The sequence below is a fragment of the Cibotium barometz genome, chromosome 28 (assembly GCF_041138505.1).
Source record: "Cibotium barometz isolate CiBa-2024 chromosome 28, ASM4113850v1, whole genome shotgun sequence".
Classification (NCBI taxonomy): domain Eukaryota; kingdom Viridiplantae; phylum Streptophyta; class Polypodiopsida; order Cyatheales; family Cibotiaceae; genus Cibotium; species Cibotium barometz.
In genome coordinates, this window is record NC_141073.1 from 54,375,124 (window position 1) to 54,663,481 (window position 288,358).

The 288,358-nt window shown below is 43.2% G+C and overlaps 2 protein-coding genes across 3 annotated transcripts; one reads left to right on the plus strand and one right to left on the minus strand.

Moving 5' to 3' along the window:
• Positions 1-24,893: 24,893 nt before the first annotated feature.
• On the minus strand, positions 24,894-160,518 carry LOC147622956 (DUF21 domain-containing protein At4g14240-like). 2 transcript variants are annotated; one of them, XM_086822567.1, is made up of 12 exons: positions 160,370-160,518; positions 160,109-160,275; positions 158,770-158,846; positions 158,600-158,683; positions 158,338-158,451; positions 89,451-89,537; positions 40,890-40,961; positions 40,707-40,774; positions 26,161-26,248; positions 26,000-26,073; positions 25,440-25,872; positions 24,894-25,073 (listed from the first exon to the last, which is right to left on the minus strand). In XM_086822567.1, exons 1-12 carry the CDS (start codon positions 160,399-160,401, stop codon positions 25,017-25,019), a joined length of 1,353 nt encoding a protein of 450 aa, XP_086678693.1. In that variant the 5' UTR covers positions 160,402-160,518; the 3' UTR covers positions 24,894-25,016. The 2 variants fall into 2 exon arrangements, with proteins under 2 accessions (XP_086678693.1, XP_086678692.1); XM_086822566.1 differs by having other exon boundaries at positions 25,976-26,073.
• A 107,732-nt stretch (positions 160,519-268,250) lies between these two features.
• On the plus strand, positions 268,251-272,565 carry LOC147622957 (elongation factor 2-like). Its single transcript, XM_086822568.1, has 4 exons — positions 268,251-268,525; positions 269,581-269,634; positions 269,740-269,827; positions 269,935-272,565. The coding sequence occupies exons 2-4, from the start codon at positions 269,632-269,634 to the stop codon at positions 272,373-272,375; spliced, it is 2,532 nt and encodes an 843-aa protein (XP_086678694.1). The 5' UTR covers positions 268,251-268,525; positions 269,581-269,631; the 3' UTR covers positions 272,376-272,565.
• Positions 272,566-288,358: the final 15,793 nt, after the last annotated feature.

A 288,358-nucleotide genomic window follows, 5' to 3' on the forward strand; every position in this document is an offset into this window, starting at 1 on the left:
CTTGGTCGTTTATGGGTGAGACGGAGAGCAGATTTTTCTTTATCTCTGGAACATACAATACATTTTTCATACATATATTGGCACCATTGGCTACAATAAGTATGACATTGCCAATTCCCTTTACTGGATATGTGGTATGATCTGCACATGATACAGTGCGGCCATTTGAAGCATAAACCAAGTGCTGAAATACATCTTTGCATGAAGTGATGTGGCTCGAAGCACCACTATCAAAATACCATGATACATCCTGTCTGTCTCGTCAGATGCAATGCAAGACATATCATTCTCTGAAGCACTTGTCACTAGTGCATGTGACCAAAAAAGTGTACTCTTCCTGAATTACATTAGCTGATTGCTGTGCTTTGTCATCAGAAGAGTCCGCTACTGCATTGCCTGCTTCTTTCCTTTTCTCTTTTGCAATCCGCTTTCTACATTCATTGATGTAGTATCCAGGCTTATGGCAGTAGTGACATTTGCCCTTCTTTTTGGGCTTGTTTGCATCCCCTTTGTCAGACTTTTCACCACCAGAAGAGGGCTGTCCATGACCAGCCTTGCTAGACTGTTGTCCCCCATGCCTAAAGCTCTTTGCTTTACCCTTATCATAGTCACAAGGGACGGGGGACGGTGACGGGGGATGGGGACGGGGACGGGACGGGGGACGGCCATAAGTAGGGAACGGGGACGGGGGAGGGAACGGCACTCAAAAAATATTTTTTTAAAAAATTTTTTCTACTCTGCACTTATTCTACTTTGGAAGTACATCAAAATGAGCACAAATTTACACTAAAATGGTAAGATTTTGAGTCATATTAATAATTAAGTAGATACAAAATGAGTCATGACTCAAGAGTCAGGACTAAGCCTTAAGGAGGCAAAATACAAGGACGGACTCAAATGAGTCAATGACAAAAAAGTGCTGAAGACTAGAGGCTAGAGGCTAGAGCTAAGTAGTAAGGCCCATGAATCATGATCCATGAATGATCATCCACGTGAAGTGCTCGCCTCATGGTCATGGGTAGCTTGTGCGGCTGCCAAAGAAGCATCAAGCTCATCCTTAGTCTCATCCTCACTGGCATGCTGCTCCTGCACCTCATCCTCCCGTTGCTCTTCTTGTTGACTCATCTCCGAGTCGGTTCCTCTTCCTAGAGGCAATGTGGCTGTAGGTACTCCAAAGTTGATCCAAGCAAGAGGGGCTGACGGCCTGGCTAAGTATGCGGATGGCAAGCTGCTGCAGCTCCGGTTCATCTGAACCAAAGTCCTCCCACCATAGAGCAGCACCAACTTTGGAGTGGTCAACCTGTGCATCATGACAGCCATAGGAGCCATGAAATGACCTGTACATCGAAAGCTGGTCCCTGATCTTGCGCCTAACCGATGCATCAGGCACAAGACGATCCAAGATGATCCTCCATCCAGCGCTCACCTCCCGGTCGCTCTCCTGCTTGTTGCCTTGGAATTTTGGGTCCACCACATAAGCTGCTGCATGCAATGGAGAGTAGTCGGAATTCCACCTTCCTAGACACAAGGCATGGATCTCCTCGTATCTGTCTTCGTCAGGCACGAAGTCTTTCAACTTCTCTATCATGCGATCCATGGCCTCGTAGACCTTGCCTATGCATGGCTGCATAGCGTCTACAATCCTCAACAGGTGGACTATGGGCCTCACCATAGCATCTGTGGTCTTCACACGCTCCCACCAAGAGGCGTCATCCGCCCATAGCCTACACTCTTGGCCAGTGTTTGTATGGGACTCTTGCATGGCGACAAACTCATCGCAAAGGAAAAGCCCCCTCAAAGCACCACTACAATCCTTCAACTGGCCCAACATGAGAAAGTTGTAGGCAAACCGGGTGTCGGAATATTTGAGGAGAGAGAGACAGGACCTCTTGTTGAACTCATGCCGAAGTCTTTGGTGGTTGAGGACAAAGGAGACCATGGTGTTGGCCTCCTCAATGAGCGGGCTGATCCATGGTAATGCCCCGATGTCCTTGAGGAGGTTGTTTAGTCAATGAGCCATACAAAAGGACACCGTGACATGTCCATACATACTTTGGAGAATAGCTCCCGCCGCCCTATTGGAAGGCTCCCCATCTGCAACAAAGCCCACTACATGCTCGGGGCCAACGATCTCCATGGTGGTATCCCACTCCGCCGCAAGCACATCCGCGCTCTTCCCAGTGCCGGATGCATCATGAGATGAGATGAAGTACATCTCTCCACGGGAATATGCAACCATGCCGTGAATACTCCTCTTGCGGGTGTCACTCCATCCATCCACAATGAGGGAGACTCCGTTCCTCTCCCATTGCCGCTTTGTGTTGTCGGCCGCTTGCTCTACAATGCGCTTCTCCTTGTCGAGCAATGTAGTGCGCAATCTCTCGGATAAGGGGGGCGTATAGGTTGAGCCATACTCCCCAATCTTCTTAACCATTACCTTGAAGTATTCCGACCTATTCAAGAAAGTAATTTACTAATGAGAAGGGGACTAGGATGATGAAAACATGAATGATGAATTGGCAATGATCGATTGCACTTACCTAGCCGCTTGAAAGGCAATGTGGTCGTGGAAGAAGAAGCGGGCCACCGCCATATCCACCTCCTCCTTCAACTTGGGGTTCCAATTCTCCCCAAGTGTAGATTGTCGCCGTGGGCCACGTAATGATTGAGAGGCCGTGGAGATGGAGGGTGCCGGTGTCGTGGATGGAGTAACATTCCGACTTGATGGTGAAGGTGATGGTGTGCATGATCCCGATCCACCACATGACTCCATGGTAGAGGCTTGAGTTCCTCTCCCCATCGTCGCGGGATCCACGGCCACTCGTGGTGTCCTTCTTGTCGCTTCGACCGCTTCGTAGACGCTAAGCTTGTCAAGAAGTTCCCATCTCTTCTCGGGCGTGACATTCGTGCAAAATCTCACCTCATGCCCACTCTCATGCAAGAGGTGGGCTCGCACTTTGTCGGTGCCACCCGTTCGCCGGTACGGGCAAAATATACCCATGGCCGAGAACCGTCTCCATGAACGGATGTGGTGTAGTTTACCTCCTCCCACCATGTCCATCCCGTTGTCCTTCTACGAGAAGCCCCGGCACGTGAGGAGGATGCCATGGTTGAAGATGGCTTGACTCTTGAGCCTTGAGGAATGAGAGAGAGAGAGAGAGAGAGAGAGAGAGAGCCTTGAGGAATGAGAGAGAGAGAGAGAGAGAGTCTTGAGGAATGAGAGAGAGAGAGAGAAAGAAAGAAAGATTTTATTAACGTCTTCCAAAAGACCGAACTCGGCCTATGAGACAAATCGGAGTACCTGTATGGGGTATCCTCTGTCATCCCAACAAAATGAAAAAGTACTGAATAAAAAAGCTGAATCTGGGTGTGCAGGGGATGGAGCTCTACTACTAGGAGAATGCAAAGCTATATGCATGGAGTATACAATCATGATATGCAACCTAGCTAGCTCCATCCTGTACCATACTGGGGGTATAAAATGGTATACATCAGTGAAGGGGGTGTCCATAGCTCCCTGAAGAACATGCCTGGGTGTGCTCTGAAGCGAGCCAGTCGCTCCGCACCCTCGCTGCTCTAATCTCTGTCATCTCTCTTTGGTATAGGCGTGGTGTCCGAAAGCCAGGTGTCCTCTGTCTCCTGCGGGCTCTAAGTGTCTCTACTCTTTGGAGAGTAATTCCCTGCCGTGTAGGGGCTGGGAGGGGGATGGATCTCTGAAAAAATGTAGTAATCTGTGTCTGTCGCCCCCCCTCTAGAGCTGTCTGAGCCTGTAATAATGTCTCTCTGTGGCGCTGTATGTCTAGAATGTATCTCCCCAGTATGCGCTGGTCTGCTGCCTCAAAGATCTGGCGTAGGGAATGTGGCTCTCTGAATAAAATGGGATATCTCTCTCTGATGGCTGTATATGCTCTGCATCTGCATACATAATGCTCCTCACTCTCCACCTCCTCTCTGCACAATCTGCATACCCTCTCCTCTCGGGGGATCCGTGCTGCTCTGCCAGTCTCAATCTCCAATCGGTGTGATGAAACTCTGAGCTGACCAATAGCCACTCGGGAGCCGTGTGGTAAAAAGCCCTCCATGTATCTAGGCCTCTCTATAAATCCATCATCAGTGATACTCATGAAGTGATCTCTGCAGTATAGCATCTTCGGTGGAAGAGGCTGTGTAGGCGATATCCATGTCTCTCGTGTATAGAGCTGCCATAGATCCTGTCTCAATACTCTGTTCCTCTCACTATGAGAGAGACGGATATGTGGTGCATCCCTGTCATACTGGAATGGTGGTAGATGATCCATGTCTAGGCCATGCTGTGAGAACCAATGTGTGACCTGTGCATACCATGATCCTCTGTCTCCTGCCTCAGCCAACTGTCTAGATGCCTCAAAAGCTTTGTATGATAATCTGTCCTGTGGCATCTCTCTGAATCTGTCTAGCAGGCATATAGTCTGAAATATGGCCTCTACCATCATAGGAGGCGCAGCAAACTCTGCTCGGATAATGTCATGAGGTACTGACGGTTTGCTGCGTATCATGCATGCCATCATGAGGGCCTGTGGTCTCTCTATCTGTGTCCACCAATGGGTAGCAAGGCCTGGCGCCCATACTGCTGCTCCATACATCAATGCCGGTGTGACTAATGTGTCAAATAGCCACCCCTTTGTCCGGGGCTCCTGAAAATGCGCCTGGTGGCACTGTCTCTCTAGCATAGCCCCAATGCTGCATATCCCCGTGTCAATCTAGCTCTGGCTGCTGAACCCATGGTGAAGCGTGTGGCTGCTGCAGAGAAGGTAACCCCTAGGTACACGTATGATGTCACCACCTCCACCTGGCATCCTGCGAGAGTGAATGTCAGCTGACTCCTGCCCTGTCTCGATGTATGAAAGAGAGAGCCTAGAGGCTTGGAAGTTGGAAGACTCAAGAGGCTCGAGGGAGAGGTGAGAGCCTAGGCCCTAGAGCTTGGAACTTGGAAGTTGGAAGAGAGAAGATTCAAGAAGCTTGAGCCTTGAAAGCTTGAGCAATGAGCCTTGAGAGTTATGAACTTGTGTGTGCTTGTAGCCTTGTAGAGGTGGGCTCTTATATAGATAGGCAAGAGAGAGAGAGGAAAGCCTCAAGGGCAAGAGAGAGAGAGAGGGCCAAGGCCCAACAGCCATAAACGGCTACGAAGGGGCAGGCAGGCCAGACACATATACAATATCATCAGCATAAAGCATAATATGTACTGAGGTACCTGCTAGATCAACTCCATCTCCGCCTCCTTGTGTAATGAAGTCAGCCACCTCATCAATGTATAACCCAAATAGCGTGGGGGAAAGTGGGCATCCTTGCTTCACACCAATGGTGCTAGCAATAGTCTCGGACATACCTCCTGGGCATCTGACTCGCCCAAAAACCTGCTCATATAATGCATAGATGTCCCATGTCATATCTGCTGGTATGCCAAGAGACTGTAGGCGTTGAAAGAGCCTCTCTCGTGGTACTGTGTCAAATGCCTTGCGGAAGTCCACAAAGCAGTAGTAGAGCTTTCTCTTCCTCACTCTGGCCTGATCAATCATACATCTCAAAGTGAATACATGGTCAGTGGTAGAGAAAGCTCTCCTGAAGCCCGCCTACCCTGATGAGCGTAAACCTGTTCACTCAGCATATAAGCTAAGCTCTTGCTCCAACACTGCACCATAGAGTTTGGCCAACACGTGGCCAACCATAACCGTCCTGTAGTTGCTCGGATCGAGCATATCCCCTGTTTTGTGGATCGGCACAATGGTGTGCATCGTCCACTCCACAGGCAAACCCTCTGCTAGTGCCCTGTTAAACAGGTGTGCAAGAAAAGGAGCCAAAGAATCTATTGCATATATGAGATGCTCACTCTGTAGGCCCATATGGTCGGCGGCCCATCCATGCTGTAGGCGGCGGATAGCTTCCTTTACCATCGAGTGGGTAAAGAAGCTAGCTGTGGTAGGTCGAGGCTCCTGTGGCTGAGGTATAGGTCGCTGTTGTGGGTTCAGTTGATTGCCATAAGGCTCGCTTGGTCGCCAAAGGGTATGCCCAACGTGAGGGCATTGACTATGAGGAGACCTTTGCTCCCACTTCATGTATGACTACCATACATACTGTTATTGCATTGGCTGCCCACAAGCAGTGGCATGTACATCAGTTGGATGTTAAAACTGCTTTTTTGAATGGCGATTTGCAGGAGGAAGTTTATGTGTCTCAGCCTCCTGATATTTCAGCCTTTAAAGCTGATTTGCAGCATGCATTTGATGTCACAAACATGGGGCATTTACATTACTATTTGGGCATACAGTTTATACCCTTTGAGGGGGGTATCATGTTATCTCAGTGCAGATATTTTGGGCAGCTCCTTGAGCGTTTTCACATGACAGATTGTAAACCTGTTTCTACTCCTATGGTACCAGGTCTAAAACTGTCACTTGAGCATGCTGGTGAGCCTTTTGATGTTGCCACCTATCAGCAAGCTGTTGTTAGCACATTCATCCCCAGTTTCTGCCCATTTCTGGTGTCCTTTTGGTCCCATTTGTATGGCCCTTGATTGTGGGCTGGCCACCCCTTTTTTTTTCCATATTTTTCTGGGATTTTTCCCAGCCCTTTTGGTATTTTACCAGTCGGCCAGCTCCTCTGCTCATGTCGGCCTGCTTATTGAGCTCCGGTCGGCCAGCCCTCCTCTACTATAAATAGTGGGTGCTGGCCTCTCATTGTTCATTCAGTCTTGTACATATTTTGCTCCCTCACTTATGAGGCTTGTAGTGTCTCTTGCTTGGGACTGTTTTGCTTCCGTATATTCAGCATAGTTTTCTCCATATCTCTCTCTCTCTCTTGCACTCTCTGTTCAGCACATTCTAGTGCCACTCTACTTCCGCTCTGTGCACTCTTTCATGGTATCATCGCTCCCGGTTTAGCAACCTCTTTGCTGCCCCAGATTCAGCACTGTTTTCAGCACCTCCTCTGCGTTTTCTGGACTGAACCTGGTCACTTTGCCTCTGCGTTTTTCTCTCAGATCTGCAGCTTCCTTTGCTGCATTTTCTGGACTGAACCTGCTGGTTGCTGCGCCCTTCAGTTTGGCTTCATCAACACAGCCTTTTGGTACTGTTTGACCAGTTTTTTTTTTTTTTTCCGAGAAAAGATCCTTTCATTAGTTATATAAAAACGCCCGTAGGGCTACAAAAGATCTCTCCTGCTCATAAGAGAAACAGAGCAGAGAATACAGCAAGGCAATCCGGGAGACTCTCCCTAGGAGCTGCAAAATACAAGCATCAGTACTAAGGACTGAGGGGCTAAATCATACAATAGGGGGGGGGGGGGGGAATAGCCAAACAGGTGGCTTGTAGTGCCAACGGGGGGATCCCGTGTGTAAGGTGTAGAAAGGGCCGCTGCGCCAGGTGGTGTGAAAGGCCTGGCGCCGCAAGATCGCCTCGTCCGAGTCGCGATGCGGTCATACTGTCCTCGCAGGGTGTGGATCAACTCCTGCCAGATCCCCCGACGAACAGTCTCTGCTGGTGGCTCCAGTCTCCCCTCAAAGGCCGTGAAACACCGGGCCCTCCAGGTGAACCAGATGGTCAGGCTGCTGAGGAGCTCCCATCGTAAATCCCTCTCCTGTGTCCAGCTGGCGGACGAGAAATCCGGTGCCGGAACCAGGAGAGGCTGGCCCCTAATGAATCTGATGGCCTGACTGTCCTGCTCCATCTCATAGCCCATAGCAGGCCCTGTCGAAGTCGACCAAGCAGCGGCACCCCACGTAAACATTCCCTCTGGAGAGGGGGGGGCCAGAATACGCAGCATCCGCAGCCAAATCTGCTGCGCCTGAGGGCAATCCCAAAGGCAGTGTCTCTGTGTCTCCATAGGGTGGCTGCATCGGACGCAGGCCGCCGGAAGACCGCTGTAAACAAGCCAGGTGCCAACTGCTGAGCCCCTGTGGGCGACCAGCCACTGGAAAGTCGAGATCCTGCGGGCCTGTCGACTAGCCCAGAGCCGAGCCCAGAAATCCTCCAGGAACTCTTGTGAGAGTCCCTGTAGCCGCCAATGCCCCGCTGCAGCTGGAGAGACCATCCTCCTCGCCGTCAAAATATGCCTCCCCAGCCGAACAGTATATTGGAAAAAGGTGATCTCTGTGGCCTCAAGGGATGCATAAGGATCATGCCACTCGTACTCCCCTGGGTCCCACTGTAACCGGGCCAAGGGGCGCGCTGCATATGCCCATATATGCCAATCCGGGAGCACATCAGCAGGGTTGGGGTCAATATGCCACTTCCGAGAAGCGGCGGCCACTACCCGTATCCTCTGAAAGGTGCACTCTGCAACCAAAGGCGACTCCACCTCCTCTCTGAAGTCTGCCCTCATCCTGTATCTCATAGTAGAGGCATCTGCCATCCTCAGTGCAAGCTCTGACAGCAATCAGGATCTCCAACTGAGTAAAGGCTCCCATCCACCGTGGGGCCACTGGCTCGAAAGGCGTGAACCACTCCTCTGTGAGTGCCTCCTGAATATCATCCCTCATAATCATCCCCCCTCTGAAGTGACTCAGCCTCTCCACCTGGATCTCCTCTGGGAGACTGCAGAAGGTCTGCCAGTCTCCAAAACTGCGTGCTGGGCCTGCCGCTAAAGGTCCCCAGGCTAGACGAGGCCGAGAACCCAGCATATGACCCTGCTCTGTGCGAACCGCTGGGCTCCAGATGAGCGGCTGTCTGGCCCGCTCCTCAACACAAGGAGGAGGTCGCTGAGAGAGCCCCGGTCTCAGCAGCTCCCAAGCTCTCAGGATACTCAAAGCAAATCTGTCCTCCCATCCTCTACTGAGGCCTGTCCTCCTCATCTCTATGAAGATCCAGCGAATCTCTGGTGCCCAAGTGCCCCCTGCTGGGGGAGCCCGAGCCTGCAGCCGCTGCAAGAGAAGCTCTTTCCAAGGCTCAGCGCCTGGAAGCAGCCCCGGAACAACAAGCTTCCCCAATAAGGCTCTACTCTGATCGCCTGGATCTATAATGCCCAAGCCTCCCTGAGCCATCGGAAGTGTAATAACTGCCCATGCAACCTTTGCCCGGGCTGGCTGACCGTCCCGCCCAGACCACAGAAAGTTCCTGGTCAGCCTCTGTACTTGGCTGATGCAAGAGCTCGAGAAGATCCAGCAAGACGTAATGTACCACATGGTCGCTAGCAGCACCTGATTTGCCACCACCACCCTCCCAGCCAAGGATAGTCGAGCTGTACTCCAATACAAAAGCTTCTTCCAAATGCTCAGAAGAAGCGGGGCAATCTGCTGCTCAGGTGACAAATCCAGCCCAATCTGGCATCCCAAATACCGCACTGCTGTGCCAGGAGGAATCCATCTAAAACCGGGGTCCGGGCTCCATGCCGGAGTGGGAGCACTGCTGATCCAAAAGGCCACTGTCTTGCGCCAATTGATCAATGCTCCCGAAGCTGCACTAAAAACCTGGAGCGACTGCTCTGCCCGAAGAAGATTGGCCTCTTGGCCATGCAAAAATAAGCCCGTGTCGTCTGCAAACTCAGCATCAAGCAGGTCCTCCCCCCGGACTGGGAGCTAGAGTCCTCTCAAACCAACCTCCTCTGCCGTCAAATACATGCTCATAGCCTCCGCAAAGAAGAGAAAAAGAAAAGGGGCGAGGGGACACCCCTGTCGGACTGATCTGGTCAGCTCAAAACTCGGCCCCCGTCCTCCTGCAATCAACACCTGGCTACGAGCTGTGGAGTACAGAGCCGCCACCCCTCTGATCCATCCTGGCTCAAAGCCTAGGCGAAGCATAGTGCCCTCTAAGAAACCCCAATCAACTCTATCGTATGCCTTCTCAAAATCGAGAAGCATCATGACCAAGTCCTCGCCAAGAAATCTAGCTCGGGCCGTCGCCTCCCAGAAAGTAAAGATGTTGTCAAGGATACTGCGCTCCTTGACGAATCCTGTTTGGGTAGCATGAATCAACTCCCCCAAAAAGGGCTGGATCCTCAAACTCAAGGCCTTTGCCAAGACCTTGTAGACAGTGTTGAGAATCGTAATAGGCCTCCAATGCCGAATATCATCTGATACTCCCTCCCCCTTGGGGATAAGAAAGATCAAGCCCTCTGAAAAGCTCTGTGGCATCACCCCAGTGTCCAAAACATACTGAAAGCCCCTGCGGAGGCCTGGCCCCAAAAGGTCCCAATAGCGCATAAAAAAGGCCGGCGTCAGTCCGTCCTCCCCTGGGCAACTATGTCGCGGCAGGACCCTCAAGGCCTCGGCAAGCTCAATCTTTGAAAGAGGCGTACCAAGAACTGTACGCATACGATCTGTGACCCTCCTCTGCACATGGGCCCACACAGTCTGTCTGCAAGCATCTCTGTCCTCAGTGGCTGGCTCCGCTGAAAGCAGGTCTCTATAAAATGCAGTGGCAATGGCTCTGATCTCCCCGGGCTCAGTAGCTACCGAACCATCTGGTCTACCAAGCTGACGGACTCCTGCCCGAGCATGGCGGGGTCCAGTGATCTCAAAAAACTCCCCAGTCACTCTATCACCAAGCTGCGTCCACTGAGAGGCCTGACGACGATAGTAAAACTCATGTCTCTCCTCCTCTGCCTCTCTAACCTCCTGGCGTGCCTGGCTCAGCTGTGACGCCAACCACTCACATGCAGGGTGCTGCTCCTAGAGGCGCTGTAGCGAGGCAAGGCTGCGTCTCAGCCGATGCTCCCACTCGCGAATCTCTCCCAGCCGTGTCAAATCTGCAGCGATCCTGGTCAGAGCACTGACTATCATGCCAGATCCTCTCAATGTCCTCAGCGAGACTGGGATTTGTAAGTACCCTCTCTGGGATCCTCAACTGCAAGCTGGGCTCCCGTGTCCTCTCCTCCAATGTCAGGATAACTGGCGCATGATCTGAAAATGAGGTGCCAGCGAGAATGCCGACGGAGCCCCCTCGCTCCCCTAACCAGTCGCCCACATAAAAGCGATCAATCCGTGATAGATTAGTCCCTCCCTATCGGCGATCCGACCGAAAGAAACTAAGACTGTCCTGAGAGCAGGAGAAGGCCCCATGCTGCCATGCATCAGTGATCCTCAGTGACATGCAAAACCGGTCCCAAGCTGCAAGCTCCGTGCCGTGCACTGTAACATGACTGCCTCCCACCCTATCGGCCGGGTCCTCAAGCATGTTGAAGTCTCCCCCGACACACCAATGTGTGGCCTCTGGCAATGCATCCGTAACCTGGGTCCAGAACTCTGCTCTGGCACTAGCATGATTAGGCGCATAGACGTTGAGCACGCCCAATAGCTCATCATGCATCCTCCCACCCTATCGGCCGGGTCCTCAAGCATGTTGAAGTCTCCCCCGACACACCAATGTGTGGCCTCTGGCAATGCATCCGTAACCTGGGTCCAGAACTCTGCTCTGGCACTAGCATGATTAGGCGCATAGACGTTGAGCACGCCCAATAGCTCATCATGCATCCTCAGAATGACATACTGTGCTCTACTAGGCACAATGATCCCTTGATCCACAATGGCCTGCCGCCCTACATCTGCAATGACCATGCATACTCCTCCCTGTCCACCCAAAGGACCAAACCCTGCAGACCAAAAGGTATCCCATCTACCAGGCATCATCGAACCATATCTCCGGATCCTGCTCTCACCCAAGTGGTGCTCTTGCATCATCAAAATATCAATGCTGCCACCAACCAGGCATCTCTGAAGCTCCTGCCTCAAGCAACCTCGATAGCGTATAAAATGTGCTCCGCCCAGGCCCTGTACATTCCATGAGATGATCCTCATGGATGACCTGCTGAGGTGGATGCTGTCTCAGCCGTGCGGCGGGCCTTCGCAAGCGGCTTGGATGGAGAGTAGTCCCCATTCGAGCGGCTGCGAATCTGCCCACCCGGTGTACTGCAAGAATCACGGATCAGGCGCCAGTGGCTGTGGCCCATGGCGACTGCCTCCCGCTCTGACAGAGCAACCTCGTCTATACATACATATCCAGGGTCGCGTGCTAAGTCTGCCACTATACGCACGACCAAATGACGAATCCCTGAGGCATCCACACTCTCGGGATCCAAGAAAAAATGAGCCAACTCCCAGAGCCGGCCTATCACATCTGTCACCTCCAGATCGCTCACATGATGAGAAAACTCAACTGCCTGAGTCTTCAAAGTGCTAAGAGTGAGCTCTAGAGTCCACTCCCGGTCGCAAGGGCCACATAGAGGGAACGAGAAGGCCACCGTTGAATCAAGTGCCTCCTCCCCGCGGGCCGGAGGTATCACTACATGAACTCGGATGGGTGCTGGCTCATGGGGGCCCTCTGCTCCAAAAAGCCGAGTGAAGGCGTAATCGAAAGCCTCCGATCGCTGTCTAACACCGAGGCGACTCAGCCGACTGCGGATAGATGATATCCGTGAAGCCCGAATCGGCATGGTAGGTCTCCTCTGTGGTGCTCGAGCGAGGTCGGTGCTCAGCGCCCTCCGGACTGCGGGCGAGCGCCAGGGGACAGCCAGGGTCTCCTGGGAAGGCGAGGCGGGTGGGGGGGGGAGGAGGGGGGGGCGAGGGGGGTGGAGAGGGAGCCGCTGCCGAAACCGGAGCGGGGACGGGAGGAGGCGAAGGTGGAAGCGAGGCGGTGGGAGGGGATGGGGGTGGGGGGGGGTGAAGGAGGGGGTGCTGGCATCTCCTGGTCCTCAGTCGTCGCTGCAGGCGTCTCCTCCTGGAGGGGAGCAAAGCTGTTCCTCATGGGAACCCAGTGAGGCTGAGACTGTGGCTGCTGCTGCAGCGGTCTCTGTGCGTGCTGCTGTAGCTGTCTCCCTCGGCGGCGCCCCTGTCCAGGCTGCCACTCCGACGTCTCTGTGGCTTGAGCATGTGTCCCGGAGGCAGCCTGCCGTGCCGCATCTGTGGGCGGGCCATCAGGGGCCTGCTGCTGTGGTGAGGGTCGAGGTCTCTTGCGAGGGCAGGCCTTGGCCAGATGACCGACCTGCCTGCATATGAAGCACTGGTTCGGGAGCCCCGAGAACTCCACTCTCTGATCAATCCATCCCCCCCCTATCCTAGGTAGCTGAATGACCTTAGGAAGGGAGGAGATGTCAGACACCAACACTCTGACGGAGGGTAGCCCAACTGCTCTGGCCACTGAAGCTGCTGTGGGGCCAGTCTCGAGTACCGAGCCCACCAATGCTCCTAGCCGAGAGAGGAGCGGAAGATACTTCCGACGGAGTCCAGGGAAGCAAACTGTAACATGAAAAAGGCGCTCTCCCTGCTCAGCCACCCGCTGCTGGGTCAAAGCCATGCTGCCAAGGTCTGAAGAAAGCCCGAGCACCCCTGATGTCAAGGGGACTCATGGCAAGGACCTTCGCCACACTCTGGGCGGTCTCGAACTCGATCTGATAATGTCCACGGCCCAGTAGTTGTACGTCCAGGATCTTGCCCACATCTGCAAGAAGGCGGGCCTGGAGAAGATCCCGGATCTCCCCTCTGCTGGGGCGAGTGCCGACTATACGGCAGATGGTGGAATGAGCCTGAAGGCGTTCCACCTCTGCGGTGAGGCTCGCTTCCTCTTCCGGCGAAAGAGAAAGCCTGATGGGGGTGTCTCCAAGGGCGGGCGAGGGGGCTGCGGATGAGTCCCTCTGAGGCGAGGCGGGAGGAGTCTCCATCAGAGTTTGAAGCTCACGCGTAGGCGAGGCGAAAGCGGAAATCCTGCAAGAAACGGGCTGCACACAGAGAGGCGGAAGACCGGAGAAAAAGGAAAAACAAAATCCCCTGGGGGCGGAAGTCAGCACGAAAGGGGAGGGGGGGGTGAAAAGCGAAGGAGAAGCCCTAGGGGGAGGGAGCGGCAGCTACGCGAAAGAGGGGCGGGGAGGAGAAATGAGATTGTGCGTTTTTTCTTGAGGAGAGCCCAAGCTACTGTCCTTGTTGTTGCCTTTCCCTCTTGCACCCTCTTACAACATATTCTCGGGTGCTGTCCAGCCTCTTAGGGCTGCGTTTTGGTGGGAGGAAAGATCCTATATCAGCGTTTTCTGATTTGGACAGTTTTATGTTATGAGGGTCGGCCCTATTGATTGGATCAATGATGACAACTTCAGATTTGGCTCCTGTACCACTCTCTTGTTATTTCCTTGATGAGGCAGACAAGTTGGATGGTGGTAACTTTCAGTCATGGAAGTTGCAGGTTACTTCTATTCTTAGGGAGTATGGTTTGATGGAGTTTCTCGCAGATGCTTTCTGCTTCTAGGTGCTATGCAGCCAGTGATCTTATGGATACTTCTTTTGGTGATGTTCCTGCAGCGAAGGATAGTGGGCCAGATTTGCTCACTGCATCTGAGGAGTTTGTTTCTCCTGTTGCCCTGCCTTCAGTTTCTGTGCATACTTCTCCTTGCCAAGATGATATATCTGGTAATGTTTTTGAGGAAGATAGTGGGCTGTCTTTGCTCACAGCTTCTGAGGGGGGTTTCTATGGAGGAGCTTGCTTCTACGCTGTGTGATGCTATTGAGGAGGCTACTACTACTTCAGTTACCACTACTATGAATGTTCCTACTTCCCTTACTTTGTGTGAGAATTTTGGATTGTGGTCAGGTGTGTCCGTAACCGTGCCTGGGTCACAGTGGTACTTCCAGGGATTGAAGGATTGGGATTTGGATTTGGTTGGGGCTTTGGAGTCCCGACATCAGTTTTCAAAAGGGGCAGTTGAGTTCTTACATCTGGTGATGCCAACCTTTGAGGAGGGTGCTATTATACAACATTTGGCTACTCTTGGTACAGAGTTGGAGCAGATGGATTCTTGTGACACTGTGTTTACATTTGGGTTTTGCACCGATATTTGGAGCAGCACGACGCAACCTTCATGGTTGTTTTCTTCTAGAAGAGCAGTGTACCTTGCAGCTTGTTGTGTTGCTATTGTAGCTGAGTTGCTGTGGAGATTGCTTGTGGAGCTTTCCTGGTACCTGTTGTTGTTGCTTTCTTTTGTCTTTGACAGAGGACGACTTCTTCCGCTTCTCGGAGTATGTTTAGCATCTGGTGTTGAGAGGGGGTGTTAGCACATTCATCCCCAGTTTCTGCCCATTTCTGGTGTCCTTTTGGTCCCATTTGTATGGCCCTTGATTGTGGACTGGCCACCCCTTTTTTTTCCATATTTTCCTGGGATTTTTCCCAGCCCTTTTGGTATTTTACCAATCGGCCAGCTTCTCTGCTCCAGTTGGCCAGCTTATTGAGCTCCAGTCGGCCAGCCCTCTACTATAAATAGTGGGTGTTGGCCTCTCATTGTTCATTCAGTCTTGTACATATTTTGCTCCCTCACTTATGAGTGGGATAAGGCTAGAAAGCCTATATCATTGTATGGTTCATTTGTGATATGCAATAGAGCTATTGTTGACTTGTAGTGTCTCTTGCTTGGGACTGTTTTGCTTTAGTATATTCAGCATAGTTTTCTCCATCTCTCTCTCTCTATAGAGGAACAGGACCATACTAGCACGGCATGGGAGACGTCCAGTCAGAGTACTGACCATGGAGGACATTGAGGATATTCGCCATCGACCGATGAGAGACATCTTTGGATAGTGATGTATATGATGCTTACCTTTGTTGCTGGAGTTTTCCTTCCCAGATGCTATCCATTAGGAGCTCCTAGTACCTTACTTTTCCTCATAGTTGTTGTTTCAGTTTCAGTAAGTAGTTTAGTTGTTTTAGCTTTTCTTACACAGACATTGTATCAGATCCACCAATTGTTGTAACCTTTTTGGTCTCATAGGTCATTTTGGCCTTTTGAGGACGTTAATATGTCATTTCATTTCATTTTCTCTCTTGCACTCTCTGTTCAGCACATTCTAGTGCCACTCTGCTTCCGCTTTGTGCACTCTTTCAGCTGTGGGATGCCTTATCTAGTGAAGTTGTGGAATGTGTTTGGCTACGACGCCTTCTAGCCGATCTTGGTGTTGGACAGCAGTTCCCTACCACCATTTACATTGATAGTCAGAGTGCTTTGGCAGTTGCACGAAACCCAGTATTTCATGCCCGCACAAAGCATATTGAGGTTCACTATCATTATGTTAGGGAAAGGCTCCATGCAGGAGAGATTGACTTGGCTTATGTGACTACACATGCCAATATAGCAGATGGGTTTACAAAGCCTCTCTTTCGAGGGAAAAGTTTGAAGCTTTCCACAAAGCTTTGAGCTTACAGCCTCTTCCAGGGTAGTCTGCTACACCCTATCCCCGTTCACACCATTCACTTGAGGGGGGTTTGTTGGTCATTTGGTCATGACCACTCCCGGCTAGTTCAGGTGTGAACACAGCTTACTCACGAGCACTTTTTCCCTGTGACTGGACACAGGTTTTTTCCCCGTGTGAACACACTTATGTGTGTTGGGCACCTTGCCCTAGACTACTTTATGTACTCACATTGTACTTTCATATTATTATTGAGTATATCTTTTCCAGCACTCTTGAGCTTCATAGATTCTGCTCTCTTGCATTTGGTGTGTGTGTGTGTGTGTGTGTGTGTGTGTGTGTGGAATATTGGAAGATTTCTACTTGGCCTCTTCATGTCAGGCTCAGAATAGTACAATCCATTGTGATGTCTTATGTCCAGTTCTATTTGCCCTTGCTGCATTGGTCCTCCAGGGATATTTCAGCTTTTATGTCTCAAGCTATGGAGATATTATGGAAGACAAAAACTGCTGTGAAAGCATTGACACTGATGAAGATGGAAATGGTGTGCTCCCCAAGGATGCACGGTGGACTTAATGTCCTCAATATAAAATATCATGTACTTGCAAGGAAGGCTACAATGTTGCATACTTTTTTCCGTCAACAGCAGCCATGGACTTGTATGTTGGCATCCATGTGTGTCAACATGAGGACTTCTGCTTATGGTCATTGGATTACGGATCATTGGGAGGTTGTGATTGGGAGATTTGTAGGGAGGATACCTGGTTGTCCTTTCTCTACTGCCCTCATACTTGACTGGAAACAAGTTCTCTCTAAGGTCAAATGGGCTCCTGATAATTGCTTGGAGACAAACTCGATGAGGAAAGAAAGTATTCATTGGAGTGCCATCTTTGACACTCCACTGGCTTTACAGGAACCTGTTCTGGCATACAATCTTATGAAATTGGGAATTAGGTACGTACATGATGTGGTAGATGATCGGGGATATGTCTTATCCTTTCCCTGGGCCACTGCTTCCTATGCATTGAGAATGCATCATAGGTTGATATGGAAGAAAATTGCTGATTTATTGGATCCCTTTTTACCTATTCCACCCGTGGCTGACACAGACAGGCTTCTGGATTGGCAATTGCAACCATCTGCTACATGCATTCATCCTGTTCCCCTTCCTGCCTTAACCTCCATCAAAGCCTACAGGCTTCTTCAGCCTGCCCCATGGATTCATCAACATGCTAATTCTCTGTGGCATATAAGGAAGCCCCTCTCATGGTGGAGAAAGAATCTCCGGATGTTGTGGAAGTGTAAAATGCCATTGAAACAAAGACTTTTTCTTTGGAGATGTTTGACAGGTACATTGTCAGTGGGGGTCATACTTGCTAAACGTCACATTGCACCTTCCACATGTCTAAGATGTCAGGCTCCCTCAGAGACTCATCTGCTCTGGCACTGCCCTTGTTCCAGGATCCTCCTCAGGAGAATTTCAGATTTTCTTCGGCTCCGTTTCCCTAGTCACAATTTTGGGAAACATTTCTGGCTTTTTGGCAGATATATGCGGTCCTTGTCCCAATACTCACTATTTCTCTCTTGGGTGAGATATTGGGCTCTTTGGACAATCTGGAGTGAGCATAATTTGGCATACTTGGGTCGGCAGAATCACCAGTCATATGAATCCTTCAGAGCCTCATTGCGGCAATCCTTATATGATGCCTGCCATGAGGGTATGGATGCTTCTTGTTTAGAGCTTTTCTCTTAATGTTTCTGACATTTGGGATACTCTCCGCTTCGGAGACTTCCCATCTTGTAAATTTATGAGCATATAAATATACTGCACTGGATATTACAAAAAAAAAAGTGTGTGTGTGTGTGTGTGTGTGTGCAAGCTTCTTCCCTCATACCCAACAGGGGCCTATGAGACCATAGATGCATTGAGGATGGGAGTATGGAATTGCAATGGAACTCTATGGTCAGATACATGAGGCTTCACAGAGACATACACAGATAGGGATATTATCTTCTACATAGAAACGCATCAAAGCCCTAAGAGAGGGCTACCCAAAGTGGAGGGTTACACATGGGAGTCAGCTTTCAGAGGACAAACACACACCATTGGGGGGTGTGTGGGTCGGGAGGAGTGGCATGCTTGTTTCGCCCTCATTTGAGAGGCATGCTCACAATGGTTAGACACGATGAGGAGGCTCGCTTTATAAGGATGCGATTAGCCAGGACGGGCTTGAGAGTGATGCATATTGCAATATGCTACTTCCCACCAGAGAAATCAGAACATGCATGCAGGTTGACAGAGAAAGGAGAGACTCCATATGTGCCATTATTTGCAGACATTGCAGAGTTCTCCCAGCAAGGAGAGGTCCTCCTATTAGGAGACTTTAATGCACAGAAAAAAGGGAACAAGTGTAGACATATGACTTCCAAGGAGATGACATTATGTTGTCAGAAATTGACTTGGCTGAGATGGGCCTCCAGAGGGCCAACCAGGATATGGGGAATGCAACCCGCAGTACAGCCTTACATCTTTTCCGCATGGGGGAGGCACTAGTACAGTGGATTACCTCATGGGATCTCCCGCTCTTATACCACATCCCAGATTTCACCATCCCTCCTCTCCCCATACTAGCTGACCACGCATTACTTTCTTTCACGATCTCATGCCCCATCTTACCGCCCACACCCACACCCCCTATCACCACCTTCACCCGGATTCATTCCATCATGATCTTGACCACATCTATGAGGACCACCTCTCCCGCCACATTTCATTTCTCGACTTATCCCTCCCTATCTCCACCATCACATCCCAACTTTCCTCCATAATCCATGACTCCGCCCAAGCCAGCTTCCCCTACACCACATGCTCCACAGCAAGCTTGCCAGTGGGATCCCAACCCCAGAATGGATGGTATGATGAAGAGTGCAAAACCACCAGGCTTTGCCTCTTACGCGAGAGGGAACATGGGTGATTTCAGCACATAAGATGCAATGCATCTTCCATACATTCACTCGCCAAAAGAAATGGGCATTTCTCGCCAGACAAGAACAAGAGTTATACCAGCTCTTTTTGAGCGAGGACAACTCAGACGCTTGGTGCATTCTCGAAGGAAAAAGAGCACCTACACCTATCACAGATCCTTGCCTTTGGGAAGCCTATGCACGACAGCTGTGTGATGTGCCAAACCAGCCTATACCACAAATGTCACACATCCCTAGGCCTACATCATCTTATCTCTTTGATTCTCCCAATGTCACTACGGCTCTTAAAAAGCTGCATAATGGGAGAGCAAAAGATCATGAGGATCTACGTGCGGAACATTTTGCCCACGGGCACCATGTATTGGCTCCCATTCTTGCCAGTCTTTTTAACAAAGCACTCTGTGAAGGCTTCCCACTCTCCTGGACTAACAACACCATTGTCCCCATCCACAAAGGAGGAGACCCTACGGACCCAGGTAACTACGGGACTATCATGATTGGTCACACAATGGCCAAAATCTATGGGGCAGTACTAGAGGACACGATGAGCTCTATGGTGTTGGACTTACACACTCACACACACAGAAACCTACACATTAGGGTTAGGTGCAGGAAGAAGAAGCTCACATAGAAATTAGAGAGACAGAGAGAGAGCCAAAAGTGTGGTAGCCACAAAATGCAAGTCAATCCTTGCATGTGTGTCACATCCATATAATATAGGAGTACAAAATATTATATGTAGAGTGTCCTTTCACACTTAATATCCAAGGGGAAAAACCACATGAGAAAAAATGCCCTTGGTTAAGCCCTGTTCACACATAGCACTACCAAAAGTGAGCATATGCCTACAAATCCCCCCTGTAGTGAAAGTGTGAACCTGTACAAGGTAGCAGATCACTCTCTGTATGAGAGTAAGCCCAAAGCTTTGCGGAAAGCTTCAAACTTTTCTCGAGGTAAAGCCTTTGTGAATAGATATGCAACATTATCCTGTGTAGGGCAGTAAGATAACACACATTATAGCTTCCATCCAAAAATTGTGAGGCAAATTTTGTGCTTTCACCATGCATCTTGCAATCTCCATGAGAGATCTATTTTTCCTCTCAGCTACACCATTCTGTTGCTGCGGTGTATGAGGCACAATACATTGGTGTTTGATGCCCTTTTGAAGCATATAATCCTTGAATGCATTTGACATGTATTCTCCACCTCTATCTGAGCGGAGTGTTTGGACTTTACATCCACACATATTTTCAGCCATTGCCACAAAGTGTCGAAAGCATGTAAACACCTTTGCTTTCGCTTTCAAAGGGTAAACCCAAACAAACTGGGAGTAGTCTCATCAATGAATGTGACGAAGTAAAGATGCCCCCCTATGGATGGTGTCCGCATTGGACCACATACATCACTATGTATGAGCTGTAATTTACTTTCAGCTCTAACAGCTCCATCTTTGGGGAATGGTTTTCGTTGCATCTTTCCCAAAATACACCCCTCACATACATGTCTTGTTGGAGACTCAAGAGGCGGCATATTATCAACCATATGATGCTTTTGCAAAAGCATCAAACTCCGAAAATTTACATGCCCAAAACGAGCATGCCATAGCTCTACATCATGCATAGCAGGAGTGTGGGCAGCCACTGTATTTGCATCATAAGTACACTTGTCATAGCTCTCCAGCTTATACAAGCCTTTGTATCGTGTTCCAAAAGTGACTATTTCATAACCCTTTGATGGGTCTTTTACCAAACACTTTCCATCTTCAAATTCCACCTTTAAACCTTGGTCGTTTATGGCTAAGACGGAGAGCAGATTTTTCTTCATCCCTAGAACATACAATACATTTTCCATACATATATTGGCACCATTGTCTGCAATAAGTATGACATTGCCAATTCCCTTTACTGGATATGTGGTATGATCTGCACATGATACAGTGCGGCCATTTGAAGCATAAACCAAGTGCTGAAATACATCTTTGCATGAAGTGATGTGGCTCGAAGCACCACTATCAAAATACCATGATACATCCTGTCTGTCAAATGCAATGCAAGATATATCATTGTCTGAAGCACTTGGTGTGTCACTAGTGCATGTGACCAAAAAAGTGTACTCTTCCTGAATTACATTAGCGGATTGCTGTGCTTTGTCGTCAGAAGAGTCTGCTACTGCATTGCCTGCTTCTTTCTTTTTCTCTTTTGTAATCCGCTTTCTACATTCACTGATGTGTCCAGGCTTATGGCAATAGTGACATTTGCCCTTCTTTTGGGCTTGTTTGCATCCCCTTTGTCAGACTTTTCACCACCAGAAGAGGGCTGTCCATGACCAGCCTTGCTAGACTGTTGTCCCCCATGCCTAAAGCTCTTTGCTTTACCCTTATCCTTGGCTGTAAATGTCTTGTCTCCACCACGGTTGCTTGATAAGTTTGCTCTTGTTTGCTCTTTTTGCAAGAGTAAACCCACCAGCTCTTCAAAAGTGACGGGATCACCACCTCCTCTCATAGAGAGGTTGAGAGAGGTGTGAAAGCCCAAGTAGGAAGGTGGTAAAGAATGAAGAGTGTTGGTGACCAGTTGTCTGTCTCGGATAACCTCATCAATGTTGAGCAATTGTTCCTGCAAATCTTTCGCTTTGGTGAGATGATCTGCCATGGAGTGAGCCTCATCCATAGAAAGAAGATCCAATTGCTTCTTCAAGTATGCAACTCTTGCCTCCTTATGTACATTGCTTCCAATGTGTCCCATGCAAGCTTCAATGTCTTGCAAGAACGAATGTGCGGAATAATAGTCCTTTTCACTGAAAGAGCTATCAATGACATGGCCTGTGCATCCCTAGAGTCCCATCTCTTCTGCTCTTGTGTGGAAGCAGGTTCTACCTTAGGAGCTCTTTGAGCACCTCCCCTTTGAGGTGTGGCTGGCTGTATGGTAAGTGGGCGTGTGTCATCACCACACACAATGCCCCAAAGCCCTTTGGCTACATTGACATAAGCGAATCACAAAGCTGCTCGTCAACTTTAAGCGCTTGCACACTATTGACAAAAGGCATTACACACAAAAAATACAAGGGTGTAATAATAAACGCCTTTCAACAACCCTCAGCCAAACTAAGGTGAGGCTCTAATCACCGCCAATCACAGAAATAAATAAATAAACATTTAAATCTCTGATAACTGCCAAGGCCACATTATGCCCAATCTTCCCTCCAGCTAAAGCATAAAACATAATATTTTTGTTGAAAGTACAACCATAACTCTCACATATAACTCAAACATAGGAATAAGAGAGCATTTCTTTCAAATATCAGTCGAGCACTTGGTATCGTTTAACACACAAACACAGGAATAAGAGAGCATTTCTTTCAAACACAAACATAGGACTAAGAGAGCATTTCTTTCAAATATTAGTCGAGCACTTGGTATCATTTAAGCTCTGTTACCAAATGAAACATACGAACATAGGAATAAGAGAGCATTTGGTATCAGTCGAGCTCTGATACCAAATGTGTTGAAATATGCAAGTGAATGGGTGTGTGCAGGAACAAGCCCTTAGCTAGAGACTGTAAAAGGGAGTTTGTAATTGAGTGGGTAGCAGTGAAAAGGTGAGAAGAATCTACTGAATGAGAGAATCAAGGGTAGTATGAGTGAATATAGAGGTGTGGAAAGATTCTAGGAAAAGGTGCCCCCACATGTAGGGGAGGTGGCACAAATCAAGGAGAAATCAGTGGGATTACATACTTGGCATCTTGTGGATGTAAAATCTATAAATTGAGACATTGGCCTAATGACAAATTGCTGGTTTTTGAGTATCCATGCTTACATTAAGCTATTAGATTAATTGTGCACTAATCTCACCTTAATCACCTTCTAATTACTTGCTAATCATGTTAATCCTTGCATTTGATCCACCGTAGTTCATCACATTGATGCAAATTTAACTTGGTATCAAAGCCAAGCTTAGGATTCATCTAATTTTTAAGCCTAATCACCTTGGTAATCATGATTAGAAACTAATCCCTTTTTTAGCCTCTTTTTAACTAAACTTCTGCACCCCTAGCTGGTGGAGGGGCTTGATCTCCCTCAACATTAGCGAAAAACTCTTAGCCACACATAGCTATTTTCCCTATCCATGAGCCCATCAAGTCAACACGTCAAACCACCGCCAGATGCTGCAGAAATTCGCAATTTCGTTGGCATCTTCTTTTTTGAGTAAAAGTGTAAATTTGCCATTAAGCCTTGAAATTGGGAGCAATGGAACTAGCCCAAGGGATTTTTGGGTGCTCTGAACATGCTGGTGGCCTTAGAATCCTGAAATTCATCAAGGAGAAGCTACATCAAGCCCTGCATCAAATCTGCAAAGTGACGTTGGTAAAACAGAGATTAGACATTCAATGTTTGGTCAAATCTTTTGTTTTTGGGCTTGATCCTCTACTAGACAACCCAATGTAACCTGCCCTAATAGAGTAAAACCACCTCTGAGCCACCGATAATGTAGGCCATGTGGTAGATGTATGTGTGAGCACTTTAGTTAAGGTCATAGGTACTTGTAGTAGCCTTAGACACATAGAGAAAGGGTATCAAAGACTATGAGTTAGGGACTTAAGACACTGGTCGTGCTAGAATTATTCACTTGAGGGGAGGTGTTGAAATATGCAAGTGAATGGGTTTGTGTGGGAACAAGCCCTTAGCCAGAGATTGTAAAAGGAAGTCTGTAATTGAGTGGGTAGCAGTGAAAAGGTGAGAAGAATCTACTGAATGAGAGAATCAAGGGTAGCATGAGTGAATATAGAGGTGTGGAAAGATTCTAGGAAAAGGTGCCCCCAGATGTAAGAGAGGTGGCACAAATCAAGAGAAATTAGTGGGATTAGATACTTGGCATCTTGTGGATGTAAAATCTATAAATTGAGGCATTGGCCTAATGAAAAATTGCTGGTTTTTTAGTATCCATGCCTACACTAAGCTATTAGATTAATTGTGCACTAATCTCGTCTTAATCACCTTCTAATTACTTGCTAATCATATCGATCCTTGCATTTGATCCACCATAGTTGGTCACATTGATGTAAATTTAACTAAATGAAACACACTAACATAAGGTTTCCACTTACTTGTGTGCTGTTGCTTTGTGATCTTATGATGATATGCAGCAACCCTGAGTAATGGATGAGCTTCTGGGATAGTAAAGAGTGAGATTTGGTCTTGGGTGATGGTTGTATTGATGGGCTTCACTCCCAAGTCAGACATTTTTGAATGAGCGAGTTATTGAGGTACGTGGTGCCTTTTGAGGAACCAAGGGGGTGGAGGGTTTGACCCACCCTTGGCACAGTAGGGAAGAGATGGCTATGCAAACATGACTCCTTTCTCATACGTCTATGGTTGATCATCACTATCCTTGTAGTGGGTTAGTGGGTGCACCGTTGGATGTACACATGGGAGTATCATTTCTGTACTTGTTGCATTCGCTGGGACGGTAAATTCTTATAACAAGGGGAAACTGTAGATGGATGTCAGCAGTTTCTGTCAGACTTGTTGATTGTTCAAAATGAATGAAGCTCAGGATTGGTCAGGGCTTGATCATTTGTGGCTCTGTGCATTGCGAGAGTCCAAGCTTCTTGCCAGTTTTTTTTATGGCCATGAAGAGGGCAACCAAGGAGATTAGTTTGAATAAACCTTGGTCAGGGTTTGATGGTTTTCTTGGACACAATTGCACACTGAATGGTTACAATTCTTCACATCAGCTAGCACCTCAAGGTTTCTTGGGCAGAGAAAAATCACCACCTCAAGGACTCATTTGGAATTTCCAACAAAGGTCGTCTTTTCAAGGTTCTTACATGAAACTTCCCCTTAAGAACATCAACTGTTGAATACTCAACACGATTTGAATTTTGCAATGAGAACATGGTTGACTCAGACATACCTCTTATGCACATTAACATATTCATCAGTCTCATCAACAATCTCCTCCTGCATGAACACCATAACACCCATACATGGACAGAAATGATAAGGTCAAAACATAAAGGATATTAGTGGTGTGCCTACATTTCAATTTAGACATATTTCTAAACACTATCGTCAGGTCACCCAACTATGACCGTGAAACCTACTGATATGTCTGTTCAATCAGAATTTGCAGGTTCAGAAAGTGACGTCAGGCTCCCCAGAACTCGTGTCAAAGGTGAAAGGCATTCCTTTTGCTTAGGAAAAAGGCTCCAAACTCTGATGGGCACCTTTTACCTGGTAAATAGAACTCCCGACATCCTTTCCCCTATTCTTGACAATGCTAAGGTATACTGGGTTCCAGAGTTAACAGATCATATGGAAGCTTACTTGAATCAGCTCCTCAAAAACATCTTCAAGCGTAATGATTCCAATGATTTCCCCCTCTTCTGAAGCATCTAAGCAGCTTTTCATAATCGTATGCTTTCTTCCTTCGCTGCCCATATCTTTTTTGTCCAGGTTACAAGACCTTTGAGAACCTCCACCATTGATATTGACTTTCCACTCACAACAACTCATGCCAGTGCCTGCTTCTGTAGCTGTTCTTGCATCTGCAGCATCTGACTTGGGATTTCCAGACAGTGCTGGAATGCTATCACCATCATCTGGTTTTGAAAAGTCACCAGAAGCTGCGTCGTTATTATGATTGCCTGCTGTCAGATCACACTTCAGACCTGCATTTATTCTCACTACAGCCGCCATATGGCTGTGGCCTTTCTGAAACTCATTGAGCATGTCATACAAAGGTGTATCTGCAGGCACACTGAGATTTCCAAAGAAACAAATGTTAACATCAAAGCAACAAGTTGTGAAGCATGGGGAAAATAACAGTTAACAACTATCAAATGTGGGGTGTTTTGTTTCACTTTGATGGCAGGATTGGACACCACCGTGGTAGCTTGCGGATGCAAAGAGCATTGACAGGAGTCTCATCTTCCGCACGTACAGTTATGAGACTTTTGACCTGGCAGCAGACAGCATGTGAAACTAAATGATTGAGAACTTATTTGTAAGGAATATTATTTCAATAAAAACACTTTTCAGAATATACCAGCAGAAGTCCAATTAATTTTTTCTGATCTCCAGAGTACACGGGAACCCGACTGTGTCCAGTGGCCAATATCCTTCCTAATGCTTCCCTGCAGTTAAAGTTTTTCTTCCAAGTAAGAAAAGAAGATAACCTCTACCAGACTTCTGACTCTAGTGACATCAAAAATCTCCACATACAGAGCATGCCCTGTTATAACTCCTTTTCTTCCAGAATTGACTCATTTCAGTTTAATTACATCAAAGAACAATATGTAGACTTCCAGGCTCCTCCCCGAGTAACCTCAACAGCCCTTGATATGGAACTACTTTTTCCGCCCACCAAGCGGACACCAGCCTAAGGCCCCAGACTCACATTCCATGGGGCCAGATATGCATGGTTCCCACCCAATCCTTTGGTGGTTGGTCCTCCTTCAGACAGCTTCCTCTCTGAGTACAGTCCGAGGGTGCCTCAGGGCTCTGGGGAGGACGGAAGCTTATCCTCTGGTCTCTTGCTTTTGAGGTAGGCAGGCATTTATGACCGCCTCCAGTGTATGGGCCCCCCTTCAGAGCAGGATTGCGAAGCTGTGGGTCCGGATCTTTGGCTTCCACCACCACAGGTAGCACATCGACCCATCTCTAGACAAAGTTGCAGGTGACCCCCTTGGCGCCTGTGGCTCTGGGAAAACCGGTTCTGGAGGGACCCCACTCTTGTAACCGAGCACCCAGGCTTTCCTTTCTTTGAGTACTCTGCCATGCTGGGTAGGTGGCTAGGATCGAGGACGCCCCAGCCACAGCACAGCATTGGAGCTTTCATGGCATTCCACCCCGCTTCCTCTCAGACTTCTGGAAGTGGTGGTGGGACAGTTTTTGACCTAGAAAGGTCATTCTCTTCCTCTAGCAGCTTGCTCACTGGGGCATGGCAGTCAAAACTTGACTTGCAATAGGCAAACAACTGGCCTTTTGCTCCCAGTGTGGTTTTTGCCAAGAGTTTTGGAGTCACTGCCTCTGGGACTGTCCAAAGGTGCAGTGAGTTTGGTGGTGGATCCCAAGTCTCTTTACGGTGGCTGCAGGGATTGCCCAAACAATTATTTAGGGAGCCATCGCATGGGCCACAGAGGCAGGCCCAGCTCTCCTCTACGAGGAGGATGGAGATGGCATTGCTCTGCAGCTTTCACATTTCAGGATCAATGTCACAGCATGTGTTGCATGCGGAAGCCTTCCTGCACTTGATCCAGCCCTAAGCCTACTGATTATGAACATTGATGATGCAATGCAATGAATAGATAAGAGAGAAGAGAGAGAGGTGAGCCGTGTATTCAGTATACTACTATGATACAAAAAGATGTATATGGTTGTACAACTTCCATGGCCTTTGGCCTCCGAAAAGGAATACCTAAGACCTCTGTGGAGTGACTATGACCTGTCCCATGATTGGGGATCAGATCACTCATGATTGAACTATTGCTTGCTATTTATAGGCTCTTAGGAACATCCCTGCAGCCACCTGACTGCTGTCCGGGCCACCTGAGAACAAGCACAAAAATCATATTATATCATTTAAATGCTGCTGACTTTGTCTGTTTGGTGCTTATGACCTGGCCGACTGGCCGACTAGTGGGCTGCATTGGGGACTCCTCCTTTACTTGCCATAACCTAGATCTAACCTAGATTTTCTGCCTAATCAGGGATTAACTACTAGGAGACTAACTATATCCTTGTGTGTGCACATGACAGCATGTGGCCCAGGTGTCCCCATAGAAACTGTACATCCTTAGTAACCAGAGGTGGGAGATCATCAACAGCATCGCGACCTGGCACATTTGGTGTGCGTGCTGCAGCAAGGCCATAGAGGGTACCTTAACCCCAGCAGTAAAGTCTTTTTTTTTTGGGGAAAAAGATCCTTCTATTAGTTAATGAAAAAACAGCCACAAAGGGCTAGATACAACCACAAAGGACTAAAAACAAACTCGCCTCTTTTAAGGGCGAAAATCAAATGATCAAAAGGGGAAGAGACACTTCTCCTCCGGCTGGCTGCTCTGTGAGGAAACGGCTATCTCATACAAGGAGAGGGGGAAGGAAGGGGGGGGGGTGGGGGAACACCACACAGGTGGTTTGTAATGCCAAGTGGGATCACCACCTCTATATGTGAGAAATGGCCCAGGACCCCAAAGCCTCAAGAAAGCCTCCCGCCGCTTCTGCATGTGGTCAAAACCTCCCTATAACTTCCTCCACTGACCGCGGAGGGTGTGAATGATATCGAGCCATATGCTCCTAAGGGACTCAACTGGCGGAGTGTGGGTACCCTCGATGGCCTCATTGCATCTAGCACGCCAAATGTGCCAGGTTGCTATGCTACTGCAAATCTTCCATCTCTGGCATGAGCCTGGCCGCCAGTCGCTTGTAGGTGGGGCTGTGACTAGTACTGCTACAATACAATGGTGAGCGACCTGAAGGGCTAGCCCTCCTCCAGCCTCTATGGCCCAAGCAACAGTGCCCCATGTAATGATCCAGGTCGATACCCTGTCCATAGTGAAGATGCGGAGAATCCGCTGCCAAATCTGCTGAGCCTTCGGGCAATCCCAAAGGCAATGTGTCTGAGACTCCTGAGGGTGGCTGTAACGCTGGCAAGTTGCTGGCCGACCTCCAACTGCTAGCCAAGTCCCGACCGCCAAACTTCTATGTGCCATCAACCAAAGAAAGAAGGTTATCTTTCTAGGCCAAAAGCTGTCCCAAAACCTCTTCCAGAAATCTAAAAGGAAGCGCTGTGATAGGCCCTATGACTTGGCAATGTGCTGTGCTGTCGGTGTGCCATCTATCTCTGGCATCTGGATCCTATGGCCTAGCTGCGCTGTATATGCAAAGAAGGGGGCATCCAGAGTCTCCTCCCGATCCGCGGAATCATGCCAAGTCCACTCTCCCGGTCCCCACTGTGGGCGCATGAGAGGTTGGCACTCCCATATCCATAGCCGCCAGAAACGATCTATGTGCCACTCCTGTGCCCAAAAACCAATCACCCTCACCCTCTGCAAGGTGTAGCCACTGAAATCCTCTAAGGGAAGCTCAAATCTCTCTAGTCTGCCATGGGGTGCAATAGAAAAAGTGAGTAGACCATTGCCCTCGTTTGCTCCGTGGACCGCCATGAGAATTGGTAAACATGCCTAGCCACACTTGGGGGGGAGGGGGGGGGGGTGGTCGAGTCTGGGATAGGAGTCAGACACTCCTGAGGGATAGGCGAGTCACTATCGACGCTGAGCCTATCTCTACCCCGGATCCCTATCAAGCCTCCCTCTTGTTGCACCTTTGGGGGTAACTGCCTGTGTGCGATCCAATCTCCAAGAGACCTGGCTGGTCCCATGCTCAAGGCGCCCCAAGATACGGTTGGGCCCCCAACATGTGGCCACTAAGTAAACGGACCAAGGGTTCTAGACCAAAGGCTGCCGGAGTCGCTCCTCTAAGGCAATTGGAGCTATCTATCTAAGGGCCGGCCTGAGATGATCCCAAGCTCGAAGTAAACTGGCTGCAAATCTGTCCTCAAAAGCTGGACTAAAATCGTGGGCTCCCATCTCTATTGCTTTGCAGCCAAGGGCCCCCAAAACTCAAAGAGCGGGCTGAAATCCAGGCCAATAGGAAATCCTTCCAGGGCTCACCACCAGGAAGGAGTCTTCAAACAATCAGCTTTCCCAGTAGGGCGCGGCTCTAAATAGCAGGGTCAATGAGGCCTAGCCCCCCTCTGCGATGTGGCTGAATGATCACTCTCCATGCCACCTTGGCCCTGGCTAGCCTCCCATCATTGCCGGCCCATAAGAAGTTCCAGATCAATCGCTATACCTGGCCAATACATGCCCGAGAAAAGGCCCAACACGAAGTGATGTACCACATGGTGGCTAGAAGTACTTAGTTCGCCATCACTACTCTGCCTGCTAGGGAGAGCCTGACCAAACTCCAATATAAAAGCTTCTTCCGAATACTCAAAAGAAGCGGGGCGAGCTGGTGCTCGGGAGAGAGATCAATGTCAACCTGGCAACCAAGATTACGAATTGGAGTGCCCTAGGGGATCCACTGGAAAGCCTCAATTGGCCGCCAAGTCGGGGCAGGTGCTGAGCCTACCCAAAAACCACACGACTTGAGCCAGTTGATTTGCACTCCTGATGCGCGGCAAAAAATTTTGATCGCCTCCGCGAATCTCTAGAGATTCCCCACATCTCGTGCAAGGAAAGGTACTGTGTCATCTGCAAACTTTGAGTCAAGCAGCTCCTCCTGCATGTGGAGGGGAAGACACAATCCCTAAAGCCCGGTCTCTTGAGCAGAGAGAAAACTACTCATGGCCTTGGCGACGAATAGGAAGAGGTAAGGTGCTAGAGGACAGCCCTGCCGAACCGAGCGGGAAAGGGGAAATTTGTTGCCACGGGCTCCCTAAATGAGAACCTGACTGTGTGAGGCTAAGTAAAGACCTGAGACTCCACGAATCCACTCCATGGGGAATCCCATCCAGCTCATTGTGCCCTCCAAAAAGCTCCAATCTACCCTATCATAAGCTTTCTCAGAGTCTATGAGTAGCACAATGAGGTCCTGTTGCCGCATCCTGGCCGAAGCCGTCACCTCCCAGAAGGTAAAGAAGTTGTTCAGAATGCTCCGATCCTGAACAAAGCCAGTCTGAGTGTCATGCATCAAGTCTGGGAGAAAAGGCTAAAGTCTCCTGCTGATGGCCTTGGCCAAGATCTTATAGGCTGTCCCTAGAAAAGTGATGGGTCTCCACTGCCGGATCTCCAATCTGTCCCACCCTCCTTGGGAATCAAGTGAATCAAGCCCTCTGAAAGCCTCTCTCTGGCATGACACCTGTGATCATAATCTCATTGAAGGCAGCTTGAAAGCTGCCTTCCATGAGGTCCCAATGATGAAGAAAGAGAGACTGGAAGCCCATCCTCCCCTAGGCATTTTCCCTTGGGAAGTGCCGTCAATGTCTCCGCCAACTCCTCAGCAGCAGTGAATGGTGTCAATAAGGACCGAAGAGAAGGGGAACCACCTCCCTCCTGTGTCGCCAGAACCTCACGCACGTCCACCACCTGTGGAGATAATGGGGCACCTATGAGAAGAGATCGAAAAAAGTCCATGGCGATGGCTCACACATGGGGGAGATCTGAAACAATAGCTCCATCCTGGCCACGCAACTTGCGAATGCTGTCTCTCCTCCTGTGGGGGCCGGCTATCTCAAAGAAATCCCTGTGACTCTGTCACAGGCTTGCGTCCAGAATGAAGCCCTGGCATGATACCTGTACTCCACCCTCCTCTCCTCGGTGGATCTAATCTCCGTGCGAGCGGCAGCAAGCTGACTCTCGATCCACTGGCTATCGGGGGGATCTCTCTTGAAGCTTCTGTAAAGAGGCTAGACTCCTCCTCAGACTCCTCTCCTCCTCCCAGAATCCCTCCAATCGGCTCTGGGCTGCCTCTTGCAAGAGACTGCTGATCTCCCCTAGGCTGACATCCAATGTGCACGCAACAAAGCCTCAGATAAAGTCCAATCCCGCCCAAATCCGCTCTATCTTGTTGCATATCTTGGGGTCCTGAATGAGGCTGTCTGGAATCCTCGAGCTTGCATGCCTGTCATGCCTCTAGGGGTCCTCTAAGGACAGAATAACCGGGGAGTGATTAAGAAAAGAAGTGCCTGCTAGGATACTAATCATGTCCCCACGGCTGTAGGCCCGCTCATCAACATAAAGCCCGTCTAGTCTAGAGAGGTTGGGGCCGGTGCTCCTCCTATCTGATCTCGAGAAGCTAAGGCTCGAAGGGGTACACCCAAACTCTGGAAGATGCCAAGGGTCCTATCCCTTGAGTACTAGAATCATCTCCTCCCACGCCGAATACTCTGCTCCTCACACGATGGCCGTGCCACCTCCAAGTTTGTCCTCTGCCGCCTCTATCATGTTGAACTCACTGCCCAAGCACCAAAAGTCAGCCCGGGGGAGGGTTTGCTGGACTGTGCTCCAAAAAAAGGCTCTACCTACAGCGGCGTTCGGAGCATAAACATTGAGGAAGCCAACAGTATCCTCTCCGGTCAATACGGTAATCCACTTTGCATGCCCCGAGACTATGACTCCTAAACCTGTCACTGTCAGCAAAAGCTTCTCTCACTGACAGAAACACACAGACCTCCTTGCGTCCCAGAGGGGCCGAAGGATGGGGACCAGAAAGTGACACTCCTAGAATAACCGGGGTGTGATTAAGAAAAGAAGTGCCTGCTAGGATACTAATCATGTCCCCACGGCTGTAGGCCCGCTCATCAACATAAAGCCCGTCTAGTCTAGAGAGGTTGGGGCCGGTGCTCCTCCTATCTGATCTCGAGAAGCTAAGGCTCGAAGGGGTACACCCAAACTCTGGAAGATGCCAAGGGTCCTATCCCTTGAGTACTAGAATCATCTCCTCCCAGGCCGAATACTCTGCTCCTCACACGATGGCCGTGCCACCTCCAAGTTTGTCCTCTGCCGCCTCTATCATGTTGAACTCACTGCCCAAGCACCAAAAGTCAGCCTGGGCGAGGGTTTGCTGGACTGTGCTCCAAAAAAAGGCTCTACCTACAGCGGCGTTCGGAGCATAAACATTGAGGAAGCCAACAGTATCCTCTCCGGTCAATACGGTAATCCACTTTGCATGCCCCGAGACTATGACTCCTAAACCTGTCACTGTCAGCAAAAGCTTCTCTCACTGACAGAAACACACAGACCTCCTTGCGTCCCAGAGGGGCCGAAGGATGGGGACCAGAAAGTGACACTCCTGCCAGGGAGAATATTCCCACATCGGCGGGTGCGCCCCTCTGAAAGGTGATGCTCATGAAATAATAGAATGTCGATGGGTCCCCCAACTACTTCTCTCTAAAGCTCACCTCTGAGAACGCCTCATCTCTGCAAGCACTGAGGCCCCCCTAAACCCTATATAATCCATGAGACAGTCCACATGTCAATCTCTGTGTGATGCGCTGCTAGTGGAACTGCCCTCCACTTGAAGAGTCTTGGGCGAGGGTTTAGACGGGTAACAGTCACAATCCCTTTGGGGATGAGGGCGCACCAGGTGGGCACTGATCCTGTCCTCCATGTTTCCCACTCTGTTCGAGCGCGAGCATATACATACTCCGGACTCCATCGATCACAATGGAGGTATCTATAAGAAGGGGGAAGAGGTACTGTGGCGGTAGACGTATGCAAGAATACAAAAAGCAACACCTCCAGGCTGGAGGCGACCATCTCCCCATCCTGGTCTCAGTGGGCTGATCCTCCAAGCTCCATCCTGGCCAAAGGCCAAAAATGAGTGAGAAAGAAAGAAAGAAAGAAAGATTTTATTAACGTCTTCCAAAAGACCGAACTCGGCCTATGAGACAAATCACTGTACCTGTGTGGGGTATGCTCTGTCATCCCACCAAATGAAAAAGTACTGAACTAAAAAAGCTGAATCTGGGTGTGCAATAAGTACAGTGAGTGGGGGAGGTGATGGAGCTCTACTACTAGGAGAATGCAAAGCTATATGCATGGAGTAGCTAGCTCCATCCTGTACCATACTGGGGGTATAGAATGGTATACATCAATGAAGGGGGTGTCCACAGCTCCCTGAAGAACATGCCTGGGTCTGCTCTGAAGCGAGCCAGTCGCTCCGCACCCTCTCTGTGAACTGCCATCTCTCTCTGGTATAGGCGTGGTGTCCGAAAGCCAAGTGTCCTCTGTCTCCTGTGGGCTCTTAAGTGTCTCTGCTCTCTGGAGAGTAATTCCCTGCTGTGTAGGGACTAGGAGTGGGGTGGAAATGTAGTAACCTGTGTCTGTCGTCCCCCCTCTGGAGCTGTCTGAGCCTGTAATGATGTCTCTCTGTGACGCTGTATGTCTAGAATGAATCTCCCCAGTATGCGCTGGTCTGCTGCCTCAAAGATCTGGCGTAGGGAATGTGGCTCTCTGAATAAAATGGGATCTCTCTCTCTGATGGCTGTATATGCTCTGCATCTGCATACATAATGCTCCTCAATCTCCACCTCCTCCTCTGCACACTCTGCATACCCTCTCCTCTCGGGGGATCCGTGCTGCTCTGCTAGTCTCGATCTCCAATCGATGTGATGAGACTCTAAGCTGACCAATAGCTACTCACTAGCCGTGTGGTAGAAAGCCCTCCATGTATCTAGGCCTCTCTATAAATCCATCATCAGTGATACTCATGAAGTGATCTCTCTAGTATAGCATCTTCGGTGGAAGAGGCTGTGTAGGCGATATCCATGTCTCTCGTGTATAGAGCTGCCATAGGTCCTGTCTCAATACTCTGTTCCTCTCACTATGAGAGAGGCGGATATGTGGTGCATCCCTGTCATACTGGAATGGTGGTAGATAATCTATGTCTAGGCCATGCTGTGAGAACCAATGTGTGACCTGTGCATACCATGATCCTCTGTCTCCTGCCTCAACCAGCTGCCTAGATGCCTCAAAAGCTCTGTATGACAATCTGTCCTGTGGCATCTCTCTGAATCTGTCTAGCAGGCATATAGTCAGGAATATGGCCTCTACCATCATAGGAGGTGCAACAAACTCTGCTCGGATAATGTCATGAGGTACTGACGGTTTGCTGCGTATCATGCGTGCCATCATGAGGGCCTGTGGTCTCTCTATCTGTGTCCACCAATAGGTAGCAAGTCCTGGCGCCCATACCGCTGCTCCATACATCAGTGCCGGTGTGACTAATGTGTCAAATAGCCACCCCTTCGTCCGGGGCTCCTGAAAATGCGCCTGGTGGCACTGTCTCTCTACCATAGCCAATGCTGCATATCCCCGTGTCAATCTGGCTCTGGTTGCTGAACCCATGGTGAAGCGCGTGGCTGCTGCAGAGAAGGTAGCCCCTAGGTACACGTATGATGTCACCACCTCCACTTGGCGTCATGCGAGAGTGAATGTCAGCTGACTCCTGCCCTGTCTCGATGTATCAAAGACCATAACCTTGGTTTTCCGAAGGTTCACAGTAAGACCCCTTTGTGTGCAGAAATCATCGAGTGCATGTAGATGCTGTTGTAGACCTCCTGGAGACTCAGACACTAATACAATATCATCAGCATAAAGCATAATATGTACTGAGGTACCTGCTAGATCAACTAAGTCTCTGCCTCCCCGTGTAATGAAGTCAGCCACCTCATCAATGTTATAAAAATGGGGGAGAGACAAAGATAAAACTGAAACTAAAATGAGAGTAAGACTAGAAGGAAACACAAAGCATAGACATACCTTGAGATGAGTGTAGACAAGACACAAGATTGATTGATTATTGATGTGACACCTACAATTTATAGGTGAGAAGTACAAGATTGAGTAGACTCACTTATGGGATAAATGTAGAGGTACCACATGGCACTAGACTCAAGACACAAAGACTCAACTGAAACTAGACTAGAGAAATAGTATGACAAATAGAAGATAAATGGGGACATAGACAAAATGCCAAAGACATGTGGGTAACTAATCCACAAAAGATAGGCATATAGACTGATAGACAGAGTGTCAGAGACATATGACTGTAAGATCACACAAGATAGACACATAGACAGAGAGACTGACTGATTGTAGATAGACAGAGAGATGGACCTTGATAGATAATCCCCCCTCAAGGGCAATCCTCCTGCTAGAGTGGGTAATGCAGGGGTGCCTCTTGGATAGGGACAAAGATAAGTCCATGTAGACAAATAGACATGACATTACCCCCATGATCTACATCATTGGTGATCAATGGTGGTAGATAGCATGAAAGCATAGACAAATATGAGAGAGATGGGAAGGTCTTACCATATTTGGCAGTGTCTAATCCCGTACATGAGAGACAGATAGATGAAGGGAAGGTCTTACCACTTGCTGAAATGCAAGGGCAGTGTCTAATCCCGTACAAGATAGAGAAGTAAATGAAATTCAGAACTGAGATTGTTGATTTTTCAAGAAATAGAGAGTAGACTGAAAATAGAAAACAACATACACTTGATTTCTGCTTTAAATTTGCTGCTGCAGGTCTGGCTGGTCCAATGGACAGCTAACCCACATGTGAAGATGAAGAGGAAATGGGAAATAACAAAGGGGGAAATGCCTTTTGCACAGATGTTGCAAATCAGGTCCAAAATCAGCATTGGAGTTTACCTTCACAAAAGGAGGTGTCGAGCTGATGTCGAGAAGACCAGAGATCCAAAAATGACGAGTTGTTGCATGAGTTGAATGTCCAGGAGGTCCACGACTTGAGAAGACATGTTGATGAAGAAGAGAGTGCGGGGGTAGCTGCTGCATGTGCAGTACTAGAGGACAGGCCGGTAAGTTCAAGTAGAGAGGCGGCAGCACCATGATGAACCCCCGCAGCAGCAAGAAGGAGAAGACGGGCAATTGTTGGTGCAGATCTGGAGTTGCAAGCTGGAGCAGAATCAACAGGCCGAGCAGAGACAAACGGGGCAGGTTGGTATGGCGGGCAGAAAAAAACGCAGCTATGGCAGCAGACTGTGGATAGGCTGAGGGGAGAAGCGGCCAGATCCAGCAGAAAATGGTGGGGCAGATGCAGGAGAAGATGGCGCTGCTGACTGATATGACGGGCTGCAGAAATAAAATGCTGGCACGCTGCTTGAGAGCTACGCAGAAGGGCTGCTCTGATACCATGTTATAAAAATGGGGGAGAGACAAAGATAAAACTGAAACTAAAATGAGAGCAAGACTAGAAGGAAACACAAAGCATAGACATACCTTGAGATGAGTGTAGACAAGACACAAGATTGATTGATTATTGATGTGACACCTACAATTTATAGGTGAGAAGTACAAGATTGAGAGTACTCACTTATGGGATAAATGTAGAGGTACCACATGGCACTAGACTCAAGACACAAAGACTCAACTGAAACTAGACTAGAGAAATAGTACACCTAGTGTGCACTTATTTCCAACAATCAATGTATAACCCAAATAGCGTGGGGGAAAGTGGGCATCCTTGCTTCACACCAATGGTGCTAGCAATAGTCTCGGACATACCTCCTGGGCATCTGACTCGCCCAAAAACCTGCTCATACCCGCGTGTAAGATTTGTGGCATGCAAGCTCTCCTATGCTCTAGCTGCATCCTCGTGAGATCATCCAAGAAAATAGGAGCTCCCTCTAAGCCTCGTAGTATGACCCTCTTCCTCATGAAGGTGACCCTCTCCGTCTCTCCTGCAAACTGTAGGATGAGGGCTCGCTTGCGTGTTGAGTCTTTCCCGGCTCTCCATGCTTTGGTGAAGGGGAGAGGGTCCTCTTCCCTGTAGCCTAGCTTCATGCATAGAAGCTGTCCATCTTTCTCGGGAGTGGAGTTGGGTGTCTCGGCTATACCTGTGACTCGAATGTTGAGGCGGCGGGCATGCATCATCTTCTCCTCCTCAATGGTGGTGTGAATGATTTGATGTTCTTCCCTTTGAGTCTCCTCCCTCACTTCTTTGCGGATGTTCTTCTTCACCACCTCAACCCATCCTGACTGCTTGGCTTCGAGTTTTCCCTCCACGTCCTTTGTGATCTCCTTGGAGATCTCTTCTTTGATGGCCGTGAGAGTGTTCTCATTGATCTCCCCTTCTTCCTTCTCGGTGTTCTTGACGGCTACCAGTTCCACTTTCAATGCACTCACCTCCTCCTTGAGTGCTGTGTTCTCTTATTCAAGGCCCGTGACCCGTGCTTCGAGGGCCATGATGTGCCAGTGTAGTTTGTTCTCCACCTCATCGAGGTTGGAATCGGATGTCTTCTTATTCTCCTTGATTAGTGCCTTCATTGCCGTCTCGAGGGCCTTGAGTTTCTCTTGGAGACTCGGGGCCATTCCTCGAGATTGAGGAGAGAGAGAAAGTTATGTTGCTGCCTTGGGGGCCTGAGCAAGGGTGGGTGTGGGGAAAGGGGGCACAGACCCTAGCGGATAGGGAGGTGGGCCAGCATATTGCCAGCAGTACTGGCCGCCAGTGGTGGCGAACAGAGAGGGCGGCTATGCACAGAGGCGCGAAGTGAAGCAAGCGACGAAAGGCGGCGGTGAGCAGGGGCGGCCCAGGGAGAAGGCGGCGGCGACAGTAGCAAACAGAGGAGAGGGTGGCGAACAGAGAGCAGCGGGCGGCGAACAGAGGAGAGAGAGAGAGGGAGGGAGGGAGGGAGCGGCGAACAGAGGAGAAGGCGGCGGCGACAGTAGCGAATAGAGGAGAGGGCAGCGACAGTAGCGAAGAGAGAGAAAGAAAGAAAGAAAGAAAGAAAGCAAGAAAGAAAGAAAGAATGTTGGTGATGCGAAGATCGTGGAGATGGTGGGAAAGCTCAACTGCCCGTCCCTGGATGGCGGGTGCCACCAACTCTGAGTCCCACTCCATCCTTGGGGCTGCACTCAATGGGAAAGAGAAGATCATCGCGCCATCATCTGGCGGAGAGGGTATGGAGTGGTGAAAAACCACACATACCCGAATGGGGGCTACTGTCTCCTCAAACATATCAGTCCCTTCCGCTGGCAAACATCGGAAGAAACTATAATCCACCGGCTGCCGCCCCACCTGGGGACTTTGGCCCTCACTGGGGAGGCGGCAATGGTCATCTCAACCGGCTCATAAAAACAGTGAATCAGTCGACGGACGGAACTCGCCGACTACCTGCTCTCCGAGTCGGGAGTTGCTGGAGCTGCTGGGGGGCGACCGGAGTGCTCTGGAGAGGGGGGGGGGGGGGGGGGGGAGGACAACGTGGCAGAGTGAACTGCTGTGGGTAGAGTCAGTGTGTCGAGGACGGAGGAGGGGGGGGGGGTGGGGGGGTAGGGCAGAGACGCAGAGACGCTAGAGAGGGGTGCTACTGTGAGACATCCATTGGAGAGGTAGGCTGCTTGGAGGGGCCCGCTGGGGGCTCAGAGAGGTTAGCCGGCCTCACAAGGCAGTGAGGGCCGGGGGTGATCTCGACGAGGGATCGGCTGCCAAACCGGTGGGGCCGGAGGGACCCGCTCTTTGACTGGAGGGGACGTGTCACCAATGGGAAGGTGCTGAAAACGGTTCTCTAACAGAACCGAATCCTCCTGAGCTCTTCTAGCCTAGCGTGCATGACAGCGATGCTCGGCTCTGGTGGTCGGTTGTGGCGGCCCGAGCACAACTGTCCACCACTCGCCGACAGCGGGTTGTTTGAAGTCGGGGCCTGATGCTCCGCTGCTTGAGAACCTGCCTTTGTCTGCCCCCTAGTGAGGATCTCACCGAGGAACGGGCAGAGGAACCACCGGAGGCGATCTCCTGGACTGCTGCCAAGGGCAAGCACTGGCTAAATGACCCATCTGCCTGCAAATGAAGCATTGACCTGGAAGGCCTGAATACTCCACGCGCTGCTGGATGGGGTCGCCCCAGAGGCTAGGAATATATATACAATGTGGCACAGAATCCAGCGAGACAACACAAATAATGAGGCAACAGTCGTGGCGAGAATCTGAAGATCCGCTTCGGAAAAAGCAATGCAAGCAATGGCGGCCTTGGTCAGAGATGTCGGAGCGGCTGCCATGGAGTCCTAAGGGTGAAGACCAGAATAGGCCGAAACTCGCCGAAAAGAGAAAAACCCCGACGAAACTGAGAGCTCAGTCGTGCAAGAGGAGGCGGTAGACGCGGAGGGGAAAGGGAGGTGGGCAGGGGAGGGGGCTGAAAACTGACAAGAGGCGGGGGGGGGGGGGGGGGGGGGGGGGGGGCATTGAGACAGGAGGCAGAGCAGGCGGTAGACGCGAAGGGGAAAGGTAGGCAGGCAGGGCAGGGAAAAAGGGGGCGGCGCGGAAAAAAAGGAAAAAGGTGGTTTTGGGGGGGGGGGGGGGGGGGGCGGTGAGGGGCTGAATCACATGAAGGGAGGGGGGGGGCGCAGGTGAACAGCAGTGGGGGGGTGGGTGGGGGTGGGGGGAACTCGGTCTTTGATCATGAATTCACTGCCCACCAGTAAAGTCTTATCAACTGCACCAGGACAAACATTATCCGCACACTACGGAGTCAGTGGGAGCAATTAGCGGGAGACTCAGATCGCATGCAGCAACGTTGCTGCATGGCCTTCCTGCAGACTTGGAGTATTGGCCCCTTCCTCACCAAGAGGGATGGTGACATCACTTGGCATTACAGGACCCCAATGTAACTTTCCCCCCTCCTCCCCACGATGTAGTGTCCCTCCGAGAGCAGCCATCCAGGGAGGGAGCCACCCCCTTTTCCTTTTCGCTGAGCACATTTCCTCTACAGACGGTTGCACCTCTTCAGTGGAGGATTGTAGTCCCCTGTGGGTGGACGTTTTATTGGCTAACTAATATAAGGATGTGTTCTTTTGGGGGGTGGGGAGGTGGGGGCAGGGAAACAATATGTACACTCTCTCCATTGGAAATAAAACACCACTTGTATCCTTTTGAGAGTGTTCATACCTTTAAAAATAATATGGAGAGTGACGTGCATATGCACAGCCATAAAAAATCATTAGTTCATCATATGGAGCTGAAATGAGCAGCAATCCTTGTCCACAAACAGCCGTACGAGACTTGTTTCATAAACCCAAAGATCTTAGAGAGAGAGAGAGAGAGAGAGAGAGAGAGAGAGAGAGAGAGAGACCAATCCAATTTAGAATCAACATCTACCGAGAAGATCGATTCTATAGGTGTCATTGCCTCTGCTACTGTCTGTACAACCACAAAATATATTCAGCTCTTTCATCAAGTGAGCATAAGAAACCATAGCATCACCAGGTGAAGAAGAAAGCCACGATCAGAGAGACTGCCAAGAATTTTTCCAAACCTTTAGGGTTAGGTCAAGAGCACCAGTGATAATAGTGGTTTCATTGTGAGAAAGCTCACCTCCTTTCCCTTCCTATCTTCAAAATGCCAACAATAATTTTTGAGATATACTTCAAGCAAATCAAGCCCAACAATAATTTTTGAGATATATTTCAATCAAATCAAGCCCAACAAGCAAATATCAACAGACGTACTCTCTCTCCCATTGTCTAGTGTATTATGTGATGCCAGGGAGATTTCACTGCCCGTTCTGGCGCACGGGTTTGCACCACTAGCACATGTGATGCAATATGAGGACCAAATGTGTCTTGGGATGTACTTGATAGAGCTCAGACGACATAGGGATAGAGTATTGAGAGGATATGATGAGAGACAAGGCCAGCCCATACAAGACGTTCCCAGAGATCCATCACTGAGTTCTTCATGGCACGAGCATCCACATCAGCCACCCACGCCAAAACCGCCACAAAGACATCAGCTCATACCAACCGCACTGGGGCCGTATTTGCGTTGAGAGGAGTCCCAAGCGGGCAACCCTACTCCATGCTACGAGCCAAGCGGTCCCGACCCAAAGCACCAAGGACAAATCCATGAAAATCTCCTACGACAAGGCATGCCCTCACCATAGCCACATCCGCCATCAGGAGGCTTTCATGGCAGGGACCCGAGCACCTTGGGACCAAGATGCAACTCTAGAGAGGTGTTTTCCTATGGCTCACAACTGATGGCTTCATTCAAAAGCCTGGGTACCTATTCAAACATATGTCACATGCCATGAGGACAACTATTGGGCAGATCCGGGTCTCTTCAAACAAGCTTAGAGTGGAGACGGGGAGAGCTGAGGGTATTGATAGTGTGGACTGCATATGCACACTTCTTTCCCTAGAGGTGTGGAGATTGAGGAGCATTATGTTTGCAGATGCCTGGTGTATTATGAGATACGTGGGAGATTCCATTGTCCATTCAGAAAGGGATTTGGGCCATTATCCAGAGTCACTGACTATCCAGATCAGCGTTGTCTTGGGCTCTACCTTCTGCAGTTGCGTAGACACAAGGACCAACTACTTGGATCATGTTGACAGTGTCTGGGCACAAATACCTCGCAGCATTGGATTATGAGCTTTCCCACATCCAAGAAGCCTCTCGCCGCTACCCGAGAGACCAAATGTCACCATTTGGTCCCTTCTCCAGCTTTGATGAGTGTTTTGGGGCAAGCCCACACACACAACAAAACGAAGGTGAGAACGGGGATTTTCCACGGAAGAAAGCTGAAGCATATTGGCAAGGATTGGCTTGAAAGATGGCCACATAGCATAAAAAATCATGGGATTTTCATCATTTAAGTTCTCATATGGATGTCACCATTTGGTCACTTCACCAACTTTGATTAGTGTTTTCTAGCAAGCCCAAACACAAAACAGAACCAAGGTGAGAACGGGGATTTTCTATAGAAGGAAGCTGAAGCATTCACTAGCAAGGATTGGTCTGAAAGATGGCCACACAACATGAGCATCATGGGATTTTCATCATTTAAGTGACTCATATGGTTTATAAGTCATTGTATTCACACATCATTAAAACCTAGCCGGACATATTAGTTGTACCCTTGGATAGGAGATGGTGCATAGCTACAACTTGGGGAGCAAGCTGGGGAAAAGCAATAAGTGGGTTAATCTTGGCAGCCAAGGCCACTTTTGGCAAAAAGGAGAAAAGCACATCTAAAAAGGGAGCTGCTTGACTCTATTAAAAAGCAGGCAAGAGACTATTTTGAACACACATGCTGTTAACCACTCCAGTTAACATTACCTTTTACGTGGCTACACTCTTTGTAATCTATCTTTTGTAACCACACAATGCGCTTATTGTATATGAGACGTGGCTACACTCTTTGTAATCTATCTTTTGTAACCACACAATGCGCTTATTGTATATGAGACATGGGATGACCAAGCTTACGGCTTGTGTAATGCCGGTCATGAGGAATAGTTGTACATAGAACTAGAGAAACTAGGAAGACTAGTTTTGGACCCCCAATTGTAAATGGGCGACCAACCATTGTAATTATGAGCTCTTGTATATAAACCATTGTATGGAATATGAAAAGGAACACTCCCATTTGTCTCATTTGAGCTTGCCACTTCTCTCTCTCTCTCTCTCTCACATTTGAGCTTGTCGATGCATGTTAGCTTGTGTTCTTGTTTGCTTGCATGTTTGATTGTCGGTGTATGTATTAGGGATGGTAATGTTCTCCTTTATCTTCTTCTCTACTCTCTCTTTGCTATCTACTACAAGTCCCTTTTGCATGCTAGTTGCATGAGGTGAAGGCTGAGCTCTCCATAGCTCCCTTCCTTCTTGCTCTCTCTACCTAGCCATTGGATCTCTTCTTGCGTGACACAAGAAGAGGTGGAGTGAGCCCCTAGCAGCTTCACACCGACGAGTTAACCCTCTTAGGGTTGGCCAAGTACAACTCTCTGGACTCGACTCTTGCATGTATCTCTCTTCTCTTCTTTTCCTTTCTTATGTGCAAGGTAGCATGTTTTTCTTAACATCTTTGGCGTTGTTTCCGGGGAATGCATTTGGCTTTAGGGTCCTTCACTCTATTCATTTGCTAGTGTCTTTGATTAGCCCGGTTGGAGTGCAAATCCACCGGTTGGTTGTTTGAGTTTGTGTTTGTTTTGTTGTTGATGGTGATCACCCGGAGCATTGGAGGTTAATCGAGCATTGAAGCGTTCAAGTCTTCATCGAGCGCAGGAGGAGCAAGTAGGTGCTCTCACATTGTCCTTAACATTCATGCAAAACTTTGATTTTCTGTTCTTTTTTCTTTAAGTTTGCATCTTAGTTTAATCAACAAATTAATCTCAAATTGTTAGTTTTAATCATGCATTGTAGACACCAATAGATAGCTAGAGACTAGCTCTAGCTCTCTATTGAAACAAACACATAAAAAAACAGTAGGAAAACACCTGAATCAACAAGAGATTGAGAAAAAAACCAGGCGAAATTGCATTCTGCTAGCTGTTTCTAAGAAGTGAACGTCCGTTCACTTTACAGGCCACGCCCGTTCAATCTTTGCCACGTCTATTCCTTTCCGCATTTAAATGGAAATATTTGCATTAAAATTGAATATTAAGTGTATTTAACTGCATTCAATCAGGTGGGTGTGACTGAACTATCAGACCTGCAGCCTTTAATTCCCAGACAAATCTTAAAAATTCCTAAATCTGATAGTGCCACAGCCGTTCCGAACGTGCCACGCCCGTTCCCTTCTCATTGAGAAGTGTACGCCTGTTCCAGAGTTCAATTGCAAGTGCCACGGCCGTTCCGAAAGTGCCATGGCCGTGCCGCAAAGGGTCACTCTTGCCATGCACATATAGAGACCGGCCCAAGGCCCATTCCACCATCCAATCTTAAGAGAATGGTCCTAGGAAACACAAGAATGGCTCTAGGAAACACAAGAATGGCTCTAGGAAACAAAGCAGAACCTAGCTACCACACACAATAGAATCTAGCTTAGCCCTAGGGCCAAGCTACCATAAACAAGTCTACATCATCCTTGACGGTAGCTTGGCCCTATCTACTAGCAGAGATGGTGCTGCTTTGTTGATGGTAGCTTGGCCGTAGGTCCAATCTACTAGCAAAGAGTATGCAGATTTGTTCATGGTAGCTTGGCCCTAAGTCCAATCTACCAGCAAAGAGTACGTGGATTTTTTCATGGTAGCTTAGCTCTAGGTATCTCGGCCATACAGCCAAACTAGATTCTCTTGTAGTTGTCACTCTAGCCAAGGGATGTTTCATGGGTGAATTAGAATGAGATGTGACCGTAGGCATGTGGCTCAAACGAATTTCTGCATCAATCATAGGTGCCATAGTTGGCATGATGCTTGCCACTGGATGAGGGAGTGTACTAGTATTTCTTGGACAGGGACAGCTCTAGGATCTAAGAAGGTAAATCTCATACTAGTCTGCCCTTGAGTCCTTGCAGCAGCATGGCCTTGTGGGTTAGAAGATGTGGTTTGGTTCCCATGGTATAGCCGAGTGATACTACAAAAGTAGGATCCGCTGGGCTCACATGAGGTGTTACCATTTCGCTCATAGTGGGCATTCTTGCTTTGGATGTCCCAACTTGCGCCATGGGTCTTTGGATCCTTTTATGTTCTGCACAGCAGTTCCACATTTCCATGCACCTATGATCGGGTAGATTGGTGCGAAATAACCCTCTTTTCGACGAAGTAAACTCTCCTGAAGCTCCCTCGCTTATAAGATTGGACCCATCGGTCAATACCGCGTGGAGTCAAACGGTGCTTGTCTTTGACAGTACCAGTAAAAGCAAAGACCACCCCAACACAAGACGAGGAGCTCCTAATCGCGAGACAGGAGAGCCTGAACTTCAGTGCATGGACAGACCATCTTTCCAAGAGCAAGCTCCTACCTCTCCCACACATTCGCAGAGAAGCCTTGCTTCAAGGCTCTGCAATTTTATCCTAGGAAACACACAGTGGGAAGAACCCCAACACAGGGTGAGAGGTATGGACCAACCACAAGAAAGCAAGCCCACTCTGTCTCTCTAGATCCTCGAGCAGAAGTAGGACAAAGTGAAAGCCAACAAACCCAGACTGAACGACCAGTTTGGAGAGTTGTGCTTGTCTCAAGTGTGGCTAATTCTTATAGGGCTCAACGTCCGGTACAAAACCAAGGGCAAGGTACATCATCCCAAGGACCAGAAACGCCTCAGCAAAGGGAAAGGGTCTACCGAGGCCCTTTGCATCAACCTGGTCCACCTGTATATCAGTAGTACCCACCACCAGGAGTTTACCCTGGATACCACATGGGACCACAAAGGGTACATGCTAACCCACCTATCAAACAAGAACCTCCAATGGTAAATTATTCTCCTAGCCTCGCTCCTCCACCAACCCTTCCTCAAATTACTCCGCTCCAGCCATGGCAGGACTAACACCATAAATGTTGAGATTAGCCATGGAAATAGGGAGGGGGGTGGCTGCAAGCATCACGCCCCCAACACTAGTACAACCTGCACCTGCACCAAGATTAGAACGGAATCAACCCGCTAACATCTCGAAGCTTATCACGAAATTTGATGGGACTGGAGATCTGATCCCACATTTGGAGATGTTTAATCAAATTTGCAAAGCCTTTGGCCATGTAGAAGATCAAGTCAATGTGAGTGCCTGCGGCCTCACCCTTGATGGCAAAGCAGGCCAATGGTTTAGGTCCTTGAAAGCTAAGGACAAGGCCACCTTTGAAGCCTTTAAAGAGGCCTTCAAGGTAGGATATTCTCGCCACCAAGGAACCAGATGGAGCCCAGTGGAGCAGCTGCATAATGTCAGATAGAAGGAAGGAGAAACCATCAGAGAGTACATCAATAGAGTCAGATATCTCCACTCACGCTGCAGTGCCAGAGACAAGTTCTCTGATGAAAGATTAATAGGGAGATTGATAACGTGCCCTTACACAACTCATTGTATGCCTTGGGCCATACCTCCTTTGAGCAATACGGTAGGAGTGCTATGGATTTTGAGGACAGCTTCGAGGAAACACGTTCCCGAGAACTTCATGAGGGCACATCAGAAGCTCCCTTCAAAACTACCATCACAAAACTTGATGGAAAAAGCATGTCCACGTCACGACAACATGTAGAGCAATTGACCACTGCATTAATGCCAAGGTCGGGAATGAGGAGGTCAACCTCATCTCTATCCAAAGAGGGAGCTTGTATGGTGCCCGGTTTGTCGAGCTAACCATACCGGCACGGAGTGTCCGCATCTAAGACCCCGTCCTAGCCTCTACTGTACATATTGTGTAAGATGGGGCAATCATGAAGTCTCCAACTGCTATCATCAGAAAGCTGCTCTAGCTCGAGCTCTACCTTAGGCCTTGCCAGTCAACCCCAAGCAACCACTGGCTTTGCCAGCACCAACGCTCCATAACGCACCTCAACTAGGCCAAGAAGTGGCCCAAAGAGAAATCCTCAGGATGCCCGAAATGCCCTTACTACCCCCGGTTCTTCCACCACAACCCCCACTGCCAAGTTGCCACCAATTCGTTAGCTAACTCTGACTAAAATCTTAGAAGATGGAAACGAGAGAAAAATTCCGGAAGTTCCCACTTATGAAGCCCTAGAGCCGACAAGCCCACCCTCTAAAATCTTGAGTCACTATGTTATGGAGGGAGACCAAATGTACTTGGTGTACTTAGCAACCCCCATGCCATGGGCCAGAGACATTAATCGGATGGTTGAATGACCACCCATACAGTGCTATGATTGCGCGGGACCTCACCGAGTGGCCGAGTGTCCCAATAGAAAAGGGATGGCAAGTACCTCTACAGATGCTCCCACCCTGACTCCCATGTGTGTTGGGTGTGGTATTGATCACATGTATAAGGATTGTCCGCTAAGACCTGAAATTACAGGAAGGGCTCACGAAGAAAATCCGAGCACCAACCTTAACTTGTTAAGTGTTAGACAATTTCATCAGAGCAGTCCCACTTAACGCTATAACTAGACTGCAGACAAGGCAGAGAGCCACAGCTCACGTCGTAGTGGAGGCATCAACCTCACAAGACCAGGGCCAAGCTAGTGCCCTTGAACAAGCACGAGCGACTAGACGCTCAAGAAAGAAAGCCACAAAGATTGGCAAGGGTGAGAGCCGGCCGGGTGGTTATCAAAAGTGGTTCAGAAGATGGCATGACGACTCATGCGTCAATTTCTTCATCCGAGGAAAAAGACTTGCTACGCTCTGCTGCCCAAGCCAAAGAATCTATCGACATGCACCAACTACCGAAAAAGCTCACTGAATATCGTAACCCTATAGAGAAAAAAGAGAGACTCTTGGCAGCCCAAGAGGTGGTCAGGGAATGCCAAGCGCAAATGGAAGATGAGCCTCCTACAGCCTATCTTGAACCATGCCCATCAATCTCAAATCTGAGACCTGTGGAAGAAGCTCAAGTATATCCTAGGGAGCTCCCAGACCATTCACCCCCACAAAGGCTAGCGGGAGCTGCAACAGCCACCCCCCCCCAGCAGGGGCCGAATATCTTAGAAACCTGGGGGATGACCGTCTCGGGAGAATGAGCACTGCAATTCATGTTCCCATCCCTTACACTCAAAAGAGCTTAAGACTAAGCCAAACCAACCTTCCTCGCGGGACATCCTCAGCTCCTAGAGACATTGTAGGTCTCTCCTCCTTCCTCTCTTCTCAGATCCAAATCCCTATCAGCACCTTGCTCCAAAGTAGCCCAAGTTTAATGAATGATCTGAAACATTGGATGGAAGGACGCCTCAGGGCAGGCATGCATGAAACTATGGAGCCTGACAACTCTAACGAATCCAAGGAAGAAGAATTTCTTATATCCCATAAGGTAACTGGCACTCCTCTGGTTCGAGTGAATAAGCTTGGACAATACTTCGAAGGAGACGAACTCAATGCCAGAAGAATAGGTTGTAGCAGATGCACATTATGAGGATGTAACGGAGCTAGAAGAGATGCCAAGTAAAGAGGAACAAGATGCCCGATTGGCAGGGGCAGTGAATGTGCTCATGCAGCTCATGCAAAGTGAGAAGTTTGCTGAATTTATGAGGGCCCCTTCTGAGCCTAAGAAGAAGAAGAAAAAGGTGCGCTCGCAAAACCCACCTCAAGTCAATAGTGGTGCTATCCCACAGGATCCTGCTTATGGACAATTTTCCAACATGCAGAACACTTATGGTGCTAACCCATAGAATTCTTTTTTCGGGCAGCCACCTATTCTGCAACAGCCTTTGCATCCAGGCTATTTTGGCGGAGGTTCCGTGTTCCAATCTCTAACTGGGGGTTATCCTGAAGGAGGCATGGGAATGCAAGGGAATTTTGGTGCTAGTTTTCAGCCTTTGCATCCAGGCTATTTTGGCGGAGGTTCCGTGTTCCAATCTCTAACTGGGGGTTATCCTGAAGGAGGCATGGGAATGCAAGGGAATTCTGGTGCTAGTTTTCAGCCTGGAATGCATGCAGCCCGGAATGCAAGGAAATATGTATCGAGGCATGCAGCCGAGGATGCATAGTGGCATGTTTGGAAACATGGGAGGGTCAGCAGGATTGCATGGTATGCAGGGTGTCGGAAATGGCAATGTTGACCCTAGTATGGGTATGAATGCAGGGGGTAGCAACCTTGTAAAGCCACTTCCTTACGATAATCTAACGCCTTTGGGTAAGGAGAAGGATTATAAGAAAGGGGGAGCTGTAGTGAAATTTGACACATTCAGTGGGGCAAAAGGCTGGCTCAAGGCTCTTACCTTTTTACAACAGTTTGATGTTGCTTTTTCTGGTGGCAATTACACTGAGTCCTCGAAAGTGAGAAAAGCTACGACTTTTCTCAAGGGCAATGCATTGCAGTAGTGGTCCACTCTTCTCTTGCACGGCATAGCACCATCTACTTGGGTATATTTTAAGCAGATGTTCTCTTTTGTGTGGCTCACATATACATTTGAGGTGGATGTAATGATAGCATGGCATAAGTTGGATGCATCGAAGTGTGAGAATCTGGAGGATTATAACAAGAAGTTTTGGGAAGGTTTACTCCCAGTTACTTCTTACCGTGCAGTGCCACTGTTTGAGCAGGTTGAGAAGTATTGTTGTGGATTGCCCAAGGAAGTGCATGACTATTGGATTTAGACCCGAGTAACAAATATGTCGCAGATGATAGAGAATGCCATGGCAACAAATGTGTTACTCACTGGGGTTTCAACAGGATTTAAGGGCAGTAAAAGCACTGGCAAGAAAACTGAGAAGTCACGGCATGCACCTCGGGATGCAACAATGCTTGTAGAGAAGTGGCGTAAAATGTTACCAATGCCTAAGAGAACTCCCGAGGAGAAGTAAGCTTTATTGGATGCCAAGAAATGCTTTTTCTGTACCGAAGAGAGACATATGTCTTTCAATTGTCCTAAGCATAAGTCTAGGCTGGTGGGCCATGTCAGACGCACACAGGCTAAAGTTCCTCTCTCTTCTGGCTCGTAGGCTGTTTGAGAGTTCTACTGTTGGTCCCTTTTGAGAGGAGGGCACAAACAAGAGCAATTCTAGTATGTTTTTGGTAGGGTTCGTGGGCTATTTTATGGCAACGTGCATGGGCCAATTGGCTGCGTTTTCAGGGCCTCGTGGATGTACCTCCTTGGCAGATTAGAGGTGAAGAACAGTGTGGTGTTTTGAGCACAGGGTTGTGTGAAGCCTCTATGCCGAGAGGACTAGAGGACTGGCAGTTTGGACATGCATATGTATAAGCCATGTTTGGCCATGTTGTACACCATTGAACTCTTCCTTGAATGTGAATAAAGAAATACCGAAAGGGACGCCAAGCTTTGGGGCCAATAGGTATCGTGGTTTTTGTGTAGGAGCACTCTAGCTCCCTTTTATCTTTTTACTTTGCTGATTTATAGCTGTCTTTGGGCAACTGTTAGTCTACCGCACTTTGGTTTCTACTAAAGGCATCCTCACTGTGTGAACCCAAGATTGGGCACCCCAAGATCAGGCATCCCAAAGTCGGCATCCTCACTGTGTGAACCCAAGATCGGGCACCCCAAGATCAGGCATCCCAAAGTTCATGAACCTCAAGGGCGCCCACAAGGCCAACCACCGGCCACACAAAGTGGGAATCGCCGGCCACCCCCAAGTTTGGCTACTCGTCGGCGCCTCACACTTTGTGTAGCCCCCCTCGCTGCTCGTGCTGCGCACTGGTGATCTCTCTCTCTTCGCGCCCCCCTCGCCCTTGCTAGGCTGGGCCTGTTCGTACACACCCACCCGCGCTGTGCGCTGGTAGTCTCTCTCTCTCTTCGCGTACCCCTCCGCGTTGCTGTGCTGCGCGCATTCGCGCCCGTGCGGCTGCGCTGTTGTGCTGCACGTGTTTGCGCCCGCGCTCCTGTGCGCACCGCCCCCCTTGAGTACACTGTGTGGTATATTGTGCGTCCGCCCTTGCTCAGGCCCCCAAGGCAGCAACTAGGGGGAAATAGTCACAACGAACCTACAGGAGCTGGAGGCATACATCAAGACAGTGGAGGACAACACCAAGAAGTTACTGGGCGAACAAAAGAAGGTGCTGGACAGGGTTCTGATCCAACATGAAAAACAGTTGGAGGGCCTCCGCAAGGAGATACAAGGAAAGAACAACAAGATTGAAGAACTGGCAGCCCAGGTGAACCACCAGGAAGAGGTGATTCAGATGTTGAAAGACACCCAGCTGCAACAAACAGGAATGCTAGAGGCTGCCCCAATGATAGGGGAACTCCGGGCAGAAATGGAAGCCCTAAAGGCTACGGTCAAGGACCATACACTAGAGGAAGGGGAACTGAATATTCACGAGGGTTTAAGGACTGACTTGGAGCAGTTGAAAGCTACGGGAAGAACAGCAGACCACTAAGAAAGATTGGGTGGAGGTGGTGAAGAAGCACAAACCCCCACAGACCATCATACATGAGATTCTCGAGGAGGAGAACGCAAGGCCCTCCATGTGCAAGTACGGGGGCTACAGGCGGGGGCTTCCCCCAAGGAGGATGCCATGACGCTTTGCCAGATGCTAGGAGTGGACGGGATAGCCCCCCCCTTTGCAGATACATGGGCAGGCAAGGATATGACACAAGAGCGGCCCCTCATCATTGGATTCCCTGATGCCACCAGCAGACAGGCCTTCTTAGACATGTGGGCTGCCCTAAGGGCACACAGGTCTACATGGGAGATGATCTCACTCTAGCACAGGTGGCACACCAGCCTGAGGCGATAGTGACTGTTCATGAGGCCTGCAGAGCAAGCAAGTGGGCTATCTACAGCGATGGTCGAGTCATTATCACTGAGCGCCGTCCCAAATAGGGACGCGGAGTCTATGAGACCAAACACCTGAGGTTGGCAGTATGGAACTGCAATGGCATGCTGTGGTCGAATCCAGGAGGCTTGAGCAAGATTCTCACAGGCAGGTGTAACTTGGTTGAACACAATGCTAATCAATACACTTAAATACACTAAGATTAAATGGACACTTGCTCAAATACAAGAAGTAAATTGCTGAATTGACAAGACACACACAATGAGCCGGAACGGCCGACCCCTCCCTCAAATAAAGTATATTGATCTTGGGAGAATCAAGTACATAGTGTCATGGGCATTTCTCACCAGATTTCCATACCAATGCATATGAATACAGTATTGCAAACAAGTGGTTGTCGATGTAGACTTGCAACCCACACTACCCTCTCAAGTGCCCATGTTCCCTACCATCTGCTCTCTATTGTTCCACCAACACATGGTAACAACAATCTCCAAGAGAGCCCGTAGAACAAGAGAACACTACACAGGGTATGTGATCTTGTAATCCGGTTCCTCTCTCCTGCTACTTGCTCCCATATTTAAGCATAAAAGCTTACTAATAGCAAGTAGAGTCGATGACAACGGAAGTCTTCGCGATGGAAGTCCTTGGAGTGTTGAGATCTTTGATTTGTCGTCTTTCTTCGCGACAAAAGTCTTCAAGAGGATGAAGGGAACCTTGGGAAAGCTTCCCCTATGGTTCAACTTGAGAAAGGAAATTAGGGTTTTCAGCAAAAAGACCAGAAATTACAGCAAAAATGAGAGCTGTTTTGCTGAATTTCAGTCATTGGGAGTGAGTAAGAGAGTGATTTTCACTTGGAAACACTCTTGGAAGCTTGGAAAACACCCTAGCAAGTTGGGTATGGCTATGGAGAGCTTGGAAATGGAGAGAAATGGTAGAAAAACAGAGTTTTCAGCCTCCAAAAATCTTCATGAAGAGAAAACACGAATTTTCTCTTAATAAGTAAGTGAATTGGGGTCCAATCAAGTGAAGGGACATGGGGAGATGCCCATTTATGAGTAAAAGGGGAGGATCAGGTCCTGGACATTGAGTCTTGTCCGCCTCGGGACTTCAGTGAGTGTGAACTTGGAAGCGGTCATAATTTATAAGTGACTTTTGGGCGCCTAATCTTTAATGAAGTAGGAACGCACTCACTTATAAATATTGGCAAAGTCCTAAGGGCTATTTGAGCCTAGATTGGGTAATACTTACTACCTGTTCACATGCCACACAACCATGTCAGCAGACAGTTTCACACGCACGGTTCACAGGCGGGCATCCCCTAGCCCGGAACTACACATAGGTCATGCAGGCATGAAAACAGCATGCAATTTCATTTGCAGGCAAGCACATAAAAATGCTATGCAATGCAGCATTGGTATGGACAATCCCCGTTCATGAGACTATACCCAAATAGACGTGCTCCAGGCAAGTACACGAGGTACCAGACCCAATGGAACACCAATCCACCAAGCATTTCCGGGCATGTACACAGAGGCACAAGTCCCAACGGAAAGCCAAGTCTACAGTATCACATGAGTGGCATCAATCCCCGGCATAAACAACTGCCATGGACACCAGTCCAATGTACATACATGATAAGAAAGCACGGGTGGACCAATTGGGTGGCCAAATGGTGACATCCCCCCCGGCTTCTAAACAGTTGTCTGCAAACTGAAAAGCATCCAAATATGTCTGAAGCACATGCGGGCAATCTCTGAAGAACTCTTCATCTACCCATTTAGCATCAATGGAAAGATAGTTCTTAAACTTCACAAGGTAACCCCTCACAACTTTGCCTGCACAGCAAGCTTGCGTTCCTTGTGATACACAATCTCTTTTGGCTGCAAGATCTCTTCAAGCTCTTAGAAAGGGATATAGATTCCATAAGAATCGGGCTGACATTCACTGTCACAATGGAACCATTTCTTTCCTCGATTTCACGGGAATCAATGTGCCTTGCTGAAACTGGGGAGAGATAAAGCCCCAGGTTGGGATGGTCTATCCACAGAGTTTTTTATAGCCTTTTGGCATTCTTTGAAGGACTTTGTGGGTGATATTTGTAAGAGAGCTTTCAATACAGGGATGATGGATAAAGACTTCAAAGAAGGTCTAGTGAAGCTTATTCCCAAACAAACAGCCTGTAACAGGTTTGGTCATTGGAGGCCCATCACATTGTTGACTGTGATTTACAAAATCTTAGCCACAAAGTGATTGTTATGAGAGTTACCCCAGTACTGCAAGATGTGGTGTCAAAAAAATAGTATGGCTTTATCAAAGGCAGGTCAATATATGATAATATATTTGTTGCATTGTTGGAAAGAGATGTGGCTATTAAAACCCATAAAAAATGCATTATGTTACAACTGGATCTAGAGAAAGCATATGACAGAGTTCATTGGTCCTTTGTTGCAAGGGTGATGGAAAAACTTGGTTTCGGAACAAAGATAGCAACTTGCATTTACACTCTTGCTTGGAGAGGTTCCTCTAAGGTGCTGCTGAATGGAAGAGTGGTAGGAAGGATGGGTGGCAAAACCACCTTACCATAAACAATATCTCATCCTTTGTGCGAAGGATGGGTAGCAAAACCACCTTTCCCGTAGATGCATGCACCATGTTGTTATATGCAAATTTCACAAGCGGTAAGTACTTCTCCCAAGAAGACTTCTGATCCGCCACATAACATTTCAAGAGATCCAACACAGTGAATTTGCAGCCTCACTTTGCCCATCCGTTTGAGGGTGATAAGCTGATGAGAAGTCCAATTTGGTGCCTATATTATCAAATAAGGCCCGCCAAAAGAGACTTGTAGTCCTGGGATCTCTATCCCCCACAATGGACTTCGGCATTCCATAATGTTTGAACACTTGTGCAAGATATATTTTAAACATATGCTCAGCTTTGATGGTCTTTTTGACCGGCAAGAAATGCGCTTGCTTGCTAAACCCGTCCACAATTGTCCAAATTGCATCATTATCTTGTTGGGTCCGTAGCAAGTCCATAATGAAATCCATTGTAATACTTTCCCATGACTGCGTGGGAATAGGGAATGGCTGAAGCAAACTTGGTGCCTTTTGCCTATCAAATATGACTTTTTGACAGGTGATACATGCACGTACATGTGCCTCTATGTCCTTCCGCATACCTGGCCAAAGGAAATACCGCTCAATCATGTGCGTAGTAGGCATTACGCCTCTATGACTAGCATATGGAGGAGCATGGCACTCATCCAAAACCTTTTGCCTTGTCACAGTATTGAGGATCGTAATAGGCCTCCAATGCCGAATGTCATCCGATACTCCCTCCCCCTTGGGGATAAGATAGATCAAGCCCTCTGAAAAGCTCTGCGGCATCACCCCAGTGTCCAAAACATGCTGAAAGCCCCTGCGGAGGCCTGGCCCCAAAAGGTCCCAATAGCGCATAAAAAAGGCCGGCGTCAGTCCGTCCTCCCCTGGGCAACTATGTCGCGGCAGGACCCTCAAGGCCTCGGCAAGCTCAATCTCTGACAGAGGCGCACCTAGAACTGTGCGCATATGGTCTGTGACCCTCCTCTGCACATGGGCCCACACAGTCTGTCTGCACACATCTCGATCCTCAGTGGCTGGCTCCGCTGAAAGCAGGTCACTATAAAAAGCAGTGGCAATGGCTCTGATCTCCCCGAGCTCAGTAGCTATCGATCCATCCGGTCTACCAAGCTGGCGAACTCCTGCTCGCGCATGACGGGGTCCAGTGATCTCAAAAAACTCCCCAGTCACTCTATCACCAAGCTGCGTCCACTGAGAGGCCTGACGACGATAGTAAAACTCATGTCTCTGCTCCTCTACCTCTCTAACCTCTTGACGTGCCTGGCTCAGCTGGGACGCCACCCACTCACATGCAGGCTGCTGCTCCTGAAGGCGCTGTAGCGAAGCAAGGCTGCGTCTCAGCCGTTGCTCCCGCTCGCGAATCTCTCCCAGTCGTGTCAAAGCTGCAGCATGTAGAAAAGAGCTAAGATCAATGAGTCCCTGGGCACACTGGCCCGCTGCATCCTGGTCAGAGCACTGACTATCATGCCAGATCCTCTCAATGTCCTCAGCGAGACTGGGATCTGCAAGTACCCTCTCTGGGATCCTCAACTGCAAGCTGGGCTCCCGTGTCCCCTCCTCCAATGTCAATATAACTGGCGCATGATCTAAAAATGAGGTGCCAGCAAGAATGCCGACGGAGCCCCCTCGCTCCCCTAACCAATCGCCCACATAAAAGCGATCAATCCGAGATAGATTAGTCCCTCCCTGCCGGCGATCCGACCGAGAGAAACTAAGACTGTCCTGAGACCGGGAGAAAGCCCCATGCTGCCATGCATCAGTGATCCTCAGTGACATGCAAAACCGGTCCCAAGCTGCAAGCTCCGTGCCATGCACTGTAACATGACTGCCTCCCACCCTATCTGCCGGGTCCTCGAGCATGTTGAAGTCTCCCCCAACACACCAATGTGCGGCCTCTGGCAATGCATCTGTAACCTGAGTCCAAAACTCTGCTCTGGCACTAGCATGATTGGGCGCATAGATGTTGAGCACACCCAATAGCTCATCATGCATCCTCAGAATGACATACTGTGCTCTACCAGGCACAATGATCCCTCGATCCACAATGGCCTGCCGCCATACATCTGCAATAACCATGCATACTCCTCCCTGTCCACCCAAAGGACCAAACCCTGCAGACCAAAAAGTGTCCCATCTACCAGGCATCACCGAACCATATCTCCGGATCCTGCTCTCTCCCAAGTGGTGCTCCTGCATCATCAAAATGTCAATGCTGCCACCAACCAGGCATCTCTGAAGCTCCTGCCTCAAGCAACCTCGATAGCGTATAAAGTGTGCTCCGCCAAGGCCCTGTACATTCCATGAGATGATCCTCATGGATGCCCTGCTGAGGTGGATGCTGTCTCAGCCATACGGCGGGCCTTCGCAAGCGGCTTGGATGGAGAGTAGTCCCCATCCGAACGGCTGCGAATCTGCCCACCCGGTGTACTGCAAGAATCCCGGATCAGGCGCCAGTGGCTGTGGCCCATGGCGACTGCCTCCTGCTCTGACAGAGAAACCTCGTGTATACTCACATATCCAGGGTCGCGCGCCAAGTCTGCCACTATGCGCACGACCAAATGCCGAATCCCTGAGGTATCCACACTCCCGGGATCCAAGAAAAAATGAGCAGACTCCCAGAGTCGGCCTATCACATCAGTCACCTCCAGATCGCTCATGTGGTGAGAAAACTCAACTGCTTGAGTCTTCAAAGTGCTGAGAGCGAGCTCTAGAGTCCACTCCCGATCACAAGGTCCACATAGAGGGAACGAGAAGGCCACCGCTGAGTCTAGTGCCTCCTCCCCGCGGGCCGGAGGTATCACTACATGGACTCGAATGGGTGCTGGCTCATGGGGGCCCTCTGCTCCAAAAAGCCGTGTAAAGGTATAATCAAAGGCCTCCGAGTGCTGTCTAATGCCAAGGCGACTCAGCCGACTGCGGATAGATGAAATCCGTGAGGCCCTAATCGGCATAGGTCTCCTCTGTGATGCTCGAGCGAGGTCAGTGCTCAGCGCTCTCCGGACTGCAGGTGAGCGCCAGGGAACTGCCAGGGTCTCCCGGGAAGGTGAGGCGGGCGGAGGGGGAGGAGGGGGAGGCGAGGGAGGTGGAGAGGGAGCCGCTGCCGAAACCGGAGCGGAGGCGGGAGGAGGCGAAGGTGGAGACGAGGCGGTGGGAGGGGACGGGGGTGGGGGGGGTGAAGAAGGGGGAGCTGGCATCTCCTGGTCCTCAGTCGCTGCAGGGGTCTCCTCCTGAAGGGGAGCAAAGCTGTTCCTCACGGGAACCCAGTGAGGCTGAGACTGTGGCTGTTGCTGCAGCGGTCTCTGGGCGTGCTGCTGTGGCTGTCTCCCTCGGCGGCGCCCCTGTCCAAGCTGCCACTCCGAGGTCTCTGTGGCCTGAGCAGGTGTCCCGGAGGCAGCCTGCCGAGCCGAATCTGTGGGCGGGCCATCAGTAGCCTGCTGCTGTGGTGGTGAGGGTCGGGGTCTCCTGCGAGGGCAGGCCTTGGCCAGATGACCGACCTGCCTGCAAATGAAGCACTGGTTCGGGAGCCCCGAGAACTCCACTCTCTGATCTATCCACCCCCCCCCTATCCTAGGTAGCTGAATGACCTTAGGAAGGGAGGAGATGTCAGATACCAACACTCTGACCGAAGGTAGCCCAGCTGCTCTGGCCACCACTGAAGCTGCTGAGGGGCCCGTCTCAAGAACCGAGCCCACCAATGCTCCGAGCCTGGAGAGGAGCGGAAGATACTCCCGGCGGAGACCAGGGAAACAAACTGTAATATGGAAGAGGCGCTCTCCCTGCTCCGCCGCAGCTGGGTCAAATCCATGCTGCCAAGGCCTGAAGAAAGCCCGAGCACCCCTGATGTCCAGAGGACTCATGGCAAGGACCTTGGCAACGCTCTGGGCGGCCTCGAACTCGATCTGATAATGTCCCCGGCCCAAGAGCTGTACATCCAGGATCTTGCCCACATCTGCTAGAAGGCGGGCCTGAAGAAGATCCCTGATCTCCCCTCTGCTGGGGCGAGTGCCGACTATACGGCAGATGGTGGAATGAGCCTGGAGGCGTTCCACCTCTGCGGTGAGGCTCGCTTCCTCTTCCGGCGAAAGAGAAAGCCTGATGGGGATGTCCTCGGGGGCGGGCGAGGGGGCTGCGGATGAGTCCCTCTGAGGCGAGGCGGGAGGAGTCTCCATCAGAGTTTGAAGCTCAGGCGAAGGCGAGGCGAAAACGGGAAACCTGCAAGAAACGGGGCTGCACACGAAGAGGCGGAAGACCGGAAGAAGAGGAAAAAAGGCGGAAGACGAAAGGCACGAAAGAGCAGGGAGGGGGCGAAAAAACCCCAAGGAGAAGCCCTGGGGGGGGGCGGCAGCAACGAGAAGGGGGGGGGGGCGGGGCACTGCTGAGAGGAGGCGGGCGCGAGCAGGCGGAGAGGGGGGGGACGAATCAGGCGAAAAAGGGGAGGGAGGGCGAATAGGCGAAGAGGGAGGGGGGGGGGTGAGGCGGCGCGAAGAGGCGAGAAGGGGGGGGATGAGAAGGCGAGAAGGGGGGAGGCGCAGCAGCAGCGAGGAGGTGGGGGCGCAAGCAGGCAAGACCGCGAGAAGAAGGGGGGGGGACGCAACAGCGAGTAGAAGGGGGGGGAGCAAGAAACGAAGGCGGCGGCGATGGGCGAGCAGCGCAGGGGGGGCGAAGGCGGGAGCTTCAGCGAGCTTAGCAAGTTTTTAAAAAACAACCACATACGAAAGGATCTATCCTTCTTTTGAACGAAGAGGACGGGTGAACAATATGGGGAAGAGCTTGGCTGAACCAAACCCTTCTCAAGAAGCTCATTCACTTGCTTCATGATCTCCTCTTTTTGGGATGCACTTACACGATAGACTGGCCTATTACGTGGTGAGCTACCCGGCACAAGATCAATATGATGATCTTCCGGTCGTACAGGTGGTAACTCATCAGCAAAACAATCATTGTGCTCTTGCAAAAATTTCAGCCTATCATTACTAAGAGTGTTTACATGTACATTATTTTCCTTAACATGATCTCGTACAAAAATCAAGTATACAAAAACAATCTTTTTCATTACTTTCTTAATTTGTACATGAGATACAAGGGGAATGGTATCACCCTCTTCACCAGCATCAATTACATGTTCTCGGCCTTTATGCATAAAGGTGATCCTGTTGGTCTTGTACGCCTTGCATGGATCAATACGTGTTTGCCAAGGCTTTCCAAGCAATACATCACAGCCATACAAAGGCGCCACAAGAAAATCCTCATGATCCACAACGCCTTGAATGTGTATGCGCAACTTGCCAAAAATAGGCATGATCGGCACTTCTCTACCAACAAAGGCAGCCCCTGCTTCAATTTGAGGACCCATGTCCTCCACTTCAATACCCAAAGCAGCTGCCATCTGAGTGGATATGAAATTTTAATCAGGTACAATTGTGTGAATTTCATGCTTATATGCAAAGGCTAGTTGCCTCCTTGAACAGGAACCGGTGTAGTTAGTTCCTACACCAAAGCAAGGACGGAAGAGGGTAATAACCTCTTCAATACAATGCTGTTTCAGCACTGTTTAGGTGCTGTTTTTGGGCTGTTATGTTGCCCGGTTGATGCCAAAATGCAGTAGGACTTTGCTAAAGTCCTCCAGGACAATACAAGGGTTATTTTGGGTTGAAAACAGAGCTGAAAACAGGTCTGTGCAGAAAATTACAGCAAGCTGAATTGTAATGTTTTGGACTCCATTGGGTAGCCTGATGCCTATGGAAGTGAGCCTGTCAGTTGGGACTCTTTCTGAGATGTTATGGAACAGTTTTAGTGCAGTTATGCTGGCAAATTTCTCCCAGAATTTGTAAAATTCAGCTGATGCAAGTAGAGTGCTTTGTTGCACTTGTGCTTTGTAATTTCCAACCTTTTAACAATAAAGAAATACCGCAAGGGGCGCCGGACTTCGGGGCCAATGTGTTGTTGAGCGAGGGAGCGAGGATTCTGTGATTGTGTGTCTGAGTAAGTCCAGGTTATTTGTGAATGAATTACCGCTTTATGTGTCCATAGACCGGTTTTACATCCTCTCCTACCGGATGAGGGATCTCATCCAAGGACCCCTCCCCTGCATAGATTTGGGATAGAGTGCATTATGATCATTCTTGTATACTTTATAGCATGCTCCCCCGTTTGTTCTATGCATTTACGTAGGACTTAGCATGCTCCCCCGTTTGTTCTGTGCATTTACGTAGGACTTAGCTTCAGTTACTACGTTTCTAGTTTCAATTTCAGTTTTCTTTTCAATTTTTCCATGACAATGATATTCCATGGATACTTGTAATCATCTTTTGTCTCATAGGCCCATCGGACCTTTTGTAAGACGTAAATATAACTTTCTTTCTTTCTCTCTTGCTCGCGCGCAGCCCATGGCGTGAACTGCCGTGGACATGCCTCTCGCTCTCGCACTGCGCGCTGGTGGCCCCTTCTATTTACCCCCCCCCCCCCCAACTTGAGCCTTGTTGTCTATCCATAGCGCCCCTCGTGCCCATTTAGCTTTAGCCACCCACCCTTGCTCAGGTCCCCAAGGCAGCAACGTAATTATGCATACAATTGGAGAGGTGGAGAAGCTCGGGAGACAGGTAGCCCTTATGGAGGACACCTACAAGAAACTCTTGGGCAATTTCAAGAAAACCTTTGACCATGCTCTCAACCAACAAATAAAGGAGTTGTAGGCCCTTTGGAAGAAAGGGCAAGACAAGGACGCACGCATTCAGGTACTGGAAGAGCAGGTGTGGCTGCACTCAAGGCAGCCCCCCTCACCACAGAAAGCCCAGCTTTGGGGGGAGATACAGGTCCAAATGGCGGCACTTGAGGCCACCATTAAACAAGATGTGGAGGACGGGGAAATCAGCTTACACCAAGTACTTGCAAGCGATGTGGAGCAGCTAAAGGCTGCCAATGACAAGCTGTGGGAAGAGCTACAGACCACAAGATCCGATTGGATAGAAGTGGAAAAAAAGCAGAGGGCCCCACAATCTATCATGAACGGAACCTTGGAGAAGTAGACGCTGGAAGGCGAGAGCCCTACATGTGCATGTCCAGGGGTTACCAACAGGGGCCCAAGGCCAATGCACTTACTCTATCCCAGAAACTCAAGGTACATGAGACCCCCTTTGCAAATGCATGGAGAACCAGGAAAGACATGACACGTGAGTCCATCTGCTTCCTTGACATCACTGACAGGCCTTCCTAGATAGACGGGCTGCCCTCAAGGGTACACAGATATTCATGGGGGACGATTTGATTCCCGCATAGGTAGCACACCATCGAGAGGCCATGGTGACTGTACAAGAGGCCCGCAAGGTGGGCAAGTGGACTGTCTACAGAGATGCCTCCATCATCATCACCAAACGTCACTCCAAATAAGGGGGGCGGGGTCTATGAGACCACACAGTTGAGCCTAGCCATATGGAGCTGCAACGGCACACTGTGGTCTGAGCCAAGGGGGATGAGCAAGACCCTCAAAGGGACATCATCTTCTACACAGACACACTAGAGCCCCAATGAATGGGAGATTTAGGGTTTCATGTGGGAGACATACACAGAGAAACAAGGGAGAGAGAGAGTGGGAGGTTGTTGGGGTAAAGGCATTATGCCCACCCTTGTAGTGTGTACAAGCCCATAAGTTATAGTACATAGTACACTTAGTACTTTTAATGTACTAAGTGCACACTGTGTACTAGTGCAATATACATGTGTGATAGGGGAGTCACACACTCACTTGCTGAGTTGATTTATCCCCACAACTCTCTCTCTCTCTCTCTCTTGTTTCTCTGTGTATGTCTCCCACATGAAACAAGGATTGCTGGCCTCGAAGCTCAATTGCAGGACATCAAGAACAAGCAGGAGATTCAGGAAGCAGCCCAAGAAGCAACCCAAAAAATACAGGAAACACAACAAGAAAGCACAAAACCTCAGGTAAAATCAGAGAACTTTGTCAGTGAAGTACTGTCAGTCCTGAAAGAAAATGAAAGGGTCAAAAGCCTGGAAACTTTTGTTCGAATTGGGGGCTTGCCAGAAGACTGGTCAGTAGGTACCAACACAGATGAACAGCTAGAGGGATACATCTTGGATGTAGATATCATAAAGGAACGACTCACTAAAGTGGTACCTTTTATAGACCTTGGTGACCCAACTGACATTCAAATTAAAGGGAAACAGGCTAGGGTTCGATACTATGATATGATTGATAAGATCAAGGTAATGAAGCAGACTAAATCATTGCAAGGTACCTCGGTGTGGATTTCTGATGAGTTGACCCCACTACAACTAAAGAATAGAGCGGGGGAACTGGCCAAAGTCAGAGAAGCAAGGAAACAAGGGAAGTGGGCGGTCTATAGAGGAGGAAAAGCTATCATCAAAGATTTTAAAGGTCCACCCTCCTTTTGAAGGACATGAACTTGATACTTATACATATCTAATCACATTAAGCACATGGTGATTTTACCATTGTAACATGTAACTCTCATGAGTCATGAGAGCTTTGAAGTTAGTTTCTTTTTGATCCCACATGCACTTTTCTTTAACCGATACCCCGAAGTGGATTGTAACCAAAGATGTATTCTGATCTGTCCTATAGGTCAGCTTTGGCCTCGACAGGACGTTAATATATCTTTCTTCTTTCTTTCTCTCTCTCTCCCCCCCTTGTTTCTCTGTGTATGTCTCCCACATGAAACCCTGAATGGGAGCAAGGATTACGGTAGGTCGTTGGCTACCCAAGGAGACTTCGATTCGCTAGGACGGCACCTCATCCCGATCCACAAGGATAGGTTCCACATGGAGCGCGCTTCCCCGCTGTAGGCGGGGGAAGCGCTTCCCCGGGGCCCTCTCTCTCCTAGGAGTGACGTCTGCCCCTGGTGGTTATGACGCTCGCCCTGTTCGCTCCTCGCAGCGCTTCTCGAAGGGGATTCGAACCCCTTCGTTACTAAACTAAACCAAAAAGGTATTGCTCAATCGGCATAGGTTAGATGCCATTGATGGAACATGGTAAGCCCATATTCATCTGTGCGTCCGTAAGGGCTAGGCATGTAACGAGGTATGGGTGGAGAAAGACCCGAAAAGCAAGGGCCGAGCCTGCTCGGATAAGAGTACGTGACCCGCACCTTAGTTGAATGGGAGATTTAGGGTTTCATGTGGGAGACATACACAGAGAAACAAGGGGGAGAGAGAGAGAGAGAGAGAGAGAGAGAGAGAGTTGTGGAGATAAGTCAACTCAGCAAGTGAGTGTGTGACTCCCCTATCACACATGTATATTGCACTAGTACACAGTGTGCACTTAGTACATTAAAAGTACTAAGTGTACTATGTACTATAACTTATGGGCTTGTACACACTACAAGGGTGGGCATAATGCCTTTACCCCAACAACCTCCCACTTAACGGCAAAGTGCCCTTAAGTAAAAGAAAAGAAAAATCAGCATGTACACGATAATATACAAGGCCATATCAAGGCTGAAACTGGCCTCATACAATGCCCATCAAGTGTCTGCAATGAGCAAACCGCTCCGGAGGCAAACTCTTTGTCAACAAATCAGCCGGGTTGTCATCCGTATGAATCTTAACAAGCTGAATTTGCTTGTTCTCTATCACCTCTCTGATGAAGTGATACTTCACATCCACATGCTTTTTTTATAAAAATTTTGCCATAGCTCCGCTGCTATGACTGATAAATCTCAATTTTTCTAAGGGATAAAGCTTATCATTAAGGAAATAATTAAAATGATTCTCTAATTGGATCCTTAATCCATAATGGATTGAATCATCAATATACATAAACTAAAAGCATAAGAAAAAGCCATTAATTTGGCCTCAAGCATAGCTTAATCTTGGGTTAAGGAAAAGCTTTATGAAAAGCTTGATTTGGATTGAGAATGGGTCATGAGTATGACCATTTCTTGAGTGAGAGAGAGAATTTACATAAGAATCATTAGAATTTAAACATAAATGAAAATTAACTTCAATAGCATTTATTAAATTATGTAACTCTTCACTACTATTCAAACTTCAATAGCATTTAAAAAAAACCATACCAATTAAACTTCTCAAGCTTTGAGAGGGGTTGAGAAGAGAGAAACATTGAGAAATTATAGAAAGATGAATATTCACTAATTACCTTACAACTTGCTTGATTCTTTGTTCACGGTAGAGGCCCCCAACCAATCAATTGGTTAAGTATGTTGATGGAGCCACTAATGGAGATTGAAGAAAGAGGGAAGCTCCAAAAACTAGTGAATTATTAAATGAATTCACAGTTCTTGGCTTAGGTGGAGTAGAGTAACGATGCATAAACACTATATATTTTTCAACAAGGGTGAGGCTTCTATTTATAGGAAAAATTGAGCTCCTAACCAAACAAACTGATTCTAGAATTTTCTAAATCAGTTTGGTCAATATTTGACCATTTTTAGGTCAGTTAACTGGATGGCACTCTGACTGTCACAATGCAACAATGGAATATCCCCTGTATAACCCAAATCAACCACTAACCGAGATAGCCATAATGCCTCCTTGCAAGCCTCTGTAGCTGCAATATACTCGGCCTCTGTAGTAGATAAGGCAGTGCACTTCTGCATCCTGGATATCCATGACACAGCACCTCCTGTGAATGTAAATACATAACCGGTAGTAGACTTCCGGTTATCTGGATGACCGGCATAATCCGAATCCGTGTAACCATGCACTAATGCATCCTGTTTGCCAAAGCAAATGCACATATCCTGTGTGCCCTTCAGGTATCTCATGACACCTTTCACTGCTTCCCAATGCTTCTTGCCAGGGTTGGCCATGTATCTAGAAACCACTCCCACTGCAAATGCAATGTCCGGCCTAGTAGCAACCATGGCATACATGAGACTGCCACAAGCTGAAGCATACGGAATCTTGGCCATATCAGCCCTGCCACTATCTGACTGTGGGCTGTCCATAGCACCGAGTTTCACATATGGAGGCAAAGGAGTACTAGTCTTCTTCCCCCCGTCCATATTGAACCTCTGCAAAACTTTGCCAATGTATTCCTTCTGAGACAAATACAACACATGCTGATTTCTGTCCCGAAGTATCCGCATACCCAAAATGTGATTTGCATCACCCAAATCCTTCATATCAAAGGTCTGATGCAGTCTCTTCTTCAAGGCATCCATCTCTTTACGAGATTTCCCGGCAATCAACATATCATCAACATACAAGATGAGGATCAATAGACTGCCATCCAAAGCTTTCTTGGTGTATAAGCAATGATCTATGTCACTTCTCCTGAAATCCTGTGATTTCATGAATGTATCAAATTTATGATACCATTCCCTTGGTGCCTGTTTGAGCCCATAAAGACTCTTTTTCAGCTTGCATACAAGCTTCTCCTTTCCACTCACTTCATAACCCTCTGGCTGTTGCATATATATCTCCTCATGGAGATCACCGTGAAGAAAAGCAGTCTTCACATCCATCTGAATCAAATCCAGTTCATCTCCCTCTTGATGCCTTTAGCATCACAAAAGTCCTGAAACTGTTTGGACATATACTCTCCACCATTGTCGGAACGCAAAGCCTTCAGTGTTTTGCCAGTTTGATTCTCAACATGAGCAACAAACTTCTCAAACACTGAGAATGTATCACTCTTCAAACGAAGAGGATAAACCCACACCTTGCGTGTGGCATCATCAATAAAAGACACAAAATATTTTGCCCCTCCCAAAGAAAGCTGAGGCATCTCACATACATCTGTATGCACAAGCTCTAACTGAGCATCTTTCTGTCCAAGAGCTTTCTTATGGGGGCACTGGAGTTGCCTGGCATATATACAATGCTCACAAAACTGAAAACTTGAAAACTTTAGAGAAGGCAAGTAACCAAAACGAGACAATTGCTCCATTCCTTTGACACTCATGTGACCCAACCGGCTATGCCACATAGAGATTTCCGGCAGCTCGGTTGCATTTACATTAGCATGGTGACAAACACCTGCATGCATGAAGTAAAGAGTGTCCACCTTAGAGCCTCTGGCAACAACCAGTGAGCCCTTACTAATCTTCCACTTTCCACGACCAAATGTGGTAACATAATCAGCATCATCAAGCTGTCCAGTAGAAAGCAGGTTCTTCTTGATCTCAGGCACATGCCTGACATCATGGAGCATAAGCTGTGAGCCATCTGAAAACACGAGCCTCACATCACCTCTGCCAAGAATCTTGCATGCATGGTTGTCACCCAAATAAACTACTCCTTCATTGCCAGCAGTATACCTGACAAACAAGTCTCTGCAACCTGTGACATGAAAGGAGGCACCTGAATCAATGATCCATGAGTGCATACCATGACCATCTCCAGTAAGAAGTGAATGGGCATCAAGTGAAGACGTGAATAGGACTTCATCCTCACTGTCGCCTGCATGTGACACATTGACTTCTTCAATCTTGACTCCACTTTTGCCCTTTGGCTTTGCATCTTTGGCTTCATCTTTGTCTTTGTCTTTGCCTTTTCCCTTTTCCTTTTGATCATTCTTCCATTTGTAGCATTGCTTTTTTGATGTGTCCCTTCTTGCCACAATAATGGCATTCCAAGTCCTTTTTGGAGCGGGACTTGCTCCTTCCCCGTTCTTGGCTTTTACCCCTTTGCTGGGATCTCCCACATGGATTCATTGCATTGGACTTTCCAACAGAATTGTTCTTCCTGTTCATCTCCTCTTGAAGAAGAGCACCCTCAGAATTCACCAAGTGCTTAAGGGATCTGCGCTCGCTGAAGCTCCCGCCTCCCCTGCTCGTGGTTCTGCATCGCGCCTGTCGCCCCCACCTACCTGCTCGCCCTCCCGCCTGCCCATCGCTCCTTCCCCCCCTCCGCCTTCTTTGCCCGCCGCCGGGTTTTTTTAGCCCCCCCCCCGCCTGCTTCCGCTGTTGCGCCCCCCCCCCTTTTTTTCTGTTCCGCCTCGCTTCCTCTCCTCGCGCCTCCCCCTTGTCTTCGCGCCCCCCCTCCACTCTGCTGCGCCTCATCCTCCCCCTGCCGCCTGCTCGCTTCCTCCCCTTCCCTCTTGCGCGCAGCCCCCGCCTTCCCCCTTTTTTGGGGTTTTGTTTTTTCTTTTTTCTCATTCGCCTTCTCCTTCTAGCTTCCGCCCCCCCTTGGGGTTTTGTTTTTCTTTTTCGCTCCGTATCCCGCCTCTCTGTGTGCAGTTCGGTTCCAGCAGGTTCCCGCCTTCGCCTCGCCTTCGCCGCAGCTTCAGACTCTGATGGAGGCTCCTCCCGCCCCGCCTCAGAGGGACTCATCCGCAGCCCCCTCGCCCGCCCCCGAGGTCACCCCCATCAGGCTTTCTCTTTCGCTGGAAGAGGAAGCGAGCCTCACCGCAGAGGTGGAACGCCTCCAGGCTCATTCCACCATCTGCCGTATAGTCGGCACCACTCGCCCCAGCAGAGGGGAGATCAGGGATCTTCTTCAGGCCCGCCTTCTTGCAGATGTGGGCAAGATCCTGGATGTACAGCTTCTGGGCCAGGGACATTATCAGATCGAGTTCGAGGCCGCCCAGAGCGTTGCCAAGGTCCTTGCCATGAGTCCCCTTGACATCAGGGGTGCTCGGGCTTTCTTCAGACCTTGGCAGCATGGATTTGACCCAGCAGCGGCGGAGCAGGGAGAGCGCCTCTTCCATGTTACAGTTTGTTTCCCTGGTCTCCGCCGAGAGTATCTTCCGCTCCTCTCCAGGCTCGGAGCATTGGTGGGCTCGGTACTAGAGACGGGCCCCTCAGCAGCTTCAGTGGTGGCCAGAGCAGCGGGGCTACCTTCGGTCAGAGTGTTGGTGTCTGACATCTCCTCCTTCCTAAGGTCATTCAGCTACCTAGGATAGGGGGGGGGGGTGGATAGATCAGAGAGTGGAGTTCTCGGGGCTCCCGAACCAGTGCTTCATTTGCAGGCAGGTCGGTCATCTGGCCAAGGCCTGCCCTCGCAGGAGACCTCGACCCTCACCACAGCAGCAGGCTACTGATGGCCCGCACACAGATTCGGCTCGACAGGCTGCCTCCGGGACACCTGCTCAGGCCACAGAGACCTCGGAGTGGCAGCCTGGACAGGGGCGCCGCCGAGGGAGACAGCCACAGCAGCACGCCCAGAGACCGCTGCAGCAGCAGCCACAGTCTCAGCCTCACTGGGTTCCCGTGAGGAACAGCTTTGCTCCCCTACAGGAGGAGACCCCTGCAGCGACTGAGGACCAGGAGATGCCAGCTCCCCCTCCTTCACCCCCCCCACCCCCGTCCCCTCCCTCCGCCTCGCTTCCACCATTGCCTCCTCCCGCCCCCGCTCCGGCTTCGGCAGCGGCTCCCTCTCCACCTCCCTCGCCTCCCCCTCCTCCCCCTCCGCCCGCCTCACCTTCCCGGGAGGCTCTGGCAGTTCCCTGGCGCTCACCTGCAGTCCGCGCTGAGCACTGACCTCGCTCGAGCATCACAGAGGAGACCTATGCCGATTAGGGCCTCACGGATTTCATCTATCCGCAGTCAGCTGAGTCGCCTTGGCATTAGACAGCGCTCGGAGGCTTTTGATTATACCTTCACACGGCTTTTTGGAGCAGAGGGCCCCCATGAGCCAGCACCCATTCGCATTCATGTAGTGATACCTCCGGCCCGCGGGGAGGAGGCACTAGACTCAGCGGTGGCCTTCTCGTTCCCTCTTTGTGGACCTTGTGACCGGGAGTGGACTCTAGAGCTCGCTCTCAGCACTTTGAAGACTCAGGCAATTGAGTTTTCGCATCACATGAGCGATCTGGAGGTGACAGATGTGATAGGCCGACTTTGGGAGTTGGCTCATTTTTTCTTGGATCCCGGGAGTGTGGATACCTCAGGGATTCGTCATTTGGTCGTGCGCATAGTGGCAGACTTGGCACGCGACCCTGGATATGTGAGTATACACGAGGTTGCTCTGTCAGAGCAGGAGGCAGTCGCCATGGGCCACAGCCACTGGCGCCTGATCCGGGATTCTTGCAGTACACCGGGTGGGCAGATTCGCAGCCGTTCGGATGGGGACTACTCTCCATCCAAGCCGCTTGCGAAGGCCCGCCGTACGGCTGAGACAGCATCCACCTCAGCAGGGCATCCATGAGGATCATCTCATGGAATGTACAGGGCCTTGGCGGAGCACACTTTATACGCTATCGAGGCTGCTTGAGGCAGGAGCTTCAGAGATGCCTGGTTGGTGGCAGCATTGACATTTTGATGATGCAGGAGCACCACTTGGGAGAGAGCAGGATCCGGAGATATGGTTCGGTGATGCCTGGTAGATGGGACACTTTTTGGTCTGCAGGGTTTGGTCCTTTGGGTGGACAGGGAGGAGTATGCATGGTTATTGCAGATGTATGGCGGCAGGCCATTGTGGATCGAGGGATCATTGTGCCTGGTAGAGCACAGTATGTCATTCTGAGGATGCATGATGAGCTATTGGGTGTGCTCAACATCTATCGCCCAATCATGCTAGTGCATTCTCGCTCGCACCTCATTTTCAGATCATGCGCCAGTTATATTGGCATTGGAGGAAGGGACCCGGGAGCCCAGCTTGCAGTTGAGGATCCCAGAGAGGGTACTTACAGATCCCAGTCTCGCTGAGGACATTGAGAGGATCTGGCATGATAGTCAGTGCTCTGACCAGGATGCAGCGGGCCGGTGTGCCCAGGGACTCATTGATCTTAGCTCCTTTCTACACGCTGCAGCTTTGACACGACTGGGAGAGATTCGCGAGCGGGAGCAACGGCTGAGACGCAGCCTTGCTTCGCTACAGCGCCTTCAGGAGCAGCAGCCTGCATGTGAGTGGGTGGCGTCCCAGCTGAGCCAGGCACGCCAGGAGGTTAGAGAGGTAGAGGAGCAGAGACATGAGTTTTACTATCGTCGTCAGGCCTCTCAGTGGACGCAGCTTGGTGATAGAGTGACTGGAGAGTTTTTTGAGATCACTGGACCCCGTCATGCGCGAGCAGGAGTCCGCCAGCTTGGTAGACCGGATGGATCGGTAGAACCTGAGCCCGGGGAGATCAGAGCCATTGCTACTGCATTTTATAGTGACCTGCTTTCAGCGGAGCCAGCCACTGAGGATCGAGATGTTTGCAGACAGACTGTGTGGGCCCATGTGCAGAGGAGGGTCACACACCATATGCGTACAGTTCTAGGTGCGCCTCTGTCAGAGATTGAGCTTGCCGAGGCCTTGAGGGTCCTGCCGCGACATAGTTGCCCAGGGGAGGACGGACTGACGCCGGCCTTTTTTATGCGCTATTGGGACCTTTTGGGGCTAGGCCTCCGCAGGGGCTTTCAGCATGTTTTGGACACTGGGGTGATGCCGCAGAGCTTTTCAGAGGGCTTGATCTATCTTATCCCCAAGGGGGAGAGAGTATCAGATGACATTCAGCATTGGAGGCCTATTACGATCCTCAATACTGTCTACAAGGTCTTGGCAAAGGCTTTGAGTTTGAGGATCCAGCCCTTCCTGGGGGAGTTGATTCATGCTACTCAGACAGGATTTGTCAGGGAGCGCAGTATCCTTGACAACATCTTTACTTTCTGGGAGGCGACGGCCCGAGCTAGATTTCTTGGCGAGGACTTGGTCGTGATGCTTCTCGATTTTGAGAAGGCATACGATAGAGTTGATTGGGGTTTCTTAGAGGGCACTATGCTTCGCCTGGGCTTTGAGCCAGGATGGATCAGAGGGGTGGCAGCTCTGTATTCCACAGCTCGCAGCCAGGTGCTGATTGCAGGAGGACGGGGGCCGAGTTTTGAGCTGACCAGATCAGTCCGTCAGGGGTGTCCTCTCGCCCCTTTCCTTTTTCTCTTCTTTGCGGAGGCTATGAGTATGTATTTGACGGCAGAAGAGGTTGGTTTGAGAGGACTGCAGCTCCCAGTCCGGGGGGAGGACCTGCTTGATGCTGAGTTTGCAGACGACACGGGCTTATTTTTGCATGGCCATGAGGCCAATCTTATTCGGCTGAGCAGTCGCTCCAGGTTTTTAGTGCAGCTTCGGTAGCACTGATCAATTGGCGCAAGACAGTGGCCTTTTGGATCAGTAGTGCTCCCACTCCGGCATGGAGCCCAGACCCCGGTTTTAGATGGATTCCTCCAGGCACAGCAGCGCGGTATTTGGGATGCCAGATTGGCCTTGATTTGTCACCTGAGCAGCAGATTGCCCCGCTTCTTCTGAGCATTCGGAAGAAGCTATTGTATTGGAGTACAGCTCGACTATCCTTGGCTGGGAGGGTGGTGGTGGCAAATCAGGTGCTATTAGCGACCATGTGGTACATTACGTCTTGCTGGATTTTCTCGAGCTCTTGCATCAGCCAGGTACAGAGGCTGATCAGGAACTTTCTGTGGTCCGGGAGGGACGGTCAGCCAGCTCGGGCAAAGGTTGCATGGGCAGTTATTACACTTCCGCTGGCTCAGGGCGGTTTGGGCATTATAGATCCAGTCGATCAGAGTAGAGCCTTATTGGGGAAGCTTATTGTTCGGGGGTTGCTTCCAGGCGGCGCTGAGCCTTGGAAAGAGCTCCTCTTGCAGCGACTACAGGCTCGGGCGCCCCCAGCAGGGGGTACTTGGGCACCAGAGATTCGCTGGATCTTCATAGAGATGAGGAGGACAGGCCTCAGTAGAGGATGGGAGGACAGATTTGCTTTGAGCATCCTGAGAGCTTGGGAGCTGTGCTGAGACCGGGGCTCTCTCAGCGGCCTCCTTCTTGTGTTGAGGAGCGGGCCAGACAGCCGCTCATCTGGAGCCCAGCGGTTCGCACGGAGCAGGGTCATATGCTGGGTTCTCGGCCTCGTCTAGCCTGGGGACCTTTAGCGCCAGGCCCAGCTCGTAGTTTTGGAGACTGGCAGGCTTTCTGCAGTCTACCAGAGGAGATCCAGGTGGAGAGGCTGAGTCACTTCAGAGGGGGGTTGATTATGAGGGATGATATACAGGAGGCACTCACAGAGGAGTGGTTCACGCCTCTCGAGCCAGTGGCCCCACGGTGGATGGGAGCCTTTACACAGTTGGAGATCCTGATTGCTGTCAGAGCTAGCACTGAGGATGGCAGATGCCTCTACTATGAGATTCAGGATGAGGGCAGACTCCAGAGAGTGGAGGTGGAGTCGCCTTTGGTTGCAGAGTGCACCTTTCAGAGGATTCGGGTAGTGGCCGCCACTTCTCGGAAGTGGCATATTGACCCCGACCCTGCTGATGTGCTCCCGGATTGGCGCATATGGGCATATGCAACGCGCCCCTTGGCCCGGCTACAGTGGGACCCCGGGGAGTACGAGTGGCATGATCCTTATGCATCCCTTGAGGCCACAGAGATCTCCTTTTTCCAGTATACTGTTCGGCTGGGGCGGCATATTTTGACGGCGAGGAGGACGGTTTCTCCAGCGGCAGCGGGGCATTGGCGACTACAGGGACTCTCACAGGAGTTCCTTGAGGATTTCTGGGCTCGGCTCTGGGCTAGTCGGCAGGCCCGCAGGATCTCGGCTTTTCAGTGGCTGGTCGCCCACAGGGGCTCAGCAGTTGGCACTTGGCTTGTTTACAGCGGTCTTCCGGCGGCCTGCGTCCGATGCGGCCACCCTATGGAGACACAGAGACATTGCCTTTGGGACTGCCCTCAGACACAGCAGATTTGGCTGCGGATGCTGCGTATTCTGGCCCCCCTCTCTCCAGAGGGTATGTTTACGTGGGGTGCCGCTGCTTAGTCGACTTCGTCAGGGCCTGCTATGGGCTATGAGATGGAGCAGGGCAGTCAGGCCATCAGATTTATTAGGGGCAGCCTCGCCTGGTTCCGGCACCGGATTTCTCGTCCACCAGCTGGACACAGGAGAGGGATTTACGATGGGAGCTTCTCAGCAGCCTCACCATCTGGTTCACCTGGAGGGCCCGGTGCTTTACGGCCTTTGAGGGGAGATTGGAGCCACCAGCAGAGACTGTACGGGGGATTTGGCAGGAGTTGATCCACACCCTGCGAGGACAGTACGACCGCATCCGGGGAGACTCGGGATGAGGCGATCTTACGGCGCCAGGCCTTTCACACCACTTGGCGCTGTGGCCCTTTCTACACCTTACACACGGGATCCCCCCGCTGGCACTACAGGCCACCTGTTTGGCTTCCCCCCCCCCTATTGTATGATTTAGCCGCTTAGTTCTTTGTACTGATGCTTGTATTTTGCAGCACCTAGGGAGAGTCTCCCGGGCTGCCATGATGTATTCGCTGCTCTATCTCTCTTAGGAGCAGGAGAGATCTTTTGTAGCCCTACGGGCGTTTTTATATAACTAATGAAAGGATCTTTTCTCGGAAAAAAAAAAAGAAGAGCACCCTCAACATCTGCATATGACAGCATAGCATTTGAATTGCTAGTGGCTGTCTTGAATGTGTCCCAACTCTTTGGCAAAGTGCATAAGAGAAAGGTGGCTTTGAACTCATCGTCCATTGCCAACTTTTGATTTATAACTTGGCTGACAATACCATTAAACTCATTTAGATGGGCTGCCATAGACGCCCCTTCCTTCATTTGAAGACCTATGAGTTTCTTCAACCAATACACTTTGCTTGAGGCACTTTGCTGGGCATACAAGTCCTGCAATCTTTGCCACATTCCCCAAGCTGTCTTCTCTTCACGAATGCTGAAAAGTAAAGAGTCTGACACAGACAACATGATAGTAGATCTTGCCAGCTCATCCATATCTTCCCACTCTTCAGCAGTAAGAGAAGCGGGCATTACACCCCTTTCTTTGATGGGCTTGTGCTGCTTCTTCTGGAGCAACACATTATAGCACTGGGTTTGCCAAATATCATAGTTATGTGAGCCTTCAAGCTTCTTGATGTGAAGCAATGAAGAGCTCTCACCTGTGGTTGCCATAGCAATATGCAACCTGTCAATGCCTGACTCCCTACAAAATGTGCAAACACTGCACCAAAAGCACACAAAGTGCTCACAGTTGTTCTCCCAAAGTTTATCTCCCACTGCGGAAGCACAAATGCAACTCTACTCCCACTGTATGTGATAAAATCACCAAAATCTGGTTGCTGCAGATTTAGGACAGCACCTTAAATGTGCTCTGTTCCCCTTCCAAAGTACTGTGCAGCAGTACCAACTGCTCACCAATGATGTACCAAATCTGTACCGGCAAGTACAACAGCTGAAAATGAACCTTTTCCTCACTCAAATCAGTGTACAGCCATGCCAAAACTTGCACAAAGTTGCACCAAATCTGTACCAGCAAGTACAACAGCAATAAATGCTCTCTTGGCTGTCCAAATGAGTGAAAATCAGACTTTTACAGTCCCGATCACTGCATACAACAGTCCCGAACAGAAATTGGGCAAAAGCCCCTTGACTGCAAGCTGATTTCTGAGGATTCAAGGCATAAAAGTCTTGCCTGCTGATTTGCCAAGCTCAACAAGCATAAAATCTTGAAAAGCCCCTTGATTTAAGATCATTTTCTGATCATACATGGTACATTAACGCACATGAAGGCATCCAGAGTCTTCACAGTGCTTCCCCCTGGCCACATATACATCCAATACATAAAAGCCCCTTGATTTACAGGCACATTGAGTGCTTGACAGGCATCAACACATTGCCCAAAGCATCAAATGCGAGTGCCTGCATGCAAATCAATCCAATCGGCACAAAAGCCCCTTGATTTGCACTGCAATTTGCTGCAATTTTGCCCGACTGTGCGATTTCTCACATCATACAGCATGTATGAATGCTTAATTGCACAAGTACATCAAAAGCCCCAAATTTTGACATCCAATTTCCTGCAAATTGATCTTGATTGTGACCAATGTCACCCAATTTTGCCAATTTTGCCAATTTTGCTCAAAATTTGAGCAATTTGGCACCTGTACCTGCTCAATTGGCACCTGTACCTGCTCAATTGCAAATCCCAAAAAAAAAATTGAAGCATGTACCTCTGAAATTTCTGATTAATGCTGCAGGAAAAGGGGGTTGTCAAATTTGATGACTCATGGAGGAGCTGTTGCTGTGCAGGTGGGCGATAGCTGAGGAGCTCTTGTGGCGCAGAGAACCAGGTTGACACGATGAAGCCACTGGATGGCTGCGAGGTGTGCAGCTGGATGCGAGGTGTGCAGCTGGATGCAGCTGGATCAATTTCCCGGTGCAAGGATTGTTGTTGCTGTGTTCGTACAGGTATAGCGATGGGCCACTAGGCGCACAGACTGCGCCCAGCACTATTGCGTTTGCTTGGCGGCAGGGCGACGCTAGTGCGTGCGAAACTCTCCATAGCCGCCCGATTTGGCCTCCCGTTTGAGGTCCTGTCGCCCACGAGGCTGCGTCTAACGCTCAACGCGTTTTGCTGCAACCGCACGCACGCGTACACCTGCAAGCGTGTTCGCCTGAGTATGGACACCCGCCTACTTACGTGTCCGCCTGCGTACGTGTGCTGCCCAGCGCTAACACGCCTGCCCTGACAGCGCTACAAGCGATGAGCTGAGCGCCGCTAAACTACTGCCCAACTCCTCCAGCTGCGCTAACTCCTGCCACGTAGGGCCAACGCCTTGCTGCAACTCGTGGCCAACACTACACACAGGTGACTTCCAGCGCTACAGCTCTTCTACAGTCGACTTTCACTGTTTGCAGCGCATGTGCTCCAGAAAGCTCCTCTGCTCGTGCCAAGCTCAAGGCTCCATAGCCGAGCTTCTTCTTCGTGATGAAGATGACTCCGTATACCCGCACACACACGGACACAACCGTGGCTCTGATACCAGTTGAATGGGAGATTTAGGGTTTCATGTGGGAGACATACACAGAGAAACAAGGGAGAGAGAGAGAGAGAGAGAGAGAGAAATGAAATGAAATGAAATGTTATATTAACGTCTTCAAAAGGCCATAATGACCTATGAGACCAAAAGTTACATCATGGTGGATCTGATACAATGTCTGGATAAAAAAACCCAGAAAATGAAAAAATAAAGATGATACTACTGGCACCTAAAAAATGAAACTGGAACTGGAAGGTACACTATGGAGGTACCTCCATCTCATAATATGTGCCGCATCGGACACTGGCGGATCTCCTCAATATCCTGTGTGGTCAGCACCCTGACTGGGTGTCTCGCATGCCTCGCAAGAATAATCCGAATCTGCCGCTGCAACATCCGTCTATGCTGGGATGCCCTCCTCCGTGGTCGTGGGCGTCTGGACCACCCAAGCTCAATCGCACGATCAATCAGTGTACCCCTGGTGTGGGCGGTATCCATGTCCTGCTGCTGCTGTGGTCCATCTGGCGCAGTGATGGCCGGACTAAAGAAGTCTGTAATGTGCCTCTGAGTCTGGCTCTCTGTGCGCCTAAGCAGGCTATCTCTATGTCTCCGCAGCTCAAGCAAGAACAATCCCAAACACCTCTGGTCCTGGTACCCCATGACTCTGGAAAGTGGTCCAAAACCCTCTCTGAATAAACAGTGGAAACGACCACGTATCTCATAGTATGCAGTACAATGGCATATATAATGCAGCTCTGTCTCTGGCTCCCCATGGCATACTCGGCATATCCTGGCCTCAGCTGGTATACCTCTATATCGGCCAATCTCAATCTCAAGCTGGTGTGAGGATGTGCGAATCTGACCAATAGCACATCGTACTGCATGAGACAAGTGTACATCCATGTAACTGGGTCTGATCACAAAACCATCTGCTGTGAGCTGAAGAAAATGTTCTCTGTAGAAAGCCATCTTCGTGCCCAGCTCCTCAGTCGGCTGTATCCATGTCCTCCTAATGTCCAGCTGAACTAAATCCTGACGGATGAGTCTGGTAATCTCTGTCCGTGTAAGAGTGAGAGAGGGTGCCTCCAGAGAATACTGGAAGGGAGGCAATCTGTCCATGCTAAAACCATGTGCCTGGAACCAAGATGTCATCTGTCCATACCAACAAGCTGTGTCTCCCTGTAAAGCTAACTGTCGGGAGGACTCCAGGGCGAGGCGTGCATATCTGTCTCGGGGGAGATCCCACAAGCCATGTATGTAGGAGACTGATCTCGTAAGAGCCTCAATCACCAGAGGGGCAGCCGCCAGCTCTGCTCGAATAATCTCATGAGGTACCACAGCCTTGGCTCTAATAAGCCTAGCAATCATAGATACCAAAGGCCTCTCCATACCTCTCCACCCGCCTGCGCTGTGATGGCCCACTGAAGGTCCCCATATCTGCACTCCATAAAGCATAGCTGATGTCACTAGAGTGTCAAAAAGCCAAAGTTTTGTTCGAGGTTCCTGAAACTGAACCTGCGAACACATCCTCTCCAAACCACCCAGGGCTGCATGTGCTCTAGTCAATCTAGTCTCTGCTGCTCTCCTCATCGAAAACACTGGCCCACTGAATACTACCCCAAGATATGTATATGCATCTGTATACTCCACAATCTCCTGCCCATATGTAAATGTGGAAGCTGATCGCCGAACCCACTGTGGCGTGGTGTTAAACACCATAACCTTGGTTTTGCCAAGGTTGACAGACAATCCACTATCATGTGCAAACTCATGTAAAGCATCCAGATGACGCTGCATACCCTCAGGAGAGTCAGAGATCAACACAATATCATCAGCATATAACAATAGTGGGATCCATGTACCTGCTAGCTGGGCTCCTCTGTCCCCCAATCTCTCAATGTAGTCAGAAGCCTCATCCACATACATACCAAACAGTGAAGGAGATAACGGGCAACCTTGCTTCACTCCTATAGTGGAGTGAACCAAAGTAGAGACCCCCTCTGGGGTGCGTACCTGTCCTGCAAAACTGATCTGTATAAAGCCATAATTCCCCATATGAGCTCTGTGGGTACCCCCATCTCCTGTAATCGCCTCATCAATCTGGCTCTGGGCACTGTATCAAATGCTTTGCGGAAGTCCACAAAGCTACAATAAATCCGTCGCCCATGCGACCTGCCCTCCTCAATAATGGCCCGGAGAGTCAAGATGTGGTCAAGAGTAGAGAAACCTCTCCTGAACCCTGCCTGTCCCTCTGCTCGAATGCCAACTCTCTCTGCCCATCTACTCAACTGCTGCTCAAGAATGGATGCATACAATCGTGCTAGTGTGTGACCAATCATAATAGTGCGATAATTCCCTGGCTGCATAGGGTCCCCTGACTTGAAGATAGGCACGATGGTGGACCTACTCCAAGTCTCGGGTAAGCCTTCGCACATAGCACGATTGAACATCACTGCTAGAAGCTCTGCCAGCATGTCTCTCGCATGAATAAAGTGCTCAGCAACCAATCCATCGTGATCATATGCTCTCCCAGTCTTCATCCTATCAATGGCCTTCCTTACCATCTCTGCGGTAAAGAAAGTACATGTCTGTGGGCATGGTGCTGGCGGGTCAGGAAAAGGTGTCTGTCCAGGAACTGTATATAGAGATGCTGCATAACTACCCCAGACCTCTGTAGAAGTGATGGCCAAAGCAGGGGAGGACTCATGAAACAGACGCCAAGCCTCCCTCGAATCCTGGCTCAAGAACAGCTGGTATAATTCCTGCTCTAGCTGAGCAAGGAAGGCCCGCTTCTTCCTTCGCACAAGGCGTCGGAAGGCAATACGTGACTGTCGGTAAGTAGTGACTCCCAAAGCAACCTCCCGCTGCAGTCGGGCTCTGGTCTCTCTGCACTCCTCATCATACCAGCTGTTCTGGGGCATACATCTAGAATGCTGTCTCTGTCCAGGCTGAGTATGTGGATATGCCTCTCTCGCTGCATCATGTAAAGTCTCTGTCAGTATATGGGTCAACTCCTCCAAAGGTCTCCCTGGCTCCTCTGTGTACAGACGTCTATAAATCCCATCTGTGTAGACAGCATCAGTCTCTGAGGTAAAAGTATATCGAGTGTGATCTGCCCCTCGTGTCCTCTGAGCTGTGGTAAAGTGAAAAGAGATAGTCAATGTCAACAATGCATGATCCACTACTACCCCAATGGGCCGAGATCCAACTGTGAAGTCCTCAATGCATGAAACAAAGCTGGGCATAGCCATAACATAATCCACTGTGCTAGCACCATGTCTATGTGGAAAGCAAGTAAATCCAGCTGCTGACGGAAACCTCTGCAAGCCATTAAGTATGGCCAACCCATGCGCAGTCCCCATATCTACCAAATATCTCCCATACTCTGTGCACTCCACATCCTGTGAGCTTCTGTCTAATCCCATATCCAGAGTGTCCAACTCTCTCAGCATCTCCTCCGAGGTATCATAAAAGGCTGTCTGGCGGTTGCCCGTCCGGGCATTAAAGTCCCCTAACAGGATGATGTCTCCATCCCTAGAGAACTCCCATATGTCATCATCTAGCACAGAGAAAGGAGACTGCCCTCTAGGTGCTGCATATGTCGATGTACTAGGAGCAAAATAGCATATGGCAATATACAGGAATCTGCCTGTGTCGGCCCTCAGTCTCACCCACATATATCTGGCCTGATCATCTCTCCGAACTATGTGTATAAGCGGTTGCAGCTCCTCCCTGAAAAGAACTGCCACCCCTCCTGATCCTCTACTACTGTGTACCGATCTCGTCCCTACTCTGCAAGCTGTCTCCCATCTGTATCCTGTCACCTGTGGCATCATCTGACCAGGGGCCTGGTGAGTCTCCGAGTAGAAGACTATATCTCTATCTCTAAAGCTGTCCTCAAAGGCACCTACATCAAGTCTGAGGGATCCATTGCAGTTCCAGGCTGCCAGCTTTAATTTGGTCCCATAGGTCTCGCACCGTCATGTAGAGCGTCGCTCCACGATGACCACCCTCCCTTCTCTATAAAATGCTATCTTACCCTTTTCTCTTGCTGCTCTAATCTCTGGCATGACTTCCTTCATATGTGCAAGCTGTGAAAGAGTAAGATCATCACCAAGAAAAATGCCTGTATTCTTTAAAGTGGGTCGTCTCTTCAAGAACTCCTTCTTCGCCTCAATAGAAGGGAAGCGAAGTATGAGAGCTCTTTCCTTTGATGTTTCCCCGTTGCCTCCGCTTTTTTTGCCCACTCTCCAGGCTTTTGCGTGTGTCGGACTGTCAATCCCCATCAACACCATAAGCTCTTTCACCTCCTCTTCAACTTTATCCCCGTCTTTAAGGCCGGTAATCCTCACATGCAAAGCACGTGTACGTCTTCGTTGTTCCTCTTCCAAAGTCATATTAATGATTGTAGGTGTAGGGGTTGTTATCTCCTTACCTTTACCCTTCTTGGCGACCTCTATCCACTTCTCCGCTTCATCCATCTTCTTTTGCGTCTTGGTGATGACTTCCACCCATGAGGAAGTCTTTGCTTCCTGTTGCTTCTCTTCTTCCTTAATTGCCCGTACTTGTTCCTTGATAACCTTGAGCTCTTCTATCATGGATGGCTGAATTTCACCTTCTTCAAGTCCACCATTTGCCTTGGCCTCTGCAAGCTCCCTCTGAAGAGCTGAAATTACGCCTTTGAGCGTGTTGACTTCCCCATGAAGGTCTTTGACTTCCACTATGAGGTCCTCCTTCTCCTCTTTCCACCGCTTACCCTCATTGAATACCATTTGGAGAAAGTTTGCTTTCTCCTTCCACCATCCCTCCATCTCTGCCTTCCATTCCTTCATTTCCTTTTCCACATTTGTTATCCTCTTGTTTGTGACCATAAAGGTCGCCTTCGTCGGGTTGCGCAAGGGTGAAGCCATGGAAGAAGTGAGAGAGAGAGAGTTATGCTGCTGCCTTGGGGGTCTGAGCAAGGGTGGGTGGGGAAAGGGGGGCACAGGCACACAGACTAACGGAGAACAAGGGTGGCCATTGCCACCAGACCTGTGCGGCGTACAGCGAACAGGGCAGCAGGCGGGGGAAGCGAGCAGGCCGGCGGCGGCGGCGTACAGCGAACAGGGCGAGCAGGGTGGCGGCGGCGGCGGCGCACAGCGAGCAGAGAGAGAGGCAGAAGCGAAATGGCGGGGAGGGAGGCAGAAGCGAAATGCTGGACAGAGGCGAAATGGCGGCGGCGCACAGCGAGCAGAGAGAGAGAGAGAGAGAGAGAGGCCTGCGACCTGCTCGACTCTGTTCGCCTGCGCCTACAAAGAGAGAGAGAGAGAGAGAGAGAGAGAGAGAGAGAGAGAGAACTCGATGAGATGCTAGAGAGACAGAAGGTTGCACGCCTACAAAGAGAGAGAGAGAGAGAGAGAGAGAGAGTTGTGGGGATAAGTCAACTCAGCAAGTGAGTGTGTGACTCCCCTATCACAGATGTATATTGCACTAGTACACATAGTGCACTTAGTACATTAAAAGTACTAAGTGTACTATGTACTATAACTTATGGGCTTGTACACACTACAAGGGTGGGCATAATGCCTTTACCCCAACACCCAAGAGGGGCCTACTATACATAGCGGGTTACGAGTGGGAGTTAGCCTTCGGGGTGAGACCCACACATCAGGAGGGGTATGAAGCTCAGGAGGCGTTGTGGTCCTCTACAGATCACACCTGAAGCAGATTTTTAGCATCGTCTGGAAGGACGAGAAGGCATGGTACCTATGGGTGCGGCTGCAGCTCCTCCTGGTCATTGCGTTGAAGTCTCCTAATAGGACTTCACCCAGCCAAGAGAACTCCATGATATCACTATAGAGTGTAGAGTGCTAGGAAAGGTGACTGGCCATGCTCTCAACATAAGGGCATGGAAAATAGCATAGTGCAATATGGATAGCTCTATCTCCACTCAGCCGCCAGGTTCCTCTACTTGTTTTGGATGACCCCAGACATCAGTGACACGGGCCCCATAAGATCATAGAACAGGATAGCATCTGGGAGATACCTCCTGGAGCTCGGAGCTGCACCCAGTCTCGTTATTTATATAACGGGATGCCCCGCTGGCCCTCCTCATGCGCATTCACCTACTTTCCACACCAAGGCAGATCCAGCATTGTGGATTACCTACTGGGATCTCCGGCTTTGGCATGCCTCATCCCTGATTCTCCACCCCGCCATCCCCCATCAACGCCAACCACACCTATCTCCACTTCACCCTCATGTGCACACTACTCATCCCCCTACCTCTCACTACACCCAGATCCATTTTGATCACGAGCTTGATGGTGTTTACTCATACCACATTTATTGCCACCTCCATGATGTGTACCCTCTTGTCCCCCTTGCCACCCTCAAATCCCCGCTCACCACCATCCTTCACACATCTGCCACCACCTCCTTCATATGCACACCCCGTTCCGCTGCCAAGTCACCTTGCGGCACCACATCCCATTGGTATGATGACGAATGCCGGGCCATCCGCTCCCGTCTCAAGCATGAGGTATGCGTTGGGAAAATCTCGAGGTGCTTAGCACAACGGATTTCCCTATGCATTACCAAACACAAGAAAAGAGAGTTCTATGCTAGAAAAGAGGATGAATTATATATCGACTCTTCATAGGCCTAACTGACTCTTCGTAGGGCCTCCTAACTGCAAGGATGCTTGGATAGAACTCCGTGAGCACCAGCCCCCCATGCCCATCACATGCCCAGACACTTGGTACTCATATGCACACTCTCTCTATGACATCCCCGACCCTTCCCCCGCCCCACCACCTCTACACCCCCCACCCTTACAGGTGTATGTGCATTCACAAGGGGCAACAGATCGGTTCAGGTCGCCAGCAGGAGGGAGAGCGCAGCGCTAGAGGAAAAAGCACATGTGGAGCTAAAATATTGAAAAAGCATGAAAACCCTCTATGTTAGTAAAAAACACTGGGGCACTAGTATGTTTTTTTTAAGAAAAAGCATGCATGTGCAGATCTCTTATCAAAAATGTGCGAGGGTAAAATGGGGTTGCTTTTTGTGGGCACACATGTGATGGGACTGTTTTTTACAAACATACCATGATTTAGAAATAAAAATAAAAATAAAAGCTACAGCACTTTTTTTTAAAAGCATACACAGCACCACTCGAATTTAAAGACGGTGTCTCTTTTGGTTATTCCGACGCACACACTAGGGCAGGTTTCACCCTAGGGTTTTTATCTTTCCATCGTCCATTTTTTTTGCCCGTTAGCACAAGATGGGAGATAAACAGGGCAGACAGCACACGCTTTCTTGGGACTTGCAGGACAGAGGCTCATTTGATTTTATTTTTTTTCTAGCTCTTTTTTCTACTTCATGGCAACCCCTGCTGGATTACCTTCCTTGATGGTTAACAGGACTCCCCAAAATTAACAAGACTCTCACAATTCCCAAAGCACACGCAACGCTTTCTTGGGACTTGCGGGACAGAGGCTCATTTGATTTTATTTTTTTTCTAGCTCTTTTCTTCTACTTCATGGCAACCCCTGCTGGATTACCTTCCTTGATGGTTAACAGGACTCACCAAAATTAATAAGACTCTCACAATTCCCAAAGCTCGTATATTAGATATATATATATATGTGTGTGTGTGTGTGTGTGTGTGTGTGTGTGTACATATATACATTTATATGTCTATGTCTATGTCTATGTATATGTATGTATGTATGTATGTATATGTATGTATGTATGTGTGTGTGTGTGTGTGTGTGTGTGTGTGTGTGTTAACATTGTAACCTGCGACCTTGTTCGCCTGCAACCCTATTTGTCTGCGACCTTGCTCGCCTGTGACCCTATTCGCATGTGACCCTACTCATCTGTGAGCGTGCGTTTCTGCTCGTCTATGAGCCTACGACTCTACTCGCCTACGACTTGCTTGTCCGCCAGCCTGTGCTTTCGTCACTCCCTCCTCTTCCTTGCTCTGCGTGCGTGCGTGCGTGCGTGCGTGTGTGTGTGAGAGAGAGAGAGAGAGAGAGTCGTATTTCAATCATGGCTTCAGGTTTGGATTTTTGTACATATGCTCGAAAAGAAAGACCTACTGATACTAAGCGCCGCCTATCAGAGCCTGCATCACAAGATGATGAACTTACTATGGAAGCTCAGTACGTCTTTGACACCCTAAGGATGACTTTCAGCAGTCACGACAGGAATGGGGCAAACCGGTTCCAGAGGTCACGTACAAATTGAAATTGCCGTCCCTCGTGAATCCTCTCAGGAAGTTGTCTCAAACTGCAGTTATAATTTTCTTTCCAGGAAGAATCCCAGCGGCCAGTGATGTCGCGCAGGGGATCAAGTCCATCCTTGGAGGATGCTTTGTAGAGGGAGTGTATTTTGCTTCGAGAGGCTTTTATGAGGTGCATTTATCAGATGCTTCGTGCAAGCAGAGGCTTCTTGAATTCTCTCCCCTGTTTTACGGGAAGCAGATGGTACATGCTATGCCCTGGTCCCCAAACAAGGATTATCAAAGTCTTATACGACATCATTGTCTTGTATGGGTTGAGGTTGTTAACTTCCCGGACTATATGCGTGAAGAGTTGCCTGGCCTGGCTACTTCTTTGGGACAGGTCATTTGTCCTCCACGCCCCATGGGAAACCGTAACAGGTTCTGCATTCTCTGGGACACTGATACACCTACCCCTCCTTCTAATGCAGTGGAAGTTGAGGGAGTGCAATTGGGAAAAAAGTATTTTGAATTGAAGTGGGGTGTGTTTGCAGGAGCTTGTTTTGCCTGCCACCACAAGTTTGGGCATCTAGCCTCTGAATGCCCAATGGTTCTGCATCAGCCCCCTCCCAATGCCTTGCCACCCCAGACACAGGAAAAGAATGAGAATTTGCAAGCTAAGATACCAAATAGAAATGGAGCAAAGAATGCCAAACCAATCAATCAGGTGCAGTCACTTGCTCGAAAGGAAAAGATAAAGGAAAAGAGGAGATGAAGGAATCTGCAGGGATTGATCAGGATGGTTTTCAACAACCTAAGAAGGTGGTTGTATTGAAGCAACGCCCCCTTCAATCTCATCAATGGGATGCTTCTTCTCCCTTACCAGGACAGGCTTCTACTTCAGCTCCTGTCCTTCAAAATTGGGTGGGGGTTTTAAAGAAGGGCATCCCCATATGTGATTCAGAAGAAGGGGATAATGCTATGTCTTTCATGGGTCATGATGGAATGCAGCCCATGCAGGCAGAGGCTTTGCCTCTCTGATGTCTTGTTTTTATATCTCATACTTTGCTGTATATACCTCTTTCATGCCTCAAACACTTAAGTGCTTTACCTACAATGTACAGAGCCTCTGCAATGTCTCAAAGTCGAGGCTTTTATGGAATTATGTACATAAAATGCAGCCAGCTATTGTTTGTTTGCAAGAGCATAATCAACACTCCATGGTTGGTCATCATGTTTATTTTGGCGGTTATGATATATATTATGCTGGTACCACTAACTACTTAGGTGTATGCATACTGGTTAGACATGAGCTGGAGCCTCAGTTAGCCTTCAATGACAGCAGTTTGGCAGATGGATGGTCATACAATGTAATGTCAATGGTGATATTCTTGAGTTTGCATCAGTCTATGCTTCCCAGACCTCTGCCATGAGGGCTTCATTATGGGATTCTTTATGCAGATATCCATGGAGAACCAATGCATTCATCTGTGGAGATTTTAATAATTCCCCTCTGCCAAGAGATAACACCACTTCAAGATCTCATATGCTATCATTGGAAAGGCAGAAATGGGACACCATGCTTCTTTCAGTGCAGGCTGAAGATTTATGGGTGCTTCTCCAAGGGTCAGTGCCTGGATATACTTTTCATCATAATGCACTTACTACATACTCGGCAAGGCTTGACAGATGGTATTTGTTTTACCCTCAACAATTTGCAGATTTTAGCCCTCATCTCCTTATAGATTTCTCATTGGGCATGTCAGATCATGCCCCAGTGTGGATGAATTTGCAACTTGGCATGCCTCTGGATGATTTGCCACCCCTCTCCAGTAGATTATTGCATGTTAATCAGGCTTATTTCCGACATCACTATTTCCAGCAAATGATCAGACTTGCAATTCATCCCTTGCCTTTGCATGCCCAGGAGGACATGAATTATGCTTGGGACAGCTTTGTCTCTCGTATGCAGAATGTCATTAGGGAGTATGGCAACTGGCATATGATTGAATGGAGGAATGAGGTTAAATGGGCAAAAAGGACAGCACAACAGTTGACTGAATTTTCTCAGTTAAGGCCTCTCTCTGATTCAGCAAAGGATTCCCTTTCACATGCTCAGTTTAAATTGACTGTTAATGATCAGAGGACATTGCACAAATGGCAGATTAGGGCAAGAATGAAGCCCCTCATGGATAAGGGCTGCTCATCAAAAGCCTTTTTTCAGGGCTTGCATGCTACTCGAAAGAAAAACTCATGCCTAAGGGTAAGGAAGCTAGATGGCTCTTGGACGCACTCTTTCTCTGATCTCCAAGATGAATGCCAGAATTATTTCCAGAAATTATTCTCCGCTCCTAGTTCCCCATCAAATCAAATGACTGAGGCTAGGACTGAATTTCTCCAATATGTCTCTGGAATAGTGGAAATGGATGAAGCTCTTACCTTGGAGAGACCTTTTACTGACACAGAACTTGATAATGCATTGTTCCACCTCAGCAAATACAAGTCCCCTGGCTGGGATGGCCTTACGGTGGAATTTTATATTTCTTTTTGGGATGATTTGAAAGAAGTCCTCTTGCAAATGATCAATGTTGCCTGGCAAGAAAATCAGTTGTTGCCGCACTCTTGGAAGCATGGCATAGTCAAACTTGTGCCCAAAAAACATCTGTGTGACCATATGTCAGATTGGAGGCCTATTACTTTGATGCCTGTAGTTTACAAACTCATTACCAAAATGATTGTGCATAGGCTTTACAGGATATTGGATGCAGGACTTCACCCTCATCAGTATGGGTTTGTGCCGCAAAGACAAATCCATGACAATATATCCAATGCCTTGACTGCAATTGAATATGCTAAGTATTCGCATCAAGATGTGCTTATATTGCAGGTGGATATTGCTAAGGCATTTGACACTGTTCAATGGGATTTTATCTCTCAAATCATGACCAAGTTGGGCTTTTTTGGTCCCAAGATGGCAAATGCAGTATACTGGCTTTATTCTGGCTCTACTTCTCAGTGCATTCTTGGGGCTCATCTGTCTCGGTCATGGACATTGGGTCGATCAGTTAGACAGGGCTGTCCTCTTAGTGCTCTCTTATATGCCATTGCGACCCATCCCCTTTTAATGTATCTTGATCATCTTACAAACACACGACAGATGACTGGTCTTAAAATCCCTGGAGCTGCATCTTTTTTGGCACAAGCATATGCTGATGATTCCTTCTTTATGCCACAGAATTCTTCCCGGGAAGTTCAAATGCTTATGACCACTCTTTCATTGTATGGCTTGGCAGCGGGATTGCATGTCAATTTTGACAAATCGCATTGAAAAACGAATACGGCAGGAGCGGCCCAACAGTCAAGACTGGATGTCCTTCCCCTTCCAAGAATGCCATTGTCTCTGGCTCTAGCTCTTCAAATGTATTCATAAGAATGCCATCCGCCTTTGCTATAGTCTTCAAAGGGCTTGTTAACAGGTTGAACATGAAATTCTCTGGCTCAAGAGAACAAAGTAGCGCACTCATTTCCCCATACTTGAAGTGGGCGTCTTCATGTCAGGCTCAGAATAGTACAGTCCATTGTAATGTCCTATGTCCAGTTCTATTTGCCTTTGCTGCATTGGTCCTCCAGGGATATTTCAGCCTTTATGTCTCAAGCTATGGAGATGTTATGGAGGACAAAAACTGCTGTGAAAGCATTGAGACTGATGAAGATGGAAATGGTGTGCTCTCTTAGGATGCATGGTGGACTTAATGTCCTCAATATAAGATATCATGTACTTGCAAGGAAGGCGACTATGCTGCATACTTTTTTCCGCCAACAACAGCCATGGACTTGTATGCTAGCATCCATGTGTGTCAACATGAGGACTTGTGCTTATGGTCATTGGATTACTGATCATTGGGAGGTTGTCATTGGGAGATTTGTAGGGAAGATACCTGGCTGTCCTTTCTCTACTGCTCTGATACTTGACTGGAAACAAGTACTTTCTAAGGTCAAATGGGCTCCTGATAATTGCTCGGGAACAAACTCAATGAGGAAAGAAAGTATTCATTGGAGTGCCATCTTTGACATTCCACTCGCTTTACAGGAACTTGTTCGGGCATACAATCTCATGAAATTGGGAATTAGATACATACATGATGTGGTAGATGATCAGGGCTATGTCTTATCTTTTCCTCAGGCCACTGCCTCCTATGCATTGGGAATGCATCATAGGTATATATGGAAGAAAATTGCTGATTTATTACATCCTTTTCTACCTGTTCCTCTTGTGGTTGACACAGACAGGCTTACGGATTGGCAATTGCAACCCTCTGCTACATGCACTCATCCTGTTCCTCTTCCCGCCTTAACCTCCATCAAAGCTTACAGGCTTCTTCAGCCTGCTCCATGGATTCAGCAACATGCTAATTCTCTGTGGCATATAAGGAAGCCCCTCTCATGGTGGCGGAAGAATCTCAGGATGTTATGGAAGTGTAAAATGCCATTGAAACAAAGACTTTTTCTTTGGAGATGTATGACAGGCACATTGTCAGTAGGGGTCACACTTGCTAAACGTCGCATTGCACCATCCACATGTTTAAGATGTCAGGCTCCTTCAGAGACTGTTCTTCATTTGCTTTGGCACTGCCCGTGTTCTAGGATCCTCCTCAGGAAAATTTCAGATTATCTTCGGCTCCGTTTCCCGAGTCACAGATTTGGGAAACATTTCTGGCTCTTTGGCAGATTTATGAGGTCTTTGTCTCAATACTCACTATTTCTCTCTCGGGTGAGATATTGGGCTCTTCGGACAATCTGGAGTGAGCATAATTTGGCATACTTGGGTCGGCAGATTCACAAGTCATATGAATCTTTCTGAGCCTCATTGCGGCAATCCTTATATGATGCCTGCCATGAGGGTGATATGGATGCTTCTTGCATAGAGCTTTTCTTTTTATGTTTCTGATCTTTGGGATACTCTCCATTTCGGAGACCTCCCATCATGTAAATTTATGAGCATATAAATATACTGCACTGGATATTACCAAAAAAAAAAGTGTGTGTGTGTGTGTGTGTGTATCGCGATCGATCGATCAATCAACAAACATGTGTATATATGTATATATATATATATATCAATCGATCAATTGATAGACATATGTAGATAGGTTTATATATAGAGAGAGATTCAAGACCACTCACCTAAACCTACAAACATTCATGTTACCTACAGCTGTACCTCTTTTGCATGGATGGATACAAATGCCTTCAACTGAGGCCTCCTGAATATCCCAGCAGTACTGTGCCCAAGCAGAAGATCCAACAACTGAAACAAACAGCACAAAAAACTTAGAAAGGATAAACTATAGATAAATGAATATGATACAAAGGAGATAAGAGAGAGAATATTTACAGTGTATACAACAAACTTAACACAGATTTGGGTACTTCCAGTTTTCCCCATGGCATGATTAATAGCCAAAGATTAGGCACAGCAAATCACTGACATTCAATGTGTTATGTAGGCATATGGTAGGAGAGAGAAGGGGAGAGAGAAGAAGAACAAGAAGATATATTAACGTCTTGCAAAAGACCTAACGGATCTATGAGACTAAAGGTGTACAATGTGTCCATGGAATCTCATCATGGAAAAAAAGACAACATAACAAAAAGAACCAACTTTTTTTTAATAGTAATGATATATTACTAGTGGGAAACCTCAGTGTGAGGTGAAAACCCACGAAGAAATATGCACTGTATGATGGCGCGTCCGAAAAGGTCCCATACTAGAGTTCCTCAAAAACAGTCAAAGAAAAGTGAGAAAGTTAACAAAAAGAACTAACACTAATACCTAGGTAAGTGTAGATATGTATGGATCATCATTGTCATCCTCATCATGGAGGATCACCATCCTCATCCTCGTGGTTACAAAGTGGGTGTAGAGAATAGGGGGGGGGGGGGGGGGGGTGGAGAGGGAGCTATCCATCGATGTGTGATAGGGGCATAGTTCATATCATACGTTTCATACTGCCATACATCAGGGAGAATGATAGGTACGATAAAGTATGATTCAGCTCCTGGTGGAGTTTCATACATGGCCTTAAATTTGGGGTTGTCTATGCATGTGGGAGTTGGGACTTAAAATATCGACAATTTGACGCTTGAAAGTCAAAACTTGAAGGCTGAAACTTGAAACTTGAAAGTTGAAGGCTGAAAATTTGAATGTACATAGTACATACTATGTCCTATATGTACTAATATGTATGGCACATTGGTACAATGTAGGGCTTTTTCATAGTATAGTGCCCACTGCCCAACCCTCATGAGGCCCAGGTTCTTTACAGCCTGAGCCTAGTACCTACTGGGTGCAGACCTGCCATGGTGTCAATTTCAGCAAAAAAGTCTCAAATTTTTTATTTTAAAAAAAGAGCAAGAATGATAGCCCAGTTTCATTGAGCGTTTTACCATACATTAGCAAATGTTTGCTTCACCAATCATACGAGTATGATATGAACTATGGTTAGGAGTCCATAAAGGATGTCCAGCATCGCTTCGGCCAGGATACGGCAACAGAACCTCATTGTGCTACTCCTAGACTTTGAGAAAGCTTATGACAGAGTGGATTGGAGCTTACTAGAGGGCACTATGAGCCGGATGGGATTCCCCATGGAGTGGATTCGTGGAGTCTCAAGACTTTATTCAACATATCACAGCCAGGTTCTCATTTAGAGAGCCCAAGGCGACAGATTCCCCCTTTCCCGCTCAGTTTGACAGGGCTATCCTCTGGCACCATACCTCTTTCTATTTGTCGCAGAGGCCATGAGTAGTATTCTCTCCGCCCAAGAGACTGGACTTCAAGGATTGTGCCGTCCCCTCCACACGCAGGAGGAGCTTCCGGACTTGTTTGCAGACAACACAGCAGCCTACCTTGCTGGAGATGTTGGGAATCTCTAGAGATTCGAGGAGGCGATAGAGACTTTCTGCCATGCATTAAGAGCGAAGATCAACTAGCACAAGTCGTGTGGTTGTTGGGTAAGCTCAGCACCCACCTCGACTTGGCGACCAGCTGAGGCTTTCTAGTGGATCCCGAGGGGCACTCCAGTGCGATACCTCAGTTGCCAGATTGGTATTGATATGTCTCCCGAGCAACACTCGCTCCGCTTCTTCTAAGTATTCAGAAGAAGCTTTTATATTGCAGCTCGGCGCGGCTATCCCTAGCAGGCAGAGTGGTGGTGGCGAACCAAGTACTGCTTGCCACCATGTGGTACATCACCTCGTGCTGGGCTTTTTCTCGGGCATGTATTGGCCAGGTACAACGTTTGATCCGAAACTTCTTGTGGGCCGGAAGTGATGGGAGGCCAACCAGGGCCAAGGTGGCATGGAGAGTGATCATTCAGCCACGTAGTTAAAGGGGAGCTTGGCCTCATCGATCCAGCTATACAGAGCCGTGCCCTGCTAGACAAGTTGATTGTCAGAAGACTCCTACCAGGTGGTGAGCCTTGGAGGCCCGTGGCCGCAGAGTACTACATGGATCTTCACAAAGATGCGAGCCCGAGGTTTTAGTCTCCCGCCTTTGAGGACAGATTCGCAGCCAGTCTACTTCGTGCTTGGGATCATCTCAGGCCAGCCCTCAGACAGATTGTTCCAGTGGCCTAAGAGGAGTAGCTTCGGCAGCCTTTGATCTGGAACCCCCCGATCCGTTTACCTAGTGGCCACATGCTAGGGGCCGACTGCATATATCTTGGGGCACCTTGAGCATGGGACCAGCTAGGTCTCTCGGAGATTGGATTGCACATAGGCAGTTATCTCAAGCGAAGCAAGAGAGAGGCGTAGCAGGGATCTGGGGTAGAGACAGGCTCAACATCGACATCAACTCAGCTATTCCTCAGGAGTGGCTGACTCCTATTCCAGACCCCCCCGACCCTCCCCCCCCCCCCCTCCGCGGTGTGGCTAGGCATGTTCATCAGACACGATATCCTCGTGGCGGTCCATGGAACAGATGAGGACAATGGTCTGCTCACTTTTTCTATTGGATCCCATGGCAGACTAGAGAGATCAAAGCACCCCTTCGAGGATTTCGGGGGCTGCACCTTGCAGCGGATGAGGGTGATTGGTTTTTCTGCACGGGCATGGCACATAGATCCAACACCGGCCAAGGTGGCCAGGGAGAGACTTGGCAGCTATGGATTTGGGAGTGCCGACCTCTCACGCCGTTGTAGTGGGACCCTGGAGAGTGGACTTAGAATGATCCCACAGATTGGGTGAAGACTCTAGATGCCCCTTTCTTTGCATATACAGCGCGGCTTGGCCGCAGGATCTAGATGCGTGAGATAGATGGCACACCGGGCAGCAGCAGCACACTAGCAGTCTTAGGGCCTCTCACAACGCTTCCTTTCAGATTTCTCGAAGAGGCTTTGGGACAGCTTTCGGCCGAGGAAGATCACTCTCTTTCTTTGGCTGACGACACATAGGAGTCTGGCGGTTGGTACTTGGCTGGCAGTCGGAGGTCGGTCAACAGCCTGCCCAAGGTGCGGCCACCCCCAAGACTCTCAGTGACATTGCCTTTGGGATTGCCCAAAGGCTCAGCAGATTTGAAAACGGATTCTCCGCATCTTTCCTATGGACACGCCATTAACCTAGATCATCACTTGGGGTGTTGTTGCTTGGGCCACCGAGGCTAGAGTGGTCAAGACCTATGAGGAGGATGGGGGAGGACTAGCCCTTCAGGTCTCCCACCATCGTATTGCAGCAGTACCAATCACAGCCCCACCGGCAGGTGTCTCGCGACCATCTCATTCCAGCGATGGGAGATTTGCAGTAGCATAGCAACCTGGCACATCTAGCGTGCTAGATGTAGCGAGGCCATCAAGGGTACCCACACTCCGTCGGCGGAGACCATCAGAAGCATATGGCTCGATATCATTCACACCCTCTGTGGTCAGTGGGGGAAGATACAAGGAGGTTCTGACAACATGCAGAAGCGGCGGGAAGCCTTCTTGATGGAGGCCTAGCCCTTTCCTCACAGATAGAGGCGATGACCCCATTTGGCATTACAGACCACCTCTATGGTTGTTCCCGCCCCTCCCCCTATATGAGATAGCCTTCTCCTCACAGAGCGACCAGCCGGAGGAGAAGCATCCCTTTCCCTTTGATCATTTGTCTCCCGCCCTTATATGAGGTGAGGCTGTATTTAGCCCGTCGTGGTTGTACTTAGCCCTTTGCGACTGTTTTTCTTTAACTAATTGAAGGATCTTTTTCCCAGAAAAAAAAAAGGATGTCCAGCATCGATGAGGGGTGAAGAGGGACCCTAGATCTACAATGCTGATGAGGAGAAGCTAGGACGAGGTAGTAGCTACAGCAGGTGAGGATCTCATCAATCTCGGGCTAGTGAGCCTAGGGCGCTCGAGGTCTAGGAGGGTGAGGCTGTCTAGCTCTCCGAAGTGCCATGGCACGAGGCAGGGTAACTCCAGTCGAGGGGCGAGATGGTGGGCCCCTCGTCGGTACCATGGTTACCTCATCCGGCTGAGTGTCCTCCTATGGGCAAAAGAAACCAATGATGGTAGAATGTCGGGGTTGAGGATCTCTCAATAGTAACTCTCTGTGTCATCAGATATCCAACAAGAAGAGTTCGAGACAACACTGATTTGGATACTCCATAATCCGAGATAATGGCCCAAACCCCTCTCTAAATAGGCAGTGGAATCACCCCCTGATCTCATAATACACTAGGCATTGACAAATATAATGTTCCTCAGACTCTAATCCTCCATGGCACAATCTACAGAGTCTACTCTCTCTAGGAATCCCTGCTGCTCTGCCAACCTCAATCTTGAGCCTATGGGATGAGACCCTGAGCTGACCAAGTGCCATCCTCATGGGATGTGACATGCAAACATCTAGGTACCCTGGTCTCTGTATGAATCCATCATCTGTAAGTCTCAGAAAATGGTTACTGTAGTACATCACCTTGGGTGGTAGGGGCTCCCCTAGGGTAATCCATATATCTCGCTTGAGAAGACTGTAGTGCCAGGTATGGTAATCGTTGACGAATCCACGGCTAGTATCATCTGTGTGTAATGAAGTCTAGAATAAGGCCTCTGCCAACGTAGGTGCTGTAGCAAACTCTGCTCGAATGATATGGTGAGGCATAGATGGTTTGTGACATATCAATCTGGAGAGCATCAAAATCTGTGAACACTCTATGTGCTGCCAATCTACCACCGCTGATAAGCTTGGTGCCCAAAATGGGGATGCATCCATCATTGCCAGTCACTAGTGTGTCAACAAGCTAGCCCTTTGTCCTGGGCTCCTAGAAGTGTCTGGTGGCATTGTCTCTCTAGGAGGGCAAGTGCAACGTATCCCCTAATCAATTTGAAGCGTCAGCCAGAGCTCGTGAAAGTGACCCCCGAGTAGACATACGAGTTTGCTACCTCCACCCAACTACCCATATAGGTGATCTTTGTATGTTTCCTCACACTAGGGGAAGTATAGAAGACCATGACCTTGGTCTTCCCAAGGTTAATTGACAAGCCCTTGTAGCCACCCTCACTGCCCTTGGTCGGGCACCCCCAAGTTCGTGAACCCAAGATCAAACACTCCCAAGTTCGTGAACCTCAAATGCGGGCACCCCAAAGGGTCACCACCAGTCACACAAGGAGGTGATCTTTGGCTGCCCCACTCCCCAAATTAGGGGCCACATTGGCTACCCACTTGACCGCCTAGAAGCGGTGCTCACCTACTTGTGCTCGGCGCCTCTCACTGTATAGCCCCAACCAGATAAACCCTATGATTAAGCATAAACATGGAAGCAAAAGGACATAGCATCAAGCTCATCGCCCAACCATAGAGCCATTCAGGCTCACCCCGGAGCAAGGGGGACAGTAGCATCTAAGACATGGCTCCACGTGCAAAGTCCCTAGCGTCCCATACCACCAGTACACACCCATCGGATGTATGCATGGAGTAGTCTCAAGGCCTCGAGTCCAGGTCCGGGGAGCTCTCTCTCAAAACTGACCCATAAAGTGACTTATATAGGCGTCCTATAAACCAGGAGCCAAATATAGCACACGTCTCATAAAAGCTACTAATCCCCCCAGTTAAGATGCCTAACCCTGGGCTATGGTTAACCCAACCCGAGGGTCTTAACCCTAGTTAGCCTTGGGACGTAACATACTTCCCCCCTTATGAACCATTGACGTCCTCAAAAATGAATTCGGGGAATCGACTCTTTAAACTACGCACTGACTCCCATGTAGCCTCGACCTGCGACTAGCCCTTCCACTTGATCAAGTACTCTGAATAAACAGTATTCCGAGACCATTTTGTACATTGATCGAGAACCATTTCGGGCTCTAAGGGAATATACCTAGTCATATCTTCGAGGTTAGGGATCTCAAAGATATGACACCCTTGCTGTCAGAAGAGGTGGTGAGTCTGCACGCGAGAACCAAAAATCCTCTAAAGACAAGAAGCGAGGTGTAGTGTTGCAACATCCTAGGATGGTCAGTCGTCACAACGCAATCCCAAAAAGCGCTCGAGAGGCAAGAAAAGGTCCGCTCCGCAAACCGAAGAACAGTTAGCGAAGGCGAAGAAAGAGAACTTGTGCTTCGAGTGCAACCAGCCCGGTCATCACTATCGGGATTGTTCGAAGAAGAAGTCTTTAGGAGGTAAGACCTCAGTACATATTACGGAACTACAAGGTAACTCTTTGATCTCTTTTGTTGAAATTCATCATTTGGCGTCAAGTAGTTGCCGTGGATGTCAGATAAGTGAATCTACTTTTGGTCCGCATGATCTCCTCCGAGTTGAGGGATCTGTAGGCGGCCAAAGGGTGCGGATTCTATTTGACAACGGTTCTACTCACAATTTTATTTCTTCACGTTTGGTACAGACACTCTGGCTACCCACGGAGGCAAGTGATTATTGGTATGTGGTCAACCTTGCTCAGGGTGCAGTCGTGGAAGTGTGGGATCGAACGGTGCCTAGACTAGAGGTCCAGATTTAGGACTATCGAGAGGCTTTGGACTTCCATATCATGAACCTTGACAGGGTGGATATGATTTTGGGAATGTCCTGGTTTTTTGACAAGAGCGAGACGATAATGTTAGATTATCGCACTCATAAGCTCTCGTTTGTTCATGACGGTGAACTCTATGTAATCTGGGGTGATGTCCTCCATGGATTTTCTGATGTAAACTCGACTCAGGCTTTGGCCAAGGACATATACGAATCAATTTTTGATCCAAATTCTATGTCTTTTTGTTGTTTCTATGATCTTTTCAATTCTGAACTTTTGTTAAGATCATCTGTTTTTTTAGAGTGTAATTCTATCTCAAGCAATAGTTGTACTAAAGAACAGCAAATTTTGGACAATATTTTAAAAGAGTTTTGTGATGTATTTCCTAACGAGTTACCAGATGGTCCGCCACCCGAGCGGGGTGTTGACCATGAGATTGAGCTATTGCCTGGTAGCCATCCCGTCTCCCGGCAACCTTATCGGTTTAGCCAAAGGGAAGAGGACGACATTGCTCGGCAACTGCAAGAGTATCTCAATAAAGGTTTTGTTCAATCTAGTAAGTATCCATGGGGCGCTCCCGTTCTTCTGTCACGGGGTATGCGCTTCAGTGTGGATTACAAAGGCTTGAACAAGCTCATTGTCAAGATCCTTTACCGAGGATGGATGACTTGGTGGATCGTCTTCAAGGTGCTAAGTATTTCACCAAGATTGATCTACGGTCAGGCTATCATCAAATAAGGATTAAACCTGAGGACGTGCCTAAGACTGCATTACGGACGCGCTATGGCCACTATGAGTTTTTAGTCTTACCTTTCGGGTTGACTAATGCTCCTGCTACTTTCCCAGCACAGATGATGAACGATTTATTTCGTCCATATCTGGGGAAGTGTATTGTTGTCTTCTTGGATGACATACTGATTTACAGAAGGTCATTAGAAGAACACATACAGCACCTCAAAGTCGTCTTAGAGATTCTCAGACGAAAGAAGCTGTATGCAAAGGAGTCAAAATGTGACTTCTTTAAGCAGGAACTCTTGTATTTAGGTCATGTCATTACCATTGACGGTGTGAAGATTGATCCAGAAAAGGTTCGGAAGGTCCTTGAATGGCCTATTCCAAGGACAATTAGGCAAGTGAAATCTTTTTTGGGATTCACTGGCTTTTTCAGGAAGTTCATCGAGGCTTATGCCAAGATTGCAGCCCCTTTGACTAAACTTTTAAAGGGGGTGAGAAGCAAGAAAGGCAAGCTAAGTCCTCCGGTGGTTTGGAGTGACAAGTTGGACCAATGTTTTAGAGCAGTGAAGGAGCTTGTTACCTCAGCGCCTATGTTGCTCATTGTGGATCCCAGTAAAGCTTTTGTGGTTGAAATGGATGCCAGTGATTATGCAATAGGTGCTGTCCTATTCCAGGATGGGATGCCCATAGCATTTGAAAGTAAAAAGCTTTCAGATGCACAAATGAGATACCCTACCCAGGAAAAGGAGCTTTTGGCAGTTGTCCATGCGTTGAAGATCTAGAGACACTATTTGTATGGGTCTCGATTTGTAGTCAAGACAGATCACCATTCGTTGACGTATATTTGTGATTAGCTTGACCTGAGGGGTCGGAAAGCCAGATGGGTTGACCTCATGCAGGAGTTTGACTTTGAGATCCGTTACGGTAGGGGAACAACCAATCGGGTTGCTCATGCCCTTAGTAGGATCCCCGAGGTTAATGCTATCTCTTTTGCTGAGATAACAACTGACTTTTGCAAGATTCCCATTTTGGTCGAATCTGGCAATTGGTCCAGGCCAGAAGCAGCCTGCGAGATCCGAGTGTTCCGGACACTCCGATGAGTGCTGCTGAGAGAAAGATATTGGAAAAGTATTCCATTAGAGGTGGATTACTATGTAAGGATGGCAAGGTTTGTGTGCCCAGTGATCTGGACGTCCAAACTTTGATATTGCATGAGTGCCATGATGCACTAGTGCAGCGCACCTGGGCATACATAGAACCTTAGCCTTGAATGGCCGGCATTTTTACTGGCCGCACACAAAGGCCTTTGTCGAGGATTATGTGCGGAAGTATTCCCAGTGCCAACTTAACAAAGCTGAAAGGCTTAGAGCTGGAGGATTGTTACATCCTTTGCAAATTCCTGAGAACAAATAGCAAAGTATCCCGATGGATTTTGTAGTTGGATTACCCCGGACTAATAGGGGCCATGACTCAATCTAGGTTGTTGTGGACCGATTGACGAAGATGGCAAGATTTATCCCTACTAAGTCGATGGTGAAGAGTCACAAGTTGGCTCAACTCTTTGTGGAGCAGTTGTACAAGCTTTATGTACTACCTGAGGAGATTGTGAGTGACAGGGATCCCAAACTCATTGCACAATTTTGGCAATCCGTATTTTCCAAATTGGAAACACGCTTGAGTATGTCATCTTCAGATCATCATGAGTCAGATGGTCAGACAGAGAGGACTAACCAGACACTGGAGAATATGTTGAGGGCATATGTCTCCAAGAGACAGTCTGAGTGGGAAAGATACCTCCCATAGATTGAGTTTTCTTATAATAGCAGTAAGCATGCGGCTACTAGTTATAGCCCATTCATACTTATGTATGGTTATCAACCAAAGTCACCTATAGCCGTTGGGTTAAGGGGAGTCAAATTGCAATCAGCAGTGGACTTCTTGCAAGATATGCAAGACATGCTGAAAATTGCAAGGGAAAGCGTAAAGAGTGCTCAAGATCGCGCTCAGTTTTACGCCAACCAACGACGAACTCCTAGAGCCTTACAAAAGGGCATGTGGGTGTATCTTAAAGTCCCAAAGGACTCTAAAACAATGAGAATTGGTAAGGTTTACAAGCTGTCTTCTCGATGTTGTGGTCCTTATCAGATCACAAAGAAGATTAGTGAGGTAGCTTATCGGTTAGCACTTCCTTCTGGAATCAAGATTCACCTGTTTTCCACATCAGTCGTTTAAAGGAACGTCTGGGTGAAGGTGATGAGATTGTCCCAGTGGAGGAGATCCCTGACCTGGGCTATGGTTAACCCAACCACAGGGTCTTACCCTAGTTAGCCCTAAACCCCAACCAGATAAACCCTAATAGTTCAGCCATGGAGAAAAAAGCTATGGGATGAAGCCTAGAGATGCAAAAGCATAGGTACAAATAGAAGGTTTTAGGGCAAAGAATTCCCCCGCATAAAACTCAAAAAAGCACTAAAAGCACAATGCTTTTCTCTCTGCTTTTTCACATGGATATGGAATTCTTTGCAAAACTCCCACACATCCAACCACACCGATCTTCTCCCTTGACCCCGGTTACTCCCCGCCTTCCGTCCAAGCGTCCCATACCACCCAGACCTTGGAAAGCGAAAAAGCAACCCGATGGTTCCAGTCGACAGATACGTCAGTTCTATACGAAATTCCGAGATCGAGGTATCCACAAAGCCGTATGGCTAGACGAGGAGTTCTTCCAAAAGTACCCCCAGTTGTTGGCGGACTACTTGGAAGCCATGAACCTGCCACCAAGCTAAGCAGGAGGGAATGTCACATGCACTATGCACTCAATGCATGGTGACAAGGTGGGTAATCATCAACAGTGCAACATCTATACATTATTAGAACCCAGTAGGATGATATTTGTCGTATGCCATGACCCCATTGTATATCCTCAGTCCAGGATAAGTCAGGCACGAGCTACGTAGGTCATTCCTCAGCCTTAGCGGGTCAGTCAATCAGCCAAGTCCCTTGACCCACTTGGAGAGAATCATTCATGCATGTAGAGTCAGTAGAAGCCTTAGGGTTTGCATCAAAGAGCACTCTGCATTTTGCATAACATACATCCATATGCCTGTGCATCACTTAGAACATCACAAAAAGACTTAGGAAATTAACTAGGATTTATCTGGTATTTTTCCAATATTTTATAGTATTTTATTAGCATTTAATGCCATTTTATAAACATAAAGTTTATTAAATTTATGACCAGCCAGCCAACTTGACCAACTCCCAACTAGTATAAATAGGCATGCATTGTGCTTAGAAGCCCATTCAGCCCTCAGAATCCAGGCGCCTCATATCCTCAGCCCTAAGAGCATCCCCGCCTGCAGCCATAGTCTCATCCAACCCTTGGAGTACTTGCGTTTTGCTTCAGCCAACCCTGGTTCTCCAACGCAGCAGTTCAGCAGTCCCTACAGCCATCAGGCGCAGCCATTCAGTACCTCCACAAGCCCCAAATCAGCAAACACATCTGCGCTTTCTGCATATCTCACAGCCGGCCTGTGTACAGTTCACTACAGCTCTGCCTTTTCAGTCCTACAGCAGTCTACAACCTTCTATGCATCATCCACACATGCTCCAGCAATCTAGTGAAGGTAACACAGCATTCATAAGCATTTTCAGCATACTTTCATAGCTTAGAACAGTCCACTACAGTCCCTTCTCAGCCTCAAGTGTGCAGCCCTTCCTCATACCCTTGGGAAGAGTGCATAGGCTCGAGATCAGTTCATTGTGGTGTTTCTACAGCCGTGTACAGTTCAGCCAGGCTTCCGATCCTCCAAGATCTTGCGTTTGGCTTATCTACAGTCCACAATCATTCTCTCTAAAGTAATAAAGCAAATACTATCTCGGTAACAGGATAGGGGGCCCTTCAGTGGGTAATTTGGGACCCAATTTGGTGTCCAGTTCTCATATCTCTCTCTCTCATATCTCTTTAAAGTTTGAAGTATTAAAGTGGATTGATAAACTCACGAAACTTAGGATACAAAAGACAGTGTGAGCATTTGTGTGACAAGATCCTCTAATACGAAGACTTCCGCTGCATATTACAAGTTTCCTCCGCCAGCTGCTCCCACCAGTCATTTCACATCTTTCACCCCAGCAACCACACCTGTCTACCAGCCAACCACTCCTCCATACACCCCTACCCCCTCACCCGCTAACCCCTACCTTCCACCACCCCACCATCTCCTTCCCTTGCCACCCTCGCAGTCACCGCTGCAAAAAACAGGCCTACTTGCCCACCTGCTCCCCGTAACCATCCCATCTTATGCTACCGCCGTGGGGAGTCTCGTCACTAGGTCAGTGTCCCCTTCCAGAAGGGACAACCCCGTGTTGTCACTGCCCCGAGGCCAAGGATCACTACACTCAGGACTGCCCGAAGCAACAAGCAGGTGCTTCCACTGATTTCACCTTCCAAGCGCCAGCCACCACTCACTTAGTCACTATGGAAAGTGCTACTGAGTTGGCCGACACCTTCCCCTTAGTGCCAATTCACCCATCCTTCACCTTGGGAGTGTCCCCAAACCCCAACAACTCTACACCCTCATCTCATTTAGAGCACCCCACCACAAGTTTGGTCACCGGTGCTCAAAAGAAGGCCCTTGGAGAACCAAACCCTTCAATGGAGCAAGGTGAAGTCCCCTCAAACATCTCTCATCATGTGGTGGATCACGCCTTTTTGCAAACTCTCAAAGATCTTCAAAAGGGGCCACCCACGTTCAATGACGGAGGTCAGGCCGTTGTGACTCCCCACCCTGCACCGTCAACAGCTTCCATGGCCAACCTACTCAAGGAGAGCAAGGTGGGCATGTCACTCTACCAACTGCTCCAATTTAGCCCCACTCCCCGCGTGCAATTGGATCTGCTGCTGCAACAACTAGAGGAGGGGTCCAAGATTCAAGGTGGTGAGCCACAGATTCGGGCCAACCTACAAGCAACAAAATGTCTAGGCATCACTCATGCAATCGGCGCCCTCACCGATTTCAAAAGCCCTCACCTCACAGTGCAAATCAATGGAACCCCTCTCTTTGGAGCCATTGTGGATGGCGGATCCGGAGTCAACCTAAGCCGGCGTTCACTCTCAAAGCCACTGGTCTACAGCTCACCAAGCCAGCCAATTTCCATATCCGAATGGTAGACTAGCGCGAGGTGACACCTCTCGGGCTAGTGGAGGGAGTGCCAATCCAAATTCAAGATGTCTTCTCTCTAGATTTTGTGGTCATCCATCTTCCCGAAGTTAACGGAGCATACTCCTTACGGAATGGCCGGCCATGGTTGCGAGGTGCTGGTGTGCTACACGACTGGGGTACCAATAGGTTGTGGATACCTCAAACCAATGGCCAAAAAGAACTCAAGCTTGAAGAAGGTCCAGACCAAGCTGTGCGGGGTGTCGTGGTCGCACCCACGCCAATGGAGGAAGGTATAAGGCCCTTTGGGGAAGACTTCGAGCTCTTGGACTGGCTCGAGGCTGCCGGGGATCTCTCATGCTACATGGTGGACATCACGGAGGTTCCTGAAGTCACCAATCCACAGGATCCCACCATTGAGTACTTCGAGGTAATTAGCCTGGGCGAGCCCATCACTGATAGGCGGCGTGAAAAGCACTCCACCTCCATCACATCTGCACCATCAGCCACCACCAAGGGCTTAGTCACAAAGAAGGCACACTCACAACCACCCATAGCCAAACCCATCTTGGGCCAGCCCGATGTTATGACTACCATGGAGTCCCCGATTCCTGTAGAGGAACTACCCCCATCTTGGACAAAGGAGCAGTTTGGTGACTTCCCCCTGGACCAACAACCAGCACATGACCCCGGCATCCTCTCCAACTCGGAAGCCACGCCCTCCCACTTCCTTCATGTCAGGACCCAGTAAATGAATTCAATCTAGGCCCCGGAGGATCCACGTCCCATCCTCTTAGGCTCCTGGTTATGAGATCACCCCGCATTACTCAAACAAGCCACCGCCTTTTTCCACTCCCACAAGGATGTATTCGCCTAGACCTACAAGGATCTGGACGATGTGCCGGCCAACATAGGCGTGCACAACATCCCTCTCCATGAGGGTACCTGACCAGTCCGGGGCAAAGCCTACAAACTAAACCCCAAGTATGCAAAAGCAGTGAAGGTGGAGTTGGAGAAAATGGAGGCCGCCCGCATCATTGCTTCGGTGGAACACACAGAGTGGCTCTCACCCATGGTGATCACCCTAAAGAAGAAGAATAACAAAATCCGAGTCTGTGTCGATTTCCATGCTCTCAACAAGGCCACAATCAAAGATAAAATTCCAAACCCTTTCATGGACAAGATGCTGGAAGATGTGGCTGGTCACGCTCTCTACAGTTTCATGGATGGTTTCAATGGCTACAACAAGGTGGCCATCCATCCAGATGACCAGTCCAAAACAGCCTTTGTCACCCAATGGGGCACCTACCTCTACAACAAGATACCATTTGGGTTGTGCAATGCCCCAGCCACTTTCCAATGCATTGTGACCAAAATTTTTCAGGAATTTCTCACCAGCTTCCTCAGAGCATTTGTAGATGATTTCTCGAACTTCACCGGCACACATCTTGCCACGTGTCTGGAAGCCTTTGCTGACCACCTCCATCAATTAGCCTTGGTCTTTGGTAAGTGTCGGTCCTCTCATCTCAGGCTCAACCCCTTCAAATGTCGCTTCTTAGCTATGCAGGGCACACTTTTGGGCCACACAGTCTTAGCCCAAGGCCTTGCTCCAGATCCGGACAAGATAGTTGCCATCTTGAGGTTACCCCCTCCCCTCACTCCTAAGAGCACTCAGGTCTTTATGGGGCACACCGGCTACCACCGTCGCTTCATCCACATGTATGCTAACATAGCCCTACCCCTCACCCGCCTTGTCAGTCCCACCACCCCATTCCTCTGGTCCACACCTGAGTCCTCAACCTTCTATCTTAAGCATTGTCTCACTCAAACACCCATCCTCATCCCTCCAGATTGGTCCATCATCTTTCACGTGCATGCAAATGCTGGTGTCACTACCGTGGGTGGCGTGCTAGCCCAACCCGGTGAGGTACCAGATTGACCGACCCATCTACTACGCTAGTCGCCTCCTCAACTCTGCAGAGAGAAACTAGAGCACCACAGAAAGGGAGGCTCTGGCCATAGTGTATGCATATCAAAAGTTTCGCCACTACTTACTAGGTGTGCACTTCATCGTCATCACTGATCATCACACTCTCAAGTACCTCCTCAACAAACCCCAGGTGGCGGGTCGAGTGTGGAGATGGCTTCTCTTATTCCAAGAGTTCAACTTTGAGATCCACAACCATTGAGCTCGCTGAAGCTCCCGCTCTCCCCCCTGCTCCCGCTTCGGTCTGCACATCCCTCACCCTGCCCGCCCTCGCGCCTTCCCCCCTCCGCCTGCCCTCGGGTTTGCGCCGCCCCCCCCCTCCACCTGGTTTTCCTGCGCTGAAGCGCCCCCCTCCCCTGCACTTCGCCTTCGCGCCCCCCCCCCTCTCGTAGCCTTCGCCTTCGTGCCCACCCCCCTCCTCTTCAGCGCCCCGCCCCCCCCCCCCCCCCCCTCCGCCAGCTCTCGCTTCCCCCTCACCCCCCTTTTTTTCGTGCTCCTTCCGCCCCCCCCCCCCCCCCCCAGGGTTCTGTCTTCGCCGCCTCTCCCCCCCCCTCCCCTTCTTTCTGGTTTTCTCCGCCCCCAGGGGTTATTATTTTTTTTACCTTTCACCTTCCCCCTCCTTCGTGTGCAGCTCGGTTCTTGCAGGTTCTCCGTATCCGCTCCGCCTTCGACACAGCTTCAGACTCTGATGGAGGTTCCTCCCGCCCCACCTCAGAGGGACTCATCCGCAACCCCCTCGCCCGCTCCTGAGGACACCCCCATCAGGCTTTCTCTTTCGCCGGAAGAGGAAGCGAGCCTCGCCGCAGAGGTGGAACGCCTTCAGGCACATTCCACCATCTGCCGTATAGTCGGCACTCGCCCCAGCAGAGGGGAGATCCGGGATCTTCTCCAGGTTCGCCTTCTTGCAGATGTGGGCAAGATCCTGGACGTTCAGCTACTGGGCCGTGGACATTACCAGATCAAGTTCGAGACAGCCAAGAGCGTGGCCAAGGTCCTAGCCATGAGTCCCCTTGACATCAGGGGTGCTCGGGCTTTCTTCAGACCTTGGCAGCATGGCTTTGACCCAGCAGCGGCCGAGCAGGGAGAGCGCCTCTTCCATGTTACAGTTTGCTTCCCTGGACTCCGCCGGGAGTACCTTCCGCTCCTTCCTAGGCTAGGAGTATTGGTGGGTTCAGTGCTAGAGACTGGCCCCACAGCAGCTTCAGTGGTGGCCAGAGCAGCTGGGCTACCTTCGGTCAGAGTTTTGGTGTCTGACATCTCCTCCCTTCCGAAGGTCATTCAGCTACCTAGGATAGGGGGGGGATGGATTGATCAGAGAGTGGAGTTCTCGGGGCTCCCGAACCAGTGCTTTATTTGCAGGCAGGTCGGTCATCTGCCTTGGCCTGCCCTCGCAGGAGACCCCGACCTTCACCGCAGCAGGCCCCTGATGGCCCGCCCACAGATGCGGCTCGGCAGGCAGCCTCTGGGACACCTGCTCAGGCCACAGAGACCTCGGAGTGGCAGCCTGGACAGGGGCGCCGTCGAGGGAGACAGCCACAGCAGCACGCCCAGAGACCGTTGCAGCAGCAGCCACAGTCTCAGCATCACTGGGTTCCCATGAGGAACAGCTTTGCTCCCCTCCAGGAGGAGACCCCTGCAACGTTTGAGGACCAGGAGATGCCTCCTCCACCCCCCCCAACCCCCATCCCCCCCTACCGCCTCGCTTCCACCTTCGCCGCCTCCCGTCCCCGCTCCGGTTTCGGCAACGGTTCCTTCTCCACCTCCCTCGCCCCCTCCTCCTCCCCCCCGTCCGCTTTAGCTCCCCGGGAGGCCCTGGCAGTCCCCTGGCGTTCACCTGCAGTCAGGAGGGCTCTGAGCACCGATCTTGATCGAGCACGGCAGAGGCGACTTACCATGTCGATTCGGGCTTCACGGATATCATCTATCCGCAGTCGGCTGAGTCGCCTCGGCAGTAGACAGCGCTCGGAGGCTTTTGATTATCCTTCACACAGCTTTTTGGAGCAGAGGGCCCCCATGAGCCAGCACCCATCCGAGTTCATGTAGTGATACCTCCGGCCCGCGGGGAGGAGGCACTTGACTCAGCGGTGGCCTTCTCGTTCCCTCTCTGTGGCCCATGTCACTGAGAGTGGACTCTGGAGCTCACTCTTAGCACCTTGAAGACTCAGGCAGTTGAGTTTTCTCACCATGTGAGCGATCTGGAGGTGACAGATGTGATAGGCCGACTATGGGAGTTGGCTCATTTTTTCTTGGATCCCGGAAGTGTGGACGCCTCAGGGATTCGTCATTTGGTCGTTCGCATAGTGGCAGACTTAGCACGCAACCCTGGATATGTATGTATACACGAGGTTGCTCTGTCTGAGCGGGAAGCAGTCGCCATGGGTCACAGCCACTGGCGCCTGATCCGTGATTCTTGCAGTACTTCGGGTGGGCAGATTCGCAGCCGCTCGGATGGGGACTACTCTCCATCCAAGCCGCTTGCGAAGGCCCGCCGTACGGCTGAGAGAGCATCCACCTCAGCAGGTCATCCATGAGGATCATCTCATGGAATGTACAGGGCCTTGGTGGAGCACATTTTATACGCTATCATGGTTGCTTGAGGCAGGAGCTTCAGCGATGCCTGGTTGGTGGCAGCATTGATATTTTGATGATGCAGGAGCACCACTTGGATGAGAGCAAGATCCGGAGATATGGTTCGGTGATGCCTGGTAGATGGGACACCTTTTGGTCTGCACGGTTTGGTCCTTTGGGTGGACAGGGAGGAGTATGCATGGTCATTGCAGATGTATGGCGGCAGGCCATTGTGGATCGAGGGATCATTGTGCCTGGTAGAGCACAGTATGTCATTCTGAGGATGCATGATGAGCTATTGGGCGTGCTCAACGTCTATGCGCCCAACCACGCTAGTGCCAGAGCGGAGTTCTGGACCCAGGTTACGAATGCATTGCCAGAGGCCGCACATTGGTGTGTCGGGGCTTTTGCATGTCACTGAGGATCACTGATGCATGGCAGCATGGGGCCTTCTCCTGCTCTCAGGACAGTCTTAGTTTCTCTCGGTCGGATCGCCGGCAGGGAGGGACTAATCTATCACGGATTGATCGCTTTTATGTGGGCGACTGGTTAGGGGAGCGAGGGGGCTCCATCGGCATTCTCGCTGGCACCTCATTTTCAGATCATGCACCAGTTATTTTGACATTTGAGGAGAGGACACGGGAGCCCAGCTTGCAGTTGACGATCCCAGAGAGGGTACTTACAGATCCTAGTCTCGCTGAGGGCATTGAGAGGATCTGGCATGATAGTCAGTGCTCTGACCAGGATGCAACAGGCCAGTGTGCCCAGGGACTCATCGAGCTTAGCTCTTTTCTGCACGCTGCAGCTTTGACACGGCTGGGAGAGATTCGCGAGCGGGAGCATCGGCTGAGACGCAGCCTTGCTTCGCTTCAGCGCCTTCAGGAGCAGCAGCCTGCATGTGAGTGGGTGGCGTCCCCGCTGAGCCAAGCACGCCAGGAGGTTAGAGAGGTAGAGGAGCAGAGACATGAGTTTTACTATCGTTGCCAGGCCTCTCAGTGGACGCAGCTTGGTGATAGAGTGACTGGGGAGTTTTTCGAGATTACTGGACCCCGCCATGCTCGAGCAGGAGTCCGTCAGCTTGGGAGGCCGGATGGATCGGTAGCTACTGAGCCTGGGGAGATCAAAGCCATTGCCACTGGATTCTATAGAGACCTGCTTTCAGCGGAGCCAGCCACTGAGGATCGGGATGCTTGCAGACAGACTGTGTGGGCCCATGTGCAGAGGAGGGTCACAGATCATATGCGTATAGTTCTTGGTGCGCCTCTTTCAGAGGTTGAGCTTGCTGAGGCCTTGAGGGTCCTGCCGCGACATAGTTGCCCAGGGGAGGACGGACTGACGCCTGCCTTTTTTATGCGCTATTGGGACCTTTTGGGGCCAGGCCTCCGCAGGGGCTTTCAGTATGTTTTGGACACTGGGGTGATGCCACAGAGCTTTTCAGAGGGCTTGATCTTTCTTATCCCCAAGGGGGAGGGAGTATCAGATGATATTCGGCATTGGAGACCTATTACGATCCTCAATACTGTCTACAAGGTCTTAGCAAAGGCCTTGAGTTTGAGGATCCAGCCCTTCCTAGGGGAGTTGATTCATGCTACCCAGACAGGATTCGTCAAGGAGCGCAGTATCCTTGACAACATTTTCATCTTCTGGGAGGCGACGGCCCGAGCTAGATTTCTTGGTGAGGACTTGGTCGTGATGCTTCTCGATTTTGAGAAGGCATACGATAGTGTCAATTGGGGTTTCTTAGAGGGCACTATGCTTCGCCTGGGCTTTGAGCCAGGTTGGATTAGAGGGGTGGCGGGTCTGTATTCCACAGCTCGTAGCCAGGTGTTGATTGGAGGAGGACGGGGGCCGAGTTTTGAGCTGACCAGATCAGTCCGTCATCAGGGGTGTCCCCTCGCCCCTTTTCTTTTTCTCTTCTTTGCGGAGGCTATGAGCGTGTATTTGACGGCAGAGGAGGTTGGTTTGAGAGGACTCCAGCTCCCAGTCCGGGGGGAGGACCTGCTTGATGCTGAGTTTGCTGACGACACGGGCTTATTTTTGCATGGCCAAGAGGCCAATCTTCTTCGGGCAGAGCAGTCGCTCCAGGTTTTTAGTGCAGCTTCGGGAGCATTAATCAATTGGTGCAAGACAGTGGCCTTTTGGATCAGCAGCGCTCCCACTCCGGCATGGAGCCCGGACCCCGGTTTTAGATGGATTCCTCCTGGCACAGCAGTGCGGTATTTGGGATGCCAGATTGGACTAGATTTGTCACCTGAGCAGCAGATTGCCCCGTTTCTTCTGAGCATTTGGAAGAAGCTTTTGTATTGGAGTATGATCTTCCTGATAGTGTGCTTTTAAGGGTAGAGGCTGTCCCAACTTGGTATGGGGATATTGTTGCTCTTTTGTCCACAAGCGAATTCCGTCCGGTCTCTCCCAAGGACAAGCGTCCGCTCTTGCTGGAAAGCCATCTATTTCAACTGGTGGCTGGCCAACTCTACAAAGCCGGTCAGGATGGTGTCCTCCATCAATGTGTCAACCCCCATGAAGTCCCTCAGCTTGTGGAGGACGCTCATGACGGTCCATCTGGGGGTCACTACCCTGGTCACACCACTACTGAATGCCTTTTTCACTCAAGACTCTGAAGGCCCGCCATGTTCAAGGATTGCCGTGTTCATGCCCAATCTCGTGACATTTGTCAAAGGTGTGCCCCCAAGCTAAGCAAGCACGCCAACAGACCTCTCCACATCTCCTTGGGATGGTCTCCATTTGAAAAATGGGGAATGGACTTTGTGGGACCCATTAAACCCATGGCCCATCCTAGTCGATGCAGGTACATACTTGTGGCCACTGACTATGCCACTAAGTGGGCTGACGCCATAGCCACCAAAGACTGCACATCTCAGATAGTGGCAAAAATTTTGTACGAGCACATCTTTGCTTGATTTGGTTGTCCCCTGGAGATCACCAGTGATCGTGGGACCCACTTTGTCAATGAGCTGATCACCACCCTCCTCACTTAGTATATCAAATCTTCCATCGGAAGTCATGTGCCTATTATCCTCGTGCTAATGGTCAAGTTGAAAGCACCAACAAGGTCTTGTGCAGGCTACTTCGCAAGGCTTGCCACCAACATCCTCAACAATGGCTGGATGCCCTGATTAGCGTGCTTTGGGCCTATCGGGTTTTTTCCGCAGGAATGCGATCAAATTTCTGTCAATTTTCCACTGAAATTCAGGGGACAGCGTGTTGATGCATGAGATGCTCTCCCATGTGCGTGGGACTCTCTCCGCCTCTCAAATCTGATTTTTTCTTCTTTTTTCCATGAGAAATTCTCTTAAAAATGATTTTTTTAAAACATTAATCATAATTAATGTTAATTATGATTAAGAAATGTTTAATTAAAAACTTTAATCAAGAGATTAAAGTTAATCTTCTCTAAATAGAGAAGGAGAGGGTGGAGAGAGAAGGTTTTGGAGAAGGTGGAGAGGAGAGAAAAGTGAAGAGACAATCTACTCTCTCTTCCTCATCCTTTTCTTCTACGCGCAGGCGGCGGGAGAGGGGGGGGGCTGCGCAGCAAAGCCGGTGGAAAAAAAACGCCCCCTCCACTTAAAAAAATCAAATTCCTTAATAAGCTTAAAAAGCATTTTATTTTTTTTATTTTTTTTAAAAATAAGTTTTTTATTATTTTACAAAAATGCTTTTGATAATATTTCAAAAAAAGCTTGAAAAAAGCCTAAAAAATAGTGAGAAATTACGGGATTTGAGAAAAAAATCTCTGAAAATTTTTTCTTGAAACTTTTTGGCTTTTCATCTTTCGGAAAACCTTTGGGTTTCCGTTTTCCTGAAACCTTTTGGCTTTCCGAATTCCGAAACTTTGACCTTCTGTATTCCGGAAACTTTTGACCTTTCACTTTTTTGTCTTTTCATTTTCCCAAAACTTTTGGCTTTCCGTATTCCGAGAAAACCATTGGAATTCCGAAATTTTTTGACCGTTCGTATTCTAATGCGTTCGGGGTTGATTAAAAATTTCAAAAAATTCTTAAAAATTAGTGAAAAATTAGACAAAGGTTATTTTAAATTTTGGAAAAATGTGGGGTTGGTGTTTGGCATGTGGTGTGTCCATTCGGACGCTCGTGACCATTCAAATTCCTTTAAAATATATATTTTTGACTCAGAAAATTATAAAATTCATTAAAATTAAAAATTTTCATTGGATTTGAGAATTGTCGGGCGGAATTGGAATTTCGTGAACGATGGAATTCTCTAGAAAAATTAGGAATTTCTCGAAATTATTTTTAGAAATCCTAAAAATTGGTATTTTTAAAATATCAATGGTATTTTGGTAAAATTAATTGCTAAAAATTTTCTGAAAAAATATAGGTTTGGAATGCCATAAGATAGGTTTGGTGGAATTCAAAATTATCATATTTTGAGACCCTATAAAATTAGAAAAAATTAGAAAAAAAATCATGATAATTCTTTTTCTCGAGAATTTAATATTTTCGAGGGTTATTTAATGTTGAAGTACGTTTTCTCGTGCTGACATTAGATAGATGCGGGTTATTCGCATATTATTAATACGATTATATCTCATATTAATGGATATTTATGTTTGGATTAATTCTAAACGATGTATTCATGATTTTTTACCATTGTTTAGCCATTCTTTTTGGACATGTTCCTTAATTTCTTTTGATGGCTATAATTTAGGTTCAAAGTGCTTTTATCCATGGTTTTATAAGGATCTTTTGATCTTTTGAATACATGTGGATCACTAGCGTCCCATACCACCATGATACCACCATACATACCTTAACAATTTGAAACTCCCTAGTATGCCGTCTAGAAAATATAAATAAAATCCTGTATAGAAGGAATAAGATGGTCTTATCCAGACTTTCACATACTAAACCTGTCTCTTTATACTTGAGACTACATCAAGGAATAACTCCTTTTGAGTACATCATTAGAAAAGAAATTGAATTATTGGCGCCTTTCTAATGATAGCTACCCAAAACACAATAAAGTTAGGGTAGAAAAATAACTCACCTAGATATATAAGCAACTAGGTATCCAAAGACAATCTTATTTTCTAAATTCACTAGAAGTTATATTGTGGGCATTTTCTAGATAAATTTCTTTTATCTATAGCCTGCATGTTTTGATGAGGGTAATCTCATCGGCATTTTCACTTGTTGAAATCTCTTTCTTTAGAGTTCAAACAAGTTCATCTTGTTGTGTTCGGATAAAGAAATTTGGATTCTTCCTTTGTTGGCATTTCTTTCTCTAGTTTCGTACTTTAGGTGATTTATATAGTCAACCTGATTGTTTACGGATGGACATATGTGACTCATTGAGACGTTGATGACTCTCTATGTTGATATGGGTAACTCGGGACGTCGATTATTCCATATGCAGATGTGGGTATGTCGGGGCGTGGATGAATCCCTGGTTTCTGCTGTTATAATGCCATGTTTTCCTACTTTATTCCGAATGGTTTACAACAAGGAAGTTACTTTGAATGTGAATTACTCTGATCATCCGCAGTCTGATGGGCAAACAGCGTATGAATCAGATTATAGTGTATATGCTTCGTGCATATGTCTCTAGAAAATCATCATATTGGAAAAAATATCTTCCAATGATGGAATTTGTCTATAACAGTTTTAAATATACGGCTATTGGTTTTTAGTCCGTGCATACTTATGTATGGGTATCAACCCAGGGCACCTATTGATGTCGGTCTTAAGGACATCGAGCTTGATGCATCGAGGGATTTCTTGCGTGATATGTAGGAAATGCTGACCGAAGCTCGGGATTCTATCAGGAGTGCTCAAGATAGGGTACAATTTTATGCTGATAGGGGACGCTCATCTCGGTCTTTTGAACCAGGAGCGTTGGTTTATTTTAATGTTCCTGAAGATTTTCAGACTTTGTCAATGGGAAAATGCTCTAATTTATCTCCTAGATATTGTGGTTATTTTCGAGTTATACATCGGATTGGCACAGTTGTGTTTGAACTTAAAACTATCCCCACATGTTAGAGTTCATCCAGTCTTTCATATCAATAGATTGAAAGGGAAACTGGGAGGTGAGGATAACACAGTTACTCCTCAAGAACTCGTTGAAGTTGATTATTTATCCTATGTTCCACATGAACCTGATAAGGTACTTGAATTCAGGGAAAGGAAACTTTGTAGTTGACTAATCCCTGGGGTTAAATTTAGGTGGAAAGATAGGAAAATAGAGGATTCGACTTGGGAGTCGGTTGAGATTGTTCAGCGCAGTTCTCCTTCTTTTCATTGCAAGAGTGCAATGTTTTGAGAGAGGGGAAGTATGTTATATGTACATTATGTGTGCTATGTTATATGCACATTATGTGTGCATATACTAGGAGGCTAATCCACATTAGGCTTGTGAGCATGGGAGCTATTGGGAACAAGCTCTAGTGGAGCATGGGTTAGGACTAACCTTAAGGATTAAGGTTAGGGTCAGGCATCCAAGGGTCACACATGGGGAATGGAAAGTCAAGAGTCACTTGAGGACCCTCCTATATAATAGGGGCATGGGGCACACTCAAGGGGGCTTGGGGGCTTGGAAGCTTATGCTATGGTCTCTTGTGTAGAGGTCCATATCTACTCATCTACCATTTCACATTATAGCTACATGCTATTGGATTGAAGCTATACCTCTTGATGGTATGGGACATCAAGGTAGAGGTATGATGTATTTCATTTATGATTCATGTGTGCATCCCTTGGGCTCGGGGGTGGTTGGGTGGTTGAGTTTATGCCTGATTTATGCATGTTTATGCATAATAATTATCTAGAGAGATCTTAGGGTTTTAACACATTGCTAGAGATTGTCCCAAATCGAGGGACCATGCTAGGAGGCGGCGTGGTCCTGCCCATCAGAGGCCTTCTGCAAATGCCGAGACTCCAACTACTCCTTTGCCACAGCAGACCACACAGCGTTGGGTTGTGGTTAGGGATGGCAGGCACCCTCGGACCCCCGTACCTACCCCTTCACCCACACCGCCTGTGGAGCACCCTAACTCCTATGCAGCTCTTGCCTCACAGGATGTTGATCCTTTTTTGGAGGATGAGGCCTTGCAGGCACATGATCTGGATCCCTCACAGGAGGATGCTGCATTACAATTACAGGATGATTGCACCCTTGAGGATGATGTTGCACATTCGCATTGTCATGGTACCTCTCCAGTTCTGAGGACTAGCCCTGGCTTTTCCCCGGAGTGGGAGAGAGAGGTAAGGTTTACATCATCAGATTTTTCCTCCCTTACCTATGCGAGACGTACTTCCGCCTCTAAAGGGGGTCCTTCATCGACCACGAGATCTGGTCGTTCCTACTCTGAGTCTTTATGAGGATTGTCTCTTCGAATATTCAGGGTCTTGTAGGTTTTTTTCCGCGTCGACGGAAACAAATTGTAAAAACCCAACTTCATTGTGCACTGTGGGAGATCAGGCAAGCTTCTCTCGGGGCACACCTTTTGGTCACCGGCTGTTGGTACCAAGGGTGGTGTTTGTATCTCTGTTTCACCTTTAATCTTGCCTTGCATCATTGGACATGGTGTCATTTTGCCTACTACGAGAGCGTAGTGGATCCTTCTTATGCAGGGTACTACACGCATTGGTATTCTCAACGTCTATGCTCCAAACCATAGAGGTGAGAGGATTGCCTTTTGGAAATCTCTCACTACATTGATGCCTCTTGCTGGCCATTGGATTCTTAGTGCTGAGCCGCATTCTGATCTGAGACATAGGGCACAGAGGAAGGTTTGGCCACATTTGATCACCGAGGAGATGTGTGCCGCTCTCGATGCCCCTTTTTCTATGCAGGAGTTCAGTCATGCTCTTCATGCCTTACCTCATGGTAAGTGTCCAGGGGAGGATGGCCTCTCCCCTGTTTTTTTCACTACTTTTTGGGATGAGATTGGGGCTGAGATAACATCGGCTTTGCAGGAGATGTGGAACATAGGTTCTATGCCTTCTTCTCTCACTGAGGGGCTTATTTATCTTATTCCCAAGAGCGGGGATAAGACATTGATTGGCTAGTGGAGACCTATCACCTTACTTGGGACTGCCTATAAGATTCTTGCTAAGGCAGTGAGCATCAGGTTGCAGCCAATTTTGAAGGATGTTATTCATGATACCTAGAATGGATTCTTACACGGCGGCAGGAGCATCTTTGATAACATTTTCTCGTTTTGGGAGGCCGTCGAATGGGCTAAAGCGAGCAATCAGCCCTTAGCCATTCTGTTCTTGGATTTTGAGAAGGCCTATGATAGAGTGGATTGGGACTTCCTTGAGGGTACTCTTAGTCATATGGGCTTCTCTCAGAGATGGATCAAGGGAGTTTCATGCATGTATCATGATGCCCACAGTAGAGTTCTTGCTTGCGGTGATAGAGGAGAGCGGTTTCAGATTTCTCGCTCAGTACGACAGGGCTGCCCATTAGCCCCTTTATTATATATCATAGTTGCAGAGGCCATGAGCATCTTTCTCCGCTCCACTACTGGTATTTCAGGATTGAGGTTGCCTCGTCATAGTCATGAGGAGTTGGTTGACTCTAAGTTAGCTAATGACACAGCCCTGTTTTTGGAGGCTTCACATATATGCTTATGTTCCTTCCGAGTAGCACTAGAGGAGCTCTGTTTGGCAGTAGGGGCACTCATTAATTGGCACAAATCTGTTGGTTTTTGGGTTAGTGATTCACCGAGAGTTGATTGGGGTGCAGAGCTTGGTTTTACTTGGATCAGCAGAGGATGCACTGCTAGATATTTGGGATGCCAAGTTGGGATTGATATTTCTCCTGCACAGCAGTTTGCTCTGGTACTTATTAGTATCCGGAAGAAGCTCCTCCATTGGAGCTCCAGGAGATTAGATTTAGCCTCCAGAGCTTTGGTGGCTAATCAGGTTTTGCTTGCCTCAGCTTGGTTTATTGCCTCTTGTTGGTGCTTCTCTCGTGCGTGCATTGGCCAATTGCGGAGATTGATCCGCAACTTTCTCTGGTCGGGCTTGGATGGCACCTCAGACACTCGTGCCAGGGTAGCTTGGCTCAGCATCCCCCCACGTGCCGTCTTCCAGAAACGCCTTGTAGGCGGGAGAGGGGGCTTTCAAAAGCTCTCTTATATTAAATCTGGAGCATGGGACCCGTGTGTCGAAGATCCAAGTATGAAGATAGGCACGTTCACTTGATGGTCCGGATGAGTTCCAGGATCAACCAAGTTTCCATGGTTCGGATGAGTTCCAGAACTATCGGTTAGCAGAGACTATGGACAGGATGTGTTCCATGTTCATTTGTTCGAGGTTATTGGATGTGATGTGTTCATAGTTCTACTTTGAGTTTGGAGCCAAGCGGATTTTCTTTTGCTCTTTATAGTGGCATTATGTTTTCTGAAGACAACAAGCTGAAATGTGCATTTTTCGAGGTGTACTCAATAATGGCCATGCTGAGGTGTCCATGGTCGCACCTTCGTCAATCAGTTTTCTTATGACTTTTTTGCACACTTCAAGATGCAGAGGGGCTGTTAAAAAATATTGCATCTTTCTATTTATGCTGTCGTGGAGCTGTCGGCCTGTTTCCTACAGCCGACTGCTTCATGCACAAGCATATAAGAGTTGCTCCCTTTATTCATTCTATCACATCATTCATTGCCCTATTTGCTGGCTCTTGTACTCTGTAACCTCAAGCTAATAAAGCTCAGTTCTTGCTTGCAATCTTTCTCTCTCTCATGTTTATTTGCTTCCGCTTGTGCACATTCTTTCATTGAGAACTAGATTTAACTTAACGAAAGTGACTAACATGCTGACTTACTAAATGACCTTTGGAATGAACATGAACTAAGCCTGCTTACCCTCTAAAGCTCTGATACCAATGTGACATGCGGAGGATTGATCGTAGTAAACAACCTTAGGCTAATACTAAACTACACTTAATGATGCTTAAGAGATGGACAAAGGTGTCGATGCAATGCAATGCAGCTATATTAAAGCAACGGTTACAACTAAGATCTATGAATAGATGCAATGCAATGCAGCTATATTGAATGCAACAATGGTGTCAATGCGGGCACTCCCCAGGTGGGCTGAATACCACACTGCGCGATCTGCTCCTGCGAGCTGCGCCCCATCCCCCCCCTCCCGTCTACCCTCCCCCTGCTGCCCCTTGCCGTCACGCGCCCCCCTCTCCCCCCCCCCCCCTGTCCCCCGCCTCTCCTCCGCCTCTCTCCCCCGCCTCCTTCCTCGCTTCCTTCCCCACCATCTCCCCCCCGCCTTCTCCTCCCCCGCCTCCTTCCTCGCTTCCTCCCCCGCCATCTCTCCCCCCCCCGCCTCCTTCCTCGCTTCCTCCCCCCCCCCCCCGCTCCGCCCCCGCTATCCTCTCACCTTCCGCCTCTCCGTTTCCTCGTAGGGCTGTGTCCCTCCCGTTGGTGACCCCAGTCTCTGGCCTTTTCCCTCTGGAGGACTCCATGGAAGCCGCTCCGACTACCCCTGCCGATTCCGGTCTCCGTCTGGAGTTCACAGCTGCAGATCAGCAGTTGTTTGTTTCCACAGTATCCACTCTTGAGGCCTCCTCCTTGGTCTGCAAGATAGTGGGTAGCCGTCCGACGCGGAGAGAGCTTCGCGACCTTCTGCAAGGCAGCCTCGTTGGCGTGCCTGCCAAGATCGTCAGCGTCGATTTTTTGAGACGTGGCTACTACCAGATGGATTTCGAGTCCCCCCAGGCAGCTCAGACGGTGCTGGCTCGGAGCCCCATTGCCCTCCGCTCATCCCGGGCGTTCCTAGTGCGATGGACTCACGGTTTCGACCCCGCTTCTGACCCGCTAGCAGGCGCGACAGGTTTCCCCATCACTATCTGCTTTCCTGGACTCCGCAGGGAGTACTTGCCCCTCTTGTCATCCATTGGCAAGGCGTTCGGGCAGGTGGTGGAGACGCCTCAGACAGCGGCCTCAGTGATAGCTCGATAGCTCGGGCAGCAGGACTCCCGGCCATTCGTGTTGTGGTTCCGTCACCGGAGTCCCTCCCGAAGACGATCCTCCTCCCTTGTCTTTCTGGAGGACATCTGATACAGCGCGTGGAGTATTCGGGCCTCCCCGGCCAGTGCTACATCTGTCGGGAGATGGGCCACCTCGCACGCGCTTGTCCCCGCAAGGGGGTTCATCCTTCACGCTCTGCCGCCTCTGGACCCCCTTCAGGAGGCCCGAGGGGTGGCCATCCACCTCAGAGACCGGACATCCCTGGCTTGTCTCAGCAGGCGCCATCATCTGACGAGCAGGCCCCGGCGGAGGATGCCGCGCAGTCCCAGGAGGCTGGCGGATGGCAGGAGGTTCGCCGGCAGAAACGCCCGGCCCGCAGGGACCGTCGCAGACGCCGGCAGGCAGCACAGGCTGTAACGGGAGGCGGACGCGTGTATTGGAATCGTATAAATGTGAACAAGATTCTAAGCACTTAACACTTGAGCATTACAACCACAAAGCTGAAAAATGACAGTACACCACATAAAGGGGCCGATGATAGGCTGACCCCCCCCCTTTAGGTTATATTACCAAAAGAGTCTGCAAAGTACAAGATTACGGGTGCCTGGGGATTCACCACCAGCCTGCACCTGATTCTTCCAAATACATCATGAATGAATACATTTCAAACAAGAGAATCTGTAGGTACATACGCCCTACACACAGGTACATCCGCCCTGCACAAGCCTCTTCACAGGTACATCCGCCCTGCACAAGAGTATCACAATCCTCACAGGTACTCCGCCCTGCACAGGATGTAATTGGATCTTTAGGCCTTGTTTCCACGCGAGAAACTGATCCAGAAACCTGTTTTCTCCGCGAGCAAGTGTCCCCAATGTTTGCCCTAAGCACCTGTTATACCAGGAATCCTTGAGACACATCCATGCTCACATATTCCATTGCTGTCCGGCCTGTTTTATGCAATAACCAGTCCAAAACAGCAACTTTCTATCGCGAGAAATCCACCTGTAAAGGGTCCTACAGCCCTGTGGAGGTCCCTAGAGCTGTCCTGTACTATCCAAGATGACTTTGGACACCTGTAACCAGCCCAAAACTCGCAATAACCAGAAATTGCAGGTCTGAAATTTACCAACCAGCCCTTTAGAAGAGTGTGGGGATCATTATCCAAGCTTGTGTGAGTCCGGGAAGCAAGCAACCAGCCCTGTAGCAACTCCCAAAGCTCCAACCAGCTCTCCAATGTGTTGAATAATGAATAAAACAGCCCAAAAGGCCTCTTGAGGGAGGCGCCTTTCTCCAGTGCCACCTAAGGGGCTTGGTGGGTACACATACAGGCTGACATGTGTCCCCATAAGGTGTCCAGGTAGGTGTCCAGCCCATAGTGCTCCATTTGTCCTGTTTGTATAAGTTTAGGTCCAACCAAATGGGAAATGGCCATAAGCTGTCCGGACTTCATTAATATTGGTCCAACCAAATGCGAACGCATTATAAGTTGTCCAGCCACTTATTAATGAGTGTGGACCTGCAAACCAATAAACTTTAGTAGTAAATGAAATAAGCTGTAAATTGAGTGTGGACGCACTTACCACCTGCAAAACCCATAAGCCCACAGCTTTAGGCCCAAACAGGAGTGCACACACGTGTCCACGAGGTGCCCGGGCGTCCCCGGTCCCTCGGACTTCACAAGCCAAAATAACAAGCATTGTCCAGGCAGCAAGACAATGTCACACAAAGTAAAATAAAGTTATGGCATGCATCATTTATGCATTGTGCATAAACTTGGAGAACCACCTATCATCATTCTTGTACTTGAAAATATTCCGCCTGCCATCATAACACACCATGTGTGCATGGCCGGAATCCACACGGGCACCGCCCGAAAGTCCACAAATGTCCTGCCATGTCCTTGGACTCATATGCATCCACTCATATGATCCATACACATGCCCAGGTATAATACATACATGCATCCGCATGTTTCTAGGCCTGACACGCATCCGCACGTCCCTAGAATATAGGGGTTTGTGACATCCCCCCGGCTTCTAATCAGTTGACCGCAACTGAAAAGCCTCCAGATAGGCCTTCAAAGGATCTGGGTAATCCTCGAAGTAGGCCTCATCCATCCATTTCGCATCCAAAGCTGAATAATTCTTGAACTTCACAAGGTACCTACGAACAAGTTTGCCTCCCGCAAGCTTTCGTTCCTTGTGAAAAACAATCTGTTCAGGTTGAAGAATCTCTTCCAGCTCATCCACCTCGGGTGGGTCTTCCAAAACCGGCTCAAACGGTATCGGTCCCACATAAGGCCTCAATAGGCTCACATGAAAAGCATTATGCATGTTCCAATGATCTGGGAGTACAAGCCGAAATGCAACATCATTGATCTTCTCCAAGATCTGAAAAGGTCCATAGTACCTGTTGGAAAGCTTAGGGTACTTTCCCTCTTTCCCTGGCCTCTTCCGAAGGCGTGCCTTTTCAAATTTCAGTAAGACCCAATCACCTTGTTTGAATTGTACATCCCTTCTATGCTTATCAGCTGCCTTTTTAATCTTGGTTTGAGACCTCTGAAGACAATGGAGAGTTAGGGTTAGGGTTTACACAGGTTCAAGCAAGCGTGGAAACCAAGAGAGGAGTGAACACGACTTCAGTATGCTTCAATAATGAGAAAGTGAAGTACAATAGCCACATGATAGTGACCCTAAAAGATAAGTGTTCACATGTCCGGCCATAAATGTGCCGGGTGGACCAAAACACTTATAAACTGCATATAAGTGAAACTGAACTAAACTGGGGGGAAAAACCTCCACTAACTGAAGTAAAAAGTGCCCCAGTAACCTACTGATGATCACTAGCACTCCTCTGGGTGCATACACAGCATAAAACCCAACAAACCCCCCTGGAGTGATATGTGATCACTGTACATCATCCACCAAAAGGAAACAAATTCAAAGCATTGCGGAATGCTTCAAATTTCGGACGTGGTAATGCCTTGGTGAAGATGTTTGCCACATTCTGATCTGTAGGACAGTAGATCAGACTGATATCCCCTGCCTGGAGTCTCTCCCGAACAAAATGATAGTGAATCTCAATGTGTTTCGTGCGAGCATGAAACACAGGATTCCTGGCCACAGCAATGGCACTCTGACTATCAGTATAGATAGGTGTAGGCTCCTCCACTGAAATATCCATATCAGTCATAAGACGACGCAGCCAAACACACTCAACAGTAGTAGTGAAGGCTGCTCTGTACTCTGCCTCACAAGACGAAGTGGCCACTGTGGTCTGTTTCTTGCTTAGCCAAGAAATGCATGAAGAGCCAAGAAAGAAACAATTTCCACTAGTGGAATGTCTGCTATCAAAATCACCAGCCCAATCTGAATCACTGTAAGCGTGTAACTGCATGTCACCCCCCTCAGGATAAAGCAACCCAAGAGACAAGGTACCCTGCAAATAACGGAATACACGCTTCACAGCTTGCCAATGTGACAACCGTGGGCTGTGCATGAATCTGCTCAACTGAGAGACTGCATACTGAATACCTGGCCTTGTATTACACAAGTAAATGAGGCACCCAACAGCCTGAGCATATGTAGTGGCATCAAAGGAAACACTGTCATCTTGTATCCCAGGCTCCATAGGAGTACTAATAGGCTTGCAATCCTGAAATTTAAACTTCTCCAGAAGTTTAGCAACATAGCGTGATTGCAACAACCCAATGCCTCTGTTATCCTGCACAAACTGTATGCCCAAATAGTAATGTACAAGGCCCAAGTCAGACATGTCAAATGTCTGTTGCAGTATCTCCTTAAAAGCTGCAATTTTGTCATCATTTGATCCCATGAGCAAGAGATCATCCACATAAAGACTGATGACCAGCAAATCTGTCTCTTCTTTCTTTACATACAGAGTGGCCTCTGATGGACTGTTCACAAATCCCTGAGTGAGTAGAAAAGCATCTATTTTTGCATACCAAGCTCATGGAGCTTGTTTCAAACCATACAAGGCCTTTTTCAGCCTGCATACTTTCCCCTCATGACCATGTTCTGCAAATCCCATGGGCTGAAATACATAAACTTCCTCCTCGAGGTCCCCATGTAGGAATGCAGTCTTTATGTCCAACTGGTGAACAACCCAACCACGATGTGCAGCCAATGCAATGACACACCTAAGTGTCGACATACGGGATGTAGGAGCAAATGTCTCCTCATAATCAATGCCCTTCTTCTGTGCATAGCCCTTTGCAACTAGACGGGCTTTGTACCTGTCAATGGATCCATCTGCATGTCTTTTCAACTTATAGACCCATTTAGTACCAATTGCTTTCTTGCCTTTGGGCAGATCAACCAAATCCCATGTTTGATTCTTTTTAATAGAATCAAGCTCATCCTGCATGGCTTTGTTCCAATGCACATTATCTCGTGCATCCACAAATGAATCAGGCTCATCATCATCCTGTAAACTGGCTGCCAGAACCAGATTCAAATCCATGATGTGTGCATGCTCATTGGTCCTTGTTTCCCTACGAGTACGACCAGCAAGAGGACCCTCTAAATGGCTGTCCTGTAATGTCCTCAAATACCATCTAGGTATATGTCTGACCTGTGGTACCTGCTGTCCCATATTTGGTTCAGCTTCTGGCTCATTTGGCTGCTGAATTTCTGCACCACCTACATCATTTGCTGGCTGTCCAGTACCCTCATGAGTTGGATCACCAACTGTGGAATGAAACTCCATGGGTAGTAGACCTTCAAACACATCATTTTCAGCCTGATTTGCCTCATAACCAGCCATGGATATTTCTGATTTTTCATCAAAAAACACATCCCGACTGATGAATATCTTCCTGGATAGTGGGTCATATAACCTGTAGCCCTTGCTCTCACGGCTATACCCAACAAAAATGCATTTTGTGGCTTTATCATCCAGCTTCCTCCTCAACTCTTTGGGTATGTGTGCATATGCAAGACACCCAAAGATACGAAAATGCGATACAGAAGGCTTGCGGCCATGCCAAGCCTCAAAAGGAGTAATAGAAACCAATGCCTTTGTGGGACATCGATTCAAAATATGACAAGCACACATTACTGCTTCCACCCAAAAGATATGTGGTAGTCTTTTTGCCTTTAGCATACATCTGGCCATCTCCATGAGTGACCGATTCTTCCTTTCTGCAACCCCATTCTGCTGTGGAGTGTAAGGAGTAGTATACTGATGTTTTATACCTCTACTCCCAAGAAAAGAATTCAGCATATGTGACCTATATTCCCCCCCTCGGTCAGAACGGAGAGTCTTCACCTTGCATCCTGACTCTGTCTCAGCAAGTGCTACAAAGGTCAAAAATGCATCATATACCTGTGATTTCTCTGTCAAAGGATAGACCCAGCATATACGAGAGAAGTCATCAATAAATGTTGCAAAATAAAAGCAACCACCTAATGACTTCGTCTGCATGGGACCACAAAGATCACTGTGTATAAGTTGCAACTTTGCAGTTGCTCTTAGAGCCTGATCACGTGGGAAGGAAAACCTGTGCATTTTTCCCAAAATACATCCTTCACAAATGTGATCTGGAGGCTTCTCCATGAGAGGTAGATCTGTAAACATGTTATGTCGCTGCATAAGCATAAGACTACCAAAATTTACATGCCCCATGCGAGCATGCCATAACTCCGCATCAACCATAGCTGGAGTAAGAGTGAATGCATGATAAGCAGACTGATCCACTGGCTGAAATGCATCCAACTGATAAAGTCCATGACATAGTGTACCAGTAAGCATCAAGGTCAAGGCATTAGCTTTGTCTCTGACCATGCATTTATCATCATCAAAGTGGACTTGCATTCCACAATGTGCTAAAGAAGAAATGGACAACAAATTCTTCTTTATCCCTGGTACATATAAGGCATCTGTAAGGCGGAGAATGGAGCCATCAATGGCTGTGAGCTGAATCTCCCCAATGCCACGAACTGGATATGAAGCATTGTTGGCACACTGAACAGTTTTGCCAACAGGGGCAGGGCCAACATGACTAAACAAATCCCTGTGAGATGTGATATGCTTTGAGGCACCACTATCAAAATACCAAGTACATGCATGCTCTGTCAAACTGAGTGCCTGTGAAGACCATGAGGCATCATAGCTGCATGTATAAAAACAGTAATCCCTGTCCTCAACAAAAGAAGCAGTCTCTGGAGGAGCTTTAGAAGCATCATTAACAGACATCCCAGCTTCCTTTGCCTTCTCTTTGGCAATCCTCTTCCTACATTCCGTGATGTAGTGACCTGGCTTCTTACAGTAATGACATTTGCCCTTCTTCTTGGGCTGTCCATCACTTTTCTTGGTATCCTGTGAAGAACCACCATCACCTGAATTTTGATTTGCACTCTTTGGCTGAGATTTTCCTTTCCCCTTGTGACCTGTAGTAAATGCTTGTTCAGCATTTGTGTTCATATTCATATTCTTCCTCATTTGCTCCTCTTGTAGTAAGAGAGCAACAAGTTCCTGATACTTGAGGGGTTCAACAGCATTCCTCATGCTGAGGTTCAAAGAGGTATGAAAAGCCAAGTAAGATCTTGGCAAAGAGTGCAAGATGGTGGACACAAGCTGTGTCTCAGGAATAATCTCATCCACGTTGATGAGTTGCTCTCTCAAATCCTGCAGCTTGTTTAAGTGGCTAGACATATCATCTCCTTCATTCATTTTCTGATTTTCCAGCTCTCTTTTCAAAAATGAGATCCTAGCCTCATTACGTGCAGCATACATCTGCTCCAAAGTCACCCATGCATTCTGTGAAGAGCCAGCTGAACGAATATGAGGTATAATGGACCTCTGTACTGACAATGCAATGAGTGACAAAGCTTGTGCATCCCTGGCATCCCATGTCTTTTGAGCATTTGTTCTCTGAACAGGCAATGGCTGTCCTGGAGCCTGTACCTGTTGTCCTCGTCCACGAGCACCCCCTTGGGGAGGAGTCTCTGGAGCCAATGGACCTGGACGTGGTTCATCACCACTAACAAAATCCCAAAGACCTTTTGCCACACAAGCACATTTTTCAGCATAAAACTCCACAAGGAGTAGTTCGTGCCATCCAATTTGTCTACCTTAGACAAATATGTGAATACATCACTTTGCTGTTGATTTGCCATTATGCTTTACGCACAATGTTGTACCTGTTTACCAAAAAACCCAATAGCAGAAACCCTGATAATAACTGTACTCCACTGAATACAGTTCCCCAGATATGCCTGCACTCTCAATCCTCTGAATGTGCAGCTCAATGCACCAATGACTGAGTAGAGCAGCAAATGGCGTACACTGTGCCAAAATGCCCCAAAAATGCCCAAATTTGCTGCACCCAAACTGTGCAAAAAACCTGTATATTTCCTTGCTAGAAAATCTGCCTGTTGTGCCTGTATATTTTCACAGAGAAAATAAAAATGCCCAATATTCAAAATATGTAATGCTTACCACTTCTGTATTGTGCAGGTACTCAGCAACTCAGTCGAGGTGCTGTACTGTGCATGTACTTTGACTGTACTATTGCAGTCGTGTACTACCAGTTCCACAGTACTGTCCTGGCGCAGTCTTCGAATCAGGTACAGTATACGCGTGTGCTGCCGGTTCAGAAGTACGTTTCAGGTACAGGCGATGACAGGCGCAATCATTCGAAGCAGGTACAGTAGGCGACCCTTGACTGTTGCAGTACCCGACTGAAGGCGACCAAGTACAGTAGGCGGCGCACAGATGTACGGGCTGAAGGCTGCGCTTGACTGTACGGGCTGGGCAAAGCTGAGGCAGTGTACGGGCAGTGTACTGCGCTTGACTGTACGGGCTGGTACAAGAACCGAAGGGGATGCAGGCGGCGCAGACTGGGTGTACGGGCAGCTAGCGCACACGTGTAGCTGAAGGCTGCGCAGGTTTGATGTACGGATGCTGTACGGGCAGATGCAGCAAAAGCTTGGCAGTGTACGGGCAGGGCAATGCAGAGCTTCAATGCTCTGATACCAATTGAAGACAATGGAGAGTTAGGGTTAGGGTTTACACAGGTTCAAGCAAGCGTGGAAACCAAGAGAGGAGTGAACACGACTTCAGTATGCTTCAATAATGAGAAAGTGAAGTACAATAGCCACATGATAGTGACCCTAAAAGATAAGTGTTCACATGTCCGGCCATAAATGTGTCGGGTGGACCAAAACACTTATAAACTGCATATAAGTGAAACTGAACTAAACTGGGGGAAAAAACCTCCACTAACTGAAGTAAAAAGTGCCCCAGTAACCTACTGATGATCACTAGCACTCCTCTGGGTGCATACACAGCATAAAACCCAACAACCTCTCTATGGTTGTCTGTACCTGTGCAAATGCAGTATCCAAGTCTCTGACATACTCATCTGCTGCAAAAATCTCATCCTTTGTACGAAGGATGGGTGGTAGTACCACCTTGCCATAGATAATCTCAAAGGGCGCCTTGCCCGTAGAAGTATGTACCGTATTGTTGTAGGCAAACTCCACAAGTGGTAAATACTTCTCCCAATCCGATTTGCGGTCGAATACATAAGATTTCAGCAAGTCGAGGATGGCTGAATTTGCTATTTCACTTTGCCCATCTGTCTGAGGATGATAAGCTGATGAAAAGTTCAGCTTTGTACCCATATTGTCAAACAATGCGCGCCAAAATAAGCTTGTGGTTCTAGGATCTCTATCCCCCACAATAGATTTAGGCATGCCATGGTGTTTGAATATCTGTGCCAAAAACATCCTAGCCATATGATCTGGCTTTATTGTCTTGCGCACGGGAATGAAATGTGCCTGCTTGCTAAACCTGTCAATGATGGTCCAAATAGCATCATTTCCCTGTGGCGTCCTTGGCAAATCCATAATGAAATCCATAGCAATGCTTTCCCATGGTTCATTTGGTATAGGCAAAGGTTGAAGCAATCCAGGTGTTTTATGTCGATCAAACTTGACCTTTTGACATACCATACATTCACGTACATATGCTTCAATATCCTTGCGAATATCCGGCCAAAAGAAATACCTCTCCAAAGCTTGTGCTGTGGCCAAAATGCCTCTATGACCTGCATATGGAGGAGCATGACACTCATCCATAACCTTATGGCGAAGGTTCTTTACCATCATCGTGGCCCTCCATGCTAAAACCTAAGCCCAATGTGAAGGGTCCAATGTGAAGGGTCTAATGTGAAAGGTCTAATGCTTAGTGCTAAGTAGCACTAATGAAGCTAAAAACAAAGCTAATGGGCTCACTAACACTAATCCAAATCAAGAGAGAGCAAGGGAGTGAAAACGACTTGTGAAAATGAGGCAAAAACCACACACATACGATTTTGCATCATGAGATATCCATCTCTTATGACATAAGATGGGACAGCAATGCCCTCTTGCAAATCAGCCCATACATGTGCAAAATCCTCATCCAGATGATAAGTATTACGCATATCCGATAAGTCCTCATGGTATGCAACTGTAATAGCATGAACCTGTGGTCGTCTAGATAAGGCATCTGCCACCACATTCTTTTTCCCTGGAGTATGTAAAATCTGAAAATGAAACATTGGGAGGAAATTTGCCCATCTCATATGCTTCTCTGAGAGCTTAGTTTGAGTCAAAAAGTATCTCAAACTTTGATGATCAGTTTTGACCATAAAATCAGCCCCTAAAAGATAGTGTTTTCAAATAGTAAGGGCATGAATTACAGCCAACAACTCCTTCTCATAAACCTGTAAGTGAAGCTCTGCATGTTGCAAGCGTCTGCTCTCATAGGCAATGGCATGTCCTTCTTGGTTCAAAACAGCCCCTATGCAATCCCCACATGCATCACATTCCACCACAAAAGGTTTGTGCAAATCCGGAATAATGAGTACCGGTCCCGAGATGATTGCACTCTTCAACTTTTGAAAGGCATCTCTCTCTTCTTGTGTCCATTTAAAGATTGCTTTCTTCTTCGTCAAATCATGTAACGGAGCGGCAATGAAAGCAAAATGCTTGACGAACCTCCTGTAGTAAGCACATAAACCAAGGAAGCTCCTCACTTCATGGACTGATTTCAGCTCTGGCCATTCTTGCATGGCTTGTATCTTTGCGGGATCCATGCGCACACCATCTTTTGATACAATGTGACCAAGATAGTGAATCTCTGGGAGAAAGAATTCACTCTTTTTTGCATTTATGTAGAGCTGATTTTCCTTAAGCTCTTTAAACACAATAGCCAGGTGCTCACGATGTTGGGCTTCATTCTTTGAGAATACAATAATGTCATCAAAGAATATACCTGTGAATTTTCTATGCTTTCTGAACACCCTGTCCATCATCCTGTTGAAGGTAGCGGGTGCATTTGTAAGGCCAAAAGGCACCACCAAAAACTCATAAAGACCAAAGGCTGTCCTAAATGCAGTCTTGTGTACATCTTGAGGTGCCACTCTCACTTGATGATACCCACTCTTGAGGTCTATTCGGCTGAAACATGCCAAACCTTCAAGCTTGTCCAAGATGTCATCAATACGCGGAATGGGAAACCGATTCTTGATGGTTATCTTATTGAGGGCACGGTAATGCTCACGACCTCTATGTACAAAGCTGACTTTCTTCTCTTTGTAAGCCTTAATAGGCTCTAAACGGTGATGCCAGGGCATCTCCAACAAAACATCACAACCTGGAAGAGGAGCCACTAGAAAGCTCTCATAGTCGAGGTAGTCCTGTATTTGTACACGGAGCTTACCAATGACCGGAGTTACATCAACCTGTTTGCCCTCAAAGGCTGCATCTGCATTCATTTGCATTCCCATGTCATCCACATTGAGACCTATGGCGGTAGCCATCTGTACGGATATAAAGTTATCTGTGGAAGCATCATCAAAAAGAAACAAAGCGGGCTGATCCTTCAGTTTGCCCCAAGCCTTGCATATGACTCTACTCTTGGGCTCATGCCCTGTATTACCCTGCACATCGGGTACAACATTCACAAGAGGCTTTTCCACATTAGGCTCAGCATTCTTAGGATTCTGTGGGCATTTAGGATATATATGATCTTTACTGCCACACTTAAAGCATTTTCCAGCCTTCCTGTACTCTTCCAATTGCTGTTTTTGAGAGCCCAAAATTGTGGTGTTTACCCCCCGGCTTCTTTTCGGAGTCATCCTTTGCATCTCGGCCATCTTTGGGAGCATTCTTAGGTGGCTGTCCACCCTTTTTCTGGTCATAACCAGCCCTGAATTTGCTCTTGTTTTGACCTGCAAATGACTTATTTGTGGGTGCTTTTATGTGCAAGTTCTCCGCAATCACGGCTGAGTGTATAAGCTCTTGTATGGTCTTATTTGGGTACACTCCCAAGCTTTGTTGGATGATGTGATGGAGCCCTGATTCAAACTTTCTCTTCTTCTCGTCCTCTCCAATCTTCATGAAGGGAGTAACCTTGAGAAGGACTTTCCAAAACTTTGCTATGTATGAAGCAACGGACTCTCCCTCATCTTGGGACAGCCAATCCCACTCCTTGCGTATATCCTTTGCAAAGTTTGGTGGTAAGAATTGATCATAAAACTGAATTTTGAAAGAAGACCAAGTTGGGGCAGCACTTCCGTCAAGTATTTTTGCAAGCCACCAATCACTTGCCGTATCCTTGAGATGCATTCCCACATGCCTGAGCATAGACTTTTCCGAAAAGTCTTCATTGCAAAAAGCTATCTCAAACTGTCTAATGAAAGCAGGTGCTTTGGTAGAGTCCATCCGTCCCTGAAAGTTTTCAAACTTTACATCCTTGTCACCGGACTTGAACTCTCGAGGCTTCTTCCTTCTATATGCATCCCTATGTACATCCTGTTCATCTGCATGATGATGATGCCGCGATGAAGATTCACGATCCCTCTTCGTTCTCTCTTGAGCCACACTCTCCAAATGAGTGGAAAGCTCAACACGAGAACGGATATGTCTTCTTGGAGCAAAGCGGGAATGAGTAGAGGATCCCTCATCCTTACTCTTCTCTTGACCTGCATCAAGCCTAGCACTAGGGACTCTTGTCCTTTCAACATTTGGCACTTGCTGTGCTCTTTCTGCTTGTTGTGCATCATGTGCATCACCACGGGCAGCCATGAGGGGTGGCTTCTTGAAAGCCAAACTACCATCTGCTTCAGTGTATACATCACCCTTAACCATTAGGTATGCAAGTGCAAGCTCTCGGGGTTTCTCAACATCCATTTCCTTGGCAATTGCTTCAAAAGTGACTTCATGGACCGAAGCCTTTGCCTTCGCAGCCAACACCCTTTGTACATCCGGGTCATTTTTCAATGACCTAAGCTCTTCGGTTTCAGCCCTATAGCGTCGCACTTGACGCCTCAAAGATTCCAAATCAGAATGCATAGTGTCAAGAGTACCTGCATCTCCATAGACATCATTGCCTGCAGCAGCATCTCTTGCATCCCTTGTACCATGAAATTCACGGTCCTGTGTGTTTTCCACATTGTCAGAAATGTGGCTGTCCATGACACTCAAATCAAGTCACCAGTTATGATTCCAGGTCTCAGACCGTTTTCCAATGAGGGGAAAAACTGAGCTCTGATACCAATGTAAAGGGAGGCGGACGCGTGTATTGGAATCGTATAAATGTGAACAAGATTCTGAGCACTTAACACTTGAGCATTACAACCACAAAGCTGAAAAATGACAGTACACCACATAAAGGGGCCGATGATAGGCTGACCCCCCCCCCCCCCCCCCCCCCCTTTAGGTTATATTACCAAAAGAGTCTGCAAAGTAAAAGATTACGGGTGCCTGGGGATTCACCACCAGCCTGCACCTGATTCTTCCAAATACATCATGAATGAATACATTTCAAACAAGAGAATCTGTAGGTACATCCGCCCTACACACAGGTACATCCGCCCTGCACAAGCCTCTTCACAGGTACATCCGCCCTGCACAAGAGTATCACAATCCTCACAGGTACTCCGCCCTGCACAGGATGTAATTGGATCTTTAGGCCTTGTTTCCACGCGAGAAACTGATCCAGAAACCTGTTTTCTCCGCGAGCAAGTGTCCCCAATGTTTGCCCTAAGCACCTGTTATACCAGGAATCCTTGAGACACATCCATGCTCACATATTCCATTGCTGTCCGGCCTGTTTTATGCAATAACCAGTCCAAAACAGCAACTTTCTATCGCGAGAAATCCACCTGTAAAGGGTCCTACAGCCCTGTGGAGGTCCCTAGAGCTGTCCTGTACTATCCAAGATGACTTTGGACACCTGTAACCAGCCCAAAACTCGCAATAACCAGAAATTGCAGGTCTGAAATTTACCAACCAGCCCTTTAGAAGAGTGTGGGGATCATTATCCAAGCTTGTGTGAGTCCGGGAAGCAAGCAACCAGCCCTGTAGCAACTCCCAAAGCTCCAACCAGCTCTCCAATGTGTTGAATAATGAATAAAACAGCCCAAAAGGCCTCTTGAGGGAGGCGCCTTTCTCCAGTGCCATCTAAGGGGCTTGGTGGGTACACATACAGGCTGACATGTGTCCCCATAAGGTGTCCAGGTAGGTGTCCAGCCCATAGTGCTCCATTTGTCCTGTTTGTATAAGTTTAGGTCCAACCAAATGGGAAATGGCCATAAGCTGTCCGGACTTCATTAATTTTGGTCCAACCAAATGCGAACGCATTATAAGTTGTCCAGCCACTTATTAATGAGTGTGGACCTGCAAACCAATAAACTTTAGTAGTAAATGAAATAAGCTGTAAATTGAGTGTGGACGCACTTACCACTTGCAAAACCCATAAGCCCACAGCTTTAGGCCCAAACAGGAGTGCACACACGTGTCCACGAGGTGCCCGGGCGTCCCCGGTCCCTCGGACTTCACAAGCCAAAATAACAAGCATTGTCCAGGCAGCAAGACAATGTCACACAAAGTAAAATAAAGTTATGGCATGCATCATTTATGCATTGTGCACATGTAAACTTAGAGAACCACCTATCATCATTCTTGTACTTGAAAATATTCCGCCTGCCATCATAACACACCATGTGTGCATGGCCGGAATCCACACGGGCACCGCCCGAAAGTCCACAAATGTCCTGCCATGTCCTTGGACTCATATGCATCCACTCATATGATCCATACACATGCCCAAGTATAATACATACATGCATCCGCATGTTTCTAGGCCTGACACGCATCCGCATGTCCCTAGAATATAGGGGTTTGTGACACAGGCTGGCGGACAGGCGACCCCGGCTGGCGTCCAGGCACCTACCCGCACTTATGCTCCAGTCAGGGATAGGCGGCCAGCAGGTCCCACCCCGATGGACGAGGATTCAGTCTCAGTGCCCGTTGAGGCCGCCGCTGGAGCCCCCCATGTGGAGACCCCGCTCCTGCCTCCCCCCGCGGGGGGCCCCGCCCCCTGCATGGAGCAGATTCCTGAGGATCCCGCGCCGCACTCTGCGACCCCCGGCCGCTCTTCCCCTCACTCGGAGAGCACTCCTTCCTCCCTCCCCTCTCCCCCCCCAGCCCCCCCCCTCCCGCCTCCCCCGGCGGCCCCCCCTGACACCTCTCCTCTGGCAGATGCCTCTCCATCCTCTCCTCGCTCTCCCCCCTCCTCTCCGCGAGCCACCATCCCTCCCTCGGCCTCTCAAGGATACTCCTCCAGACCACCCACTACCCTGGGGCAGCGCAGCTGGGTAGGCCAGAGTTCAGTTCAGCGGCTGTTCCACCGCCACTCCGGGCCGGTGGAGATGGCGATCATAGCTTCGCCCGCCCCACAGAGTTCTCACCAGCCTCCCCTGGGGGGCCCCCGCGAGTGATGCGGCTCCCAGTAGATTATGGTTTTTTCAGGTGTCTCCAGCTGGATGCTGGCCCGTTCGAGACACTGGTCGCGCCCTTGCGAGTTTGCGTGGTGTGCCATCCCTCTCGTTCTCCTTCAGTGGTGAGCAGCATGGTGGCCTTCTCCTTTCCTCTCAGTGTTGCCCCAGACACAGCATGGGATTGCAACTCTGTAGAGGAAGTTTTGCGTGATCAGATACTGGAGTTTTCTCACCACTTCAGTGACCTGGGGCTCACGGACCTATTGCAGACCCGATTACACTCAGCCCGCATGAGCTTGTTTGGTATAGGAGATTGGCGAGCGGATCCGGTCCACACCTCAGTTGAGGCGGTGCTACTGATTCTCCTCCACGCCGCCCCGAGGGTGCAGCCTACCTTTAGATACATATATGCAAAGGATTGGTCTCACGCCTATGCCCTGGGCAGGGCGAAGGCGGAGTGGGGCTGGACACAGAGACAGGTCACCCTCTTTTTGGAGAGACTCCGCACCCGGACAGACAGTGACTATTCTCCCTCCAAACCGGCGCCCAAGACTCACAGAGTGGAGGGCAGCTCATCCGGGCCGGCTGAGAGGGGTGAGCCAGTGGCGGCTGCTTCACTTGCCATAGCTCACCCATGAGGATCCTCTCATGGAACATCCAGGGTCTTGGTGGACCTCGCTGCTACATTGGTCGGGGCAGACTTCGCCAGGAGATCCAGAAGGCTCTCGTTGGAGGACCCATAGATATCCTTTTCATCCAGGAGCACCACCTTTATGCCGGGCGTACCCGCACCTGCGAGAAGATCTTTCCAGGCAGGAGTCACACTTTTTGGTCACCGGCATATGGCTCCCAGGGGAACCAAGGTGGAGTATGCATCTCAGTCAGCGCCCGAGCAGCTTCTATCCAAGGTTGTGGATTCTGGCACTCTGGTCCAAGGTCGAGCGCAATGGATCATCCTTCGGGTTGGGGAAGACCGCATTGGCTTCCTCAACTTCTACGCCCCTAATGGGCGACCGGGAGAGCTGAGTTCTGGAGCACCATTAGGCAGTCCCTCCCCATGGCAGAACATTGGTGCCTAGGGGGGGATTGCAACATGCTGGAGGATGCAGAGGACAGGATGGGGGGCAGCCAGGAGACCATTCATGGGCCGGAGCTCGCTGCCTGGGAGGAACTAGTGCTGCAGGTGAGAGGCCAGGATCCGTGGACTCTCTCGGAGTTTGGCAGGTTGCAGGGGAGTTTATCTTTCTCGCGCTCGGATAGACGGGCCACAAGAGTTAACCTTTCCCGCATCGACAGGTTTTACATTGATGAGTGGGCTTGCGATAGAGGTGGCACTGTGGGTATACTTGCAGGCTCCTCGTTTTCAGACCACTTTCCAGTGCTTCTCCAGATCGATGACCCTACGAGAGGAGAGCGAGGCCAGAGCGTCCGGATTCCAGATTGTCTCCTAGAGGAGCCCGAGATTGCGACCAGAGTTGAGCAGGTCTGGCAGGAGCTTCAGTTCAGGAGAGGATCGGCAGCCAGCGATCTTGACAGGGGTTTGCAGGAGATCAGTAGGATGCTCAGACAGGCTGCCCTGGACCGTCTGGAGGCTTTCAGAGAGCAGGAGAGGAGCCTACGGAGGAGTCTAGCTTCCCTTCAGAGACTTCAGGAGAGGGAGCCTACGTGCCCTTGGATTTCAGAGCAGATGGAGTCAGCTCGCACAGAGATCAGATCCATCGAGGAGAGGAGGGTGGAGTTCCGATTCCATGCTCGGGCTTCTTTTTGGACACAGGCTAGAGACAGAGTGACTCAAGACTTCTTTGAGGCGACAGGGCCTCGCTTCAGACGAGAGGGTCTCAGGCGTCTTCGGTAGGCTGATGGCCAGGTGGTGGTGGATCCTCCCAGGGTTCGGGCGATCGCCACAGATTTTTACAGGGATCTGCTCTCTGCTGAGCCAGCAGATGACAGGGTGAGAGAGGCTCGGGAGGCAGTCTGGAGCTTCACGAGACCGGTTGTGCCGGCCCATTTGCAGCACTCCCTTCTCTCCCCCTTCTCGGATACGGAACTCGAGGAGGCTCTTCAGGCACTTCCTCGGGGCAAATGCCCTGGTGAGGACGGTCTCTCAATGGCTTTCTTCCAGAGGTACTGGGGTCTCTTGCATAGGGGTTTCAGATTGGCATTCCAGGAGATCATGGAGTCGGGAGACATGCCGGACAGCATGGCAAAGGGGTTGATTCACTTGATCCCCAAAGAGGGAGGAGACAGACTGGAGATTAGACAGTGGAGACCGATCACCTTGCTAGGCACGGCCTACAAGGTCCTAGCTAAGGCGATCAGCAGAGGCGGCTTCAGCCTCACCTTCCAGACATCATCCACTCCACGCAGACAGGCTTCATCTAGGATAGGAGCATCCTGGATAACATCTTCTCTTTCTGGGAGGCTACGGCTTTGGCTAGATTTCGGCAGGAGGATCTGGCAGTGCTCCTTCTCGACTTCGAGAAGGCATATGATTGGGTGGACTGGGCCTTCTTGGAAGGCACTATGGAGAGGATGGGCTTCCCCCCTCAGTGGATCCGTGGGGTCTCTGCACTCTACACATCGGCTCATAGCCAGGTGCTGATACAAGGCGTGCGCGGAGAGAGGTTCCAGCTCTCGCGCTCGGTGCGGCAGGGGTGCCCCTTGGCGCCCTTTCTTTTTCTTTTTGTGGCGGAGGCCATGAGCACTTTCTTGACGGCACAGGATACAGGTTTGCGGGGCCTCCAGCTCCCCATCCGCACCTCGGAGGAGCTCCTAGACTCGGAGTTTGCGGATGACACTGCTATCTATCTTCAGGGAGGGGAGGAGAACCTCCGCCGCTTCGCCTCAGCCATGGACAAGTTTTGCAGAGCTTCGGGCGCTTTGATCAACTGGCACAAGTCGTGTGGGTTGTGGGTCAGCTCTGTGCCCCCCCGACTTGGAGGCCAGTTGATGGGTTTCAGTGGCTGCCCCCCGGCACTACAGTGCGCTATTTGGGATGCTATGTGGGCATTGACATATCTCCGGAGCAGCAGATAGCCCCCCTTCTTCTGAGCATTCGGAAGAAGCTCCTGTATTGGAGTACCGCTCGTTTATCTCTGGCTGGCCGAGTGGTTGTGGCCAACCAGGTTCTGCTTGCTACCATGTGGTACATCACTTCTTGCTGGGCCGGCCCGCCAGGGCCAAGGTGGCATGGGCTGTGATCACCCAGCCGAGGGAGAGAGGCGGCCTGGGCATAGTTGATCCTATTTGTCAGAGCCGAGCTTTGCTTGGCAAGTTGGTGGTTCGTGGCCTCCTACCAGGCGCTGAGCCGTGGAAGGAGCTTCTTGTTTCCAGGATTCTCAGCCGCACTACTCCTCTTAGCGGCCCCTGGACCCCCAGCATCAGGTGGATCTTTACAGAGCAGCGATCCAGAGGAGTGGGCCTTGGCTTCGAGGAGCGTTTTGCAGCTAGCCTTCTGAGGGCCTGGGAGCATCTGAGGCCGTCACTCTTCCAGACTCCCCCGGGCACCGATGAGGAGCGCCTGAGGCAGCCATTGATCTGGAACCCCTTGATCCGACTTCCCAGTGGTCATATGGTTGGATCGCGATCTCACGTGTCGTGGGGCCCATTGAGCTCCGGCCGCCCAGCCCAGTCCCTAGACGACTGGATATGTTTTCAGCAGCTGCCTCTAGAGGCTCAGGAGAGGAGACTCAGTGGGATGAGGGGCAGAGAGTTGATGAGGCAGGACATTGAGGCGGCCATCCCCCGGGAGTGGCGGACTCCAGTGCAGGACCCTCCACCTCCACAGTGGATGGGCGTCTTTACTCGGCATGAGATCCTTCTAGCGGTCTGCGGCTCAGCAGAGAGAGTCGCCCCACTCACCTTCGAGGTGGGAGAGGGAGGCCAGCTTCAGAGGACCCGACTAGATTTGGATGAATTCCAGGGTATTATCTTTCAGAGGGTGCGGGTGGTCGGCTTTCATCAGAGACAGTGGCATGTAGACCCCTCACCGGCCTCGATAGGGGAGGACTATTCTTGGAGATTATGGGCTTGGGACAGCAGGCCTCTTATTCGCCTTCAGTGGGATCCAAGCGAGTGGCTTTGGCGAGATCCCTACTCGGCCCCTACCAGCCCAGGCACCCCCTTTTTTCAGTACACAGCGAGGCTGGGGCGGCGGATCCAGAGGCACAGGATAGCGGGCACCCCGGCGGCGGCCGAGCATTGGCGGCGACAGGGGCTCTCCCATGCCTTCCTTAGGGACTTCTGGCAGCGCCTTTGGGCCAGCTTCCGGCCCCGGAAGGTGACGCTTTTTCTCTGGCTTACAGCGCATAGAGGACTGGCTGTGGGGGCTTGGCTAGCGTTTGGCAGAGACCCAGCGTCCTGCCCTCGGTGCGGCCATGCACAGGAGTCGCAGTGGCACTGCTTATGGGATTGCCCACAGGCACAGCAGGTCTGGCAGCGCGCTCTCAGGATGGTTTTTGCAGGCTCGCCAGGTGAGATGATGGCGACGTGGGGTGCGGTGGCTTGGGCCACGGACAGCGGCCCGGCCCTTGGATACGAGGACGTCCCTGGCAGTGTGACCATCCAGGTCTCTGACAGGGCGATGGCGGTGGTTCCGACGCCAGACTTCTCTTCGGCAGTCTTCCAGGAGGGGGACGGGCACAGATGGGAGATGATCAGCAGCATGACGGCTTGGCACATATGGAGAGCCCGATGCAGGGAGGCCATAGACCGCCAGGCGACTCCACCGGCGGAGGTCATACAGGCCCTCTGGGTGGACATCATTCACACCTTGAGGACACTGGGGGAAACTTCAGGCGACTCGGATCGCATGAGAGGTCGCCGCAAGGCGTTCCTCCGCACTTGGCAGCCTGGCCCTTTCCTCATCGTGAGGGGCGAGGATGTCACTTGGCACTACAGGCCTCCAGTTTGGCTCTTCTCACCTCCCGCATGTACTACTAGGTAGCCCCCCCCAGAGAGCGGCCAGCCACGGGGGTGGAGCTCCGGTGTTCACTGTGTTTATTATCCCTCCTTGTGAGGTGAGCTTTGTAGCCTTATGGCGTTTTCTCATTAACTAATAGAAGGATCGTTTTTCCCAAAAAAAAAAAAAAAAAACAATGGTGTCAATGCAATGCAGCTATATTAAATGCAAAGGTTACAACTAAGATCTATGAATAGATCTATGACGAATATCCTTCTCAAAATGAGAGAGATATGCTGAATGTTGATGATGACCACTATTCCTTTCTCCGATGCTGAGGTCCACCTTCTGGATGCTGGTTTTTCCTCGATGTAGGAGGCAGGAAGATGACTGAATGCTGATTATGCTGAATCTACTGCTGATCTGCTGACTCCGAATGCTCCCAAGGAAGGAAAATGCTGAGAAGAGAAGATATCTAATGCTGATTATGATGCGCTTCTTATATATGGGTTATGCTGCTGGTCGGTTTGCTGAGAACTGCTCTGTCGGCCAGCCATAAATGCTCATGACTGCATAAAATATTCCAAATACTGTTGTCGCCTGCTGGATATTGCTGTCGGCTGGTCCTAACAGTCCATGACCTGATATGATAAATGCTCTACATGCTTATGAATGCCTTCTGTGCTTATGATGGGTGCTGTAGAAGCCCCAAACACATGTTGCACCTGATGATATATATGAAAAAATGCCTGGGTAATACTTGATGTTTGCTTTCTGCTAAATGCTTATGAATGCTCTGATATGCCATGTCACTTGTACACCTCCTCGGTGTGCACGTGACACGGCGTCCTTCAAGTGCATGCGGAACATGCAAAGCTTTGACTTTTCAGAGTAGTCGTCTCCTCCAAAAGCGGCATCAAATTGTTTGACAAAAGATGAAGCTTTTTGTGTATCCCACTTTCCATGAAAAGCATCAAACTTGACGCTCTTCTCTCTTGGCTTGAAGTCCATCTTGCCGGTTGATGTAGGCTTCTTTGCCTTCCTTTCCCTTACCTATCCCGAAGAAGCTGCAACTGAGAAAGCACGCTTGGCAATAGCCTCCCCGTTTCCTCCACGAGAAAGGGACTGGGTAGCTCTAGATCATTCTACAATGGTGATTCCTGTGGCACAAACATAGGCTTTAGCAGCTTCAACTCCTCCGGCTTCAATGGCTTGGTCCTTGATGAAGTCTTCAAACATCCAAGCCCTTCTGTGGTCCTATTACTTCTTGGCTCTCCAAGCAATGAATTCTTCGACTTGGAGAAACTGTCTAAACTGCTGAAAATCTCGGTACTCTGCCAATGTCATGGCCGCAGTTTCATGAGAAAGATTGACGGCCTTGGTTCCCATCTTGAAGTCCTGTATTGGCCTCATAATTATTCCCTTCATTAGGCCCTTGGTCTCTCTCTCCTCTCAACAGGGCTCTATCACCCCAAGAAAGCTTCTTCAAGAGAAATCCTACTCTAATACCACTGCCATGATAGATTCAACCACTTGTCCAAGAGATAAAGATAGAGAGAGAGAGAGAGAGAGAGAAATGAAATGAAATGAAATGATATATTAACGTCCTCAAAAGGCCAAAATGACCTATGAGACCAAAAAGGTTACAACAATTGGTGGATCTGATACAATGTCTATGTAAGAAAAGCTAAAACAACTAAACAACTAACTAAAACTGAAACAACAACTATAAGGGAAAAGTAAGGTACTAGGAGCTCCTAATGGATAACATCTGGGAAGGAAAACTCCAGCAACAAAGGTAAGCATCATATACATCACTATCCAAAGATGTCTCTCATCGGTCGATGGCGGATATCCTCAATGTCCTCCATGGTGAGTACTCTGATTGGACGTCTCCCATGCCGTGCTAGTATGGTTGTGATCCTCTGTTGTAGTCTCCGTCAGTGTTGGGATGGGCCTCTCATCTTGGGGCGCCTGGACCACCCCAGCTCTATAGCCCGATCAATCAGTGTACCTCTGGTGCGGCTATACTCTGGGGCTAGCTGCAATGCCTGCTAGCCTGACTGCTCAATCTCTGGTCGAAAGAAGTCTGTAATCTGCCTCTGTAGGTGTCTCTCCCTCTCTCTTCCCCTCCCTCTCAAGAGACCCTCTCTATGTCTACGCAGCTCCAGCAAGTATAATCCAAGGCATCTCTGATCCTGGTATCTCATGACTCTAGAAAGTGGTCCGAAACCCTCTCTAAACAAATAGTGAAAACGGCCTCGTATCTCATAATATACTGGACAGTGACATATGTAATGTAACTCTGTCTCTGGCTCCATCTGGCACAGCTGACAAATCCTGGCCTCAGCTGGTATTCCTCTGAATCTGCCAATCTCAATCTCTAGCTGGTGTGAGGATGTAAGCGAGCCCAAGTGCTATGTATAAAGGAGACTGATCGAGTGAGAGAGAGAGAGAGAGAGAGAGAGAGAGAGAGAGAGAGAGGAGGAGGAAGGGAACCCTGGGAAAGCTTCCCCAACTTGAGAAAGGAAAGCTGAAATTAAGATTTTCAACAAAAAGACCAAAAATTACAGCAAAAATAAGAGCTGTTTTGTTGAATTTCAGTCATTGGGATTGTATAGAAAGTGTACAGCACCGGGAAACACTCTTGGAACCTTGGAAAACACCTTAGCAAGCTTGGATATGGAGTTGGGAAGGAGAAAGTGCAGAAAATACAACCAAAGAGACCTCATGAAGGGGACATCTACTTCTAGAGAGAGGGAAGAGAGATGAGGAGTTGTCCACTCTAGGTGTCAGCAGGTAGAGAGGACAAGTGCCTTGTGGTGCAAGCTAGAATGGACACATGGCTGGTTGCTCCCTTTGGAAAAAGGGGATAAGGTCTAGGCAATGGGCATTGGGTTTTGTCCACCTTGGGACACATTGGTCAAGCAAGCATGAAAACAACATGCAATTTCAATTAGAAGCAAGCACATAAAGATGCTATGCAATGCAACATTGTTATGGACAATCCCCGTTCATGAGACTATACCAAAATACACGTGCCGCAAGCAAGTACACGAGATACCAAACCCAATGGAACACCAATCCACCAGGCATTTCCGGGCATGTACACAGAGGCACAAGTCCCAACGGAAAGCCAATTCCATAGTATCACATAAGTGGCATCAATCCTCGGCATATACAACTGCCATGAACGCCAATCCAATGTACATATATGATGAGAAAGCACGGGTGGACCAATTGGGTGGCCAAATGGTGACATCCCCCCGGCTTCTAAACAATTCTCCGCAACTTAAAAGAATCCAAATATGTCTAAAGCAAATGTGAGTAATCTCTAAAGAACTCTTCATCTACCCATTTAGCAACAATGGGAAGATAGTTCTTAAACTTCACAAGGTATTCTTATCTACCCATTTAGCATCAATGGGAAGATGGTTCTTAAACTTCACAAGGTATCGCCTAACAATTTTGGCTGCAGCAAGCTTGCGCTCCTTGTGATACACAATCTGCTCTGGCTACAAAATCTCCTCAGGTCATCCACTTCTCGTGAATCCTTAATGACCGTTTCATTGGGCTTCAGCCCTACATACTTGCGAAGGAGACTCACATGAAAAGCATTGTGTATGTACCAATGACTAGGCAATGCCAATCTAAAAGCCACTTGATTGACCTTCTCAATCACTCAAAAAGGTCTATAGTACCTGGTTGCAAGCTTAGGATATGTACCCTCTTTGCTAAGCCTCTTTGCAAGTCTTGCTTTCTCATATTTCAGCAATACCCAATCATTCTCTTTAACATCCAATTGCTTTCTATGCTTGTTGGCAGCCTTTTTATGCTTGTCTTGTGTCCTTGCAATGGCTGTCCGCACCTAAGCAAAAGCAATATCCAAGTCTCTTACACATACTCATAAGCTACAAATATCTCATCCTTTGTGCAAAGGATGAGTGACAAAACCACCTTACCATAAACAATCTCAAATGGGGCCTTTCCCGTAGATGCATGCACCATGGTTGTCAGGTACAATACCGTATAGGAAAATAAGGTACGATATAAATTTTTTTCTTATCGTACGATTAAATACAGTGTTTTAAAAAAATACTTATAAACTGAGGTATTTCCAATTCCAGATATGGAGTATTTTAAAAAGGAGGGAAGCATCATAGTACAGGGGAAGCTCAAACGGCCATAGATAAGCAAAAAAAAAGGACCATTACCTCCCAAAAAAATCTTTTTTTTTTGGATTATTTTTTTTGGAATAAAAAATCGAAAAAAAAATCCATACGAGTGCGTACAGTATCGTACTGTACAATATTTTGTACGATAAGACGTCATACGCCATACGGAAACAACCCTGGCATGCACCGTATTGTTGCGTGCAAATTCCACAAGCGGTAAGTACTTCTCCCAAGAAGACTTCTGATCCACCACATAACATTTCAAAAGATCCAACACGGCTGAATTTGCAACCTCACTTTGCCCATCCATTTGAGGGTGATGAGATGATGAGAAGTCCAATTTGGTGTCCATATTATCAAATAAGGCCCGCCAAAAGAGACTTGTAGTCCTGGGATCTCTATCCCCCACAATGGACTTCGGCATTCCATGATGCTTGAACACTTGTGAAAGATATATTTTAACCATGTGCTCAGCTTTGATGGTCTTTTTGACTCGCAAGAAGTAAGCTTGCTTGCTAAACCTGTCCACAATTGTCCAAATTGCATCATTACACTGTTGGGTCCGTAGCCACTGGCAAGTCCATAATGAAATCCATTCTAATACTTTCCCATGGTTGCGTGGGAATAGGCAATGGCTGAAGCAAACCTAGTGCCTTTTGCCTATCAAATTTCACTTTTTGACAGGTGATACATGCACGTACATGTGTCTCTATGTCCTTCCGCATACCTAGCCAAAAGAAATACCACTCAATCATGTGTGTGGTAGGCATTATGCCTCTATGACCAGCATATGGAGGAGCACGGCACTCGTCCAAAAACTTTTGCCTCATGTCAAACACCACACATAGGTAATTATCTTTCAAAAGATAACCCTCTTTAATCACATAAGGAGCATGTGCATGACCAGCCATCAAATAAGCCCAAATAGTGACAAAATCAGCATCCGTATGATACAAATCACTCATGGCAGACAAGTCTCCATGAGAGGCAATCGAAATAGCTGCTACATACGGCTTTCATGACAATGCATCTACCACCACATTCTTCTTTCTTGGGGTGTGTAAGATCTGAAAATGAAACATAGAAAGGAAATTGGCCATCCTCATATGCTTCTCCGATAATTTAGTTTGGGTAAGAAAATACCTCAAACTTTGGTGATTTGTCTTCACAGTGAAATCAGCCCCAAGAAGGTAATGTTTCCATATGGTAAGTACATGAATTACAGCCAAGATCTCTTTCAAATAAATGCCAAGAGACAGCTTTGCATCATGCAATCTACGGCTAATCCGGAATGATCAACACTGGACCATGAGCAGTTGCATCTTTCAATTTGAGGAATGCATCCCTCTACATTAGTCCATTTGAATGTAGCCTTCTTCTTTGCCAAATCATGCAAAGGAGAAGCAATCCATTCAAAGTGCCGAATGAACCTACGGTAATAAGAGCATAATCCAAGAAAAATAGGAATTTCATGCAATGATCTCAATTCGAGCCAATTCCGAATTGCATTAATCTTTGCAGGATCCATCCGCACTCCATCTTTGGACACAATATGCCCAAGATAATGTATCTCTAACAAGAAGAACTCACTCTTCTTTGCAATTATAAAGAGTTTATGCTTACGGAGTTCTTCAAAAACATTAGCCAAATGAGCTCTATGCTCTTCTTCGGTCTTCGAGAAGACTAGGACGTCATCAAAGAAGACACTTGTAAATTTCCTATACCCATGGAATATACGATCCATCATTCTATTGAATGTAACCGAGGCATTCGTAAGAGCAAAAGGCATAACAAGATACTCATAAAGTCCAAATGCTATCCTGAAAGCAGTTTTATGTACATCCTCAGGCACTACACGCACTTGATGATACCCACTCTTGTGATCAATTCGGCTAAAGCATGCCAATCCATCCAACTTGTCAAGGATGTCGTCTATGCGTGGAATTGGAAACCGATTCTTAATGGTGAGCTTATTCAAAGCTCTATAATCCACACATACGAAAGGATCCATCCTTCTTTTGAACCAAGAGGACGGGCGAACAATATGGTAAAGAGCTTGGCTGAGTCAAACCCTTCTCGAGAAGCTCATTTACATACTTCCTGATCTCCTCTTTTTGGGATGCACTTACATGATAGGCTGGCCTATTAGGTGGTGAGCTACGCGGCACAAGATCAATGCGATGATCTCCCGGTCGTATGGGTGGCAACTCATTTGGTAACTCATCAACAAAACAATCATTGTACTCTTGCAAGAATTTCAACCTATTATTACTAAGAGTGTTTACATGCACATTATTTTCCTCAACATGATTCCGTACAAAAATCAAGTACGCAAAAAACGCACTTTTTCATTACTTTCTTAATTTGTATATGAGATACAAGGGGAATGGTATCACCCTCTTCACCAGCATCAATTACATGCTCTCGGCCTTTATGCATGAAGGTGATCCTGTTGGTCTTGTAAGCCTTGCATGGATAAATGCATGTGTGCCATCCAAGCAATACACCACAACCATTCAAAGGTGCTACAAGAAAATCCTCATGTCCACATAGCCTTGAATATGCATGCGCAACTTGCCAGTAATAGGCATAACCTGCACTTCTCTACTAATAAAGACAGCCCCTACTTCAATTTGAGGACCCATGTCCTCCACTTCAATACCCAAAGCATCTGCCATCTGTGTAGATATGAAGTTCTCAGTTACACAATCATCAAAATTGAACAAAGCAAGCTAATCCTTAAGCTGTCCCCAAGCTTTACATACAACCCTATCTTTGCTATCATGTGAAGTGTTGCCCTGCACATCCGAAAACATATGCAAATTGGGCTTTGATGCATTTGCATTATCACACTTCTTCTTGTTTGGGCACGCATTTGCAATATGCTCGGTGCTACCACAAGTAAAGCATTTCCCCTTGCTCATATATTACTTTCTTTGCTCCACAGTAAGACCATAGTCTCTAACTTTGAAGGGACGCTCCTTGGTAGAGTTATTTCCAAGCTTTAGACCATTTTTATCTTGGTTTTGGTCCTTTTTAGGTGGCTGTCCAAAATTTTGCAGGTTTTGGACAGCCCTCTCTTTGCCTTGAAATGAGAGTTTAGCCTTATTGGGTCGATTCCAATTGCTCGGTGGCAGTGGCGGGTGCAATTAGTTAGTGTAAGTTATGACCAGGATACATTTGTAGTCCCACTTTGGCAATCCCGACTAAAACCTTCTCTTCCTTTCCGCCTCGGTGACATGCATAAATGGAGACACCTCTAAAAGCACTTTCCAAAACTTTTGCACATATGCATTCATTGTTTACCCCTCATTTTGCTTCACCCAATCCCACTTCATTGTTATCTCATTCAATGCATTCGGAGCCAAGAATTAAGCATAGAACCTCTCCTTGAACTCTTCCCATGATCTAACAGGATTCGGTGAGAGCTTCTCCCTGAGCCACCAATGGGCAGCAATGCCTTTCATGAACATGCTTACATGCCGGATCATGGATTTCTGAGTGAAATCCTCATCACTGAAAGCAATATCAAACTGGGTAATAAAAGCAAGTGCCTTTGATGCATCATATTCCCCATGATATTCGTCAAACTTCACAGATTTGTCTCCGACTTTGAAGTCACGAGACTTTAATGCATGAGCCTACATCTCAACGTGTTTTCCCGCATGTTTGTCCATTGGGACAGTCTCTATGACTGGCATCATTTTAGAAACAAAGGTGATGCATTAGTCATAGATACGTGTGCCCTGTAAGCATGAGACATGGCTGGCCCCTCAACATGCATTGGTGCATTTTCACCCATAGCTTCTCCCGCATGAGCACACTTGAAGGCATGAGTGGCATGAGAGATACGCGGAATATCTCCACCAATAGAAAATTGCAGCCCATGTTGCATGTGTTGTGCATGCACATTTTCAACCGGCAATGGCATTTGACATACATTTTAACCACTACCATAAACATTGTATCCTTCACGGGCTACATAGGGTACTCCTGCATGGCGTGAAGTTGCCAATAGTTCCTCTCCAATAGCATGTGAATTCATCCTCTTAGACATAAGTTCTTATTCGAGCATCTGTGGGAATACCAAGGCATGTGGGATGGTTGCCTTTTCTGCATAGGCATCCTCGATACGAGCCAAGTATGCACGTGTTGCATCCCTCGGGTGCATGTGCAACTCTTGAGCAATCATTGCCATTGCATGATCCATATAAGATTCAGCTTTCTTGGCTTTCAGACGGTCATGTACCAATGGATCCTCGCGGCGGCGATAGAGCTTTAATTCTTCTTGTTGTGCATGGAGAAGAGCCTGCATACAAGTAAGTTCAGCCCTTAAGATTATGGACTCTTCTTCCTGCATTTTTTTCTCTTTGCCACAGGACAACTGTCCCACATATTCATGTTTACTAATGTGCACCACATGAGTTTGCTCATCTTGTAAAGCATTGGAGGCATGCATTTTATTGTCCCCGCCTCTTGTGTTAGTATCTTCAACATTCACTGTATGGCTGTCCATAGTGTTCTAATTGTAGAGATAGCTAGTGTTCACGGTGATCGTCTTTCACGATAGAAGTGAAAGAGAACCATATGCTCTGATACCAATGAGACTTGGTTGAACACAATGCTAATCAATACACTAATACACCAAGATTTAGTGGACAACATGCTCAATACAAAACGAAATTTGCTAAATTGACAAAAGATGCATGCTGAGCCAGAACGGTCGGCCCCTCACTCAAATAAAGTATCTAATCTTGGGAGAATCAAGTACATAGTGTCATGGACATTTTTGACTAGATTTCCATACCAATGCATATGAAAACACTATTGCAAACAATGCAGTTGTCGGTGTAGACTTGCAACTCACACTACCCTCTCAAGTACCCACGTTCTCTACCATCTTCTCTCTATTGTTCCACCAACATATGGTAGCAACAATCTGTAAGAGAGCACGTAGGACAAGAGAACACTACAAAAGGTATGTGAACATGGAGTCCGGTTCCTCCCTCCTGCTACTTGTTTCCATATTTAAGCATCAAAGCTTACCAAATTGCAAGTAGAGTTGGTGACAACAGAAGTCTTCACGATGGAAGCGTTTGGTGTGTTGAAATCTTCAATTTGTTGTGATCCTTTGCGCGACAAAAGTCTTCAAGAGGATGAAGGGAACCCTGGGAAAGTTTCCCCAACTTGAGAAGTCCCAACGGAAAGCCAATTCCACAGTATTACATGAGTGGCAACAATCCCCAGCATATACAACTGCCATGGACCCCAGTCCCATGTACATACATGATGAGAAAGCATGGGTGGACCAATTGGGTGACCAAATGGTGACAGACTTTTTACTTTTTCCTGCTTTTTTTCCAAAGCTGGTGCTTTTTCTTGAGCCAACTTCATGATGCCTGTTCCCATGCTTTCATCAACCTGTCCATGTGTCCAGGCATGTGTTCCATCATGTGAAATAGAGCTAGGAGAGCCAAATAGTTACAAATGGATTGACCAATAGCCTGAGGACATATATAAGCAAATGCTTCAGTCCCTCTTTCGTCATTCAGTTTTCAGCCAAAGTATTCAGCAGTTCAAGCATTAGTTCAACATCCTACTCTCTCCATGCAATCATTGAAGCACCTCTTCAGCATTCAGCCAGCATATGTGCAGTCCTACAGCTATCTGGACTTGCATAAGTGTTACCTCTCCCATAATAATGTCTATACTACCTAATATTGTCATAATATCTGCTAGCTTCATTCCTTTTATCAATTGAGAAAGAATCTGTATACATATATGTGCATGCATACATATATATATATATATATATATATATATATCACACACACATATATATATACATACATGTGCATACATACATACATACATATTTATATGAGAGAGAGAGAGATATGACACACATGCACACACATGTATATATATACATATATATGTGCATACATACATACATACATATATATATATATATGAGAGAGAGAGAAAGAAAGAAAGAAAGAAAGATTTTATTAACGTCTTCCAACAAAAGACCGAACTTGGCCTATGAGACAAATCAGTGTACCTGTGTGGGGTATCCTCTGTCATCCCAACAAAATGAAAAAGTATTGAACTAAAAAGCTGAATCTGGGTGTGCAATAAGTACAATGAGTGGGGGAGGGGATGGAGCTCTACTACTAGGAGAATGCAAAGCTATATGCATGGAGTATACAATCATGATATGCAACCTAGCCAACTCCATCCTGTACCATACCATACTGGGGGTATAAAATGGTATACATCAATGAAGGGAGTGTCCACAGCTCCCTGAAGAACATGCCTGGGTCTGCTCTGAAGTGAGCCAGTCGCTCCGCACCCTCTCTCTCTCTCAAGAACATGCCTGGGTCTGCTCTGAAGAGAGAGAGAGAGAGAGAGAGAGAGAGAGAGAGATGAAATGATATATTAACGTCTCTAAGAGGCCATAATGGCCTATGAGACCAAAACTGAGAGTACATCTAAAGTTGGTGTCTCATCAAAGAGAACAACCAAATGAAACTGAAAAGTACAATAAACTGACTGTCTTACAGTTATAAGAACTGTAAGTTAGACTCCTAGATGATACTGAGTAGAAAATACTCGAAAATGTATATCAAGTAGATCCATGTATGTTGATCACTTGAAGTGCTACCCTCTCCTCAGATCAAATATCTCCGCCATGGGGCTATCTAGAATGGAGAGGTCGTAGAAGCGAGATAGGCGCCTCCGATGCCGAGCAATAATGGCTCTGATCTGGCGATGGTGAGGATGCCGTGGTCGGGATCCTACTAGGCGTGGCCGACGAGCACGACATAATACGACTGCTCTATCAGTGGTGACTCCCTGGGAGCGTGGCTGGTGCCTTGATGGCCCGATGGAGGAGGTATCAAGAGGTGTGTGGGCTGGGCTACTAGTGCTAGTGCTAGTGCTAGTGCTAGTGCTAGTGCTAGTGCTAGTGCTAGTGCTGAAGATATCTGTCAGGATCCTCTGTCTAGGTACATCATGGCTCGGTCTCCTGTCTACCAAGAGGGTCTCTCTGTGTCTCCTGAGCTCAAGTAGGAACAATCCCAGGCATCTCTGATCCTCAAACTCCATGACCCTGCGTAACGGCCCAAGACCCTCTCAAAAGAGGCAGTGATATCTCCCTCAGATCTCAAAATAGACTGTATATCGAAAATGTAGTGCTCCTCTGTCTCTGCCTCGTGGTAGCATAACTGACAAATGCGGCCATCCGAGATCTGATGCACATATCGCCCTCTCTCAATCCGCAGCTAGTGTGATGAGGTCCGGATCTATCCAATGGCACAACGTATCCCATGTGATAGGTGTACATCCATGTACGCCGGGCGGGTGATAAAATCATCTGGTGAGAGGTGTAGAAAATGGCTCTTGTAATGAGCCATTTTCGTGCTTAAGGGCTCAAGGGGACTAGTCCATGTCTTCTCTGTGTCCACTCTGACGATATCCATCCTAATCACGCGGTTCTGCTCAGGTGCGATCCAAAAATGGACAATCTAGGCTGTACTGAAAGGGTGGTAGTGCCTCTATCCACAAACCATGTAGGTCAAACCATGATCTCATCTCCGCATACCAACAATGAGTATCTCCATCCTCTGCCAACTATATGGATGAGGTCAATGCCAATCGGTAGTACTTTTGCTGAGGGAGCTCCCATAGCCGCTGTAAAAAGGTAACTGCCTGGAATAGGGCCTTGATCACTACTGGTGCAGCACCCAGCTCAGCCCGAACAATCTCATGTGGTACCATTGATTTGCTCCAAATCCTCCGGGCAATCATCATAGTCAGTGGTCTCTCCATATGCCTCCATCCCTCATCTCTCCCCCTCTGAAATGTATGCCGGGCCCCCAAATTGGAGCTCCGTACAAGAGGGTCGATGTGACAAGTGTATCAAATAGCCACAATTTGGTGCGCGGCTCTTGAAACTGTATGTGTGCACATTGCCTCTCAAGTGCCCTCAAGGCTACATGCCCTCCAGCTAATCTAGCTGCTACTGCCTCCTTCAAGGAGAAACGTGGTCCTGTGAAAGTAACTCCAAAGTAGACACATGACCTGACGTACTCAACCGGCTCCCCTCGGAAAGTGAACTGAGGCTCTGATCTCGTCACCCATGCCTGTGTGGTGTTGAACACCATAACCTTGGTTTTCCCAAGGTTCACTCACATCTCTATCCGCACACAATGCATGTAATGCATCCAAATGTCTCTGTAATCCCTCCGGAGAGTCTGAGATTAGAACAATATCATCTGCATATAACAAGATGGGTATCAACACCCCTGCCAGGCATGCCCCTAGGCCTCCTAATCTGTCTACATAATCGGAGACCACATCAATGTACAATCCAAAGAGGGCGGGTAATAGCGGGCATCCCTGCTTCACCCCTATCGTACTGGTCACCATATCGGATAGTCCACCTGGAGCTCAGACTCTGCCTGTCATCACAGACTCATACAAAGCATATATCCCCCATTGCATATCCTCAGGTACCTCAATGTCATGCAATCTGTGCATACGCCTATCGAAGGCTTTGCTGAAGTCCACAAAGCAGTAGTATATCCTTCTGTTCTGTGCCCTGCCCTCTTCAATAAGTGCCCGAAGTGTCAGTATGTGATCCAAGGTAGTAAATCCTCTCCTGAAGCCGGCCTGTCCTTGTGCTCGATGACCATGCTTCTCTGCCTAGGGCTCAACTCCGACTCCAATATAGAGCCATATAGTTTGGCCAAGTAATGACTAATCATGATCGTCCTATAGTTGCCTGGTACCATGGGGTCCCCACTCTTAAAGAGTCGTACAATGATATGCTCTGTCCAGCTTGTCGGGAAACCCTCACAAATGGCACGATTAAACACATGTACAATCTACGGAGCCAAAGTATCGCGCACATATTGTTGGGTTTTATGCTGTGTATGCACCCAGGGGAGTGCTAGTGATCATCAGTAGGTTACTAGGGCACTTTTTACTTCAGTTAGTGGAGGTTTTTTCCCCCAGTTTAGCTTAGTTTCACTTATAGCGGTTTATAAGTGGTTTGGTCCTGGCACAGTTTATGGCCGGACCATGTGAACACACTTTAGGTCACATCTTTTATATGTGGCTATTGTACTCTTTTTATATTATCAATATATGAGCAAACGTGTTCCTCTCTCTCTCTCTCTCTCTCACGCTTCCTGTTGGTGTGCCTTCCAAAACCCTAACCCTAACAACTCTATCCTACATTTTGGTATCAGAGCAGCCTCGCCTGCCCTGTCCGTACAGCTCGCCATCAGCTGCAGCCACTCATCTGCCCGATCTCCAGCCCACGTACAATCCTGCACAGACAGCCGTACAGTCCGTACAGGCCTGCTGTCTGTCCATACAGGCGCCGGCTGTTCCGTACAGCAGACGACCAGCACCTTCTGCGTATACCTGCAGCAATAAAGTCGTCGCTTCTCCTCCGTACACTGCTCCGGACAGCTGTTCCGTACAGCCTACAGCCAACCAGTACCTGCAAAATCACATGGGTAAAATTTAAAGCTTTACATGTTTTGAAATTTGGGCGTTTTTTCTATGAAAGTTTTTCTGGCAGATACAGAGGTTTTCTTGCAAAGAAACCTCTACAAGCTTTTGGAAGGCTTTGGGTACAGAAATTTTGGGCATTTTTGGGCATTTTGGCACTGTGTGAGCCACTTTTTGTTGTTCTCCTCAGTCAGTGGTGCATTGTTTTTGCACATTCAGAGGATTGAGAGTGCAAGCATATTTGGGTCAATTGTACTCAGTGGAGTACAGTTGCTTTCAGGGTTGTTGTTTTTGGGTTTTTTGATACACAGGTATAACATTGTGCACTGGCATAATGGCAAATCAACAGCAGAGTGATGTGTTCACGTATTTGTCTAAGGAAGACAAGCTGGATGGCATGAATTACTCCTTGTGGAGTTTCATGCTGAGAAATGTGCTCGTGGCAAAAGGTCTTTGGGATTTTGTTAGTGGTGATGAACCACGTCCAGGTCCATTGGCTCCAGAGACGACTCCTCAAGGGGGTGCTCGTGGAAGAGGACAACAGGCACAGGCACCGGTTCAGCCACAGCCTGTTCAAAGAACAAATGCCCAGAAGACATGGGATGCCAAAGATGCACAAGCTTTATCACTTATTGCATTGTCAGTACAGAGGTCTATTATACTCATATTCGTTCAGCTGGCTCTTCACGGAATGCATGGGTGACTTTGGAGCAGATGTATGCTGCTCGTAATGAGGCACGGATCTCATTTTTGAAAAGAGAACTGGAAAACCAAAAGATGCATGAAGGAGATGATATGTCTAGCCACTTGAACAAGCTGCAGGATTTGAGAGAGCAACTCATCAATGTGGATGAGATTATTCCTGAGACACAGCTTGTATCCACCATCTTAAACTCTTTGCCAAGATCCTACTTGGCTTTTCATACCTCTTTGAACCTTAGCATGAGGAATGCTATTGAGCCCTTAAAGTATCAGGAACTTGTTGCTCTCTTATTACAAGAAGAGCAAATCAGGAAGAACATGAACATGAACACAAGTGCTGAACAAGCATTTGTAACAGGTCAAAAAGGGAAAGGCAAGTTTCAGCCAAAGCGTTCAAATCAGAATTCAGGTGATGGTGGTTCATCTCAGGATACCAAGAAAGGTGATGGACAGCCCAAGAAGAAGGGCAAATGCCATTGCTATAAGAAGCCAGGTCACTACATCACAGAGTGTAGGAAGAGGATTGCCAAAGAGAAGGAGAAGGAGTCTGGGATGTCTATAAAAGATGCCTCTAAAGCTCCTCCGGAGACTGCCTCCTTTGTTGAAGACAGGGATTACTGTTTCTACACATGCAGCTATGATGCCTCTTGGTCTTCACATGCACTCAATGTGACTGACCATGCATGTACTTGGTATTTTGATAGTGGTGCTTCAAAGCATATTACATCTCGCAGGGATTTGTTTTGTAATGTATGCCCTACCCCTGTTGGCAAGTCCGTTCAGTGTGCCAATAATGCTTCATATCCAGTTCGTGGCATTGGGGAGATTCAGCTCACAGCCATTGATGGCTCTATTCTTCGCCTTACAGATGCTTTATATGTACCAGGGATAAAGAAGAATCTGTTGTCCATTTCTTCTTTAGCATAGTGTGGTATGCAAGTCAACTTTGATGATGACAAATGCATGGTCAGAGACAAAGCTAATGCTTTGACCTTGATGCTTACTGGTACATTATGTCATGGACTCTATCAGTTGGATGCATTTCAGCCAGTGGATCAGTCCGCTTATCATGCATTCACTCTTACTCCAGCTATGGTTGATGCGGAGTTATGGCATGCTCGCATGGGGCATGTAAATTTTGGTAGTCTTATGCTTATGCAAACATGTTGACAGACCTACCTCTTATGGAGAAGCCTGCAGATCACATATGTGAAGGATGTATTTTGGGAAAAATGCATCGGTTTTCCTTTCCACGTGATCAGGCTCTACGAGCAACTGCAAAGTTGCAGCTTATACACAGTGATCTTTGTGATCCCATGCAAACGAAGTCATTAGGAGGTTGCTTCTATTTTGCTACATTTATTGATGACTTCTCTCGTATATGCTGGGTCTATCCGTTGACACGGAAATCATAGGTATATGATGCATTTTTGGCCTTTGTAGCACTTGCTGAAACAGAGTCAAGATGCAAGGTTAAGACCCTCCGTTCTGACCGAAGGGGGGAATATGTGTCACACATGTTGAATTCCTTTCTTGAGAGTAGAGGTATCAAGCATCAGTATACTACTGCTTATACTCCACAGCAAAATGGGGTTCAGTAGTATACTCCACAGCAAAATGGGGTTGCAGAAAGGAAGAATCAGTCACTCATGGAGATGGCCAGATGTATGTTAAAGGCAAAGAAGCTACCACATGTCTTTTGGGTGGAAGCTCTTATGTGTGCTTGTCATATTTTGAATCGATGTCCCACAAAGGCATTGGTTTCCATTACTCCTTTTGAGGCTTGGCATGGCCGCAAGCCTTCGGTATCACACTTCCGTACTTTTGGGTGTCTTTCATATGCACACATACCCAAAGAGTTGAGGAGGAAGTTGGATGATAAAGCCACAAAATGTATTTTTGTTGGGTACAGCCGTGAGAGCAAGGACTACCGGGTATATGACCCACTGTCCAAGAAGATATTCACTAGTCGGGATGTGATTTTTGATGAAAAATCAGAATTATCCATGGCTAGTTATGATGCAAATCAGGCTGAAAATGATGTGTTTGAAGGCCTACTACCTATGGAGTTTCATTCCACAGTTGGTGATCCAACCCATGAGGGTGCAGGGCAGCCAGCTAATCATGAAGGTGGTGCAGAAATTCAACAGGAGATTGAGCCAGAAGTTGAGCCAAATATGGGACAACAGGCTCCACAGGTCAGACATATACCTAGATGGTATTTGAGGACATTACAGGACAGCCATCTAGATACTCCTCTTGCTGGCCGTACTCGTAGGGAGACATGGACCAATGAGCATGCACACATCATGGATTTAAATATGGTTATGGCAGCTAGTTTACAGGATGATGATGAGCCTGATTCATTTGTGGATGCACGAGACAATGTGCATTGGAACAAAGCCATGCAGGATGAACTTGATTCTATTAAAAAGAATCAAACATGGGATTTGGTTGATCTGCCCAAAGGCAAGAAAGCCATTGGTACTAAGTGGGTCTATAAGTTGAAAAGACATGCAGATGGATCCATTGACAGGTACAAAGCCCGTCTAGTTGCAAAGGGCTATGCACAGAAGAAGGGCATTGATTATGAGGAGACATTTGCTCCTACATCCTGTATGACGACACTTAGGAGTGTCATTGCATTGGCTGCACATCGTGGTTGGGTTGTTCATCAATTGGACATCAAGACTGCTTTCCTACATGGGGAGCTCGAGGAGGAAGTTTATGTACATCAGCCCATAGGTTTTGCAGAACATGGTCATGAAGGGAAAGTATGCAGGCTGAAAAAGGCCTTGTATGGTTTGAAACAAGCTCCACGAGCTTGGTATGCAAAGATAGATGCTTTCCTGCTCACTCAAGGCTTTGTGAACAGTCCATCAAAAGCCACTTTGTATGTAAAGAAAGAAGAGAAAGATCTGCTAGTCAATCATCAGTCTTTATGTAGATGATCTTTTGCTCATGGGATTAAATGATGACAAGATTGCAGCTTTTAAAGAGATACTGCAACAGACATTTGCCATGTCTGATTTGGGGCTCGTACACTACTATTTGGGTATACAGTTTGTGCAGGATAACAGAGGCATTGGGTTGTTGCAATCTCGGTATGTTGCTAAACTTCTGGAGAAGTTCAAATTTCAGGATTGCAAGCCTATCAACACTCCTATGGAGCCTGGGATGAAACTGTCACTACAAGATGACAGTATTTTATTTAATGCCACTATATATGCTCAGGCTGTTGGGTGCCTTATTTACTTGTGTACTACACGGCCAGATATTCAGTATGTCGTATCTCAGTTGAGCAGATTCATGCACAGCCTGCGATTGTCACATTGGCAAGCTGTGAAGCGCGTATTTCGGTATTTGCAGGGTACCTTGTCTCTTGGATTGCTTTACCCGAGGGGGGTGACATGCAGCTATATGCTTACAGCGATTCAGATTGGGCTGGTGATTTTGATACCAGACATTCCACTAGTGGAAATTGTTTCTTTCTTGGCTCTTCATGTATTTCTTGGCTAAGCAAGAAACAGACCACAGTGGCCACTTCGTCTTGTGAGGCGGCAGAGTATAGAGCAGCCTACACTACTACCGTTGAGGGTGTATGGCTGCGTCGTCTTATGACTGATATGGTTATTTCAATGGAGGAGCCTACATCTATCTATACTGATAGTCAGAGTGCCATTGCCGTGGCCAGGAATCCTGTGTTTCATGCTCGCACGAAACACATTGAGATTCACTATCACTTTGTTCGGGAGAGACTCCAGGTAGGTGATATCAGTCTGATTTACTGCCCTACAGATCAGAATGTGGCAGACATCTTCACCAAGGCACTACCACGTCCAAAATTCGAAGCATTCCGCACTGCTTTGAATTTGTTTCCTTTTGGTGGATGATGTACAGTGATCACATATCACTCCAAGGGGGTTTGTTGGGTTTTATGCTCTGTATGCACCCAAGGGAGTGCTAGTGATCATCAGTAGGTTACTGGGGCACTTTTTACTTCAGTTAGTGGAGGTTTTTTCCCCCAGTTTAGCTTAGTTTCACTTATAGCAGTTTATAAGTGGTTTGGTCCACCTGGCACAGTTTATGGCCGGACCATGTGAACACACTTTAGGTCACATCTTTTATATGAGAAGTGCTCTCCAACTAGCCCATCATGATCCTATGCCTTTCCATTCTGTAACCTGTCTATCGCGTCTAGCATCATCCGCATGGTAAAAAAGGTGCTGCTAGCCAGTCTAGCTCCCAGTGGAGGGGGGGATGGGGGGCTGTCCTCGTGCATCATACAGCTCTCTGGCATAAGCATGCCATGCCTCGGGTGCAGTAATCGGAGTACCAAGCTCTCTCTCCTGAAACATCTTCCATGCCCTCTTGCGGTCCTTCCCCAGGAAGAGTTGGTAGATCTCCTCCTCTAACTTAGCCAGGTAGGCTCGTTTCTTCCTCCGCACAAGGCGCTGAAAGATCATCCTGGCATGTCTGTGTGTGTGAGTCCCAATGGCAATCTCACGCTGTAGTTGTGCCCGCATAGTCACAGGGGACGGAGGGGACGGAGCCTTGGAACGCCGGGATCGCGAAACGGGACGGGGACGGACGGACGTCCCCCGACGGACGTTTCTCACAGGGGACGGCGATGGGGACGGTGCAGGGACGGGGACGCCTGTCGGGGACGGCACTGTGCGGGGACGGCAGAGAGCCGTTGCGCCTGCCGTTGCTGCGTTTTTGGCCGTTGCGCCTGCCTGCCGCCTGCCTGCTCCTTTCGAGCCGTTTATGGCTGTTGGGCCTTGGCTCTTCTAGCCGTTTATGGCTGTTGGGCCTTGGCTCTTTGAGGCTTGGCCCTCTCTCTCTCTCTTGCCCTTTAGGCTTTCCTCTCTCTCTCTTGCCTATCTATATAAGAACAAGCCTCTTGCTATTTTTCTTGAATGAATTTGTGCCTGCCCATTTCTAGCCGTTTATGGCTGTTACTTCTTGTTGCTATTTTTCTTGAATGAATTTGTGCGCTCAGCGCACAAAATAATAGGATGTTTTGCTGCCGACCATTGAAAAAATCATCACAATTTTGAGTTCGTTTCAAGCTTCGGGGGCGCTGCCCCCGAACTCCCCCGCCAAGGGGGGCCTAAATGGTTGCCGCCGGCCCCCCTTGGATCCCCCCGGCGGCAGAAATTTAGAGAGAGTAGTGTAAGAACATGCTATCTATATGGTGCTGTCTCAAACACATTGCATAGACTGTCTCTCTAGCCTCTAGCCTTCAGCACTTTTTTGTCATTGACTCATTTGAGTCCGTCCATGTATTTTGCCTCCTTAAGGCTTAGTCCTGACTCCTGAGTCCTAACTCTTGAGTCATGACTCATTTTGTATCTACTTAATTATTAATATGACTCAAAAGCTTACCATTTTAGTGTAAATTTGTGCTCATTTTGATATACTTCCAAAGTAGAATAAGTGTAGAGTAGAAAAAAAAAAAGTATTTTTTGAGTGCCGTTCCCTCTCCCGTCCCCGTTCCCTACTTATGGCCGTCCCCCGTCCCGTCCCCGTCACCGTCCCCCGTCACCGTGACTATGTGTGCCCGTGTCTCACAACACTCATCATCATACCAACTGTTCTGTGGGGCAGTGTTGCCGCGCGCGCGCGCGCGCGGGGGATCGGGGATCATAGTGCAGGGAAACACATATGAGGCGGATGCGTGTAGTTTACCTGCCAATCCTCTTGTAATCTCGTCTAGAGGGCCATGTAGGTCTAAAGCAAACAAGCCATCAGATACTGCATCTCGATAAACCCTAGCTATCTAACGTGTAAACTATTATCGCCGGTACCTAGGTAGATGAGTGGCTGGCCCATCTCTCGGGGATCTACCTACTAGTGTGAAACTCAGGTATGCATGATCGGCTAATATGCCAATGGGCCGACTGGAAATCGTGAGACCCCGCACATCAGGTATCAATGAAGGAGATCCCATCAAGTAGTCCACTGTGCTCGCTCCCCCTTTAGAGTTCCAGTGTGTGAGAGCATCTGATCCCTGCCATCTCGATAGGCCATTGTATATGACCAACTCATGTGCACTCCCGAGTGTGAGAGAGAGAGAGAGAGAGAGAGAGAGAGAGAGATGTGTATATATATATGTACATTCATACATGGCCGCTCTTCTATCACAATTACTCTCCGTACTACTTGTGGAGGAACCTGTTGGAAGCTGTGTGCAGGCTGAGGGCGTAAGGCAAAAGGTCACACATCTTCCTCCCCATTTGTGTGTGCCCCTTGTCCTCCTGGGCAGAAGTCACAAGCAAGTTGTCGTGCTAACAAATGTGGCACTGGCTAGCACGTCAACTCATTGAGAGAACAAGTGGCCTCTCGTTATTGTATCATAATGAAACTCTCAACCAACTTGGGCTCAAGTTAAAGTGTCAAGCACCCAAATTTCAAAGTCTCAATTTACAATCACAATATAGTGCTATTTACTGTCTTTATGAGAGGAGCACCAAAAAAGGGTGGCGTCTCCAAAACCTCTCCTAAAGAATGAATCTCAAGATGACATAAAACAACATTAGAAAGGGCGTAAAATTCCATGATAGTGGTTAAATTAAGAGAAGTATGACCTTGCCAACAGGATAAGCTATTGGAAAGCAAATCAGCATCAATACACGGACCAGCCAACCCAAGTTTGCTCCAATTGCAAGTCCATTTCTCGAACAGATTGCTTGTGGAATTATCTACAAAAAACAATCTAGAGACAATTACCATTTTCATCCAAATTTCGAAATAAGTTTGAAAACACAGTTGAATAGCCAAATACAAAGCAACCCAACTGCACCTTCACCTTCCTTAATCAAAATTAAGGACCAAAAAATATATAATTACCTCACCAAATGCCAGTACAAAAGTGACAGAAAGAATAACGGCAACCAGAGTGCTGAACATATTGTCCAAGAAAACTGGCAGAGCCTGCAAAGTTCATGCATTTTTACTTGCTAGTACTGGCCTTGGCTGTCAATAGACAAAATACTAGTCTTAGGGCTTGGACAACTCACCTCCATTGCAATAGCATTGCATAGCACAAGTGTTACTAAAAGCTGGTGCTGCTTGCTGACCACTGGGAGAACAGCCACTGCAAAGTTTTCACAAGAGGTCATGAACAAAACAAGGAGTTTCTGTTTATACATGTATGATCTCAAAAATTTCCCATCAAAATAAAAACAGGCAGACGAAGGAACACACATACATATCTTTGTTTTTTTGGAAACCAAAAGAATGAAGATAATTTAGTTGAAAAAGACTTCCTTTCAAGCAGGAGAATATACCATAAAGTATCAAAAAATAAAAAACACATTTTGAAAAACTTGGGATTTTGAATTTAAAGGTGTGGATAGCCACTGGAGTTCATACACATGACATGGGACTGCAGCAAGTTGTGGAATAAGCAGTCCAAGTTCCTCCAATGTCAAGTTTCAGGAGATTATGATTTAGTATGCAAATGCAATTGGGTTTGCAGAATCGTCTGTATTAGCCGCAAGATCATCAAAGTGTTTGCCAAAGTAGCGCCTCTGAACATCTGGATTTCTATGTTTGCCAGGCTGTCAAGCTATCAGTGATCCTCTACACGGAGTATAAAGTGAGATAGTAGCCGAAAGAAACAAGGGTGTACGCAGCCTATCTGGTCTGAGAGATTACAATGGAGATTCCAAAAATAGATGCACGTATATACAAGAATTTCAATGTAATTTCTGAAACAACTTGAAGCAATCAAAGGATTCTATGAGTAAGTATAACAACGTGTACAAAGTCAGGAGTTAAAAACAGTCAACCATGGAAACCGGGAGACTTCTTGAGATACGATCACTGTTGGTGGAGCCAGCCAAGAATGTCATAATGCCAAATCGATCCCAAAAGTAGACAGAAAAGTAGGGGGAGACGAAAGGCAGAAACCGTCCATGGTTCTGTACTTTGTTAAATCTTAAGCTCCGTGTTTTGTGTTCCATTTGAGATAGCAACCAAAGTGTGGTTAGTGTCAGATTGTTTAATGCTCCAGTGATAGGCTACAAATGATGGGGTCATCAATTTCATGGAATGGACAACCCAATGACTTTAAGCTATATGTAGTACAGTGTTCACAGAAACCTGCAAACTGATATACAATGGACCTGCAACATTTCTGTTTTTAGTTGTGAATTTTATTTTCTCAATTTTGAGAAATCTGCAAAATTTTAAGGCACTTTATATAATACTGTAGCTCAAAAATCTGCAAATTCTCAGCAAAAACCTTCAAGATTTCTAAAGCTCTAAGTTTTGTAATGTGTTGAGAAAAATGTTTTCTGTGAACACAGCATGATAGGTCACCGTATCTTGAAATGAGGGCGGGAGCGAGCATACCTGCTTGTTTTTTCTCTCTTGGGCTGCCGCTCCTTTGAAGAACCTCTAGCTCCAGAAGGTCCAACGACAGGAGGCCTAAAGTGAGGCCGGACATAAGCCCCCCGAACAACACCAGAAACACACACACGCATGCGTCCTCCCAAGACCCCGATGGCTTCCCCGGTCGCCTGCAAAACACACACACACACACACACATTTTCTTCATCACACACGAAATGAAACCAGACACAGCTGCTAAACCAACGCCTCCTCTTTGCTTACAGCAGATTTGGAAGGATCATCGTCGTCATCATGCGCTCCCCTTGATGTCTGAGCTTCTACTCTGTCTCACCCAAACGCCGAAGAGAGAGAATCACCATGCAATTCTGAAGCTGCTATTAATGTGGTGGTGGTGGCGCACGGGAATGTGGTGGTGGTGGCGCACGGGCTCTTGAATGTTCCAAGATAGGACCGCGCCACGTGGCCCCCAGAGCGCGGGACACCTGGAAACTACTTTACCTTTTATGCACTTTTGGGACCCGTACCTGAAATTCTTCCCAGCCTGTAGGACCTAAGGTTTCCCCTGGAAATGCTCCACACCCAGTGTTCACGCCCTTTAGTGTATTTTAACAAGGGACCTAAAGGGAAAAAAAATTGTCTAATCCTTTTTCAAAAAGGAGAAAATTTGATCCTAAAACTTGATATTCACTTAGAACAAAAGTCTTCCCTATTTCGAGCTGCGTGATTGGTTATGTGTCAACATGCGTGATTGGTTATGTGTCAACATGCATTGGACTCGCATTGAACTCTTGGAGGTATTCTCAATGGCTACAAAATGGGAAAGCGGGAAGAAATTTGAGTTGGTCTCGACTATGAGTGGTTATTTTATGCAAATAGCTTTGTTTGGCAACATACTAAAAGAGGATTAGTTTTAGAGTTGTGTTTTTTAAATGGTATTTGGTTAGCTAAGAGCTTCTCTTTTAAAAACTGAAATGATTGTTGTTTTGGCTTTGAAAAACCGACGTACTTGACATGGCGCCATTTGAAAACCGGCCTATAATAGAAATCTCGGCTTGAATTAGAAGTAGGAGGTTTTTTCACTTGCTTAAAAATTTGTTTTTCGTGAGCACTGGTCCCATTGTCCTAACCTGCCCCCTTGTGGTTCATGACTCTAAATATAAAATTCACCCCTACCGTCTCTTTCTCAATTCTCGATCCTTTAAAGTACACAATGCACATGACTAATCTTTGCATCTATCATGCCTTCCAAACCAATTATCACGATGTGTCGCTCAATTAAGCTTAGACACATCTTCTCCACAAGCGTAGTTCCTCGATGTAGCCACTTTTAGACATGAAACACCACCCCCCCCCCCCCCATTTTCCCCTTACACTTGTTCCCAAGTTAATGCACTATTTTACCACAAAGTTTTTCGAATGGAGCAAGAAAACACAAAAAAACTTTGATTAACTTCATGTTAGAGATATACATGTGTACAAAATAAGCTTAGATGGAAATTTACGATTGAATGGTGCTGATCAAAGGTATTTTATTGGTTCATGAAAATGGGTGAAGGTAAAGGTGTCTTTATATGGTACATTAAATATGCTAGCCACATGTTGTGCGCTATAGGCACACGAGTTGTGCAATGGAATGAATAATGTGAGTCATTAATGCTCTCTTGGAGCCATCAAAGGCTAGAATGACTATGAATTAATTGGTTTGATAATAAGTAAGCACTTTCATTTTGCTTAGCTCTTCTTAATCAAGTTTTAGTAATCTAAACATTGCAATTTTGATACACCCCAGAGTAGCAATTTTTACCATGGATCAAAGCCCCTATATGGTTAGATTTTAGCAAATAACATTGTGTAAGATTTGGAGCTTAGATTAATGAAGTTTATATGGAGTGATTAATATGATTTGGTCGAGCTTTACAATAGAGAGAGACACATAAATGCGATGATGGGATGCCAAATAAGGCGTATCGGACTAATACAAGTGTAGTATATCACTTTTAATCTTGATAGTCCACGAGGGCCATGAGGCTTACAAAAGAAAAAGAAAAAGAAAACCTACATTAACATCAATTAGACACCCATGTCTTAGAGTCTGGATCATGGAACACCTCTCCCGATATATCCCTAGCCTTTCTTGCATCCTTAAAATTTTTGAAGCCCAATAGTGTTGGATGAATGCTTTGTGATTGAGGGGGGCATGCATATTTTTTTGATGAGATTTATTGTAGAAGGGTAAAGGGTAGAAGAAGGGTGTGGAAGATCCAAGAGTTATGGATAGTGTTTATCTACTTGTGTGAACACATTTTGCGCCACTCTTTGTGTGGAGATGTCCTCCTCACAAGCTCAGTCCACCAGTGGTTCTTTCATTGAGTAGCAAAGGTAGAAACATCAAAAAGCCACCTCCACTTGACAAATAGAGTTGTGTGTGTTGTAAGTTAGCTTGGATGGAAATGTCATACTCTATGATGGTGATCAAAGGTTAATTTATTAGTACATATAAATGGGTGGAGGTTAATTTGTCAAAAGTTATTGGTACATGTGAATAGATGACGATAAAGGTGTCTTTTTATTAATTAAGCACATGAAAAGTGCTAGCCATGTGTCGTGTGTTATGTATGGAATGGAGTGAGTCATTAATGCTGTCATGGACCAATTTAAGTTTATAAGAAGAGCTTGATTATCAATGACAATGATTATGAGTTGATTGTTAACTTGATTAGTATTCACTTTCATTTTACCTAGCTCTTCTTAATCAAGTTTTAGTAATCTTGCAACCACAAGCCTTTGTATTTGCTTTGATCTAGCCACCACGAGTAGCAATTTTTGTGAACACGTAGCATTGGAACGGAAACCTTAGTTTTGGCTCCATTGCACTAACTAGTACAAAAGTGGCGTAGGTTTACACACAGACACATACATATAAAAGAAAAGAAATGGTCATGCTCAAAGCATCCCATGGAAGATACACAAAAAAAAAGCCCTCTTTAGAAGGATAAGGATGCACTAATTCATGTAAAAGGAGGACACAATCTTGATGAGGAGATTGGACTAGAAGAAAGACCATGAAGGGGGGTGCCATTATTGAATTCTTGAGGTGTAGAAAAGGTGGAGTTGTCGCCCATTATTGAATTCTTGAGGTGTAGAAAAGGTGGAGTTGTCGCCCATTGGAGAATAAGAGAAAAACATTAATTTATAATTAATAATCTAAATAAAAATAGCCATAATGTAAAAGCCTTTGCATCAAACAAAGATGTTTTTTATCAATAAATAAATAAACACAGTCGTTTAATCATTATAATCTCAACAAAAAACTATTTCATTAGCCAAGCTGTCCACACCCTCACTTCACCTTGCCAATAATTTCTTCTTCATCAAGACACTTCTTAATATGGTCCCCTTGTGACCTTGAAAAGGCCCTGAATTATGAGACTCTTTGCAAAAGTTAAGGTTGTTTCACCTTAGAAATTTCTTAACTCAAATTTAGAACTGATAAATTTTAGGGATTTGTCCCACCACATATCGTTCTCAACTACAGGTGTGTCGAATCCCAAAGCATCACTTGCTTTCCATCTCTCTCTCTCTCTCTCTCTCTCTCTCTCTCTCTCTCTCTCTCTCTCTCTCTCTCTCTCTCTCTCTCTCTCACACACACACACACACACACACACACACGCACGCACGCACATGCACACGCACACGCGCGCGCACACACACACACACACACACACACACACACACACACACACACGTGCACATTAGTCACAACATAAGGAGAAGGGACAATGAAGTAGCTCTCAAGAGGGAGAATTAAGTCTCTCTCTCTCTCTCATAGGGAGGAGGGAGAATTAAGTCTCTCTCTCTCTCTCTCTCTCTCTCTCTCTCTCTCTCTCTCTCTCTCTCTCTCTCTCTCTCTCTCTACAATTCGAAGAGAGGCTCTTGTAAGGGTGTGTGAGGCTCCCTATCACGTAATAATGTGGTAGGGAGATCAACAAGGCATTTGTGGATAGACTCAAAGAGGGTGCATAATAGAGGTGGACAGACTCAAAGAGGGTGCGTAATGGAGGTGGAGGAGTGAGGTACATGACAAAGGGGACAATTGTGGGAGTTTGTTGTTCCAATGGACCCATGAAGGTGTAAAGTGTATGTATTTGCTAAGGTATAGGCCGCTTGATGATGTTCGCGAAAATGGCTCTTGTAATGAGCTATTTTCGTGCCCAAGGGCTCAAGGGGGCTAGTCCATGTCCTCTCTGTGTCCACTCTGATGATATCCATCCTAATCACGCGGTTTTGCTCTGAGCGGGTGAGATCCAAAAATGGACAATCCAGACTGTACTGAAAGGGTGGTAGTGCCTCTATCCGCAAACCATGTAGGTCAAACCATGATCTCATGTGAGCGTACCAACAATGAGTATCTCCATCCTCTCCCAATTGTATGGATGAGGTCAATGCCAATCGGGAGTACCTCTACTGAGGGAGCTCCCATAGTCACTGTAAAAAGGTAACTGCCTGGAATAGGGCCTCGGTTACTACTGGTGGGGCACCTAGCTCAGCCCGAATAATCTCATGTGGTACTGATGATTTGGTCCGAATCATGCAGGCAATCATCATAATCAGTGGTCTCTCCATTTGCCTCCATCCCTCATCTGTCCCTCTGTGAGATATGTGATGTATACTGGGCCCCCAAATTGGAGCTCCATACAGGAGGGTCGGTGTGACAAGCGTATCAAATAGCCACAATTTGGTGCGTGGCTCCTGAAATTGTATGTGTGCACACTTCCTCTCAAGTGCCCCCAAGGTTGCATGCTCGCGAGCTAATCTAGCTGCTGCTGCCTCCTTCAGGGAGAAACGCGGTCCTGTGAAAGTAACTCCCAAGTAGACATATGACCAGACGTACTCTACCAGCTCCCCTCGAAAAGTGAACTGAGGTTCTAATCTCGTCACCCATGTTGTGTGGTGTTAAACACCATAACCTTGGTTTTCCCAAGGTTCACTGTCAGATCTCTATTCACACAGAAAGCCTATAATGCATCTAGGCGTCTCTGTAATCCCTCCAGAGAGTATGAGATTAGAACAATATCGTCAGCCTATAACAAGATGGGTAGCAACACCCTGCCAGGCATGCCCCTGGGCCTCCCAATCTGTCTACATAATCAGAGACCGCATCAATGTACAGTCCAAAGAGGGTGGGTGATAGCGGGCATCCCTACTTCACCCCTATCGTGCTGGTCACCCTATCAGATAGTCCTGCCTGGAGCTCGGACTCTGCCTGTCTCACAGGCTCATACAAAGCATATATCCCCCACTGCATATCCTCGGGTACCTCAATGTCATGCAATCTATGCATAAGCCTGGCATGTGGTACGGTATCGAAGGCTTTGCGGAAGTCCACAAAGCAGCAGTATATCCTTCTCTTCTGTTCCCTGCCCTCTTCAATAAGTGCCCGAAGTGTCAGTATGTGATCCAAGGTAGTAAATCCTCTCCCAAAGCCAGCCTGTCCATGTGCTCGATGACCATGCCTCTCTGCCCATCGGCTCAGCTCCTCTGACTCCAATATAGAGCCATATAATTTGGCTAAGTAATGACCAATCATGATCATCCTATAATTGCCTGGTACCATGGGGTCCCCACTCTTAAAGAGCGGTACAATGATATGCTTTGTCCAGCTTGTCGGGAAACCCTCACAAATGGCACGATTAAACACATGTACAATGAGCGGAGCCAAAGTGTCTCGTGCATATGAGAAGTGCTCTCCAACTAGCCCATCATGATCCTGTGCCTTTCCATTCTGTAACCTGTCTATCGCATCTAGCACCATCCGCATAGTAAAAAAGGTGCTACTATAGCCGGTCTAGCTCCCAGTGGAGGGGTGGGGGGTGTCCTGGTGCATCATATAGCTCTCTAGCATAAGTATGCCATGCCTCAGGTGCAGTAATGGGAGTACCAGGCTGTCTCTCCTAAAACATCTTCCATGCCCTCTTGCTGTCCTTCCCCAGGAAGAGTTGGTAGATCTCCTCCTCTAGCTTAGCCAGATAGGCTCATTTCTTCCTCCGCACAAGGCGCTGAAAGATCATCCTGGCCTGTCTATGCGTGTGAGACCCAATGGCAATCTCACGCTGTAGCTGTGCTCGTGTCTCATGACACTCATCATCATACCAACTGTTCTATGGGGCACTGCTGCGGGGGTGGGTGGAAGGGATCATAGTGCAGGGAAACACATATGAGGCGGATGCATGTAGTACACCTGCCAATCCTCTTGTGATCTCATTCAGAGGGCTATGCGGGTCTAAAGCGAATAAGCCATCAGATACTGCATCTCGATAAACCCCAAGTGTCTCACGTGTAAACGGATATCTCGGGTACCTAGGTAGATGAGTACTAGTGTGAAACTCAGGTATGCATGATCGGCTGCTATGCCAATGGGCCTACTGGAAATTGTGAAACCTCACACATCAGGTATCAATGAAGGAGATCCCATCAAGTAGTCCACTATGCTCGCTCCCCCTTTAGAGTTCCAGTGTGTGAGAGCATCTGATCCTTGCCATCTCGATAAGCCATTGTATATGACCAACCCATGTGCACTCCCGAGTGTGAGAAAATGCCTACCATAATCTATAATCTCCCCCTCATCCTCTGCTGATCTCTGCAACCCTACATCCTTTGCCGTGATCTCCCGGTACATAGCCTCTCGAGTATCATACAACTCTGTTTGCTATGTGCATGTACGTGCATTAAAGTCTCCCAATAGTAATATGTCTCCCATGCTGGCAAACCTCATGATATCATCATATAGTGGTATATAGGGCGACTCTCCTGATGGTGCAAACCTGGAGTGGGCTGGGGGAAAGTAGCATACCACCACATATAGCTCGCGGAGCCCTTCTCTGCATATTCGGACCCACATGTACCTCGCATCTGCATCTCTATGTACCAATTGAAGGGAGAAATGCAAGCCCAAGTACGGGTTGAGATGGAATTAGCCCAAACCTTGATGCACACGGAAATGAAAAAAGAGATGCAGAAATGGAAGGATGACATGCTCCAAGAGATTGGCACAACAGTTGCATCGTACGAAGGCACTTTGAAGACATATATGGCTGACCGCGAAAAAGACATATATGGCTGACCGCGAAAAAGACATCACAGAAATGCGAAACACTTTGGAATCATGTAAGGTAAAAGTGGCTGCTGCAGGTGAGAAGGAAATGCATTCATGGGATGAAATTGCTAGTGCCACAAAGAAACAAATTGAGGAAGTCAACCCATGGATTGAAGTAGTAAAAAAACAGAAGGATACACCAGTCAATAAAGTAGAGGTGATGAATGCTACATTGGAAGAGGAAGCCAAGAGACGGGCACGTGCCTTACATGTACGTGTAGTTGGGTGGGAAGATAAGGGAAATCCCTAAGAGGATGCAAAAGCTCTTGCAACAAAAATTGGAGCCACTTATGTACCCATTACCAGAGCATGGCGAGTAGGCAGAAATGAAACCAGGGCATGGCGAGTAGGCAGAAATGAAACCAGGGCGAAGTTATTGATCTCATCAGGTTTGGTGACTTGGAGAAGAAGAAGGCCTTCCTCTCCAAAAGGATGGCCCTTAAGGGGGAAAAGATTTGAAGACTTGAGAGAGGATGTTCGAGTTCTCATTTGGGCAATAAACTCATTGTAAAAATTAGTGTAATATAACAGTAAATTCAGCAAAGAACCTATAACACACACATAAGATGATGATGGTGATGGAGAGATAAAGAGAGAGAGAGAGAGAGAGAGAGAGAGAGAGAGAGAGAGAGAGAGAGAGAGAGAGAGGAGGAGGAGGAGGAGGAGGAGGAGGACGACGACGAGGACGAGGACGAGGACGAGGAGTGGGAGCAGGACGAGGAGAAGCAATACCTTTAAAGCCAAATCGTTCAGTGCAAAGACGTAGTCCTGAAGCAATACCTTTGAAGCCAAATCATTTAGTGTGAAGACGTAGTCCTAAAGTAGCACTTTTGTCCAACTTGTTCAAGAAAGCAAGAAATGGAGAAGGTTTACTTCTATTCAAGGAAGTAGCAAATAGAGGACCCACCACCACAAAGTTCTGCATGTGATGAAGTTGCAATTCCATTCAATGATGTTATTAATGGGGCTCTTTTTGTTTGAATTGACAAATTTAATTATTTTGAGAGCTTTAGTAAGTGCCCCGAAAAAGTTGCAACTCCATTCGATGATGATTTCGTTTTTTTTTTTAATTGACAAATTTTATTATTTTAAGAGCTTCCCATGGAGCTTTTAAACCACCTATTAAGTACCTTAAAAAAGTTATGTAAGTGGATCACCTTACCTTGCTTTCACCCAGATGTTGTTTATGAAGAATTCTAAGAACTTCCTTACGAAAGCCTTGTACATTGTGCGTATAAGAAACATAGTTGGTGTGTTGGCTAAACTAAATTGTATTACTTTATATGTAAATAGTCCCCATTCTATAGAAAATGCTATCTAATACTGGTCCCTTGGGTCAATGGATACTTGGTTATAGTTAGAAAATCCATCTAAGAAGCTATAGGCTTCTTTTCCTGCCTCTCTTTCTAGCACATGTTTAGTGTATGGCAGTGGGTAATGATCTCTTACTATGGCTGCATTTAATTTTTTAATAGATCCTTGATATTGCTAATCCTCTTGCTAATTAACTTTTCTAATGTATGCTAGTTTGTGTGTATGAGTGGTTTGAGATGCGAGAAGGGACGAGGACACATAGTCCAACATGATAGTGTGATGCTCATGGGAGATGATGATAAAAATTGCTATCCAAGGAGGTGTTGTAGAACTCTTGAAGTAGTTTGCTCAAACTCGGGGCCATTGGAAAGATCACACAGCGGTTATAGCTCCAAAAGGCAAGCTCTTGTGATTATGTTTCTAGGAGTGATCGAAATGGGCACTAATAACATTTTTGGCACCCCCACTGCCAAGGAGAAATCCTTTGGCTCTTTTCCATTGTTTGTTCTCCAAATCTACGCATAGCCCATTCTCCATACTCTCTAATAGTGAATTTCTACAAAAAAAGAAGTGATTTTGATGGAGATTTGTGTGAGTTTTGGTGTTTTTTTGCTCTCTTTTTATGCATAGAAGAATGCTTGGTAGCTTAAAATTTTATTTGATCTATTGTTTTTTATTGTTTATAGAGTAGTTTTTAGTGTTAATATAGCTTGCACATACCATTAGGATTAGATTGTATCATGTACATGAAAATATGCATTAGAATGCATATTAGTTGATTTTTTGCTCTCTTTAGAAGTTTAATATAGAGCTAATTTATTTAATTTTGACTCCTTAGAAGAGTTTTTTGTTATATGTTGTGATTTAAAGTATTAGTATAGATAAAACTCACTTAAAACCCATAGATAAATTCATGTTTTTTTTCAAACACACCAAAAAATGTTTATTTTTTTTATTAAATTCATGAAATGGTTTGGTTATTGATTAAGAGTGTGATTAGTGATTTTCAAAGATTAAAAAATTAGAAAAAACAAATTTTTCATGTCCAATTCGATCATATGGGTAGTCAAAATTGATGTTTTTGAGCGTTTCGAGTGTGTTTGGATACATTGAAACATCCAATTACACCAAGTAATACATCAATTTGGAGATTATTTCTCTCTTTTCCTCATTGCACACAAGAGGAAAGAGTAATAAATCAAACTATAACTAATGTTAGTTTAGTGAATTGATTACACCTTAAACCATACACATGGTTTATCAATCACATAAGCAATCCATTGATATACTTAATTATGTTAATTGATTTAAAATTAAAGATTAATTTGAGGTCAAGGATTAGCCATAAATAGGAAAAATTAGTAAGGTAGTTAATCATTGCCATAAAGAGAAAACAAATTGTTATGCAGCACTGTATTTACCAAGTGCTACATAACAAATTTTTGCTCATATCTATCTTCAGCATGCTTGCTTGAAGATGCATAATTATTTTGCTACAATTTCCCATACTTCATGTCCCTCTGCTTCTTGTGACATTCTGTAGAGAGAAATGACGTAGTTTGCCAAACGATGATAGTAAGCTTTAAAACTTGTTCCTAATTGTTGTATGTTTGAATTATCATGGCCTCTTTGGTTCCCCCTGACTTGATACTAGTATCTTCCACCTCTGTATGATTTCTATTGTGCTGTTGTGAATCATTAGATTGTGTTGTCCATAATTCTGGTTTCCATGTCGGCCACACCACCTTGGCCTCGACCACAACCTCTACCTTTGCCTCTACCTAAATTGGAGTAGAAGGCATGTGGGATGTGTTCTTACTTTGTGAAGAAGAGTCCTCATTCTTAGACCTTTCTTCTAAAATGCAAACATTCTCCCTGATGACTGCAATGGAGGTCTTGAATGGCTTGTACTCTTGCCAAGCCCATTTAGATAGACGCTCACCAAATCATCATCTTTCACTAATACATTAATAGACCCAAGCGATTCAACAATGCTCTTGATCTTTAAAGAATACTCATTGATAAACATACTTTTCTTCTCCACAGTATGTAGCTCTTATTTTAGTTGCAATTTCGTTGCCTTCGTGTTGGTATATGGAACATCTGTACACCAGGTTCTACCATGCAAAAAGTGGAGTGTTGGTATCCTATATGTGTCCTATCATTGTGTCTGTGACACTAATTGAAAGCCAACACATGACTTTCCTTGTACCTTGGTTCCAGTCCTTGAATACCTTTACATTTTTTGGAGTGGCATTTGCTTTAGGCAACTCTAGAGGCTACTCATTGTCTCCTTCAACATAGTCTTTACCCATCAGGAAATTGGTCATTCTGAACTTCCAAGCATGGAAGTTGTTCTTTTCCAGCTTCCACTAACAATCTAATTGTGTCCATTAAACATGTTTTCTTGCAAAACAAGTAGAAACATACAAATAGATATCTACTCTATGCAACTTTTAAAACAGTAGTATCTTTTGTGACCACAGCCAATGGTACTCCTACATAGCCTGTATCACTTTATGTGACCAAAGTACATGTACATATACCCAAGGTCAGTAATACATGTGCAAACACTGTCTGAACTCCCAAAATGCACTGTTTTTTTGCGGGTTTCGACCAGAGATAGTTCTCAACCACATGACTTCTTGGAACTATCAAAACCACCTTTTAGTGGGGCTGAATGGAGGCCAAAACACACTTGAAATGTAAATCTCGCCACAAAACGTAGTATAAAGTACAACACACAGACACCTCCATGCCTACGAAGACAACTTCTCAATTGGAGACGTGTAGAGACAACTTCTCAATTGGAGAAGTGTAGCTCCTAGAACTACCCACATGGGGTGTTGTACCTAAACAAGAAGGGAAAGAGATGATGATGCTCTTACCCGTGTACCACTTCCTTTGCGTTTGTAGCTTACTTTAATTGCCACTCAGCTTCTTAGGTTGAACTAGGCTCTGATACCATGAAAATATCAGGGGAGTAGAGAGAGCTTAAGCTCTTGCAAGCACATACACACTCACACAACAATGGAAACACACACAAAGATGGAAGGCTAACATCTTCTTCTTCTTCTCACTCTCAAAAGAAGGCTACAAAAAATAAGTGAAAACCCAACATAAGTACTAGAGTACTATGTTTAAGCGGTTTATAATGTGAACACGCTAAATAGGTGAGCTGGCAAGATAACTATGCCATAAAGTTTGGCAGGTAGACTAGGTAGGTGTAGTGCAGATGTAGAATCATTAGGGGAAGATTCGTCAACACACCAGTGATGTAAATGTGGATTGGTCACACATATATGTCGTAAGTGTCATGTTAAGCTTGACATCTCAATATTTTGCAAATCATGGTGCACCATGATAAGGTGTATCTTAGCTTTCTTCTTATAGAGTTGTGTAGAAATTAGCTAGCTTGTAAGGAATATCCTCCTCTGACAAGGATCTTGCATCTTAACCATGCAAGCTAAGGCCATACTTAGTATGAAAGTCCTCTTTCGTATAGTAAAATTGGGTCAATCTTGGAAATTGAATATGCAAGCTAAGGCCATACTTAGTATGAAAGTCCTCTTTCGTATAGTAAATTAGCTAGCTTGTAAGGAATATCCTCCTCTGACAAGGATCTTTCATCTTAACCATGCAAGCTAAGGCCATACTTAGTATGAAAGTCCTCTTTCGTATAGTAAAATTGGGTCAATCTTGGAAATTGAATATCAAGTACACCATGGCCGACACATCCTCTCTGCTGCAAAATAGCCAAACATTAACTACAAACCATAATAGCCATATGTACATGGGAATGTGACAAACCATGATACTCACTTGAAGACTCATGAGAGAATGTTGGAGTCCTCATTTGGGTAGTAAACTAATTGCAACAATTATTGTAATATAACATTAAATTCGGTAAAGAACTTATAACACACACATAAGATGATGATGATGATAGAGAAGACGGAGAGAGAGAGAGAGAGAGAGAGAGAGAGAGAGAGAGAGAGAGAGAGAGAGAGAGAGAGAGAGAGAGAGGAGCAAAATCGTTCAGTGATGAGAAGACATAGTCCTAAGCAGCACTTTTGTCTAGCTCATTCAAGGAAGTAAGAAATGGAGAAGATTTACTTCTGTTCAAGGAAGAAGCAAATAGAGGACTCGCCACCACAAAGTTTTACATGTATATTCTCATATGAAGTTGCAACTCCATTCAATGAGGATATCGATGGGGATATTTTTTGTTTGAATTGACAAATTTTATTATTTTGAGAGCTTTATTAAGTGTCCAAAAAAGTTACAACTCTACTCAATGATGATATCATTTTTGTTTAAATTCACAAACTTTGTTATTTTGAGAGCTTCCCATGGAGCTTTTAAACCATCTATTAAGTACCCAAAAAAAGTTATGTAAGTGGATCACCTTACCTTACTTTCACTCGGATGTCGTTTATGAAGATCTCTAAGAACTTTCGTAGGAATTCCTCATATACTATGCATATAAGAATCATAGTTGGTGCATTGCTTAAACAAAATTGTATTGAATTTTATGTAAATGTTCCCCATTCTATAGCTATGATACCTAATACTGGTCCCTTGGGTCTATGGATACTTGGCGGTACCTAGAAAATCCATCTAAGAAGCTGTAGGCTTCTTTTCTTGCCACTCTTTGTAGCACATGTTCAGTGTATGGTAGTGGGTAATGATCTCTTACTATTGCTGCATTTACTTTTTTAATAGATCCTTGATCCTGCTAATCCTCTTGCTAATTAACTTTTCTAATATATGGTAGTGTGTGTGAATGAGTGGTTTAAGATGAGAGGAGGGATGAGGACTCATAGTCCAATGTGATAGTGTGATGCTCATGAGAGACGATGACAAAAACTATTATCCAAGGAGGTGTGGAGCTCTTGAAGCATTGTGCTCAAACTTTGCACCACCATTGGAAAAATCACCATGATGGTTATAGCTCGCAAAGGCAAGCTCGTGTGTTTATTTTTTTAGGAGTGACCAGAATGGGCAGTAATATCATTTTTGGCACCCCCACCACTACTGCCAAGGATAAATTATTTGGCTTTTTTCCATTGTTTGTTCTCCAAATCTACGCATAACCCATTGCCCATAGTCTTTAGTAGTGGATTTCCACAAAAAGAAGTGGTTTTGATAGAGATTTGTGTGAGTTTTGGGGATTATTGCTCTCTTTTTGTGCATAAAAGAATGCTTGGTAGCTTAAATTTTTTGTTTGATTTGTTGTTTTTTTTATTGTTTATAGAGTAGTTTTTAGTGCTCATATAGCTTGCACATACCCTAGATTAGGATCAGATTGCATCATTTGCATTAAAATATGAATTAGAATGCATATTAGTTGATTTTTTGCTCTCTTTGGAAGTTTAACATAGAGCTAATTTATTTAATTTTGACTCCTTAGAAGAGTTTTTTGTTATATGTTAGTGATTTAAAGTATTAGTATAGATAAAACTCACTTAAAACCCATAGCGTAATTCATGAATATTTCTCAAAACACCAAGAAACTCTTGTTTTTTATTTAATTCCCCTAATGGATTGGTTATTGATTAAGAGGGTGATTAGTGATTTTCAAGGATCAAAAAATTAGAAAAATGGATTTTTCATGTCCAATTCGATCATATGGGTAGTCAAATACGTGTGTTTGGATACATCAAGACATCCAATTATACTAAGTAATCCATCAATTTGGAGTATCTTTTCTCTCTTTTTCTCATTGCACAAAAGAGAACATAGTAATAAATCAAACTATAATTAATCTTAGATTAGTGAATTGATTATACCTTAAACCATACACATGGTTTAGCAATCCATTGATATACTTAATTATGTTAATTCATAATTAAAGATTAATTTGAGCTCAAGGATTAGTCATAAAGAGAAACTTAGCAAGGTAGTTAATCTTTGCCATAAAGAGAAAAACAAATTGTTATGTAGCATTGTATTTACCATGTGCTGCATAACAAATAAATGCTCATACCTATCTTCAGCTTGCTTTCTTGAAGATGCATAATTGTTTTGTTACAATTTCCCATTCTTCATGTCACTCTGTATGTTGCGACATTCTGTAGAGAAATGACCTGGTTTGCCACACTTTAGAACCTATTCTTGATTGTTGTCTGTTCTAATTTCCACAGCCTCTTTGGCTCCCATTGCCAGCCTCTTGCACTTGTGTATGATTTCTATTGTTGTTGTGAATCATTGGTTATTGTTGTCCATAATTCTGGTTTCCATCTCGGCAACCACCTTGGCCTTGACCACCACGACCTATACCTCTGCCTCTACCTAAATTGGAGTAGAAGGCCCGTTGTGATGTGTTCTTACTTTGTGAAGAAGATTTCTCATTCATAGACCTTTTTTCTATGATCATCATAGACACTAAGTCCCCAAAATTGCAAACATTCTTCTTAACTACAATGGAGGTCTTGAATGGCTTGTACTCTTTGCTAAGCCCATTCAGAGAGATGCTCACCAAATCATCATCTTCCACCAATACATTAATAGACCCAAGCAATTCAACAGTGCTCTTGGTCTTTAAAGCGTACTCATTGATAAATATGCTTTTCTTCTCCACAGTATGCAGCTCTTGTTTTTTTAGCTACAGTTTCCTTGCCTTCGTGTTTCCATGCAACTACTAGAGTGTTGGCATCCTATATGTGTCCTATTATTGTGTTTGTGACACTTATTGAAAGCAAATACATGACTTTCCTTGTACCTTGGTTCCAGTCCTTGAATACCTTTATATTTGCTGGAGTGGCCTTCGCTTCATGCAACTCTAGAGGCTCCTCGACATAGTCTTTACCCATTAGGAAATTGGTTATTCTGAACTTCCAAGCATGGAAGTTGTTCTTTTCTATCTTCTCACTCAAAATCTGATTATGTCTGCTAAACATGTTTTCTTACAAAACAAGTAGAAACTTGCAAATTGATAAGTAATGTATGCAACCTTTAACACAATAGTATCTTTTGTGACCACCACAGAGGTACTTTTGCATCACCTGTATGTCACCAGATGTGACTAAAGTACATGTACATATACATGTGCAAACACTGTCTACACTCCCAAAATGCACCGTGGCAGGTTTTGAGTAGAGATAGTTTTCAACTAGAACTTCTTGGAACTATTAAAAACACCTTATAGTGGTCAAAAGGAGGCCAAAACGTGCCCGAAATGCAAATCTAGCCGTTGAAACACAATATAAAGTACTCCACACAAGCACCTCCATGTCTGCAAAGATAGCTTCTCAATCCAAGATGTGTAGCTCCTAGAGCTACTTAGGGGTGGTTGTTGTACCTAAATAAGAAGGGAAAGAGATGATGATGCTCTTACCCATGTACCGCTTCCTTTGCCTTTGTAGCTTCATTTGCTTTCCACTCAGCTCCTTAGCTTGAACTAGACTCTAATACCATGAAAAGATTGAGGGAGGAGAGAGAGCTTGAGCTCTTGCAAGCACGCGCACACACACACACACACACGCACACACACACACACACAACAATGGAAACACACACACAAAAATGGAAGGCTGAAATCTTCTTCTTCTTCTCACTCTTAAATGAAGGCTACAAAAAATAAGTGAAAAACCAACATAAGTACTAGAGTACTATGTTTAAGTGTTCCATAATAAGAACACGCTAAATAGGTGAGCTGGCAAGTTAAGTATGCCATAAAGTCCGACTACATAGGTGTAGTCTAGTTGTAGAATCACTGGCAAAGATCCATCATGTCAACTATTAAACATGCCAGTGATGTAAATGTGGAATGGCCACACGTGCACATCGTGAGTGTCAGCTCTAGTTGAGCTTGGCATCTCAACATCTTGCTAGTTCATAGAATAGAATGCACCAAATAATTGAACATTGAGAACTATAAATACTAAATGAAGAAAAACCAAAAACACACTTACTAGTTCATCCTCTATCAGCTCGACAATAGGGCAATTTCACTAATCCTAGTTGGGTCAATGATGGTACATAAAACACGGTGATGCTTTGTCCTTGTGTTTAAGAATCTTTCTTTGATGATTGCAGTCCATGCCACTGTGCAATGATTTCCCTTCCACACGTAAAACATATGACCAAGGAGCATGTGGAGATCTAAGCTTCTTTGAATTTCTGCCTCAAACTCTGTGTTAATGTGCACCCAAATGGGATCCCATTGTGTCATTATGTCTTCATTCAACATAGTGCTCTCTTTATCATAGCTCCACATAGATATGATGAAGGCCCCCTTCTCAGGCACATATCCCTCTTTACCAAAAGGATTCTTCAATCCTGAGATGTCATTCCTTAATCCCCGTTCTTTTGTGTAAGGAATTAATCTGCAAAGAGGAATCATAGGACATTCATAGCAACTATATATTCGGATTCATTGCATTATGTCCTCACACCCTGATACATTTAGATGGTGTTCTCATCTCTATTCTCCTCAAGAGGAGGTACCTTATGTCTCATAACAGAGTACCATGACCAAAATTTATATAAAAAAACTACCCTTCAGGAGGGTGCACACTCTCCTGGAGGGTAGTTTTTTTTAAAATCATTATCACCATCTTGTGCTTCTTGTGTGTGGACCATCATCAAAATTTATATTAAAACAACCACCCTCTAGGAGGGTGCACCCTCCTGGAGGTACTAGAGTGGCATTCTCTTAAGACAACTCAGAAGGCTTCATTGTCTCCTTTGACATAGTCCCAAAATTCTTTACCTATAAGGAAATTGGTCATTCTGAACTTCCAGGCACATGGAAGTTATTCTTAGCTAGATTCTCACTAACAATCTCATTGATTCCGTCACCAAACATGTTTTCCTACAATAATCAAAAAATTGCAATAAACAATTTCTGTATGCATTCTATAACACATCGGTATCTTCTATGACTACTCTAGTAGCGGTACTTTAGCACAACCTATAGGTCACCAAATCTAACCAAAGTACATGTACATGCACCCAACGTCAACAATATATATGCAAACACTGTCTACACTCCCAAAATGCACTGCTGCACTGCAAAAAGCAGATTTCAACCAGATAGTTCTCAACCATAACTTCCCAAAACTATCAAAAATACTTAAGATCAAGATACGCTCGAAACGCGATTCTGGCTGTAAAATTATAGTACAAAGTATTGTGTACCACCACAGAGGCACCTTCAAGCCTATAAATACAGCTTCTCAATCCGAGATGTGTAGCTCTCGAAACTACCGAGGGGTGTTCTACCTAAACCAAGAAGGGAAAGAGATGATGATGCTCTTACCCATGTATCGCTTCCTTTCTTGCTTGTTCTTACCTCTTGCTTTCCTCCTTAGCTCTCACACAAACTAGAGTTCTGATACCATAAAGCAATTTTCTCTTTTCTTAATTATTTAATTATGCATAAACCTTAAAAATTAGTTTTCCATTGAATGTGATTAAAATCATTCTTTTAGCATAGGATGACCAATCCTAGAATATGGTAGGAAGTCCTCTTTTCACGTTATGCATAAGAATGAATTATGTATCAATTTCTTAAAAATTTTGCCATAGCTCTGCTGCTATTACTGATATTTTTTAATATTTTTGAAAAGAATAAACTTAGTAATACAATTATGATAGTATAACTATCTTCTAAACTTAGATCCAATTTATAGATTTAAATCATAAGATTATCATAAATTTAGAAGCATAAAAGTATAAAAAGCCACTTTCTTAACCTCTGGCTTCACAAGCCTAGAGTTTGATTTGTGAATTGAGAATTTATCAATGAGAAGCATCATTTGAATAGATAATTGGTCATAGGAATGACCATTCTTTTGGGGAGAGAGAGATAAACATAAAAAGCATCCTAAATATAAACTTTTCTTAATTATTCATTACAACTCTTAAGAAAAGCTTGATTTGCATTATAAACACTTAATTTAGAAACTTCTCAAGCTTGAGAGGGGTTGAGAAGTGAAAACATTGAGAATAGTAGAGAAAAAACATAAAATTACACTTTACCTCTTGTTTTTGCTTGCTTCTCTATCTTAGAAGAAGCCCCCAACCAATCAATTGGTTAGTGTGTTGAAAGGAAAGCTCCAAGGATGGTTGAAGGCTCCACTCTCTCCAAAAGTAGAGGTTTTTTTTAAGGGATAATAGAAAATGTCATTATTGTAATAATGGCATGGTATAGTTCATAGATGAGAATACAAAAGAATGAGGGTCTATTTATAGGTGAGGGAGGCCACTAACTGAGTCCAACTAAGTTTTAAAATTTTCCAGCTTCAGTTTGGCTGAATTTGGACAAGATTTGGATCAATTTGGCTCCTTTTTTTATTTGGTTTGATCCAGGAGAGAGGAGAGATAAAAATATCTTAATATTTTTTATTTAAAAACTCATTCACATGTGTGAAATAGGAGCCTCCTTAAAGTCTCCCCCCTCCTTACCAAGGTGTCAAAAATGTATCATTATACCAAAATATCTCATTTTTAAGTAATATCTCATAGTTTTTAACTAATAAACCTTGTACTCAGTCAACTCTTCATCTTATGTGAGCATTTACTCATTTTTGGGTATTTTCTTTTATTCTTTGGATTTATCTCATCCCCACACTTGGATTAATTCAATTGGTCCCTCCATATAGGAACCTGAATTGGACCATAATCCAAAAATTTCTGAAAATCTTGACCCTTAGGCTAAGGTCCTTTGTACACATTTTCAATTAATTCCAAATGCACACATTGGAAAGTTCTTTTTGAAATTCTGTTTCAGGGGAAACTATTTTAGACACTAGGAGGATTTTTATCTCTAAAAATATCTCAATATTTTGGATTATCTCTCTCTAGACATTTTCTCTCTCCAGGTCAAAACAGGGTAAAACAAGATCTTTCTTTTATTCCAGAGGGGAATAATTTCAAACACAGAAGGGGAGATTCTTACTCCTTTACACCTCAAAATCTAGAGGGAGGAATCTTACAAACTTTTTAGGCATACTTCAAATGAGCGGAATTAGACAATGACATTAACCCATAGATTTATCCTTAGTTATTTACCATTTATCTATCGAATAAAAGTCATGATAATTCAATCGACATGCTGAATGTATGTGTTGTTTTGCACCACACCTATTAAACATCTTAAGGCACAAAGTGCACTATTAGTCACACTGATGGTTTGTTATAGTTCTTTGATTGATTGTACTTTTATACTCAATGTTTTGTAATGTTTTGTATCTGTGATGCTTTAATATGTGCAACTGTATTCATTGGCTTTTTCGCCAACATTTTGGTGATCCTGTTGTATATGATTTTCGTCTGAGTCTCTTGGTTCTGATTGTTTGTTCGTATGTTATTTTTCATGCATGGATTTCTCACTGGTTGGGCGATTACAAAAAAGTAAGTCAAGAAAAGATAGGGGAGATTTGGAGGTCTATACCTTCATTGGTGTTCCGGAAGGATAAAACCTCTTCTCAAGTGCTGGATAAGCTTCATCGTATCTGGAACAAAAGCGGTTGCCTGTGGAGGATCATGCAAGCCGTTTTCATACTCTTTCAAGTTGCGTGGATCCTACGGATCAGCCTACTAAAGCTTTAATGGAGGAACGGTTTATTCATGGATTGCACAAGAAGCTAAAACCAACTGTTACTGGGTTGTTGCAAGATCAGGGTGTCCAGTTTTATTCAGTTTATGCTGGATTGGGATAATACTTGGAGAGAAAATTTGGGGGGGCAAGTTACTTCAAATGAGATTAAGCAACCAATAGAAAATACACATGCACTCAAATTATCCAGTTTATGCTGGACTGGGACAATACTTGGAGAGAAAATTTGGGGGGGCAAGTTACTTCAAATGAGATTAAGCAACCAATAGAAAATACACATGCACTCAAATTATCCCAATATAACTTAAATTAATATAAATTAGTCTAATTAATCAAAAGTAATTAAAAATATGATGAGATGATTAAAAAATCATATTTCCATACTTAGAGTGATCCATTTTTTTCCATAGATGCGCCACTACAAGTACACTAGTCCCTATAAGTTTTAGATGATTTACATCAAAAATGTAATTTTACTAATTAAATTATTAATATTTGCAGGCCTTCTGATAACCTGGAAGAATTTTGGAAAAGAGACCATTAAAAATCCAATCATTGGATTTGCAATTTTGACTAACCACCACATTCTAATAATGTCTCACTATCTACCACTTCTTTTATCTACAAGATTGAGCATTTTAAGTGGTAGTGATCGTGGGTACAAAATGTGGCATATTTTATCACACTTTAAAGACTTTGAAATTTTTAAAGAAAATAGACAAATAGCTTAAAATTTTCTCAAAAAATCAAGTTAAGCTCTATATTATGTGAAGATATAAGGTCCAAAGTGGGAATTGCATATGAGCTTATATGTAAAACATATTAGCATTTTTTGGAATCGGTCCAAATTTGGGACAGGGTGTATACATTGACTTTATACCTAAGGAAATCATGACTTTAGACTATCTAATTCTTAATCAAATTATGCAACTATATTCCTAACTTTGCATGTGATGTTCCAACAAAAGAACTTGAAAGGAAATTCCTTCGTTATGTAGGAGAGATTAGCCTCTAAAGGTAAACAAATGCATGTTTTTTTACTGTTTACAGGGTGTGTGAGTGGACAAAACTGGGCACCCTGATCTTGCAACCACCCTACTTCGGTGGATCTTACTGAAAGATCCCTGTCCCCTCAGCGCAATGAATTTAGGGGTGCTAGCAGAGCGGAAGTAGCACTTCTTGCGTGGGCAGGGTCCCTCACTCAGGGCCTCGCCCACATATATCTGGACAAGAGACTAATCCCTCAGTTCTTCCAAAATCGAACCCGAAAAAACTTCCCTCACCCGGAAAGCACGGACGATTCCTCTGGAATAAAATTTACTCTAACGTAGTCAAGAGCCTTAACTAACTGAACTGATCTGACCGAACCCGTAAGTCCCATAGTCAGATCAAGGAAAAAAAACTTGCACTTGGATCATAGAGACCAATGCTTTTTTCTTCATTGAGAGGCACATCTGTTGATTCTTTTCCATAGAACAATTTTTATCCGGGATTTACTTCATCTATCGTACCATAACAGAATTGAGTCTCATTTAGGGATCCATCAGTCCATCCAGTCCCATGGGTTAGCCAACTGCCTAACCACTGTAGTGATGGGATCCATTTAAGAATTTAGTTAGGTTTTGTCTCGGGTACCAGGGAAAAGAGTTCCCAGGCCCCCTAGCCGGATATTCATGCAAACTTAAAACTAGACACACCACTTACATACCCAATATGAAATTGCCTTTCTCATAGATTCAGTTGTCTGTAAAACAATCATTTAATGAAACTATAGTATCACTGATCATAATTCTCCAAAATATCCGGTTGAATCCTAATTTCTAATTTTTCCTTCATCGGTGTACCTATGGCATCATTGGTAACCAGAACGCTCACCACCTGTCCACTCAGGGGCCTTTTCGATAGTTCCTAGCTCATAGTACCTAGTAATACATTCACTTATAAAAAATCAAAATGGAATCTCCGTTGAAGATCAGCAAGATCAACCAACAGATCCATATAAAAGAGCCATGGACTCATCCATTGAGGATCAGCAAGGTCAATCAACCAGATCCATGCCCGAATTCAGAAAACAACTCTTACTCCTTGATTTAAATATCTTCCGCGATGCACGTGTGGATATCTTCGGTGTGACCCAGAGCCCGAGCATTTAAAAACAGTTCATAAATACAGTTTCTATAACGAACTCTCGTCTTTCCATATTGTTCCACATCAATTCTCATTTATTTCATATGTATTCCCATTCACATCACATCTTTTTCCATCTCTTTACATCTTTTCTCATTTATCTGCATCAGTTCTCATCACTTGTATCTACCCATATCCACATCTCATCACATCATATTCATTCACATCAGATATCACATCTATCCCAATTTACATCACATCTCATTCAATCACATCCCGATTCACATCACATCACATCTCATTCAATCACATCTATCCCAATTTACATCACATCTCATTCAATCACATCCCGATTCACATCACATCACATCTATTCACATCCATCACATTCATTTACATCACATCCATTTACATCCATCACATCACATTCATTTACATTCATTTACATCACATCCATTTACATCCATCACATCACATTCATTCATATCCATCACATTCATTCATATCCATCACAAATTCATTCATTCATCTCCACCACATTCATTCTCATAACCATCCCATCACATGTATTCTATCCACATTATATCATATCACTTCTATCCACATCATATCACTTCTATCCACATCATATCTCATTCATACACATCTCATCTCATTCATCCACATCCATCTAATCGTTTACATGTACGACTACTCACATCTATCCATATATTCATATCTATCACTTCACATCCACATATATTCATGTCACATCACATTCTTTCACATGCACATGCACATCCATTCTTTCACATACATCCATATCCATTCCTCACATACACATCCATATCCATTCTTTCACATACTCATCCACATCCATTCTTCACATACACATCCATATCCATTCTTCACATCTATCCATATATTCATATCTATCACTTCACATCCACATATATTCATGTCACATCACATTCTTTCACATGCACATGCACATCCATTCTTTCACATACATCCATATCCATTCTTCACATACACATCCATATCCATTCTTTCACATACTCATCCACATCCATTCTTCACATACACATCCATATCCATTCTTCACATACACATTCACATCCTATCTTCACATACACATCCATATCTATTCTTCACATACACATTCACATCCATTCTTCACATACACATTCACATCCATTTTCATCACATATCATTCCTTCACATCTCATATCATTCATTTACATCATGATTCACATGACATCACATCTCATCCATTCATTCACATCTATCTGATTCACATCACATCTCATCACATCTCATCACCTCTATTCATATCACATCCATCCATCCATTCATTCACATCTATCTGATTCACATCACATCTCATCATATCTATTCACCTCACATCTCATCACCTCTATTCACATCACATCCATCCATCTATTCATTCACATCACATCTCATCACATCTATTCACTTCACATCTCATCACCTCCATCCATCCATCCATTCATTCATATCTATCTGATTCACATCACATCTCATCACATCTATTCACATCACATCTCATCACTTCTATTCACATCACATCCATCCATCCATTCATTCACATCTATCTGATTCACATCCATCCATCCATTCATTCACATCTATCTGATTCACATCACATCTCATCACATCTATTCTTCACTTCTATTCACATCACATCCATCCATCCATTCATTCACATCTATCTGATTCACATCACATCTCATCACATCTATTCTTCACAGAATTTAAACATAGAATTTAAGAGAATTCTAATTTTGATATAAAAATTCTTTATGCATAAAAATCAACTTCAATGATGGGAATAACACTTTCATATTAAAAAAAATCCTTTTATGCATAAACTCAAATTTAATAGGAATAACACTTTTGTAATAAAAATAATTCCTTTATGTATCTTTTTAATAAGAATAACAATTTTGAAATAAAAATAAGTCCTTTATGCATCTTTCTATGCATGAAAATCAATGTTAATGAGAATAACACTTTTGAAATAAAAATAATTCCTTTATGCATCTTTCTATGCATAAAAATCAATTTTAATAATTAATATCAGTGATATCCATGCATATTCATAAGTGAATATGTACATGGAGTAATCAGAATATTTCTTTTAGATGCAAAAATGGTGGGAATTACTCTTTTGGAATAACATAAAAACAAACTTTCTTTTCCACAAAATTTTAGAAAATTTTCCCATAACCTCCTTTGTATGGCTGACCATTTCTCATTTTTATCATTCTTTAATTGACTTAAATTAACCCAAATTAGATTCATAGAACTCTAATCTACACAATTTTCTAAATTCAAGAGAGTAAACAATAAGAAGAGTTTGATTAATCCATTAGTTAATCTTTCTAGGATTAAGAAAGGTTGGAATGTAAAGAAGAGAAGGGGGTGGCCTTTTTATCAAAGGCATAGCATTTGAATTTAATTCAATCAACTATAAAACATGAAAATCAAGAAAACCATAGATTTAAAATTAAACAAGTAAGAAAATTAACTTACATAGAGCTTGTAAGCTCTCCTTTAGCTTGAGGGATTGAGGGTTCTACTCTTGTTTGAAGCAAGAGTGGCCACCAATTCACTTTGGAGAGGATTAGGCAAAAAACAATTGAATTATCAAAAAAATTCAATATAAATGGCTTAAGACAGGAGCAGAGTAATAGTGCATAAACATCATTAAGATTTTACAAAGGGGGAGGCTTCTATTTATAGGAAAAAGTGAGCCTCTAACCAAGCAAACTGATTCTAGAATTTTCCAGATCAGTTTGGTCAATTTTTGACCATTTTTGGGTCAGTTCAGCTTACTTTTTGGATCTAGTTAAAACAGGAGAGAGGAGAGATGAAAATATCTCATTATTTATGAGTTTAAAACTCCTCCACACATGTGAAATAGGCACCTCCTTCATGAGGGGAGATCCCCACATTGAGGTGTCAAAAATGCATCATTTCCTCTAAATATCTCTTAATTTTTAACTAATAAACCTTGTACTCAATCAACTCTTCATCTTATGTGAGCATTTACTCATTTTTTGGGGGTTTTTCTTTTATTATTCAATTTATCTCCTCTCTAGATTTGGATTAATCTTATTGGTCCATAGGAACCTTAATTGGATCATAATCTAAATTTTTTTGAAAATTTGGACCCTTAGGTTAAGGTCCTTTATACCTATTTTCAATTAATTCCAATTGTGCATTGGAAAGTTTTTTTTGAATTTCTGTTTCAAGGGAAACCATTCTAGACACTAGGAGGATTTTTATATCCAAAAATATCTTAATTTTGAATTATCTCCCTCTAGATATTTTCTCTCTCTAGGCCAAAATAGGGTAAAACAGGATCTTTCTTTTATTTCAGAAAGGGGAATAATCATAAGATCAAAAGGGGAGGTTCTTATACCTGCACACCTCAAAAGCTGGAGAGAGGAATCTTACACTTACAATCGGAGGCTTTGATGCATTGGTGGAAGATTTGGCACTCATGATTCGACCAGATTAAACAAATGAAGAAGTTGCAGAGGCAATAAAGATATAGTGAGAAGAGTAGAAGATTACAAGTCAAATCTTCAAAGACTACATAAGAGCACAATGAATATGAAAAAGCAAGTGAAGAAAAGATAGGGGAGCTCTGGAGGTCTATACAGATTTCAGAAAAGGAGTTACAAAAGTGCTCCATATGTATTGCATGTGGAGGATCATGTGGGCCATTTTTGTACTCTTTCAAGTCGGGTGGATCCTACGAAATAGCCTACTGAAGCTTTAATGGAGGAATGGTTTGTTCAGGGATTGTGCAAGAAGCTAAAACTAGATGCCGCTTCGGTGGATCTTACGGTCGGGGGCTTTGATGCATTGGTGGAAGATTTGGCACTCATGATTCGACCAGATTAAACAAATGAAAAAGTTACAAGCAATAAAGATACAGTGAGAAGAATGGAAGAGTACAAGTCAAATCTTCAAAGACTACATAAGAGCACAATGAATATAAAAAAGCAAGTGAAGAAAAGATAAGGGAGCTCCGGAGGTCTATACAGATTTTAGAAAAGGAGTTACAAAAGTGCTCCATATGTATACTGGAGACAGTGGAAACATTGCAAACCAGTGATTTACCTCTATCTTTAAACTAGAGGTGCGGCGTGCGGCTGGTGTAGAAAATAGTAGCACATTTCAGTAAACTTGTGCAGTCAAGCAACCACAACTGGATGATGAGCAGAGACAAAGTGCAAAACGCTTTGGAACATTTAAAGAATCTGCACAAAAGGCATAGGGGAAATCTGTTAGAGGTGCAAGTTGTCCAAAATGCCAAGGTGTCGTTACCTAACTATATGGTCAGAATAACCAGTTGGAAGCAGAGGAGCAGACAAAAGAAGCAAAGGAAGCTGATAATCCGAATAATTTGGATCATTCTTTCTTAGATTATTTACAATCTCAATTTCATTCTTATAGGCAAGCAGATCCATCAGCCCATATTATAGATATAGATTTTAGAAATCCTTTAGACAGATTCGGATTAGGATTTCAAGAAGATTTCTTTTAAGAAGCAAAGGAAGCTGATAATCCGAATAATTTGGAACATTCTTTCTTAGATTATTTACAATCTCAATTTCATTCTTATAGGCAAGCAGATCCATCAGCCCATATTATAGATATAGATTTTAGAAATCCTTTAGACAGATTCGGATTAGGATTTCAAGAAGATTTCTTTGAAGAAGTATAGAATCTGGATTTACTTTTACTTATCCTTGACATCAACTGGGTTCCACTTTTGTCCACCACAGGGTGGACCGCCCAGCCAGTGTGCCAGGTGTTAACCTTGTCAGAATACGCAGCGGAGATGATGACCAAATCTTGAAACACAAGAGCATGTGTAGAAAAAACAGCAATGGAGAGAGAGGCGTATAACTCTACTATATATACACAAGAAGAATCCCAAATACAATGATACAAGAATGGCAAGGGGCTGTGGGGCCATTTTATATGGCCCCAAGTGGCAGCCATCTCCAAAGGCAGTCGACTGAACCATATATCCCACGACCAGCAGAAATCACTAGTCAGCTAGATATCCCAAGTCGGCCAGCATCTCAAAAAAAAGGTCCACGACCTGTCCAAGATAGTCGGCCACCTCCAGCATAATAAACAGATGCAGTCGGCTAGCATTAGAGGTCCACCTGCCACCACCAGGACTGCCCCCCAAGCCAAAATGGAAAAATATGGGAAAAAATATGAGGAGTGAGGAAAAATGAGAACAACACCTACAAGGGAGGGCACACCTACAATAGAGGCCCTAGTGTCTCAGTAAAGACAGGAGATGACTTCTAACACCCCCTCTCAGCTCCTGGCTGTGAAACCAACCACCACAGGGAGCTGGGGTGCCACCTGAGCAAATCCTGAGATAGCGACTTCGTGTGAAGAGGTCCACCATACTATACTCCGTCGAACAGAACTCTAGCAAGATGTCATCAACAACGAATTGTTCACGGACAAAGTGCATCTGGATTACCGTGGGTTCCTCTAGTGGAAGCCCAATCCTGCCATGCAACCTCTGCAACCTTACCACCTCACAAGTAGCATCACAAGCAGCCCGGTACTCGGCCTTTGTCAACAACGACAAGGCAAAAGATGACTGCCTCTTACTTCTCTATAAAACTGCTCCTGGGCCTGAAGTAGATCTCCTCGTGTGTCTGGATCTCCTCCCTAATCTAAGTCACTCCAACTATGGAGTCAGACTGCATCCATCAATCCCCCTCTTGTGTAAAAGAGTCCATGATCCTTTGCATGCTGAAACCACAAGATACGCAATCCTGCCTCCCAAAGAGTCATCTGCAAACCATGAGCTCAACTACCTCATCAGGAAGCTCCCGTCCAATCTGGTATCCATCAACCAAATCAATGAACCATTCTGCTTCCGAGTCAAAGAGGCATCACACTGCTCATCACAAGGATCAACACCTATTACGGTGCAAAGCCAAGTCCTGGTGGTCTGAAGACCATGCAAGGCCTTTTGAAGCTCGTCAACCACCCCCTTTGAATCCGAAACCACAAATCCTGGAGAGTGCGCAACATCCACCTCCTTCTATAAGTAATCAACTGCCACCTGCCTAGCTTTCCAAGAGGTCCTTGTGAAAAGAACATCCTCATTTACAGGAGTTTCTTTGTCCTGAATGCTACATCAGAGCATAAGTTACTTGTTCAGTTTCCTCTGACTATTGTCCTCCATCGAACAATAAAGAAGAAAGATGTCACCAGCCAAGATCTTCTCACGAACAAAGTGATATTGTATCTCTATGTGCTTGGTCTGGGCATGGAAGATCGAGTTCCAAGCAATAGTGATATAGCTCTAGTTATCGCACTTGGATGACCGTGGGCTCCTTCTGTAGAAACCCAATCTCGCCAAGCTACCTCCGTAGCCATACAACCTCACAAGTAGCACCACAAGCAACCCAGTACTCTACCTCTGTCGATGACAAGGCAATAGTTGGCTGCCTCTTGCTGCTCCATGAAATTGCTCTCCTGAGCCGAGGGAAAAAATGTAGCCTAATGTAGATCTCCTCGTGTCTGGATCTTCTCCCCAATCTGAGTCACTCCAACCTTGGAGAGACGAACTTGTTCCTTCGTTTCACCTCCAATGGTGTAGAAGAGTCCAAGTTCCTTCGTACCCTGTAGATACCACAAGATCTCTAATCCTGAGTCCCAATGAGACTTCAAACGGCATCTGCATAAATGAGCTCAACAGCCCCATAGACGTCAAATGACATACTTTAAATGGCATCTGCATCTGCATAAATGAGCTCAACAGCCCCACACGAAATATCAAGTCCAAAACCAGATCAGTGAACCAACCAGCTTCTGGTACATTGAGGCATCAACCGGCTCACAAGGATCATTCACTGTAAGCTTCATGTTCAGGTCCATCGGCAATGTGATAGGCTTGTTGCAGTTCTCCATCCCAAAGGCCTCAAGTAACTCATGGACATAATATTGTTGCTGAGAGACAAAGAACCCCCTCTGGGTCTACCAGATCTCCAATCCCAAGAACAAGTGGAGTAAGCCTAAATCGATCATCTCAGACTCCTTTGACAAGAAGGCACCCTTCGTCACTGCGATGTGCTCCATATGACCGCTGTGGAGAGTTTGTATATACCATTCTCCACGCCGCCTTTCCAAAAAACCTAGCTAGTCTCGCGGTGCCATAGAGCAACAGAATGCTCCTCAAACTCCACCCTAAAGCCAATCTTGCACACCTCATACACTGACAACAACAGATGAAAACCAAGTGCGGGGACATAAAGAACATGAGAGAAATGCTTCCCCCCTTTGCCATCGGGAATGATCTCCGTCCGGCCCTCACTATGTATCAATATGGTGGAGCTGTCTCGCCAATGAAAATACTACCTGACTGCCATTTTAGATCCTGAAAGAAGTCAGGGGAAGGAGTCATGTGCCTGGAAGCACCACTATCAAGAATCCATTCCTGAGTATCCTTGGCTGTGAAGCTAACTACCTCCTTGCTCGAAGAAGATGAAGCATCGGTGTCCAACATCTCCAAGTGCACAAAGGCAGGAGTCTTTGCAGGTGAAGCTGAAGAATCAGCACTCTTCCCAGTCCATTTGTTGGGACACTTCCTCCCAATAGTGGCCTTTCTCGCCACAATCATTACAGGTCCTCTTAGCCTTCAGTTTCTCTCGGTCTGAATCGGGCTTCTTCTCAGAAGACTTCTCTGATGAAACTTCCCTTTGCCCTTGTTGTTGTTGTTACGGCCTTTCGACCGTTGGCCAGTCAAGGCCTCAGAACCTCCGCCCTATGGAGGGTTTGTAAATCGCTCTTCCTCGTCCTCCAAGACCATGGGCACAAGCTCCTCCCATGTGATGGTGCTCAGCTTGCCACCACTGGTGATGAAAGAGGAGTAAAAGGCTGAGTACTGAGAGAGCAAATGTGTCAATAAGGTTATGGCCATATCCTCTGGCAATATCTCTTTCCTAGCCTGGAGAACTTCCTACTGAAGAGCATACAGCTTGTTGATGTGCTCCCGCATCATTGAGACGACTTTGCAGGATTCATCACCCGCATCTGAACTTCCAAGGAGATTTTCTTCATTTGTGATACCCTATTGTAGAGAGAAGCCAAATGCTGCCAAATCCCTTTGGCCAGCGTCATATGCTTTATGTGATTGATCACCTGTGGTGTGCAATTGAGGAAGATGAAAGAATGGACTCGGGCATTAACACGATCCCATAACTATGCTTGAGGGTAACTCCCCTTCCTCCAACTCTGGTCGTGGAACCCCAACAACAATGAAATCAGCCAAGTCATAGGACTCTAAAACAGATTCCATCATTACCTTCCATATGTCGTAGTTGTTCCCGTCCAACTGGCGGTCCACCGGGAATGTGGGGAGTGTCGGGATCTTCACATGATTCTCAGCCATCTCATGCAAATCTTCCATCTCAAGGGTTCACAAGGTGTTGTGAAGGGAGGGTGTGTGGGAAAAAAGAAGAAGAAGAGGTTGCAAATAGAATGTAAGGTGGCTGTCCAACGGTGATGGCCGCCTTCTTCTACCCGATCTCCAAGTCTTGTACAGATTCCATCATTACCTTCCATATGTCGTAGTTGTTCCCGTCCAACTGGCGGTCCACCGGGAATGTGGGGAGTGTCAGGATCTTCACATGATTCTCATCCATCTCATGCAAATCTTCCATCTCAAGGGTTCACAAGGTGTTGTGAAGGGAGGGTGTGTGGGAAAAAAGAAGAAGAAGAGGTTGCAAATAGAATGTAAGGTGGCTGTCCAACGGTGATGGCCGCCTTCTTCTACCCGATCTCCAAGTCTTGTACAGCCCAAAACAGTCTCTAATCAGCACCTAAATTAGCAAACCCTCAATGTCCCACTGTCTCCAAGCTTCAAGCCACCTACGGCTCTGATACCATGTCAAAATGCATAGCATAAATGAAGACAACCGCTGTAGAGAGCAATACACAAATGAAAGAGAGAGAGAGAAGCTAGTGTAACTCTGCTATATACACCAATAAACCCTGGAATACACAATTGAGAGTGTGGGGGGGGGGGGCAAGGGGGCATTTTATATGGCCCCAGGCTACTGACCAGCATAAAGACAGCCAACAGTAGTCCATGACTAGTACAAGCCCAATTGGCCAGCACATCTGAAGTTGGCTAGGGCTGTACAATAGGTTGGGTATCAAACAATCAATCGGCTAGCAAAAGGAGATAGTCAATAGCCCTCCCACACCTAGAAAAAATGGAAAAAAATATATGGAAGTGAGGAAAAATGGAGACACACCAAAACTGGGCGGACACACCCACAACAGAGGCCCTAACATAGTGTACACAGAGATGAGATGTGCTAACACTTGGGTGGGGAAGATCTAAAATTTCAAGTTGAAGAAGAGGAGGCTGTTGGAAAGAGTGAATTTTTGGAAGTGACACAGCGTCTTGAGGCAACTGTACACAGAGATGAGATGTGCTAACACTTGGGTGGGGAAGATCTAAAATTTCAAGTTGAAGAAGAGGAGGCTGTTGGAAAGAGTGAATTTTTGGAAGTGACACAGCGTCTTGAGGCAACTATTGCCAAATGTCATGACAAGATAGATTCACTAAAGATGCAGATTTTGACTTTGCAAAAAGCTCTTTTGGCCCTCCTGCTCCTACCAAAGCGGTTGCTCCGTCATTTGCACCAAAAGTGTACGGCGGTGAGAAAAAGGAGAAGACTCAAGAATGTGTAGATGCCTGGCTCAATAGGTGGACTACACATTTTTCCTTTCATCCATTCACAGATGAACAAATGCTGTAGAGATGGTGCAGGGTTTATTGAAAGGAAAGGCATTAACTTGGTGAAAGGATCTCAAAGATGATTCCATTCCTACCACTTGGCAAAGTTTTGAGGAAGATTTTAAAAAAGAGTTTGTCCAACCAGAGGATGAATTTGAAATAATTGCCAAGCTTGTTAAAAATAGCATAGGAAATTAGTCTTTTGACTTTCGTTGAAGATCAGCAAGATCAACCAACAGATCCATAAAAAGAGCCATGGACTCATCCATTGAAGACCAGCAAGGTCAATCAACCAGATCCATGCCCGGTTTCAAAAAACAACTCTTACTCCTTGTTCCAATATCTTCCTCGACGCACGCGTGGGTATCCTAGGCGAGCCCGAGCACCGTATGGTCAGCACCCTCTAGGATCCTTTGCAGGTGACTTAGCGCTTCACTCATAGGCCGCTTCCTTGGTCCCTCATCCACCGTACCGGAAGCTCACCATTTTAATCGAACCGAGGCTGGTCAAGACCTCGGTCGACCTTGCTACGCGAGATGTCCTCCATTGACTCTCCGTCAGCAGTTGCAACTTTATCAGTTAGGTCTCCACGACCTTAATCACAAGATGGTCAAAATGCTTCCCCAACATTCTTGACATAAAACAGCCATTTACAAACAGCATTTACAAACAGTTTACAAATACAATTTCTATATTAACTCTCATTTCTTCACATTATCCCTCATTAATCCACATTACTTATTCCACATTCCATTTATATGTGTACTCATCCAATCACATCATTTTCTATCTCTTCACTTCAGATTCCTTCACATCACATATCATATATTCACATCCATATCCACATCCATACATCCACATCCACATCCACATTCACATCCATATATCCACATCCACATCCACATCCACATTCACATCCATACATCCACATCCACATCCACATCCACATCCACATTCACATCCATACATCCACATCTACATGCTTACCTCTATTTTAACATCCTCATTTATACATCCACATCCCATATCCACATTCATACATACACATCCACATCCACATTCACATCCATACATCCACATCTACATGCTTACCTCCATTTTCACATCCTCATTTATACATCCACATTCATACATACACGTCCATATCCACATCCATACATCCACATCCACATGCATACATCTACTATTACGTCCTCATTCATACATCCACATCCACATACATACATACATCCACATCCACATTCCCATTCACATCTATACATCCACATCTACATCCACATACATACATACATCCACATCCACATTCCACATTCACATCTATACAGCCACATCTACATCCACATTCACATCTATACATCCACATCTATATCCACATTCACATACATCCACATCCACCTTCCCATTCACATCTATACATCCACATCTACATCCACATACATACATACATCCACATCCACATTCCACATTCACATCTATACAGCCACATCTACTAGAATATGGTAGGAAGTCCTCTTTTCATGCTTTGAATGAAATTATTTTATGCGTAATTTCTATAAAAATTTTGCCATAGCTCCGCTGCTATGACTGATAAATCTCAATTTTTTCTAAGGGATAAAGCTTATCATTAAGAATTAATTAGAATGATCCCTAATTGGATCAATAATCCATAATGGATTGAATCATTAATATTCATGAAATTCATAAACTAAAAGCATAGAAAAAAGCCATTAATTTGACCTCAAGTATAGATTAATCTTGGATTAAGGAAAAGCTTTATGAAAAGCTTCATTTGGATTGAGAATGGGTCATGAGTATGACCATTTCTTGATGAGTGAGAGAGAGAAATTTCATAAAAACCATTTGAATTAAGCATAAATAGAAATTTATGTAATTCTTAACTATCATTAATCAATTAACTTCAATAGCATTCATCAAATTATGTAACTCTTCACTACCATTCATCAATTAACTTCAATAACATTCAAAAACCATTCTAATTAAGCTTCTCAAGCTTGAGAGGGGTTGAGAAGAGAGAAACATTGAGAAATTATAGAAAATGATTAAAATTCACTAATTACCTTACAAATTGCTTGATTCTTTGTTCACGGTAGAGGCCCCCAACCAATAAATTGGTTAAGTATGTTGATGGAGCCACCAATGGGGATTGAAGAAAGAGGGAAGCTCCAAAAACTAGTGAATTATTAATGAATTCACAATTCTTGGCTTAGGTGGAGTAGAGTAACGATGCATAAACACTATATATTTTTCAACAAGGAGTAGGCTTCTATTTATAGGAAAAATTGAGCTCCTAACCAAACAAACTGATTCTAGAATTTTCCAAATCAGTTTGGTCAATTTTTGACCATTTTTTGGTCAGTTAAGCTAACTTTTTGGAACTAGACTTGAATGAGGAGAGAGGAGAGATGAAATATCTCAATTTTTATGAGTTTAAAACTCATTCAAGCATGTGAAATATGCACCTCCTTTAAAGAACTCCCCTTCCTTACATATGTGTCAAAATGGAATCATTATACCCAAATATCTCATATATTTTAATATTGCTCATAGTTTTTTACTAATAAACCTTGTACATTTTCAACTCTTCATCTTATGTGAAATATGCACCTCCTTTAAAGAACTCCTCTTCCTTACATATGTGTCATAGTTTTTTCTTTTATACTAATAAACCTTGTACATTTTCAACTCTTCATCTTATGTGAAATATGCACCTCCTTTAAAGAACTCCCCTTCCTTACATATGTGTCAAAATGGAATCATTATACCCAAAATATCTCATATTTTTAATATTGCTCATAGTTTTTTACTAATAAACCTTGTACATTTTCAACTCTTCATCTTATGTGAGCATTTACTCATTTTTGGATACCCAAAATATCTCATATTTTTAATATTGCTCATATTTTTTTTACTAATAAACCTTGTACATTTTCAACTCTTCATCTTATGTGAGCATTTACTCATTTTTGGGTATCTTCTTTTACAAATTAGATTTATCTCCTCTCTACACATGGATTGATGCTATTGGCCCATAGGAACCTTAATTGGACCATAATCCAAAAATTTCTGAAAATCTAGACCCTTAGGCTAAGGTCCTTTATACACATTTCCAATTAATTCCAATTGCACATTGGAAAATTCTTTTTGAATTTCTGTTTCAGGGGAATTCATTTTAATTATAAGAGATATTTTTCTATCCAAAAATATTCAAAATCTGAATATTCTCTCTCTAGAATATTTTCTCTCTCTAGGTTAAAATAGTTAGAAACAAGGTCTTTATATTTCTGAAGAGGGATTGATTACAGGGAAAGATACTAGACATCAAAAGGGGGTGGGGGAGGAATCTTACATTCTACCCCACTTAAAAAACGCGAGATGTCCTCATCTCGCAAACTAGGGTAATTTCGCATCCACATTCACATCCATACATCCACATCTACATGCTTACCTCCATTTTCACATCCTCATTTATACATCCACATTCATACATACACGTCCATATCCACATCCATACATCCACATCCACATGCATACATCTACTATCATGTCCTCATTCATACATCCACATCCACATACATACATACATCCACATCCACATCCACATTCCCATTCACATCTATACATCCACATCTACATCCACATACATACATACATCCACATCCACATTCCACATTCACATCTATACAGCCACATCTACATCCACATTCACATCTATACATCCACATCTATATCCACATTCACATACATCCACATCCACCTTCCCATTCACATCTATACATCCACATCTACATCCACATACATACATACATCCACATCCACATTCCACATTCACATCTATACAGCCACATCTACATCCACATTCACATCTATGCATAAACATCTTCATGCATACATCCCTTTCCACATTCATACATCCACACTCCCATCTCCACATCCACACATCCACACTCCCATCTCCACATCCACACATCCACATACATACATCCATTTCCACATTCCCATTCATATAACCCCATATGCCTTCACATCTAATCTTTTACATCACATCCATTCTCGCCCTATCATAGCCCATATACATCTTATCCTATCACATACACTTCTTACCTCATCCCATACACATCTTATCAAATCTTAATTCATCTTATCACCTCATAACTTATTTCATAAGCATCTTATCACTTCTTGTCACATCTTATACACCTCTTATCACATCCTATCACATCTCATATCTATTTATAGAATACAAGAGAATTCTTATATTTGATATAAGATTTCTTTATACATTTATTTATGCATAAATTCTATTTAAGGAGATTAATACTTTCGAAGTAAAAATCAATCTTTTATGCATCTTCTTATGCATAAATTCAATTTGGTAGGAATTACACTTTTAGAATAAAAGAATTTCTCTTATGCATCTAAGTTATGCATAAAATCCATTTATGATGAAAATCTCACTTTTAGTATAAAAGAATATCTTTTATGCATACCTCTATGCATGAAATCCAAATATAATAAAAGTCACACTTTTAAAATAAAATAATCAACTTTTATGCATACCTTTATGCATGAAATTCAAATATAATAAAAGTCACACTTTTATAATAAAATAATCAACTTTTATGCATACCTCTATGCATGAAATCCAATTATGATAAAAGTAACACTTTTACAATAAAATAATCATCTTTTATGCATACATCTATGCATGAAATCCAAATATGATAAAAGTAACACTTTTATAATAAAATAATCAACTTTTATGCATACTTTTATGCATGAAATTCAAATATGATAAAAGTAACACTTTTATAATAAAATAATCAACTCTTATGCACACTTCTATGCATGAAATTCAATTGTGATAAAAGTAACACTTTTATAATAAAATAATCAACTCTTATGCATACTTCTAGGCATGAAATTCAATTGTGCTAAAAGTAACACTTTTACATTAAAATAATAATCTTTTATGCATACCTCTATGCATGAAATCTAATTATGATAAAAGTAACACTTTTATGTTAAAATAATAATCTATTATGCATACCTCTATGCATGAAAATCAATTATGCATAATATAAAAATCAATTTCTCTATGAATATCTTCAATTAATCCAGGATGATAATTCCTAGAATATGGTAGGAAAATGAAATTATTTTATGCGTAATTTCTATAAAAATTTTGCCATAGCTCCGCTGCTATGACTGATAAATCTCAATTTTTTCTAAGGGATAAAGCTTATCATTAAGAATTAATTAGAATGATCCCTAATTGGATCAATAATCCATAATGGATTGAATCATTAATATTCATGAAATTCATAAACTAAAAGCATAGAAAAAAGCCATTAATTTGATCTCAAGTATAGATTAATCTTGGATTAAGGAAAAGCTTTATGAAAAGCTTCATTTGGATTGAGAATGGGTCATGAGTATGACCATTTCTTGATGAGTGAGAGAGAGAAATTTCATAAAAACCATTTGAATTAAGCATAAATAGAAATTAATGTAATTCTTAACTATCATTAATCAATTAACTTCAATAGCATTCATCAAATTATGTAACTCTTCACTACCATTCATCAATTAACTTCAATAACATTCAAAAACCATTCTAATTAAGCTTCTCAAGCTTGAGAGGGATTGAGAAGACAGAAACATTGAGAAATTATAGAAAATGATCAAAATTCACTAATTACCTTACAAATTGCTTGATTCTTTGTTCACGGTAGAGGCCCCCAACCAATCAATTGGTTAAGTATGTTGATGGAGCCACCAATGGGGATTGAAGAAAGAGGGAAGCTCCAAAAACTAGTAAATTATTAATGAATTCACAGTTCTTGGCTTAGGTGGAGTAGAGTAACGATGCATAAACACTATATATTTTTCAACAAGGGGTAGGCTTCTATTTATAGGAAAAATTGAGCTCCTAACCAAACAAACTGATTCTAGAATTTTCCAAATCAGTTTGGTCAATTTTTGACCATTTTTTGGTCAGTTAAGCTAACTTTTTGGAACTAGACTTGAATGAGGAGAGAGGAGAGATGAAATATCTCAATTTTTATGAGTTTAAAACTCATTCAAGCATGTGAAATATGCACCTCCTTTAAAGAACTCCCCTTCCTTACATATGTGTCAAAATGGAATCATTATACCCAAATATCTCATATATTTTAATATTGCTCATAGTTTTTTACTAATAAACCTTGTACATTCTCAACTCTTCATCTTATGTGAAATATGCACCTCCTTTAAAGAACTCCTCTTCCTTACATATGTGTCATAGTTTTTTCTTTTATACTAATAAACCTTGTACATTTTCAACTCTTCATCTTATGTGAAATATGCACCTCCTTTAAAGAACTCCCCTTCCTTACATATGTGTCAAAATGGAATCATTATACCCAAAATATCTCATATTTTTAATATTGCTCATAGTTTTTTACTAATAAACCTTGTACATTTTCAACTCTTCATCTTATGTGAGCATTTACTCATTTTTGGATACCCAAAATATCTCATATTTTTAATATTGCTCATATTTTTTTACTAATAAACCTTGTACATTTTCAACTCTTCATCTTATGTGAGCATTTACTCATTTTTGGGTATCTTCTTTTACAAATTGGATTTATCTCCTCTCTACACATGGATTGATGCTATTGGCCCATAGGAGCCTTAATTGGACCATAATCCAAAAATTTCTGAAAATCTAGACCCTTAGGCTAAGGTCCTTTATACACATTTCCAATTAATTCCAATTGCACATTGGAAAATTCTTTTTGAATTTCTGTTTCAGGGGAATTCATTTTAATTATAAGAGATATTTTTCTATCCAAAAATATTCAAAATCTGAATATTCTCTCTCTAGAATATTTTCTCTCTCTAGGTTAAATTAGTTAGAAACAAGGTCTTTATATTTCTGAAGAGGGATTGATTACAGGGAAAGATACTAGACATCAAAAGGGGGTGGGGGAGGAATCTTACATTCTACCCCACTTAAAAAACGCGAGATGTCCTCATCTCGCAAACTAGGGTAATTTCGCATCCACATTCACATCCATACATCCACATCTACATGCTTACCTCCATTTTCACATCCTCATTTATACATCCACATTCATACATACACGTCCATATCCACATCCATACATCCACATCCACATGCATACATCTACTATCATGTCCTCATTCTTACATCCACATCCACATCCACATTCTCATTCACATCTATACATCCACATCTACATCCACATACATACATACATCCACATCCACATTCCACATTCACATCTATACAGCCACATCTACATCCACATTCACATCTATACATCCACATCTATATCCACATTCACATACATCCACATCCACCTTCCCATTCACATCTATACATCCACATCTACATCCACATACATACATACATCCACATCCACATTCCACATTCACATCTATACAGCCACATCTACATCCATATTCACATCTATGCATAAACATCTTCATGCATACATCCCTTTCCACATTCATACATCCACACTCCCATCTCCACATCCACACATCCACACTCCCATCTCCACATCCACACATCCACATACATACATCCATTTCCACATTCCCATTCATATAACCCCATATGCCTTCACATCTAATCTTTTACATCACATCCATTCTCGCCCTATCACAACCCATATACATCTTATCCTATCACATACACTTCTTACCTCATCCCATACACATCTTATCAAATCTTAATTCATCTTATCACCTCATAACTTATTTCATAAGCATCTTATCACTTCTTGTCACATCTTATACACCTCTTATCACATCCCATCACATCTCATATCTATTTATAGAATACAAGAGAATTCTTATATTTGATATAAGATTTCTTTATACATTTATTTATGCATAAATTCTATTTAAGGAGATTAATACTTTCGAAGTAAAAATCAATCTTTTATGCATCTTCTTATGCATAAATTCAATTTGGTAGGAATTACACTTTTAGAATAAAAGAATTTCTCTTATGCATCTAAGTTATGCATAAAATCCATTTATGATGAAAATCTCACTTTTAGTATAAAAGAATATCTTTTATGCATACCTCTATGCATGAAATCCAAATATAATAAAAGTCACACTTTTAAAATAAAATAATCAACTTTTATGCATACCTTTATGCATGAAATTCAAATATAATAAAAGTCACACTTTTATAATAAAATAATCAACTTTTATGCATACCTCTATGCATGAAATCCAATTATGATAAAAGTAACACTTTTACAATAAAATAATCATCTTTTATGCATACATCTATGCATGAAATCCAAATATGATAAAAGTAACACTTTTATAATAAAATAATCAACTTTTATGCATACTTTTATGCATGAAATTCAAATATGATAAAAGTAACACTTTTATAATAAAATAATCAACTCTTATGCACACTTCTATGCATGAAATTCAATTGTGATAAAAGTAACACTTTTATAATAAAATAATCAACTCTTATGCATACTTCTAGGCATGAAATTCAATTGTGCTAAAAGTAACACTTTTACATTAAAATAATAATCTTTTATGCATACCTCTATGCATGAAATCTAATTATGATAAAAGTAACACTTTTATGTTAAAATAATAATCTATTATGCATACCTCTATGCATGAAAATCAATTATGCATAATATAAAAATCAATTTCTCTATGAATATCTTCAATTAATCCAGGATGATAATTCCTAGAATATGGTAGGAAAATGAAATTATTTTATGCGTAATTTCTATAAAAATTTTGCCATAGCTCCGCTGCTATGTGACTGATAAATCTCAATTTTTTCTAAGGGATAAAGCTTATCATTAAGAATTAATTAGAATGATCCCTAATTGGATCAATAATTCATAATGGATTGAATCATTAATATTCATGAAATTCATAAACTAAAAGCATAGAAAAAAGCCATTAATTTGACCTCAAGTATAGATTAATCTTGGATTAAGGAAAAGCTTTATGAAAAGCTTCATTTGGATTGAGAATGGGTCATGAGTATGACCATTTCTTGATGAGTGAGAGAGAGAAATTTCATAAAAACCATTTGAATTAAGCATAAATAGAAATTTATGTAATTCTTAACTATCATTAATCAATTGACTTCAATAGCATTCATCAAATTATGTAACTATTCACTACCATTCATCAATTAACTTCAATAACATTCAAAAACCATTCTAATTAAGCTTCTCAAGCTTGAGAGGGATTGAGAAGACAGAAACATTGAGAAATTATAGAAAATGGTCAAAATTCACTAATTACCTTACAAATTGCTTGATTCTTTGTTCACGGTAGAGGCCCCCAACCAATCAATTGGTTAAGTATGTTGATGGAGCCACCAATGGGGATTGAAGAAAGAGGGAAGCTCCAAAAACTAGTAAATTATTAATGAATTCACAGTTCTTGGCTTAGGTGGAGTAGAGTAACGATGCATAAACACTATATATTTTTCAACAAGGGGTAGGCTTCTATTTATAGGAAAAATTGAGCTCCTAACCAAACAAACTGATTCTAGAATTTTCCAAATCAGTTTGGTCAATTTTTGACCATTTTTTGGTCAGTTAAGCTAACTTTTTGGAACTAGACTTGAATGAGGAGAGAGGAGAGATGAAATATCTCAATTTTTATGAGTTTAAAACTCATTCAAGCATGTGAAATATGCACCTCCTTTAAAGAACTCCCCTTCCTTACATATGTGTCAAAATGGAATCATTATACCCAAATATCTCATATATTTTAATATTGCTCATAGTTTTTTACTAATAAACCTTGTACATTCTCAACTCTTCATCTTATGTGAAATATGCACCTCCTTTAAAGAACTCCTCTTCCTTACATATGTGTCATAGTTTTTTCTTTTATACTAATAAACCTTGTACATTTTCAACTCTTCATCTTATGTGAAATATGCACCTCCTTTAAAGAACTCCCCTTCCTTACATATGTGTCAAAATGGAATCATTATACCCAAAATATCTCATATTTTTAATATTGCTCATAGTTTTTTACTAATAAACCTTGTACATTTTCAACTCTTCATCTTATGTGAGCATTTACTCATTTTTGGATACCCAAAATATCTCATATTTTTAATATTGCTCATATTTTTTTACTAATAAACCTTGTACATTTTCAACTCTTCATCTTATGTGAGCATTTACTCATTTTTGGGTATCTTCTTTTACAAATTGGATTTATCTCCTCTCTACACATGGATTGATGCTATTGGCCCATAGGAGCCTTAATTGGACCATAATCCAAAAATTTCTGAAAATCTAGACCCTTAGGCTAAGGTCCTTTATACACATTTCCAATTAATTCCAATTGCACATTGGAAAATTCTTTTTGAATTTCTGTTTCAGGGGAATTCATTTTAATTATAAGAGATATTTTTCTATCCAAAAATATTCAAAATTTGAATATTCTCTCTCTAGAATATTTTCTCTCTCTAGGTTAAATTAGTTAGAAACAAGGTCTTTATATTTCTGAAGAGGGATTGATTACAGGGAAAGATACTAGACATCAAAAGGGGGTGGGGGAGGAATCTTACATTCTACCCCACTTAAAAAACGCGAGATGTCCTCATCTCGCAAACTAGGGTAATTTCGCATCCACATTCACATCCATACATCCACATCTACATGCTTACCTCCATTTTCACATCCTCATTTATACATCCACATTCATACATACACGTCCATATCCACATCCATACATCCACATCCACATGCATACATCTACTATCATGTCCTCATTCATACATCCACATCCACATCCACATTCTCATTCACATCTATACATCCACATCTACATCCACATACATACATACATCCACATCCACATTCCACATTCACATCTATACAGCCACATCTACATCCACATTCACATCTATACATCCACATCTATATCCACATTCACATACATCCACATCCACCTTCCCATTCACATCTATACATCCACATCTACATCCACATACATACATACATCCACATCCACATTCCACATTCACATCTATACAGCCACATCTACATCCACATTCACATCTATGCATAAACATCTTCATGCATACATCCCTTTCCACATTCATACATCCACACTCCCATCTCCACATCCACACATCCACACTCCCATCTCCACATCCACACATCCACATACATACATCCATTTCCACATTCCCATTCATATAACCCCATATGCCTTCACATCTAATCTTTTACATCACATCCATTCTCGCCCTATCACAACCCATATACATCTTATCCTATCACATACACTTCTTACCTCATCCCATACACATCTTATCAAATCTTAATTCATCTTATCACCTCATAACTTATTTCATAAGCATCTTATCACTTCTTGTCACATCTTATACACCTCTTATCACATCCCATCACATCTCATATCTATTTATAGAATACAAGAGAATTCTTATATTTGATATAAGATTTCTTTATACATTTATTTATGCATAAATTCTATTTAAGGAGATTAATACTTTCGAAGTAAAAATCAATCTTTTATGCATCTTCTTATGCATAAATTCAATTTGGTAGGAATTACACTTTTAGAATAAAAGAATTTCTCTTATGCATCTAAGTTATGCATAAAATCCATTTATGATGAAAATCTCACTTTTAGTATAAAAGAATATCTTTTATGCATACCTCTATGCATGAAATCCAAATATAATAAAAGTCACACTTTTAAAATAAAATAATCAACTTTTATGCATACCTTTATGCATGAAATTCAAATATAATAAAAGTCACACTTTTATAATAAAATAATCAACTTTTATGCATACCTCTATGCATGAAATCCAATTATGATAAAAGTAACACTTTTACAATAAAATAATCATCTTTTATGCATGAAATCCAAATATGATAAAAGTAACACTTTTATAATAAAATAATCAACTTTTATGCATGAAATTCAAATATGATAAAAGTAACACTTTTATAATAAAATAATCAACTCTTATGCACACTTCTATGCATGAAATTCAATTGTGATAAAAGTAACACTTTTATAATAAAATAATCAACTCTTATGCATACTTCTAGGCATGAAATTCAATTGTGCTAAAAGTAACACTTTTACATTAAAATAATAATCTTTTATGCATACCTCTATGCATGAAATCTAATTATGATAAAAGTAACACTTTTATGTTAAAATAATAATCTATTATGCATACCTCTATGCATGAAAATCAATTATGCATAATATAAAAATCAATTTCTCTATGAATATCTTCAATTAATCCAGGATGATAATTCCTAGAATATGGTAGGAAAATGAAATTATTTTATGCGTAATTTCTATAAAAATTTTGCCATAGCTCCGCTGCTATGACTGATAAATCTCAATTTTTTCTAAGGGATAAAGCTTATCATTAAGAATTAATTAGAATGATCCCTAATTGGATCAATAATCCATAATGGATTGAATCATTAATATTCATGAAATTCATAAACTAAAAGCATAGAAAAAAGCCATTAATTTGACCTCAAGTATAGATTAATCTTGGATTAAGGAAAAGCTTTATGAAAAGCTTCATTTGGATTGAGAATGGGTCATGAGTATGACCATTTCTTGATGAGTGAGAGAGAGAAATTTCATAAAAACCATTTGAATTAAGCATAAATAGAAATTTATGTAATTCTTAACTATCATTAATCAATTAACTTCAATAGCATTCATCAAATTATGTAACTCTTCACTACCATTCATCAATTAACTTCAATAACATTCAAAAACCATTCTAATTAAGCTTCTCAAGCTTGAGAGGGATTGAGAAGACAGAAACATTGAGAAATTATAGAAAATGATCAAAATTCACTAATTACCTTACAAATTGCTTGATTCTTTGTTCACGGTAGAGGCCCCCAACCAATCAATTGGTTAAGTATGTTGATGGAGCCACCAATGGGGATTGAAGAAAGAGGGAAGCTCCAAAAACTAGTAAATTATTAATGAATTCACAGTTCTTGGCTTAGGTGGAGTAGAGTAACGATGCATAAACACTATATATTTTTCAACAAGGGGTAGGCTTCTATTTATAGGAAAAATTGAGCTCCTAACCAAACAAACTGATTCTAGAATTTTCCAAATCAGTTTGGTCAATTTTTGACCATTTTTTGGTCAGTTAAGCTAACTTTTTGGAACTAGACTTGAATGAGGAGAGAGGAGAGATGAAATATCTCAATTTTTATGAGTTTAAAACTCATTCAAGCATGTGAAATATGCACCTCCTTTAAAGAACTCCCCTTCCTTACATATGTGTCAAAATGGAATCATTATACCCAAATATCTCATATATTTTAATATTGCTCATAGTTTTTTACTAATAAACCTTGTACATTCTCAACTCTTCATCTTATGTGAAATATGCACCTCCTTTAAAGAACTCCTCTTCCTTACATATGTGTCATAGTTTTTTCTTTTATACTAATAAACCTTGTACATTTTCAACTCTTCATCTTATGTGAAATATGCACCTCCTTTAAAGAACTCCCCTTCCTTACATATGTGTCAAAATGGAATCATTATACCCAAAATATCTCATATTTTTAATATTGCTCATAGTTTTTTACTAATAAACCTTGTACATTTTCAACTCTTCATCTTATGTGAGCATTTACTCATTTTTGGATACCCAAAATATCTCATATTTTTAATATTGCTCATATTTTTTTACTAATAAACCTTGTACATTTTCAACTCTTCATCTTATGTGAGCATTTACTCATTTTTGGGTATCTTCTTTTACAAATTGGATTTATCTCCTCTCTACACATGGATTGATGCTATTGGCCCATAGGAGCCTTAATTGGACCATAATCCAAAAATTTCTGAAAATCTAGACCCTTAGGCTAAGGTCCTTTATACACATTTCCAATTAATTCCAATTGCACATTGGAAAATTCTTTTTGAATTTCTGTTTCAGGGGAATTCATTTTAATTATAAGAGATATTTTTCTATCCAAAAATATTCAAAATCTGAATATTCTCTCTCTAGAATATTTTCTCTCTCTAGGTTAAATTAGTTAGAAACAAGGTCTTTATATTTCTGAAGAGGGATTGATTACAGGGAAAGATACTAGACATCAAAAGGGGGTGGGGGAGGAATCTTACATTCTACCCCACTTAAAAAACGCGAGATGTCCTCATCTCGCAAACTAGGGTAATTTCGCATCCACATTCACATCCATACATCCACATCTACATGCTTACCTCCATTTTCACATCCTCATTTATACATCCACATTCATACATACACGTCCATATCCACATCCATACATCCACATCCACATGCATACATCTACTATCATGTCCTCATTCATACATCCACATCCACATCCACATTCTCATTCACATCTATACATCCACATCTACATCCACATACATACATACATCCACATCCACATTCCACATTCACATCTATACAGCCACATCTACATCCACATTCACATCTATACATCCACATCTATATCCACATTCACATACATCCACATCCACCTTCCCATTCACATCTATACATCCACATCTACATCCACATACATACATACATCCACATCCACATTCCACATTCACATCTATACAGCCACATCTACATCCACATTCACATCTATGCATAAACATCTTCATGCATACATCCCTTTCCACATTCATACATCCACACTCCCATCTCCACATCCACACATCCACACTCCCATCTCCACATCCACACATCCACATACATACATCCATTTCCACATTCCCATTCATATAACCCCATATGCCTTCACATCTAATCTTTTACATCACATCCATTCTCGCCCTATCACAACCCATATACATCTTATCCTATCACATACACTTCTTACCTCATCCCATACACATCTTATCAAATCTTAATTCATCTTATCACCTCATAACTTATTTCATAAGCATCTTATCACTTCTTGTCACATCTTATACACCTCTTATCACATCCCATCACATCTCATATCTATTTATAGAATACAAGAGAATTCTTATATTTGATATAAGATTTCTTTATACATTTATTTATGCATAAATTCTATTTAAGGAGATTAATACTTTCGAAGTAAAAATCAATCTTTTATGCATCTTCTTATGCATAAATTCAATTTGGTAGGAATTACACTTTTAGAATAAAAGAATTTCTCTTATGCATCTAAGTTATGCATAAAATCCATTTATGATGAAAATCTCACTTTTAGTATAAAAGAATATCTTTTATGCATACCTCTATGCATGAAATCCAAATATAATAAAAGTCACACTTTTAAAATAAAATAATCAACTTTTATGCATACCTTTATGCATGAAATTCAAATATAATAAAAGTCACACTTTTATAATAAAATAATCAACTTTTATGCATACCTCTATGCATGAAATCCAATTATGATAAAAGTAACACTTTTACAATAAAATAATCATCTTTTATGCATGAAATCCAAATATGATAAAAGTAACACTTTTATAATAAAATAATCAACTTTTATGCATGAAATTCAAATATGATAAAAGTAACACTTTTATAATAAAATAATCAACTCTTATGCACACTTCTATGCATGAAATTCAATTGTGATAAAAGTAACACTTTTATAATAAAATAATCAACTCTTATGCATACTTCTAGGCATGAAATTCAATTGTGCTAAAAGTAACACTTTTACATTAAAATAATAATCTTTTATGCATACCTCTATGCATGAAATCTAATTATGATAAAAGTAACACTTTTATGTTAAAATAATAATCTATTATGCATACCTCTATGCATGAAAATCAATTATGCATAATATAAAAATCAATTTCTCTATGAATATCTTCAATTAATCCAGGATGATAATTCCTAGAATATGGTAGGAAAATGAAATTATTTTATGCGTAATTTCTATAAAAATTTTGCCATAGCTCCGCTGCTATGACTGATAAATCTCAATTTTTTCTAAGGGATAAAGCTTATCATTAAGAATTAATTAGAATGATCCCTAATTGGATCAATAATCCATAATGGATTGAATCATTAATATTCATGAAATTCATAAACTAAAAGCATAGAAAAAAGCCATTAATTTGACCTCAAGTATAGATTAATCTTGGATTAAGGAAAAGCTTTATGAAAAGCTTCATTTGGATTGAGAATGGGTCATGAGTATGACCATTTCTTGATGAGTGAGAGAGAGAAATTTCATAAAAACCATTTGAATTAAGCATAAATAGAAATTTATGTAATTCTTAACTATCATTAATCAATTAACTTCAATAGCATTCATCAAATTATGTAACTCTTCACTACCATTCATCAATTAACTTCAATAACATTCAAAAACCATTCTAATTAAGCTTCTCAAGCTTGAGAGGGATTGAGAAGACAGAAACATTGAGAAATTATAGAAAATGATCAAAATTCACTAATTACCTTACAAATTGCTTGATTCTTTGTTCACGGTAGAGGCCCCCAACCAATCAATTGGTTAAGTATGTTGATGGAGCCACCAATGGGGATTGAAGAAAGAGGGAAGCTCCAAAAACTAGTAAATTATTAATGAATTCACAGTTCTTGGCTTAGGTGGAGTAGAGTAACGATGCATAAACACTATATATTTTTCAACAAGGGGTAGGCTTCTATTTATAGGAAAAATTGAGCTCCTAACCAAACAAACTGATTCTAGAATTTTCCAAATCAGTTTGGTCAATTTTTGACCATTTTTTGGTCAGTTAAGCTAACTTTTTGGAACTAGACTTGAATGAGGAGAGAGGAGAGATGAAATATCTCAATTTTTATGAGTTTAAAACTCATTCAAGCATGTGAAATATGCACCTCCTTTAAAGAACTCCCCTTCCTTACATATGTGTCAAAATGGAATCATTATACCCAAATATCTCATATATTTTAATATTGCTCATAGTTTTTTACTAATAAACCTTGTACATTCTCAACTCTTCATCTTATGTGAAATATGCACCTCCTTTAAAGAACTCCTCTTCCTTACATATGTGTCATAGTTTTTTCTTTTATACTAATAAACCTTGTACATTTTCAACTCTTCATCTTATGTGAAATATGCACCTCCTTTAAAGAACTCCCCTTCCTTACATATGTGTCAAAATGGAATCATTATACCCAAAATATCTCATATTTTTAATATTGCTCATAGTTTTTTACTAATAAACCTTGTACATTTTCAACTCTTCATCTTATGTGAGCATTTACTCATTTTTGGATACCCAAAATATCTCATATTTTTAATATTGCTCATATTTTTTTACTAATAAACCTTGTACATTTTCAACTCTTCATCTTATGTGAGCATTTACTCATTTTTGGGTATCTTCTTTTACAAATTGGATTTATCTCCTCTCTACACATGGATTGATGCTATTGGCCCATAGGAGCCTTAATTGGACCATAATCCAAAAATTTCTGAAAATCTAGACCCTTAGGCTAAGGTCCTTTATACACATTTCCAATTAATTCCAATTGCACATTGGAAAATTCTTTTTGAATTTCTGTTTCAGGGGAATTCATTTTAATTATAAGAGATATTTTTCTATCCAAAAATATTCAAAATCTGAATATTCTCTCTCTAGAATATTTTCTCTCTCTAGGTTAAATTAGTTAGAAACAAGGTCTTTATATTTCTGAAGAGGGATTGATTACAGGGAAAGATACTAGACATCAAAAGGGGGTGGGGGAGGAATCTTACATTCTACCCCACTTAAAAAACGCGAGATGTCCTCATCTCGCAAACTAGGGTAATTTCGCATCCACATTCACATCCATACATCCACATCTACATGCTTACCTCCATTTTCACATCCTCATTTATACATCCACATTCATACATACACGTCCATATCCACATCCATACATCCACATCCACATGCATACATCTACTATCATGTCCTCATTCATACATCCACATCCACATCCACATTCTCATTCACATCTATACATCCACATCTACATCCACATACATACATACATCCACATCCACATTCCACATTCACATCTATACAGCCACATCTACATCCACATTCACATCTATACATCCACATCTATATCCACATTCACATACATCCACATCCACCTTCCCATTCACATCTATACATCCACATCTACATCCACATACATACATACATCCACATCCACATTCCACATTCACATCTATACAGCCACATCTACATCCACATTCACATCTATGCATAAACATCTTCATGCATACATCCCTTTCCACATTCATACATCCACACTCCCATCTCCACATCCACACATCCACACTCCCATCTCCACATCCACACATCCACATACATACATCCATTTCCACATTCCCATTCATATAACCCCATATGCCTTCACATCTAATCTTTTACATCACATCCATTCTCGCCCTATCACAACCCATATACATCTTATCCTATCACATACACTTCTTACCTCATCCCATACACATCTTATCAAATCTTAATTCATCTTATCACCTCATAACTTATTTCATAAGCATCTTATCACTTCTTGTCACATCTTATACACCTCTTATCACATCCCATCACATCTCATATCTATTTATAGAATACAAGAGAATTCTTATATTTGATATAAGATTTCTTTATACATTTATTTATGCATAAATTCTATTTAAGGAGATTAATACTTTCGAAGTAAAAATCAATCTTTTATGCATCTTCTTATGCATAAATTCAATTTGGTAGGAATTACACTTTTAGAATAAAAGAATTTCTCTTATGCATCTAAGTTATGCATAAAATCCATTTATGATGAAAATCTCACTTTTAGTATAAAAGAATATCTTTTATGCATACCTCTATGCATGAAATCCAAATATAATAAAAGTCACACTTTTAAAATAAAATAATCAACTTTTATGCATACCTTTATGCATGAAATTCAAATATAATAAAAGTCACACTTTTATAATAAAATAATCAACTTTTATGCATACCTCTATGCATGAAATCCAATTATGATAAAAGTAACACTTTTACAATAAAATAATCATCTTTTATGCATGAAATCCAAATATGATAAAAGTAACACTTTTATAATAAAATAATCAACTTTTATGCATGAAATTCAAATATGATAAAAGTAACACTTTTATAATAAAATAATCAACTCTTATGCACACTTCTATGCATGAAATTCAATTGTGATAAAAGTAACACTTTTATAATAAAATAATCAACTCTTATGCATACTTCTAGGCATGAAATTCAATTGTGCTAAAAGTAACACTTTTACATTAAAATAATAATCTTTTATGCATACCTCTATGCATGAAATCTAATTATGATAAAAGTAACACTTTTATGTTAAAATAATAATCTATTATGCATACCTCTATGCATGAAAATCAATTATGCATAATATAAAAATCAATTTCTCTATGAATATCTTCAATTAATCCAGGATGATAATTCCTAGAATATGGTAGGAAAATGAAATTATTTTATGCGTAATTTCTATAAAAATTTTGCCATAGCTCCGCTGCTATGACTGATAAATCTCAATTTTTTCTAAGGGATAAAGCTTATCATTAAGAATTAATTAGAATGATCCCTAATTGGATCAATAATCCATAATGGATTGAATCATTAATATTCATGAAATTCATAAACTAAAAGCATAGAAAAAAGCCATTAATTTGACCTCAAGTATAGATTAATCTTGGATTAAGGAAAAGCTTTATGAAAAGCTTCATTTGGATTGAGAATGGGTCATGAGTATGACCATTTCTTGATGAGTGAGAGAGAGAAATTTCATAAAAACCATTTGAATTAAGCATAAATAGAAATTTATGTAATTCTTAACTATCATTAATCAATTAACTTCAATAGCATTCATCAAATTATGTAACTCTTCACTACCATTCATCAATTAACTTCAATAACATTCAAAAACCATTCTAATTAAGCTTCTCAAGCTTGAGAGGGATTGAGAAGACAGAAACATTGAGAAATTATAGAAAATGATCAAAATTCACTAATTACCTTACAAATTGCTTGATTCTTTGTTCACGGTAGAGGCCCCCAACCAATCAATTGGTTAAGTATGTTGATGGAGCCACCAATGGGGATTGAAGAAAGAGGGAAGCTCCAAAAACTAGTAAATTATTAATGAATTCACAGTTCTTGGCTTAGGTGGAGTAGAGTAACGATGCATAAACACTATATATTTTTCAACAAGGGGTAGGCTTCTATTTATAGGAAAAATTGAGCTCCTAACCAAACAAACTGATTCTAGAATTTTCCAAATCAGTTTGGTCAATTTTTGACCATTTTTTGGTCAGTTAAGCTAACTTTTTGGAACTAGACTTGAATGAGGAGAGAGGAGAGATGAAATATCTCAATTTTTATGAGTTTAAAACTCATTCAAGCATGTGAAATATGCACCTCCTTTAAAGAACTCCCCTTCCTTACATATGTGTCAAAATGGAATCATTATACCCAAATATCTCATATATTTTAATATTGCTCATAGTTTTTTACTAATAAACCTTGTACATTCTCAACTCTTCATCTTATGTGAAATATGCACCTCCTTTAAAGAACTCCTCTTCCTTACATATGTGTCATAGTTTTTTCTTTTATACTAATAAACCTTGTACATTTTCAACTCTTCATCTTATGTGAAATATGCACCTCCTTTAAAGAACTCCCCTTCCTTACATATGTGTCAAAATGGAATCATTATACCCAAAATATCTCATATTTTTAATATTGCTCATAGTTTTTTACTAATAAACCTTGTACATTTTCAACTCTTCATCTTATGTGAGCATTTACTCATTTTTGGATACCCAAAATATCTCATATTTTTAATATTGCTCATATTTTTTTACTAATAAACCTTGTACATTTTCAACTCTTCATCTTATGTGAGCATTTACTCATTTTTGGGTATCTTCTTTTACAAATTGGATTTATCTCCTCTCTACACATGGATTGATGCTATTGGCCCATAGGAACCTTAATTGGACCATAATCCAAAAATTTCTGAAAATCTAGACCCTTAGGCTAAGGTCCTTTATACACATTTCCAATTAATTCCAATTGCACATTGGAAAATTCTTTTTGAATTTCTGTTTCAGGGGAATTCATTTTAATTATAAGAGATATTTTTCTATCCAAAAATATTCAAAATCTGAATATTCTCTCTCTAGAATATTTTCTCTCTCTAGGTTAAAATAGTTAGAAACAAGGTCTTTATATTTCTGAAGAGGGATTGATTACAGGGAAAGATACTAGACATCAAAAGGGGGTGGGGGAGGAATCTTACATTCTACCCCACTTAAAAAACGCGAGATGTCCTCATCTCGCAAACTAGGGTAATTTCGCATCCACATTCACATCCATACATCCACATCTACATGCTTACCTCCATTTTCACATCCTCATTTATACATCCACATTCATACATACACGTCCATATCCACATCCATATATCCACATCCACATGCATACATCTACTATCATGTCCTCATTCATACATCCACATCCACATCCACATTCTCATTCACATCTATACATCCACATCTACATCCACATACATACATACATCCACATCCACATTCCACATTCACATCTATACAGCCACATCTACATCCACATTCACATCTATACATCCACATCTATATCCACATTCACATACATCCACATCCACCTTCCCATTCACATCTATACATCCACATCTACATCCACATACATACATACATCCACATCCACATTCCACATTCACATCTATACAGCCACATCTACATCCACATTCACATCTATGCATAAACATCTTCATGCATACATCCCTTTCCACATTCATACATCCACACTCCCATCTCCACATCCACACATCCACACTCCCATCTCCACATCCACACATCCACATACATACATCCATTTCCACATTCCCATTCATATAACCCCATATGCCTTCACATCTAATCTTTTACATCACATCCATTCTCGCCCTATCACAACCCATATACATCTTATCCTATCACATACACTTCTTACCTCATCCCATACACATCTTATCAAATCTTAATTCATCTTATCACCTCATAACTTATTTCATAAGCATCTTATCACTTCTTGTCACATCTTATACACCTCTTATCACATCCCATCACATCTCATATCTATTTATAGAATACAAGAGAATTCTTATATTTGATATAAGATTTCTTTATACATTTATTTATGCATAAATTCTATTTAAGGAGATTAATACTTTCGAAGTAAAAATCAATCTTTTATGCATCTTCTTATGCATAAATTCAATTTGGTAGGAATTACACTTTTAGAATAAAAGAATTTCTCTTATGCATCTAAGTTATGCATAAAATCCATTTATGATGAAAATCTCACTTTTAGTATAAAAGAATATCTTTTATGCATACCTCTATGCATGAAATCCAAATATAATAAAAGTCACACTTTTAAAATAAAATAATCAACTTTTATGCATACCTTTATGCATGAAATTCAAATATAATAAAAGTCACACTTTTATAATAAATTAATCAACTTTTATGCATACCTCTATGCATGAAATCCAATTATGATAAAAGTAACACTTTTACAATAAAATAATCATCTTTTATGCATGAAATCCAAATATGATAAAAGTAACACTTTTATAATAAAATAATCAACTTTTATGCATACTTTTATGCATGAAATTCAAATATGATAAAAGTAACACTTTTATAATAAAATAATCAACTCTTATGCACACTTCTATGCATGAAATTCAATTGTGATAAAAGTAACACTTTTATAATAAAATAATCAACTCTTATGCATACTTCTAGGCATGAAATTCAATTGTGCTAAAAGTAACACTTTTACATTAAAATAATAATCTTTTATGCATACCTCTATGCATGAAATCTAATTATGATAAAAGTAACACTTTTATGTTAAAATAATAATCTATTATGCATACCTCTATGCATGAAAATCAATTATGCATAATATAAAAATCAATTTCTCTATGAATATCTTCAATTAATCCAGGATGATAATTCCTAGAATATGGTAGGAAAATGAAATTATTTTATGCGTAATTTCTATAAAAATTTTGCCATAGCTCCGCTGCTATGACTGATAAATCTCAATTTTTTCTAAGGGATAAAGCTTATCATTAAGAATTAATTAGAATGATCCCTAATTGGATCAATAATCCATAATGGATTGAATCATTAATATTCATGAAATTCATAAACTAAAAGCATAGAAAAAAGCCATTAATTTGACCTCAAGTATAGATTAATCTTGGATTAAGGAAAAGCTTTATGAAAAGCTTCATTTGGATTGAGAATGGGTCATGAGTATGACCATTTCTTGATGAGTGAGAGAGAGAAATTTCATAAAAACCATTTGAATTAAGCATAAATAGAAATTTATGTAATTCTTAACTATCATTAATCAATTAACTTCAATAGCATTCATCAAATTATGTAACTCTTCACTACCATTCATCAATTAACTTCAATAACATTCAAAAACCATTCTAATTAAGCTTCTCAAGCTTGAGAGGGATTGAGAAGACAGAAACATTGAGAAATTATAGAAAATGATCAAAATTCACTAATTACCTTACAAATTGCTTGATTCTTTGTTCACGGTAGAGGCCCCCAACCAATCAATTGGTTAAGTATGTTGATGGAGCCACCAATGGGGATTGAAGAAAGAGGGAAGCTCCAAAAACTAGTAAATTATTAATGAATTCACAGTTCTTGGCTTAGGTGGAGTAGAGTAACGATGCATAAACACTATATATTTTTCAACAAGGGGTAGGCTTCTATTTATAGGAAAAATTGAGCTCCTAACCAAACAAACTGATTCTAGAATTTTCCAAATCAGTTTGGTCAATTTTTGACCATTTTTTGGTCAGTTAAGCTAACTTTTTGGAACTAGACTTGAATGAGGAGAGAGGAGAGATGAAATATCTCAATTTTTATGAGTTTAAAACTCATTCAAGCATGTGAAATATGCACCTCCTTTAAAGAACTCCCCTTCCTTACATATGTGTCAAAATGGAATCATTATACCCAAATATCTCATATATTTTAATATTGCTCATAGTTTTTTACTAATAAACCTTGTACATTCTCAACTCTTCATCTTATGTGAAATATGCACCTCCTTTAAAGAACTCCTCTTCCTTACATATGTGTCATAGTTTTTTCTTTTATACTAATACACCTTGTACATTTTCAACTCTTCATCTTATGTGAAATATGCACCTCCTTTAAAGAACTCCCCTTCCTTACATATGTGTCAAAATGGAATCATTATACCCAAAATATCTCATATTTTTAATATTGCTCATAGTTTTTTACTAATAAACCTTGTACATTTTCAACTCTTCATCTTATGTGAGCATTTACTCATTTTTGGATACCCAAAATATCTCATATTTTTAATATTGCTCATATTTTTTTACTAATAAACCTTGTACATTTTCAACTCTTCATCTTATGTGAGCATTTACTCATTTTTGGGTATCTTCTTTTACAAATTGGATTTATCTCCTCTCTACACATGGATTGATGCTATTGGCCCATAGGAACCTTAATTGGACCATAATCCAAAAATTTCTGAAAATCTAGACCCTTAGGCTAAGGTCCTTTATACACATTTCCAATTAATTCCAATTGCACATTGGAAAATTCTTTTTGAATTTCTGTTTCAGGGGAATTCATTTTAATTATAAGAGATATTTTTCTATCCAAAAATATTCAAAATCTGAATATTCTCTCTCTAGAATATTTTCTCTCTCTAGGTTAAAATAGTTAGAAACAAGGTCTTTATATTTCTGAAGAGGGATTGATTACAGGGAAAGATACTAGACATCAAAAGGGGGTGGGGGAGGAATCTTACATTCTACCCCACTTAAAAAACGCGAGATGTCCTCATCTCGCAAACTAGGGTAATTTCGCATCCACATTCACATCCATACATCCACATCTACATGCTTACCTCCATTTTCACATCCTCATTTATACATCCACATTCATACATACACGTCCATATCCACATCCATACATCCACATCCACATGCATACATCTACTATCATGTCCTCATTCTTACATCCACATCCACATCCACATTCTCATTCACATCTATACATCCACATCTACATCCACATACATACATACATCCACATCCACATTCCACATTCACATCTATACAGCCACATCTACATCCACATTCACATCTATACATCCACATCTATATCCACATTCACATACATCCACATCCACCTTCCCATTCACATCTATACATCCACATCTACATCCACATACATACATACATCCACATCCACATTCCACATTCACATCTATACAGCCACATCTACATCCACATTCACATCTATGCATAAACATCTTCATGCATACATCCCTTTCCACATTCATACATCCACACTCCCATCTCCACATCCACACATCCACACTCCCATCTCCACATCCACACATCCACATACATACATCCATTTCCACATTCCCATTCATATAACCCCATATGCCTTCACATCTAATCTTTTACATCACATCCATTCTCGCCCTATCACAACCCATATACATCTTATCCTATCACATACACTTCTTACCTCATCCCATACACATCTTATCAAATCTTAATTCATCTTATCACCTCATAACTTATTTCATAAGCATCTTATCACTTCTTGTCACATCTTATACACCTCTTATCACATCCCATCACATCTCATATCTATTTATAGAATACAAGAGAATTCTTATATTTGATATAAGATTTCTTTATACATTTATTTATGCATAAATTCTATTTAAGGAGATTAATACTTTCGAAGTAAAAATCAATCTTTTATGCATCTTCTTATGCATAAATTCAATTTGGTAGGAATTACACTTTTAGAATAAAAGAATTTCTCTTATGCATCTAAGTTATGCATAAAATCCATTTATGATGAAAATCTCACTTTTAGTATAAAAGAATATCTTTTATGCATACCTCTATGCATGAAATCCAAATATAATAAAAGTCACACTTTTAAAATAAAATAATCAACTTTTATGCATACCTTTATGCATGAAATTCAAATATAATAAAAGTCACACTTTTATAATAAAATAATCAACTTTTATGCATACCTCTATGCATGAAATCCAATTATGATAAAAGTAACACTTTTACAATAAAATAATCATCTTTTATGCATGAAATCCAAATATGATAAAAGTAACACTTTTATAATAAAATAATCAACTTTTATGCATGAAATTCAAATATGATAAAAGTAACACTTTTATAATAAAATAATCAACTCTTATGCACACTTCTATGCATGAAATTCAATTGTGATAAAAGTAACACTTTTATAATAAAATAATCAACTCTTATGCATACTTCTAGGCATGAAATTCAATTGTGCTAAAAGTAACACTTTTACATTAAAATAATAATCTTTTATGCATACCTCTATGCATGAAATCTAATTATGATAAAAGTAACACTTTTATGTTAAAATAATAATCTATTATGCATACCTCTATGCATGAAAATCAATTATGCATAATATAAAAATCAATTTCTCTATGAATATCTTCAATTAATCCAGGATGATAATTCCTAGAATATGGTAGGAAAATGAAATTATTTTATGCGTAATTTCTATAAAAATTTTGCCATAGCTCCGCTGCTATGACTGATAAATCTCAATTTTTTCTAAGGGATAAAGCTTATCATTAAGAATTAATTAGAATGATCCCTAATTGGATCAATAATCCATAATGGATTGAATCATTAATATTCATGAAATTCATAAACTAAAAGCATAGAAAAAAGCCATTAATTTGACCTCAAGTATAGATTAATCTTGGATTAAGGAAAAGCTTTATGAAAAGCTTCATTTGGATTGAGAATGGGTCATGAGTATGACCATTTCTTGATGAGTGAGAGAGAGAAATTTCATAAAAACCATTTGAATTAAGCATAAATAGAAATTTATGTAATTCTTAACTATCATTAATCAATTAACTTCAATAGCATTCATCAAATTATGTAACTCTTCACTACCATTCATCAATTAACTTCAATAACATTCAAAAACCATTCTAATTAAGCTTCTCAAGCTTGAGAGGGATTGAGAAGACAGAAACATTGAGAAATTATAGAAAATGATCAAAATTCACTAATTACCTTACAAATTGCTTGATTCTTTGTTCACGGTAGAGGCCCCCAACCAATCAATTGGTTAAGTATGTTGATGGAGCCACCAATGGGGATTGAAGAAAGAGGGAAGCTCCAAAAACTAGTAAATTATTAATGAATTCACAGTTCTTGGCTTAGGTGGAGTAGAGTAACGATGCATAAACACTATATATTTTTCAACAAGGGGTAGGCTTCTATTTATAGGAAAAATTGAGCTCCTAACCAAACAAACTGATTCTAGAATTTTCCAAATCAGTTTGGTCAATTTTTGACCATTTTTTGGTCAGTTAAGCTAACTTTTTGGAACTAGACTTGAATGAGGAGAGAGGAGAGATGAAATATCTCAATTTTTATGAGTTTAAAACTCATTCAAGCATGTGAAATATGCACCTCCTTTAAAGAACTCCCCTTCCTTACATATGTGTCAAAATGGAATCATTATACCCAAATATCTCATATATTTTAATATTGCTCATAGTTTTTTACTAATAAACCTTGTACATTCTCAACTCTTCATCTTATGTGAAATATGCACCTCCTTTAAAGAACTCCTCTTCCTTACATATGTGTCATAGTTTTTTCTTTTATACTAATAAACCTTGTACATTTTCAACTCTTCATCTTATGTGAAATATGCACCTCCTTTAAAGAACTCCCCTTCCTTACATATGTGTCAAAATAGAATCATTATACCCAAAATATCTCATATTTTTAATATTGCTCATAGTTTTTTACTAATAAACCTTGTACATTTTCAACTCTTCATCTTATGTGAGCATTTACTCATTTTTGAATACCCAAAATATCTCATATTTTTAATATTGCTCATATTTTTTTACTAATAAACCTTGTACATTTTCAACTCTTCATCTTATGTGAGCATTTACTCATTTTTGGGTATCTTCTTTTACAAATTGGATTTATCTCCTCTCTACACATGGATTGATGCTATTGGCCCATAGGAACCTTAATTGGACCATAATCCAAAAATTTCTGAAAATCTAGACCCTTAGGCTAAGGTCCTTTATACACATTTCCAATTAATTCCAATTGCACATTGGAAAATTCTTTTTGAATTTCTGTTTCAGGGGAATTCATTTTAATTATAAGAGATATTTTTCTATCCAAAAATATTCAAAATCTGAATATTCTCTCTCTAGAATATTTTCTCTCTCTAGGTTAAAATAGTTAGAAACAAGGTCTTTATATTTCTGAAGAGGGATTGATTACAGGGAAAGATACTAGACATCAAAAGGGGGTGGGGGAGGAATCTTACATTCTACCCCACTTAAAAAACGCGAGATGTCCCCATCTCGCAAACTAGGGTAATTTCGCATCCACATTCACATCCATACATCCACATCTACATGCTTACCTCCATTTTCACATCCTCATTTATACATCCACATTCATACATACACGTCCATATCCACATCCATACATCCACATCCACATGCATACATCTACTATCATGTCCTCATTCTTACATCCACATCCACATCCACATTCTCATTCACATCTATACATCCACATCTACATCCACATACATACATACATCCACATCCACATTCCACATTCACATCTATACAGCCACATCTACATCCACATTCACATCTATACATCCACATCTATATCCACATTCACATACATCCACATCCACCTTCCCATTCACATCTATACATCCACATCTACATCCACATACATACATACATCCACATCCACATTCCACATTCACATCTATACAGCCACATCTACATCCACATTCACATCTATGCATAAACATCTTCATGCATACATCCCTTTCCACATTCATACATCCACACTCCCATCTCCACATCCACACATCCACACTCCCATCTCCACATCCACACATCCACATACATACATCCATTTCCACATTCCCATTCATATAACCCCATATGCCTTCACATCTAATCTTTTACATCACATCCATTCTCGCCCTATCACAACCCATATACATCTTATCCTATCACATACACTTCTTACCTCATCCCATACACATCTTATCAAATCTTAATTCATCTTATCACCTCATAACTTATTTCATAAGCATCTTATCACTTCTTGTCACATCTTATACACCTCTTATCACATCCCATCACATCTCATATCTATTTATAGAATACAAGAGAATTCTTATATTTGATATAAGATTTCTTTATACATTTATTTATGCATAAATTCTATTTAAGGAGATTAATACTTTCGAAGTAAAAATCAATCTTTTATGCATCTTCTTATGCATAAATTCAATTTGGTAGGAATTACACTTTTAGAATAAAAGAATTTCTCTTATGCATCTAAGTTATGCATAAAATCCATTTATGATGAAAATCTCACTTTTAGTATAAAAGAATATCTTTTATGCATACCTCTATGCATGAAATCCAAATATAATAAAAGTCACACTTTTAAAATAAAATAATCAACTTTTATGCATACCTTTATGCATGAAATTCAAATATAATAAAAGTCACACTTTTATAATAAAATAATCAACTTTTATGCATACCTCTATGCATGAAATCCAATTATGATAAAAGTAACACTTTTACAATAAAATAATCATCTTTTATGCATGAAATCCAAATATGATAAAAGTAACACTTTTATAATAAAATAATCAACTTTTATGCATGAAATTCAAATATGATAAAAGTAACACTTTTATAATAAAATAATCAACTCTTATGCACACTTCTATGCATGAAATTCAATTGTGATAAAAGTAACACTTTTATAATAAAATAATCAACTCTTATGCATACTTCTAGGCATGAAATTCAATTGTGCTAAAAGTAACACTTTTACATTAAAATAATAATCTTTTATGCATACCTCTATGCATGAAATCTAATTATGATAAAAGTAACACTTTTATGTTAAAATAATAATCTATTATGCATACCTCTATGCATGAAAATCAATTATGCATAATATAAAAATCAATTTCTCTATGAATATCTTCAATTAATCCAGGATGATAATTCCTAGAATATGGTAGGAAAATGAAATTATTTTATGCGTAATTTCTATAAAAATTTTGCCATAGCTCCGCTGCTATGACTGATAAATCTCAATTTTTTCTAAGGGATAAAGCTTATCATTAAGAATTAATTAGAATGATCCCTAATTGGATCAATAATCCATAATGGATTGAATCATTAATATTCATGAAATTCATAAACTAAAAGCATAGAAAAAAGCCATTAATTTGACCTCAAGTATAGATTAATCTTGGATTAAGGAAAAGCTTTATGAAAAGCTTCATTTGGATTGAGAATGGGTCATGAGTATGACCATTTCTTGATGAGTGAGAGAGAGAAATTTCATAAAAACCATTTGAATTAAGCATAAATAGAAATTTATGTAATTCTTAACTATCATTAATCAATTAACTTCAATAGCATTCATCAAATTATGTAACTCTTCACTACCATTCATCAATTAACTTCAATAACATTCAAAAACCATTCTAATTAAGCTTCTCAAGCTTGAGAGGGATTGAGAAGACAGAAACATTGAGAAATTATAGAAAATGATCAAAATTCACTAATTACCTTACAAATTGCTTGATTCTTTGTTCACGGTAGAGGCCCCCAACCAATCAATTGGTTAAGTATGTTGATGGAGCCACCAATGGGGATTGAAGAAAGAGGGAAGCTCCAAAAACTAGTAAATTATTAATGAATTCACAGTTCTTGGCTTAGGTGGAGTAGAGTAACGATGCATAAACACTATATATTTTTCAACAAGGGGTAGGCTTCTATTTATAGGAAAAATTGAGCTCCTAACCAAACAAACTGATTCTAGAATTTTCCAAATCAGTTTGGTCAATTTTTGACCATTTTTTGGTCAGTTAAGCTAACTTTTTGGAACTAGACTTGAATGAGGAGAGAGGAGAGATGAAATATCTCAATTTTTATGAGTTTAAAACTCATTCAAGCATGTGAAATATGCACCTCCTTTAAAGAACTCCCCTTCCTTACATATGTGTCAAAATGGAATCATTATACCCAAATATCTCATATATTTTAATATTGCTCATAGTTTTTTACTAATAAACCTTGTACATTCTCAACTCTTCATCTTATGTGAAATATGCACCTCCTTTAAAGAACTCCTCTTCCTTACATATGTGTCATAGTTTTTTCTTTTATACTAATAAACCTTGTACATTTTCAACTCTTCATCTTATGTGAAATATGCACCTCCTTTAAAGAACTCCCCTTCCTTACATATGTGTCAAAATGGAATCATTATACCCAAAATATCTCATATTTTTAATATTGCTCATAGTTTTTTACTAATAAACCTTGTACATTTTCAACTCTTCATCTTATGTGAGCATTTACTCATTTTTGGATACCCAAAATATCTCATATTTTTAATATTGCTCATATTTTTTTACTAATAAACCTTGTACATTTTCAACTCTTCATCTTATGTGAGCATTTACTCATTTTTGGGTATCTTCTTTTACAAATTGGATTTATCTCCTCTCTACACATGGATTGATGCTATTGGCCCATAGGAGCCTTAATTGGACCATAATCCAAAAATTTCTGAAAATCTAGACCCTTAGGCTAAGGTCCTTTATACACATTTCCAATTAATTCCAATTGCACATTGGAAAATTCTTTTTGAATTTCTGTTTCAGGGGAATTCATTTTAATTATAAGAGATATTTTTCTATCCAAAAATATTCAAAATCTGAATATTCTCTCTCTAGAATATTTTCTCTCTCTAGGTTAAATTAGTTAGAAACAAGGTCTTTATATTTCTGAAGAGGGATTGATTACAGGGAAAGATACTAGACATCAAAAGGGGGTGGGGGAGGAATCTTACATTCTACCCCACTTAAAAAACGCGAGATGTCCTCATCTCGCAAACTAGGGTAATTTCGCATCCACATTCACATCCATACATCCACATCTACATGCTTACCTCCATTTTCACATCCTCATTTATACATCCACATTCATACATACACGTCCATATCCACATCCATACATCCACATCCACATGCATACATCTACTATCATGTCCTCATTCATACATCCACATCCACATCCACATTCTCATTCACATCTATACATCCACATCTACATCCACATACATACATACATCCACATCCACATTCCACATTCACATCTATACAGCCACATCTACATCCACATTCACATCTATACATCCACATCTATATCCACATTCACATACATCCACATCCACCTTCCCATTCACATCTATACATCCACATCTACATCCACATACATACATACATCCACATCCACATTCCACATTCACATCTATACAGCCACATCTACATCCACATTCACATCTATGCATAAACATCTTCATGCATACATCCCTTTCCACATTCATACATCCACACTCCCATCTCCACATCCACACATCCACACTCCCATCTCCACATCCACACATCCACATACATACATCCATTTCCACATTCCCATTCATATAACCCCATATGCCTTCACATCTAATCTTTTACATCACATCCATTCTCGCCCTATCACAACCCATATACATCTTATCCTATCACATACACTTCTTACCTCATCCCATACACATCTTATCAAATCTTAATTCATCTTATCACCTCATAACTTATTTCATAAGCATCTTATCACTTCTTGTCACATCTTATACACCTCTTATCACATCCCATCACATCTCATATCTATTTATAGAATACAAGAGAATTCTTATATTTGATATAAGATTTCTTTATACATTTATTTATGCATAAATTCTATTTAAGGAGATTAATACTTTCGAAGTAAAAATCAATCTTTTATGCATCTTCTTATGCATAAATTCAATTTGGTAGGAATTACACTTTTAGAATAAAAGAATTTCTCTTATGCATCTAAGTTATGCATAAAATCCATTTATGATGAAAATCTCACTTTTAGTATAAAAGAATATCTTTTATGCATACCTCTATGCATGAAATCCAAATATAATAAAAGTCACACTTTTAAAATAAAATAATCAACTTTTATGCATACCTTTATGCATGAAATTCAAATATAATAAAAGTCACACTTTTATAATAAATTAATCAACTTTTATGCATACCTCTATGCATGAAATCCAATTATGATAAAAGTAACACTTTTACAATAAAATAATCATCTTTTATGCATGAAATCCAAATATGATAAAAGTAACACTTTTATAATAAAATAATCAACTTTTATGCATGAAATTCAAATATGATAAAAGTAACACTTTTATAATAAAATAATCAACTCTTATGCACACTTCTATGCATGAAATTCAATTGTGATAAAAGTAACACTTTTATAATAAAATAATCAACTCTTATGCATACTTCTAGGCATGAAATTCAATTGTGCTAAAAGTAACACTTTTACATTAAAATAATAATCTTTTATGCATACCTCTATGCATGAAATCTAATTATGATAAAAGTAACACTTTTATGTTAAAATAATAATCTATTATGCATACCTCTATGCATGAAAATCAATTATGCATAATATAAAAATCAATTTCTCTATGAATATCTTCAATTAATCCAGGATGATAATTCCTAGAATATGGTAGGAAAATGAAATTATTTTATGCGTAATTTCTATAAAAATTTTGCCATAGCTCCGCTGCTATGACTGATAAATCTCAATTTTTTCTAAGGGATAAAGCTTATCATTAAGAATTAATTAGAATGATCCCTAATTGGATCAATAATCCATAATGGATTGAATCATTAATATTCATGAAATTCATAAACTAAAAGCATAGAAAAAAGCCATTAATTTGACCTCAAGTATAGATTAATCTTGGATTAAGGAAAAGCTTTATGAAAAGCTTCATTTGGATTGAGAATGGGTCATGAGTATGACCATTTCTTGATGAGTGAGAGAGAGAAATTTCATAAAAACCATTTGAATTAAGCATAAATAGAAATTTATGTAATTCTTAACTATCATTAATCAATTAACTTCAATAGCATTCATCAAATTATGTAACTCTTCACTACCATTCATCAATTAACTTCAATAACATTCAAAAACCATTCTAATTAAGCTTCTCAAGCTTGAGAGGGATTGAGAAGACAGAAACATTGAGAAATTATAGAAAATGATCAAAATTCACTAATTACCTTACAAATTGCTTGATTCTTTGTTCACGGTAGAGGCCCCCAACCAATCAATTGGTTAAGTATGTTGATGGAGCCACCAATGGGGATTGAAGAAAGAGGGAAGCTCCAAAAACTAGTAAATTATTAATGAATTCACAGTTCTTGGCTTAGGTGGAGTAGAGTAACGATGCATAAACACTATATATTTTTCAACAAGGGGTAGGCTTCTATTTATAGGAAAAATTGAGCTCCTAACCAAACAAACTGATTCTAGAATTTTCCAAATCAGTTTGGTCAATTTTTGACCATTTTTTGGTCAGTTAAGCTAACTTTTTGGAACTAGACTTGAATGAGGAGAGAGGAGAGATGAAATATCTCAATTTTTATGAGTTTAAAACTCATTCAAGCATGTGAAATATGCACCTCCTTTAAAGAACTCCCCTTCCTTACATATGTGTCAAAATGGAATCATTATACCCAAATATCTCATATATTTTAATATTGCTCATAGTTTTTTACTAATAAACCTTGTACATTCTCAACTCTTCATCTTATGTGAAATATGCACCTCCTTTAAAGAACTCCTCTTCCTTACATATGTGTCATAGTTTTTTCTTTTATACTAATACACCTTGTACATTTTCAACTCTTCATCTTATGTGAAATATGCACCTCCTTTAAAGAACTCCCCTTCCTTACATATGTGTCGAAATGGAATCATTATACCCAAAATATCTCATATTTTTAATATTGCTCATAGTTTTTTACTAATAAACCTTGTACATTTTCAACTCTTCATCTTATGTGAGCATTTACTCATTTTTGGATACCCAAAATATCTCATATTTTTAATATTGCTCATATTTTTTTACTAATAAACCTTGTACATTTTCAACTCTTCATCTTATGTGAGCATTTACTCATTTTTGGGTATCTTCTTTTACAAATTGGATTTATCTCCTCTCTACACATGGATTGATGCTATTGGCCCATAGGAACCTTAATTGGACCATAATCCAAAAATTTCTGAAAATCTAGACCCTTAGGCTAAGGTCCTTTATACACATTTCCAATTAATTCCAATTGCACATTGGAAAATTCTTTTTGAATTTCTGTTTCAGGGGAATTCATTTTAATTATAAGAGATATTTTTCTATCCAAAAATATTCAAAATCTGAATATTCTCTCTCTAGAATATTTTCTCTCTCTAGGTTAAAATAGTTAGAAACAAGGTCTTTATATTTCTGAAGAGGGATTGATTACAGGGAAAGATACTAGACATCAAAAGGGGGTGGGGGAGGAATCTTACATTCTACCCCACTTAAAAAACGCGAGATGTCCTCATCTCGCAAACTAGGGTAATTTCGCATCCACATTCACATCCATACATCCACATCTACATGCTTACCTCCATTTTCACATCCTCATTTATACATCCACATTCATACATACACGTCCATATCCACATCCATACATCCACATCCACATGCATACATCTACTATCATGTCCTCATTCTTACATCCACATCCACATCCACATTCTCATTCACATCTATACATCCACATCTACATCCACATACATACATACATCCACATCCACATTCCACATTCACATCTATACAGCCACATCTACATCCACATTCACATCTATACATCCACATCTATATCCACATTCACATACATCCACATCCACCTTCCCATTCACATCTATACATCCACATCTACATCCACATACATACATACATCCACATCCACATTCCACATTCACATCTATACAGCCACATCTACATCCACATTCACATCTATGCATAAACATCTTCATGCATACATCCCTTTCCACATTCATACATCCACACTCCCATCTCCACATCCACACATCCACACTCCCATCTCCACATCCACACATCCACATACATACATCCATTTCCACATTCCCATTCATATAACCCCATATGCCTTCACATCTAATCTTTTACATCACATCCATTCTCGCCCTATCACAACCCATATACATCTTATCCTATCACATACACTTCTTACCTCATCCCATACACATCTTATCAAATCTTAATTCATCTTATCACCTCATAACTTATTTCATAAGCATCTTATCACTTCTTGTCACATCTTATACACCTCTTATCACATCCCATCACATCTCATATCTATTTATAGAATACAAGAGAATTCTTATATTTGATATAAGATTTCTTTATACATTTATTTATGCATAAATTCTATTTAAGGAGATTAATACTTTCGAAGTAAAAATCAATCTTTTATGCATCTTCTTATGCATAAATTCAATTTGGTAGGAATTACACTTTTAGAATAAAAGAATTTCTCTTATGCATCTAAGTTATGCATAAAATCCATTTATGATGAAAATCTCACTTTTAGTATAAAAGAATATCTTTTATGCATACCTCTATGCATGAAATCCAAATATAATAAAAGTCACACTTTTAAAATAAAATAATCAACTTTTATGCATACCTTTATGCATGAAATTCAAATATAATAAAAGTCACACTTTTATAATAAAATAATCAACTTTTATGCATACCTCTATGCATGAAATCCAATTATGATAAAAGTAACACTTTTACAATAAAATAATCATCTTTTATGCATGAAATCCAAATATGATAAAAGTAACACTTTTATAATAAAATAATCAACTTTTATGCATGAAATTCAAATATGATAAAAGTAACACTTTTATAATAAAATAATCAACTCTTATGCACACTTCTATGCATGAAATTCAATTGTGATAAAAGTAACACTTTTATAATAAAATAATCAACTCTTATGCATACTTCTAGGCATGAAATTCAATTGTGCTAAAAGTAACACTTTTACATTAAAATAATAATCTTTTATGCATACCTCTATGCATGAAATCTAATTATGATAAAAGTAACACTTTTATGTTAAAATAATAATCTATTATGCATACCTCTATGCATGAAAATCAATTATGCATAATATAAAAATCAATTTCTCTATGAATATCTTCAATTAATCCAGGATGATAATTCCTAGAATATGGTAGGAAAATGAAATTATTTTATGCGTAATTTCTATAAAAATTTTGCCATAGCTCCGCTGCTATGACTGATAAATCTCAATTTTTTCTAAGGGATAAAGCTTATCATTAAGAATTAATTAGAATGATCCCTAATTGGATCAATAATCCATAATGGATTGAATCATTAATATTCATGAAATTCATAAACTAAAAGCATAGAAAAAAGCCATTAATTTGACCTCAAGTATAGATTAATCTTGGATTAAGGAAAAGCTTTATGAAAAGCTTCATTTGGATTGAGAATGGGTCATGAGTATGACCATTTCTTGATGAGTGAGAGAGAGAAATTTCATAAAAACCATTTGAATTAAGCATAAATAGAAATTTATGTAATTCTTAACTATCATTAATCAATTAACTTCAATAGCATTCATCAAATTATGTAACTCTTCACTACCATTCATCAATTAACTTCAATAACATTCAAAAACCATTCTAATTAAGCTTCTCAAGCTTGAGAGGGATTGAGAAGACAGAAACATTGAGAAATTATAGAAAATGATCAAAATTCACTAATTACCTTACAAATTGCTTGATTCTTTGTTCACGGTAGAGGCCCCCAACCAATCAATTGGTTAAGTATGTTGATGGAGCCACCAATGGGGATTGAAGAAAGAGGGAAGCTCCAAAAACTAGTAAATTATTAATGAATTCACAGTTCTTGGCTTAGGTGGAGTAGAGTAACGATGCATAAACACTATATATTTTTCAACAAGGGGTAGGCTTCTATTTATAGGAAAAATTGAGCTCCTAACCAAACAAACTGATTCTAGAATTTTCCAAATCAGTTTGGTCAATTTTTGACCATTTTTTGGTCAGTTAAGCTAACTTTTTGGAACTAGACTTGAATGAGGAGAGAGGAGAGATGAAATATCTCAATTTTTATGAGTTTAAAACTCATTCAAGCATGTGAAATATGCACCTCCTTTAAAGAACTCCCCTTCCTTACATATGTGTCAAAATGGAATCATTATACCCAAATATCTCATATATTTTAATATTGCTCATAGTTTTTTACTAATAAACCTTGTACATTCTCAACTCTTCATCTTATGTGAAATATGCACCTCCTTTAAAGAACTCCTCTTCCTTACATATGTGTCATAGTTTTTTCTTTTATACTAATAAACCTTGTACATTTTCAACTCTTCATCTTATGTGAAATATGCACCTCCTTTAAAGAACTCCCCTTCCTTACATATGTGTCAAAATGGAATCATTATACCCAAAATATCTCATATTTTTAATATTGCTCATAGTTTTTTACTAATAAACCTTGTACATTTTCAACTCTTCATCTTATGTGAGCATTTACTCATTTTTGGATACCCAAAATATCTCATATTTTTAATATTGCTCATATTTTTTTACTAATAAACCTTGTACATTTTCAACTCTTCATCTTATGTGAGCATTTACTCATTTTTGGGTATCTTCTTTTACAAATTGGATTTATCTCCTCTCTACACATGGATTGATGCTATTGGCCCATAGGAACCTTAATTGGACCATAATCCAAAAATTTCTGAAAATCTAGACCCTTAGGCTAAGGTCCTTTATACACATTTCCAATTAATTCCAATTGCACATTGGAAAATTCTTTTTGAATTTCTGTTTCAGGGGAATTCATTTTAATTATAAGAGATATTTTTCTATCCAAAAATATTCAAAATCTGAATATTCTCTCTCTAGAATATTTTCTCTCTCTAGGTTAAATTAGTTAGAAACAAGGTCTTTATATTTCTGAAGAGGGATTGATTACAGGGAAAGATACTAGACATCAAAAGGGGGTGGGGGAGGAATCTTACATTCTACCCCACTTAAAAAACGCGAGATGTCCTCATCTCGCAAACTAGGGTAATTTCGCATCCACATTCACATCCATACATCCACATCTACATGCTTACCTCCATTTTCACATCCTCATTTATACATCCACATTCATACATACACGTCCATATCCACATCCATACATCCACATCCACATGCATACATCTACTATCATGTCCTCATTCATACATCCACATCCACATCCACATTCTCATTCACATCTATACATCCACATCTACATCCACATACATACATACATCCACATCCACATTCCACATTCACATCTATACAGCCACATCTACATCCACATTCACATCTATACATCCACATCTATATCCACATTCACATACATCCACATCCGCCTTCCCATTCACATCTATACATCCACATCTACATCCACATACATACATACATCCACATCCACATTTCACATTCACATCTATACAGCCACATCTACATCCACATTCACATCTATGCATAAACATCTTCATGCATACATCCCTTTCCACATTCATACATCCACACTCCCATCTCCACATCCACACATCCACACTCCCATCTCCACATCCACACATCCACATACATACATCCATTTCCACATTCCCATTCATATAACCCCATATGCCTTCACATCTAATCTTTTACATCACATCCATTCTCGCCCTATCACAACCCATATACATCTTATCCTATCACATACACTTCTTACCTCATCCCATACACATCTTATCAAATCTTAATTCATCTTATCACCTCATAACTTATTTCATAAGCATCTTATCACTTCTTGTCACATCTTATACACCTCTTATCACATCCCATCACATCTCATATCTATTTATAGAATACAAGAGAATTCTTATATTTGATATAAGATTTCTTTATACATTTATTTATGCATAAATTCTATTTAAGGAGATTAATACTTTCGAAGTAAAAATCAATCTTTTATGCATCTTCTTATGCATAAATTCAATTTGGTAGGAATTACACTTTTAGAATAAAAGAATTTCTCTTATGCATCTAAGTTATGCATAAAATCCATTTATGATGAAAATCTCACTTTTAGTATAAAAGAATATCTTTTATGCATACCTCTATGCATGAAATCCAAATATAATAAAAGTCACACTTTTAAAATAAAATAATCAACTTTTATGCATACCTTTATGCATGAAATTCAAATATAATAAAAGTCACACTTTTATAATAAATTAATCAACTTTTATGCATACCTCTATGCATGAAATCCAATTATGATAAAAGTAACACTTTTACAATAAAATAATCATCTTTTATGCATGAAATCCAAATATGATAAAAGTAACACTTTTATAATAAAATAATCAACTTTTATGCATGAAATTCAAATATGATAAAAGTAACACTTTTATAATAAAATAATCAACTCTTATGCACACTTCTATGCATGAAATTCAATTGTGATAAAAGTAACACTTTTATAATAAAATAATCAACTCTTATGCATACTTCTAGGCATGAAATTCAATTGTGCTAAAAGTAACACTTTTACATTAAAATAATAATCTTTTATGCATACCTCTATGCATGAAATCTAATTATGATAAAAGTAACACTTTTATGTTAAAATAATAATCTATTATGCATACCTCTATGCATGAAAATCAATTATGCATAATATAAAAATCAATTTCTCTATGAATATCTTCAATTAATCCAGGATGATAATTCCTAGAATATGGTAGGAAAATGAAATTATTTTATGCGTAATTTCTATAAAAATTTTGCCATAGCTCCGCTGCTATGACTGATAAATCTCAATTTTTTCTAAGGGATAAAGCTTATCATTAAGAATTAATTAGAATGATCCCTAATTGGATCAATAATCCATAATGGATTGAATCATTAATATTCATGAAATTCATAAACTAAAAGCATAGAAAAAAGCCATTAATTTGACCTCAAGTATAGATTAATCTTGGATTAAGGAAAAGCTTTATGAAAAGCTTCATTTGGATTGAGAATGGGTCATGAGTATGACCATTTCTTGATGAGTGAGAGAGAGAAATTTCATAAAAACCATTTGAATTAAGCATAAATAGAAATTTATGTAATTCTTAACTATCATTAATCAATTAACTTCAATAGCATTCATCAAATTATGTAACTCTTCACTACCATTCATCAATTAACTTCAATAACATTCAAAAACCATTCTAATTAAGCTTCTCAAGCTTGAGAGGGATTGAGAAGACAGAAACATTGAGAAATTATAGAAAATGATCAAAATTCACTAATTACCTTACAAATTGCTTGATTCTTTGTTCACGGTAGAGGCCCCCAACCAATCAATTGGTTAAGTATGTTGATGGAGCCACCAATGGGGATTGAAGAAAGAGGGAAGCTCCAAAAACTAGTAAATTATTAATGAATTCACAGTTCTTGGCTTAGGTGGAGTAGAGTAACGATGCATAAACACTATATATTTTTCAACAAGGGGTAGGCTTCTATTTATAGGAAAAATTGAGCTCCTAACCAAACAAACTGATTCTAGAATTTTCCAAATCAGTTTGGTCAATTTTTGACCATTTTTTGGTCAGTTAAGCTAACTTTTTGGAACTAGACTTGAATGAGGAGAGAGGAGAGATGAAATATCTCAATTTTTATGAGTTTAAAACTCATTCAAGCATGTGAAATATGCACCTCCTTTAAAGAACTCCCCTTCCTTACATATGTGTCAAAATGGAATCATTATACCCAAATATCTCATATATTTTAATATTGCTCATAGTTTTTTACTAATAAACCTTGTACATTCTCAACTCTTCATCTTATGTGAAATATGCACCTCCTTTAAAGAACTCCTCTTCCTTACATATGTGTCATAGTTTTTTCTTTTATACTAATACACCTTGTACATTTTCAACTCTTCATCTTATGTGAAATATGCACCTCCTTTAAAGAACTCCCCTTCCTTACATATGTGTCAAAATGGAATCATTATACCCAAAATATCTCATATTTTTAATATTGCTCATAGTTTTTTACTAATAAACCTTGTACATTTTCAACTCTTCATCTTATGTGAGCATTTACTCATTTTTGGATACCCAAAATATCTCATATTTTTAATATTGCTCATATTTTTTTACTAATAAACCTTGTACATTTTCAACTCTTCATCTTATGTGAGCATTTACTCATTTTTGGGTATCTTCTTTTACAAATTGGATTTATCTCCTCTCTACACATGGATTGATGCTATTGGCCCATAGGAACCTTAATTGGACCATAATCCAAAAATTTCTGAAAATCTAGACCCTTAGGCTAAGGTCCTTTATACACATTTCCAATTAATTCCAATTGCACATTGGAAAATTCTTTTTGAATTTCTGTTTCAGGGGAATTCATTTTAATTATAAGAGATATTTTTCTATCCAAAAATATTCAAAATCTGAATATTCTCTCTCTAGAATATTTTCTCTCTCTAGGTTAAAATAGTTAGAAACAAGGTCTTTATATTTCTGAAGAGGGATTGATACAGGAAAAGATACTAGACATCAAAGGGGGTGGGGGAGGAATCTTACATTCTACCCCACTTAAAAAATGCGAGATGTCCTCATCTCGCAAACTAGGGTAATTTCGCATCCACATTCACATCCATACATCCACATCTACATGCTTACCTCCATTTTCACATCCTCATTTATACATCCACATTCATACATACACGTCCATATCCACATCCATACATCCACATCCACATGCATACATCTACTATCATGTCCTCATTCTTACATCCACATCCACATCCACATTCTCATTCACATCTATACATCCACATCTACATCCACATACATACATACATCCACATCCACATTCCACATTCACATCTATACAGCCACATCTACATCCACATTCACATCTATACATCCACATCTATATCCACATTCACATACATCCACATCCACCTTCCCATTCACATCTATACATCCACATCTACATCCACATACATACATACATACATCCACATCCACATTCCACATTCACATCTATACAGCCACATCTACATCCACATTCACATCTATGCATAAACATCTTCATGCATACATCCCTTTCCACATTCATACATCCACACTCCCATCTCCACATCCACACATCCACACTCCCATCTCCACATCCACACATCCACATACATACATCCATTTCCACATTCCCATTCATATAACCCCATATGCCTTCACATCTAATCTTTTACATCACATCCATTCTCGCCCTATCACAACCCATATACATCTTATCCTATCACATACACTTCTTACCTCATCCCATACACATCTTATCAAATCTTAATTCATCTTATCACCTCATAACTTATTTCATAAGCATCTTATCACTTCTTGTCACATCTTATACACCTCTTATCACATCCCATCACATCTCATATCTATTTATAGAATACAAGAGAATTCTTATATTTGATATAAGATTTCTTTTATACATTTATTTATGCATAAATTCTATTTAAGGAGATTAATACTTTCGAAGTAAAAATCAATCTTTTATGCATCTTCTTATGCATAAATTCAATTTGGTAGGAATTACACTTTTAGAATAAAAGAATTTCTCTTATGCATCTAAGTTATGCATAAAATCCATTTATGATGAAAATCTCACTTTTAGTATAAAAGAATATCTTTTATGCATACCTCTATGCATGAAATCCAAATATAATAAAAGTCACACTTTTAAAATAAAATAATCAACTTTTATGCATACCTTTATGCATGAAATTCAAATATAATAAAAGTCACACTTTTATAATAAAATAATCAACTTTTATGCATACCTCTATGCATGAAATCCAATTATGATAAAAGTAACACTTTTACAATAAAATAATCATCTTTTATGCATACATCTATGCATGAAATCCAAATATGATAAAAGTAACACTTTTATAATAAAATAATCAACTTTTATGCATACTTTTATGCATGAAATTCAAATATGATAAAAGTAACACTTTTATAATAAAATAATCAACTCTTATGCACACTTCTATGCATGAAATTCAATTGTGATAAAAGTAACACTTTTATAATAAAATAATCAACTCTTATGCATACTTCTAGGCATGAAATTCAATTGTGCTAAAAGTAACACTTTTACATTAAAATAATAATCTTTTATGCATACCTCTATGCATGAAATCTAATTATGATAAAAGTAACACTTTTATGTTAAAATAATAATCTATTATGCATACCTCTATGCATGAAAATCAATTATGCATAATATAAAAATCAATTTCTCTATGAATATCTTCAATTAATCCAGGATGATGATTCCTAGAATATGGTAGGAAAATCAATTTCTCTATGAATATCTTCAATTAATCCAGGATGATAATTCCTAGAATATGGTAGGAAAATGAAATTATTTTATGCGTAATTTCTATAAAAATTTTGACATAGCTCCGCTGCTATGTGACTGATAAATCTCAATTTTTTCTAAGGGATAAAGCTTATCATTAAGAATTAATTAGAATGATCCCTAATTGGATCAATAATCCATAATGGATTGAATCATTAATATTCATGAAATTCATAAACTAAAAGCATAGAAAAAAGCCATTAATTTGACCTCAAGTATAGATTAATCTTGGATTAAGGAAAAGCTTTATGAAAAGCTTCATTTGGATTGAGAATGGGTCATGAGTATGACCATTTCTTGATGAGTGAGAGAGAGAAATTTCATAAAAACCATTTGAATTAAGCATAAATAGAAATTTATGTAATTCTTAACTATCATTAATCAATTAACTTCAATAGCATTCATCAAATTATGTAACTCTTCACTACCATTCATCAATTAACTTCAATAACATTCAAAAACCATTCTAATTAAGCTTCTCAAGCTTGAGAGGGATTGAGAAGACAGAAACATTGAGAAATTATAGAAAATGATCAAAATTCACTAATTACCTTACAAATTGCTTGATTCTTTGTTCACGGTAGAGGCCCCCAACCAATCAATTGGTTAAGTATGTTGATGGAGCCACCAATGGGGATTGAAGAAAGAGGGAAGCTCCAAAAACTAGTAAATTATTAATGAATTCACAGTTCTTGGCTTAGGTGGAGTAGAGTAACGATGCATAAACACTATATATTTTTCAACAAGGGGTAGGCTTCTATTTATAGGAAAAATTGAGCTCCTAACCAAACAAACTGATTCTAGAATTTTCCAAATCAGTTTGGTCAATTTTTGACCATTTTTTGGTCAGTTAAGCTAACTTTTTGGAACTAGACTTGAATGAGGAGAGAGGAGAGATGAAATATCTCAATTTTTATGAGTTTAAAACTCATTCAAGCATGTGAAATATGCACCTCCTTTAAAGAACTCCCCTTCCTTACATATGTGTCAAAATGGAATCATTATACCCAAATATCTCATATATTTTAATATTGCTCATAGTTTTTTACTAATAAACCTTGTACATTCTCAACTCTTCATCTTATGTGAAATATGCACCTCCTTTAAAGAACTCCTCTTCCTTACATATGTGTCATAGTTTTTTCTTTTATACTAATAAACCTTGTACATTTTCAACTCTTCATCTTATGTGAAATATGCACCTCCTTTAAAGAACTCCCCTTCCTTACATATGTGTCAAAATGGAATCATTATACCCAAAATATCTCATATTTTTAATATTGCTCATAGTTTTTTACTAATAAACCTTGTACATTTTCAACTCTTCATCTTATGTGAGCATTTACTCATTTTTGGATATCCAAAATATCTCATATTTTTAATATTGCTCATATTTTTTACTAATAAACCTTGTACATTTTCAACTCTTCATCTTATGTGAGCATTTACTCATTTTTGGGTATCTTCTTTTACAAATTGGATTTATCTCCTCTCTACACATGGATTGATGCTATTGGCCCATAGGAACCTTAATTGGACCATAATCCAAAAATTTCTGAAAATCTAGACCCTTAGGCTAAGGTCCTTTATACACATTTCTAATTAATTCCAATTGCACATTGGAAAATTCTTTTTGAATTTCTGTTTCAGGGGAATTCATTTTAATTATAAGAGATATTTTTCTATCCAAAAATATTCAAAATCTGAATATTCTCTCTCTAGAATATTTTCTCTCTCTAGGTTAAAATAGTTAGAAACAAGGTCTTTATATTTCTGAAGAGGGATTGATTACAGGAAAAGATACTAGACATCAAAAGGGGGTGGGGGAGGAATCTTACATTCTACCCCACTTAAAAAACGCGAGATGTCCTCATCTCGCAAACTAGGGTAATTTCGCATCCACATTCACATCCATACATCCACATCTACATGCTTACCTCCATTTTCACATCCTCATTTATACATCCACATTCATACATACACGTCCATATCCACATCCATACATCCACATCCACATGCATACATCTACTATCATGTCCTCATTCTTACATCCACATCCACATCCACATTCTCATTCACATCTATACATCCACATCTACATCCACATACATACATACATCCACATCCACATTCCACATTCACATCTATACAGCCACATCTACATCCACATTCACATCTATACATCCACATCTATATCCACATTCACATACATCCACATCCACCTTCCCATTCACATCTATACATCCACATCTACATCCACATACATACATACATACATCCACATCCACATTCCACATTCACATCTATACAGCCACATCTACATCCACATTCACATCTATGCATAAACATCTTCATGCATACATCCCTTTCCACATTCATACATCCACACTCCCATCTCCACATCCACACATCCACACTCCCATCTCCACATCCACACATCCACATACATACATCCATTTCCACGTTCCCATTCATATAACCCCATATGCCTTCACATCTAATCTTTTACATCACATCCATTCTCACCCTATCACAACCCATATACATCTTATCCTATCACATACACTTCTTACCTCATCCCATACACATCTTATCAAATCTTAATTCATCTTATCACCTCATAACTTATTTCATAAGCATCTTATCACTTCTTGTCACATCTTATACACCTCTTATCACATCCTATCACATCTCATATCTATTTATAGAATACAAGAGAATTCTTATATTTGATATAAGATTTCTTTATACATTTATTTATGCATAAATTCTATTTAAGGAGATTAATACTTTCGAAGTAAAAATCAATCTTTTATGCATCTTCTTATGCATAAATTCAATTTGGTAGGAATTACACTTTTAGAATAAAAGAATTTCTCTTATGCATCTAAGTTATGCATAAAATCCATTTATGATGAAAATCTCACTTTTAGTATAAAAGAATATCTTTTATGCATACCTCTATGCATGAAATCCAAACATAATAAAAGTCACACTTTTAAAATAAAATAATCAACTTTTATGCATACCTTTATGCATGAAATTCAAATATAATAAAAATCACACTTTTATAATAAATTAATCAACTTTTATGCATACCTCTATGCATGAAATCCAATTATGATAAAAGTAACACTTTTACAATAAAATAATCATCTTTTATGCATACATCTATGCATGAAATCCAAATATGATAAAAGTAACACTTTTATAATAAAATAATCAACTTTTATGCATACTTTTATGCATGAAATTCAAATATGATAAAAGTAACACTTTTATAATAAAATAATCAACTCTTATGCACACTTCTATGCATGAAATTCAATTGTGATAAAAGTAACACTTTTATAATAAAATAATCAACTCTTATGCATACTTCTAGGCATGAAATTCAATTGTGCTAAAAGTAACACTTTTACATTAAAATAATAATCTTTTATGCATACCTCTATGCATGAAATCTAATTATGATAAAAGTAACACTTTTATGTTAAAATAATAATCTATTATGCATACCTCTATGCATGAAAATCAATTATGCATAATATAAAAATCAATTTCTCTATGAATATCTTCAATTAATCCAGGATGATGATTCCTAGAATATGGTAGGAAAATCAATTTCTCTATGAATATCTTCAATTAATCCAGGATGATAATTCCTAGAATATGGTAGGAAAATGAAATTATTTTATGCATAATTTCTATAAAAATTTTGCCATAGCTCCGCTGCTATGTGACTGATAAATCTCAATTTTTTCTAAGGGATAAAGCTTATCATTAAGAATTAATTAGAATGATCCCTAATTGGATCAATAATCCATAATGCATTGAATCATTAATATTCATGAAATTCATAAACTAAAAGCATAGAAAAAAGCCATTAATTTGACCTCAAGTATAGATTAATCTTGGATTAAGGAAAAGCTTTATGAAAAGCTTCATTTGGATTGAGAATGGGTCATGAGTATGACCATTTCTTGATGAGTGAGAGAGAGAAATTTCATAAAAACCATTTGAATTAAGCATAAATAGAAATTTATGTAATTCTTAACTATCATTTATCAATTAACTTCAATAGCATTCATCAAATTATGTAACTCTTCACTACCATTCATCAATTAACTTCAATAACATTCAAAAACCATTCTAATTAAGCTTCTCAAGCTTGAGAGGGATTGAGAAGACAGAAACATTGAGAAATTATAGAAAATGATCAAAATTCACTAATTACCTTACAAATTGCTTGATTCTTTGTTCACGGTAGAGGCCCCCAACCAATCAATTGGTTAAGTATGTTGATGGAGCCACCAATGGGGATTGAAGAAAGAGGGAAGCTCCAAAAACTAGTAAATTATTAATGAATTCACAGTTCTTGGCTTAGGTGGAGTAGAGTAACGATGCATAAACACTATATATTTTTCAACAAGGGGTAGGCTTCTATTTATAGGAAAAATTGAGCTCCTAACCAAACAAACTGATTCTAGAATTTTCCAAATCAGTTTGGTCAATTTTTGACCATTTTTTGGTCAGTTAAGCTAACTTTTTGGAACTAGACTTGAATGAGGAGAGAGGAGAGATGAAATATCTCAATTTTTATGAGTTTAAAACTCATTCAAGCATGTGAAATATGCACCTCCTTTAAAGAACTCCCCTTCCTTACATATGTGTCAAAATGGAATCATTATACCCAAATATCTCATATATTTTAATATTGCTCATAGTTTTTTACTAATAAACCTTGTACATTCTCAACTCTTCATCTTATGTGAAATATGCACCTCCTTTAAAGAACTCCTCTTCCTTACATATGTGTCATAGTTTTTTCTTTTATACTAATAAACCTTGTACATTTTCAACTCTTCATCTTATGTGAAATATGCACCTCCTTTAAAGAACTCCCCTTCCTTACATATGTGTCAAAATGGAATCATTATACCCAAAATATCTCATATTTTTAATATTGCTCATAGTTTTTTACTAATAAACCTTGTACATTTTCAACTCTTCATCTTATGTGAGCATTTACTCATTTTTGGATACCCAAAATATCTCATATTTTTAATATTGCTCATATTTTTTTACTAATAAACCTTGTACATTTTCAACTCTTCATCTTATGTGAGCATTTACTCATTTTTGGGTATCTTCTTTTACAAATTGGATTTATCTCCTCTCTACACATGGATTGATGCTATTGGCCCATAGGAACCTTAATTGGACCATAATCCAAAAATTTCTGAAAATCTAGACCCTTAGGCTAAGGTCCTTTATACACATTTCTAATTAATTCCAATTGCACATTGGAAAATTCTTTTTGAATTTCTGTTTCAGGGGAATTCATTTTAATTATAAGAGATATTTTTCTATCCAAAAATATTCAAAATCTGAATATTCTCTCTCTAGAATATTTTCTCTCTCTAGGTTAAAATAGTTAGAAACAAGGTCTTTATATTTCTGAAGAGGGATTGATTACAGGGAAAGATACTATACATCAAAAGGGGGTGGGGGAGGAATCTTACATTCTACCCCACTTAAAAGACGCGAGATGTCCTCATCTCGCAAACTAGGGTAATTTCGCATCCACATTCACATCCATACATCCACATCTACATGCTTACCTCCATTTTCACATCCTCATTTATACATCCACATTCATACATACACGTCCATATCCACATCCATACATCCACATCCACATGCATACATCTACTATCATGTCCTCATTCTTACATCCACATCCACATCCACATTCTCATTCACATCTATACATCCACATCTACATCCACATACATACATACATCCACATCCACATTCCACATTCACATCTATACAGCCACATCTACATCCACATTCACATCTATACATCCACATCTATATCCACATTCACATACATCCACATCCACCTTCCCATTCACATCTATACATCCACATCTACATCCACATACATACATACATCCACATCCACATTCCACATTCACATCTATACAGCCACATCTACATCCACATTCACATCTATACATAAACATCTTCATGCATACATCCCTTTCCACATTCATACATCCACACTCCCATCTCCACATCCACACATCCACACTCCCATCTCCACATCCGCACATCCACATACATACATCCATTTCCACATTCCCATTCATTTAACCCCATATGCCTTCACATCTAATCTTTTACATCACATCCATTCTCGCCCTATCACAACCCATATACATCTTATCCTATCACATACACTTCTTACCTCATCCCATACACATCTTATCAAATCTTAATTCATCTTATCACCTCATAACTTATTTCATAAGCATCTTATCACTTCTTGTCACATCTTATACACCTCTTATTACATCCTATCACATCTCATATCTATTTATAGAATACAAGAGAATTCTTATATTTGATTTAAGATTTCTTTATACATTTATTTATGCATAAATTCTATTTAAGGAGATTAATACTTTCGAAGTAAAAATCAATCTTTTATGCATCTTCTTATGCATAAATTCAATTTGGTAGGAATTACACTTTTAGAATAAAAGAATTTCTCTTATGCATCTAAGTTATGCATAAAATCCATTTATGATGAAAATCTCACTTTTAGTATAAAAGAATATCTTTTATGCATACCTCTATGCATGAAATCCAAATATAATAAAAGTCACACTTTTAAAATAAAATAATCAACTTTTATGCATACCTTTATGCATGAAATTCAAATATAATAAAAGTCACACTTTTATAATAAAATAATCAACTTTTATGCATACCTCTATGCATGAAATCCAATTATGATAAAAGTAACACTTTTACAATAAAATAATCATCTTTTATGCATGAAATCCAAATATGATAAAAGTAACACTTTTATAATAAAATAATCAACTTTTATGCATACTTTTATGCATGAAATTCAAATATGATAAAAGTAACACTTTTATAATAAAATAATCAACTCTTATGCACACTTCTATGCATGAAATTCAATTGTGATAAAAGTAACACTTTTATAATAAAATAATCAACTCTTATGCATACTTCTAGGCATGAAATTCAATTGTGCTAAAAGTAACACTTTTACATTAAAATAATAATCTTTTATGCATACCTCTATGCATGAAATCTAATTATGATAAAAGTAACACTTTTATGTTAAAATAATAATCTATTATGCATACCTCTATGCATGAAAATCAATTATGCATAATATAAAAATCAATTTCTCTATGAATATCTTCAATTAATCCAGGATGATAATTCCTAGAATATGGTAGGAAAATGAAATTATTTTATGCGTAATTTCTATAAAAATTTTGCCATAGCTCCGCTGCTATGACTGATAAATCTCAATTTTTTCTAAGGGATAAAGCTTATCATTAAGAATTAATTAGAATGATCCCTAATTGGATCAATAATTCATAATGGATTGAATCATTAATATTCATGAAATTCATAAACTAAAAGCATAGAAAAAAGCCATTAATTTGACCTCAAGTATAGATTAATCTTGGATTAAGGAAAAGCTTTATGAAAAGCTTCATTTGGATTGAGAATGGGTCATGAGTATAACCATTTCTTGAGTGAGAGAGAGAAATTTCATAAAAACCATTTGAATTAAGCATAAATAGAAATTAATGTAATTCTTAACTATCATTAATCAATTAACTTCAATAGCATTCATCAAATTATGTAACTCTTCACTACCATTCATCAATTAACTTCAATAACATTCAAAAACCATTCTAATTAAGCTTCTCAAGCTTGAGAGGGGTTGAGAAGACAGAAACATTGAGAAATTATAGAAAATGATCAAAATTCACTAATTACCTTACAAATTGCTTGATTCTTTGTTCACGGTACAGACCCCCAACCAATCAATTGGTTAAGTATGTTGATGGAGCCACCAATGGGGATTGAAGAAAGAGGGAAGCTCCAAAAACTAGTGAATTATTAATGAATTCACAGTTCTTGGCTTAGGTGGAGTAGAGTAACGATGCATAAACACTATATATTTTTCAACAAGGGGTAGGCTTCTATTTATAGGAAAAATTGAGCTCCTAACCAAACAAACTGATTCTAGAATTTTCCAAATCAGTTTGGTCAATTTTTGACCATTTTTTGGTCAGTTAAGCTAACTTTTTGGAACTAGACTTGAATGAGGAGAGAGGAGACATGAAATATCTCAATTTTTATGAGTTTAAAACTCATTCAAGCATGTGAAATATGCACCTCCTTTAAAGAACTCCCCTTCCTTACATATGTGTCAAAATGGAATCATTATACCCAAATATCTCATATATTTTAATATTGCTCATAGTTTTTTACTAATAAACCTTGTACATTTTCAACTCTTCATCTTATGTGAAATATGCACCTCCTTTAAAGAACTCCTCTTCCTTACATATGTGTCATAGTTTTTTTTTTTACTAATAAACCTTGTACATTTTCAACTCTTCATCTTATGTGAAATATGCACCTCCTTTAAAGAACTCCCCTTCCTTACATATGTGTCAAAATGGAATCATTATACCCAAAATATCTCATATTTTTAATATTGCTCATAGTTTTTTACTAATAAACCTTGTACATTTTCAACTCTTCATCTTATGTGAGCATTTACTCATTTTTGGATACCCAAAATATCTCATATTTTTAATATTGCTCATATTTTTTTACTAATAAACCTTGTACATTTTCAACTCTTCATCTTATGTGAGCATTTACTCATTTTTGGGTATCTTCTTTTACAAATTGGATTTATCTCCTCTCTACACATGGATTGATGCTATTGGCCCATAGGAACCTTAATTGGACCATAATCCAAAAATTTCTGAAAATCTAGACCCTTAGGCTAAGGTCCTTTATACACATTTCCAATTAATTCCAATTGCACATTGGAAAATTCTTTTTGAATTTCTGTTTCAGGGGAATTTATTTTAATTATAAGAGATATTTTTCTATCCAAAAATATTCAAAATCTGAATATTCTATCTCTAGGTTAAAATAGTTAGAAACAAGGTCTTTATATTTCTGAAGAGGGATTGATTACAGGGAAAGATACTAGACATCAAAAGGGGGTGGGGGAGGAATCTTACATTCTACCCCACTTAAAAAACGCGAGATGTCCTCATCTCGCAAACTAGGGTAATTTCGCATCCACATTCACATCCATACATCCACATCTACATGCTTACCTCCATTTTCACATCCTCATTTATACATCCACATTCATACATACACGTCCATATCCACATCCATACATCCACATCCACATGCATACATCTACTATCATGTCCTCATTCTTACATCCACATCCACATCCACATTCTCATTCACATCTATACATCCACATCTACATCCACATACATACATACATCCACATCCACATTCCACATTCACATCTATACAGCCACATCTACATCCACATTCACATCTATACATCCACATCTATATCCACATTCACATACATCCACATCCACCTTCCCATTCACATCTATACATCCACATCTACATCCACATACATACATACATCCACATCCACATTCCACATTCACATCTATACAGCCACATCTACATCCACATTCACATCTATGCATAAACATCTTCATGCATACATCCCTTTCCACATTCATACATCCACACTCCCATCTCCACATCCACACATCCACACTCCCATCTCCACATCCACACATCCACATACATACATCCATTTCCACATTCCCATTCATATAACCCCATATGCCTTCACATCTAATCTTTTACATCACATCCATTCTCGCCCTATTACAACCCATATACATCTTATCCTATCACATACACTTCTTACCTCATCCCATACACATCTTATCAAATCTTAATTCATCTTATCACCTCATAACTTATTTCATAAGCATCTTATAACCTCTTGTCACATCTTATACACCTCTTATCACATCCTATCACATCTCATATCTATTTATAGAATACAAGAGAATTCTTATATTTGATATAAAATTTCTTTATACATTTATTTATGCATAAATTATATTTAAGGAGATTAATACTTTCGAAGTAAAAATCAATCTTTTATGCATCTTCTTATGCATAAATTCAATTTGGTAGGAATTACACTTTTAGAATAAAAGAATTTCTCTTATGCATCTAAGTTATGCATAAAATCCATTTATGATGAAAATCTCACTTTTAGTATAAAAGAATATCTTTTATGCATACCTCTATGCATGAAATCCAAATATAATAAAAGTCACACTTTTAAAATAAAATAATCAACTTTTATGCATACCTTTATGCATGAAATTCAAATATAATAAAAGTCACACTTTTATAATAAAATAATCAACTTTTATGCATACCTCTATGCATGAAATCCAATTATGATAAAAGTAACACTTTTACAATAAAATAATCATCTTTTATGCATACATCTATGCATGAAATCCAAATATGATAAAAGTAACACTTTTATAATAAAATAATCAACTTTTATGCATACTTTTACGCATGAAATTCAAATATGATAAAAGTAACACTTTTATAATAAAATAATCAACTCTTATGCACACTTCTATGCATGAAATTCAATTGTGATAAAAGTAACACTTTTATAATAAAATAATCAACTCTTATGCATACTTCTATGCATGAAATTCAATTGTGCTAAAAGTAACACTTCTACGTTAAAATAATAATCTTTTATGCATATCTCTATGCATGAAATCTAATTATGATAAAAGTAATACTTTTATGTTAAAATAATAATCTATTATGCATACCTCTATGCATGAAAATCAATTATGCATAATATAAAAATCAATTTCTCTATGAATATCTTCAATTAATCTAGGATGATAATTCCTAGAATATGGTAGGAAGTCCTCTTTTCATGGTAGGAAAATGAAATTATTTTATGCATAATTTTTATAAAAATTTTGTCATAGCTCCGCTGCTATGACTGATAAATCTCAATTTTTTCTAAGGGATAAAGCTTATCATTAAGAATTAATTAGAATGATCCCTAATTGGATAAATAATCCATAATGGATTGAATCATTGATATTCATGAAATTCATAAACTAAAAGCATAGAAAAAAGCCATTAATTTGACCTCAAGTATAGATTAATCTTGGATTAAGGAAAAGCTTTATGAAAAAGCTTCATTTGGATTGAGAATGGGTCATGAGTATGACCATTTCTTGAGTGAGAGAGAGAAATTTCATAAAAACCATTTGAATTACGTATAAATAGAAATTTATGTAATTCTTAACTATCATTAATCAATTAACTTCAATAGCATTCATCAAATTATGTAACTCTTCACTACCATTCATCAATTAACTTCAATAACATTCAAAAACCATTCTAATTAAGCTTCTCAAGCTTGAGAGGGGTTGAGAAGAGAGAAACATTGAGAAATTATAGAAAATGATCAAAATTCACTAATTACCTTACAAATTGCTTGATTCTTTGTTCACGGTAGAGGCCCCCAACCAATCAATTGGTTAAATATGTTGATGGAGCCACCAATGGGGATTGAAGAAAGAGGGAAGCTCCAAAAACTAGTGAATTATTAATGAATTCACAGTTCTTGGCTTAGGTGGAGTAGAGTAACGATGCATAAACACTATATATTTTTCAACAAGGGGTAGGCTTCTATTTATAGGAAAAATTGAGCTCCTAACCAAACAAACTGATTCTAGAATTTTCCAAATCAGTTTGGTCAATTTTTGACCATTTTTAGGTCAGTTAAGCTAACTTTTTGGAACTAGACTTGAACGAGGAGAGAGGAGAGATGAAATATCTCAATTTTTATGATTTTAAAACTCATTCAAGCATGTGAAATATGCACCTCCTTTAAAGAACTCCCCTTCCTTACATATGTGTCAAAATGGAATCATTATGCCCAAATATCTCATATATTTTAATATTGCTCATAGTTTTTTACTAATAAACCTTGTACATTTTCAACTCTTCATCTTATGTGAAATATGCACCTCCTTTAAAGAACTCCTCTTCCTTACATATGTGTCATAGTTTTTTTTTTTACTAATAAACCTTGTACATTTTCAACTCTTCATCTTATGTGAAATATGCACCTCCTTTAAAGAACTCCCCTTCCTTACATATGTGTCAAAATGGAATCATTATACCCAAAATATCTCATATTTTTAATATTGCTCATAGTTTTTTACTAATAAACATTGTACATTTTCAACTCTTCATCTTATGTGAGCATTTACTCATTTTTGGATACCCAAAATATCTCATATTTTTAATATTGCTCATAGTTTTTTACTAATAAACCTTGTACATTTTCAACTCTTCATCTTATGTGAGCATTTACTCATTTTTGGATACCCAAAATATCTCATATTTTTAATATTGCTCATATTTTTTTACTAATAAACCTTGTAGATTTTCAACTCTTCATCTTATGTGAGCATTTACTCATTTTTGGGTATCTTTTTTTACAAATTGGATTTATCTCCTCTCTACACATGGATTGATGCTATTGGCCCATAGGAACCTTAATTGGACCATAATCTAAAAATTTCTAAAAATCTAGACCCTTAGGCTAAGGTCCTTTATACACATTTCCAATTAATTCCAATTGCACATTGGAAAATTCTTTTTGAATTTCTGTTTCAGGGGAATTCATTTTAATTATAAGAGATATTTTTCTATCCAAAAATATTCAAAATCTGAATATTCTCTCTCTAAAATATTTTCTCTCTCTAGGTTAAAATAGTTAGAAACAAGGTCTTTATATTTCTGAAGAGGGATTGATTACAGGGAAAGATACTAGACATCAAAAGGGGGTGGGGGAGGAATCTTACAGGCAGGCTGGCGGTGCAAGCAGAAGGGGGGTGAAAGAGAGGAAAAAGGGGGGGAAGGGGGGGTGGGCGCGATAGGTGAAGGATAAGGGGGAGCTTTAGAAAACAGAGCAAAGGGGCAGTGGGGGCTAGCAGGTGGGGGGCGAGAGCAGGCGGGGCAGCAGACCGGTGGGAAAGGCTAGGGGGGAGCAAAGGCTAAGGTGGGTTGAGGGGGCACTGCGCACACAGAGGATGGAGGGCGGGCAAAGTCGAAGGGGCGAAGCCAAGAAAAGAAGCGCAGGGGAGGAGGGCAAACAGCAGCGAAGGAGGGGGAGGCGGGGCTTGCGAGACAAGGAGGCGACCGAGTGGGGGGGGTCTCAAGGAGCACTCAACACACCATGTTCCTTGTTAGTTGGAAATTGGCATCATGCAGCATTATGCCAATCCTCATGGGATTCGACACCTGGTGGAGGAGGACACCCATGTTGGACCTTATGTGGTCACTACAGTTGCTAACGATGTGGATCCAAACCCACCCGCCAATCCAATTGCCCCATTTAAGAGATGGGGACTTGACTTCCTGGGTGTCATTGATCCCACACTTATCCCAACAAATGCCACTACCTCTTGCAGAAAATTCCTGGAAGAACACAAATCATGACTATTTTGTTTAAATCATTGAGAGCATAATAAAAGTTTATGTTACTTACTTTGTTGTACGAATCCTTTTCTTCTATGCTCCACCTTTAAACTCAAGAGATTCTATACCAGCCAATGTCTTTTTGCGTTCACGAGGAGCACCATTTGGCATTGCTTTAAGTCGTTTATCACACTATTGGCTATGCCACGAAGTAGGCAAAAGCACAACCACCAAAGATGCCATTGTGCATCCACAGTTGCTTGATTCCTTTGAGCACATCCTCATCTGCTTTGGTTATCCTTTGAAGATAAGACCAGTGATCAAGGCTCCCATTTTGTGAATGAAATCATCACCACCCTCATTGCCAATTACTAGGCGTTTCGACGTAAATCTTATGTCTCTACTATCCTCATGCCAATGGTTAGGCAAAAAGCATCAATAAAGTGCTATGTTATCTTCTCCACAAGGCTTGTCACCAGCATCCCATGCAATGGTCAGATGCTCTTCTGGGCACACTATGGGCATATCGCACAACTCATAAAGCCACTACTCAACACATCCCCTTCCAATTGGCCCTTAGGCTTGAATCCATCTGTTAACTCTTTTTTGTACACCTAAAATCCCCATCTCTAGCCTAAGATGTATAGGCCATGGGTCACCATTGATGTATCAAAAACCATCCACAAGGTAGAGATAGAAATTGGACCATTGATGTATCAAAAACCAGCCACTACTCAACACATCCCCTTCCAATTGGCCCTTAGGCTTGAACCCATCTGTTAACTCTTTTTTGTACACCTAAAATCCCCATCTCTAGCCTAAGATGTATTTACATTATGTATAGGCCATGGGTCACCATTGATGTATCAAAAACCATCTCTAGCCTAAGATGTATTTACATTATGTATAGGCCATGGGTCACCATTGATGTATCAAAAACCATCCACAAGGTAGAGATAGAAATTGGACCATTGATGTATCAAAAACCAGCCACAACCACAAGCCTTGTATATAAGGTAGAGATCAAAATCGGCCACCCATTTAAGTTGAGCAGTTGGACAAAGCCCTTTTGTATATATACAACTTTTGATAATGTGAAGGGGGGGGGATTCTATCAAAAGTTGTATATATAAAACTTTTAATAATATGAAAGGGGGAAATTTCTCAAGTGCAAAGGTTTCTTCTTCTCTTAAGCTCTTACCTTCTTGCTTGCTTGCTTGCTTGATTGTAGGGTGCATGCTTGTGTGTGTGGATGGAGTGTGTTGAGTATGCATGCTTGCTTGCTTGAGCAAGGGTGTGATTGAGCATGATTAGAGAAGAAGGTGGTTCAAGCTTTCTAGCTTAAGCCTTGCCTTTTGAAAGGATTACTTAGTTGAATAAAGGGTAGAGGAAGGGCTTAAACAAGAGGGATCGACACGCCTTTTGGCCTCTTTACCCTCTCCAATAGGGATTTCCATGATTCAAAACAAGTGATCTAACCACTAGCATTATGGTTCCTTGTTGCCAGAGAGCAAGAAGGTTCTTGACATGAACAAATAGCATCATTCCTGAGAATCAAACTAGACTCGATTGAGGTAAGGAAGTAGAGCTATTTTTCTACTAAAAAAATCTTCTATTTTTTCTATTTATCTTGTCCTTAAATGAAAATCCTTGGTAGATTATTGAGGCAGTTTTCTGCAAAATAGGCATACGTATTCTATTGTGGACCGTGCTACATAGCACGAGTTGTTCTCTGTTCAGTCTTTGCTTCATTACAGGTAGCTTTTGCATCAGTTTCAGTCAGTGGCCATGGCTGATAACAACAATGATGTATTTCGCATGTTGTCTTGAAGACAAACTGGATGGAGACAGCAACTACCCACTTTGGGCATACATGATGCAGCATGTTTTGGTTGCAAAAGGAGTGTGGAACATTGTGCAGGGTATGGATGTACGTACAGGTTCTTTGGATGTAGGATCTATTGAGGATGTTGCAGGTTCTAGAGCAGCTCTACTATTGCTGTTGTTTTACCCACTGCTGAACAAGCTCGTTGGGATGGTAAAGATGCGCAGGCTCATGCCTTGATTGCACTTTCTGTCAAACATAACATCACCCCACATATTCGTTCAGCTAAAACAGCAAAACAGGCTTGGGATATTCTAGCTGGTTTGTATGCAGGTCGTAACGAGGCAAAAATCTCTTACCTGCGTAAAGAGCTAGAATTGAAGATTATGCAGGAAGATGATGACATGAATGTTTTTCTTGCTGAGATTAAAGATCTCAAAGAACAATTGATTTCTGCAGGTGAGATTATTCCTGATCATTCTCTTGTGCAGACTGTTCTTGATGCTTTACCTGAGATGTATCAGACTTTTGCTTCCACGTGGAGACTTCTTACTGAGGACAGACCTGATGCTGTCAAGTATGATACTTTAGTCAACAAGCTCTTGCAAGAAGCGCAGTCTAGGCAAAACAGGGCCAGGTAGCGTGCAGTTGATCAAGCATTTATTGCTGCCCCGAAGAAGTGGTAAGGCAGCCCCTTCCACTGTTTCTTCTCCTATTAGTAGGTCTGCAACTTCTTCTCCCTCCACAGGTAGCAACAATAAGTCTGAGAAGGCTCTTGATAAAGGCAAGAAAAAGACCAGGTGCAACTATTGTAAGGCAAATGATCATGTCATTAAGAATTGCCCTAAGCTAAAGGCTAAAGCTAAATGTTGTGCAGGATACAGAATGGGCGTTTAGCGTGTATTGCCAGTATGACCCATCTGTACATGATGCATGTTTGGCAGTTTCTGTTGACTCTAATGTATGGTATTTTAACAGTGGTGCTACAAAGCACATTACCTCGCATCGTGATATGTTCACTTGTCTTGAGGCTGTCTCTAATGGGAATACTGTCACATGTGCCAATAATGCTTCTTACCCAGTGAAGGGCATTGGTAAAATTATGCTTACTGTTGCAAATGGCAGCGCTTTCACACTTTCAGATGCTTTGTATATGCCAGGGATAAAGAAGAATCTATTGTCTGTCTCTGCGCTTGCTAGACTTGGACTTGTAGTCAAATTTGTGGATGACAGATGTACTGTTCATGATTTGACTTCTGGTGATACGATTATTGCATCTGGCACCCTGTTTCGTGGACTATATAGGCTCAATTCTTATGACAAGTGTGTGGAAGATTCAGCAAATGCAGTTTCTGATGAAAAGGCAGTTTCAGATGCAAAACTATGGCATGCTCGTTTTGGTCATCTGAACTTTGCTAGTTTGCTGCGTTTGCAGAAATTTGATATGGTTGCTTCATTGCCCCCTCTTGAGGCACCATTGAAACATGTTTGTGAAGGCTGTATTTTGGGCAAAATGTAGCGTTCTGTGTTTCCAAAGGATGGTTCTGTGCAGGCCACTCGCAAATTGCAACTTGTACATAGTGATGTATGTGGGCCTATGCAAACTCCGTCATTTGGTAAACACTTGTACTTCGTGACTTTCATTGATGATTACTCAAGGCATGCATGGGTATATCCACTGAAGGCAAAGTCCGAAGTGTTTTTGTGCTTCAAACAGTTTTTTCTTATGGTTGAAAATGTATCCAATTGTACTGTGGGCACCCTCCGTTCTGATCAAGGGAGGGAGTACATGTCTAAAGAGTTTGATGCATTTCTGGCTAGTCGTGGGATAAAACACCAATGTACAGTGCCGTATACCCCTCAGCAAAATGGTGTTGCTGAGAGGAAAAACAGGTCACTTATGGAGATGGCACGATGTATGGTTAAGAGCCAAGCTTTGCCACATGCATTTTGGCTTGAGGCTGTCCTGTGTGCTCCATATGTACTCATCAGGTGTCCCACTAAGGCCTTGCAGTCTATTACTCCATACAAAGCTTGGCATGGCAGGAAGCCTTCTATTGGTCACTTGCATGTCTTTGGTTGCTTGGCCTATGCTTTAGTGCCTATGCAATAACGCAGAAAATTGGATGATAAGGCTGTCAAATGCATTTTTGTTGGCTACAGTGCTGAGAGCAAGGGTTACAGATTGTATCATCCGCAATCAAAGCGTATCTTGATTAGTCGAGATGTTGTTTTTGTGGAAGATGCTGTGCAGCCTTTGTTATCGTGTACCAAAGAGACAGGTGTGAGCTCACGGGATGTATTTGATACATTGTTGCCTCTGTTTACAGGTGGGAATTCAAATGTAAGTCCTAATGAGGCAAATATTCAGCCTATGTAGATTTCAAACGACATCATAGATCAGCCTATTTCTGATGCAGATTTACAAGATGTAATTTCTGAGGATAGGGCTGAAAATGAGCAGGCTAGAGGTATGCCTAAATGGCTGGTGCAAACCTTGCGTGATAGTAAAATTGATGCACCTATATCTAGTCGTACTCGTTCAGGTTTTCAGCATGCCTCTTATGCATCAGATTGTTATGCTTTGGCTGTGTCTAGTATGTGTGAAGAGGAAGAACCTCTTTCATTTGATGAGGCACAAAAATCAGAAAATTGATTGGCTGCAATGCAAAGTGAATATGATGCTATAATGAAGAATGGTACATGGTCTTTGTGTGATTTGCCTATTGGTAAAAAGGCCATTGGATGTAAATGGGTTTTTAAGTTGAAACGAAAGCCAGATGGCAGTGTTGATCGCTATAAGGCTAGACTTGTTGCAAAGGGTTATGCTCAAGAAAAGGGCATTGATTTTGATGAGACCTTTGCTCCCACTTGTTGTATGACTACCATTCGTAGCATTTGTGCATTGGCAGCTCATAATGGTTGGAATGTACATCAGCTGGACATAAAGACTGCGTTCTTGAATGGAGATTTGCATGAGGAGGTGTATGTATCGCAGCCTCGTGGTTTTGTTCAAAGAGGGCAGGAAAACAAAGTGTGCAGGTTGAAAAAGGCTTTATATGGTTTAAAGCAAGCTCCACGAGCTTGGTATGAAAAGATACATGCAGATTTGACTGCACATGGGTTTCAGAATAGTCCAACAGAAAGCACTTTGTATGTTAAACGTGTGGATGGTGTACATCTAATCATTGCTCTCTATGTCGATGACATGCTGCTCACAGGACCAAATGAGAGTCATATTGCTGATTTTAAGGCTGATTTGAATGCCTCTTTTGAGATGTCAGATTTGGGGCATTTGCATCATTATTTGGGGATACAATTTAAGTAGTGTGATGGAGGTATTGCTTTGTGTCAGACAAAGTATATTGAGACATTGTTGCGGAGATTTGGCCTTGAAGACTGCAAGCCTATTGCTACTCCAATGGAGACAGGTTTGAAGTTGAGTCTTCATGATGCTGGAGATCACTTTGATGTCACACTCTAGCAGACAGCTGTTGGTTGCCTCATTTATGTATGCATTACGAGGCCGGACATTCAGTTTGCAGTCTCATAGGTGAGCAGGTTTATGCATAGCCCAGGGTCTCAGCATTGGAAGGCAGTTAAACGCATCTTTCGCTACTTGAGTGGCACCATACATCTTGGGTTGTTTTATCCCAAGGAGGGATCGTTGCCGCCAGATTTACATGCTTTTTCGGACTCAGATTGGGCTGGTTGCTATGACACAAGAGTGTCCACAAGTGGTTTTTGTTTCATGCTCGGTAGCTCATGCATATCTTGGTTGAGCAAGAAGCAACCTACTGTGGCCACTTCTAGTTGTGAAGCTGAGTACATGGCAGCTTTCACAGCTATACGGTTGAGTGTGTGTGGCTCAGACGGCTTATGGCTGACTTGGGTGTTGGACAGGAGTCTGCCACCTCTATCTTCACTAACAGTCAGAGCGCATTGGCAGTTGCGAGAAACCCAGTTTTTCATGCTCGCACAAAGCACATTGAGGTGCATTATCACTATGTCAGGGAGAGACTCTCAGCAGGAGAGATCAGCTTGGCCTATGTGCCAACACAGGACAACCTCGCCGATCTTTTCACAAAGGCGCTTCCTCGTGAGAAGTTCGAAGCTTTCCGCAAAGCTTTGGGCTTGCTCCCCTTTGTGGACTGATCTAGTTCGGGCATAGCACTCCCTTATACATGAGTGCCAGCTCTCGTTCACACCATCACTCCCAGGAAGCATGGTCAAACAAGATCATGGAGTATCTTGTTTAACATTGGGAGTATCCAATATGTAGATTTTTCACTTTTTATATAAAAAAGTCAAATAGAGGGATCATGCTGTTAGTCATTTATGTGGATGACTTGATTATCATTGGTGATAGTGATGCTGTCTTATATGATATTAAGATCCTTTTGAAGTAAAAGTTTGAGATGAACTTGGGTGAGCTACGGTATTTATTGGGCATAGAGGTGGTGAGATCATCAGAGATAGTTGGACATGTTGTCCAAGTATGGTATGACGGGCTATAAGCTTATTTCAGTGCCATCGGAGTAGAACAAAAAGCTTTCCATTGATATACAAGTGGGCTTTTAGAGGATCTCACTATGTACATGCATATAGTGTGGGCAACTTGATCTACATGACCATTACTAAGCCAGACTTGAGCTATGTTGTTAGACTTGTGAGTCAATTTATGCACGAGATCATTTTTCATTTGAACAAATTAGTGTGTGTGGATTGCATATGGAGAAGAGCTAGTTGTGCGCTCCTTATTTATATGCAAATATCACCAATTATCATAACGCTTTACTTAGTATTTGAGATTTTATTTTCAAATAGGTGGGTGGCTGAGAGCAAGAAGTGGTCTGATGACATGGGATTTGACTTCTCTCATCACGTCATCACCCACTCCTTACCGCATGGTAGTAGGTGTGTAGGTTCTTATCTTTGTCGATAGTCTGAGATGGTGTTCAAAGAAGCACGAGCTTTGTGTGGTGCTACCCCAATCTCTTGTGCCCTCCCAAAGGGCTTGTTGTGGAGATGGGGTGTCTTATAACTCCTCTTTTGAGAGCATGCCAAGCTTTAGGTAGACCATCTACTCTTTTGATAGTGATGTCGACATCATTGAGAGGGTGTAGTCTCCTTTCATGTGAAGAGTGTGGTACTGCCCAAGTGGGCACGCTTCCATGAGGTGGCATCTAAAGTGGATGATGAGGACGATGCGACAAGACCCTTGGGCAACCCTTTTGACTAGTATTGCTACTTTTGGATTTTTATTATACTTGTCTATTATGTTTTCTTATATTCTACTGATTTTTATATGTAGTGTGCTTTCATGTTATGTGGAGTCCGTGGCTGGGAAGATTACATCACACAAAAATGTCTTGTGCCAGGTCGATTTATGGATTCAAAGTGTGAAGAGGATTAATTGTACTCTAGAAATTATCTTTGTTGTAGTACATTTACATACATATTATTGGGAAATATGAGAATTATTTATGTATCAGTGTGAAGAGGATTGATGTACTCTAGAAATTATATTTTTTTGCAATGCATTTATACACATATTATTGGGAACTATTGAGATTTGTTTTGGTGGTGGATTATTCTGATTGCTAGATTTCAAGATCGTTTGCTTGTCTAGATCATCACGATCGTTTGGCTTCCATGTTGTCCCTCTATCATCTAGATCACTAACCTAACTCAATTCCAAAGAGAGGAAAAAAACATAAAAATACATAATTGCATTGTGTATATGTGTTTTGTATGTTTTTCTTTTCCTTTTTAAGTTTATTATTCCCTTGTCTATAATATTAAAAAATACAAAAAACGTTATAAAGAGGCTGCTTTAAAAATAGATTTCAAAACTCAAAAAAGCATAAAATAATTTCAACAAGCGATTTTGGTGCTAGATCAAGTGCTTATGCATTCACGATCAGGCTGAATCATTGCCCAATCCTATTCTAACCTGACCTTTGAAAACGAGACTTCATCTCATGCGTAAACATTAGGGAGTGGTACCGGACCACGAGTAGAATTGACTTTTGTTATTGCATCAGACACTAGTTTGGAAGTCCTTCACAATGGAAGAGACTAGCATTATACAAAATTTGCACCAAAAAGAGGCAGTCAAAACACTGAGCAAGCATGGACTGAGCAAGGATAGAAACCAAGCAAGCATGGAGCGAGCTAGAACACACGTACTCATCTAAATATTTCAATGATCCAAGGATTAGGTCAACGATCTTAATATAGAGATTTGGATGTCGGTAATCTAGATATTACATCGACGATTGGTAAATATCCATGATCTAAAAATTGCCCAATCTAGAATAGGTACGATCTGGAAGGTAGACGATCCAAATTGTAGGCGAATTGGATCATAAGTGATCTAAACAAGTAGCGATATGCTTTATGGGACAATTCGAGAAAAGGATCGACGATCAAAAAATGTCCATGATTAGAAAACAAAATCGGTGATCGGGACTCTTGAGCAGAGATTTGTAATCATGCGGATTGGGTTAGCAATTTAGATTCAAGATCAACGATTCAAAAGTGCATTTATCATGGTAAATGGTGGCTAGTATCTAAGACTAATGCTCATAGTCATGATGAAATCAGCCAATTACATACATAACTTACCTCAATCACACCCAAAAGAGCTTGCTCTTCATTCCACCACTCCTATGAGACAAAGAATTGAACCGATTAAGCAACGTAAAAGAGGCTAAGGTTAGAAGCAAAGCTTACTCCAATCACACAAATCTACTCCTAATCACACCAATAACACACAATGCAACTGAAATCCAACTCAAACACATTTCCTCAACAATCACACATACAACTCAAACCCTACTCTCTGTCGAAATTTCTGCACAAAATGACGAAAACAACTGTGCAGAACTTGAAATGCAAAAACAGAGCCCGAAACGACCTCAGATGCGATTTCTGAGAACGCCAAACCCTACGGGCTTATTTGCAGAGTATAAGGACTTGTAAGCACTTGTGAAAGCTCACCTCAATCGGAGAACGTGAGTCGGAGGGTGCTTGGCGGTGTAGCCATGGGAGCCGATGCCTGCTCTGATACCAATTGTTGGAATTAGGGTTGCAGGAAAGCACACAAAGCTTGGAGAAGAAGAAGCAAGAATGCACACAACACACAATGTATTAGATTGTGTCAATGTACAAAAGATAAGTTAGCCCTATAAGAATGGGCGTATATACAAGCCGGGGGAAAAAACCTCCTAAAGAGGGAAAAAGTGCCCCGGCGGTCCTAAGTGTGTTCACACACATCACTGCCTATATATATATATGGCAACAGCAAACCTGTAATCTTCACTACTAGAGCGGCACTGTAAACTTGTTATAATGCCACTATATGTGAACAATCATATACACAAACATCCGCACACCAATACCTACAACACTTAGATTCTATGCAAAGACTGTCCTAGCACTAAATTTCTATTATAAGAACTTTGCACTTAACCAGAAATGGGCATATAACACTTCATAGAGTGCGTGCAAAAACTTACAGAGCCAAAATAGGATTGTGTCGTAATAGTAATGCACAAAATATCAGTTAACAAAGTTAACACAATATGGTATTCTTCCTTCACCTAAGAGAATGCCTCAATCTAAGATAGTTCCATGTCTGCATGTAGGTACCAAAGGTGTTATTCCAAAATCAAAGAAGGAAAGAGATGGAAATACCCTTCCTCATGTACTGCTCGCTTCCTTGTGTGCCTTCTCGTTCTTGCCTCATGCTTACCTCCTTAGCTCTCACATGAACCAAAGCAACTCTGATACCATAAATAGAATGCGGGGGAGAGATAGAGCTTGAGTTCCTTGCAAGAAAACACACACACACAACCGAGAGAGAGAGAGAGAGAGAGAGCAAGACACGAGAGAGATGGATGGCTTAATTTGCTTATATTTATTTCTCTTCTCTCTGTAACCATAAACTAAAGAGATAAGAGTACTTACTATAAGGAAAAGTACTACTATAACTTATAATGGTCGTCCATAGTGTGAACCCAACTATTTCAGTTGGCACTATAACTATGCCATACTATATGAGCAGCACTATAATTATGCCATAGTCTAGTAATCTAAATATGGCTGTCACACAGCCTGTCATATCCACCATTAACACCATATTAATCATAATCTCACCAACCGTGCCAATGGCATAAGTGTGAAAGCTATCACCCAAGCAAGTCAACAATGTTCGCAGCACTAGTTGAGATCGATATCTCAACAGTCATGATGTTATGACCCCTCCCATGTATGCCAAGAAGGACATGAATAGACCCCCTCCCATGGACATCATCATGAGTGTGGAGAAAGGGGGGTCATGATGTTAATGACCCCCTCCCATATGATTGTCAAGGGCCATAAATAGTCCATGACATACTATAGGGGATTGTGACATCACAACCCCCTCTCACATGACCATTGTAGATGTTCATTATGAGTGGATAAAGGGGGGTCGTGATGTTACAACCCCCTCCCATGTGATTGCCAAGGGCCATGAATAGGCCATGGCATACCATAGACATAACCATACCCAAGCTAGCATGGTCAACATAACTTGTTGGAATAAAAGATCTTGCATAGCTTGCTTGCATTATAGGTTATTTTGCATAAATTCATAAATAGAATCATGAGCTATTGATCTCTTCATATCTTCAAAATGTTTATAGCCCCATAGTCTACTTGGTTACATGACCTTCGCATTGCTTTCAGAGTAGATGAAGAAACATAGAATTGTTATGCTCTCCCCAAGCATAGCATTGTTATTCTCCTTGATTGGCAATGTAATGGGTAACATAATGGCAATATATGGAGGGTCATGATGTTACAACTCCCTCCCATGTAATTGCCAAGGGCCATACCCAAGCTAGCATGCAATGGAACTATCCGTAACTAAAGTAGATTAAAGGGCCACAACATGCTTCACAAGTTATCCATCCCGTCATAAGAGCTAGCTATTACTACATTTTAATTAAAGGGCTACCACATCCGACCCAATCACAAGAGCTATCCAACCACCTAAGGGGTGGTCGTGATGTCACAACCCTATCCCATGTGATCCCATTCAAGATGATGAAGGCATGTGGAATATTGTTTCGATGTTCAAGTCATGCTCCTCAAGAGCTTGCATAACCCCACAATTTGGCCACTGCAAAATTTTAATAAAAATAGAACAAGCCACGTTTTCAAGCCATTTTGGTTTATTTAAAAGCTTACAATAGTGCCATGCACAAAATGATGCTTGGAGGTTGGCGAGCTTGTATGCACCTATTAATGTATCCATCCTCAATAGGATATCCATCCCCCTCTCTCAAGCCTTCGGTAGTGCCTTTGTGCTACTCAATTTTGATGGCGCTATGTCATGCCCCCCTCCCCTTTAAATCATATTTAAAATAATGTTTTATTAAAAATACCCACATCCTAGAGAGAGAGAGAGAGAGAGAGAGAGAGAGAGAGAGAGAGAGAGAGAGAGAGAGAGAGAGAGAGAGAGAGAGAGAGAGAGAGAGAGAGACGGTTAAATAAAAACACATGTCTATGTCGACATGAATGTAAATGTGTGTGTGAGAGAGTGAGAATAAGTGTGTGAAGAATGTAATAATGGAATTAAAAATGTAATTAAGAATTATATATTTGTGTAAGTGTTGGGCTACATAAGGATATTTCTTATACATATTTATAAATAATGATAAATATGTATAAGTGTAAGTGTTAGGCTATGTAAGGATATTTATAAATAATGATAAAATATGTATATATAAGTATGTGTGTGTGTGTGTGTGTGTGACTATGTGCATGCGCATGCGCATGCATGTGTGTATGTGTGGATGGCCAAATGTAGAGTTCTTAGGACATCCTCACTATAAAATGACATTTGGATGACAGCAGGCATGTGAGCCAAATATCTATCCCCATGGAAACTGTCAATGAATTCACCTACAATGGCCCACCATAGACAAGTACATGGTAATAAAATCTCATAGAGTGATGGGGCTAAGACATCATAACGTTCCATCTTCCATTGCTCTAGCGCTTCCTCTTGGACAGTCCTTACTTGATGGGGTCCACCAACTGAATAGAGAACACTTTGATCATTATGCCAATGTGGGGTCATTCCTACTAGGAATTGAAGAAGTAATACTCTCCACGTAAAATCCCATGGTGTGTAATCACATGCAAAATAATACAATATAAGCACATTCCAATGAAATCCGACATTTCTAGTGACTTCAGCCAAAATTGTTGAAGATGGTAAGTGGCTGGTATCAACATTGTGGATGTCTTTGGCAGCAATTTAACAGTTTGGAAGCTTACAATACCTCAACAAAATTATGCAACTAGTATTGGGCTTGCTTCTCAATCATTTTAAGGATCATGTCTCTCAAGAGCTAGCTAAATAACAAAATTCCAAATAGAGGTGAATAAAGTAAATATGAAGGAAATATTAAATATATTGTGAATTGTTGAATGGTTCTTAGAAGGCCACACACTTTATTTAGAGTCCTCCAACAAAGTAAGCCACATAATCTTCGTTTGAATAGGATCTACATTGATACTAATAAAGTTAAGATTCTATGAGACAACATATAATTCCACTCCCTCAAAAGCAAGGGAGAATAGTTTTTTTCTCCACTCATCACCAAGAGTAGGGTTGATCATAATCTATGCATGTAAAGCATATCTTAAAAATCTCATATTCCAATGTCATGAGAGAAGGAATCACAAACATTTGCATACCTTCATCATCATGCAAGTATACTTCCTTTTTATCTCGTCAAATTACTTTCTTCTAATTATTAAATCACTTATTCTCATTTTTCATATTGGAGATTGGAGAAGTCTTTGAGTTGCTCCATCTTCAAATTGAGAAGAAATTAGTTTTAAAGTATATCATTGAAAAAATCATTTCCAATAACTCAACAATAGCATTCCAAATAGATCATCCCTTGTCAAAGGATACCATGAATTGATGGGCTTTGACTCAAGATTCATGTTCAACTCCAAAAATCTTGCCTCGTTAGTAAGTAACTCCCTTAATTATTAAGACGTAGTATCACATTTACATATATTTGAGGCATTGATAAGCACATCTTTCAAATTTGACAATATGACCCCGTGCTCATTCAAGTTAAAGAATATGATTTATAATCACACCAAAAAAATGATTAAATTTAGAGAGGATGTATGAGTTATATCCACAACTAAATGAATTAATTACTCAATCGTTTGTACAACCCATCCAATAGTGAAATCTCACTAACCCTTCTCGGGCTAATCAAAGTTCATACATCCCTGATGTGCATCTCTCTAATATCCTCGTAGCACTCATTAATGATAGACATCCAAGCCATAGTACTATTATTACCTTCCTATACATAAAAAATTATATTCTTCATAAAGGCAAAGGTACAACTCAAGCTCAACTCCTCCTTAAATTCCTTTTCCACTCGAAGCCAATGAGCATCCCATTCCGATCTCATGTCATCTGTAAGAGTATCCTTCCCATCACGGGAACAAACATAGATAATAAATACTCCCTTCTTGGGGACATACCCTCACAAAGAATGGATGTCTTCAGAGTAGTTACATTCTTCCTAAGACCCCTCACACGTGCAAAGGGAAACAACTTGCACAATGGGACATGAGGAAAACAAGAGGGATATAGCACCCTGCATATAGTAATCACATCCCATAATCACATCCCCTCCTTTCAAAACATTTACATCTTTCTCCTTCCCACCATGGGAACAAACATAGATGATAAATACTCCCTTCTTAAGGACATAACCCTCATAAAGAATGGATGTCTTTAGAGCACTCACATTCTTCCTAAGACCCCTCACACATGCAAAGGGAAACAACTTGCACAATGGGACACGAGGAAAACAAGAGGGATATAGCACCCTGCATGTAGTAATCACATCCCCTCCTTTCAAAACATTTACATCTTTCAATTGTTCATCTGGTCCCAAAGCAACCTCCTACCCATGTCCTTTTCTAGTAAATTGAAGCTCAACTCCTCCTCAAACCCCTTTTTGACTTTACCCTCAAGGGTGAGAGAGAGCAGCTACTAAGGACACTTTACCCTCAAGGGTGAGAGGGGGCAAGAAATATTATGCAGAGGGCTTACTTGGAGATGGGCATAAATGGCTTGTTGGAAGGCTATCAGGTACAGTATGGTAAAGTACTGCATAGAGTGTCGGGTGCAGACGCTGGTAGAATGACAAGTGCGGGTAGAGCAGAGTGTTGGAGTGTCAATCACGCGGCACTAGCGGGTTTATATAGGTGTAGGTATGGGTACGAGTACAAGGAAAGGGAGAGCAAAGCGTGGGTGCAAAGGACGGTGTACGTTGAAAGTACATCGGCCTGTGGCCTGCATGAGCCTGGGGAAAGGAGTGGTGATTGTGCATGGACAAAAAGCTATGGTACGCATGTACTTTTCGGGTCAGAGGCAACATGGGCATCCACATGGCAGTCTATGTGGATCGTACACTAGGGCGGTCGGCCTTTGATCCTTGCGTGGGCACTCGAGTGTGTGTACGACATCTTTTTGGGGCGAGGACTCCTAATTTGGGGCGGTGACCTCGATATGCGTGTCAGAGCGCCCGACAGTGTGATTTTTTTATTTTTTTATTTTTTGACAAAAATGTCCGAGGTATCTCCCTGATCATAGAGGTGCTGATTGTTTGTAAATCGGACACCTGGTCGTGCATTTATTAATGTTTAAGTTTGCTATATTTTTAACTGAAAATATCTAAAAATTTACGTATAGGCTTGATTCGGTGTCCATTTTGGTTGCTGCCTGTAAAATCCTGTAATATGGTAAAATCGCACGCAGATTCCGAATTTGGACTCAAAATTCTAGGATTCTAAGTGGAAACAACTCATTTATTAAAATTGTTGATTTTTACATCATAAAAGACCATAAATTCATGGGCATGTAGTATTATTGAAGATAGGCATGTTATAATTTATTTGTTTAAATGTACACATGCTTAGATATATGTGTAAGTATAGATTTATTTGTTTAAATGTACACACACGCGCACTTATATATATGTAAGTACATAAATTACATCCATACATATACATATATATATGCATGCATGCATGTGAGTGTGTACACTCACACTTGCATGCATACATATATATGCATGCATGTGAATGTGTACACTCACACTTGCACATGCTTATTTCAATGAGTGCATGCACAATTGTATGGGCAAACTTGGCCTTGTGTATATTGACTTCAATACTCTTAAGAGGTGGCATAGTTACTACCTATGGGCTATCATATATGGCATGGACATCTGGAGAGAAGAAAACCAAAAGATGTCATCTTGATCTTGGAGATTCTTTGTGTTACAATTTTGTTTTCTTTCAGGAAGTACTTGACCCCATTTGTTCTATCATTGCTTGGTCAAGGGCCTTGCTCAGTCTAGGACGCTCATTTTTTGGTAATCCTCCACCAAAAACGGTTATCTAAAAAGATAATATTAAAATATTGTGACTCTCTCTTTTATACACTCTCTAGGACCACATTCTAATAATATTATAATTATAATAAATTGATCCAATATTTTATTATTATTATGTACCCTAACTAAGTCGGGGGTGAAATCCAACTTCTGTTGTAATTGATATTCTAACTATCTTAAATGTGTCATATTTGAACAATTTATATAATCTAGCTTAGTGTTTTGAAAATTTTATTGTTTGAGTGATTCTATGAATATTGTTTGATTGTAAGGTTTATTTTCAATAATCTCATGTTTTTGTTCGGTTTTTTGAAATACTATTGACTTTGTAGTATGAATTTTTACTTCCCCTCTTTTCTCTGTGTAGCTCTCTATCTTTTCCCTCCATTATCACATTAATGGTGATCGATGTTCCCATTTGTGAGATAGAGATTAGGGCGAGAAAAAATGATTAAAGATGAAGAGTGTGTTGGCTTTTTGGTAGTACCACAGAGTTAGAACCAAAAAGCCATCTTACTCTTCATTGATCTTTCCTGTAACATTACAAGTTTAGAGAAGAACAAATCTATGAAGGTGAGTATTCTATATTTTTAAAAATCTTATAGATTCAAATATTATTTTTGTTGAAGGATTTAACAAAATATTTTGTTTAATGATATGTAATATTAATGCTCTTACCAATGATTTATGGCAAAAAATAAATTTTTCAAAGTTCAATAATTTTAATTATTGTATCTGATTTTGACACCTAGAGATGACCAACCATATGGAAATCATATACAATCTGATCATACACTTGTTGTATAGACCATGTAGACCACACGAGGACAATGTTGACCACATAAAGATTATAGGTATCCCATTGCCACATAAAGATTATAGGTAGCTCATTGCCATAGTATTCTAACCAAAAAGATCATAGGATTAGACATGGGCAATACAGAACACACACACCAAGCATATAGAAATCACATAGAGCCCATTCCAACCACGTACGGACCGTATATAAACCACACCGAGACAATAGTGAGCATGTAAAGACCTTGGGCAGTGTGTTCAAACCATGTGCAGAGACCACATGAACCATTCAACAAAGCACACCATGAGAAGGCCAAGTATATCGACACCCATTCCAACCATACGCGGATCACATCAACTGTACAGAGCACATCAAGAGAAGACCAAGCATGTGAAGATAAGAAGTTAGGGTACATAACCCATTGCACATTATGTACGGACCATATGGACCATCCAAGGCCATGAGCTATGGACAATACAACCCATTACACACATGAATGGACCATCCAAGGCCATTTGGATGATACTATGTATGGATCTATGGATGATACAACCCACTCCACACATGTACAAACCATATGGACGATACTAAGTACATAAACATCTCGAGTGGCCCATTCTGACCATGTACACGCTATATCCACCATACACGCCACACCAAGGCAACAACGAGCATGTAAAGCCATTGGGAAGCTTGTTCCAAATATATGTGAATCATAAGCACTACGTGTAGACCACACTGAGATGTCATCAAGTATGTAAATATCTTGGGCAATCCGTACCGACCATATATAGATCACATGGACCATGCAGAGAACACTGTGAGAAGAGAGCGCATATAAAGATCACAGAGTCCATTTCACTCTTGTGTAGGACACATGGATCATACAGACCACTTCGAGATGACAATGAGCACATAATAATCTTGAGGAACCCATTCCGACATGTACATAGACCATATGGACCATGCAGAGCAACACTGTGAGAAGAATAAGTATATAGAGATCACATAGAGCCCATTCTAACCACATGTGAATCACATGTACAAAGACCATATGGACCATGCATATGAGAAGCACACCACGAGAAGACTAAGCATGTAGAGATCCGACCATGTATGGTTGCAAAGGCCATACAGACTACATCGAGACAACCTGTAAAGATCTCGGGTGCCTAGCCTGTTCCGACCATGTTCAAAGACCACATGGACCATGTAGCAAAGGACACTATGTGAAGAAGCATATAGAAACCCATTCCGACCATATGTACAAAGCACACCGGGAGAAGACCATATGTATGGACTATATGGACCATCTAAGGCCATGATCTATGACATCATGCATGGCCATCACGTGGAAGATGCATGTATGCCCATGGAGCACACATGTCAATTGCCACATCATCAGAGTTGTCCACATAAGCAAAACCCATGAAACCAAAGCTCGCAAAACAAAAGCTCGCCTCATCGAAAAAGGTCCCCATCTAGCAAGAGAAGTCTCGTGGGCTCCGAATCGTAGACTTGGAGTCTATCAACTAAACTCTTGAATAAGGGCCTGACCTTCTAAGGATCACCCACTTCCTTGGCCTCATTCTATCCCTTTGGTGAGTTTCTTTGTTATATAGAGCCTTGGTTCTTTCAAAGCCTAGGTTATCTTTATAAAAAAAGTCTGGCGAATTAGAAATTATAACTCCCACACCCCATCTTTACAAGACCCCTTCTTAGGTGGCCACCAGCCGCGCCGCCGCCGACGAGGTTTGAACTTGCGACTTCATGCATGGACTTCAAACACCTTAACAATTGCCTTGGTGGTATGGTTACTTTTGACACCAACGATTAAGAATTAGATTAAGGTTTGTGCCCTAGAATAAATTGGGAGATATTCGCCGGACTCCAAGTAGAGATTAGGGTGGATTGGATTCGGTCGAGAAATGTCCGGGAGAGCTCAAAACCCTACCGTCTTAATGCTTCTCATCTCCTGCCACTCCAAAGTGTTGGAGTGCGTTGCGGCCAAGGTCTCCCTCCCTGTGCACATCGTCCCCTCACAGGTATTTCATTCTCCCCTTCTCTGTGTGCTGTCTATATCTGTGTGGATACGGCCGTCTCGCGTGGATATGGTCTTTGTGTGCCCTGCAGGTTGTCCCTTCGAGCGTCCCTCTTTTCTTTGATTTTTTTGTAAATGTCCCTTGTGGCTCCTGCCAAGCTATTTCCTTCAAGTTGGTGTATTTTCTGTGTCTCCATGGCTCGATCATTTCTGTGTCCTTGTGAATTCATGACTAGGTTAGGGTTGATTTACAGAATTGGATTTACTGGGTTAGCTTGACATGTTTTCTGCCTTCTCAATGGATCCGCTATTCTGGCCGTGAGATTTTACTGTAAGACCTTCCCCCCCCTCCCCCCCTCCCTTCGAAAGATCAGATCTGTCTATTACAGGTTTGTTGTAAGTGTCTCTTAGTTCTGTGGTATAAGTGTTATGGATTTAGTGCTGTCCTAGTTCCACGCACCGTTGTTTTAGGTTTCTTTTTAGCCAGTAGTATACTTAACATAGCGACTATGTAAGCTTGTTGAATCGAGCAATGGTACGGTCACGTATGCTTGTTGATGTTTTATTCATGCACTTGTACTGCCTAGCTTTTCAATTCAAGGATAAAGTCACGTATGCTTGTTGATGTTTTCTTCATTCACTTGTACTGCCTAGCTTTTCAATTCAAGGATATTTGCTAGGCTTTGTTGTTGTGTAGTGAAATTTGATGCTGTCAAGTTGTATCGAAGGTCTCCTACTGTGTTTCACTTTCCGTTTTAGACATGTTTTATTCCCTGTACACTCTAGTGTGGGTGGAAGGCTGTAAACAATGTGTTATTTTTTTCTGACTGGCGTTTGGCCCAAGATCCTCCAGTAGTTACCAATTTTTCACCGCCGGTAGGCTGCAAATAGTGTTTTCAGCCATCTGTTGGTGACCTTTGTTTTTCCAAATTTTTTGTATTGGGTGATTAGTATTTCTGTATTGGCCATTGTTTTTTTTTGGGTTTAGATTATTTGGTTGGGTTCAGCTCGTTGTAGTGTGTCCCAGTGTTTCTGATTTGGCTTTCTCCTGTTATTCAGGGATTTCAATTTCTTTGAAGAGCATTAAGGGTGTCTTTTGAGTCTGCAAAAATGGTGAGTTGGTGCTTATTTTTTTGGCAAAGCAGAGACCCTCTGCTGCATTCCTATAAGTTATGTGCATTAGCTTTCTGTTAAGGAATTCTTTTTCTCTTTCTTCAGGTGAAGTTTACAATTGAGGAGTTGCGGAGGATCATGGACAAGAAGCACAACATCCGTAATATGTCAGTCATAGCTCACGTTGATCATGGTTGGTGAACTTGATTGTGCTTCAGCTGTTGTGTGACTTGCTTTTCACTTGCATTAATTTGGGAAAGCAGAATAACTAATATTGTTTTTGTTTTCCACTGTTTTCAGGTAAGTCTACCCTGACAGATTCTCTTGTTGCTGCGGCTGGCATTATTGCTCAGGAAGTTGCTGGAGACGTGCGTCTGACTGATACTCGCCAGGATGAAGCTGAGCGAGGCATTACAATCAAGTCTACTGGAATTTCATTGTATTATGAGATGTCTGATGCCTCCTTGAAAGATTTTAAGGGTGAAAAAGATGGCAATGATTACCTCATCAATCTCATTGACTCTCCTGGACATGTTGACTTTTCTTCGGAGGTCACTGCAGCTTTGCGAATTACAGATGGTGCCTTGGTTGTGGTTGACTGTGTTGAAGGTGTTTGTGTCCAAACAGAAACTGTTCTTCGCCAGGCTTTGGGTGAGAGGATTAGGCCTGTGCTCACAGTCAACAAAATGGATCGGTGCTTCCTTGAGTTGCAGGTAGAGGGTGAAGAGGCTTACCAAACCTTTCAAAGGGTGATTGAGAATGCCAATGTCATCATGGCCACATATGAAGATCCACTTCTGGGTGATGTTCAAGTTTACCCCGAGAAAGGTACGGTTGCATTTTCTGCTGGTTTACATGGGTGGGCCTTCACACTCACCAATTTCGCAAAGATGTATGCGGCCAAATTTGGGGTTGATGAAACCAAGATGATGGAGAGGCTTTGGGGTGAGAACTATTTTGATCCTGGCTCGAAGAAGTGGACCACCAAGAATACTGGAACACCCACATGCCAGAGGGGCTTTGTGCAATTCATTTATAACCCAATCAAGCAGATTATCAACATCTGCATGAATGATCAAAAGGATAAGTTGTGGCCAATGCTAGCTAAGCTTGGGGTTACTATGAAGGGGGATGAGAAAGAACTAAGGGGAAAAGCCCTGATGAAGCGTGTCATGCAGACCTGGCTTCCGGCCAGTGATGCATTACTTGAGATGATGGTGTTTCATCTTCCATCTCCTGCAAAGGCCCAAAGGTACCGTGTTGAAAATTTGTATGAAGGACCCTTGGATGATCAGTATGCCAATGCAATCAGAAATTGTGATCCGGAAGGTCCCCTTATGCTCTATGTTTCTAAAATGATCCCAGCTTCTGATAAAGGTCGGTTCTTTGCCTTTGGTCGTGTCTTTGCTGGAAAGGTCTCTACAGGTCTGAAAGTCCGGATTATGGGGCCTAACTATGTACCTGGTCAAAAGAAAGATCTCTATGTAAAAAGTGTTCAGAGGACTGTCATATGGATGGGCAGGAGGCAGGAGTCTGTTGAGGATGTGCCTTGTGGAAACACAGTTGCCATGGTTGGTCTTGATCAGTACATAACCAAAAATGCCACTCTTACAAATGAGAAGGAAGTAGATGCTCATCCCATCAGAGCTATGAAATTCTCTGTGTCACCTGTTGTGCGCGTCGCTGTCCAATGCAAGGTAGCCTCTGATCTTCCCAAGCTGGTTGAGGGTTTGAAACGTTTGGCTAAGTCAGATCCCATGGTGCTCTGCATGATTGAAGAGTCTGGAGAGCATATTATTGCAGGAGCGGGTGAGCTACATTTAGAGATTTGTTTGAAAGATTTGCAGGAGGATTTTATGGGAGGTGCTGAAATTGTAGTTTCAGATCCTGTGGTCTCATTCAGGGAAACTGTTCTTGAGAAGTCCAATCACACTGTCATGAGCAAGTCTCCTAATAAGCACAACCGTCTCTATTTTGAGGCAAGGCCACTGGAGGAAGGACTTGCCGAGGCTATAGATGAAGGGCGCATTGGTCCCAGAGACGATCCTAAGGTGCGCAGTAAGATTTTGTCGGAGGAGTTTGGGTGGGACAAAGATCTGGCCAAGAAGATCTGGTGTTTTGGTCCAGAGACTACAGGGCCAAATCTGGTGGTAGACATGTGTAAGGGAGTGCAGTATCTGAATGAAATTAGGGATTCTGTTGTTGCTGCTTTCCAGTGGGCTACTAAGGAGGGTGCACTTGCTGAAGAAAACATGAGAGGCATAGCTTTTGAGGTCTGTGATGTAGTCTTACATGCTGATGCTATCCACAGAGGTGGTGGACAGGTTATTCCCACTGCAAGGCGTGTAATGTATGCTTCTCAACTCACTGCAAAGCCAAGGCTTTTGGAACCTGTATATCTTGTGGAGATTCAAGCCCCTGAACAAGCTCTGGGTGGTATCTATGGGGTGTTGAACCAGAAGAGAGGGCATGTGTTTGAAGAAATCCAGCGTCCGGGTACACCTCTCTACAATATCAAGGCTTATCTTCCTGTTATTGAATCATTTGGCTTTTCAAGCACTCTTCGTGCAGCCACTTCTGGACAGGCTTTCCCTCAGTGTGTGTTTGATCACTGGGACATGATGAACAGTGATCCAACTGAGCCAGGATCTCCGGCTGCACAGCTCGTTCATGACATCCGTAAGAGAAAGGGTTTGAAGGAACAAATCACACCCCTCTCGGAGTACGAAGACAAGCTGTAGTATGGAATTTTGGTAGAGCTAGTTATTTTTGTTGGCTGAGAATATTGTTGTGTTTTAGCTCACGAGGAAGGAGCATATAGCTTATTTGAATACCAGATTTGACTTCCTTGGACCATGTATAGGGTTCAAAGGTGACTGGTTATCTTTTGTTTAGTTTGGAACAATCTAAAATTATGTTTTTGCTTACTAACTTTGGTGCTGTGTATTTTTGATTGTGAGGATGTTGGGTGATATTTTTTGATGTCTTTGATATTAGGCACATTTTGTTAACACTGGGTGCTCTTACATAGTGAATGCCAGATGAGTCACTTTTGTGCCAGTGATATGATGGGGCTGATATTGGTTCGTGGGTAATCCTCAGTTATTGTCATGTAAGTACTGTCTCCCTTCCCTGACAAAAGTGCTACTGTTGGCGTGTGCAATTCATCGTTTATCTAACATGCTGTGCCAACTACTTCTGCGTATGCTTGAATTGAAGTTAAAGGTGTGTGTTGTTTTTGTATAGTGTAGATGTTTTGCTTGTCATTGTTTCCTGTGCTTGTTACTTCGTGCATGCAAGCGTAAAAATATTGTGGCAATCAAGTAATGCATCTACTAACATGTAATCTGGTGGTAGAATGGGTTGTAGCATATATAGCCAGTACTTTCTTGAGAGTATGTATCCAAGCTAGACCTCTTAACTTAAGGCACCAAATTGGTCCTTACCTAGATTGGCTCAAAGGCTGTACACCCAGAAATTTTCAAATGTGATGCTTTTGGCTGTGGGGGTCTCGTTTGTGATGAACAAAGCCTGTATCCAAGCAAGACCTCTTAGCTTTAGGCATCAAATTGGTCCTTACCTAGATTCGCTCAAAGCCTGTACCCTGAAATCTTTAAATGTGACACGTGTAGGTCCTTTGTATGCCTGCTCAGGGTCATGCCACGTTCTAAAACGGTGGGGGTCTCGTTTGTGATGAACACTGATCATGCAATTGCTTCAACCCAGTAAATGAGGCATATTTCCCAGTCAACATTGCTTTAGTCTCTTCTCCAATGGTTTTTTTCTCTCAGAGTGCTACTCCATATCTGCATGTAGTCTGCCTTTGGCTTCCTTGACCCTTCGAGTAGGTGTCTTTGCTTTACAATGATATGCTTTGAAATTCTATGACTTCGCCTCCAAGAAATAAACCTTGTATTTCTTGGGAGATATGTGAAAGACGGAGTAATGACATCCTTTGAGAGATCTTACATATGTAGGGTTCCATACATCTATATGTATGGCAGATCCTATGGCTTCGTGGTTCTCATGTCATCCTTGGTAACAGAGCACCTTGCTTTCTTGCCAAGTGCCTTACATACATCCGATGTTATTGGACAATTTGAATTGTGGTAGACAAATGGAATAGTCTATGCGTACACACATGTCAATCTCTATATGCTTGCGTGATCAGCTAGTTCCCAAAAGAGCCTCCTAAAAATATCATTGAAATTCTCTCATCCCAAGAGAAACTACTGTGAGAGAGAGAGAGAAAGAGAGAGAGAGAGGTGGCCAGCATGCATAATACCGAAATCTGTTCAAGTTTGATGGAGCCGCTAATGAGAGCAGATTGCCCCGGCCTCTTGTGGCTGCTCCCACCTCCACCATTACAGGATGCCCTGCTTCTATCTACTAGCCCTCGTCTGGTTGCGAGTAGCCACCATCTATCTGCTTTTGGCCACCAGGATTGAGAGGAGATTGCCCAGCTAGCCTCTTCTTGCTGCCCTGCCTGCTGCACTACCTCCACTTGCTGCTGCTATCTTGACTGGCCACCCTTGTCTCTCTTGCCTGCGGCCATCCACTGCCTGCATGTGGCACCTCAGTAACTTTCTCGTTGGCCGTCTCCCAAAGTGAAGAAAGCCCCAGGGTAGCTCTCTTATGACAAAGCTCAACAACACCACTGGACCCCTCCTCTTTCAAAGCTCCTTTGCCCTCTATCCCTGCCTTGTTTTCCTTTTCTTCCTTAGATTCACTTGAGAAGATCTTGATGCTTTTGGATCTGCTGCCCTTGAAGCCCTCTTGTTTGTGCTCGTGTTGGCCCCTCTGCTACCTTTCAATTTGTATTTCTCCTATTTATGGTCTTATCTATGCAATTGATGCACAAATAAATAAAGCTATATTCTAAGTGGTGCTCTTTTGTGTTTCTTGAAACACGCTAGTTATCTTCTAAATAGTGCTTTTCCACTTTCTTTTTCTCCTCAGTAAATTGATCATGAGCAACTATTTTCTCAATAAGAAAAATAGTCATGTACAAGACCAGACCTACACTATTTCTACAACCTAAGCTGGACGTAGTTTTGTAGGCTTCTTGTGCCTTCCTCAAATTTATTTTCAGCTTGAGGCTATAAAAACAAAGCTATATAGGCATCTAGCCGAGGAGTCCCAATTATTTTTGATATCAAAAAGCGACTAAGCTATAAAGTACCATGCTACTCCACCTAGGATAGTTTGAGCCTGACTTATAAACTATAAAATAAGAGACTTAAACCTAGGTCCACAAAACCATCCATTCTTGAATTTTGAAGCTTCGAAGAGAAACTTTGAAGAGATCCAAAGGAACCACCCAAAGAAGAGAGTATCAAAACTAGATTGGTTAACATTACTTTTTTTTTCGGGAAAAAGATCCTTCAGTTAGTTAAAGAAAAAGACAGTCGCAAAGAGCTAAGTACAACCATGATGGGCTAGGTACAAACTTGTCTCATTTAAGGGCGTAAAACAAATGATCTAATGCTTCTTCTCCGACTGGCCGCTTTGTGAGGAGAAAGCTATCTCATACAAGGGGAGGGGGGTGGGACAACCATATAGGTGGTTTGTAATGCCAAGTGGAATCGCCGCCTCTATCTGTGAGGAAAGGGCCAGGCCTCCAAAGTCTCAAGAAGGCTTCCCACCGCTTTCGCATGCAGTTAGAACCTCTCTGTAGCTTCCACCACTGACTACGGAGGGTGTGAATGATATTGAGCCATATGCTCCTCATGGTCTTAGCCGGCGGAGTGTGGGTATCCTCGATGGCCTTTTGCATCTAGCACGCCAAATGTGCCAGGTTGCTATGCTATTGCAAATCTTCCATCTCTAGCATGAGCCTGGACGCCAGTCACCTGTCGGTCGGGCTGTGATTGGTACTATTGCAACACGATGGTGGGAGACCTGAAGGGCTAGTCCTCTCCCAGCCCTGACAACTCTAGCCTCGATGGCTGAAACCAATCCCATCAAATGGGAATAGACTCCGTCGAACACCCACACGCGTAATAGCACAACTTAAATATCACAATTTGAATGGACAACTTAATTACAACTGAAATTGAAATGAAATGAAATGTTGATCGATGGACACCAGCACTGGGGCCGGAACGGGCCGACCCCCTCCTCAATATATGATATATTATCGAGAGTATTTAACAAATACAATGCTCCATGGGTTCAATGAACCAGATGATGTCCATGTACAACGCAGATGAATACAGTTACCAAACAAGAGACTCGAAGTAGGCGTTCGAAGGAGAGCAACCCACTTGAGTGGTCAAGTCTCTACGGTCTTGTGCCTTCATTGGAATCCGTGGAGAGCGCCCCACTGGTGTTGCAGGACCACGCACAAACAGGCGCTCTCGTACTAACGCTTGGCTCTCCCGATCTTGGCACCCATGGATCGTGGTTCTCTAGAAGCTTGGATTACCCGGCATCGAACGGGTGTTAGCAGTAGAGAGTAACCCTTATCAGATTTACATCAAAGTGCTTTACTTAATTCTCAATCCACTTACTTGTAGCTCGCTAGTGGAAGACAAATACTCGAGGCGTCAAGGTGCAGCTACTAGGATGGACACCATGGCGCAACAGCCTACTGGCGAGAAGGAAAAGGGCGTAACCGCCGGTGCAGCTACTTGTGGAGGAGAGCGTAGCCGCCTGTAGAGGGTGTGCAGCCGCTTATAGTCGCCCGTGGAGAGGAGGCACAACTGCCTGCAGAAGACAGGCGCAGTCGCCTGTGGCCGCATGTGGAAGAGGCACGCAACCATCTGTTGAGGAGGCGGTGTAGCCACCTGCAAGGGGAGGAGGAGGAGGTGCGGCCTGTTGTGGGAGAGCATAGCCGCCTGTTGTGGAAAGTGCAGCTTGTTGGAGCGCGCAGCCGCCTGCGGGAGTGAGCGCGCAGCCGCTTGAGGGAGGCACAGCCGCCTGCTGGAGAGAGCGCGCAATCGCCTGCTGTGGCCACCTGTGGAAACGTGGCGCAGCCGCCTGCAGAGAGGCGCAGCCACCTGTGTAGAGAGAGCAGCCCACCAACGTGCATCAACCTGAGGAAGGCGGAGAGATGGCTTGTGTGCAGCTGTTTGAGAGCTGGGATTGAGGAACTGTGTGCAACTGAATATATGCACGAGGAGGTTCACTCCTACGTGTTGGAAGAGAGAGCACACGACCACAGCTGGCCGGCTCCCCTAGCTTGCATGGGGGCGGCCAATTTCAAGGTGGGGTGTGGGTAGGTGGCCATGCACCCACCCCCACACATAAAGGGTTAAGAGGGGTTTGCCTCCCCACCTTGGCCCATACGTGGGTGCCCACTCTTAAATGAATGTGAACTTACAACCTTATAAAATAAAGGTTAGAAAGAAAGCTATTAAACAAACAAGTGCAATACACTTACCACCTGTTCACACGCAACAAAACTCGTCAGAAGACAGAGCAAACTTCACGACTCACTGGCAGGCGTCCCCGCTCAGTAAGTGGCACGTCAAACAGGCAAACACAAGAATACATGTCATGCGAAAACAGTTCCAAACATGCAAAACATCCCGGTCTTCCTATGGAGTGACAGTCCCATAGGTAAGACACAGATCCAGGCACGAGCCTCCCTATGGATCCAGGCACGAGCCTCCCTATGGAGTGACAGTCCCATAGGCAAGACACGGCACAAATATTGGCTCTTCCATGGCGTGACAATCCCATGGATAGAACACAGTCCAGGTCATACATGGGTGGCACCAGTCTGGCTCCCGTCCATACGACACCGTCTTGCTAACACGGGTGGCACCAGCCTGGCTCCCGTCCATGTTATGCAAAAATACTGGCCCCTTCACATGAGACACTAGCCTGGCCTCCAAGTGAACGAGACACAAATTTGGAGATGGACCTAATGGTCGGACAATTGGTGACATCTCCCCGGGCTGCTAAAGAGTTGTCCTCAATTAAAAAGCCTCAAGATATGCCTGCATCAACTGTGGGTAGTCAACAAAATAATCCTCATTTACCCACTTTGCATCAATGGGCAAATAATTTTTGAACTTCACAAGGTATCTCCTGGAAAGCTTTCCTGCAGGTAGCTTTCACTCCTTGTGAAAGACAATCTTTTCTGGCTGGAGGATCTCCTCAAGCTCATCAATCTCTGGCGGATCTTCTGTGACAGGCTCGCCAGGATCTGGCCCGACATATTTTCGTAAAAGACTCACATGAAAAGCATTGTGAATCTTCCAATGACTAGGTAAGGCAAGCCTGTATGACACTTCAATGATCTTTTGAATCACTTTGAAGGGTCCATAATAGCGAGGAGAAAGCTCAGGATATGATCCTTCTCGTCCTGGCCTCTTCCGAAGCCTAGCTTTCTCAAATTTTAGCAAAACCCAATCACCTTCTTTGACGTGCATGTCCCTTTTATGCTTGTCAGCAGCCATTTTATGTTTATCTCATGACCTTGCAATGGTTGTCCGTACTTGAGCAAAGGCTACATCCAAGTCGCGAACATATTCATCAGCTGCAAAAATCTCATCCTTTGTACGAAGGATGGGTGGCAATCTCCAACGGGGCCTTTCTCGTGGAGGCATGGATCGTATTGTTGTAGGCAAACTCAACAAGTAAAAGATACTTATCCCATGTAGTCTTTTGATCTGCCACATAACACTTCAACAAATCCAACACGGCTGAATTTGCAGCTTCACTTTGGGGGGATGATAAGCTGATGAAAACTCAAGTTTAGTGCCCATGTTATCAAATAAAGCCCTCCAAAAGAGGCTCGTAGTCCTGGGATCTCTATCCCCAACAATGGATTTAGGCATACCATGATGTTTGAAAACATTAGCAAGAAAAAGCTTTACCATATGATCAACTTTAATGGTTTTCTTGACGGGCAAGAAATGAGCTTGCTTGCTAAACCTGTCCACAATGGTCCAAATAGCATCATTCCCATGCTGGGATCTAGGCAAGTCCATAATAAAATCCATAGTAATACTTTCTCAAGGTTGCGAGGGAATAGGCAATGGCTGAAACAAACTTGGAGGTTTTTGCCTGTCAAATTTCACCTTTTGGCAAGTAATATATGCATGTACATATGCCTCAATGTCTTTACGCATGCTTGGCCAAAAGAAATACCTCTCAATCATGCGTGTAGTATGCATGATACCTCTATGACCAGCATAAGGTGGAGCATGACATTCCTCCATAACCTTTGGACGCAAATCCTTCACCACACATAGGCAGTTATCCTTCATAAGATAACACTCGTTGATAACATAAGAGGCATGTGCCATCAAATGAGTCCATATATGGTAAAAATCAGCATCCAAATGATACAAATCTCGCATAGCAGATAAGTCCCCATGAGAGGCCACTGAAACTGCAGCCACATAAGGCCTCCTGGATAATGCATTTGCCACCACATTTTTCTTTCCTGGAGTAAGCACAATTTGAAAATGAAACATGGAAAGAAAGTTTGCCATTCTCATCTGCTTCTCCGAAAGCTTTGTTTGAGATAGAAAGTATCTCAAGCTTTGAGCTTTGTTTGAGATAGAAAGTATCTCAAGCTTTGATGATCTGTCTTGACTACAAATCTCGCATAGCAGATAAGTCCCCATGAGAGGCCACTGAAACTGCAGCCACATAAGGCCTCCTGGATAATGCATTTGCCACCACATTTTTCTTTCCTGGAGTAAGCACAATTTGAAAATGAAACATGGAAAGAAAGTTTGCCATTCTCATCTGCTTCTCCGAAAGCTTTGTTTGAGATAGAAAGTATCTCAAGCTTTGATGATCTGTCTTGACTACAAATTTAGCCCCAAGAAGATAATGTTTCCATATCTTTAAGGCATGAATTACAGCCAAGAGCTCTTTCTCATAGATATCCATATGAAGCTCAACATCATGCAAACGACGACTCTCATATGCAACTGCATGCCCTTCTTGATTTAGGATAGCCCCTATACAATCGCTAGAAGCATCACATTCTACTACGAATGACCTTTGCAAGTTAGGAACAATCAATACGGGTCCACATATGATAGTATGCTTGAGCCGCAAGAAGGCATCCTGTTCTTTCGGAGTCCATTTGAAAGTGGTTTTCTTCTTTGTGTGATCATGTAGAGGGGTGGCCATCATAGCAAAATGCCTTATGAAACGCCTATAATATGAAACATAATCCTAGAAAACTACGTACTTGACGTACGTTCTGCAATTCTGGCCAATTCCAAATGGTTTCTATCTTTGCAGGATCCATTGTTACTCCATCCTTGGATACAATGTGACCCAAATAATGTATCTCAGAAAGGAAAAACACACTTTTCTTGGCATTAATGAAAAGTTTATGCTTCCGCAACTCTTCGAACACTGTGACCAAATGAGTTCTATGTTCCTGCTCATTCTTGGAGAAAACCAAGATGTCATCAAAGAATACACTTGTGAATTTGCGATGGGGTCAGAATATCCTATCCATCATACGATTAAATGTGGCAAGAGCATTGGTGAGACCAAAAGGCATCACCAAAAATTCATATAATCCAAAAGCTGTCCTGAATGCAGTTTTATGGACATCTTGTGGCACCACTCGTATTTGGTGATAATCACTCTTCAAATCAAGACGGCTGAAACAAGCCGATCCATCAAGCTTATCCAAAATGTCATCAATACGTGGAATTGGGAATCTATTCTTGATGGTAAGCTTATTTAAAGCTCTATAGTCCACACACATGCGGAATGACCCGTCTTTCTTTTGAACAAGAAGCACATGAGAGCAATAAGGTGAGGAACTAGGCTGAACCAAACCTTTTTCTAAAAGCTCATTTACCTGCTTTATGATCTCTTCTTGTTGTGCGGCACTGACACGGTATGCGGGTTTGTTAGGTGGAGAACTACCTGGCACAAGATCTATCCGATGATCCTTGGGCCTTTGGAGAGGTAATTCAGTTGGCAATGCATCAGCAAAACAATCGTTGAATGCATGAAGAAAATTCAACCTATTGTAAGTCATAGCATCCACATTTTGATGACTTGATACAATGCTATCACGAACAAAAACCAAGTACGTAGAAAGACTCTTTTTCATTACTTTATTAATCTGGATGTGAAATACAAGTGGGATGGAATCCCCTTCTTTGCCGGCATCAATGAAATGCATGTGGCCTCTATGCATAAAAGAAATCATGTTGGTCCTGTACTCTTTGCGGGGCTCAAGTCTATGATGCCATGGCTTGCCCAGCAATACATCACATCCATTTAGTGGTGCAACTAAGAAATGCTCATTATCAAGGTAGCCTTGGATATGTATGCGCAACTTCCCTATCAGTGGGGTAACCTGCACCTCTTTGCCAACAAAGGCAGCTTCTGCTTTGATCTGAGGTCCCATGTTCTCAACCTCAATACCAAAGCAACTGCCGTTTGTATAGAGATGAAGTTATCGGTTGCACAATCATCAAACATGAATAAGACGGGCTGATCCTTGATTTGACCCCATGCTGTGCATACCATCCGCTCTTTTGTATCATGTTTTGTGTTTTCCCTGCACATCGGGAACTGCATGCACGATAGCCTTGGTTTGTTTGTCCTCATGCTTTGGTTTGCGGTCAGGGCATTGTCGAAACATGTGCTCTTTGTTGCCACAAGAAAAACATTTTTCCTCCTTGGCATATTGCTCTCTTTGCTCGGGGGTCAAGCCAAATTTGTTCTTCTTTGCGCCCTGATCTTTAGATGAGGCTTTATCTCCCTTGTGGGTCTCCCGGAAGTTCTTTTTAGGTGGCTGTCCACCTTTTTGTAGATTTGGGACAGCCTTGTCTTTGCCCTTTGAACCGCCTTGATCTTGCTTGATTTTGAGCACCAATTGCTCCGTAGCAAGAGAAGAGACTGTAAGCTGTTGCAAAGTATGTTTCGGGTGCAATTCAATGCTCGAACGATAAGCTGGTTGCAATTCGGAGCGAAACTTCCTCTTTCTTTCATCCTCGGTGATCTGCATAAAAGGAGTTACCTCAAGCAACACTTTCCAAAACTTATTGGCACACTGTTGCACACTTTCATTATCTCTTTGCTCTAGTCTATCCCACTTTTGGGTGAGAGTTTGTGCTCCGCATTTGGTGGCAAGAACTGAGCATAAAATCTGTCCTTAAACTCTTTCCAGGTGCAAATGGGGTCTTTGGTTATCTTTTTAGTGATCCACTAATGAGCAGCGGTCCCCTTCAAAAACATGCTAGCATGGCGTACTTTAGACTTCTCAGTGAAGTCCTCATCGCTAAAAGCAATGTCAAACTGTGCCACAAATGCTAACACTTTGGAAACATCATGCTCTCCATGAAAAACATCAAACTTAACGGACTTGTCACCTGCTTTAAATTCCTTGAGCTTTCTGGCATGAGGCTCATGGTCCTCTCTTTTTCTTTTCCCTTTATCCAACGGGGCAGCCCTATCTGCATGGGCTCCATGGGCCATCATGGAAGTTTCATGAAGCACGGTGGCATGTGCTCCACGAACCTGAGAATCAGATGCATGTGATCTTCCTGCGTAAGGCAATGTCTCTCCATGAGTAGGCAAAGCTCTTCTAGTGGCAGACCTGTCACCCCTTCCATGGGATACATGTCTTGAATGCATGTGACCATCATGCCCTCCATGAGCACTAGCATACATATACCTGTTAGCCTTTGTGCCTTGTGGAGAAGATGCATGACGAGAGATGACTGTCACCTTCTCCCTTTGCATAAATGACCTCAACCTTTGAGATGCGGGATCTCCATGCTTCAAGTGAGGTGGATTTCTAAATTTCAGCTCTCCATCTTCCGCCTCTTTGATGTCACCTTTGCGGAGGAGGTAGGAAAGTGCCAACTCCCTTGGCTTCTTGCCCACTTCTCGTGCCATGGACTCAAAAGTCACATCTACCATTGCATCTACTTTTCTTGCTTCAATGGCACTTTGCACATGGGGATCTTCATGCAAAAATTTCAGCTCTTGCTCTTGTGCCTGCAAAAGCTTTCTCATATGCTCCAATTCAGCCCTCATTGCATCAGGCTCTTCTTCTTGCATGACTGTCTTTCCTCGAGACAGTTGTCCCCTTGAATCACTATCATTTACCCTCTCAAGGGGCTCGTGCCTTCCTTGTAAAGCATCAGAACCACACGGAGCACTTGATGGGCCCCTTGAATTAGGCACTTCCAAAGGGTTGCCTTGGCTGTCCATTGTGTTAAGTGTGCTAGAAGCGGGGTGTCCAATATACAGGTTCGTTTTCCCACTAAGAAGAGGGAAATAACCGTGCTCTGATACCAATGAAATTGATCCTGTCAAATGGGACTGAAATTGAAATGAAATGAAATGTTGATCAATGGACACCAGCACTGAACGGGCCGACCCCCCCTCAATATATGATATATTATTGGGAGTATTTAACAAATACAATGCTCCATGGGTTCAATGAACCAGATGATGTTCCATCAAATTTGGTCATCATCCTTGAGATGTGAGATTGGCTCGATTTTTGTCCACCTCTGAGCCTCTAGGTGTTATGTTGGTCTTAATCCCCCTTCCCATTTTGAATGCCATCCTCAGCATGTCCTCTATGTATTTATGGGGAAGCAAGAGAAATGATTGAGAAAAAATGTATGTTTCACGATTTGGGATCTCTTACCCTATAGGGTTGGCTACGCAATTTCCACTTGTCCTCTGTCGGCCATATTCTTCTCTTCCATCAATGCTCGCGCAATCTCAGCAATGTGCATGTTTTTCCGCTCAACAACCCCATTTTGCTGTGGAGTGTATCTGCATGTAAACTGTCTATGAATACCATTCTTCTTCAAATATTCAAAGAACTCATTGGAGAAGTACTCTCCCCCTCCATCTGACCTTAGGCACTTTACATATTTCCCTGTTTGCTTTTCAACCAAAACTCTGAAATTCTGAAAGTGAGTGAACACCTCACTCTTCTCCTTCATGAAATATACCCACACTTTTCTTTGTGGGCAGAATGTTTACGTTGGATGTAGACATGCCTGAAATGAGTGCTGCGATGTTTGCAAATGGTTCAGGAGTTGTTGCAGACACAAACATATGGCATAAAAGAATTGGACATGTGAATGTGCAGAGATTGAAGTCTATGCAGACAAAAGGAATTGTGACAGGGCTGCCAAAATTTAAAGTGGAAGGTATGCAGAAAATATGTGAAGCATGCCAATTTGGGAAGCAAACAAAGCATGTGTTTCCACGTAACAGATATGTGAGCAGAAATGCACTAGATGTTGTGCATTCAGATGTATGGGGTCCTACGAAGTCCGTGTCTATGGGAGGCTGCAGGTATTATGTGACTTTCATTGATGACAACGGAGATGAATACAGTTACCAAACAAGAGACTCGAAGTAGACGTTCGAAGGAGAGCAACCCACTCGAGTGGTCAAGTCTCTACGGTCCTGTGCCTTCATTGGAATCCGCGGAGAGCGCCCCACTGGTGTTCCAGGACCACGCACAAACAGGTGCTCCCGTACTAACGCCTGGCTCTCCCGATCTCGGCACCCATGGACCGTGGTTCTCCAGAAGCTTGGACTACCTGGTACCGAACGGGTGTTAGCAGTAGAGAGTATCGCTTATCAGATTTACATCAAAGTGCTTTACTTAATTCTCAATTCACTTACTTGTAGCCCGATAGTGGAAGACAAATACCCGAGGCGTCAAGGTGCAGCTACTAGAGATGGACACCAGGGGGCGCAGCAGCCTACTGGCGAGAAGGAAAAGGGCGTAACCGCCGGTGCAGCTACTTATGGAGGAGAGCGTAGCCGCCTGTAGAGGGTGTGCAACCGCTTGTGGAGAGGAGGCACAACCGCTTGCTGCAGAAGACAGGCGTAGCCGCTTGTGGCCACGTGTGGAAGAGAGGCGTAGCCACCTGTTGAGGAGGAGGAGGAGGTGCAGCCGCTTGCAAGAAGGGGAGGAGGAGGAGGAGGAGGCGCAACCTACTGTGGGAGAGCACAGCCGCCTGCTGTGGAAAACGCAGCCTGCTGGAGCGCACAGCCGCCTACTGGTGTGAGCGCGCAGCCGCCTGTTGGTGTGAGCGCGCAGCCGCCTGCTGGAGAGAGCGCGCAACCGCCTGCTGTGGCCACCTGTGGAAAGGTGGCGCAACCGCCTGTAGAGGAGAGGCGCAACCACCTGTGTAGAGAGAGCAGCCCACCAGCGTGCAGCAACCTGAGGAAGGCAGAGAGATGGCTTGTGTGCAGCTGTTTGAGAGCTGGGATTGAGGAACTGTGCGCAGCTGAATATATGCACGAGGAGGTTCACTCCTACGTGTTGAAAGAGAGAGCACACGACCACAGCTGGTCGGCTCCCCTAGCTTGCATGGGGGCGGCTAGTTTCAAGGTGGGGTGTGGGTAGGTGGCCATGCACCCACCCCCACACATAAAGGGTTAAGAGTGGGGTTTGCCTCCCCACCTTGGCCCATACGTGGGTGCCCACTCTTAAATGAATGTGAACTTACAACCTTATAAAAATAAAGGTTAGAAAGAAAGCTATTAAACAAACAAGTGCAATACACTTACCACCTGTTCACACGCAACAAAACTCTCAGAAGACAGAGCAAACTTCACGACGACTCACTGGCAGGCGTCCCCGCTCAGTAAGTGGCACGTCAAACAGGCAAACACAAGAATACATGTCATGCAAAAACAGTTCCAAACATGCAAAACATGAATGCATGTGCAAATAGTATCATGGACATATCTCCCGTTCATGGAACAAGTACAAAATATCTGTCCGGCACAATGATGGCATGACAGAGAAACATAAATCCCGGTCTTCCTATGGAGTGACAGTCCCATAGGTAAGACACAGATCTAGGCACGAGCCTCCCTATGGAGTGACAGTCCCATAGGCAAGACACGGCACAAATACTGGCTCTTCCATGGCGTGACAATCCCATGGATAGAACACAGTCCAGGTCATACACGGGTGGCACCAGTCTGGCTCCGTCCATGTTATGCAAAAATATTGGCCCCTTCACATGAGACACTGGCCTGGCCTAACGAGACACAAATCTAGAGATGGACCAAACGGTCGGCCATTGGTGACAGTGGCCCAAGCAACAGTATCCCACCCAAGTGATGATTTGGGTCGATGCCATGTCCATAGCGAAGATGCTGAGAATCCGTTGCCAAATTTGTTGAGCCTTTGGACAATCCAAAAGGCAATGTCATTGAGACTCCTAGGGGTGGATGCACCTCGGGCAGGTTGTTGATTGACCTTTGCCAACCAAGTATCGACCACCAAACTCTTGTGTGCCATCACCTAAAGAAAGGGAGTGATCTTCCTCGGTCGAAAGTTGTCCCAAATCCTCTTCTAGAAATCTGAAAGGAAGCGCTGTGTGATAGGCCTTGAGATTGCCAATGTGTTGCTGTTGTCGGTGTACCATCTATCTTAGGCATCGTGTGTTGTTATTGTCGATGTACCATCTATCTCAGGCATTTGGATCCTGTGGCCAAGCCGCGCTATATATGTAAAGAAGGGGGCATCTTGAGTCTCCTCTCGACCTGTGGGATCATGCCAAGTCCAGTCTCCAGGGTGGCATTGCAGTCGTGTGAGATCCATAGCCGCCATAGTCTCTCCTTGGCCACCTTGGTCGGTGCTGGATCTATGTGCCATTCCAGTGTCCGAAAACCAATCACCCTCCCCCTCACCCTCTGCAAGATGCAACCTCTGAAATCCTTCAAGGGGTGCTCTGATCTCTCTAGTTTGCCATGGGATCCAATAGAAAAAGTGAGTAGACCACTATCCTCATTTGCTCTATGGACTGCCACAAGAATATCATGTCTAGTAAACACGCCTAGCCACACCGCTCCGGGGGGGGTCGGGTTTGGAATAGGGGTCAGCCACTCCTGAGGAATAGTTGAGTCAATGTCGATGCTGAGCTTGTCTCTACCTCGGATCCTTGTTAAGAGAGTCAGGCCTCTCTCCTGTGCCCTTGAGGTAAGTGTCTATGTGCGATTCAATCCTCGAGAGATCGGGTTGGTCCCATGCTCAAGGCGCCCCAGGATGTATACGGTTGGACCTAAGCATGTGGCCACTGGGTAAACGCATCAAGGGGATCCAGACCAAAGGTCGCCAAAGTTGCTCCAGAACAATCTGTTTGAGGGTTGGCATGAGATGATCCCAAGCACGAGGTAGACTGGTTGCGAATCTGTCCTCAAAGGCACGAGTAAAACCATGGGCTCGCATCTCTGCGAATATCCATCTAGTACTTTGCGGCCACGGGCCTCCACGGCTGTGCGGGCCTTCCAAGGCTCACCATCGGTAGGAGTCCTCTGACAATCAACTTGCCCAGCAGGACACAGCTTTGTATAGCGGGATCGATGAGGCTAAGCCTCCCTCTGTTACGTGGTTTAATGATCACTCTCCATGCCACCTTGGCCTTGGCTAGCCTCCCATCACTATTGGCCCACAAGAAGTTTCGGATCAAACGTTGCACGTGGCCATGTCCGAGAAAAGGCCCAGCATGAAGTGATGTACCACATGATGGCAAGCAATACTTGTTTCGCCAACCACCACTCTGCTTGCTAGGGATAGCCTCGCCGAGCTCCAGTATAAAAGCTTCTTTTGAATACTCAAAAAGAAGCGGAGCAAGCTGTTGCTCGGGAGAGATATTAATGCCAACTTGGCAACCGAGGTAGCGGACTGGAGTGCCCCTCGAGATCCACTGGAAAGCCTCAACTGGTCACTAAGTCGGGGTGGGTGTTGAGCCTACCCAAAAACCTCATGACTTGTGCCAGTTGATCTGCTCTCCTGATGCACAGCAGAAAATCTCGATCGCCTCCGCCAATATGTGGAGATACACAACATCTCCAGCAAGGTAGGTTGTTATGTCGTCCTCAAACTCTGAGGCCAGTAGCTCCTCCTGCGTGCGAAGGGGAAGGTGCAGTCCCTGAAGTCCGGTCTCTTGGGCAAAGAGAAAACTACTCATGGCCTTGGTGACACATAGGAAGAGGTACGAAGCCAGAAGACAACCTTGTCAAACCGAGCGAGAAAGGGGGAATCTATCGCCTCGGGCTCCCTTAATGAGAACTTGGTTGTGTGATGTTGAATAAAGTCTTGAGACTCCACGAATCCACTCCATGGGGAATCTCATCTAGCTCATTGTGCCCTCTAGAAAGCTCCAATCCGCTCTGTCATAAGCTTTCTCAAAGTCTAGGAGTAGCACAATGAGGTCCCGTTGTCGCATCCTGGCCGAAGTTGTCGCCTCCCAAAAGGTAAAGATGTCCAGAATCCTTCGATCCTGAACAAAACAAGTCTGAGTGTTGTGGGAATCAAGTTTGGGAGAGAAAGAAAGAAAGAAAGAAAGATATATTAACGGCTACGAGAGGCCAAAGTCGGCCTATGAGACAAAAAATAATACAACTGTGTTCTTCCGGTCATCGGAAGAAAAGAAAGAAAAGAAAAAGTGTGCATGTGTCTGGATACAACTGTGAATCATCATGGATCGGTGGAGCCCATATACAAACAATATAAGGGGGGGTGGGGATGTGGATGGAGTGCTAAGGCAAGATGCATCTCTATATGCTGAAGGGGTAGTACAAGCATGCTATGCAGATCTATGTCTAACTCCATCCACCAGTGCCATAAGAAGGATATAAGATATCATACATCGCCGATGCTGAGGCTGTGAATGGCGTGAACATGTACGCAAGGGCATGACCCATCTCTATTCTACACTACTGAATCTCTTGCCAGAAGCCAAACCTAAGGTAGCTGAAGGAGGAGGACCAGCGGCCAGCC

Excerpts from the sequence above, each read along its gene's own strand:
- LOC147622956 (XM_086822566.1), bottom strand. The coding sequence starts at position 160,401 with ATGATGACGACGATGATCCTTCCAAATCTGCT. Across the intron at positions 40,962-89,450 it reads TATCCATCCATGCAAAAGAG|GAAGGGAAAGGAGGTGAGCT; the intron begins GTACAGCTGTAG and ends TTTTGAAGATAG. Across the intron at positions 26,249-40,706 it reads GTTGATTCTAAATTGGATTG|GGAAGCATTAGGAAGGATAT; the intron begins GTCTCTCTCTCT and ends CTTTAACTGCAG.
- LOC147622957 (XM_086822568.1), top strand. Across the intron at positions 269,828-269,934 it reads CATAGCTCACGTTGATCATG|GTAAGTCTACCCTGACAGAT; the intron begins GTTGGTGAACTT and ends CACTGTTTTCAG.